The 288,358-nt window shown below is 43.5% G+C and overlaps 1 protein-coding gene across 7 annotated transcripts; it reads left to right on the forward strand.

The window, feature by feature from the left end:
* The first annotated feature begins 4,099 nt into the window (after positions 1-4,099).
* On the forward strand, positions 4,100-191,301 carry NSUN3 (NOP2/Sun RNA methyltransferase 3). Of its 7 annotated transcripts, XM_058555634.1 has the most exons (7): positions 4,100-4,231; positions 5,118-5,227; positions 14,302-14,645; positions 27,133-27,287; positions 28,003-28,124; positions 52,183-52,416; positions 54,671-54,803. In XM_058555634.1, the coding sequence occupies exons 1-7, from the start codon at positions 4,115-4,117 to the stop codon at positions 54,675-54,677; spliced, it is 1,089 nt and encodes a 362-aa protein (XP_058411617.1). In that variant the 5' UTR covers positions 4,100-4,114; the 3' UTR covers positions 54,678-54,803. The 7 variants fall into 7 exon arrangements, with proteins under 7 accessions (XP_058411617.1, XP_058411619.1, XP_058411621.1 ...); XM_058555636.1 differs by lacking the exons at positions 52,183-52,416; positions 54,671-54,803 and adding an exon at positions 191,154-191,301; XM_058555638.1 differs by lacking the exon at positions 52,183-52,416 and having other exon boundaries at positions 54,671-54,804.
* The last annotated feature ends 97,057 nt before the right edge of the window (positions 191,302-288,358 follow it).

Raw genomic sequence — 288,358 nt, forward strand, 5'->3', positions numbered from 1 at the left:
TATACATTTACGTTTAAATTATCGTATCAGTTCACCAGGGGTGCCATAACAAAGTACCACAGACCAGGTGGCTTAAACAACAGACATTTATTTCCTCCGACTTCTGAAGTCTGGAAGACCAAGATAAGGTGTCGGCAGGGTTGGTTTCTTCTGAAACCTTTCTCCTTGGCTTACGGACGGCCTCGTCCCTGTGTCTTCACGCGGTCTCTTTTCTGTGGGCATTCGCCCCTAGTGTCTCAGTGTCCAAATTTCCGCTTTTTACTTTTTTTTTTTTTTGTGAGGAAGATCAGCCCTGAGCTAACATCCGTGCTAATCCTTCTCTTTTTGCTGAGGAAGACTGGCTCTGAGCTAACATCTATTGCCAATCCGCCTCCTTTTTTCCCCAAAGCCCCAGTAGATAGTTGTATGTCATAGTTGCACATCCTTCCAGTTGCTGTATGTGGGACGCGGCCTCAGCCTGGCCGGAGAAGCGGTGCATCCCAGCGTGCCCAGGATCCGAACCTGGGCCACCAGTAGCGGAGCACGCGCACTTAACCGCTAAGCCACGGGGCCGGCCCCCAAATTTCCGCTTTTTATAAGGACACCGGTTGGATTGCATTAGGACCCACCCCAAAGGCCTCCTTTTAACATAATCACCCCTGGAAAGGCCCTTTTTCCAAATACAGTCACCTTCTGAGGAGCTGGGGGTTAGGGCCTCAACATACGGATTTTGAGGGGACAAGTTTCAGCCCATGATATTTGCATGCATGTTCTACTGCACTCTGTACTATACTCCCCTAAAAAATGTTATAAAAGATTAGATAAAATTAAATAAAAATACAAGTTATTATATTTATTTCCCAGTCCCGACTGTCTGCTGGAGTTTGTGCACGCACTTTGGAGACCTAAAATAACACGGGGAGAGCCTCAGGTGAGCAGCAGCTTACCTGACGTGAAAGGCCTGGAGTGTGAAAGGCCTGGAGTGTGCTTTGTCCTCCTGCTCTGACCGCAGGCCTCCGCTGTCTTTCTCCATCTCTGTGTTAAGAGGCTAAAGCTCTCGATGTCAGATTGTTTTACTACAAAGCCCATCTTTACCTTTTTGACACATAAACCTCTATGTGAACATGAAGGGTTTTGAGAGATGTTTTATATAAATATGAAAATTCATAAAACACAGTATTGGAGATAGTCTATAAAGTGTACTTATTCTGAAACACTTAGATCAAGCGACTTCACAATAAAATTGCTCAGGTATGTAAAAGTTCTTTTCCTGCTTAGTGGTAAGTCCTTTTTAAGTTGCTTCATTCTTTAACACTATAAGAAAAAAAACAACTAATACAATTTCTGGTATTTGTGTCAGCTCAATTTCTCATGTCTACAGTGGTTTAAAACAAATCTGCTTCTAACAGTTTCCACTCTTAAAACTCAGTGTGGACCTTTGTTTATTCTTCAGTAGCTATTTGGTATGAAGTCAGAGAAATCCATTAACAATCTCGTGATAGACTAATATCGATTCTAGATAGATTAATGGGTTAAATAGTAAAGGCTAAACTTTAAAAAAAAAGGGAGAAAGAAACAGAAGTAGATTCCTTCTGTGGGAAGAAATTTCCAAGCCTGAAAGCAATGGAATCAATTACAAACTCAACTGACTGCATAAAAATCTAAAATATTTTCACACAAAGTCAAATGGTTGTAAGAAAAATTGGAAAAGTATTCGAAAATGTGATATAGTTAACATTTCTAATATAAATATAAATAAAAATAGCACTAAGACATTTATAGATAAGTGGAATTGAGCAGGTAATTTACAAAAGAAATATAACTAAGATTTGAAAACTTACCCAAACTAAGGACATAATAAAAAATTATAAGATTAACAGACATGCAAAGATTCATGAGCAAAAATGTTTATCAATAATAAGGAGATAGCTAGTAAATATGATAACCTCCATACCTTTGAATACTATGCAACTTCTATAAGTGATGTATATGAAGAATTTTTAATATGAGAAAATGCTTATAAAAACTTTTGATCAACCTTTATATATAAATCCTTTTGATCAATCTTGGAAATGTATAAAATTGGGGAAATACACCAAAATGTTAATAGTGATTATCTTTAGTGACATTATGCCTAATTTTCATTTCTCATAGGCTTTTTAAGATAATTTTCTTCAATGAGCACTAGTTTATCTAAAAGGAGAGAACAGAAATATGCTAAAATAGTCACAACACAATACAATAGAACGATGATGACCTCTTTCCAAGCATAACACATCCCCTCTCTTTAATTGAAATATAGTATATACGATTTCTACTACCTCCTTAAAAGTCTTTTATATGTCTACATTGCAAATATACTACCACATTAATTCATTAAACGCAACATTCTATAATGAGCACAGAAAAATTAAATTATATAAAATCTCTGTAAGTATAGAGGCTGACAGGTAGGCTAATGACTTCTTCCTAAAGATCCAACAAACTGCACGAATTTAATCATTTCACTCCTCAATACTATATTTTCTTTTGCACCAAATCTAAGTTCATTTTTAGATTATTGGGGAACTTGTTTAAATAAATAAATATATTAAGCTTCAAATCACATTACCGGTGACGACACTTGTTTTTACACGGTCCTGAGATCTGCACCTATAGTATACACCTCCACCGATACTGTGAGCATCGAGGGTCTCAAAACGACGACGCTCACGAAATACAGGGCCCACATTCCACCCATTTTCTCTGATGACCGCTAACCGCTGTGACGAGGGCGCACTCGGGAGTGACACTAGCGGAGCACACAGGCTGCGGCCGCTGTCATAACCTGGTGGCTCCGCCGTCTGGACCGGCGAGGAGGGCGGCGCTGGCGGGCAGGTCGCTGCGGTCCTCGGGTGCCGGGTCCCGTGTCCTCGTGCCCCGGGTCTGGGGCGTCGGGTCCTCGGGTCCCGTTTCTCGGGCCCTCGGGCGTCGGGTCTCGGGCTCTCGGGTCTCGGGTCCTCGGGTCCCGGCTCTCGGGTCTCGGGCCCTCGGGTCCCGTCTCTCGGGCTCTCGGGTCCCGGGTCTCGGGCGTCGGGTCCTCGGGTCCCGGCTCTCGGGTCTCGGGCTCTCGGGTCCCGGGTCTCCGGCGTCGGGTCCTCGGGTCCCGGCTCTCGGGTCTCGGGCTCTCGGGTCCCGGGTCTCCGGCGTCGGGTCCTTGGGTCCCGGCTCTCGGGCCTCGGGTCCTCGGGTCCCGGGTCTCGGGCGTCGGGTCCTCGGGTCCCGGCTCTCGGGTCTCGGGCTCTCGGGTCCCGGGTCTCGGGCGTCGGGTCCTCGGGTCCCGTCTCTCGGGTCTCGGGCCCTCGGGTCCCGGGTCTTGGGCTCTCAGGTCTCGGGTCTTCGGGCCCTCGGGTCCCGGGTCTCGGGCTCTCGGGTCTCTGGCCCTCGGGTCCCGTCTCTCGGGCTCTCGGGTCTTCGGGCCCTCGGGTCCCGTCTCTCGGGCTCTCGGGCTCTCGGGTCCTCGGGCCCTCGGGTCCCGTCTCTCGGGCCCTCGGGTCTCGGGCCCTCGGGTCCCGGGTCTTGGGCCTCGGGCCGGCACGAGCACCAGAGGTCGTGACAGCGGGATCGCGCACAGCAGCAGCGGACCTCGGCCGTCACCGCGTCGCAGCCTCTGTGTACGCGCTTCAGTTGTGTAATTCAACCGATTCAGTCATTGAACCTCCCCACTGAGAGAGACATGATCCCAGCGGGCTATGTGACGGAACGCGTGACCGTTTCCACTCCTTTTTCCCGAGTTCTGAACATCTGGGCGCCTGGGGCCATCAGATTTGACGGATTAATTCAGTGACGAGTTTCGCCTCTGAGGATTTTTAGAAACAACAACGATACGACAAGACCTGAGAGTGACAACGATACGCCTGCTCTCCAGAGCGCTAGGCACACGGCAGCCAGGCGCTCCAGCGCCAGGCCGGCCGCTCAGGCCCCGCCCCCGCCCCCGCCCCCAGCCGCGCCCCGCGCCGGGAGTAGGCACCGCCTCCTCCAGCCGGCCGCAGAAGAAACTTCGCTCGTGCCTCTCGCGGAACCTAGGCCTCTGGCAAGATTTTGAGAACACAGGGAGCGCAGTGTCTCGCGAGACGTTGAACAGGAAACGTGAGGGATGAAAGCTGCTTCCGGCGGAACTCGGAAGCCCGTCTGTTTTGCTTCCTGGAGTTTTCGGTGCTGCGTGGTGTGCAACTCGCGTCTGGCGTGTCCCAGCGGGATGGTGTTGACCCGAGTAAGGACCGGGCCGGGGGCGTCCTGACCGAGCCGGTTATCGTGCGCCGCCGGGGCGGCGGGAGGTGCGGGCAGTCGAGGTTCTGCGGTTCCTCCCGCGGACCCGCCGCGCCTCTGGAGGGCTTGGTGACCCGGCAGAGGGCGCGGAGACGCGGATGAGGGGGCGGGGACAGCGGCGCAGGGCGTCCGCGGGACACGGGGTTTTTCTCTGAATAAGCTTGGTTCGGAGTAGTTTTACACTTACGAGGAGTCCCAAGGTGCAGACTCCGTGTGCTTTCCACCCAGTTGCCGGGTGTGAGCCGGTTCCGCCGTGGACGCTGGCGGCCGCCCCGACCCGGCTCCGCCGTGGGCCGGGTCACCTCTCATAGGAGGGTCGTGACGCGGTCCGTCCGTGCCGGAGCCGCCCCGCGCGTGCACTGTCTGGACGTGTCCCTTTCGTGGGGGCCGCCGGGGCCCGGGTCACCTCTCGTAGGAGGGTCGTGACGCGGTCCGTCCGTGCCGGAGCCGCCCCGCGCGTGCACTGTCTGGACGTGTCCCTTTCGTGGGGGCCGCCGGGGCCCGGGTCATCTCTCGTAGGAGGGTCGTGACGCGGTCCGTCCGTGCCGGAGCCGCCCCGCGCGTGCACTGTCTGGACGTGTCCCTTTCGTGGGGGCCGCCGGGGCCCGGGTCATCTCTCGTAGGAGGGTCGTGACGCGGTCCGTCCGTGCCGGAGCCGCCCCGCGCGTGCACTGTCTGGACGTGTCCCCGTCGTGGGGGCCGCCGGGGCCCGGGTCATCTCTCGTAGGAGGGTCGTGACGCCGTCGGTCCGTGCCGGAGCCGCATGGGCACCGACTGGACGTGTCCCCGTCGTGGGGGCCGCCGCGTCAGCCGCTGTTTTTCGCCCGCAGCTGCGAGCGGGGCCTGGGCGGAGCGTGGCGAAGCGCGTGTGCGGGGTCGTGCTGGACCATTTCGACGCGCAGTACTTCCGGGAGCTCGGGGCCGCCTGGGCGGCCGCCAGGTCAGTGTGACCGGACCCGGGGCGGAGCGGGGGACGGGAGGGAGGACGGGAGACCCCTGGTGACGGGGCGCCTGCTCTCGGCCTTGGAACAGGAGTGCCCGCCGGTGTGACCGAGTTGGTTACACTGCAGCGGAAACGTTTGGAAGCAGACTTGGGAGGGTATCCGACCGGTGTCTGAGATTCGGAAGGTCACAGCAGAGTCTTACAGCCCAAAGTCGTGCACTTGGTGCCCGCGTCCTTTCCCCGTGTGCGTGGCTGTGTTGTGGACACGGGCGTGCGCACGCGCAGTCTCCAGACGCCTCGTGGGAGACGGACGTGGACGTGTGACGCGCAGGGAGGTCTGAGTGCCGAGTCTGCGGGGTCGGAAGTCCCCGAGTTCTCGCCTGCGGCGCCCCCGCGTCGTGGCCGCCCGTGGGTGTGGGTGGGCGTGCGCCCGGTTCCCCGGGGAGGCGCGGGGAGGCCCGGGGTGCCCGCAGAGACCCAGTCTCGGTGACAGGCGCTGCCCGGCGAGGGCACAGGCGTGGAGGCTGCGATGAGAGTGCTCGTGGAGCTCGGGGCGTCGCGTGTCTGGAGACGGACGGTCGCTGGTTCGTCTCTGGTGGCAGCGCCGTGGGAGTTGCTTCTTGACAAGGCACAACTGGAGCGTTTTCTACAAAGGCATTAAGTCTTTACAGATAAAGATAGTCAAGTCCGAGGTGGTGGTTCTGAGATAACTTTAGGACTAATTAAGCTGTCTTAAACACTTGTAAATATCGTAATATGAAGTTTATAGTTGTATTTATTTTTCAACTGGACTTGCAAATGGTGTTTCCTGTCACAGAGGAAAGGAGAGAGAGAGGAATGACGTGCGGCGGACGCGGGAGGTCTCAGGGTGCGCATGGCCGCCCCTGGGCCCCGGGCAGCCGTGGGCTCGCCTCCGCCTCAGGAGGTGGCCCGGGGACTGCAGCCCGCTCCCTCTCGGGTTGGGGACCCTTGCCGACCGTCCCCCGGCCTCTCAGCGGTGCGGCCGGGCGCGTGGATGGCGGAAGGAGAAGGACGTCCCGAGGTGTCCTATGCGCAGACTCGGTGGTCATCTGGCTGCTTGTGCCCAGGGGGAGTGAGTTCTCTGTTTACTGTGCTCAGACAGGCGTGTAAATTGTTATTGGATCCTAAACAGAGTGAGTCGTGATCTCAAGGCCATTCACTTAGTTGTGCGTTCTGCTTCATCTACCGTTTGTTGGGTTTTCATCGTTGTTTGTTTTGCATAAACGTGCTAAATTTGCCATAGGCAAAAGAAAGGCTTTCTCAGCATAGAAAGTAGTCTGAGCATGGAAGATGGCGTGCAGAAATAAGAACAGAAATATTTTTGTTTTTTAGCTGTTTATTTGCGAGATGTCGTGCTTGCAGAGTATCTTCTCTCAGGGAAAGGCGAGTGCAGCTTTGTTCTTGCTGGAAAGGAGTTTACTTAGTGGTGTTAGTTCCCTGTGTAGTGGGGAGGGTTTAGATTTGCTTTAGTTGAGCTGGTTTGTGACAGCCCTTCCTGCGCTCCCCCTGGAGCGTCCCTGTCAAGTTGGCTCTGCCCTGTCCTGGATGCGCCCACGCGGTGTGCTGCCTCGCTCGCTGCTCTCGGGCGTGCGGTACCCCCCAAGCTTTGGTCCTATGTTTCCCGGTGTTTTTTGGAAACTTCACTTCGCTTCCTGCTCGCCAACTTAAAAGCGTATTCCTGCTTTTCCTTGCAAGCCTGTGTTGCCGTTTGCTGCTTCGTCTCAGATGAAGGCGCCCGTCCTCTCCCCTCTTGTTACACCTTCCCCGCCTTTGTAGTGAAGAAGCAGCCTTGCTCAGATCAGGTCTGGCCTGTGCCCTCAGCTCCTTGGGTGTGCTGCCTGCGAGTGTCTCTGTTCGCGGAGGGGCTTGGGCCGCAGGGGAACGTGCTTTGTGGTGGGGGCTGTGGGCCACCGCATCAGCTCGACCTCCGACCTCCGGAGGGGGTGGAGACTAGAGTTCAGTCACGTGGGCAGCCGTCGCGTGACTGAGCCCCGTAGAGTCCAGACCCCAGGCTCTGGCGCTCCTCCCTGGCCGGCAGTGCCCCGAGCATCGCACGTGGCTGCAGGGAGGAGTTACCCACGTCCGGGATTCCCCTGGAGGGGACCGGGTGCTCCGGGCCTCGAACATTCCTGCACTCTCCGCCACACGTCTTTCCCTTTGACCGATGTTAGCCTGTGTCTTTTCCCTGTAATAATAAACTGTAACTGTAACCAGGAGTGTGGTGGTGAGTGCTGTGTGTCCTGCTAGTTACTAACCAAACCTGAGAGTATTCTGGGGGACCGGAACGTAGAGTTGGTGTCAGAAGGGAGAGTGGTCCTGGGAACTCCCAACTGTGTCCTGCTCCACACTGCTACCCTGCCCCCATCAAAATCGAGGTGCCCTCCAAATGCTGTGGCCTCTTCCTGCGACGTTTCTTAATTTGGATCTCCTTATCCCCACTGTTACTATTTAGTTAGGCTTTTATTGTTGTTTACTTGGCATATTGCAGCAGTCTCCCACCTTTAGTATTTATTTGTTTGCTTATTTTTAGCAGCCGCTCTTATGGCACTATATGCCAGGCAATGTTCTAATCATTTTATAAATAATAACATAGTCCTTTGTACAGTCCTCTGAGGTATTCTTATTCCATTTTACAGATAGGAAGGCTGAGGCATACGGAGGTGAAGTAACTTGCCCAGTGATGCCCAGCTCACATGGAGGAGCCTGGGGAGTTTGTTGTAGCCACTCTGTCCTACTGCCACGTTCCGCGTGTCCTCCTGGAGGACAAGCCTCCTTTGCTTCCCGCCATCTGCAGTGTCGTGGCTATGCAAGCTCCTTCGTCCCTCTGGGGCTGGCTTTGCTGTTCCCTCTGGGGGAATGGCCCTCTCCTGTTCCCTCTGTAAGTGGTGCGAGTGTGGGTTCAGATCCCCCCGCATCTTGCAGTGTGCCTAGGTAAGTGCTTCGCTGTCCCCATCTGTAAAAGGGGAAAATAGTACCTATTTCATAAAATCATTTGGGAAGATGAAAGAAATTTATATATATTCAAAGTGCTTAGAATATTGTTGGACAAACAGTAATTCCTCGATACATGTTCACTGATATTAGCGAGTTCTCTGTCCTGCTGTCCCATGTACCTTTGGCAAAATTAGTTCTGCTCTTTGTGTTTCCGTTGCGTTTTGTTGATACAGCTGTTGTAATTCTTTCAAGGTTGTATCGTCATTATTTACTAAGTTGCTGTCTCTTCCTTGACAGGGGAGGGTCTTGAAGAACCCATACCTTAAGACTTGGCCAGGGGCGGGCCCCGTGGCTTTAGGGGTTAAGTGCGTGTGCTCTGCTACTGGTGGCCCGGGTTGGGATCCCGGGCCTGCACCGATGCACCGCTTGTCCTGCCATGCTGAGGCGGTGTCCCACGTACAGCAACTAGAAGGATGTGCAACTATGACATACAACTATCTACTGGGGGTAGAAAAAGGGGGAAAAAAGAAAGGAGGAGGATTGGCGATAGGTATTAGCTTAGTACCGGTCTTCCTCAGCAAAAAGCGGAGGATTAGCATGGATGTTAGCTCAGGGCTGATCTTCCTCACCAAAAAAAAAAAAAAGACTTGGCCAAGTCATCTGCTTTGAGGCAGTGTTTATATACCAGGCACTGTGCAAAGCCCTGGGGATACAGAGATGGATTCTTATATTCTGTCCTCAAATATATAAGGGGAGGATTAATTGGAAATCTTTATGAACTTGGAAAATTTTGTGTGCACTTTGTAGAAAGAAAAAAAAAGCCCCAGTTAAGTCTGGCCTGTCTATGTTTTTATTAGGACAGTCTTGTCACTAATGTAGAGTTCACATAGTTCACTGTAGAGGGAAGAAATACTACATCACCAGATTTCATTCCCAACCTCTGTGAAGGGGCGGAGTGGGCTGGGGTTGGGAAAAAGCAGAAGTGAACTGGGATTTAGATTTCGATTTTGTCGTTTATGTTGGCTTTACACACATTTTAACCTTAATCTGCGCAAATGCCTGTGAAGTAGTAGCTTTTGGCCCCTTTTAAACTCAGAGGTCAGGAAGATTGCCCAGAGTCTTAGTTTAGGACTGGTGCCTTGACCTTTTTCCTCCAGCTCTGAGCTGCTGCCAGGCTCTGGAGGCTGGGCCTAGAGGGCATGCCCCCCGCTCCTGGTGGGAGGGCCCACTGTGTGCAATATTCTCAGCCTTTACCAGAAGCACGAACTTTCAATCCCTGTCTGAGGCCCTGTGGATAACAGATATGGACATAGATTGCCCTGTGGGAGACCAGCAGGAAACAGTGCCGAGGAAGAGTAGGAGGCCGTCAGCTCACTGTTAGAATCTCTGAAGAATCACAATAAAATGGCTCGAACACATCGCCTGAAGCACTTCCGTGAATTGATTTATTCTGTTTCTAAACCAGACATTCACAATGATTGAATGAGCGCCCTCTAGGGGGTAATAATAGCAGTAAAACAAAAAAGAGTTCTGGTGTTTTGACTGTGAAAATTTAATTGGTTTTGTCGTCTTCAGGGTTATGCCAGTTGTAAGTAAGTAAGAAATAAGTAAATAGTAAGAAAAGAACAGAATCACAGAAAAGTTGAATAAAAATCGTATCAAATAACATTGTCCAAATAATACCTTATGCAGTTTTTGGGGGATGTGCGGGCACAGGCAAGCTGCAGCAGTCAGCTTCCAGGTGCTCAGCTTCACGTAGCCGCCTTCAGGAAATGGCTCTGCTCCCCTTCTGCTCTCCCAGCCTGCCCTCCCGTGATCGTCTTTCTCTGGTTTACGCAGAGGATGCGCTTTCACCCTCCAGACCCTTCACCTGCCTCCAGGGTGTCGTAGCCTCCACAGGCCGGAGGCTATTGGGGTGTCACTGTGAGGGCCTAGAGAGTAGACGACCAGCGACTGCTGGGTTCTGTGACAGGTCGGAGGGTTTCCAGAGTTTGTTGCAGCAAAAGTAAAGGAGCTCCACCTGAGTTGTCAGTTAACAGATGCTTTAGGATATTTTTGAAAATAGGTCATTAAGTGATTTGGGAATAGAACTCAGAAAGAATTCTTTAAAGAGGGAGACATTGCTGTAACAAAATGTATTGAATTCTCATCCACTTATTTAAGTGAAGGTGTATCTCAGCCCTTATAAAAACATAAAGTAGGAATAAAATTGACGTCACACCCTGACTCATTATAGCACCAGGTAATATCCATCCCATTCATTCAGATGAAGAAAAAGCTCATTTCATTGAGATCCATTTCTTATCAGGTTTTCCTTTTCATGTTTAATGATTATCAAATCTATAATGTTACTTTGATCAATTTTGTGCTAATAATTTTATTGATAACTGAATGTAGAAGTTACCATTTTAACACTTAGACATATAAGGCCACAGTGAAAACAGATTTAGTATGTGCACATGTGTGATTGTGTGGCAGAGAAGTGTGATGCGGTAATAAAAAGACTTCAAGCACAAAGGTATATTAGGATAAAGTTATGTGGGGCATAGATCGTAGATAAGAGGGCGAGAAACAGTGAATTTCCCACCTCTTCGAGAAGAGTTAGTCCATGAGTCTAAATGGACAGTGATGGGTTTCAAAATCACTCTGGTATTTAGGTTCCACCAGATACATTTCAAAAAGTGGTATAATTTATATTTTAAAATGTCAGTTTTTACAGTATGCTGGAAATTACATCCTTAAACATACGGCGATGATTTTGGTGTCAACTTAAAATGTGCCAGAGGGTATACAGTTTTTTTGAAATGGTGTCAGTGGATGTGCTAGCCACGCACATGTGGGTCGCTGGCCTTGCGGGTCCCAGTTCTGCTGGCCGCTGGTGTCCTTGAGCTGGCCTCGGAGGCCCAAGTGGAGCAGCTTCAGACTCCTCGTGCATCAGGAGGGGGCCTCCAGGTGGCTCCTGCCAGTGTCGTCTTGAGTCTTCTGAGTACACTTCCTGTCCTGTCTGCTGGGCTGCTTGCCGGTCCAGCAGAGCTTTGGACTTGAGTGGCCTCTGGCCTGCCAGGCCCAGGGCATCATCCCACCAGGGCAAGCCCTGGAGATTGTGTGTGTGTGTGGGGGTGCTTAGCTGAGACCCATGTGAATACACAGCTTTGCTTTCTCAGGGCTGGGAAGCACCTGAACAGCCTTAGCAGTCCCTTCATTGAGTTGGTCCTGTGGCAGCGGGTCCTCAGGGCAGAGTGTGTCAAGCTAGTCCCTTTGTTAGAGTCATCATTAGAGTAGGGCTTCTTCAGGGAGCCCAGGGCCACTGGCACTAGGTGAGGGTGAGGGTGGGGGTGGAAATTCTCTCCGCTTCAGGCTGTATACCACTAGTGCTGCAGTAACAGGGTCCCACACTCCTGTTGGACCCTAGAGCCAGCTGGATCTTGAATCAGGAACTTCTGTTTAATAGTGATGTGACTTTGGTAAGTTGCCAAATCTCCAAAAGTCTGTTACCTAACCTCTCAAGTAGGGGTAATAGCTGCCCCTCACGCTGGTTGTGATGGTTAAATGAGGTAAGCATAGAAAGTGTGTGTGGTAAACATCCGATCAGTAATTACTATTATTATTATTATTATCAGGATGAGGCGGAGTGGGGGATTGGGTGGTGGATGGAAAGGCTTCCCTGGGAGATAAAGCCTAAACCACCCCCTAAGCAGAGAGAGGCGAGTTGCCCTGAGACAGATGGTGGAGGAGGAGAGGGGCACTTCCTGCGGAGACTGGTGAAGGCTGAGGAGAGCTTGTTCCAGGAAATGCATGTAGTTCACTGGGGCTGGCTGTAGATTAGGAGGCATGAGGAAATTTATGTTCTGAGCAAGACCTTCTTTTATCTAGTTGTTAAAGAATGAGAGAGACTGATTTCTGAAGATTCCTTCCTCATTCTGCTGTAAGTGCATGTTTTTAAATAATGAGGCTCTCCCCCTAGAGTCTTTCAGTGCCTTCCCACCACTTAAGAGATTAAATTTAAAACTTTGTCATATTGTGCTCGACCCGTGTAATCTGCCGCCAGCCACAGCAGACTGCTTTAATTCCCCACGGCGCTGTCCCTTCTCACCCTCTGCCTCCGCCTGGAGCTTCCTTCCTCATGGCCCCTCTGGCTAATTCCTCATCCTTGGAGATTTAACACATTGGGTAAACACAGAAATAAGTGGTGTTCCTAAACTAACAGTCTCTTTATACAGTAAGGTCAGAAGGAAATGTGTAAGATGAATGACCCTTACTAAGGGCTGTGAAAGGAAGCGTGAACGAATGGAGAAGCGCATTGTGTCAGGGTTGGACAGATGGAGTACAGTAAGGATGCCAATTCTCCCCACATTTAGTACAACCCTAGTCAAGGTAACTATCTATCTATACAAATACTTTATAAATTATTTTTAACTGTCCAGCTTATTCTCAAGTTCATCTGAAAGAATGCACATTCTACAATAGCTTTGGAAATTCTGAAGGAAAAAAAAAGAGAAGAATGGAGATTTGCTCTGTCAGATATTAACTAGTCGAAAGTGTCCTACCCTTTGTTAGCTAAGGGGTGGACACGTGGTGGAAGCCAGGCTGCTTCATCCTGTATTAATTGGGTTATGTTTCTGACCATTATTTCTCTATTATTACATGAGTCAAAACCCTGGATAGATTTTCATCCAGTTTGGAGGGTAAGATTGGGAGGGATGGACGTAAGATTCACAACAGTGGCACTCACAGATTTCTCTTTGGGGTCTGTTTGACTGCTGTGGGTCCCAAAGTGTAGTCCTGGGACCACAGCATCAGTATCAGCCGAGAATGTGCTGGAAATGCAAGTTCTCAGGCCCCGCCTCAGACCTACTGAATCAGAAACGGCTAGAGTAGGCCCAGCAGTCTTACAGACGCTTGAGACGCAGGAAAGTCTGCCAAGCACACTCTTGAAGAAAGAGGCTGTCATCCTGGCTCCAGAAGAGCGGAAGCGGACACCCTGGGCTCCTGTGACGCGCCATCACAGGCAGAGGCAGTGACGGGAGGAAGCGGTGGCGCGTGTGCACCCTGGCGGAGGGTCACACGGCACCCTTGGACTCGTGGATGTCACACTCAACCCAGCGCCCTCACACAGGCAGCTCCAGGGGAGCAGCGGCTGGAGTTTGTATGATGGACCGTGGTTAGTGGGGCTGCCAGATAACTCGGGTGGAAATGTCGGCTCGTAAATAAATGAAGTGTTTCCTGCTGTATCATCCATCGGTGATGTGAGCTTGTGTTTGTCAGGAGATCTAACTGGTGGACCGAGTAAAGAGTCCGGAGGGTCGGTCTGGTCTGCCAGGGGTGGGGAGCCTGCACCATCCGTCCGTAAGTAATTGTGAACCATCCTCGGCCTCGTGTCTTCTGAGCCGCTGATCGCCCCCTTACTCTGCTACTGTAGGTTCCCTGTCGTCAGCTTCCATACTTTCATCTTCATGAGAGGAAGCTTGAACACGCACTCCTTTAAACACCTTTAATGAGAGTACTTTCCCCTCCAATATTAGTAGTCTCAGGTTTTAAATTTTAAATTTGTCTCTAAGAAAAACACTTCTTTGTGTGAAGCGTGATAGACTGAAATCTATTCTGATGGATTTAGAGGTGTGTGGAGGTAGGCCTTTTTTTTTGGCAAGATATTCTGCAGGGAGAGCCTAGGTGAGGCAAATGGGGCATCCTTTCCAGTGCAGCATTTAAGTGGCCCCTGAAACTTGATAATCAAGATAAATAATATTTATAATATTTTAATGGCCACAATTGATACAAAAGAAGAATCCCACAATGAACAAAATATCAAAGTTTTTGATAAAGACAGGATCATGACAGTGCTAGGCTGAGCTATATTGGAGCCTGAGGCAAAAGGAAAAGTCAGTGATGTGACCCTGGCCCTGGAAGTCACAGGTGAGTGAAGTGTAAAACTAGGACCACATCCATTCCATGAGGGTATACAGTTCATTGGTGTGTGTGGTATTAATATTCCTGTGTTGTGTGTCTAGGGATGTACTAACATCTCCATTGTGCTGGACCACATCCACTCCATGAGGATATACAATTGCATCGGTGTGTGTGGTATTAATATTCCTTTGTTCTGTTTCTCTGTCTAGGGATGTACTGACATCTCCATCGTGCTGGCAATATGCTGTTCTTCTTAACCGATTCAATTATCCTTTTGACCTGGAAGAGGACTTACATTTGAAGGGCTATCGCACCATCCTCCAAAGATCTTTACCCCACTGTCCTGAATCATTGAAGTGTTACCTCAGCAGCACTCCGGGCAGGATGCCTTCAGAAAGACACCAAGTTGGAAACCTAAAGAAATACTACCTCCTGAATGCTGCGTCTCTTCTCCCAGTACTGGCTCTGGAACCAAAGGATGGAGAGAAGGTTCTGGATCTGTGTGCTGCTCCCGGAGGCAAGTCGATTGCCCTGCTGCAGTGTGCGTACCCAGGTAGTGTGCTTTCCTTCAGTAATCCACAGTGTTACAAATGCTTTTAAAGTATGCAGGAGAGAAATGTGAGGTTGAGTTTGCAGACTCTGAAAGCCTGGAAACCACGACAGTGTGGAGAAGGATGGAAGTTCTAGTTGAAGCAATCAGTGTAAATAACCTTTTTTTCAGCTACTTAATTCTAGCAGGTAGTTGGGAAGAAAACTGCAACATTTTGTGAACACAAATCTGTCAGATAATATGAATCCTAATAAGCCAGTGACAGATTTTCTAATTTTATTGCTACTTTTGCACTTGAGAGTCTTGTGTTGATATCCTCGTGATACTTTGCAACAAAAACATATACATATAACATCATTTTTTGTATCGATGGACCATAAGGTTGTAGGGCAGTTCTGTCCAATACAAATATGGTGTGAAGTACATATATAATTTTTGTGAAGTACGTATATAATTTAAAATTTTTGAGTAGTCTCAAAAAAAATAGAGGTGAAATTAATTTTAATAATACATTATAACCCCATAATCCAAAATATTATTTCAACATGTAATCAAAATAAAAATTATTAATGAGATATTTTGCAGTCTCTTGTTCTTACCAAATTTTCAAAATTGGTGTGTATTTTATGCTTACAGCACATTTCAGTTTGGAGCTCATAGCCACATGTGGCAAGTGGATATAGTATTGGACAGTGCACTTCTAAAAGATTTAAAAAGTTCTTCTGAAGTGACTTATCGTTATCATTATTATTAGTACAATGTGCATTTTTATAAGTATTTATTAAGGGTCATGAGTCTCAACATTCATCTTGAATTCTTTTCTTTCTTTTTTTTGTGAGGGAAATCAGCCCTGAGCTAACATCCATGCCAATCCTCTTTTTGCTGAGGAAGACTGGCCCTGAGCTAACATCCGTGCCCATCTTCCTCCACTTTGTGTGGGATGCCGCCACAGCGTGGTCTGACAAGCGGTGCGTCAGTGCGTGCCAGGGATCCAAACCTGGGCCGCCAGCAGCGGAGTGCGTGCACTTAAATGCTACGCCATGGGACTGGCCTCGAATTATTTTCTTAATGAGACTGTGGGACTTTTTTAAATTACTTCGAGTTTCCCTGGATGAATATGACTCATGGCTCCGTGAGACAGGGTTCAGCATCAGTTCTGTCTGAGTTAGGGTTAGGGTTAGGGTTAGGGTTAGGGTTTGTTTTTATAAATACAAATGCTGTTGTTCACATAGATAAGAAGATGGAAACGGTGAGAACTGTGTTAGGGTAGTTTCACTAGTTCTTTAAACTCCTCACTTCCACACCGAATCACGTAGATGTCCTTCCTTAAGCGTCGTCGTAATGATCACTGGGTGAGCGCTCTTCGGGCCCAGTTTTGGTTTTGTGAAAGGCGGAGGACTGGACACCATCTCAGTTACAAAGGCCACATCTCCTAGTTGTTAGGCTTGTCCACTTTCTCAGCCTCGGCACCGATGTGTGGACCTGCCCTATTGGGTGCGTTGGAGGTTTCTGCACCTCGGCTCAATTTGCTGTGACGAGCTTCTGGACGGGGGAAGCGTTCTCCCTGTTTGTAAAGTTGGGGAAGGGCCATTGTGAAAGGAGACACCCTGTGACCCCCTGACCAGAGCTGTCCTTGGGAAGTTGATGACCTGAAATTGATTCTTCTGGGACTGTCCACACCGGCTTCTACCTTAGAAAGTTGTTACGTGTCCCTGGGGCATGCACATCCCAGTCTGAAGACTGCTAACGTGTGTCTTCCTTTGAGAGCATTGCCTGTTGAAATAGATTACAAAAACTTCTACAAGGACTGTGAGTCCGGTTGTCTAGGCCTTGGTGCAAATGTATCATTAACTGTGTATTCAGGAGAAAACATATTATGTGTCTAGAATTGTGGTTAAAATTCTGTTGTTGAAGCTTGCTGTGCTTTTTATGTAGGAAATCACAAAAAAAGGGATTATTTTTTAAGGTTATTATTTGTATAATTTGAGCTGAAGTTTTATGGAATTGCGTTATCAGGAGCATTTGTTTTTACTTTCACTCTTTCTTTGTTCTTTGACAGTGTTCTTGTTTTGGCTGCTACATCAATTTTAAAAACAGAATTTTTAGTATTGTAAAAGATAAAAATGTCAAATTTGGGCACCATTTTGAAGAGAGGGCATTTTAATCCTAAATTATCCTCATTGGTAGACTATAAATATTTTACATGCTTATGGTAGGAAAGGCGATTGGATTAGGAATCTGAAGGCATACTGATGTACTTTAGGAGTTTGAGGTGGAGAAGAATCTTCTTGTTCTTACATCAAGGGCAATGAACTAAGGCAGGATTCCAAGTAAAGGAGCTTTTCACCCACGTAGGACTAATGATGATGGTTTACTGAGAAGTACGGATGTCTTCATGCTGATGCCAAAGCCCAGATTAGGTTAGTTTCAGTGCTTGAATTTGGAATGCAGAAGCAATGCTAAGAAAAGCCTTTATAAGCAAAACTTAAAATAATGGCTGCACTACATGTGCCATTTATACACCAAATTTGTTTAGATCAGTTCTGCCCTTTATTCTGGGCCAAGAGGCTTACAGCTTTAAATGATTAAAAAGCTCTTATTTTAGGATGATTAAAAACGTTAGTCTACTTCTCTTTTGGTCCAGGTGCTCCCACCTGTTAGCACAGTGATGGATTGTCTGTCATTTTTTTGTTTTATTTTTGTCAACACAGCCGTTGTAATGTCCTGGTCTTGTCCTGGTCTCGAAAAAGAGCCAACAATGCTGATTCTAGATGAGAAAGATTAACGTACTAAGAATGACCCAGCGTGGTGGAGTGGCTTGATCAGCTTTCTTTTTTTAATGTTTCAGGTGTATAACATTATAATTCGACATTTCTGTACTCTACAAAGTGCTCACCCTTCTAAGTCTAGTTACCATCCATCACCCTACAGTTGACCCTCTTCATGACTTCTGCCTACCCCCAACCCCCCTTCCCTCTGGTAACCACCAAGCTGTTCTCTATATCTGTGAGTTTGATTTTCTTTTGTTTTGTTTGTTTGTTTTTTAGATTCCACGTGAGTGAAATTGTATGGTATTTGTGTTTCTCTGACTTATTTCACTTAGCATGATACCCTCAAGATTTATCTATGCTGTTGCAAATGGCAAGAATTAATTCTTTTTCATGGCTGAGTAATATTGCATTGTGTGTATATGTATATATGTACCACATCTTCTTTATCCATTCATCCATTGATGGACACTTAGGTTGTTTCCATATCTTGGCTATTGCAAATAATGCTGCAGTGAATATAGGGGTGCATATATCTTTTCGAATTAGTGTTTTCGTGTTCTTTGGATAAATACCCAGAAGTGGAATAGCTAGATCATATGGTAATTCTTTTTGATTTTTTGAGAAGCCTCCATACTGTTTTCTGTAGTGGCTACACCAATTTACATTTCCACCAACAGTGCACAAGGGTTCCTTTTTCTTCACGTCTTCGCCAACACTTGTTGTCTTTTTGATAACAGCTGTTCTGACAGGTGTGAGGTTATATCTCCTTGTGGTTTTGATTTGCATTTCCCTGATTAGTGATGTTAGCTGTCTTTTCATGTACCTGTTGGCCATTTGTATGTCTTCTTTGAAAAAATGTCTATTTGGGTCTTCTGCTCTTTCTTTTTTTTTTGGTGAGGAAGATTGGCCCTGAGCTAACATCTGTTGCCAATCTTCCTCTCTTCACTTGAGGAAGATTGTTGCTGAGCTAACATCTGTGCCAGTCTTCCTCTGCTTTATATATGAGACACCACCGCAGCATGGCTTGATGAGCAGTGCGTAGGTCTGTGCCTGGGATCCGAACCCACGAACCCCCGGCCTCCGAAGCAGAGCACATGAACTTGACGCCACTGGGCTGGCCCCTCTCTGCCTATTTTTTCATTGAGCTGTTTGTTTTTTGTTGTTGAGTGATAGGAGTTCTTTATATATTTTGGATGTATGATTTACAAGTATCTTCTCCTAGTCCACAGGTTGCCCTTTCATTTTGTTGATGGTTTCCTTTGCTGAGCAGAAGCTTTTTAGTTTGATGTAGTCCCACTTGTTTATTTTTGCTTTTGTTTCCCTCATCTTTGGAGTCAGATCCACAAAAACATCGTAAGACTGATGTCAGGGAGCTTATTGCCTATGTTTTCTTCTAAAAGTTTCACGGTTCAGGTCTTACATTCAAGTCTAATCCATGTTGAGTTAATTTTTGTATATGGTGTAAGATAGGGGTCCAGTTTCATTTTTTTGCATGTGGCTGTCCAGTTTTCCCAACACTGTTTATTTTTTTTTTGTGTGTGAGGAGGATGGGCCCTGAGCTAACATCTGCCAATATTCCTCTTTTTTGCTGAGGAAGACTGGCCCTGGGCTAACATCCGTGCCCACCTTCTTCCACTTTATATGGGACGCAGCCACAGCATGGCTTGACAAGTGGTGCATCGTTGCACGCCCAGGATCTGAACTGGCGAAGCCTGGGCCACCGAAGTGGAGCGCACGCACTTAACCGCTTGTGCCACCGGTCCGGCCCCCCAACACTGTTTATTGAAGAGACTTTCCTTTTTCCATTGTATGTTCTTGGCTCCTTTGTCATAAATTAATTGTCCATAGATGTGTCGGTTTATTTCTGGGCGCTCAGTTCTGTTCCATTGATTTGTGTGTCTGTTTTTGTGCCAGTACTGTGCTGTTTTGATTACTGTAGATTTGTTGTAGTAGTGTTTCAAGTCTGGGAGTGTGATGCCTCCAGTTCTGTTCTTCTTTCTCAAGATTGCTTTGACTATTCAGGATCTTTTGTGGTTCCACACACATTTTATTTATTTATTTGTTATTTTTTTTGTGTGTGTGAGGAAGATCAGCCCTGAGCTAACATCCATGCTAATCCTCCTCTTTTTGCTGAGGAAGACCGGCTCTGAGCTAACATCTATTGCCAGTCCTCCTCCTTTTTTTCACCAAAGCCCCAGTAGATAGTTGTATGTCATAGTTGAACATCCTTCTAGTTGCTGTATGTGGGATGCGGCCTCAGCATGGCAGGAGAAGCGGTGCATCGGTGTGCGGCCAGGATCCGAACCCGGGCCACCAGTAGTGGAGCACGCGCACTTAACCGCTAAGCCACGGGGCCGGCCCCCACACACATTTTAGAATTATTTGTTCTAGATCTGAGAAATGTGCCACTGGAATTTTGATGTGGATTGCATTGAATCTATAGATTGCTTTAGATAGCATGGACATTTTAACAATATTAATTCTTCCAATCCATGAGCACAGAATATCTCTCCATTGTTTATTTGTGTCATCTTTGGTTTCTTTCATCAAGGTCTTGTAGTTGTCAGTGAACGGGTCTTGCATCTTCTTGGTTAAATTTATTCCTAGGTATTTTATTCTTTTTGGTGCAATTGTAAATGAGATTGTTTTCTTAATTTCTTTTTCTGATAGTTCATTATTAGTGTAGAGAAATGCCACAGATTTCTCTATATTGATTTTGTGTCCTGTGACTTGACTGAGTGCATTTATTAGTTCTCACGGTTTTTTGGTGGAGTCTTTCGGGTTGATCAGCTTTCTTGCTGAGGGCTCTGTCCCTCCAGGCATGAACTTCTCTGTGCTGTCAGTAATCCCTTGTTGACATTTAATTAGCCTTTGGTGGTGGAAAAGATCAGAAAGACCCCTTTCTTGCCTGAGTTGCTTTTGTCTTCCTTCCTTCCCCTCACGCCTCCAGGCCTTTGGACCACCTACAGGTACCACTTTCTCCTTCTCTTCCTGGGAATTCCTTTCCATTCTTTAGGTTTTCACTCAGGAATCAACTTTCCTGGATAGCCTTCCCAGACCTCTGTGCATCAGGAGCCCTTCCCTTTTGTCATATAAAAACAGTGACCATTTTGGAACACCTTGTATGTGCCAAGGTCTGTGTTCATCACATTGCACATATCTGTTTTTCACACATTTTTAGTAGTCTCTGCTCGCTGTCTTATGTTGTGTTTCCATATAATCATCTTTCTGAAGAACCCAGTGTTACTGTCACTGGTGTACAGGATCTTATTTAACTCTGCAACCCTATTAGTTGGGCATTATTATCCCCGTTTTAAAGATGAGACTGAGACACAAGTTAACTGAATTGCCCTAGGTAGGTGGCAGAGAAAACTCAGGTTTTCGGTCACGTGCTCTTGACTCTGTTCTGCAGGCTTCCGGTTTAGGCAGCTGCTGACTTGTCTGGCTACCTCCCTTAGACAGCTTACTGAGGGTGGGGGCAGGCCCGCACTTACCTTTGTGTCAGCAGCTGCTAGGGCTGTGCCCCGCCCGTAACAGATGTTTAGTAATCCAGGACCTTGAAGTGATCTGCTCTCAAATGTATTTAATCTGTTGTCAGTTTGTTGCTACCATTTTGTTCTTCTGTGAGTTTGTAACATTGCTTCCAGGTAACTTGAAGAACCTTACTATTAGCCGTCATACACTTTTAGTGTATGGACAGTGTCATTACTCCAATTTTTACACTGAGAGGGACGTATAAAACAATCGTAATTATGGCTTATGGCTCCAAGGAATAATTAGCAGAACCGAAAATAGGCAGACTTGTTTTTTTCTAAGTTAGGTGTACCAAAATAAAGTAATGAATGAAACTACCAGTTTTAGTTCCTTTCCATGGACCAAAGGCTGTCATCTACAGATGTAAAGCCTCAATGACTTTTTCAGGAATTTGTTAAATTCACCCTTTTCCTGCTTAGATGAAAAAATATCAAGATTTGGTTTATTTTTGACAATTTTAGCATGAAATTAATTCTACCTCAATATAGTAAGTCTTAGTATATATATGAAACTTGGATTGTGATGCTTTATATTGCATATTTTTAAAAGTTTAACCAATCTAAAACTATTTCAAATAAAATCTACATCTAGGCCAAACAACAATATAGTGTAAAGCTATATTTCAACTGCGATTTATTTTAAAATGCTAAATTGAGAATATTGACTAAAGCTATAATTTAATGAAAAGCTGCCCTGGTTTTCAGTTTTAGGGACTTAAATCTTCTTTATTGTAGTGCTGTGTCTCCATCATCAGCCACATTTAGTGAGCACAGGCTCTGTGCAGGGCACTGGGTGGTCAGCGTGGAGCTGGGAGGGATGTAGACATAGCCAAGATGTCTGTGTCCTGTCGTGTGACCAGCTGGGTACCCTTATCCACCTCCTGCTGAGACCCCTAAAACATGTAGGATATAATATTAAAGGAGAAGAAAATCTTTTTAAATGCATCAGTGGTCTCCAAGAACTCAGTGGTCAAAATCTAAGAGAGAGTGGGAACTTAGAAGGTAAATTGAGCCCCGAAGCCGGCTTTTCACTTGGGAGCGTTTGCTAAACTTGCATGTTGATTTTCATTACTTCATGGAAATGTGGGTTAGAAGACAAAGCTAGAGCCTCCCCAGTGGAGCAGATTGAAGGCTGGCTTACATGAAGCTGAGATGCTGAATGCTAATCCTCCCTCTAGGCTTCCCCAGGAAGAGACTGTCCTCCCCTTGGGCTGAGAGGAGCGCTGTCCGTCTGCAGCTTTGTGCTGGGGAGGAGTGGGCGTGCTCTCTGAAATTCGTGACACAGACAAGCCAGTGCAGACGTTACAGTGAAGTTGCAGAGCACGAAGATAAGGAGAAGATCGTCACAGCAGCCAGAGAGGACAGTTCACCATCAGGGACAACAGTTAGACTGAGAGTTGACTTGAGAATTCAGTGGAAACCGGCATTCAGAGGAATGATGTTTTCAGTGTGCTGAGGAAAGATGACTCAGTCCAGAAATACATTCACCAAAATGTCCCTGAAGAGTAAAAGTGAAGTGGACCTTTTTTTCAGACAGAGAGAGGGTATAAGTTGGTCACCAACAATTCTGAAGGATGTGCTTCAGAAAAAGGAAAGCCATCCCAATGGAAGAGAGAAGATGCAATAAGAAATGAAGAGCAAAGAAGGCAGGAAATATGTGGGAAAATCTAACACACATTGACCGTAGAAACCAGTGATGATCATGTTTGTGCATTTAAAAATGTGAGTCCAAATATGACCCAGATGTGCAATAACAGTAGCATCTAATTTGGGAGGGAGTGTTAGAAGGTTCTTGTATGTTTTAGGAAAAACAGTGAAGATTGACTTAATTTAGATTTTTCTTTTTCATATGCATGTTAAAATCTTTAAGGTTACCATAAAAGAATAGAAATAGAATATAAAATACTTAAACCAGAAAAAGGAGAACTGGAATGACAGATAATGAAGACATGGTTCTTTCCCTTGAGTCTTAGTGTCTGGTAGGCAGTGGCGGAGACAAGTGCGACTGCGGGGCGTCTGGGCTGGGTTTATGCCCCAGCACAGATGTCTTTGGTTTCACTTTCCCTTCCACCCTCACCTCAAGGCTTGAGTTGCTTGAATTGTTTCCAGAACGGAGAAAGCCCAGCAAAGGCCCATGCCATTCCTGCGGTGTCTGCTCCTGGTGCCACTGCTGCCACAGAGTGAGGAGCTCCAGGTGGGTGCCAGCTGGCCAGCGTCGCCACAGCTGAGTGCTTGCTCTGCGCGGCTTCCTTAGCACTTGCCTGGAGGGCAGGTAACACAGACCTGGAGTGTGTGGAGTCATCAGCTCTTGGAAGGGCCTTTGACCAGCGAGCGGTGGGAGACAGGAAGGTGCCAGCAGGCTGTCTGTGCTTCCCTCCCTGCTCCGATGACCCCCACCATCTCTTCAAGTCGCAGTGACTTCAGATTGTGGACGTGCCCTGAGACACTGAGGAAAGCTGCAGCCAGCTTGATCACACCCTCCGTATGGGTGCTCCTTCCTTGTGTGATTTACTTCCTTTTTTCTCGCACTCCTGCTTCCCGTGATTGCACTCGCTCTGTAACGTAAACCTTTGTCTTAGACTGTTTTCTGGCGATTTCAGGCTAAGACAAGAGCTGTTAGACACCTATCCATAAGCTGCATTAGCGAATCTTCCAACAGCCACCCGAAGTAAACGTGTAACCTAAATAAAGAAGAGTATACCTCCTGAGCAATTGCAACTTTATCATGATTTTCTACTTCTTCGCCCCCTAACAAAATTGATGCCATCTCCTGAGCTCGGTCCTTACAGAAACGTGGAGCCTGGGTAGTAGGAGAGGTGAGCCGTGCGCATCAACACCTCTCGTGTGAGATGACGTGGGGAGGACCGAAGGAGAGGTGTGCTGGTTGAGAAATGGGCCCGTCAGTCACGGTTGCTGGAGCACAGAGTATGCGGTGAAGCAGTGGGAGGTTGAGTGGAAGGGTTGTCTTAAGGTCTCACTATTACAGACCTTGAATTAAAGGCTAGGTGTTTGAATTTTGTTTAGTGGGTGATGGGAAGTCATTAACAGTTTTTAACAGTGGAGTGACAATCAGAGACAGCAGCAATGTATGTATAGATATACATCGATATATGGATGTATGTATATACACATACAGTTGTACGTACATACATGTATTTGAGCAAAGGGTTTACAAAAATTTTTCCCCATCTGCATTAGAATTTTACCTTCAGTTAGTTCTCTAGCTTTGTTTCCTCAGTTACCTGACAGAGGTGACTGTTTCTAGGCAACATTGCTTATGATAAAAATGACCCTCACTGGTAAAATGCATGTGCACTGGGAGAAGGAATAAGCCCTAGAGAGCTGATAAACCCTCCAGACCATGCTTGGGGCCTTCCTGAGTGCAATGAAGCCCTGTAATTGAGCATGTCCTTTGAGCGTCCACCCTGGACGCTGTGCCTCTGGAGTTGTTAGAAGAGGTGTTGGCTCCTGTGGGACATGAGGCTTTTAAGCCAGGACAGCTCCTGCACCTGCCCAGTGTGAGTCCCATCTTCCGGTACCTGAGTTACCACCTGTGTCGGCTGCCACAGAGCCTTCCATGAAAGAGGAATGTCTCACCCTGCCTGCTGGGCAGGCTAAGGTTCCTGTTCTGTGTAGGATGATGACAGATGGGGCTGCGTGAATGTTTAGCTTGAAAAGACCACCTTAAAACCAAAAAACAGAGAAATTATAAAAGTGATATGATTGACTATAAAAAAATTGTGAAACTTATGTATTAAAAAAGATACTACAAATAAATTCAGGAGACAGTTTAGGAAACATGTTTGGAAATCAGATGGCAGATAAAGGGTTAATATCTATACTATGGAAATACATCTTACCTTAATAAGAAAAATATAAATAGTGCAATAGGAAAACAAGGGCAAAGGTTAAGAATAGGCAGTTGTCAAAAAAGCAAAACTTAATAACAAGTAGATGAAGAGATGCTCCATTGTGCTAGAAATGAAGGATTGTGCTACAACATCGCATCCCATGTGCCACTAATAACACTTACTTCTGTGGAAGTTTGGTGGAGACTTTTAATAAATTCTTATTAAAACTAAGAATTTCCCTACCCAAACCTCACCGTTCCTCTGGTAATGTCCCGTAGTAATAGAAGCACCTGTGAAAGGGCAGCTGCATAAAGATGCTCAGTGAATGCTGTCGTCGGTAACCACGGTGTGAACGCCCAGCGTTGGTGATGGTTGAGCAGAGGACAACACGTCTGCTCCATGTACTGTTTATGTCTGTACCAGTCCACTGGGTGCTATTTCCTTTGAAGTATTGGCATATGTGGAGAGGGAGGAGGCAGAGAACTGTGTAAGTAGAGTCCTGGGTATAGATAATGATATAAGCATATATACATCACGTTCTTAATACAGCTTTCTTTTGATGGGATAGTTGGGCAGTTGGTGAAGGGGGTAGATGAAGAATGAGGTGAAAAAATGATACTATAAAAATAGTATACAATTCCATTTATATTAAGTTTATGTGTGGCTGTATGCATAAAGAGATATGGTATGATTATCAAAATGTTAAATGGTGGTTATCTGAAGACAGTGGGTTTCAGGTAATTTTTGATATTCTTTATACTTTTATGCATTTAAAAAAAATGCTTGTATTTAGATATGTATTATATATTATATATAATTTTTATTATTGGATAATAAGGATATAAATATTTATAAATAATAACTATTTAAATAAAGGAAAAACAAGACAAGTATTTATGAGGGAGTGAGCCTTTGGCTAAGTGCCTTCTCTGCTGAGAAGTCGTGTGGCTGGTGAGTGAGAGCAGGTCGACTGTGAATGGGGGGTCTGGACTTCCTGCTCTGTGAATCGGGGCAAATTCCTTAACTTGTGTTGGCCTGAGTTTCCTTATCAGTAAAATAGAAATAACAATAAAGGTATCTACCTGATAGCTTTCCAAGGATTGAGTGTGTTACTACATGTAAAGTCTTAGAACTATGTCTGGCATATAATAAGGACTCAAGAATTGTTAGTAATTATTATAAACATTTGTTGGTACTGCTTTTGCTGTACTATGTTAGATATGTTACTAAAGGCTCACATTTAATCTTAGCAACCACTTTGTAAGGTAGCTAGTGTAGGGGAGGTAAAATTTCTCCTCTGTCTTAGGGTTTCCAGCTGGGACTGACATAAAACAGAGTAACAGGAGTAAAGCATACAAATTTTATTTAACAAAATTTTACGTGTACGTGGAAGTCACCTCAGGAAAATGAAGACCCAAAGAAGTGGCTAGGCCTAAGTGCTTATATTACTGGGTTGAACAAAGAGTGCCAGTTGTGGACAAGGAACTAAAATATGTGGAAGAAGAAAGGAAGAGTTATTTTTAACAAGGTCTGTTTGTACAGATTTCTCTTGGCCTTGACTCCCCGTCTCTAGAGGTCAGATTATTTCTTTCCTCTGGAATGGGGAGAGTAGCTTTTGCACGGGAGTTCATCTCCTGCTTTCCGGAGGAGAAAGGAAGGTCAAAATGCCCTTCCTGCGTCTGCTGTTATTCAAGTGCCTTTAACTCTAAATAATCAATGTGCCAAAGCAGCATATTTTGGAGTGGTGTGCCCTGACCCCCTTCACTAGGTACAATCCCTGTTTTACACACAAGGAAACCGAGACTCCTGAGGAGAGCTCAGTAACTTCCCCAAGTCTCACAGCTCATAATTAGAGCTGTGCCTTTCTTACCTTAGAGCCAGTAGCACTTGACATGCTTTTTTCCACATACCACACACCTTCCTTTATTTAAAATGATGGTGTTCTGTCCTGGAAGGAGCTTTATATTTGATTGAATATATCATTTACTCTTAAGAGTTTTAGGGGAGAACTGTGTCTGAGGTATTGGTTGTATGGCATGTCTTTAGGAATCTGTAATTCTCTAAAGGTTTTCACCTCCAAATTTAATTTGAATGAGTAGAGGCTGAGAGCTTCTGAGAGGCTGTGCAGGCGTGACTATTGTAGATGTTTTATGTTGTGTGTGTGTGTGTGTATATTTCTGTTTTTAAAGCATAAGATAATTGTAATGTTTACCTGTGAGCCCTATTTCTGCATAATTATCATGAGCTGATTTCTTTTGAAATTTATTTAATGAAAAGTGGAAATTTAACTATTTCATTGCATTCACTGTAAAACTTTTTAATCTTTTTTATTTAGGTTATCTTCATTGCAATGAATGCGATGGGCTGAGATTGAGGTGGCTGAGGCAGACGTTAGAATCTTTCATCCCGCAGCCTCTGGTGAATGTAATTAAAGTGTCTGAGTTGGATGGCAGAGAAGTGGGAGACGCCCAGCCTGAAACTTTTGACAAGGTACTTTCATTACGTTGGGACATGCCGACGGCTCCCGGTAATACCACTGAGAGGTTGCTCTGTCGTCCTTTTCCATCTGCCTCCAGACGTAGCCTGATACCACTTCTCAGCCCCCTGGGGGTTGTGAGAATGTGAGCATGGAAGCAGTTTTCATCTGATGGTCAGCGTGGTTCAGAGAAGGCGGTCACATTGGGGTTGGGGATTATAGAATGTTTTTTATTTCTAGGTACCTCTTAGGTAACTCAGGAAAAGATCAGACATGATTTGGGTCAGTACACAAACGTGTGCACTGTATTCTTTAATCTGGTAGCATTTCATATCAGAATGTGACAGGTAAAGAGAGAGCATGTCAGTAAACCGAAATTGAAATATTCTTAAAAAAAACTGCTGAGAATTCAGAAATATAGTAATGTCTGTTTAAAATGAGTAACTTTTGTACAAGTGTTGCTGTAGTTGTCAAGAATATGGAATATTAGTAGACTTAGTAGACTTTCAGTCCTGCCATTTGCCGTCCCCCCAAAAACCCCACTACTGACAGTGCACAGGAAGCTTTTCTGAACAATGTTAGTGAAGAAATGTCAGATAGAAGAATTTACCATGGTGTATTTTCGGTTATTTGCTATTTTTTGTCGTGGTTTTACATAGTTTCCCTACATACTTGGTGTCTGAGAATCTATTTCCAGTGCATATTTGCATTGTGTGTCTTTTTTCTCAGGTGTTAGTGGATGCTCCATGTTCAAATGATCGAAGTTGGTTGTTCTCTTCTGAATCTCAGAAGGCAGCCTGCAGGATAAGCCAAAGGAGGAATCTGCCTGTTCTACAGATAGAACTCTTGAGGTGAGGGCTCCCAATACAGAAGTTTACTTTGGTTTCTGATGTGATTTAAATAGGCGTGACAAAGCATGACACGGGGAAACCCCCAGATGGGCGGTTTCCTGTGTTGGTGTCAGTCATTATTCTTCCAAAGACTGCACCCAGAAAATTCTCAGTCTTTTCCCTTCCAGCTCTCATGCTGTCATGTCCCAACTGTCCCCCACCCCCGCCCCTGACTGAAATGTAGTTTTGCTGTGCGTTGTCCTGTAAAGGACACGAAGGACCTCACAGTGGTTTGAAGTTGTTTGGTTCTCGGGACCATTCCAGGCCTGGGTCGTCACCTGTTCTTTCACCAGAGTTTGAGCAGCCCATGTAAGAGCAGCTTTGGACCAGGATGCATTTTTTCATAATGGACACATTGCTCTGGACAAGTCAGCCTCCTGGGAAGTCGTAGTTTGCTGTTAGCACTTATCTCCCCTCTAAGAATTTTCCAGAAGAGCGTGACCACAAGAGATACTTGTTTTCCTTCAGAACAGAGGCATTTTGGGACATCCTGTCCTGGTTTCAAAAGAGATTTCTACTTGTATCCTCCTCCTGAGTAATTCCTGTTGTTCATTGCTGAACAGAAATTCTCTGAGCTGTTTCAAGTCTAGTCCAAGGATACCTTATCTCTCTCTGCCGCTTATATGTGGAGCGAGAGCACGCGGCGGTTTATGCCCTGCCGAGTCCGTTCTTTACTTCGCCTCTGACTGTGCACAGCGAGTGTATGCTGTCGCCTGCGTCTCACAACCGTCCTGGTATGTAGTCTCGTCCTTGTTCCAGGTCGTGTATCAGCTCAGCACGGCGATGCGAGGTCGCACCTCCCAGTGGGCCTTTCATCTGCTGCCACCCTGGGATAGTTGAGAATTCTGTGCCACCCTCCCTCCTGCCTCCTGGGCTGTTGGCTTGGGATCCTGGCTGAGCCAGCGCTGTCTGGTTTCTCGCCTGAGCTTTCTCACTCTGGCTCCTTAGTCAGTTATTCCTGCCCCAAGCCTCGCTGTTCCCGCACCTCCCGCCTTAGAGTAGATGCTGCATCTTAGGAGGGCGTAGCACTGTGACTCCAGTGTCTTCTAGACTGTAAGCAGCCAGGCTGCTCTCCTAGGAAGCCTCTGTTCACTTCTTTTTCTTCCTATTCATACAAGCTTCCCGTGTTTTACATTCCATGTGCTACTTTTCTTCCCGTTTGTCTCAATTCGTTGTAATCGTCTTCTGTTCCCTTTACTCTTCCAAACCTGTGCTTATTAAAGTTACTAAACTGATAGTAAATTGATAAATACTAAATTAATAGTATTTTGAAAATATACTTTATTATACAACTATTACATGGAAACATTTTCATTGTAAAAAATTCGAATAATACAAATGCAGAAGGCCCCCTTGGCCACAGACCCACCCGAAGGCCAGCTTTCTTCACAAAGTCAACTCTTGGACTTAAGTGGGTATATATTCTTCCCAACTTTTTCTATAGCTTTTCTTACAACTATATATACATAGAGAAATACATTCAAAATAACTGCTATCACTGTGTATATATTGCTCTGTAACTTGCTCTTTTTTGTACTTCATATGTCTTTTTTTTTTCTTTCCTTTTTTTTTTTTTTTTTGCTGAGGAAGATTTGCCCTGAGCTAATATCTGCTGCCAGTCTTCCTCTGTTTTGTATGTGAGCTGCACCAGAGCATGGCCACTGATTGACGAGTGGTGTAGGTCCTCGCCGGGGAACCGAACCTGGGCCGCTGAAGCAGAGCACGTCGAACTTAACCACGAGGCCACTGGGGCTGGCACTGTACTTAATATTTCTTAAAGTCTTTTCCTTGTAGACCTACTGTTTGTTTTCTTCAAGTTCTGTGAAATATTCAGTACTGTAGGTTTATCATATTCTATTTAATCCTCTATTTTTGGATATTTACATTATTTCTTTTTTTTTTTACTTTTACAAACTATTCTTTTATTTGTCTCATTGGACACACATACTGACGTTTTTCTTGATTAGACTGAATTGTCCTCTAAATGGCTGCACCGGTCTGCACTGTTGCATTTGACTTTGTTGACTGTTTGCTCCGTCTTAAAATATTCTCTTCCCTTGATTTCTGTGATCATATGCTTTCCTGGTTTTCTTCCTACCTGTTTTCTTAATTTCTTCTTGATCAGCCTGTCCCATAAATCTTGGAGTTCCTTACGCTGCTGATGTTGGCCCTCCTCGCCTCTTATCTGATGGCTTCAACTAATAGAAGATGCCATCTCCCAAATACATGTCAAAGTTCAGATCTTGCTCCTTAGCCTCAGACATATATCTTCCATTACCTATCAGGGATCTCCGTTTGGAAGCCCCTCATATATGTAAAACTCAGTTTGTCATGAGGGAACTCAATTTCTAATGCTCTCCTGTCCCCCCCAGAAATCAGCAAAACAGAAAATCAAGACAGAAACCCGCCAACCTGCCTCTTTGCGTCTCTTCTCCAGCTCAGTAATTGCCGTGCCACCATGCGTTTGCCTACGTCGAAGTCCATCTCCGACCCCCCTTTTTCCTGTATCCCATCAGTCGCTGAGACACTTCAGTTGTACCTGTTACCTGTTTCTCAAGTCCGTCCCATTCTCTCCATCCTTAATAGCCTAATCTAAGCCACCAGCGCGTCACCTGAATCATTGCACCGGGCTCCTAACTGCCCTGCCTGTCTCCGGTTTAGATCTCCACTTCACTCTCTATCCCCATCTTATCCCCAGAAGGAATGACATTAGTACCGCGTCACTTTAGTAGCATGTTGACAGGGCACAAAACTGACCTCGCAGGCACAATGAGTGTAGGTTTTCATGTAATCATATGTGGTTGGGAAAGACCATCCTGCCAGCTGTCTCCCAGTCTTTTCCTTGAGCAGCTGCCTATGCTGCCTGGTTGTGTGAGAGACTTTGGAGCCCCTTGAAGCAGCTGAAACTCCGAGTCCCTTGGCTGTGTGATTATGATGATAAAGGGGAAGGAGTGGATATCCAGGCTAAAGGGACATAAAGCAGTTCTAATTCTTGACGTCTACAAGTCTGGGGGTTAAAACGATAAAGGAAAAAATGATAGTGCCAGCCACAATCTCTTTTGTCTCTTGCCCCTGAGTCCAAAAAAATGAAAAAAAAAGACTAGTAATTTTCTCCTCAGGCTAGCTCTGTGACTGTGTCACACACAGAGAAGTCTCTCTTACCTTCTTCCTAATCTTCCTCGCCTTCCCTTCCTGTAACAAAAGGCAGTCCTTTTATTCCACAGTAAGAAAGGAAGGGTTTTAAATGCGGGCAAATGCAAGAGAGTAAATACGTGGAAATATAAAGGGCTGATAGCAGGTCCTTATTTGTATTTGCAAGGAGCAGTTAGAAAGCAAGTATATACTGCCTGGCCTGATCCTGTGGACAGGAGGTGGCACTCAGGAAGGAGAAAGCAGCGGAGAGGATAGCCAAGAGGCAAATAAGGAAGGCTTTCTGATGGTGCTGTTTTGTGGAAGAGGAGACTCGAATCTGCATTTGTCTGCTGACAGTGTGGTGCTCAAAGGGACCCTTTGCCCACTGTGGCTGTGTGTTCAAGTACCTGACCAGAAATCATTCCTGCCCACATTGGGGAGGAAGCCTGTGTAGTGTTCAGAATGTTAGCTTTTGAAAGCACAATATTTTACAACCAAATATTAATCTTATACATGTTTTTATGAATGTGAATGTGATACTTAAATGAAAATTGATACTTTATTTAATAGAAGTTTCTTGATGTTGAGTTTTTTAAAAGGAGTAATGTTAGTAGATATATAGCAGTCTTAAAAATTCTTTAAAGAAATGAATATATGTATAGAATTATACATAGTCATGAAAATAGTAATCTAACTTGATGTTTTTTTAGCTAGCATGAAAAGTTTATTGGAAGGTGCAGTGATGAAAGGATAAAAATCCCAAAGCATATGACTTCTTTGTACACTTACTGAGGACTTTTGATTTAGTCCATATGGAGGTGGAAAAATGAGATTCTTGTATTAAATTTATAAAACATGAAGATACATTATATATAACTCTCTCGAACATCTGTCCCCAAAGCCATCTTCAGAAAATGAGGGAGAATGTGGGACAAGGATATAAGAAATAATTGAACATAAGCTGGTTCTGTTAATGGAGCGCCATGTAAAAGTGTACCTTTATTATCATTTCTCAGGATAACGTCTGAGACCAGTCATTTCTGTTACATACTGTGTATGTACGTACTACATAATCAGATTCTCTTGCCTCATTTTTATTTAAATATATTAAGAAAAACAGTGGGAAAATATGCTGAAAATGGTATACATCTAGTCTTTTTAGAAAGTGGCTATGATGTTTGTGCAGGTGAAGTTTACGTGATTTTTAGATGGGAAAGCTTGAACTGAAGGGTATGATTTATAACAGAAATATCAGTATCTTATAGCAGTAGTGTGTCATGTCATCCAGTTCCTCAGAGGAGATCAATCACATGTGAAATACTGACCCTTCCAGATTGTTTTCTTACTACTTGACAAGGAAAATCCAGTTTGTGAACTCATTGAAAAAGGAAGCTTAGATTATTTGGTAACGTTTTGAAAATTTGTATAAATCATCCCAATAATAATCCTTAAAAAGTGGTACTCTGACAGCAAGAATTGTGTTTTAAAGGAAACATTAAAAAGAAAATCGCCACCGTCTTCTTCTGTCATGCTCTTGAGCTGAGATAAAAGGATGTCTGGTGACTGGGCATGGCCTCCGTCATTCGTCAGCAGTGACCAGAAAGTCCATGTGTTCATATTGGAAAAACAAGCTTTGGACATGTAGTTCTATTAGAATGAAAGATTTCCATCACTATTTCAGCTGTGTATGTATCTTACTTTTAAAGGTCAGTTAATTCAGTTAACTTTGCATATTGTCATCGTATGCTTGGTGTATGTGTGGAATCCGGAAAACAAAAGCAAACCTCTGTTAATGCTACATTACCGATGCCCCCCCTCCTCCTCTTTCTGCTTTTTTCTTTAAGTGGCAGGAGTCAGAGGTTCTGAGATTAAAAATCTCTAATTCGTTTGGGCGAAGTACCCGCTTCTTTTTAGTAAGAGTTTACAGATCAAAATATTCCACATTAAATGAGATTGTAAAAGCTTGAGGAGACATCGTAGCTATAGTTTGTAGCTATTGTATTTTCAGTCATAAAAATACGTCTCAAGTGTGGATTGACAATATGAAATACAATCTTGAAAATAAGATTTTATTAGTGTATGTTACTTTATCCAGCATTTAATAAGTATCTACTTTGTTTCAGGAACTTTGTTAGGCACTGCAGATACTAAAATATATACGAAATGATCCTTGTTCTGAAGGTCCTCAGGGCAATTGTCATGGAATGTGGTAAGATTCTGGTAATAGAGGGAATAGTATGGGGGCCAAGGGAGCAAGAAGAGGGACACCTGACTCTGCTCAGGTTAAGGAGAGGGTGTGAGTGTAAGAAGGTGTATTTTACAAAATAAGCAACAGATAAATACTTAAACTGAAGATACTTTTCTAATAATTTTTCCTAATCATGAAAGTAATGTAGTCGCGTAAAGCATTTGGAATATACAAAGAAATATAAAGAGGAAAATAAGCCATTCATTGAAAAAACTGTTACACTGACTTATTTCCTTTGACTGCATATAGTATTTACAATAATAGAAATCATAGTGATACAATTTGATATTTTTTCCACTTAATTTATTATGAACATTTTAATTATTAAATAGTCTTTGAAAACATACTTTTCAAGTGGCTATATCATATTAAATCACTCATTCATTCATCCATTTATTTAGGTGGTTAGGAGTATCAAAGACTGTTCTTTCTAATGATAGAATCTCAATGCAAGAAATAGTTACAAAAACATATCCTAATGGAGATGAAAACATCAGCTTTTTTAATGATCCAGGTGAGAGTGGGATAACTCTTTGGGGAACGAGTTAGCAGCTGGCCTGGGATCCGTTTCCTTCCAATTTCCAGGGTGACACTCTCACGAAAGAAAGAAGGCGGGTGACCCAGTTAAACATGTTGATAACTGACCGTGGTAAATGGACCAAGGGGTTTTGCTAAGAGAACTCATACTTGTAGTATGCTGTGAGCAGAGTGTCCCTGGTAAGGATTGCCTCTGATAAACCCAACCTGGAATCTCTAGATTGATGAGGCATGGCCTCCTGGAGATGTCATATAAGCTGTTTGACACCCTAAGGTTTATTGGACATGGGGCATGACCTAAATGCTCCCCGTTGTGTGAGGTGACCTGGGAGCCTTGCTTAGAGAACTCTTCTATTTCTCTGAGTTGGAAAACATTGTGAGCTAGAAGCAAGACTTGTAGGAAGCCACATGGATGTCCCTGCTCATCTTGTGCCACCTGATTGCTTGTGTACTTAAAATTATTAGTAAAGGTTGACAGTGGGTAAGGTCTCTGGTTCATGAGAATGTGATTTGATAATCCACTTCTTCGTGTTAGCTCACCCCTGAACGTTAACCAGGTATCTCTGATGGAACTAAACTGGGGAACGTGATTTGGACCTGAGTCCCGAGTGCAAGCCCCTTGTTCCAGTCCCACATCTAAATCTTGGAACTTAATCAACTTATCCAGCCAGCTGTTAGAAAGTAAGAGCCCTCCACCTTCTGTCCCCTGCACGGAAACATGATGAAGAGGATGAAGGGATAGGCCAGAGCTCAGGAAGGTCCAAGGGAACGGGAGAGGTTGTGATGCTCATGAAGAGCGACTTTCCACTTTGGCTCCATGCATTAGTCCAACTGGTAACAGTGGATGCCCTTCGTTGACTACATTGGTGCTTCTCCTTCTCTCCTTGTTGACAGAGGCTCAAGTAAGTAGGTGGAGAGAGTCATCAGTTGTTCCCTCCAGCAAAGTGCCTCCCCCTGCCTTGTGCTTAGGGAGGAAGAATCTCCTCCTTAGAGCGACGTGAGCAGGACCGTGGTGGTGTTCCCCTAACTGTTTATTCTTTCTAGAGGTACTTCCTAAGCGCCTTTTGTGTCCATGTGCCACTGGTAGGTGGCAGGTCCACGCCTTGTTTGACCTGGCTGCTGTGTTGTCGTGAGTGACTGACCATCCCTCATTTCTGAGTCAGGCGTCTCATGTCTTCTCCCCCCATCCGTGAAACTGGCGGGCCAACTGTTTACTGGCAAGCAGTATAAAATACCAGCCCCTTCAGTTTCTGACATCACAATCAAGTTCCTTCTCCATCTGCGATGTGGCTTGCCCTCTTACTCTCTCTGGGGTTTTGTTTTTTGGTGTTTTCTTTTCCTACAAAGGAAGGTTGTTACTTTTTATGTAATTTATTATATCTATATTTTCCTTTATAATTAATGCTTTTTTTGTGTCCTGTTTAAGAGATCTTTCCACACCCCAGATAATCTCTTGTGTTATTTTCTGGAAGCTTCATTTTTTTAAATTAAAAATAGACCACATTTAGGTCTTTAATCTACCTCAGTTGATTGTTGCTTATTAGTATGAGGTAGGAATCTATTTTCTTTCCTTTCGTTCCTTCTTTTTTTCTTGCATATGGATGCCCAGTTGTTGAAACAGAATTTATTGAAAAGTCTGTCCTTTTCCTAGGACTCTGTAGTGCTACTTTTGTCATAAATCAAGTGTCCACATTAGCATGGTCTGATTTCTGTTCTGTGTAATTGCTTTACTTGTTGGTCCCTGAGCTAGGACTACACTAACTTAATTGCCATAGCATCAGTGTTATAAAACGTAGGGCAAATCTTCCCTTATTTTTTTTTTGTTAAGGGTATTTTGGCTGTTTTGACCCCTTTGTATTTCTGTATACATTTTAGAATCAGCTTGTCAAGTTTCATGAAAAACTTGTTGGAATTACATTAAATCTATCAATTTGGAGAGTTTTGACAGTTTTCTAGTATTTCATGACACTGGGAAATTTATTAAATCTAAAAATTTGTCTATAGTTTTTTTGGATTTTCAAGAAAAACTTTCATAATTTTGTGATGTATAGGAATATTTTTTTTTCTGGATATTGTATGATAATATTTTGCTTAGGCTTTTTCCATGTATGTTCATAAATGAAACTGGCCTGTAATTTTTCATTCTTGAAATAGTCATATTAGAATTTGGAATCAAGGCTATGTGGCCTCATAAAATGAATTGAGGAGTAGGTTCTCATTTATGTTCTCTGCAGCAGTTTATATAACATTGCAATTATTTTTTTTTCCTTGAATATTTGGTAGCAACTGCAGTTGAGGCCATGTGGGCCTGGAGATTTCTTTGTGGGAAAAGTCTGGACCATTGATTCAGTCTTTTTAATGGTTATAGGACTCTGAAAAGTTTTCTCTTTCTTCTTAAATCAGTTCTAGGAGCTTTTTTTATTTAGTAATTTTCACATTTTTTGTAAGTCTGCAAACTTATTAACATAAAGTTGTGTACAATATCTCCTTGTTATCTTTTTAATATCTGTAGGATTTATCATAATGTCCTCTTTTTGTTAATCAGTCTTGCCTGAGGTTTGTCAAATTTTTATATCTTTTCAAGATCCAGCATTTAACTTTGTTCATCTTTTTTATTGGAAGTTTGTTTTCTATTTATAAACATATGAGGATTTTCTGGTTGTCTTTCTTATTTTTTTATTTTTATTATGATGGGAGAACATATGCTATATTATATCAGCCCTCTGAAATCTATTTTGACTTGCTTCATAGCCCCACATTAGGTCAGTTTTTATAAATATTTCATGTGTGCATGAGAAGAATGTGAATTTTACATTTGTTTAATAGTACAGTGTTCTCTATATGTCCATTAGGTGACATTTGTTAATTTTGTTATTCAAATCCTCTATAGCATTACTTTAGAAAAAGAAAAAATTCTCCAGTCAATTATTGAAAGAGGCGTGTTAAAATCTCCAAGTATGGTTAAATTTGTACATTTCTCCCTGGGTTCTGTCAGGTTTCTCTTTATATATTTTAAGGCCATGTTATTAGAAGCTTACAAATTTTCTTTTGTTAGTATCTTCACACTATCCAGAACCCTCAGGGCCCCCCAATCTGGCTATTAAAAAATGAGGCTGTAATGTCCCTCCTTAGTCTTTAGCGGGACAGTACTACCTCTGTTGGTTTTAATTGTCCGTGCTTTTGAGTAACATTTAATTTGAGTAGCTTATTCCATAACTTCACACAACTGTTATGTTTACGGTGAGGATCTGCTGAAGAATTTTTAATAATGGAGTGATGTGATTACATTTATATTAGAAAGATTCGTTTATTTCACATGGAGGATGGATACAAGGGAGCAAATACAGAGAAGGAAAGCTAATTAGGTTTTTGAAATTTTCAAGGTGAGTAATGATTATCAATAGGTTAAAGTTAAAACACAAATATATTGAAAATAAGATGATACTTAAGCATTTAACTCATCATAGTTTATTCAATTTGTAAACTATCGCTGATATTAATAAGAGTTCAAATTATTTTTCCTTCATAACTTGAAAAACCTCTAGTGGATATCAAACAAAATGAACCTGGGCTAATAAGTATAATAAGAAGTCTATAATAAGTATTTGAAACATGAGAGCACATAAATTCTTCTATTTTAAAAATTGTGGGGCCGGCCCCATGGCTTAGCGGTTAAGTGCGCGTGTTCTGCTACTGGTGGCCCGGGTTCGGATCCCGGGCGCGCACCGACGCACTGCTTCTTCGGCCATGCTGAGGCCGCGTCCCACATACAGCAACTAGAAGGATGTGCCACTATGACATACATCTACTGGGGCTTTGGGGGAAAAAAAAAAAAGGGAGGAGGATTGGCAATAGATGTTAGCTCAGAGCCAGTCTTCCTCAGCAAAAAGAGGAGGATTAGCATGGATGTTAGCTCAGGGCTGATCTTCCTCACAAAAATAAATTAATTTAAATAAATAAATAAATAAAAATTGTGCACTTTTTTTTCCACGATTTCTAAATAGTGGCTGTTAAGTATGGCAGAGGATGACTTGGCTCTTTTTGACTTAGGAGGAAGTGCTTCTTTGTCATATGAGTATTCCTAATTGTCGCTTGGTGATCTGTTATTTCTGCTTCCCTTGAATCTTCGGAATCTTCTTTCTGCTGGGAGCAATGACTTTTATGATGCAAAGGATTTGACCGAAGCCTGAAAAAGCAAGATTAGACCAGCCTATCCGTCAGGAGTCCTTGTGACTCCTGCTTCTTCTGTCAGAAAGGTGTTCCTGGCGCTTGGCCTCACTTGGCCGCTCGCTACAGGTATCTGAACTTCACGCTGGTGGCCTAAATGGAGCCACTCAAGTGCCTTAGCAAACTTGATGGGCTTTTAATTCTTTGATAACCTGGCCACTGCAGGACTCAAAAGACTTTGTTCTTTAGTAGGAGATAGCTGCTGTTTTCCTCCAAAGAATTATTTAGAGGACGCTGGTTTTCAGACTCTGCTCTATGAAGACATAGGGCTCTGTGGCATTGTTTTAGGAGCTGTCTTGAGGGACGAGGGAGGGATGACAAGGAGAACCTCTTAGTTCAGCACACCAAATCCAGCTACAAGCATGGTGTCTCTATCTGGTTAAACTTGTAGGATTTCATTTGAAGAGTTTCTTGTTACTAAAGAAAAAAAGTACTTGAAAAACTTTTAAATTAGTGATAAGCAATCTCTATTCATTCATAAGCACATTTGCCGTGGGCCAAAATCAAGTCTATTCTGGTGGTTTTCTTGAAAGCCTTTTAGTTCTTTTCCTTTTTGTGAGTGAAGAGACGATATTTGACAGTAGATCAAAAACCCTTTCTTAAAGTTTAGCAGGACTAATGTGGTCTATTGTCATTCTTCTCTGATTTAAGCAACACAAAACTGGATTCCTTATGTTCATCTCTAACCCACCCTCCTATACCCATCTTAATGAGGTAATTGTTGAGAAGATGTTACTGCACAGACTGGGGGTTCTCTGCCTGATGTGCATTAAAAAAAAAAACCAGTTATCACAACATTAGCTTTTAAGAAAAGAAAAGGCTTTAGTGCAAAGTTGATCTGCAAGGAGACAGGGACATTGCTCTCAGATCTGTCTGCCCCATCCAGGGCTTGGGGCAAAATTTATGGGATGAAGGGCAGGACAGTCTGAAGTGTGGGGATAGATGATTGGAGGTGAGGAGAAGTGAGGTAATTGATGGTCTGAGCAAGTGCAGTCAAGCTTCATGGCTCGTCGTAGGATGCATGTTCACAGAATGGCAGCGTTATCCATGATCTGAGGGTGGGATTTTCAGCCCCTTGATGTCAGAAGGGTCACTTATCGGGCACTTTCGCAGGCCCAGTTGGTGGGCTGGTAGTCTCAACCAGCCTGCACTGGACAAGGAGGGACTCTCAGTTCCCAAAAGACAACTCACAATCACTCTGTTGATAAGATGGGATCAGTTGAACTGGTTGTGGAGGGCCTGTGGTTACAAGATCTTCAAGTAGAAACCGATTTCAGGACTGTCTGGTGTCATTACTCTGCTCTACCAGTACTATATAAAAAATATCCCTTCTTCTAGGTAAAAACTTACTGCCAGTGGAGAGAAGATAATTATCAGACTTGTTTTTGTTTCTTAGGCTGACAGGGTACGGTATCTCTGAAAATAGCAAGCTTGGTGATGTTTCTTTATCTTGAATTCACAGAACTTCTTTGATAATAAACAATTTGATATCTGGAAATTTGATTACTTGCTGTGAGCACAGTGAAGACTACCCTCAGGTGTGTAAAATAATACTTTTAAAACTGATGATAGCACGAGGTAACTATCAAACTAGAAGTATCTGTGTTTTAGATGCTTACAGTAAGTACTTGACTTAATTTTGAATCTGCATTGGTTTGGTAGATTGTATGTGATCCTCAGCTTCTCCCTTTCCTGTGTTCTTTGGTTGCAGTCCATAGTAGTGGTGGGATTTTTTGTTTTCTCTGTTTGCCAGCAGAAATAGTAAACTGATACAGGGTGAAGTTATGAGGAACAGCAGTGGAAAAAACGAAGGAAATGGGGGCTGCTGAAAAGGAACAAAAATAGAAAAATGATGTAACATGGGAAAAAATATGGAATGGTAGGGAAAAGTAAATGATACAAAACTCCCCGAAATGTTTAAAAGAAGAAAAGGTATGAAATGTAGAGGGATCACGTTTTAGGATTGGGGACAGAAAAGGAACAATGTAGAGATAAGAGCTTCACGGAGCTCCTAACAGTTGTTTAAAGGTGTAGTTTTACCATTCGTTAGATTATCTGGTAGTAGTTAAAATATTTCTATTGGTATATCAAATTAGGCTAGTAATTTTTTTAAAAGACTAGATTTATTTTCTTCCTTTTAAATCAGGTTGCCTGCCCCCCCCCCAACCTCCTCTTGATTTCCTTTATGTTACTAGAAAGGCACTGTGAGGGATAACATTCGTTTAAGTAGGTCTCAACGGCATTTTTGGTACCGCATATCTCAATTTTAAAATAGTGGCCATGGTTTTCCATAGAGTCAAGTTTATTTACTAAAAGTTACCAAACTGTTCCACTTAATGAGACATAAGACCACAGTCGCTAAGTAGTAACCTTTATTAACAGATTATTTTACCTTCTGTAGGAGTTTCTCTCTTGTTGCCAAGAGGAAAAATTTTCTTTCTCATTTTTATAAATTACTTGGCAAAAATTTTATTGTTTTTTCCTCAAATAAAGCCTCTGGCCTCTCTCATTTCCATCTGTTCTATAAAATGAGAGTGTAGGTTACTTGAGCTGTTCTCTACCAGAATTTTTGAGTGTTAGTTGCAATTAAATATGCTTCTCTGTTTTACCCTGAAAGGTTCTCTTCTTGACCCACCTCTTCATTAAGATAGCTTTCATTCATTGACTTACTTAATAAATATATTTTGACCATACACCTTCCAGTTGTGCTGTATCTAAAAAATACAAGACGAATGTAACATAAACCCTATTCTCAAAGAGCTGAAAATGTACTGCTTGGGGAAAAGAGAAGATTAGGAATTCTTCGGGGAATCAGTGAAGGTTTCAGAGACGATATGGACTTTGAAGTGGGTCTTGAAAGGTAAATAAAAGTTCACCTGGTCAAAAGGAAACTGAAAAATAATTTATGTAAGCATTTGAGCTTCACCATCTGGAAGGGTTAGGCAAAGAATGAGTTTTAACTCCTTGACTTGATAGTTAATTACACAGCAGTGTCTGTCTTGCTCGTAAGGGGCAGGGGTGTCACTAACTGTCAGCCAGGCCTTGGTCAGAGCAGAATCACTGCAGGGGAGGTGAGGAAGTTCTTCCCAGAGTGAGATCTTAGTCATGGAAGCTGGTTGAGCAGTCTCTAGAAGTCTGTGTGATTGTGCCCTACTGATGTGGGAATAAAAGTTAGCAGGGCCGATAGCACACAAAGTGGGAGAGGACAGAGACACACCAGAACCCAGAGGACAAAGAGGAACACGTCTTGCTGTACCAGAGCCTGCACAGGTCTCTTCCCACCTCAAGATCCAGCCTTGTCGAAGTGGGTGATCTGCAGAAGAGCTAGTGCGCTTCATCGTGGAGCTGCACGGGAACCTGGAGTGTGACTCAGAGAAGCCGAAGGAAGATCCCGTGGTTGCTGGAGTGGTTCCCCCCACCCCACCTGCAGCAGAGCTGGTGGATCTGTAACGTGTGTACACTAAGCTGTATGTGCGTTTCAAGGGATTTTGACAGTTTCATAGGCGTGTGTAATCCATAACCCTGTCAAGAGACAAAACATTTCTAGGTTTGTGTAAGTACACTCTGTGATGTTTGTGCGAGGTTGAAAGTACATTTCTCAGGGCGGATCCCTGTCGTTAAGCGACGCATGACTCTATAATCTACAGGCAGAGAGCCTTCCTTAGAGCTGTATTCCTTCCATCTTTGCTTCCAGATTCCTGGGATCTTTCCTGGCCTCTCATTAAACATACTAACGTTGTGAGATTTTCTTCCAGTCACCCTAGAGTTATATAAGCTTTGATTAGCATGTGGTCTGTCTTTCAAGATATTGTAAACAATAATATTATTAAATATTTTTCCATGGCATATTGAGGGTTACTGGCTTTATTAGGGTTCTCCAGAGAAACAGAACCAATAGAGTGTGTGTATGGGGGGGCGGTGTTAAGGAATTGCCTCACATGATCAGGGAGGCTGGCAAGTTCAGAATCTGCAGGGTGGGCCAGCAGCCTGGAGGTCCAGAGAAGTCATGTTGTGGTTCAGCTCTAGAGGCAGTCTGCTGGCAGGATTCCTTCCTGCTTGAGGGAGGTCCATCTTCTGTTCTGTTCAGGCCTTCAACTGACTGGATGAGGCCTGCCCACATTATGGAGGGCAGTCACTTTACTCCAAGTCCACCCATTTAAATGTTAGTTTTCTCCAAAAATACCATCACAGAAACATCCAGAATAGTGCTTAACCAAGTATCTGGGCACCACGGCCCAGCCAGGTTGTCACATAAGTTAGTAATCGCTGGTCTCCAGCCTGTGGTGGTGGTTGGGCCTTGCCCCTGTTGTGTGTGTACTAAGCCAGTTCCACGTGTTAGATTCTACTAAAGCAGCTCCACGTTTGGTGCCAAATTCGGTATCGATTAAGGTGATGTTTCTTCCAGTATAACAGAGAGAGAAAGAGATAGACAGGGAGAGACTAAAAGTGCGAGTGACTTAAATAAGGAAAGCCCAGGCTCCCCTGGGTTGTTCTGGCGAAAGCTGATTGCTGGACTCCGCAGTCATCAGGGATCCAGGCCCTGTCCATCTCCCTCCTCATGGCCCAGGGCGGCTATTCCTGCTCTTGCTGTTGGATCTGCATTGCGGCTAGCAGGAAGGCACATAAGAGCATACTTCCTGTTACTTCCACATGTCTTGGGTCAGAGTTAGTCCTGTGCCTGCCTTTAGTGAAGGGCAGCCTAGGAAATTAGACTTAGCTGTGCCCAATTGAAGGTTCCATTACTACAGAAGGAAGTGAGAACAGATATTGAAGAACAATTAGAAATATCTGTCACAAGTTGGAAGTCCCTTTATCAGATAACACTGGAGGATACAAGGAAGATTAACAAGAAAATCCTTTAGCAACAAAACCAATTTGAAAGATTTTACAATAGTCAAGAAGTAGATGTCAAAGGCCTTACCTAGGTCAGTGGGAGGGAAATAGAGACGCGTGGTCAGATTTGCAAGATGTTCTCAATGGAGAATTAACAGAATGTGATCGACTGGCTCTGGAGTGGGAAGGGAAAGCAACATCATGTTCACCACCAAAATACTAATTTTTAAAATTATTACAATCCTGGTGTTAGAAAAATGTTTAATGCTGGAGTCTCAGATAAGGGGGACAAGCTTGCTGATATTGTGGCAATAAAGGAATCTTTAAGTCTGTTTCACTTGATTGCTTCTCCATATTTACATCTGAAGGAATGGTAGCTGTTGCCTTGATGCTTTCATGGTGATAGAAGGGACATGAGACAGATGAGGAATAAATATATAAATCACAGGAATGTTGAGCTGTCATCCTAATTTTTCCAGAGCACAGACATTGGTGGCTGCTTTGCTTCTGCCCCAGAGTATTGTAGGACGGCCATGCCTGGGACTTCAGACAGGTCCCAAAGACTACACAAGGTGGTGTGTCTCCTGTGGTAAGGCAGGTGTTAACAAAGGGGAATCTCTGCTTTGGTCACAAGATGGCACTGTTGCTGTGCAGACCGCTCTCTTCTCAGCCGGGCTCAGTCTTTTTAAATGCTAAGAACAGTTCAATTTAGTGATCTAATTAATACCGATCCTCCCAACAGAATGCCAGATTTCTAATCAAGGACCAGGAGAAGAGACCAGAAAAGTGGAATTTATGTTTTTGAAGTGTGTTACCTTGTTTTAATAGCTGTTGGTAAAAAGAACATTCTCTGAGACTCAGGGATTTGCTGTAGAACCACAGGACGCCCTGTGCGTTTCAGTTCTGGTGAAGGCTGAAGTGCCCTCCTCGAGGAGCTGTGACAGCTGTCAGGTTCCAGGACCATCTGATTTTGTTTTGTGTTAGTTTTTCAAGGTCGTTGAACTTGTGCTTTCATAAGATAATGCTTATTTTTCTTCAAGGTGATAACATCAGGTGATCATTTTCCTTTGCTTTCCTCAGGCATTATGCTTCACTTGTGGTGGTTGGAAGACTGCATGGCCTGGTCTGGAAATGCGGAGGTGGTCTCTCTGGTGCTGGGAAAGCCCACGTTCCCATCCTGTTTCCAGCCAGTGTCTCAGATGGCTCTTGGGGCTTGGTTCTCCGTTCTTCTCAAGGACGGAAATTCAGTGAAAAGCACTGAAGAAAATGACAAAATGAACTCCTGAAAAAATGGCTTTGTTATTGATTGTACAAAGTGTTCTTTAAAAAATGAAACATGCCAATGAAAACACTGGAGGGGTGGGGAGGAACCCTTGGTGTATTGAGGAAACCCAAACCATCCAACGCTCCTCACCTTATGTTAGATAAGAGAACACAGAGGGACTCCTGCACATAGACCGCAGGTTTGCCTGTCTGATGCTTTTTAAAGTTAACGTGTAAATGGTTTCCTGATAAAAGGTAGTGGAATTAAGCTTTCATCTGATAACTGTGAGTTTATCATGTATGTATAGTATAGAAGATATTTTATATAGCTTTGTATTGTAACTCATTTGAATCTAAAGTGCAGTCCAAAATCTTATTCAAAAGCTTTGAGGCCAGATGTGTTTCAGAATTCTAGTTTTTTTGGACTTTAAAAAGATAATATAGGACATAGATGGTATATCACATCATTCACTTCCCCAGTAGTGTCTGGGCAGCACCCTGTAATCAAATGTTAATATGTTTTCAGCAAAAGATCTGGATAATTATGCCGCATGGGCTAAGTCTTGACCATAAATAACCTTACATCAATTTAGGTCAGATTTTGAGGCCAAATGAGTCTGCCACAAACTCAAGAAAAACTTCTAGGTTGCAGAGCTTTTTGGATTTTACACTGGAGTATAAGAGATGGTGGACCTGAAGTATCATTCCAGTATAATAAGTGAGGTGCCAGACATCAAAGTTTTCTGTTTGTAAATGTGTAAAATTTTAATGTAACATAGTCTATTAATTTTTTTTTTGAATATGTTTACTTTTATTTTTAGCGGCTTCATTAACTAGGTAGATCAGGCACCAGATGCATTTCATCCTATCCCATAATAGACTGAAAGATGACCAAAGATTTAGAGAAGTGTGTATAGCCGGTGTCTGCCAAGGGCAACAGGGTATTGGGTGTACGTTCCACGGCAGGAGGGCCAGCATCCTTTTTCATTTAGGAGTGCTTGGGGTGAAAGAGTTTCCCGCTCAATTTTATGCTACACTAATCAGGATGAGCTGTATCTCCTATAGCAGTGTTGTGTGTTAGGCATCAGGATCAGCTCTATCTCCTACAGCAGTGTTTTGCACTAGACATCAGGACCAGCTCTATCTCCTTCAGCAGTGTTGTGCACTAGTGATCAGGATCAGCTCTGTCTGCTACAGCAGTGTTGTGCACTAGGCATCAGGATCAGCTCTATCTCCTACAGCTGTGTTGTGCACTAGGCGTCAGGACCAGCTCTGTCTCCTACTGCAGTGTTGTGCACTAGGCGTCAGAATCAGCTCTATCTCCTACAGCAGTGTTGTGTACTAGGCGTCAGGACCAGCTCTGTCTCCTACTGCAGTGTTGTGCACTAGGCGTCAGAATCAGCTCTATCTCCTACAGCAGTGTTGTGCACTAGGCGTCAGGACCAGCTCTGTCTCCTACTGCAGTGTTGTGCACTAGGCGTCAGAATCAGCTCTATCTCCTACAGCAGTGTTGTGTACTAGGCGTCAGGACCAGCTCTGTCTCCTACAGCAGTGTTGTGTACTAGGCGTCAGAATCAGCTCTATCTCCTACAGCAGTGTTGTGCACTAGGCGTCAGGACCAGCTCTGTCTCCTTCAGCAGTATTGTGTACTAGGCATCAGGATCAGCTTTATCTTCTAGAGCAGTGTTGTGCACTAGGCATCAGGATCAGCTCTGTCTCCTACAGCAGTGTTGTGAGATAACCTCTCATTTCATGTTTCAAGCAGGGATAAGCCTGATCATCACTTAGGTAGGAGGGCTTGAGGGAAATATATATGTTTTGGGAAATGGTAGCGGGATTGTGTTGTGTGACTATTCTGCTTCCTTTAGAAGTACTGCTTTCAGCTCTGCATTATGGTGGGACCTTGTGTATTGAATTATATATAAAAACCAAGATTACGCCTACTAGTTCCCATTCAGTTTAAGGTATTAGGTTCGCCTTCTACGAAATCTGATCAAAATAATACTTTTGCTTCGTCTTTTGCTGTGTTAGTGATGCCACCTTTTTCTTCCTTCCACTGTTAAGTATGATTAGAAAGCTCTGCTGAGCATGTCTCTGGCATCAGTTATAGGTCAGTGGTGAATACAACTTGGTTTGTAGTAATTTCATGCCGTACAGTTAGTATTATATGAGGTGAAAAGTATCGCATTACTCAGAGTCTTGTTAAGCCTTAAACTTATAGTCACTGAGAAGCCAAGGGGCCCCAGCTCATTTGGAAAGTGTTGGCAGAGGATTCCCTTATGCCAAAATGGATGTTGCTGAGTTAGTTTTTACTTTTCCTTCCACTTATTAAAAAAAGAGAAGAATAACTCTGCATGGCAGAGAAATTTATGCAAGTGTAGAGAATCCTAACCCTTCTACCAGACCCCAGATCCAATGTGTCTTGTTTTTCTTGTCTAATCCTGACTCATCTTTTTGTATAGTCATTACCATAACTTCCCCAGTTTGTTAGTATTACTCAAATCTCTCTAACTTCCAAATTTCCTTTTTCCCCTCCAGATTTTAAATTTCTCACTGGGCTTGTTAAGACTACTGAGCAGTATCTTTCTTCCGTTCTGACTGTAATCCTTTCTCTCCTGAAGCAGCACAACCCTTCTCACACCCTGTTGTCTAACTGTCCTGAAAAAATATATATATTCTTCTTTTTATTATTTGGATGAGATCTACAGTAATAATTATTTTGTTCTTATGGGCTATTTAAAAATATGTGTGAATTCTTATGGAAATAGATGATTTATCCTAGAAACTACTGTAGGGGGCAGAGTACGGCATATTTAGGTACTTATATTTTAGGAGTTAGTAAATTTTCAGTTAGTACATTGTAAAACCATACTAAATCTATCTTTTAGTTTTTATTGGAATACCAGTACCAGAAGTATTGGTTTTCAAATCATTGAACTAATCTGATTATATAGTTGTTAAATGCTCAAGCCTTAAGTAAGATAGAGTATCTATTGCCATTTATGTATGTAAAGTGAAGAAACTATTGTGTGTATTGATAAATGCTAATTTTAGAGATAGCTTTATACCTTCTGCAAAACCAGTGGTAGACCTAAATATGGACTGGTTCAATTTGTGAGAAAAACATCTTCTGTGGTATAAAATAATTCTCAGTACAGTCATGTGCCGCTTAACGACGTCTTGGTTAACGACAGACGACTTATACGATGGTGGTCCTGTAAGATTAGTGCCATAGAGCGTAGGTGTGTAGTGGGCTATACCGTCTGGGTTTGTGAAAGTACTGTAGGGGAGGAGGAAATTTTCCTCTACCCTTCTGGGTTCTTCTGGCTGGTCTAAGAATTAAATTGACATGAGACAGATTAACAGGAGAAAAGCAAACAAAAGTTTAATAACACGTATACATGGGAGAAACCCAGGAAAACCGAGTAACTCACCAAAATGGCCAAAGCCCTTACCTTAAATACCATCCTCAACTAAAGACAAAGATGTTGGGTGTGGGGAAACGTTACCAACATCAGTCTGTGGAATGACTCTGAAGAGTGAAGATCAGTAACAAGTATATATTGTTTAATTCTGTGAGTGTTGTATACTGTAGATGGACTAATATGTTAGAATTAAATTTCCTTCTCTGTTGGCTCAGTGTTATGATCGGAGTGCCACCGAAAGGAAATTTCCTACAATCAGATTAGAGGGGAAAATCTCTCTGCTCTCTTCCTTCCTCTCTTTTTCTCTCTCTCCCACAGGTACATGTCCCAAATCTTCAAGATTTTTTCAGTTTCCAGTCATTGGGTCTCTCTATCCCTTCTCACTTCTCTCTAGAGACCTCCCTCTCATTCTGATCTGGAGCAGTCACCCTCCGGTGCCCTAGAGACCTCCCTCTCATTCTGATCTGGAGTGGTCACCCTCCGGGGCTCTAGAACTCTCCCTCTCATTCTGATCTGGAGCGGTCACACTCCGGGCTCTAGAGACCTATCCATTATTCTGATCTGGAGCGGTCACCCTCCAGGGTTCCCATGCAGTTATCATCCTGGGACTGCACTCTTGTGTTACCATCAGTGTTTTCTATATCACATTTCTCCTCTTCTGGATTTACCTCCTCATTTTACTAGAGGTAAAATTTCTAAATTCTCAAACAATCTGAAAATTTCTGTATCCCTCCTATATTTGTTTGCCAGTTTGGCAATAAACAGCATCCACTTCATGTTGCCATTTTTCCAGGATTTGGAGTGCACTACTCCGTTGATGCCAGTCCCATTCCTGGACCGTCACAGGTGACTCATTTTCTCTCTGGAGGCATTTAGCATCTTCTCTTTGCTCTTGAAGTTCTAAAATTTAACAGTAATACAAAAGTGTGGATGTTTTCACTCATTGTAAGGTTGAAGTTTTGCAGTGTTGTATAAGACCCTCTGCCTTTCCTCCTGACTCTGATCTCATCTCATCCTACCACCTCACTTGCTTACCTTCCTGCAGCCTCACTGGTCTCTTCTTTCCTCAGACGTGCCTCCAGGGAGTGGAGAGGAGCTGGAGATGGAGCTCAGTCATCAGTGGCCAAAGATTTAATCACTTGTGCCTCCTTAATGAAGCCTCCATGAGAAACCCTACCTGAAGGGATTTGGAGGGCTTCCAGGTTGGTGAGGAGGTGCTGGAGGGCTGCCTGGAGAGGACATGGAAGCTCTGCACCACTTCTCCCATAGTTCACCCTAAGTGTCTCTTCCATCTGGCTGTTCCTGAATTGTATCTTTCCGTGATAAATCAGTAATCTAGAAAGCAGGGCCTGGTCTGGTAGTGTAGCGGTTAAGTTCACGCATTCTGCTTCGGCGGCCCGGGGTTCACCCGTTTGGATCCTGGACGTGGACCTACTCACCACTCATCAAGCCCACATAGAGCAACTAGAAGGATGTACAACTGTGACATACAAATGTCTACTGGGGCTTTGGGGAGGGAAAAAAAGAGGAAGATTGGCAACAGATGTTAGCTCAGGGCCAATCTTCCTGAAAAAAAAAAAAAGAAAGTAAGCTGTTTTCCTGAGTTCTACGAGCCATTCCAGCAAATTATTGAACCCAAAGAAGGGGTTGTGGGTCAGGAGTACCGGCGCCTGGACTGGCGCTTGGCATCTGAGGGGCAGCCTGTGGGACTGAGCTCTTGGCCTGGGGATCTGATACAAACTCCAGGTGGAGAGTCAGAATGGACTTAAATTTCAGGACGTGCAGTCAATGTTTGCAGAGAATTGGGGGATTGCTTGGTGAAGGAAAAACACACAAGCAAACACACATCCATGTGTGTGTTGTGTGTGTATGTATTTGTATGTGTATACATGTGTTTGTATATATGTGTATATACTTTGTATCAGTTTGCTAGGACTACCATCACAAAGTACCACAGATGGGAGCATTTAAACCACAGAAGTTATTTTCTGAAAGTTCTGGAGGCTGCAAGTCTGAGAGAAGGTGCCGTGGGGTGGTTTCTCCTGAGGCCTCTCTGCTTGGCTGGTCGACAGCTGTCTTCTCCCTGTGTCTTCACGTCACATCCGTCTGTGTGTATCTGTGCCCACATCTCCTCTCACAAGGACATCAGTGGTGTTGGATTAGGGCCCACTCTAAAGACCTCGTTTTAATTTAATTATGTCTTTAAAGATCCTGTCTCCAAATACAGTCACACACTGTGTTAGGACTTTAACATATGAATTTGGGGGCACACTTCAGCCCACGACAGACTTTTTTATATTCTGTCTCCCCAACTAGAGTGTAAGCTTCACAAAGGTGAGGTGTTTTTGTCGTTTTTCTATTTCAATATATACCCAACACCTAGAAAAATAACGTAATAGATGCTCAATAAATAATAACAAGCATTCTGGCCTCTTGATGCGTTCTTTCAATCTGAACACTCCTATCCTTCTTGTCTCTGGAAGACTCTCTTCTTCTTCATTAATTCAGGTCCCCTTCCCCAGTTCTCTGTATTGTCTTTCCAGTACTCCTGTTAGTTGAAATTTGGATCCACTTGATTGATCTTCCCTGTCTCATTTTCAGTCACTCTGTTATTTTACTTTTTTGGAAGATTTCTTCAGCCTTAACGTCCAAACACTTGTACAAAATGCTCTTTATTTTGACAAACATGTTTAATTCCTAAGCTGTCTCTTCCTGGTACTGTTTTGTGGCATTCTGTTACTGTTTTATGGGTGCTGTATCTTTGCTGATGTCTCTGCATTTATTGGGTCTTATTGTATCTCTTATTTCCTGAATTGTCTATTTCTTCTTTGCCATTTTTGTTTATTTTATTCTTGCTCTTACACATTGCTTGGGCATTTCTCGCTCAGTTATCCACGCTCCTTGCTTGTACGTTCTTCTTTGACAGTGGACAGTCAAGTACTAGGAGGTTCCCTCTAGGGGTGGGATCTTGCCTGGTGATGTCGCTTCAGGATGGGCTGGCTGTGACTCTGCAGGCTGCCTTCAAGGTAGAGTGCAGAGTTGTTTGCTTTGGGGGCAGACATCTACAGTGGCTGCCTTAGGTCTCCCCAAAGTGTTTATTCAACTTTCTTAGATAAAATCCTTTCAATGTTTTACCTGGCTCTCTGACTTGCCATGTATGGGAGTATGGAATCCATGGTTTCTTAATACATGGTTTGAATTAATATCTTTGTTTTCACTTTTTACTCCCATCGCATTTCATCTGGCGTTTTCTCTGCAGTTGGGCGGGTCAGAGTGGCCCTCCGTTGCTGTAGTCCTCACTGTGAGAGGCCCTCTCCACCCGCTGGATCCAGATCACTTCTCTGTCTGCATATCATCTTTCAGAAATTGTTGGAACCTGTTGTTATTTAATAATTCTCTCTATCCTATTTACTTTATTGTTTCGAGTTACTACTTAATTTTTTCTTTCCTGTCACATTTAAGGGTGTCTAAGGAAGGAGAGAGGAGAGAAAACCTTGTCATCGGTTTGCTTGTCTTGAATTAGCATTCTTCGTTCCTTTAGTAATCGAACATAGAGAATGGAATTTGAACTTATTTTGATGATGTGGATCTTCATTATAAACCTCAGTTATTGGAATGTGCTCTAGTTGTTTAAATGTAGATTTGAGACATGGGGCTGACTGTACTCTTAAATCCAGTAGAGATTCTGGAACACGATTTCTTCAGAAAAAAAATTTCTTGGTTGGCAGTTGCTCTGGAGTTATCACCATGGCAGCAGGACTAAAATGTTTCTGGTTTTATCTCCCAGTGGACGACTGTGCCCCCCTCTCCTCTCTTAGTATCCTGTCTGTCATGAACCGTTGTTGACCTTGAAACATCCCGGTTCCATGTTCGTGCTCCCATGTTGTTTCAGATGAAGAGTGGAACCCCATCTTTTCTGAGGCCAACTCCTCCATTTGCAGTCTGAAGCCCTGGGACTGTTCTTCTCCTGGATCTGCATTTTCAAATATTTTCAAATCTTCTCCTTGGAAAAAAAACCTTCCTTCCCATCTTTTCCCTGAAGCTACGTGTTCGTCTGGTGAAACTTCTCAATTTCCTTTCTAAGTTCTGCCTCCTTTTAAGTATAGGCATTCTGTGAGTGTCTGTCTTGAGTACACTTTTTTTCTTGCTCCTTTCCTGGGAAATCCTGTTTCCTGTGTTGATTGATCTGATTACCATTTTCCCGGTCATCCAGGGACACATTAGGAAGAAATGGCTCATGAGGCTAGAGACATCCAGCATTACTGCATCTGGGTCTGAGGAAGGTTGGTTTCAGACCCCACAGTTCCTTTTAACGCACCTAACCAGTCTTCTGCATTTTCCTGATTGCACGCAGGTCTGCAATTAAAGCCTTACGTCCCGGAGGCTTCCTTGTGTATTCTACATGCACACTTTCCAAGGCAGAAAATCAAGATGTGATCAGTGAAGTTTTAAACACTCACAGTAACGTCGTGCCTGTGGACATTGAGGACATGGCAAGGACTTGCTCCCAAGACTTCACATTTGCTCCCACTGGCCAGGAATGTGGGCTCTTGGTGATTCCAGATAAGGGCAAAGCCTGGGGCCCAATGTATGTAGCCAAATTGAAAAAATTGTGTACTACGTGAAATAGTGGCATGCATTTTGTGAACCATGTCAATGTAGTATTATATTTATTTTTCTGAGCTCTCTGCATGTTAACATTTAAGTATTTATGGAGTCACTGTCCCTGGGTCTGTTTGGAATCCTGTTTAGTTGACACCTTAGCATCTTAGAATCTAGGCTTGGGAATTTTCCAGGTGTATTTTTTTTCCTGCAAATATATCTCTAGCAATGATTTAGGTGGTACAGATGGTGCTTGTTCTGTATAATAAATCTGCTGTCTTTTACTTGGCATTTTGTAGTTAAATTAATCAGAATACATAGTTTTATGTGTAAAATATTTAGAAATACCTTCTATCCATGATGTTTGAACCTTTAAAAATGCACATTGCAGGCCTCTTCTTGTCAAATATACAGATTCTTTTAGAGTTTTTCCCCCTTTTCTGTAAGAACTGATTGGTATTCTGAAACTAACTTCTTAAGTAGCACTATTTCTAGTTCTGCCAAAATAAGTGTTTATTTGCCAAGTTGTTTTCTGTTAGGGACTGTCTTCTGTTTACTGCAAAGGTCGGTGACTCTGTTGACACAGCTTTGTTTCTCCACTTTTCTTGTATTCACAGATACAGATTGAAAGCGTATGTTATGTTGAGGCCGTTAGAACAGCAGATTCCCCTGCAAGTGTCTGACTTTGACATTCAGCTTGTAGCAGAATGGAGTCCATCCAGCAGGCTATAAAGCAAGCACTTGAAACAAAACCAGAATGATTAATAACTGCAATAACTGAGCCGTATTTGGAGAGTTTTGTTACATAATTGCAGTCATAATGAGCACTGCAGACTCTGATTATCCTAGGGTTGCAATCTGGAGGGCTTCTATTTCACTCCATCGTGAGATGATGTGCGTGTTGGATGTCACATATTAATGCACGAGAGGGAGATGCCTGATGAGACTGGATTATGCTGTTACCAGAGCTCAATACGTTTACTGAGTGGCTCTCTGTTTGCATTATCCTGGGAGCATTGTGTACATTTCTGTGTACGTAACAGTTTTAGCTTCAGGTTTGGATCATGTGTTTTCTCTAGAAATTGCTTCACTTGGAGTCCAAACATATTTTTCCAACTATTAAGAAAAATTCTGCAGCATACTTGAAAAGATTATGTTATTGGAAATTAGCTTTTTTAGCAACAATTAACTCTGACCATAGAAATACAGAATTCTGCTGAAGCTGAATCCTTTTGAATTGTTTATTACATTCTATGCATTTAAACTCGAGGCTATTTGCTTATGAACTGTTTTTTGTTTTGCAAGCATGTATGACTGGGTTCCGATAACTCGGAAGTCCTAGGAAGAATGTTTTTTCTGTACCTTCATTCTAGTAACTATTTTTTTTTTCCTTTATATCTAACCAATAAGTGTCAAGAAAACCTGGATCTCTCGGACTCAATGACGTGTACTGGGTTAATACAGAAGATTGACGATAAGGGAAAAGATTTTTTAAAATTATTTTTTAGTTTGTGCTTATTATTTTGTAATTTCAGTTTGAAATCCTGTCTTCAGATGCTGTAGGTTTAAAAAGTGCATTTAGTCTGTGTGGGTTAGTCACAAAGTAGATTTTCACAGTGCACTTTGTGAATGTTGTTCTTTTCCCAGCATAGTGCCACGAAGCCTGACCTGAATCCTCGGTGCCCCTGGAAATGACCCTCCTGTGATTGCTGAACAATGCAAATATAGATACACAGAGAGCTCAGTTTATTATTAACAGTAATTAGAATGAAATAGCTGACATTTATTAAGCATTAAATATTTTATTAAGTTCTTTATACATATGTATCTTTTTTGATCTTTAAAACAACTCCAGGAGTGAGTGTAACCACCTTTTGTGAGTGAGAAAACCCAAGCTTACTGCTGTTGGCAGCTTTGCCAAAGCTATACTGGTGGGTTAGGGTGGAGCTGAGATTAAACTAGCTCCTCAGGCCAGGCCCTTCTCCCTACAGTGTGCTGTCTCACAGGGTGTAGGTTATAGGAACCCTCAAATTATCCCCTGGTTTTACCCTTATTCTCCCTTGTTCAGTTTTCCACTTGTATGCAAATCACTGTTCTCAGGGCATCAAAGGGTTGATCAAGACTTGGGAGGAAAAAACCTTTGAAATATATCAGAGCATGTTCTAAAGAAGAACTTCTTGTGATCGCAATACTCAGGACTCTTCCTATGGAGGTATTCTGTACCTGCCTTTTCTTTGCAGATGCTGAACTGAAGAACAGAAGTTTGGAGCAGGCTTGCAATGGCAATTGAAAAGCAAGGAGTGGGCCAGCCCCCTGGCTTAGCGGTTAAGTGCGCGCGCTCCGCTACTGGCGGCCCGGGTTCAGATCCCGGGCATGCACCGACACATCGCTTCTCCAGCCATGCTGAGGCTGCGTCCCACATACAGCAACTAGGACGTGCAACTATGACATACAACTATCTAGTGGGGCTTTGGGGGAAAAAAAGGAGGAGGATTGGCAATAGATGTTAGCGCAGAGCCGGTCTTCCTCAACAAAAAGAGAAGGATTAGCATGGATGTTAGCTCAGGGCTGATCTTCCTCACAAAAAAAAAAGAAAAGAAAAGCAAGGAGCAATTGATATTACTTTCCGGGGCATTGAGTTACTTTCAAAATTGCTTTATAACAATTTAGGTTTCTTACCAACACATTAACTTCTCTCTGCTGTCAGCACCCTGAACAGCCACTAGTTGCAGAAATAGACTGAGTAAATTTAAATGGTTTGTACTGAATTTTTAAAGCATCGCATGTTATCTGTGGTTTGGAATCCAGGCCTGTATTCCTTCATCCTGTCATGTATCCGTATACCCTGATACTCAAGATTGCGTGTTACCCCCCTTAGCAGTACTGTGAAAAATATCCTTTTATACAATATGAGTGGGCACAAAATAATAGATACCAGAACACTTGCTACATGACTAAATAAAGTAATCACAAGTCGAATTGACCCTTGACCAGGAAGGCTTTCTGCCTGGGAGATAAGTGTGGGGTGGTCTGCATGGGCTGGTGCAGCTCCCTGAAATACAAAGGGAAAACTGGAACCAATAGCAACATTTCATTAGATGCCAAGAAGTCCTTTCATGCTGCTGAATGGGACTACTTGTATTATGTGTTAGGTAAATTTGGTTTTGGGGACAAATATAACAGCATAATTTATTTTCAGCCCATTTATATGGTTCAAATCAATGGTTTACAGTCTCCCTTTCTTTGTCTTATTGCTGCCCTGGGGAGGGAGGTAAGGATGATGTCCATCTCTGAGGTTACTCTTCAGGCTGACGCTGGAGCCATACTATCCCAGATCCCATGGGTATCTGATGGATATTCAGATACAGGTTCATGAGTTAACTAACGTCTGCTGATAATCTGTTATGTGTGCTGAAAGCCCTAACAGCTTCCCTCCTGAAAACATTGAAAGTAATGTCGATATGGAATGGCTTCAGGCTGCCAAGTCAGTGGGAGAGAACCAGAAATACTCACTTGACAGATTAGTTTCTGTTAATGTTACTTATTGTGTAACATTTAAAATAAAATGAAAATTTAAAAAATTGATTTGGGATTCTCATAGGGAATGATTAAACAGTAGAGTGAAAAAACAAATTTGAAAGATTGACCTATAATTCAATCTAAGATTTTAAAAAAATGTTTCACTAAATCCGAGGAGGAAGAAAGCCTGGTAGAGCGTACATCTCTTAAAATTTAATTAGCTCAATCGGATATTAACTCCACATCTTTCTGTAACTTCACAAATCAAGAAAGTGATTTCCTTAGTCACGTGAGACCATGTAGTCTTGCTGAAACTGGGTGGAAGCATACACCACCTGAGGAAAAGGACCGTTTGCCTCTTGGGAGGCTGTTTGGTGGCATGTGTCATGACTCAGTGAGCTTCCTGTGGCTTGTCAAGAGGGATTTGCTGCTGTGTGTTTCTGTGGAAGAGCCTATTACACGCAAATAACTATACAGCCCAGAGAATCGAGAGACTAAAACATAACTTATTGAAAAATAAGAAAAAGGACTGTGTGTCCAGCTTCTTAATTCTTAAAAACGAGTAGGAGTAAAATTGCACATATTAACAAGAATGGACACGGTTAAGAGGGATTAGCATTAGTGACAGGGGAAAAGAGACTGGGCTCATTTCCCTTATAATTATTAAGTTATAGAGAGAGAGATTTCGTTTACTCATCCAAATGAAGCATTAACCACTTTTGCAGTGTGGTAGCCGCCTCCGTCTTCTGGTGTTACAGTAATCACTGGGTCCAGGGACCGAGCAATGAGAGGCCGGGAGGACTCGTGCTGCCTCATGAGTTGATGCAGTGGGGAAGTTACTGTGGGCTTGTGGCTCATGGCTGCTAGCTCTTAAGAAAAGGGAAGGGGGACACGGTGTGGCAGCCAGCTCTGATGCCCTGGAAGTTGTTCTCTGTGATGTGGTTGGCTATGAATAGCCAACATGACTAGGCATATCACCTACCACGTTGAGAGACATCCCTCTTGACTTGACCCTGAAAAAGCTTCAGTGTAAGCCCTAGATTATGACAGATGTGTTTAATAAACCCAGAAGACATACACGAACTACTGCTGTTCTTCAGTGAATGAAGATTGCTTTTGTTGTGTATCCTGGTACAGGTAGTCTCTGTTAAGTCTTCCGTGTGAAGCTGTGGCCATGCCCACAGATGCATTGTTTTCCACTACCTAGTTAACCTGACCGCAGAGAGTTAACTCAGCAGGTTCCCTTTCCACCCACTGTTGAGTCGGCCAAAGCAACCTGATATAGTTGAACCAGGGGAACGGTTCAGGAGAAGTTTTAGTGGGACCTGGAACATTACTCTGGGGTAGGGCCTAGATTGAATCAGTCAAGCATGTTTCAGAGGCAAGGGGCTACAGTAGGACTGAAGGGTTTAGGATGGACCGCCAGGAAGCACATTACAACTCCCAACGAAGGCTAGGTGTTTGTCTGTCTGGTCATCACCTGCTGAGGACTGACTTGAGCGTCTAGCTCATATCTTCTCCATGGGAACTCCTGCCACAGGCTGAATTTAACATCTGTGGAAAACCCATCCAACACCCCACCTTCCTGCTTCCTCGACTGTGTCTCCCTCAATGGCTTTTGTCTCTATTGATTTCAGCAACTCATACTTCTGGGCATTCCCTAGAACTTGGCATTAGCTGCATTCTCCAATGGACCTTCCTACGTGGTCCATGGAAATGTTTTATCTGCCCCATCTAGTCTGGACAATATGGTAGCTATGGCATGGCTCTTGAGCACTTGAAATGTGGCTCGTTTGACTGAGGAACATAATTTTTAATTTTAATTAATTTAAATGTAAATAGCCACATGTGGCTAGTAGCTGCCATATTGGACAGCACAGATCTGGAATTTCTCCACTTAGGAAAATTTAATCTCAGTACCTCCTGTTCCAGCTTTCTTCCTTTCTCATTCTCAGTAAAACTACGGTCCAATTTTCCTTCGTCCCCTTAAGACTGTCCTTCCCCTCCTGGTCGCCTTTCCTTATCTGTCCTGGACCCTGTGGTTGATGCCGTAAAACTGTCCTCACGGAGCTTCCATCCCCTCGTGCTCCTGCATTCCGCTGCGCTTGAAGTTTAGACTTGCAACTCGAGATCAGTCCGTAGTCCATGCGTCTACCGATGCACCCAGATGGCTGAGCGTTGCTTGGAACACAGAAAATCGTGTAGCATGCAGACTGAGGGCACCACAAATTCAGGCCCGCGTGCCTGCCCAGGACTTTAGTCTGCTCAGTGACGTGGGCTGTTCTTCGCCAGCTTCCTTCTCCACTCCCGTTAGTGACTTTTCCAAACTTCCACCATTCTCTACGATTCTCCTATATAAACACTTTCTCTCTTCTCTCAGACGATGCCCTTGCCTCCTAGTTCCTTGAGAAAATTGTGGCCATCAAAGTGAATGTCCTTAATCTTTCCTGATGCATAGTCCTCATTTTGTTAGAAGCACCACCATCCATCTGGCCTCACAAGTTAGAAACCTGGGAGTCATGTTCCACTTTTCTCTTTCCTCCTCCTCACTCTCACCTCTGGATAATAACCAAGCCTTACCTCACAGTTGTTCTCTCTTACTTGGTACCATTGGCATTACCGTAGTTAAGATCACCCGGGCTGTTGAATTTTCTTCTAGTTCACCTTCCTACTGCTGCCTCCCACCTCACCATCCGCAGTCTATTGCTGCTGAAGTGCTCTTCCCACAACAGACTTCCATCATGTTGTTACCCTGCTTAAAATTCTTCAGTGGCTCCTGGTTGCCTGCAGGATGAAATCCGAGCCCTTAGCATTTCATACCAGGTCCTCTTGCTTTGAGATGTGTATCTCTCTGTTTCACTCACTCTCTTTTTCACGCACACAGATAAACACACACAATTACATCCTCTTTAACTTCATCAAAATTTAAATAATCCTACTGAGGAAACCTGATATCACACAATGTATAAATTGTCCCAGCTTATTGCTTAGGATACCCTTTAAGTAACTTGCCACACTTTCCAATCTATTATTAGCTAGATCTCTAGAGGACCTGATGTTACTTTTTTTCAAAATGATTTAAATATTTAAAAGTACAGTCTTTGTTCTTACACTCATATCTGAAAACAATATAGGTATATTTTGGGCTGCAATACTTAGTTTTTCCATAGTAAATTGAAAAAATAGTCAAACCATTTTCGAAAGCTTGTGTGCTGGACTGAGATGTAAATTAAACAGAGAATCCACTATATTATGGGCATGCTTAGGCATGCATACAGTGTGGGAAAATTTCAAAATGAAATAGGCTCGATAATAAGGTTGGATCACCAATGGATAAATCCATAATTGTCTTCTAGCGGATACTTCAGACCTACAAGGAATATCCAAGGGCAGAACGAAAGATGAGAATGTCTTAAAATAGAAAAAGAAATTGTGCTTCAGCACATCACAGACAGTCACAAAATAGATTATAAAAATAGCACCTGCGGAAACTATAGAAAAGTCTAATTCTCTGTAAACTTATCAGTTACTCGAGTTTTTCTTTTTTCTGAAATGTGAAAATCAATGTGATTTGGAACTACTTCTGCCTTTCACTTGATCTGTGACATTAAATGGGTCTCAAACTTTCTAAACCTTGGTTGCCTAATTTTTAAAGTGAAATAGGTTATCTCTGAGGGAAGCGGACATGTTTTGAGCCGTTACTATATTGCAGGCATTGTTCTAAGTATTTACATACTTGTTGTTTCCTTCAGTCCAGTCTCCTCTCTCTCTGATGGTTATCTGACCTGTAACTGAGGTTGTGGTAAAGGGCTGTACTGTGTACAACATAGAAGGTCAGGAGCGGGGAACCAGGATGGGTCTGAGAGGAGCTGGTGCACAGGAGTCGGGTCTGAGCAGGCGGGAGACTGACGAGGCAGACCAGTTGGAAGTGCCCCTGTTACTTCACATTCTTGGCAATGTGAATGAAATTACATTCATTTTGCTAAACTGGCATTTCTGTTAAACCAACATGCCAGAAAGCCTGGTGGTTCCTGTTTCTTTTTTGCAGAAAACCAGTCTTTGTTTCCAAGCATGCTGTTTCTCACAGTTGTATATCTCAAAGTTTGTTAATGTAAGTACCCCTTTTAGAGAGCAAAAACATTCTCTGGGGCCCCAGTGTTTTATTAAATATTTATTTAAAAATAAACAAGGAGGGCCGGCCCCGTGGCTTAGCGGTTAAGTGCATGTGCTCTGCTGCTGGCGGTCCGGGTTCGGATCCCGGGCGCGCACCACTTCTCCGGCTATGCTGGGGCTGCGTCCCACATACAGCAACTGGAAGGATGTGCAGCTATGACATACAACTATTTACTGGGGCTTTGGGGGGAAAAATAAATAAATAAAATCTTAAAAAAAAATAAAATAAAATAAACAAGGAGAACTGTATATAAAATTCTGTATACATATAGTTTTATACAACTCTAAAATCCACAACATTCTATAAAAAATTTTAAAATTTAAAATAAATAGCATTAATTTAGCATCTCAGATGATGCTGTCTTGTTGCAACTGTGTTCCCACCTGAAGCCTGAACGTGGTCTCACAACTAAGGCGTGGGGCTCTGGGAGTTAGAGAGTCCGGCATTCGTGCGACATAGGATTTCTCGGTTCTTCCACCAATTTTCTCTACTTGGACTAGAGAAAAACCTTTATTTTTGTGGTGTCCTGTGATGCCATTTTATCTCCACCTTTCCATGGATACAGAATTTATGTATTAAGAACAACTTTGGGGTTTTTGCGTTATTATTTCACAAATATTAAAATAATATTGCTTAGTTTTAACTTGATGATAACAGAAACACCTTAAGCACTGGAATTTTATTGTGGCCCTTCAGATGGAGCACAGTATGACTATATTATTATGTTTTGTGTGTGAGGGAGATCGGCCCTGAGCTGACATCCATGCCAATCCTCCTCTCTTTGCTGAGAAAGACTGGCCCTGGGCTAACATCTGTGCCCATCTTCCTCTACTTTATATGAGATGCTGCCACAGCACCGCCTGACAAGGGGTACATCAGTGCGCGCTCGGGCCGCCAGCAGCGGAGCACGCGCACTTAACCGCTATGCCACAGGGCCGGCCCCTATATTATATATATATATATATATGTATATATATATTTTTTGAAATTTACAATAGCTTCAAATGAAATATAGAATTACCCAAATTCTCATAGCGTGCTCAGTGACCTAAGAACCCCAAGTCCATGAGCTTCGGTCAGATAAACACTTCTCTGGTCTTTATTGGCACTCTCAAATAGGAAAACGTGGAGTTTCCTCTGACAGGTATGCCTCGGGGTTTCAGGAGAAAGAAGCACGGGGGAAATCATAATCTGAATAAGAGAATAGAACATCTTTGGTATACAACCCTTCCCTACAAATATTTCCTTCCAAGCCAGGAACATTTTTTCCTTGCTTATGGAAAGGGCGGTCATGTAATTTATCATCCAACCAGGACATTTTTGAGAGTGGAAGGGCAAGCTGTTAGTAATTACACCAGGACAACCGACGTGACCAGGACTATCATGTGGTCACCCCAGATGTGCAGGGCACGGGTGAGGTGGACATTCACGCGTTTGAGTGGATCAGATGGATCTCTTGATGAGAAACGCTGTGGTCCTTCCCGCGCACTTTCCTCAGAAATGAGATGCCCCTCCACCCCAGCAAAAGTAAAAACCTCTTTAATTACAGAATGACTTCCTTTCCACTTCTCTACCTGGAATCTAAAGCATGAGGGTCTCTCTTTAATCAACAACTCAAATGCTGTACTCCAAACACTCCCTGAAGACTTCAGCCTGATGGTGTTTTTGTGGAGCTTTGACAAGATCCCAGCTGAGATAACTGATAGTCGAGATGACTAGTCTAAGCTAAGGCAGTGCTGTCCTACTTCTGCAACAAAATGTGAATCACATTCCTAAGATGACAAACATGTATAAACCCGTGGACATAAAAAAGTTTTATTGCATAGTATTTATCCTTAAACTTGAGGTGTATCGCACACACATGCACACACACGTCTGTGTAATTTTTTAAAAACTGCTTTGATTCACTCAGTTGACTTCATGACCCACAAATAGTTTGTGACCTGCAATTTGAAAACACTGCTAACCGGCCATTCCTTTCCGTGTCCAGGTAAGTAAAAGGGTGCATAACTGCATGTTAATTCATTTCTACATGCCGTCACAGAACTTCAGTTTGCTGTTTTGTTATTGGTTTAAGTAAGAGTCAATTTCAGAACATTTAAAAAAATCTTGTGTAAGACATTGTGTGTTATGTCATCCCAAGTGCTCCCCCTGTAAGGACCCTAATTATGAATTTCTCTTAGATTTCAGAGAATGTTTTCAGATTAGGAAGACTATGTAAGTCAAGTTATTTCCCATTTCACCTTGGGTGCTAAAAACACCTAAATACATAAACTTTAAAAACAGCTGTAGAAAGAGGACAATGAATGAAGCTCTTACTAGTATCAGCTAACGTTTTAGAAGTAAATGTGCAATTTGTTAAGGATTCCTTCATTTCCCAATCTTAGGGACCAGGAGACTCCCATAAACACAGTCTCCTCTGAAGTGAGCATGGAAACGTGTTTCTGCATCTTCTGTGAGCGTCCCTGTGTCAGGTGAATTAACAGACGAGTGCTTCCCTTGGTATCTGGGGCTTGGTGGGTCCCCTGCCTCTTCACCTGCTCCTCTGTGATGTGTGTGGATGAGCCCTTTTCCCATCCCTACTAGGGTCTGGACTGTCTAATTAACCTTTGAGTTCCCCGAGCACTGCATTCAGTGCTTCCCTACACCAGGTGTTTCATTAATGTTTAATGAAAAGTTAGTTTGGCAGGTTCTCTTCAATGTCAGTAACGTAGGCAAGTTCTCAGTAGAAAGGAGTAAAGGTCCACGTTGGATGACAGCACATTCAGGTTGTGAGCTGAGGCCACAGTAGAGTGCCCAGCTTTGCCAGCGGTGGCGGCTGAGAACGTTTGTTAGTAAATCTGGATATAAAATCCTGCCTCCGTCCCTTCCTAGTTATGCAAACTTGGGCAAATTACGTGCCCTCTTTGAACTTTAGATCCCTCGGCTCTACAGTAAGGATCATTAAAAGATCATGCATTTAAAGTGCTCAGCACAGTGTCTGATATATAGAAAGCAGATGTATTCAGTTTTCTGCTGTATCACAAATTAACACAAATTTATTAGTTTAAAAGAACACAGATTTATTATCACACAGTTTTCTTGGGTCAAAAGTCTAGAACATTTTAATTGGGCCCTCTGCTTCTGGTTTCAAAAGGCTGAAATCAGGGTGTGAACCAGGTACGCCCTTGTCTGTTTCCGAGCTCCCTCAGGTGGTTGGTCCAGTTTCCACACCAGCTGTTGGCTGGAGCCACTCTCAGCAACTAGAAGGCCCCAGCAGGTGGTTGTCACATGGGCCTCTCCACAGGCTCGCTCCCTCTCTGGATCTCTTCATCTCCTCCCTTAGGAAAGGCTCCCAGGCTCCTTAGTGCTCACTGGATTAGATCAGGCCCACCTAGAGTAATCGCCCTTTTGAAGAACTCAGAGTCAGCTGGTCAGTAACCCAATCATGGGAATGATATTCTGTCATTTTCACAGGCCGGTTCACTCTCAGGAGGAGGGGAGTATTCAGGGGTGTGGGTCAGAGCTGGTGGGCATCTCAGGGGCTGTCTTAGGATTGTGTCTAACACAAGAAGAAATTTCAGATCCCCCGTGAACTAGCATTTAAGTTTTGGGAAACAAGTGACTAAAGAGAGAGAGAATCACATTTCATTCCACATTCAGGGAGGGTGTGACTGCGGTGCGTGTCGGATGAGAGATGTGTGGCTGGTGTTCCCTCCCTGCATACACTCCGAGGGTGACTCTGCTACTTGGATATACATGTTAATTATACAGGGTGGCCCTTAACTATTTAACCAGGTGCTCAATTGAAGAAACAGCACTTTTTTTTAAGATTGGAGGAAAAACTGGCTGTATTAGGTTTATTGACAGCTGTTAGATCTCCAATATAGCACTTTCCTAACAGATTTTCAAAGGTAATTTTGATCATGTGCTATTTGCGCTTAATACTCTGTTTCTAGAACCTAAACTCAGTAAAGAAACAACTCTACTGTATTGTTCTTATTGATGTTATCGTCTAGGACACCTTGAGATAACCAATGAGAGAAGAATGATTGAAAGGGTATAAAGTTAGGAAGATATTGGTTCTCTTTCTCGTCCTAGTGGTTTAGGCAGAAAATTTAAAAATAGCTTTCAGTTGTATGAGTTATATTCAACATTGTAGGGAGTACAAAGAAATGTAAAATTAACTTTATCAGTACATTTTCAATCTAGTCGTAAAGTTAAGACACAAATATAAATATGAAGAGTTAAGTCACAGTAGCAGGAAGCATATAATTATGAGCCAAATAGACAGTTAAATGAAAGAAGCATGATTATAAGCTGGAGATGTCAGGATGACATCTAAGGGGACCAGGGGACCACAGATGAGCCTGCAGAGATGGGCACGGTGTCACCAGATAGAGAGACTGGAAGTGGACATTACGGGAGGGGCGAGGGGCACGAACAGAAATGTGGACGCACCCACGACGACACGCAGTCCTGGAGGGGCGGTCTGGCTGGAGTCCAGAGCTCAACTAAGTGAGCAGAGAGGGATAAAGTTGAAAATGTGGATGTTGTTTGGAACCTCAAATATGAGCCCAAAGAGTCTGGACCTATTTCAATAGGCAACAGCAATCCACTGAATCTTGTTCGGAAGAGCTATGCATGCCTGTTTCCGACCGGGCTCCACAGGAGCCCCCCAGCGTGTCTGTGGATCCAACACTCGCCCTCGGAGGAGCACCTCAGAATCCCCCTCAGAATGATCACGAACAGATGTCACTTCTCTGGGCCAGTGACCCTGAATGGAGATGTGGGACTTGGGAAAGAGGTCATGGGGTGGTGGTGGGGATGTGTCGGTCCCGGCCCTGCCACATTCTGGTGATATCTTTGTTTGCTACTCAGTCTCCTTTTGGGCTTTTTGTTTCTTCTGAATGGAATGCTGGAGGGCAGAAGGATGTCCCAGAAAGTCTGGCCTTATTTGGAAGGTCTCTGTTGAAAATGGCTTACCAGTACTCACCACTTTTCCAAATTGAGTGCACAAATATGCCTTATTTCCAGAAATGTGCAAAGTGCTCATCATATATTTTCACCCTGTACGGTAAGAATATATTTTTTTCTTTCCTGAGGGTGATGTGCTCTCAACTCAGCATCTAATGGCACAGATTTCTAGTGCTGCCAGACTAAAATACCTCAGAGGACTCATGCCTCCCAGGTGTCTCCTGAAAGCCTGACTCACCTCTACTCCAGGCGCCGTGCCAGAGCGTTCTGCTGGCAGCTGCCTCTCTGTGAGGTCCCGTGGAGCAGAGCCTCGTCGACAGTGGAACCCACTCTTTCTCCTGAAAGCCCTGTATTCGCTCCCCACCCCTCTTCCCAAACTAGATAAGCCTGTATTTCTTTGTTTTTTTTTTTTGTGAGGAAGGTCATCCCTGAGCTAACATCTATGCCAATCCACCTCTTTTTGCTGAGGAAGACTGGCCCTGGGCTAACATCTGTGCCCGTCTTCCTCTACTTTATGTGGGACGCCACCACAGCATGGCCTGACAAGCGGTGCATCGGTGCACGCCCGGGATCCAAACCCAGACTGCCAGCAGCGGAGCACACGCACTTAACTACTGCGCCATGGGGGCCGGCCCTGGTAAACCTGTATTTCTAAAGCAGCAATCCCAAAGTACTTAGTCATTTTGTCAGAATTTCGAGATAAATTAGCTTAAACAGCTACATTAGTGGAAATATACCTTCCTGGCTTCTCTGCCAACCTCCTGAGAACATTCTGGCTCAATTCCTATCTTTAACAAGACCAAGAAGACAGGCTTTTGCATCTCCATGTGCCAAGTATCTACATATTCAGAAATCAGCTTGGCAAATCAGAGCTGAGAGTATGAGGAATAAACATTGTCTCTGTTCTTTTTTCCTCTCAAAGTTGAGACTTTAATTTTTGAATAGGATAAGAGCTAAAAATTGGCAAAGGGGAGCTGACGGCAATGATGGGACATTTGTGAAAACACTTGTGTTGATCAGTGAGGCCCCTCGGCCTGCCCTGCGCACCCTCGGGCTCCCATGGGCTGCACAGGTGTTTCCCTTCTCCCCTGACTGTCTTCCCTGGGCCTGACAGGCAGAGGCAACCATTCCACAGGCCACGTTGCCTGATTTAAAATGCTCGATAGGTAGAAATTAAAATAAGTTCTTTTTTAAGCAAACACATCACCATTCTCTTTCAAAGATTAGAACCCGAGTAATGACTCCTAAGAGAAAAGCTTGGTGTCAAATTATGAGGGTGTGCTTAGTGCTTATGATTTATGTCTAGGCATACATAATTTTTTGACAAAGAGCAAGATGAGGTTGAAATTGTATTTATTTGGCAAGCTAAAGTTGGCTTCTTTTACTTTTAAGCCATTGGCATTCATTTTGCATGTCATAGCACCCTTATTTAATACCATGCAGCAAAGACATGAGCGTTCATGTTCAAAACCAGGGCAGATGAGGGGCCGGCCCGGTGGTGTAGTGGTTAAGTTCACGAGCTCTGCTTTGGCGGCCCCGGGTTCACAGGTTCGGATCCTGGGCATGGACCTGTGCACTGCTTATCAAAGCCATGCTGTGGTGGCATCCCACATATAAAATGGAGGAAGATGGGCACGGATGTTAGCCCAGGACCAATCTTCCTCAGGAAAAAGAGGAGGATTGGCAGTGGAGGTTAGCTCAGGGCTGAACTTCCTCACCAAAAAACAAACAAGAAAAACCAGGGCAGATGCTCATCCACTGGACCACTTCCCGAAGTCTCCAAAGAGTTCCGTGAGATGAGAGCTGTCTCTCTGTGTTGGGATGGGTATTCCAGGCCATTCGTTTTGTTCCTAGGAGCACGATTCCTTTAGCTGTCATCTCTGTTTCTCCTCTTGTCTCTCAATGCTTCGAAGAGGGGTTTTTACCTCTGGCAAGTGGAAAAATTGATGTAAGGACCACTAGCCATTAGAAACTCTCTGGAAATATGTATTCAGGTTCTCCCTTTCTCTTTCCCCAGTATGGCATGCTATTTTAGCAGTTAACCTATTTGTGTATCAAAAACAAGAATTATAGATCACCTAGTTGATCTTTACTAAGTAATAATCATGAGTATGATCACACATGAAATTTTCCAATGGGGTATTAAGGATTAGTTGATGAGTTTTATTCTGCTTGTCAGCAGAGCTGATTAAGTGAGAACCACTTGATCCAAATTCATAGTGTTGGAGTTCAGAACATGACACCCCAAAATATGGCACCTTGCAGTATTGAGTATTTGAAGCTGAAGGAATTTGAAAAACAGCAGGCAGAGGCAGGACCTTCTGACCTTCCCCTTCTCCGCCCAAGCAGGCCATAAGACCGTCGTGTGAGAGGTGCCCTTCCTGTACCTGGAGGAAAGGATCCTATCTCCGAAGGTCTGAGAGAAGAATCTGCAGGAACAGGCCTTTCCGTTTCCCCCAGTTGACTCATTCCCTTTGGTCCTTTCATATTTCCCCATGACTTTCTGCTCTCCATAAACCTAGCATAAAAATACTCAGACTTCACCATTTCTTTGAGTCTTCGTTTCCCTGTGAAGGCTCCCATGTCATGTAAAACTTACATTAAATAAATTTGTATGCCTTTTTCCTGTTAATTTGTCTGTGTCAGTTTAAATTTCAGGCCCAGCCAGTGGCCCTATGAGTTTCAAGGAAAAGTTTTTCCTCCCTTTCGTAGCTCCTTCTGCCATGTTGAGTTCAGGCTGTTCTAGGGAGTGTTCTCCTCACCTTCCCACTAGTACATGGAGGGACGTCTTGAAGTTGCATGTGTGCGGAGCAATCATGTCCTGTTACTTGTCGGTTCCATTATATGTACAGACCCTTCGGGAGGGGACAGCGGTTCTGAGCCATGGTTAGTGGTGTGCCCCATGTGCTCTTGTCTGAGATGCTAGGAGGAGACGGCATGTCACTGAACTGCCATACTGCACTTCTAAATTTCAAGTTTGTGGTCCCTTCTCGAGTCCCACATTTAGGATCACAAATGATGCCTTTGTACATTCAGGCCCCTTGCCAATGCTATTATTCTCCCATCACATGCCGGGAAGATCTTGGGAGAAGAGATATGCTTTATGGGAAGAGCACTGTCTTAGAAATGAGTCAGATGTTTAACAAGCCATTTGGCTTCTGAGTTGTGGTTTCCTCTTCTGTGAACTGGAGATGGAGGATCACTGTGTGGTCTAGAAGTTGGAGGTCACCGGAGAGGTAGCCTCTTCCCAGGCCATCATCCTTTTTCTTGGCTGCACCTCGTTCACTGTGACCCTGCTGCCCTGACACCACACACGGGCAGCATCCCAGCCCCACAGCCTTTGTGTGCTATTCCTAACGTGTCCAGTCTAACAGCTGCTCTCTTTGGAGTTCTGAGGCCCAGCGCCTCATGGAGTGTATGTATTCCAGGTCCTGTAAGCTCCTTTTGGTTGGTGTTTTAAGCTGTTTTTCCTCAGTGTATGCATAACTTGAAGTTATGTCTCCCAGAGACTCCAGAGGCAGGCCTAGAAGTTGTTCATTTGTTCACTGATTCACTCAATAAATGTTTAGCCCTGTGACCAGCCCCCTACAGCAACCCAACATTACAGATCCCCGTTATACTGGGCCCTATCCCTTTTTCCTTTGTCATTAGCATGCTGTATAATTCACTGTCTTTTATTGCCTCTCTCTCCACTATAGTGAAAGCTCCCCAGGGGCGGGGTCTTTGTCTGTTTTGTTCACTGATGTATCTCAGGCAAATAGAACAGCTCCCAGCACTTAGTACATATTTGTTGAAATAGTTTAGAATATACTATATTTTAGGAACATGGAAACTAGTAGGTTAGGTAGTTCTTCCAGAGAACAGTTCACTCAGGAACTTTCTTGAGCTGTTTAAAATTACAAAAGCTTCACATTGCATACCCAGCTTCTTTCTTCTATACCCTGAGGCACAGGGAATGTCACTCACTTTCTCTGGGTTCTGTGTGGGCTCTTGGTCCCCTGGGTCTGTGCCGTCATCATCACCACCATAGCTAGTCTCCAAGATGGCTCTTACTGATTCTTGCCTCCTGGAATTCACACACTTTTATAGTCCCCTTCCATGTTGAAGAGGGTGACCTGTGCAACCAGTAGGGTATTGGGGGAGTGATTGTGTGTAATTTCTGAGGCTGGGTCATAGCAGACACTGCAGCTTCAGCCTTTCTCTCTTGGACCATTTGCTTTTGGGGGAAGCCAGGTGTTGTGTCATGAGGACGTTACAGCAATCCTCTGGAGGGTCCACGTGGCCAGAACTGAGGCCTCTTGCCAGCAGCCCTTGTAATAAACCATCTTGGAAGTGGATCCTCCAGCTCTAGTCAAGCCTTCAGATGACTGCAGCCCTGGCCAACATTTTGTCTACACTCTCATGAGAGATCCTGCCTCAGAACCATCCAGCCAAGCTGCTCCTAGACTCCTGACCCATAGGAACTATGAGATAAAGAAAAGTTTTTTGTTATTTTAAGGTATTAAGTTTTGAAGTAATTTGTTATGCAGCAGTAGTTAATTAATATAATCATCACTGCACGTCTTGAGTGCCTTCCGTGTACAGGCAAGCATATGATTTCATTCTCATACTGACTCTGAGTTGGTCGTCGTACCCTCATTATACAGATCACACGTATAGTGAGTGGAAGAGTTAGAATCTGAACACAGACTTCATTTTTAATGGCCATGCTGTTCTGAGTAGTGTGATGTTTAGCGTGTAAGGCTCTTGCTGACAGTGTCTGAGTATGGAACCTGAGAATCTTGACAGCCACAAGCCACAAGAAACAAGTCGGTAATGTTTCTTGAAGGCACAAAGTGAGAGCACCCAGGTACTTGGAGTTTCAGGAATTATCTGAAGCCTTCCAGAGTCCCCTATGGTAAATGCATAGGTTCTATCATCACAATCCTCATGTCACTCTAAATTCTTAATTAACTAGCTAGTCGGCTAGCTGGTTCCCAGTGGAATGGAACACAGAGAGGGAAGTTTGGATGGTAGATGGAGATCAGGGATAATGACACTGAGAGAAAAGAGACACACAAAAGTAGAATTTAAAAATGTGAAACAGGAGTGACGTCAGCATCATGGTGGAGTGAGCTTGCCCCATTGAACTCTCCCCTTCTTAGACACAACGAAAAGGACATTCATATTCCAGCAGAAGCTATTCACACAACACAGGGGACATCTGAGGCACCCAGGCAGCTGTACACCTGAGGACTGAGGTGCTGGAATCACCAGAGGAAGTGGAAGGAGGTAAGAGGAGCCTCCTTCCTTCCCCAAGGACTGCGACGCAGAGACTGAGACCACTCGGCTCTCAGAGGAGGGGGAGGGGCAGCTCCCTCTCCAAGACCCCTCACAGCCCGAGGGGATCCTCCTATGGAGGGAGCGGAACTGTTGCAAGGGTAATTTCAACAAGCTAGCCCCTCAGGAGAGCAGAGAGCAACAGCAAGATGAGAAACCTCTGAGATGGGGGAGGCAAAAGTAAGCGCCCCACCCCCACCTGGCCTGCCTGACTGGGGCTTCAGCACAGCAGCACTTCAGCTCAGCCCCGTCCCCAGAGGCAGCGGCCCCCAGGTGCCCGGGCTCCACCAGCAGCGGGGCAAGCCTGCGCCCCCACACCAGAGGCAGCGGCAGCTCAGGCCCCACCATGCCACAGACCCACCTGCTCCAGCTGTTCCGTGCCCTGCCTCAGCTTCTCTGGCTCCACCATGCCATGGTCCCAGCTTCCCAGGCTCCACCGTGCCATGGCCCCAGCTCCTTCGGCTTGACTGCCCTGCCCCCCAGCTCCAGCAGCTTTGGCTTGGCCTGTGCGCAGTCTCCAGCTGACTTGGCACCCGCAACTTTGGCCCACCGCACTCGAGTTCCAGCTTCTTTGGCCCAGCGGCGCTCCAGCTCCTCCTTCTTAGGCCCAGCATGCTCCAGCTCCAGCTTCTTTGGCCAAGCGGCACTCCAGCTCCTCCTTCTTTGGCCCAGTGCACTCCAGTTCCAGCTTCTTTGGCCCAGCGATGCTCCAGCTCTTCCTTCTTCAGCGCAGTGCACTCCAGTTCCAGCTTCTTTGGTCCAGTGGCGCTCCAGCTCTTCCTTCTTTGGCCCAACGCACTCCAGCTCCAGCTTCTTCGGCCCAACGCACTCCAGCTCCAGCTTCTTCGGCCCAGCAGCACTCCAGCTCTTCCTTCTTCAGCCCAGCAGTGCTCTAGCTCCTGCTTCTTCGGCCCAGAGGCACTTCAGCTGCAGCTGCCTCAATGCACCCGCACCCGAGCCCCAGCTGCTTCGGCCTAGCTGCACTCCAGTCCCAGATGTTGCCACATTCCAGCTCCAGCTGTTCCCACGCTTCCCCCCCAGCAGCGTCCACTCAGCTGCACCTCAGATCAGCCAGGGGCCGATGAGAGTGCCCACGGATTGAGATGGGCCAAAATACACAGCCCTTGACCCCCAACCAGCAGCAGCAAGAGGAAAATGCAACCATATATTTTTGCTATGAGGAAAAGTAAGCCAACACTGAGAGGCACCATGCAAAAATATGTTAAATCTCCAGACCAAAAGGAAAATGACAAGCACCCAGAAGTCAACCCGGAAAGCACAGAAATGTATAACCTTAGTGACATAGAATTCAGAATTGCCATCATAAAAAAGCTTAATGAAATACAAGAAAACGCAGACAGACAATTCAATGAAATCAAGAGTTCCTTCACAAAAGAGATTGAAACTATAAAAAAAAACCTATCAGAAGTCTTAGATGAAAAACACAATAGAGGAGATAAAGACAAACCTGGAAGCCTTAAGCTTCAGAGCTGACAATATGGAGGAAAGAATTAACAATATTGAGGACAGCAATGCAGAAATGCTCCAGGTGGAGGAGGAAAGAGAACTAAGACTAAAAAGAAATTAAGAAACTCTCCGAGAAATATCCAACTCAATTAGGAGATCCAACATAAGGATTATAGGTATTCCAGAGGGAGAAGAGAGAGAAAAAAGGAGCAGAGAACTTGTTCAAAGAAACAATATCTGAGAACTTCCCAAACCTGGGGAAGGATCTGGAAATACCAGTGAATGAAATAAATAGATCTCCTAAATATATCAACACAAAAAGACCCTCTCCAAGGCATATAGTAGTAAAGCTGGCAAAAGTCAATGACAAAGAAAAAATATGAAGAGCAGCTAGCAAAAAAAAAAAATAACGTATAAAGGATTTCCTATCAGGCTGTCAGCTGATTTCTCGACAGAAACTTTACAGGCTAGGAGAGAGTGGAATGATATATTCAAAATTCTGAAGGACAAAACCTTTCAGCCAAGAATACTCTATCCAGCAAAAATATCCTTCAGATACGGTGGAGAAATAATAACTATCCCAGATAAACAAAAGCTAAGGGAGTTCATTGCCACAAGACCCCCACTACAAGAAATGCTCAAGAAGGCCCTCATTCCTGAGGAAAAAAAGAGAAAGGGGATGCAAATTTTTGAACAAGGAGGAAAATAGTTCGACAAAAGCAGAAAAATTGCAGTCCTCTATCAAAATAGATTAGCAAACATTTAATTATAAAACCAAAGATCAAGGGAAGGTAAGCACCAAGTGTAAATATAACCTCATCATGTTAAACACGAACTCACAACACAAGAAGGAAGAAGATGTGACAACAGTAACTTAGAAGGGAAGAGGAAAGGGATTGAATCGCCTTAGTCTAAGGGAATAAGAGTCCATCAAAATATGGACTATCACATCATGAGAGTTTTTATACAAACCTCAGTAACCACTAACCAAATAATCAGAACAGAATCACACACGATAAGGAAAGAGAAAACTAAGAGAACCCCCACACAGAACTACCAAACTGAATTGGTAGTCCGAAACACATGGGATGAAAAACAAAAGAAATGCAAAAGAACTGGAAAAAGAGTGATAAAATAACAACAAAAATCCCCCCATATCAATAATTACCCTAAATGTAAATGGACTGAATTCTCCAATCAAAAGACACAGAGTGGCGGGGTGGATTAAAAAACAAGAGCCAACAATATGCTGCCTCCAGGAAACACATCTCAGCTCCAAAGACAAACAGGCTCAGAGTGAAAGGATGGAAGACAATATTCCAAGCTAATGGCAAACAAAAGAAAGCAGGTGTTGCCATACTTATATCAGACAAAGTTGACTTCAAGATAAAACAGGTAATGAGACAAAGAGGGGCAATATATAATGATAAAAGGGACACTCTACCAAGAAGACATATCACTTTTAAATATATATGCACCCAATACAGGAGCACCAAGGTACATAAAGCAACTATTAACAAACCTAAAAGGAGATATTAACAAGAACACAATAATAGTAGGGGATCTTAATACCCCACTCTCATCAATGGAGAGATCATCCAGACAAAATAAATAAGGAAATAGTGGACCTAAATGAAAAACTAGTTGAGATGGACTTAATAGACATATACAGAGCACTCCATCCAAACACAGCAGATTACACATTCTTCTCAAGCAAGCATGGAACATTCTCAAGAATAGACCATATGTTGGGAAACAAGGCATGCTTATATAAATTTAAGAAGATTGAAATCCTAACAAGCATCTTTTTAGACCATAATGCTATGAAGTTAGAAATCAACTACAAGGAAAAAACCGGGAAAGTGACAAAGCTGTGGAGACTCAACAACATGCTACTAAACAACCAATGGATCATTGGTGAAATTAAAGGAGAAATCAAAGCATATCTGGAGACAAATGAAAATGAAAATACACCATACCAACTCATATGGGGTGCAGGAAAAGTGGTCCTGAGAGGCAAACTCATAGCAATACAGGCCCACCTTAACAAACAAGAAAAAGCCCAAATAAGCAACCTCAGACTACACCTAACAGAATTAGGAAAAGAAGAACAAACAAAGCCTAAAGTCAGCAGAAGGAAGGAAATAATAAAAATCAAAGCAGAAATAAATGAAATTGAAATAAAAAAAAACAGTAGAAAGGATCAATGAAACAAAGAGCTGATTCTTTGAGAAGATAATCAAAATTGACAAACTTTTAGCTAGACTCACCAAGAAAAAAAGAAAGAAGTCTCAAATAAATAAAATTAGAAATGAAAAAGGAGAAATTACAATAGATACCACAGAAATACAAAAGATTATAAGAGAATACTATGAAAAACTATATGCCAACAAATTGGACAATCTAGAGGAAATGGATAAGTTTCTAGACTCATACAACCTCCCAAAACTGAATCAAGAAGAAATAGAGAACCTGAGTAGACCAATCACAAGTAAAGAGATTGAAACAGTAATCAAAAATCTCCCAAAAAATAAAAGTCCAGGACCAGATGGCTTCTCTGGAGAATTTTACCAAACATTCAAAGAAGGCTTAATACCTATCTTTCTCAAACTATTCCCAAAAACAGAGGAAGATGGAACACTTCCCAACACATTCTATGAGGCCAACATCACCCTCATACCAAACCCAGGCAAAGACAATACTAAGAAGGAAAACTACAGACCAATATCCCTGATGAACATAGATGCAAAAATCCTCAACAAAATATTGGCAACCCGAATACAGCAATACATTAAAAAGATCATACACCATGATGAAGTGGGATTTATACCAGGGACACAGGGATGGTTCAGCATCCGCAAATCAATCCATGTGATACACCACATTAACAAAACGAGGAATAAAAACCATATGATCATCTCAGTAGATGCAGAGAAGGCTTTTGATAAGATCCAGCATCCATTTATGATAAAAACTGTCAACAAAATGGGTATAGAAGGAAAGTACCTCAACATAATAAAGGCCATATATGACAAACCCGCAGCCAACATCATACTCTATGGGGAAAAACTGAAAGCCATCCCTCTGAAAACAGGGACAAGGCAAGGGTGCCCACTCTCGCCACTCTTATTCAACACAGTACTGGAGGTTGGCCAGAGCAATTAGGCAAGAAAAAGGAATAAAAGGAATCCAAATAGGCAACGAAGAAGTGAAACTCTCACTGTTTGCAGATGACATGATCTTGTATGTAGAAAACCCTACAGAATCCATTGGAAAACTATTAGAAATAATCAACAACTACAGCCAAGTGGCAGAGTACAAAATCAACTTACAGAAATCAGTTGCATTTCTTTATACCAACAACGAACTAACAGAAAGAGAACTCAAGAAGACAATCCCATTTACAATTGCAACAAAAAGAATAAAGTATCTAGGAGTAAATTTAACCAAGGAAGTGAAAGACCTATACAATGAAAACTATGAGACATTATTGAGTGAAATCAATGATGACATAAAGAAATGGAAAAATATTCCATGCACTTGGATTGGAAGAATAAACATAGTTAAAATGTCCATACTACCTAAAGCAATCTACAGATTCAATGCAATCCCAATCAGAATCCCAAGGACACTCTTCACAGAAATAGAACAAAGAATACTAACATTCGCATGGGGCAACAAAAGACCCCGTATAGCTAAAGCAATCCTGAAAAAGAAGAACAAGGCTGGAGGTGTCACAATCCCTGACTTCGAAACATACTACAAAGCAATAGTAATTAAAACAGCATGGTAACTGGTACAAAAACAGACACACAGATCAATGGAACAGAATTGAAAGTCCAGAAATAAAACCTCATATCTACAGGCAGCTAATCTTTGACAAAGGAGTAAAGACATACTGTGGAGAAAGGAAAGTCTCTTCAATAAATGGTGCTGGGAAAACTGGAGAGCCACTTGCAAAAGAATGAAAGTAGACCACCTTCTTTCACCATACACAAAAATTAACTCAAAATGGATCAAAGACCTGAAGGTGAGACCTGAAACTATAAAACTCCTGGAGGAAAATATAGGTAGTACACTACTCATCATCAGCCAAAAAGGGATATTTTTGAATCCCATGTCTACTGAGACAAGGGTAACAAATTAAAAATAAACAAGTGGGACTTCATCAGATTAAAGAGCTTCTACAAGGCAAATGAAACCAGGATCAAAATGAATAGGGAACCCACCAGCTGGGAAAATATATTTGCAAACCATATATCTGACAAGGGATTAATCTCCATAATATATAAAGAACTCATGCAACTGAATAACAAAATAACAAACAACCCGATCAAAAAATAGGCAGAGGAAATGAACAGACACTTCTCCAGAGAAGATAAACAGATGGCCAATAGGCACATGAAAAGATGCTCAACATCACTAATCATCAGGGAAATGCAAATCAAAACCACACTAAGATATCATCTTACACCCGTTAGAATGGCTATAATCACCAAGATAAAAAGCAACAAACATTGGACAGGCTGTGGAGAAATGGGAACCCTAATCCACTGCTGGTGGGAATGCAAACTGGTGCAGCCTCCATGGAAAACAGTATGGAGATTCCTCAAAAAATTAAAAATAGAAACACATTATGATCCAGCTATCCCACTACTGGGTATCTACCCAACGAACCTGAAATCAACAATCCAAAGAGGCTTATGCAACCCTATGCTCACCGCAGCATTATTCACTATAGCCAAGACATGGAAGCAACCCAAGTGTCCCTCGACTGATGATTGGATAAAGAAGATGTGGTATATATATATATACAGTGGAATAGTACTCAGCCATAAAAAAAAGACAAAATCAGGGGCCGGCCCCGTGGCTTAGCGGTTAAGTGCATGTGCTCCGCTACTGGCGACCTGGGTTCAGATCCTGGTGCTCACCAATGCACTGCTTCTCTGGCCATGCTGAGGTGGCATCCCACATACAGCAAGTAGAAGGATGTGCAACTATAACATACAACTATCTACTGGGGCTTTGGGAAGAAGAGGAGGATTGGCAATAGATGTTAGCTCAGAGCCAGGCTTCTTCAGCAAAAAGAGGAGGATTGGCATAGATGTTAGCTCAGGGCTGATCTTCCTCACCAAAAAAAAAAAAAAAAAAAAAAGACAAAATCTTCCCATTTGCAGTAACATGGATGGACCTGGAGGGTATTATGTTAAGTGAAATAACCCAGAAAGAGAAAGACAGACGGTGCATGATTTCACTCATACGTGGAAGGTAAACCAATACACGGACAGATAGAACTGTTTGGTGGTTACCAGGGGCTACGGGAGTGGGGGGTGGGCACAAGGGGTGGAGGGATGCGCTTATATGGTGACTGATAAACAATAATGTACAACAAAAATTTCACAATAAAAAAAATGTGAAACGTAATCTGTGGTTTCACAAATTCTTCACCAGGCCTGGCCTTCAGAGAACAGTGCGCATCTTCAGAAGTGTGTGCCAGAGCCTGGCCTGTTTCCGGGGGCTGCTACTCCAGTATTTTGCCCAAAAACGGTGATATCCAGTCATGGAGGGAAGCACATCAGAAGAAACCCCTGACCTGAACTTGATCCACAGCCACCCCCTAGTGCATTAGAATGTCTATCTGTCTGAAATAGGATTAAATGTAATTAAAGTAATTCTCCCAGCGGTACCGCAATAAAGTAATGTAGATATTTATTCTGATTGTTTAGAATGTTTACGTGAGATTAAGTCACAAAACTTCTGTCTGCAAAACAGGTGCAGGCTTACAATCTACCTGATGAGTGCTTGAAGATGGCAGTCCGACTTCCTCAAATGTGTGAGCTGCCTTGTATTGCCGTTTCTGTGCTCAGTACTGCCGTCCTCCTTTGTGTTTTAAATTCTTTTGCTGACTTATTTCCTGTGTCAGTTTTCCACAGTCAGCATCCCTTAAAATTGGCTTAGAATTTTGCTACAGAAAATGCTGGAAAATCTCTTACTGCTTGTGTACGGCATGTACCCCACATAAAATATACCATATCTCATTTTCTTTTTGAGCAATGCTTCTTATAAACATGAAATTACAGTGGAGTTGGGAAAACTATCTAGAAATGAACAAATGGTTATTATGGGGGTATATAATAGATTCTTTCCTATGGGCACTAACACTGTAAGAGGCCTTGAACCTAGTTCCAAAAAAAAAACAAGAACATAAGTACAGAGAAGAGGAGGCTGGTGTCAGCACCATAGCCAAGTGGGAGCTGTATTCCACAGGAAACTCAATGAACCAACAGGGTGTCATGGCAGCCAATAAAGCTAATGGGTGTTAGCAGAAGCATGCTGTTTAGAATGAGGCGGGCGATAGCCAGGCTCTGCTCAGACATTTGTTAGGATACTGCATTATATTTTGAATAGCAAATGGTTAAAGAATAGAAACAAATAAAGCTGTATTCAGATAAGAAAATTCAAGATGTTGGAGTATTTCAAATCTATGTCATATAAGAAGTATATTTAAATATTTAGTGAGCTTTGTGGATTCAAGGTTTGTATTTTAGTTAGGTTTTCAAAATATGGACCAAGAACCTCTGCATAGAAGAAAATAGGCTGAATCAACAGAGCTAAAGAGATAATTAGCTGCTTCAGGAGGTTTGTGTTTGCGATTACTGAAGGTGCTCAAATACAGGGAACCGCTAGAGAGAGAACGCGCTCAGCCGCGTCGTCCTTCAATGCAGAGTCGCTGGATCACTCAGTCAATGCCGGGCCTCCAGCCGTCAGATCAGCACACCCTCGCTCCTTGGGGAGGGTCGCTCAGTGGCGGGCAGGGCAGCAGAAGCGTGGAGCAGAGCTGGATGCTGTTACCCCCTCCCTCCACACACACTATGTGATTGGTCAATTTATTGACAAGTGGTCAATCAGCAACAAGTGGAAAATTTCTGGAAAACTATTTTGCAGTAAATAGTAGAAACGTTCAAGATGTTCGTGTCATTTGATCTAACAATTTCACTTCTAGAATATGAAAGATATAAACAGATGTTGTGAGAAAATTTTACATACATAATGCTCATCACAGTATTATTTATAGTAGTAAAATCAAATGGAGGGAATCCTTTCAATTTAAAAAATATTTACTGAACACCTGCTCTGTAACAGATATTCTTCTAGGTGCTTGGGGTACGTCAGTGAACAAAATAGTCTCCCTGCTCTCAGGGAAGACAAAGGCAAATATAAATGTCATAAATAAATACTTATGTAGTACAACATGGTAGAGGGGAACCAGTGCTGTGGGGGAGCATAAAGGAGGGTTGAGTGTTGGGAGGGGCGGCCGCAGCGTGCAGGGTAGGTCTCATTGAGGAGGCAACATGACCGATGTTGTTGGTGAGGACGTTACCATGCAGATGTCTAGAGGGAAACAGGAGTGTGCCAACTGATGGAGAGATTCAGTAGACAGTGAAAAACTGATGGAGTAGAATTTCTTTTATTAACAGTGGAAATGCTAACAATATAATATTCAGTGAAACAAGCAGGGTATAAACTGTATATGCAGTATTACAGTTTTTAATTATGCTCACCCATATATATTCATTTGTGCCATAAATATTTATTGAGCACCTATTTGTTTATTTTATAAATATTTATATAGCACTTACTATATTCCAGGCATTGTTCTAAGCATTTCCAAATATTAATGTTATTGAGTCTTCATCACTTTGTTATGAAGTAGGAGCTATTTTGACCTCATGAGTGAGAAAGATGCTAATTAATTCCCTAAGGTCACGTGGTCAGCGTGAGCAGAGCAAGGCTGTGCTCTTAGACTGTGTTCTTAGTCTGCGTGGGTTCTGCTTCCTCTTTGCTAGGCATAGTTCAGGCACCAGGAGGGAGCAAAACACACAAATGTATGCACAGAAAAAAGTTCTGGAAAGATAGATGCCAAATGTTAATACTTATTTTTCTGTGTGGGTAGAATTATAGATTAGAGTCATTATTTTGCATACGTTTGTGCATTTTCCAAGTTTTCTATAATAAAGACATTTAAAATTATAACTGGAATATTATATATTTTTTAATAGTGCAGTGCCTTTTACAGTGCTTATAGTAATAAAAGCATGAACAGTTAAAGCTTGAAGGAAGAGCTGGAACAAGACTTTGGTATCTCTTGCTTTATGTCAGTCTTTCTTCTTTAGCTGTGTTTCTGGTACATAATGTATTCAGCATAACATGGTAGAAAGATGACTCCACTAGAAGCCAGGCTCAGGTCCCACTTCTGGCACCAGCAGGCTCTGCAGCTACAAATGACTCAGTCAGTCTGGGCTTCAACTTCCTCTTTTGTAAAGTTAGAGAACTGGACTATTTGATATCTGGGCCCTTCTGTGTCTTACTTTCCATGATTCTACAGCAATTTTACTGTCTTACCCTAACTCAGAGGCAAATGATTCTGAAGGCGACACTGGAATACCAGTTTATTAGCTTGCAAAATAAGTTAAGTAACATGTGGACAAAAGTCCTTGAAGTCTGTGTTGTTGATTCATTTTCTTAGTGTAGCCAAGCTATGAAAGTATTGTTTTGTAGATCAAATAAGTGCTGGCTCCCCCCATCTGAAAGTTCGCTTTACGCCACTTCGCTTTTATGAAAGACCTACATTAGTAGTTGTTTTTGCTAACTGAAAGTAGTCAGAAGTGAATTTTCGCTTTTATGAAAAAAAGGCAAAAAGTGGAAATAGCGTTCAGCGTTTGTTTCATGGTGAGCAAGTCATTACAGAGGCACCACACCCCCAGCAGCGAGACTGGCCCCGCCAAGCTCCTTCCGGGGACCACACTCAGCATCTCAGCATCAGGCCACTGTAGCTTTGAACTGTGTCTGTGAGCATCTGTGCTTTATCTTGATTTATTTTGGTGGTTATTTTTGGGTCTGGGAACACTCAAAACTTTTTCCAATATAAATTAATGGTAATTAATGGAAACCTGTAGTCAAATATTAACAAATTCGTAAGGTTTAACTTAATACATAGAAAGACAATAATAATCAATAACCACTTTATTGATTAATTTTGAAATTTCTATCACATGCATAGAAATACTTGAGGTTCACATAATTAGAGAATTCTACAGTATAGACTAACCCACTTTGGAGTCAGAAGTTTGCTTGGTGAGTATGGAATCAGAAAAAGATATATGGGAAGAATCAAGCTGTCTACTGACGTCAGAATAAGATAGCCTGAAATGTCTGTGTGTCTACCTGGAGATTCAAAGTCTCTTGCCTGTAACCTCCATGTGCCACCCCACCCAGCCTCACCAATGGGCCTAGCAATCCTTGAAATCTGTTGAAGTGTTGAGGGCTCGCATTCTTTGCACATTGCCAGAGTTAGGCTCTGCCAGGAAACCCTGTGGCTTTCCTTTGCCTTGACTGCCTGGCTGGACCCACACTCCTTTCCCTAGAGGACTGGCTCCTTTGAGCGACTTTGCGTATCTGTGTCCTCATCCAGGTTACCACTGAAGCCTTTTTCATTTGACTGATTTTCTGGTTTCCAAATTGGGGAGCAATTCATGATAATCCTCAAGTATTGATGACACAATTTGCTGCTTTAGTGCAGCACAAGATCCTGTTGGGCTAGGAGAAGCAACCTTTCCTCAAAATCCCAGGCTGAGAATAAACAAAGTCCCCTGTGAAGCCTCTAGAGCACACACGCACCTCTACAAAGCAGTGACCAGCAGCTTTGCCGTCTGAGAAAAGAAGCGCCAAATGCGCCCGCAGACCCGCTCCGTCATTCACAGATGGGCGTTGTTAACAATGTGCGCCATCTGGCAGCTTCCTCTTTGGTGAATTTGTCTTGCTAACGAGGCTCCGTTATGGTCTATGCTGCTGAAGGCGTACTCATGCTGTCAACATGCAGATATAACAGATTTTAAGACTGCACAACTTTAAAATCATTATTTTAAAAGTTTTCTTTCTCTAAGTTTTGGCTACCTGGCCCTTGATACTGCTTTGCTTTCATGTATGTATCCTCAGTTTTCATATATTCTATGTTGACAGGGAACTTTTAGAGGATTTTTCTTTTAATCAATATGGAAAAAATATCTATGGGGCACTGAAATAGTAAACACTGGAAAGTTACAAAAGCCCCCAAATTCTGAAAATACAACAAAATTATTATACTGTTATTGTCTGTTTTGTGGTTTCAAACTCATCTTACATTGATACCGAGCAATGGGCTTGCTCTGCTCGCTGCCATCTGAGCCAATGAATCACAATGAGTTAGAGATCGAGAAAGGAAGTTTAATTAGATTATATTAGCTGGCAAATCAGAAGGGGGTGAGTAATGTCTCAAAGACCCATCTTGAAAGATCACAGAATCTTGAGGCAGTTATATAGGGAAAAAGGGCAGTGAGGAGGGGGTCCAGGGATGTTGGTCTCCAGGCACGATGGGCTCCAGGCATCACATTGTTCCATTCTTCTGTCAGCTGTGATGGATACCTTGTAGGTGTGTTTTCTGCCTGTGGTCAGCCTGTTCCTGGAGAGAAACTCATAGAACAAAGTTTTAATTTATCAAGCTATTGGGGAATACATACATCAGCGGAGGTCATAAATCAGGAGAGCACGTGAATTTTTTGGAGTACATGCAGAGCAGCAAATAGTCACACAGAGGAGGGGCTGGGGCCATTTGGTGTAACAAGATGGCGCCTCACTTATGCTCACTTACAACATGAATTCTGTAGACTGTCTAGGTGGTCTGTACACTAACACTATTCTATGGCTCTTCTGTTCTGAAGATAGCTATCGTTACTTTTCCCTATCCTCTTTATTGTAACTAGGAAAGGATGAAGTATGTCATTCTCTGGTGTACAGTTGCCGTGGAATTGATTAAATACAGCTTCAATAACTTTCTCACTATGGTAGACCTTGCACTCTTTATGAGAGTATCTTGCCCATTGACAGATTGTCAGATCTTTTTAAGTTATAAGGGACAGAAACCCAACTCAACGCAGCCTAAGCGAAACAGTGGACTTCACTGATTCACCACCTGGTGGAGAAGAAAAGGAAATGGCACCAGGTGGACCAGATCCGGGACACAGATGGTGTCTTCACGTCTCCTTCTCTCTGCTGCTCAGCTCTTTCCCTCTCTGTGCCAATCTCAGTCCCTCCTATTGCTTTCCAGCTTTCTTCTGCTGGTACCCCCAGGCCTATAGGATACCAGTGTGGCATCTTCCAAGAAGAAAGCCAATCCTTTCCTGCTGTGTCCATATTCCAATCCCAGAAAGGGCCTCTGTGGGGCCTTGCTGAGTTACTTACCCACCAGTGAAAGGATCACAGGGGCCGGAATGCATGGTGTGCTCCCATGACTGATCCTTGGTCATTGGCTTGGCAGGGGATGGGGATTGGGCCGAGTTTGTCAACAGAAGAGGAAGACGGGATGCTTGCATATGAAGCAGACAAACAGTAGCTACCGTGGTTCACTATACTATCTATCTAAGAATAAGGCATTTACAACATTTAACTTTTCATTGTGGTAGCCAGACATCCTGGATTTTCTGGGACAATCCTGACTTCAAATATTCTATCCCACTGAGTGACCGTGTGTTTGGTTTTGGATAGGAAAATGCTGTCACTGTACTGCACGGCAGGCAGTGATTGGCTCTCGCGCAAGAACATTGTGACAGCTTTTACACGACTTAACTAAAAGCTTTAATTAAAATGTGCTAGAGTATAAATTCAAGGGGAACATAATCAACATTAGGTGGTAAAGAATTTAGCAAAACTCTTTTATAAAAGAAAAAATAGTTGGAGGTTTGAGGTGAGCCCTCAGACCTTGCCAGCAAGCATCCCTTGCCACATATGAACTTGGGTAATGCAACTGTTTTCCTGGCATTTTCCACAGCTCGCTACTTATGCTTTGAAATTTTACTTCACAAACAATTACTTCTTAATGGGAGAGCTCGTTATTTTCCATTGGAAGTGCCTCGCTGCCAAGTGCTGCTGTTTGCAGGAGGTGGCGGACTGTCGTCCAGCGCCTTCTCTGCTCGCGTTGGCTCCATCCACTATCCCTCCCCTCCTGCCAGAATAGACGCTCCTCCGCCAGGCACACACTTCCAGCCTTGGAACCTGAGCAGCTGTCCGGAGTCCATGAGTGAATTGCTCCTCCTCCGCTCACAGGTGCTCGCGGGCCCTGGACACACGGGCGCACCCAAGGGATCCACAACATTAGGAGTAAGAGCGAGAACCACAGGCATTTGAAGGCACTCACTTTATCTAACTCACCAGAGCTTGGCATTTTGTTAAAAAATGGGAGCACAAGCATCTTCCTCAATGCCCCCTCAAATGATTTCTCATTTATTGAAATACAGTGCTCTTTTTAATAAGCCCTTAAATGAGCACAACCACCAGATGTGACCAGAAAAACCGCAAGAGGCCATAAAACCTAATTATCATAAAATGCCAGCAAAGCTTCCGGACTCCAGGGACTTTTCTTAAGGTCACTGCCCAGGGTGCTCCTACAGTACAGGCACGTGAGACCAGAGGGGACCAACAGGCAGACAAGAATGGGCACGGACAGCTGTGTGCCTTTCAGGGCAGGTCCCTCAAGGGGCTTCCCTGGGTGGCTGTTCAAAAGTGACGGTGAATTGGAAAGTGAATTTAAAGTATGAGAACACTTTTGCCATCTTAACGCCAAAAGAAGGAGAAAGTACACCATGGCTTTAGGAGTCCCAAAGGAGCTGAGGCGTGCAGTGTTCTCATTTAAAGTCCTTTTAGAGACTGCCCGTTTTTTCTTACTCTTTCTCATTTCCTGACCATAGAACAGAAAGCACTCCATGGTGGGCAAGTGAGACATCACTTTTGCATCCAAGTGTATGCGCTCAACCATTTTTCCAGCAATTTAAATAAATCAGAGCTGGAATTAGATTTTCCTGAAGAGCTATAGAAAGGCAGTGGAGGCTGAGTCACAGTTAATTTCTAGGAGCTGACGGGAATTTCCCTCCCTCCATCTAGGTGGTACTCTGTCTGGAGAGTAACGTCTGGCATCTTATCAGCCGACCAGGAAGGCTGCTTAAGATCCTAATGAGCCTCTGAAGTGTTTTTAATGAGTGATGGGGGAGGAGCAGAAACGCCCTCATGTTTATTCCCTTCCTCGTTGTAATCCTGGCTGATAGACGGACTAAAAGATTGAGCACTTAAATAATTAACTCAGTTAAAATGAATTATATGCGTGATTTGCCTGACATGCTACTTGTGAAGTGAAACACACATTAAACCCTCCGCATAGCCGCGGAAATAGGGAAGCGAGCAAGTGTTTTTAGGTCTGGTTAACCTGGGAAGGACCATTTAATAGAAAGATGAGACATTCAAGGGAACGCAGAGGATCAGATACTCAATTTTCTTCCTCCAGAGCAGGGATTGGCAATCTCTCCAGGAAAGGGCCAGATAGTAAATATTTTAGCTTCTGCAGGCCACCTGGTCTCTGTTGCCTCTACTCAACTCCGCACAAAAGCAGCATAGACAGTACGTAAAGGAATGGATGTGGTTATGCTACAATAAGGCACAGTTTACTGGCATTAAAATTTGCATTTTATATAATTTTGAAGTGTCACAAAATATTCTTCTTCTTTTGACTTTTTCAACCACTAATAATGTAGAAAACATTCATAGCTCAGAGCAGGACAAAAACAGTCAGTGGACCCGTGCCTGGTGGTTTGCAGTCCCGCTGTGGGAGGCTGAATATGTTTCTCCACTCAGTTACGGAATGACGGTGTCCAGGCCTGAGGTCAGACAGAGTTGTAGAGTGTTAGACTGAAGTGGCTGGTAGAGGTCGCCCAGGCCAGCACCCCGATCACCCCCAGCATTCCTGGCTCACCATTACGTGTGGCAGGAATTTGGGAAAGTACAGGACAGACAGTGGTAGATTTTATTTGGTTTGGGACCTGCTTCTTGGCTTTGCAAGTCCAGTAACACTTATCAGTGCTTTAGATTTTATTAGACTGGGTGAGGCTGGTTCATGGTAACTCAGGGTGTTAACCTTTTAAAACCCTTTTCCCCTTTGCAATCTTATGAAGCCCAAGAATCTCTTCTTAGAATAATTTTTTAAAGGCATAAAATAAAATATACTTGTCAGTGATTGTTTATAAGGAATAAATTATGTTAAAATAGAGTTATAAAGTTATAAATAATTTGTGCTATGGTGATATATGCTTCTTTATTAACTCAGTAAATTACAGGATCTAGTGAAGTAGTGATGAACATAGATGATATTTTGAAAATAATGCTTCATGTCACAATGTGATATGAAAAGATCTGTGATTTGTTTTGGAAACAAAGCCTTAGGTACTGTTAAAATCTCATGCAATATATAAGCCAGAATGCCAGTGTAGTGATTTCCAACAAGAACTATAAATATCCCGCAGACAGGTCTTCATGTTATCTTTACTGTGTTGTTCCCTCTCTAGGCCAAATACGTAGGGAGGTAAGCACAGGCGTTTGCTCGATGAGCAGGGGAGTGGGCGGGGTGGTTATGATTCAGATGACCTGCTGCCTCCGTTTCCCCAGATGAAGGTCAGAGTGACAAGGGGGACTGCTCCCCTGGTCCGTGCTTGGATGTGCTTGTATTTGCCACTGTGGCAGCTTTTTCTGTTTCTTTTTTTTTTTTTTATAATTTTATTTATTTATTTATTTTCCCTCCAAAGCCCCAGTAGATAGTTGTATGTCATAGTTGCACATCCTTCTAGTTGCTGTATGTGGGACGCGGCCTCGGCATGGCCGGAGAAGCGGTGTGTTGGTGTGCGCCCGGGATCCCAACCCAGCCCGCCAGCAGCGGAGCGCGAGCACTTAACCGCTAAGCCACGGGGCCGGCCTCTGTTTCTTTCTGAAACCGCTGCTCTGAATGACACACTCTCTCTATATAATGGTTTTTCCTCTGGTTCATCTGCATCCACAGCAGGCCTCCCAATGATTTCTGGAATGCTTCAGTAGGTACCTTACAGATGCTCCCAAACAGGAACAATTCCTGTGTGTTTCATTGCAAAATGGCGGTAAACACCCATACTCACCCTTCCCTCTGCGCCCCGTTGGCGCCCTGCCTCCTCAAATCCAGTTCTTGGCTTGGCCACGTACCTGCTTTTGCCAACAGGACGTGAGCAAAGTGACACAAGCAGGGCCTCAAAAGGCACTGGCACTTCGGGGTCGGCTCCCCTGTTCTTCCTGAAACCTGGAGAGCCCCACTTGAGGAAGTCAGGGCCCACCTGCTAGACGTGGAAGACACGTGGCCAGGACAATGAGACTGTCCTGACACGCAGCTCCTGGACAGACCGCATGTGCGTGAGCTGAGGGGTGTCAACGAGTCTGTCCTGAGTCGCCAGTATCTCGCAGCTGACACACGGATTCCGGGAGCAGCGGTAAATGTCTGTGGACTGGAGCCTCTCTGCTGCATGACGGTTTGTTCTGCAGCACAAGCTGACTGCTCGCAGCAGCTCCCTTCACCCTCCCACTCCCTGCTTCCCGGTGATGCTGCCCCAGGATGGGAGACCCGGTGCCTGCAGGCTCTCTGCAGGAGCACACACTGCTTCCAGCCGTGGCCACATCTCTCCCTGAGACCCCAGAGAAGTTGCCTCAGGCCTCCCAGGTCTAACAGGCATTGTGAGCAAATAACCCATTGGTTATTGTCCCCTTCAGTTACAGGAAAGAATATGATAGTATAATAAACTCCCTTTTTAGGGCATTTGGATGTAGAAAAATATATCACAGAGAGAAGGCAAGGATTTACAAAAGGAATAAACTGCTAGTGATAGAATTTCAGGAATCAGTTGAGATATTTATGGGCAAAATGCATTTCCTAACGGACCTTAAAATTAAATAAATTAACTTATTCCGTGTTCACAGCCAGGGCCAGGACTAGGGTGGAGCCAGCAAGGTTCCCGGACACAGAATTTAAGAGGGCGTTTATCTCAGCCCGCGCAAGTGCAGAGTGAGTGCCTCCTTGAATGTCGTGCCCTGCACCCCAGTCTCGGCCCTGGCCCTCAGCATTCTGCAGGGCACCCTACTTACAGTGTTTGCTACAACTGTGGAGGCAAGCCTGCAGACAGCCACTTCTCTCTGCTCTGTCCTGATACAGCCCGAGTTTGATCTGGCCATTCATGAAGGGGCTCCTCCCTGCCCTGGGGGCAAGTCAGGATCTTTCTGAGTCAGGATGAGACTAGGGCGGCATGGTGCTCCACACCTCTTGCCATGACTGGTTCCCATGAGCATGGGGTCCAGTGCTGGTGAGTGGGACCTGGAGGAGTTCTGCTGGGTGCTCCTGGGAAAGACACCCTCCCTCACCAAAAGGAACACACGGGAGGGAAACCTCTGTTCTTTGCTAGACGTGGTCTTGTTGGCAGATGATGCCTCGCCCTGCTACAAGCATTTGCAGCCCTGAGGGACGGATGCTGTTGTGCTGGAGATGGCAGATCAGAGCAGTGTCAAGAACCTGGGTCCTTGGGGCCGGCCCCGTATCACAGTGGTTAAGTTCACATGCTCTGCTTCAGCAGCCCTGGGTTCGCCGGATCCTGGGCGCAGACCTACTCACTGCTCATCAAGCCATGCTGAGGCGGCGTCCCACATAGAGCAACTAGAAGGATGTACGACTATGACATGCAACTATCTAGTGGGACTTTGGGGAGAAAAAAGGAAAAAAGGAAAAAAGGAGGAAGATTGGCAACAGATGTTGGCTCAGGGCCAATCTTCCTCAAAAAAAAAAAAAAAACCTGGGTCCTTAATGACGAGGCTAACCTGTGTGTGAATTAACCACAAATGAGCACTACCTCTTGCCTTTTTTTGTGAGATAAACTTGTAAGCCACTTTTAGTCAATTTTCTGTTAGTTGAAGCTGAAAGTGTATTTGCTGCAACCAAAGACTCTGAATTTGCAGAAAGAATTCTGCTTGTCCGGGAGACTGCCACTTCTTTAAAGCTTTAATTAAACAGCATACACAATATCTCCTATTTCGAGCATGATTAAAGAAACAAGAAACTGCTTACGCGACTTGAGATCTTAGGAATCGGTGTAACTTAATTTGTGGGCTGAGCTGCATAGCCACAGGCTTGATGTTAATGAGTCAGAAAGCAAGCTACAGCTTCTGTTGGATGGAGAAGGCGTCTGAGGACCAGGGGTGAGAAACGCAGGTCCGGCAGACAGAGTCCCTCCCTGTTGCAGCAGGGGAACCAGAGGAGCAGCGCGGGAAACTGGCGGAGAAAGGACCTCACGTCTCTCAACCGACTGAGATACACATCACTAATGACTTACAAGAACTTACTCAGCACCTGCTTGATGGCTACTTAGCTGTAGAAATAGGTCCAGAAAAGACATGTCCTGCTCCTGGAGACTATTTTTGGGAGAAACTGGGGATATGAGAAGGAAACCGCGATGTCGTAGCTGCGCATGTCCTGCAGCCCGAGTTTCTCTCCGCGGCTCCGCCTCTGCCTTGGGGCGAGGGAAACGACGCTGGAAACCACGGGAGCAGAGTGACCGCGGTGAAATGCACGCGGGAGACGAGACGAGAGACAGGGCTAAAGGAGAGGCAGGAGGGGAGTAATGTTTGTCGTCCGCCTACCACCTGCCAGGAGCTTTAACACGTTTCCTCATTTAATTTTCACGACAATCCTGAAGAATGTATTTTTACCTCCATTTTACGGATAAGAATGGAGGCTCAGTAGGTTTATGTGACTTGCCCATCTGGGTGATGGGATCGGGTCAAATCCAGGTCCACTGTGTCACGTTGCCACAAATGAAAGTCTTTGAGTTTAGAAAGTGGGCTGCAAAGTGTGCGACAGGAGAAAAATGAAATGTGTTACTAAATAAAAGCTATATCTAGAACCCTTCATGTTGTGAGTGAAATTTGAGACTAGAGGAGCTGACTGGTCTGGGCAGTGGGAGGTGGGGGGTGCTGTAGGGTGTGAAGTGAGGAGGGAGGGGAAGACGGGTTTCTGGAAGATGCAGACCAGACACGAGTGTGGTCTTGAGTAATTCAGTTCCATCGGAAGGGATTCTGCTAGGAGGTAGGGAGACAGAAAAATGGAAGCGTCCACAGATGTGCTGGGGTGAGGTAGGGGGGTATGGTCGGCCACCCCATTGCCTCAGTACCTGAAGCTGTCCCACGTGGCCCATAGAAACAGGGGGACAGAGAAGTAACTGGCTGGGTGTGGCAGTGGTCCTGTGAAGCACCACAGTTTTCATTTGCAACACAATTGTATTGGCTTCTCTTGGTCCCTAACTAGAGACCAGCTTTCTTTCCAAGGTGCAAGAGCCTTCCCAGGAGGGAATATGTCCCAAGTGCGAAGGGATATGCTTCTGCCTGGATTCTCTGGGTTAGTTCCTCCTGGGGCAGGTGGCCAGGAAGAGTTGCCACAAGTTGCGGGAGCAGGAGGAAGACGGCCACCCAGAGAAGGCCCAGAACATCAGTCTCATATAATCTCTATTTGTCAGACCACTTATCTTGTGTATTTCACAGACAGCTTACTTTCCATGTGTCCCAAACTGAATTCATTTTCTTTCCCCTTGCCCTGCTCTTTCTTGTCTTCCTAACCATAGGTAATAGTCAAGGCACACGTGCCAGAAGCCACGGTGCCATCCTGGGCTCTTCCTTCTCCTCCTCTGATGTGTCCCAGGTCCCTGCAAACTCTCCAGTCATTCTCTCATCTACTAACTCCTTCTGTGCACTCTGTCATTGCCTGCATTCGATCCTCACCACTCTTCATCTGGACCCTTTTGGTGGTCCCATCCTGCTTGTCCAAGCTCTCTTAAGTGCACCCCCCCCACGGCCCAGAGTGCCCGTCCTACCACACCTCCTATGTGATGAGCTCCTCACCACCCACAGAATCAAGCCTAGGCTCTCAGCTGCTCGGCATAGTACACGAGTTGCTCCCAGAACTGGCCTTAAGAACTTCCTAATCCTTCTCTCTTCCTACTCGCTGCTTTGAACTTTATTATTTAGCAATACCTAATAGCTCATAGTTCTCAGAACACACCGTATGGTTGATGCCTAGGTCTCTGTTCATGCCCCGATGCCTTTCTCATCTTCCACCTCTTTGCTAACTCTTTATCATCATCTTCAGGACATTCGTCATCTTCCTCAGGAATCCTGAGCCAAAGATGAGGCTAAGTGTGCCCCCCGCCCCCCCATCCCCTTCACTCCTGCACTCCAAATGCAACCCTCATTGTATCTCTGATTTACCATACCGAAAATATTTGTTTATGCATCTGCCTCCCTCAAAAGATAATAGAATTCTAGATGGCAGGGTCTGGGACTTGCTTACTTTTGTATCCTCAAGTGCCTAAAATAACTGGCATATAGCAGGCAGATAATAAGTGTTTATTAAACCAAATGAAAATCCTCTTACCCTGACCACAGCCCCTTCTTTGCACTCGCCATGCACACAATACACGGGGTCCATGTGCACACTGTGAGCTGGAGGGACACCCAGATTGGTGGCATGGGTGACACTTGTTATACTGTCCAATTAACAATCCTCAACTTCTTGTTGTTTTAAAACAAGCAGACAGAAGTGTTTTTTTTACAAATACCCTTTTTAAATTGTGGAAACAAGATTTTGGGGACTACTGTTTACATCATTACAAGAGGATGTGCTGCCATTATTCTTTGCTGAATTGTCGTCTGCAAAGGGAACACAACCATGGACCTCCAGGGAACATCATTCTGAGGTCACCATATATCTCCTGTTTCTTTTTTCTTCTTCACCTCAAAAAGCTCGTTTGAGCCTTGCCCCATTGCAGGCTAAGAGTGGAGGCCCTGGTCTAGGCTTGAGGTCTTGAACAATCTGAGAAATATTTTTTCTGAACTTCGGTGGACTCATTTACATCACTTAGGCCAGCTGACAGGAGCCCTCGGGACTGAGTTTCAAGAGCTTACAGAGCGGATGACTTGCAGCCATCAAGTTTTCCTTGATATCAAGGGTAGTTGAAAAACTGACGTTTTTACTAACAGAAATAGACTTTTTGCAAACTATGGTACTGGAGGAGATGAATTTTGTACAGTTCATGCTGCAGGCATAGGTGTAAGGTGTTTTTTAGAAGAATTTAGAAGGATTGTCTTTTTGCTGATGTACATGTACCCTGTGGATTGGTTTCTTAATGGGTGTGAAGTTATACAAATGATTATACACCCAGAGTGTGTGTGTGTGGACCCAGGGAATGTGCTGTCGACAGTGCCGTGTTTTTTGCCTCTCTGTGCGTGGCGGACAGCGTGGGTGGGAGACCTCCTCTCTGGCCCTGGCCCTGTGGCTAGGAAAGCAGCGGAACTCTCCGGGCTCAGTTCTCTCATCTGTAAAATCAAACCCTGCATGGCCTCAAAACTGTCTCTCTAGTTATAAAATTTTATATCTGGTACTAAAATATTAAAAGTTGTAATGCTGGGATGATGGATTTTTGATCACTTGTACCTTCTTTTCTACTTTTCTGTGTTTTCCAATTTTTATCCATATTTTTTACTGGCTTGTTCTAGAAAACAAAAATAATATACAAAATTACGTTGCTTCTCCGAAAGAATTTAAGTAACGTTATTTAAATATCCATTATACATGCCATGTGCTCACACATAAATTATTTCATTTAGTTCTCACCTCTACACCGAGAGACCATTATGACCAGGGACCCACGGCACAGAGAGGGGAATACCTTCCCCAGCACAACCAGTGGGTCACAGAGTCAGAATCAGCTCAACATACAAACCCTGGTAGGCCCTGTCTAAGACACTGTAAGGAAAGGACAAGGAGCTAGGGAATAAAGGAACTGGTCACAGGAAGTTAGCTGGACTGTTAAGGACAATGCTGAAACAGGCTGAAATTCAAACACTTGAGGGTATTGTCTGTTTTCTAGCATTGCATTTTAGTGCACCAATGTCATAGCGGGCTGAAAGTACATTTGCCACCTGTTAATGTCTCCGTCTCCTGGCTTCCTCTTGGAGTCGAGTAGTGTGTGCAGGTCTTGTTCTTGGTGGTGTACGCTGTGCTTCCTGTGAGCACCCATCCAGCGTCAGTCCAGCTGCTCTACTAGCTGCTACCCAGCATCAGAGACGGATTTCAAGCAAAACTCCGCAGACTTGGCCTACTACCACTTTACGCAGCCTGACTTTAACTGTTTCTTAATCCTTTCGTCAATGTCTTGTTGATCCTCTAACACTGTCTGCACAAGAGCTTTCCCAAACCTTCGCTCACTTCCAATTCAGGGTCCCGTCCGTCCTTTCATTTTGAAGTGGACGACGTCCCCTCTTCATCAAGAGAGTGTCCTATGTGAGCTTTTCTAAATCTCCTCTCCTCTTTAGCTGTCCTTCTGTCCTCTTTATTTTTTTATTTGCAGTCTAAGAGTAAGAAGTGTCTTTCCTTAGGGTTCATGCTTCCACCTGAGCCCCAGGTGTCACGCCTTGGTCACCTCTCCCTCCAGCATCCTCAGTCTCCTCTCCACTCCATCCTTACTTCCGCCGCGTTGACACGTACGTCCCTTGACCCTGCACTCTGCATCACTCGACTTCTGTTAAACGTCTCTTCTTTCAACTTCCAGAATTTGTGCTGTTTATCTATATTCAAGACCTCCAAATTTGCACCATCTGTCCCCTCTCCAGTTCCTTACAATATTGATTTTGAAGCTCCATAGTCTAGTAAAGCTACACTCTCAAAAGGCCCCAGTGACCATTTTCCATTTTCTCATGAAGTATGATGGCCTTTCATAGTTCCTCTTTTTGACATCTCTTAAGTACTTGACTTGGTTTTCAATTCTCTTCTTCATGAATTTTTTTTATCATTTCCAAGACTTTTTCATGACTCCTGTGCTTCCTCCATGGCTCTTCTGTCCAGCCTCTCTATGTTCTTCTCTTATATATTTCATTTCATAATGAGATACTCAAATATTTGACAATAAACTTGCATCTCTTCTAAGTTTTAATCATAAGATATTTAGATATTCTATTAGTTTTAGTGCTCTAAATTCATTTCATCCAAAAATAATTTTTATTCTCACCACAACTTTTTTCTTTTCCTCATGTCTTGAATGATAGAGATAGCACCACTGATGCCCCATTTACCCACGTTTCTCTTCACCTGAATCCAAGCAACTACCACCTGTCTAATTGTATTTGTTTTCTATGCCACATAACAAATTACAGCAAATTTAGCAGCTTAAAACACACAGATATTTGTTATCTTACATTTTCTGTGGGTTGGGATTCCAGGCCTGGCTTCATGGGGTCCTCTGCCTGGGGTCTCATAGGACCACAGCAAAGCAATGGCTGAGCATGAGGTCTCAACTGAAGGTCAACTGGGAGAGGATCCACTTCTAAGCTCCCACACCTTGTTGGTAGAATTCTTTTTTTTTGTGGTGGCTTTAGAACCGATGCTGGCTTGCTTCTTCAGTGCCAATGTGAGAGTGCATCTGCTGGGCGATCTGTCACCTGTCTAGCTGTCTGTTCATCTAAACCAAGACAGTGACATCTGATGGCTCTTACCATATTCCTTTGGCTGGAGACAAGTTATAGGTCCTGCCCACTCTCCAAGGACGAGGACTCTCCAGGCACAACACCAGGCTGCTACCTTAGAATTCTGCCCACACACGGTTCTTTCTTCAGACTCAGGCAAAGGAAAGAAATGCCTTTTATCCATGCGATAGGAACAATTGTAGAGCCAAAGTGGATAAGCATACAAAATGCACAAAAGAGGCTGCAGTTTACTCTTGAGTCCTAAGGAGGCAACAAAATTAGGTTTAGAAAAACAGATAAGAAGGAAGAGGAGGAGGTGAGAATGGGTCAAAGAGGAGCTTCCATAAACACTTTCCCAGAAGGTCCAGTTCAGGCTTACACTGCCTGTGGTGATGGGCTTTGTTTGTTTGTAACATATCCAATCCATTGAAGACCAAAACTTTTGTAAAAGTAAAAAAAAAAAATTACTAGAAAAATGAAATGAAAAAAGAAAACAGACATACAAAATATGAGCCCATTTTCTTTATATTAAGTAAAATGGATGTAAAATTCCTCTGTTAAATTGCTATAGGAGTTCCAAACACTTACCTCTAATCTCTGTACTTAGCTCTGAGGCCAGGGGGCAGGGTGAGGACCAGCACTGTCTGCAGTCCACATGGGAGCAGAGCCAATCTCATTCATCCCACAGCACAGACTCTTCCCTTTTCTAGATTCAAGTCCAGATTTCTTTTCTGAGCTGCTGCTTTTACTCACTCACAAATGGATCATCGAGCACTTACAGCTGGTCAGGCACCACGCTGGTCTAGACGAAATGCTGGGCAAGTTGATGCCTTCTCTTTGCACATCTTTGCCTCAGGACTCAAATGGTCCCAAGCCCAGCGTGTCGAAGGGTGAACTTACCGTCTCCCTTCTAGCCCGCCACCCGCTGTGTCTTCCAGTTTCTTACTTGGCAGTTCCACCACAAGTTGCCAAAGTCAGAATTTTACTCATCTGCTTACTCCCCCATCCTTTCTTTCCAGAACATCGAGTCTATCCGTACGCATCTCCAGGGCACCTGCGTGTTTCCAGCTCCCGCCGTTTCCCACGGGGCCCGGGCAGCAGTTTGCCGTGTTCTCCTTGAGCACCGCAGACGTGCAGGGGGCTCCTCCTACACTCTGAACCTCACTATGTCACTGCTGTGCTTAAGCCCCTCAGAGGTTCGTCACAGCTTGACAGTGACCCTGCAAGTCTCTCCAGATATACAGTGTCCTTTATGACTAATTCTTGATGACTTCTCTTGCCTCCTCCCTCTCAGAAGCTTTGCTCCGGCCAGACTGAATTCTTTGCGGTTCCTAGGACTTGCTATCTTGGTATTCACTGCTTCTCCTCCCTGACACATCTTTCACCTGATCCTTTATCTGGGTATTTCTTTTAGCTTCGGCAACAGGTCACTTTTTTCCAGAAAAACTTGTGTGCTGCATCCCCATTCCCTGTCTGCACATAGCTGTATCGTAGCATGGTCAAGTGGGTGGTTATACAGAGAGCAGCTGGCTGGTGCGTTTCATCATTAGACTGTGAATACTCGAAGTGAGAAGCTTGATCACATTTCCACTGACTTTCTGAAACGGATAGATAGAAGGATTCTAGAGAACAGGTGTTACGCACGCTGTGGGGCGAGCTCGGCCCGCTGAATGTGGCCTGACCGCTCTGTCCTTCCTGCTCCGTTCCTGCTGTCACCACCCCATCTGAGCTCTCATCCCAACACATCTGGAGAATCACCACGGCCTTCTGGTCTCCTCCCGGACTCTGCTTGCTTCCTTGGGTTCCATTTAAATGCCTTTTCTGAGGCTTTAACTCTACATTCAGAGACAATCAAATAAATATTTGGTTAAATGCATTTATTTTTCCAACAAAATTTTTCTGAGCACCTACTCTGTGCCAGGCACTCTTGATGCTTAGGCCACATCAGTGAGCAAAATAGGAAACAAAAATCCATGCTTTTGTGGAACTCACATTTCTTTTATTACATTTTTATTCATTAAATTTAATTTATTCTATTTTTAACATTGAAATATATTTTCAGCTCAAATTATATAGATGCAGCCACATACTACCAGTAGAGAAAGCCGTGGCTCCCTGTGCATTTGGAAATGCTGTGTCCACTATCCTGTGTCAGTTATGTGTCACCACAGCATACGTTATTACTGTGCAATGACCCATCTCAAACAGTGGCTCAAAAGAATAAGCTTGTATTGTTGCTCATGAGCCTGCGAGTCAGCTGGGCAGTTCTGCTGAGCTGGACCTGGCGCGGCTGACCTGGGCTGGGCGCGCACACAGGCCTGCGAAGGTGTGGCACATCAGCTGGGGCTGCCTGCTCCAGAACAGCCTTGCTCACGTCTGGCTGTGTGCCAGCCGGCTGCTGGTGGGGGTGGTGGAGGTGACGGGGCCAGACACATCTCACCATCTAGCCATCGAGTGTGGCTTGTTCACGTACTGGTGGCAGGGCTCCAAGTGACAGAAGAGATCAAAGCCTCTTCAGACCTAAGCTTGGAACTGGCACATGGGCTCTTCTGGCACTTTCTGTTGGCCAGAGCAAGCTACAAGGCTAGTACAGGTTCAAGGGGTAGGAAAGTGGATTCCACCTTTGGCTGGTCACATTGCAAGGGGTGTGGGTAGAGGGTGAGGGATGGGGACATTTTGGCAATCGGTCTAGCACAGTTTCCTCCTTTGCAGGTTCAGTATCTCATAGAATTCTTACACGGAGATTTTTGCCTGCCAGTCATCTTACAGAATTATCTTACTTCTGTATATGTTTCATAACTTCCTGTGATAATAAAACTAAGATCTTTAGATGTTTGTGAGCTCCTCAAGAACACGGAACATACCTAGTTCATCTCGTCATCTTCCACAGCACAGCATGGTGCACAGAACAGACTCAAAATATTTGCTGAGGGGCCGGCCCTGTGGCCGAGTGGTTAAAGTACCGAGTGCTCTGCTTTGGCAGCTCAGATTGGTGGGTTCGGATCCCAGGCGTGGACCTAGACCACTCATCAACCATGCTGTGAAGGCATCCCGCATACAAAATAGAGGAAGACTGGCACAGATGTTAGCTCAGAGCTAATCTTCCTCACCAAAAAATAAAATAAAATACAAAAAATAAATTAAAAAAAAATTTTCTGAATCAGTTATTCGCTGAATCAGTGATATGAATCTGCAATAAAGCGCACAGGGAGTGTCATGCTGAGATGTCCTTTCACATCTTCTTGGCTTAAAAAGAACTTGGAAACACTATCTCCACGTGCGTTCCCAGTATTTGACAGCTGATACACTTTCCTGTGTGATGGGGAAAGAGTTGAAACACATCAAACTGACTCCCTGACAGTTGTCTGGTGCTTCTGAGGAGAGATGAGGATTGAGTCTTCAGATGGTTAATGCTGGCTAAAGAACGACAACAACCACCACCACCACAAAACGGCCAGGAAGGGAGGCAAGGGACTGGAGGTCCTGCCCTGGCCTGCGAGGTGGAGATGGGTGGAGCTAAGGCTACAGGACCTGTGCATGGGGGGAGGTGGGGCACGCAGTGAAGATCCACCTGGGGGAGGGGCCTGGTGAAGATCCCCCGAAAGCCTGCCTGAGTTGAGCAGCTATTGGTGTTAACAAAGGGTGGAACAAGCCTTTCAGGAAAAGCATCTAAATTATCTGGAGATGAGGTCCAGGTAAAAAGATAAAATACAAGTAAATTATAAAGATAAGCTATCTTCACTCAGAATTTGTGAGGCATCTTACTGCTAGAAAACTCTAATACTAATAAAGGAGATTTTTCCTCACTTCTCCCCAAGGATGTTTTATATAAATATATGCACCCAGAGAAGATGGAAAAAAAACAAAGAAAGAGGAAAGCTTCTTAGCTATAAGTATTTGCTTTTTGCAGTCATAAATGTAATTCTGTCAACTTGGAAGAGCTGGCAGGAAGTAAGATAGATGAAAAGAGAGTGAAAAAAGGACTTTAGAAAAATTGGAGAGAATAATTTTTTGTTAGATTTTAGTTGATTAAAGGATATTCTTTATCCTTCATTTTCTTTAGGATATACTGTATTCTCTCATATCCTATTTACTTTACAAAGGAAGATAGGAGTTGTTTAAACTAAGTTTGAATTTCAAGATTTTGTTTTAAGTGAAACCAACACCAAGGTATACTCAGAAAGGAGACTGGAATCTCTATCGTGGGTAGTACAGCAAAATTATTACAGAGTATTAATTTAATCACAAAATCTACAACACAAATGCAATAAAGTGATAGTATTGGTGTAAACTATCGTTTTCAGAAAAGTTCATCTTTTTTTAATGACATGGGCATCAGGTTTAGGTCTTACAACCCCAAATTTGTATTTTGCTCAAGCAGTCCAGATTTTATTAAATTAGGCAAACACTATTCAGAACAGTGGATCATGTAAATACCTTTAATATTATTCATGAATTTTACTCCCACAGTAGGTTGGAAATATGCTACAGATACTCTCTTGTGAACAACCTAACTCAATTCTGATATTGCATTTCTGCGTTTTTCCACAACAATTTGAAGAAGCTCTGATTGACTCCCCGCTACAGATTCTGTGTGCTTTTGTCCCTGCCTTTTGCTCCAGGTTTCTTATCTATGTTTCTCCTCTTTATTTACCTTCCTACTTTTTCCCCTCCATCGTTACAGGCCTCTTGGCACCAATTCATATCGGCAGGCAGGACTGCAGGCTAAATTAAGTTTACCTCTAGACGACACACAGATTTATGTGTGTGTGTGTGTGTGTGTCTGCTTTAACCAGCCTGTAGTTTATGGCTACTTCACAGTGTCTCATCCCCTGGCAGAACGGAGGCCATGAAATCTCTGCTACAGGACAGCTTGGCTGAGGCCTGCTGCTCCTGGCACATGGCGTCTTCGGGTATATTGTGGTCTCACAAGAATGAAGAAATATACAAAATCAACAACTAGACAAAACTACTTTTGTACTTCATATATTAACATATTTCCTAGTCCCTATAAGTTATTTTTCCCCTTTAGTAAAAGAATATTGAGTTAAGCTGAGCGTGCTTAGGAAATCAGGTCAGGTATTGGGGTCAAGATCTAACCAAAGTGAAGTGAAATTTATTTCCCTTACAGGTCAGTTGTCCATAGTCTCCCTCACCCTGTCCGTTAATCCCTTTATGCAGTAAACACTCACTGAGCAGCTCCAGCTCCTGGGTCTGTTCTCAGCCTGAGGCCAGAGCAGTGAACACAACACATGTTTTCATCTCTTGGTGTTTATGTTTTTAGTTGGGAAAGACAGAAAAGAAATAGATAGAAAATTGACCAGACGCTGATAAATGCTAGAAGAGTAAATCAGGAGAAAGGTGCCGTGTAGGTGTGACTTTGGATGGTTGGGTGGCATCATCCCTGACACGTGGTATCTGATCAGAGCCAGTCGTGAGGTCGGGGAGTGAGGGGTGTGACTGGAGGGAAGGTTTGGGTGGTGGGGGAAGACAGGGGAAGAGGCCCTTTGGGCTGGAGAATGAGTGAGGGGGAGTGGAGATGAGGTGGGACAGTGGGTGAGGGGTCGGAGTGGACCCTGTACAGGGGAGTGGGGGCAGTCACACTTAGCTCTCTGGGCCATGGAAAAGGTTCAGGGCGCTGCTGAGTAACATGTGAATTCATGGGAGGATTTTGAGGAAAGATAAGCTCTACCATGATTTATTTTAATTTTAATTTTTTTTTACCACTTTTAAGTGTAGAGTTCAGGAGTGTCGACTGCATTCACATTATTGTGGGGCAGAGCTCTAGCTCTTTTCCATCTTACAGAACTGAAGCTCTGTGCCCACTGGACACCACCAGCCCAGGCCACCCCACACTGCTTTCTGTTTCTCTGAGTTCCACGACGCCAAGTGCCTCATGCAGAGGAATCACACAGTGTTTGTCATTTTGCAACTGGCTTATTTCCCTTTGACACGGTTTTTATGTTTTTGACTTAATCATTATGTTATCTGTGTGTTGTGGCCTCTGTGAAGAGTGGGGACCGGGGGCAAAGGTGGAGGCAGGGGTGCATGTCTGAGGCTGTCGCGGTGCTCTCCTCGAGAGACGGTGGTGCCTCGACCGCGGCTGTGGGGTAGAGGAGGGGACAAGAAGACAGGCTCTGGTGGAGTTATAGGGTAAAGCCAATGAGATTTGCTGATATTTTAAGAAATGAGATGTAAGAGAAAGAGGAATAGGATCTGAATCATCGTGTAGTGAGTTTTCTGAAGAATTTAATCATTAATCCTTCAACCATCATTGGAGTCACATTTGTAAAATCTCCTTAAATGCTGCATGGCTTCTATCACAGCATACTGATGCTAAGTCAGCCTCTTCAATGACTCAGGGTGATTATTTTGAACTTGAGTTTTTCTGTCTGTTGTAAATACAGGTGTGGATGGTGTAAGGCATGTCAGGAGGTGTGGAAATCTGACTGGACTGGGTGATAGTGAACGTTTCCAGGGAGAAGAAAAGAATGTCTGATGTTGACAGTAAGTTAGCCCCACTCAACAAAATATTCTGGAATTTTATCTAGATGCTATATTGCAAATTGCTTTTTCTGTCCTTATAAGATTTATTCAGCATTATCTGAGTGTGGGATGAGCCGGTGGAAACTTGAGATCCAGAGAAAGTGGGGGAGGCAGTAAGGAAAGAATCCTACGTTCCTCTTGATATTTAGTTTAATATGAGAGACAAAAGGAAAAGAGAATTCTACAAACAGATTTTTTTTTAGCTACAGGTATATGAATACCAAATATAGCCATTGAAGAATATTTCTAAGTGTTTAGAAGTTATTGATTATTGTCTCAAACTATTCAGTGAAACACCAATTATATGCAGCTTGAGGGTTTAAAAAAATTCTGGTTGTTTGTGGTATGCCACACTCCTTATGGGAACACGGAGATGTGGTGGAAGGACACCTGGTCTCCTGGGCTCTGCTTCTCTTTCCATTGTCCTGTCCGTGTTTTCCCGATTGACAAGAGGAGACGAGTTTGTGTTGGGGAGCTGTGTGCTGGCTGTGCGTACTTTTTTTGACCGTTCTCAAAGCATGTCAGGTAGACTTTTGTAAAGAGCTGAAAAGGCATGCAACTCAGTTTCACTTGCTGGCCCTAGATTGTAGGATGGACAGCAGCCTTCAGTAGACTCCCTCAGTAGGTCCTTAGGCGAGGTTCGGGCAAGCACTGCACGAATTATCATTTCACGTGGTGGGAATGTTCAGACTCTGCTCTCTGTGGTCTGAGCTGTTCTCCGGGATCTGCAGGAGTGTCTGGCAGGGGCTGGTAACGTTTCAGCTAGTACAGAGTGGCGCCAGTTAGGGGGCGTGGAACATCCCTGGCGTCAGAGAGGATCTGCTCATCGGTGGTGCTTATGCTTTTCCTCTCAACTCTGACCCAGACAACAGATTGCCTGCTTCAACTAGTTGTCTGCTTTGGTTTTGATGTGAATTTTACCTTAAACTGCTATGCTGAAAACTGCTAAGTTTCCTGGCCGTTCCTGGATTTATGCCATCTGTTCGTTTCTCCACTCTCTATGAGATTTTTCATCTGTAAGATTAACCCAAAAGATCAAATGCTCTAAATGTTATAAATAAATAATTGAATAAATACATCAACAAAAGAATTATTGGGCTATGAAACTTGCCTTTTGTAGTGATAAAAATTGCTTTGGCACAGCTTGCTAGTACACCAAATATTGCTTCAAAACTTTATCTGCATTTATCTGGGATTTCAAAGAACTTTATGCTATTTACAAAATCATCTCTGAGAAAATGAAAACCTAAATGTGTGTACCTTTAGGAAAAACCTAGTCCGGGAACTTGGAGGCGGAGGGAGGGACTGGGTGACTGTGAATAAATCAAGTTAATCTCTCTGAATGATGTTTTAAAAGAAAAATAAAATTGAATCATTTTCTGAATACCGAAAGAGGTTGTACAATGGGGTGCTAAGAGCATAACTCTGGAGCCAGAATGCCTGGGTGTGCGCCCAGCTCTGCTGTGTGACCTTGGGTGACTTACCTAACCTCTCAGTTCCCTGACCTGTAAATAGTGTGGTGACAGTATTACCCACCTTTTAGGGTTGTGAGGATTAAATTTAATATCCATAAAGCACTTAGAGCAGGGCCTAGTAAGCACTATGTAAGCACCATGTGTTTGCTCTTCGTGTTTGCTCATTAATATACATTTAGTGTAGACGCCTCAAAATGATGTTTCCTAAAATATATAAAACATTGAATGTAAACTTTGAGATATTTCAAATGCTTCCTTCCTTACAAGATGTGACAGCTATTCACAGTGGAGTAACCCTTGGATCGCCCTCCCTTCGGGAATCTGCAGGCCCTGAGCTGCCTCCTGCGCTCCTCCCCCATCCAAGACTTAGCGCACACCTCGAAGGTTAATGTCAGGGCTGCCTCACAGGTAGTTTTCATGGTCTGGAAAGCAACCCAGTGATTTTAAGTGGAACCTCTCCATGGTTTTCAGTGTTCCAGTCCTGCATTTTTGTAATGCAGCAAGGACGCACATATAGACTGTGTGTGAGCACCAGCTTCCCATCTGTGTGTGGCCCACCAGGGTAGCAGGGCATTAGAGCTTCTGTCTGCTCTAACTGGAAATGCCCCAGGCCTGCATCTCAGGAGAATACCCAAGCTGGGTTCATACAGTGGAAGGGAAAGCAGACCCGCTGTGCAAAGGTAAGTGGATTACCCACCCAGCAGAAAAGGCGAGTTTGTGCTCTGGGGTAACTGAGGAGTAGCCTGAAGCCAGCTATGCCTTCTTTATGGGTTTTCTAGGTGTTACCTAAATAAAAGTTGTTTAAATTGAGTGGGTGAGAGACCTCGGCTCTCAGAGTGCTGAGGAATGAACGCTGTCTGCCCTGGAGAGCACAGCGTCCTCCCTTTTACATGTTCTTCTGAAGACAGAATTCTCACTTTTGAAGCCCTGCTTCTGCAGAGGCAGGGACCTGGGACCAGAGCGAGGCTGTGTTCCCAGAATGTCTAGGACTGAAGGATGCTTTCTGACCGGTACAAATTACATTTAACAGAGTTTATCCGTGGATTTTTAATTGGGATTCATCAGCTGTAGTATAATCCTGACTTTCTTTTCCTTTAATGGTGTGCACAATGAATGGCAATGTCTCGTGTCATAGGGAGGTCGTTTTAGTCAGCACACTGCATATTGCTAAATCTAACTCCTGACTCTTCAGTGGAAATAATGCCTAAATATCCAATTATTTGTTTATTTGGGGAGATTTCTTTTAGGGGATTGAAACCCCTTTTGTTCTCTAGGAAGTACTTCAGTTGGGGTGAGTGGGATAGTAACACAGGATGAATGCCACGGGTCTGATGCAGGCTGTACCCTCTGTGTGTGCTGGGGGTCGGGGGAGGTACAGGGGACGCTAACTTGGTCCAGATTGGAGAGAACCACTCTGCGTGCATCCACGTCTAGAGGTTGCCTTTGGTCAAACTGTGGTTAAAATGACTTCCTGCGGCACAGGCCACTCAAAGTGAAGATTTACTCTTCAAATATCTATCAGGTTAGATGAAAATGCCAGCATTACTTCTGCTCCTGAACCTTTCTCTTTAGGCTTGTATGTACAAACAGAAAAAGAAAAAATGTTTCTCTCTCTCAAGTGTGAATTGGCTGAGGTTTTCCCAGTTTCCTTCTTTTCCAACTTTAATTTTGCCATTTTGAAAATTGAAGTTGTAAAATAAAAAGCAAGATTAGCATCCTGTGAGTCCCCAGAATTCCTATAAGAATTAGGGCACTGAGTGTATCTTAAAAGCAGGTTGTGGTGTTGGAGGAAAAGTGGGAAATATATTATTAAAATGAAGAGAAATAGGGGATTTCATAATCAGCTGATTTAAAATTTGGGATGTTTCAGTGCTGCCTTCCTGTGGGGAAAAAAGGCAGGGAAAACTTGCCAAAGCTTTGTGTTGCTTCATTAATCATTTTTGTAAGAAACTTAACTAAAGTTATACACTTCAGCATGATACCGCATTGAGTATTATAAGGGGATGATTGATTCTCTTTTAAAAATGATGACTTTATGACTAAATTCCAATAGGAAAAAATCTGAAAGTGTAATCAACAAAGGGAATCTAAAAAGTTGGAACAAATGAAGTCCCCCTGTTTATCTCTAACAAAAAATGTGCATTCCCCTCCTGCTCACCAGTTTCATTAACACTAAATGTGAGAACAAACATTGTAATTGACAGCTGAGTCTGTGCTTAGGGTTTTCCTCTCATGTGGGCATGTGGGATGTGAGCTATGTCACTCTCCTCTTCCTGCGTATTCCCCGATGTGCAGCACTGCTTTCGTATCTTCACTTTGCCTTTTTATCTTCCTCTGCCATTTATTTCTCGAGGTGCATACTCATTAGCAAGTTAAAGTTGTTTTCTCAAAAAATTTAAGGCAAAAGTGTGTGGCTGAAAATAACTTTTCCCAAAACCTATTTGAAAAGTTCTATGTCTGAAACTTTGAGAAGTTTTACAGAGTATGAATGAGTTGAAAATTATGTGAAAATGTTACAGAATAATATTCACCCTAATTTCCTCCCTAATTGCTTTATGTGTTTTCCTATAGAAGATGCAGATGTTGAACCAAGTATTTCTTTCAGACCTGAGACCAAAGTACCTTGCATTGTATGGAACTCAGCAAGGTCGTGTGCACTAAGGTGGTCAACAGCTGGGAATCTGGTGGAGAGCATCCAGCGTGAGTGACAGAGGAATATGGTGTCAGACAATCTGCCTGCACACCCAGGGCCGAAACTTATGATCTAGGTAACGTTGGTCAAGATACTCAACCTTGAAGAACCTCAATGCCTTATCTGTGACATGGGGATTATAACATGTACCTGTTCCTAGGGTTACTGGAGACTGAACAGAATGCCTTGTGTCAAACACTTTGCATAGTGACTGGTCCATTGTAGGTACTCAACAAACTGTAGTTAGTTCCTTCGCTCCTCCCAACAAAAGGAATTTCAACAAGGCTGATGGTGTTAGTACTCTTGCTTGTCTAGCTTCTGTTTTCATTATTTAAAATCTTATAAATCTTCTTTTTCTTTTGTTTTTATGGTGAAATAGGAGAACCATTATAAATGGATGGTAATTTTACCATATTGTTTGTAGGAATACTTATTGACTCAACCTTTCTCATGATACTCTGGCAATATGTAGTAAGAGACTTAAAATCTGCATTCTCTTCAACTTCCTTACCCTTAGGAGTTAATCAGACAAGTGCATAAATGTTTATGTAGCCTTATTTATAATGTTTTGGAAGTGGAAGCAAACTAAATGTATGTTATTAGAGGACTGGTTAAAAAGTATTTAAGACATGCCTGTAATGGAATGTTTTGAAGCTATTCTCAAAAGTAATTTATGAGAGACTCATAAACTTATATAGAAAAATAATCATTACATATTATTAAGAGAAAGAAATATATAACAAAATTATATTAGCCAAGTTAAAGTATTTTCATAAGTAATTTAAATACATATATACTAATGTTCTCAGTTTACATCTGTAGATGGTGGGGTTGCTTTCTATTTTGTATATTGTCTGAATTATTGTTGAATTTTAAAAAATAAGCAGGTATTGCTTGCATTTGAATATGTGGAAAGATGTCCATTATTTTAAAAATTATTTCATTAATATATAAAATTACTAAGGTAGCATATGCTATTTGAAAATTTAAACAATATAAAATGAATAAAGAAATGAGAGTTAATCCCACCTCCCCTACACATTTAATTTATAAGCAGTAAAAAACAATAAATTTTTTTCCGTTAATACACATAATCAGGACTTCACTAATCTAAATTGCTATCGTGAGAACAAGCAGCAGAAATAGAGCACAGTAGAGCAAGTTCCCTCCCTAAATGGTTTGGTGGCAAAGCCAAGATATTCCGAGAACTGTGACTGCATTGTTAAGTTTGTCCTCTGTGATATTTACCATTGTAACCTCATGTGAGGCTTTAAATGAATTCAGAATAAAAAACCTGTTGCATTGGCAAAGGAGAGCCTTTCCAGATACGCAGAACACACATGCCCACCCGGTATGTGAACCTGCACTGACAAGTCTACGGGGGCTCGCTGTGCACAGCAGACCGAGGGGTGTGCCAGCCCCCTGACCAGACGGCACTGAGGGCCCTGAGAGGAAGGGCTGCGGGAGGTGTGGCGCAACACAGCCAGGGAATCGCACCTGGTTTAAATATCCGTGATCACAATTAGGGTCACTTTCTCTTAACTGATTCAGAACCTCCTGAAAGATGTGTGTTATATAATCCTCCTGAAGAGCAAATCTTCAGAATACACATGATAGGGAGCAATGTTCATTCTTGTTCTCAGATTATGTTAAGCATAAATGGATCTCAGGGATTTTAATCATGTGTGAGCAGAAAATTACCTTTTTTAGCAGCTTTGAGGCAGGAGTCAGAAATTTCATCAGGAGTTTCCTTGAGCAGGATGTTATCACTATCACTAAATGGTATTTTATCACATTATATCCTATTAATTAGGTTTCACTCTCTGAGCCACCTTTAATTCGAGGAACAGGACAAATCAGTAGTCTTCCTAGGAAGCTGCCCACCAGGAGCATCTGGTGTTAGAAGCCCTCCATGCCTTGACATGACGAGGGCGAGGGGACGGTGGAGGCCACCAGGCGTGGGTTTGCCTTTCCACCTTGCACAAGCCCCTCCATCTCTCTGAAACTCAACTTCCACACCTGTGAAATGTGGAGAATTTGTTTGTTGCTGTCATATTTATTGAGCTCCTACTGTATACCAGACACTCCACTTAGCATAAGAAAATAAAACAAATACCACGACATGGTCTTCATCCCTGAGGAATGTAGCTGAGTCAGAAGGGCGCCCAGGGCAGAGGCTGTGGGATCCTAAGTAGAACTCTGGTTCATCACTCAGGCTTGCTGGGAAGAGGAAGGACTCAGGACTTAAAGCATCAGGACTACAGAGCTTTTCCTCTTCCTACGGAAGCTGTAAAATATCAAAAATATAAGACAGCATGCCATAGGTGCTCCATCGTTTCAAATAGAATTTTGTGATGCACCCAGCATGCTCTGAGATTGTAATAGAAATCTCAAGAAATGGGCTATTTGGAAAATTAATGCCCATAATCTCATAACTAGTTGGTAGCTTGCGCTCTGCCATGTTACCCATTTTCTCATTGCAAAGACAGTTATATGTTATATAGGTTAAGGTCAAAGAACACCAAACATGGGAATTAAAAATAAATCCAGTTACTTATCCAGAAGGCCTCCCTAATGTATACCATTTTCCATGATTAAAGCACATAATAACCAGATGTTTCATGAATCTTTACGTTTTTATCTGGATGTCTGGGAATTGCATTAGATCCTACCTGAGCGTCATTATCCTGCAATGCATACCCCAGATAAGCGAGAGCCAAATTTTTAAAGGAGTAAATAGTACAGTAGTTTAGGATTTTCTTTTCTTTAGGCCTAGTATTGAAAGCTGATAAAGTGATAGTGACTTTTTAGTACTTGATGAAATGTAAAGACAAATATGGTTTGAATGACATTATGCAAAACCTCAGGAACACAGAAAACCAAGCCCTGCCCTTCCTTCTGCAGCCTCACTCTGTAGGGAGCGGTCTGTGCAGGTGGCAATGACAGCATCTGAGGACATGGTTGCCTTTCCACCTTTTCATCCCAGCACAAGAGGGTCTGTAAACCAATCTGTAAGGAGAGAACAACCACATAAGGACAGAAGACATAGGGCGGCTCGTCGAGGGTTTGGGAGTTTTTCTTGAACACATTTGCCTTTGGAGTATAACTGCCTCTTCCGCTTCCCTAGAGGTGATTCAATCCATGGACGGTCCTGTGGTGAAACAGACCCGTCCCTGCCACTCTTGCAGAGAATGTCTGCCACCAAACGCGAGGTGTGTCACTCCTGCAGAGAACGTCTGCCACCAAACATGAGGTGTGTCACTCCCGCAGAGAACGTCCGCCACCAAACACGAGGTGCATCACTTCTGCATGTGAATGGAGACTCACCCAGGTGTGAGTTTTAACTGCTCATTTCAGGATGAAGCCTCTCCCTGACTATAATGACTTACACACTTTCAGATGCATCTCTGCTTTTGCCTCACACTTCCTGAGTGAAATTCCATCCGATAACTAATTGGAGTGAGAGCACCAACTAAAATATTGTTTGGCATTCTCAGTTTCTGTGAAGCTTCATCCTTACTGAGCAGTGAAAGATTCTGCCTTGAGGCGCTCTTTTCATGGTTTGGGGGATTCGTGGCTGTGTATTTTTCTTACAAATTTATGTCCTGATTTTAGTTCCTATTTTCATATGCTTTGGTCAAAATCAGATTATTACAAAATTTCCCCTATTGCAGCTGTGAGATTCAGGAAGAAACATCCTGCCAATGCCAGGGACAGGTGGTAATGAGCAGAGAGAACACGGGCTTCTTCGTGGTTTGATTTTACCACATTTCTCCATAATTAAGAAATTTCATAACATTTCAAAGGATGCATATAACCCTTTTGTTTTAGGTGCCTCAAATGTAAAAAACAATGAAATAGAACCTTACAGATGAAGTCAAAATGACCCCATACCTTTCCCCAATCCAGTTACCCTCCCTCCTCTCCTAAGACCAGCCCAGGTTGGTATTCATCATCCTCTGTGCATCTTTACACAATAACTAAGGCTGCATGTGTCCAAAAACAACACGTAGCGCTGTGCTGCATGTTTTCTAGCTTTAGATAAACACTATTATACTGTACATACTACTCAGTTACTCACTTTTTTCACTTGACTCTGATTTTGAGATTGGTCCATGATGACACATGTAATCTAGTTCACTCATTCTAACAGTTGTATAGTGCTTCATTGAATGACTATATCACAATTTGCTTCATCATTTCCTGCTGGTGGACACTTAGGTTAAACTATGTTGTAATAAACATTTTATGTACATAACATTTTTGTTCACATGGGAAAAAATATCTCTAGGAATGGCTATTTATCTTAACTTTGCAAGATATTGCTAAATTGCTCTCTCAAGTGGTTGTGTCAATTTATTCTCCCATCGCTGGACAGAAGTTTTGTATTTCTCCACATCCACACCAAATATTAGTAATTTTAGACTTTTAAAAATTTTTACTGAATTGATGGATCTACTCGATGGATCACTGAGGTTTTAACTTGTTTTCCTGATGACTAGTGAGGTTACGCGTTGTTTTGTTTCTGGGGTCACATGGGCCTCCTCCTTGGTGAATGCCTGTTCATTTCCTTTACTACTTTGCTATTGAATTGTTTGTATTTTTCTTTACAGTTGTTCTGGCCATGCATGAGTTACAGATATCTCCTCCCAGACTGTAGCTTTTGTTTGTTTGTTTGTTTCTGGTGTCCTTAGTTGACAGAGTTTCTAGTTTTAATGTAGTCAGATGTGTCAATCTTTTCACTTGTGGTTGGCATTTATTGTGTTTTGCTTAAGAAGTATTTTCATAAAATGTCATATTCACTCATTTTTTATTTTTTTAATTTTTAAATTAAGAAACTTGATTTTTTAGAGCAGTTTTAGGCTCATAGCAAAATTGAGTGGGAAATACCAAGAGTTCTCATATACCCCCGGTCCCCACACACCTACAACCTCCTCCACTATTGACATCCTGTACTACAGTGGTGCATTTACTACAGTCAGTTAACCTGCATTAACACATTGTTATCACCAAAGTCCTTAGTTTATATTAGGGTTCACTCTTGGTGTTGTACATTCTATGGGTTTTAACAAATATATAATGACATGTGTCCATCATTGTAGTATCATACAAAATAGTTTCACTGCCTTAAAAATCCTCTAGGCTCTGCCTATTCATCCCTCCCTCTACCCTAACCCTGGCAACCACTGGTCTTTTACTGTTCCCATAGTTTTGTCTTTTCCAGAAGGTTATATAGTTGGAATCGTACAGTGTGTAGCATTTTCAGATTGGTTTCTTTCACTTAGAAATATGCATTTAAATTTCATCTATGTCTTTTCATGGCTTGATAGCTCATTTCTTTTTAGTGCCTGAATAATATTCCATTATCTGGACATACCACAGTTTATTTATCTATTCACCTACTGAAGGACATCTTAGTTGCTTCCAAGTTTTGGCAATTATGAATAAATATGAATAAAACTGCTGTAAACATCCATGTGCACATTTTTGTGTGAACATAAGTTTTCAGTTCATTTGAGTAGATACCAAGGAATGTGATTGCTAGATTGTGTGGTAAGAGAATATTTATACTTTTGTAAGAAGCCACCAAAATATCTTCCAAAGTGGCGGCACCATTTTGCATTCCCACCAGCAGTGTGTGAGAGTTCCTGTTGCTTCACATCCTGACCAGCGTTCGCTGTTGTCAGTGTTTTGGATTCTGGTATTCTAATATGTGAGTAGTGGTATCTCGTTGTTGTTTTAATTTGCAATTGCCTAATGACATATGATGTTGAACATCTTTTCATATGCTTACTAGCCATCTGTACATCTTCTTTTGTGAAAGAAGGTGAGGTATCTGTTAGGTGTCTGTTCAGATCTTTTGCCCATTTTTTAATGGGGTTGTTTGTTTCCTTGTTGCTGAGTTTTAAGAGTTATTTATATATTTTGGATAACTTTCTTTTATCAAATATGTCTTTTGTCAATATTTTATCCCAGTCTGTGGCTCATCTCATTCTCTTGACATTGTCTTTCACAAACTGTAAGTTTCTAATTTTAATGAAGTCCAGCTTATCAATTCTTTCTTTCATGGATCATGTCTTTGGTGTTCTATCTAGAAAGCCACTACCATACCCAAGGTCATCTAGGTTTTCTCCTATGTTATCTTCTAGTAGATTTATAGTTTTGTGTTTTACATTTAGATCTGTGGTCCATTTTGAGCTAATTTTTGTGAAGGGTGTAAGGTCTGTGGCTAGATTCACTTTTTTGCATGCGGATATCCAGTTGTTCCAGCACCATTTATTGAAAAGACTACCTTTGCTCCATTGTATCGCCGTTGCTCCTTTGTCAAAGATCAGTTGACTGTATGTATGTGGGTCTATTTCTGGGCTCTCTGTTCTGTTCCCTTCATCTATTTGTCTATTCTTTCAACAATATCACACTATTTTGATTACTACAGCTTTATAATAAGTCAAAGTCTGATAGTCTAAGTCTTCCAACTTTGTGCTTCTTCAATAATTAATTGGCTATACTAGGTCTTTTGCTACTCCATGTAAACTTTAGAATCAGTTTGTTGATATCCATAAGATAATTTGCTGAGATTTTGATTTTGATTGTGTTAAATCTATAGATCAAGTTGGGAAGAACTGACATCTTGACAATATTGAGTCTTCTTATCCATGAACATGGACTGTCTCTCCATTTATTTAGTTCTTCTTTGATAGCTTTCATCAGATTTTTATAGTTTTCCTCATAAAGATTTTGTACATGTTTTATTAGATTTATACCTAAATATTTCATTCTCTTGAGTGCTAAAGTAAATGATAATGTGTTTTTAATTTCAAATTCTGCTTGTTCATTGCTGGTATATAGGAAAGTGATGAACTTTTGTACATTAACCTCATATCCTGCAACCTTGCTATAATCGCTTATTAGTCCCAGGAGTTTCTGTCGAGTCTTTTGGACTTTCTACATAGACCATCATGACATTTTCAAACAAGGACAGCTTTATGTCTTCCTTCCCAATATGTATGCCTTTTATTTCCTTTTGTTGTCCTATTACATTAGCTGGGACTTCCAGTACGATGCTGAAAAGCAATGGTGATGGGGACATGTCCTTGCTTTGTTCCTGATGTTAGCTGGAAAGCTTTGAGTTTCTCACCATTAAGTATGATGTTAGCTGTAGGTTTTTTGTAGATGTTCTTTGTCAAGTTGAGGAAGTTCCCCTCTATTCCTAGTTTTCTGAGAGTTTTTATCATGAGTGGGTGTTGGATTTTGTTAAATGCTTTTTCTGCATCTATTGATATGATCATGATTTTTCTCCTTTAAGCCTGTTGATGTGATGGATTACATTAATAGACTTTTGAATGTTGAACCGGCCTCGCATACCTGGGATGAATTCCACTTGGTTGTAGTGTATAATTCTTTTTATGCATTGTTAGATTTCATTTGCTAATATTTTGTTGAGGATTTTTGCATCTATGTTCATGAGAGATATTGGTCTGTACTTTTCTTTTCTAGTAAAGGCTTTGTTTGGTTTTGTTATTAGGGTACAGCTGGCCACACAGAATGAGTTAAATAATAGTCCCTCTGCTTCTATCTTCTGGTAGAGATTGTAGACAATTGGTATAAATTTTTCCTTAAATATTTGGTAGAATTCACTAGTGAACCCATTTGGGCTGGATGCTTTCTGACTTAGAAAGTTATTATTTATTGATTCAAGTTTCTTTAATAGATATAGGCCTATTCCAATTGTCTGTTTGTTCTTGTGTGAATTTTGGCAGATTGTGTCTTTCAAGGAATTGGTCCATTTCATCTAGGTTATCAAATTTGTGGACATAAAGTTGTTCATAATATTCCTTTGTTATCCTTTTAATGTCCATAGGATCTGTAGTGACGTACTCTCTTTAATTTCTGATATAGAAATATATTTCTTCTCTCTTTTTTTTCTTAGTTAGCCTGGCTAGAAGCTTATCAATTTTATTATCAGCTTTTAGCTTCGTTGATTTTCTCTATTAAGTTCCTATTTTCAATTTCATTTATTTCTGCTCTAATTTTATTTTTTTTCTTCTCCTTACTTTGGGTTTAATTTGCTCTTCTTTTTCTAGTTTCCTAAGGTACAAGCTTAGATTATTGATTTTAGACCTTTCATCTTTTCTAAAATATGCATTCACTGCTATAAATTTCCCTCTAAATACTACTTTTGTTGCATCCCACAAATTTTTGTAAGTTGTATTTTCTTTTTAATTTAGTTAAAATATTTTAAAATTTCTCCTGAGAATTCTTCTTTGACTCATATATTGTTTAGAAGTGTGTTGTTGTTTAATCTCCATGTTTTTTGGGATTTTCCAGCTATCTTTCTGTTACTGATTTCTAGTTTAATTCCTTTGTGGTCTGAGAGCAGACAGTGTATGATTTCTGTTCTTTTAAATTTATTAAGATGTGTTTTATGGCCCAGAATGTGGTCTGTCTTGGTGAATGTTCCATGTGAGCTTGAGAAGAATGTGTAATCTGCTGTTGGATAACATAGTCTATAGATGTTAATTATGTCCACTTGATTGATGGTGCTTTTGAGTTCAACTAAGTCTTTACTGATTTTCTGCCTGCTGGACCTGTCCATTTCTGATAGAGGGATGTTGTGAAATAATAGAAAACATATATATATATATATATATATATATATATATATATATATATATATATCTGTATATACCTTTTTATTTATTTGTCTTTTCAAATTAAACCCCAGAACCATGAGACATAATAATAAACGTTTTTGTCTTGTGCCTCTAAGATTGGAGTGGTTTACATCACAGCAATAGACAACCACAACACAGAGTTCAAGTGTTGTTAATTGAAGCTTATGGGGATGAGGATGAAGAGAGACATTTTAAATTAGCTTTTAATCTGAAATCATCTTACATTTACTGAAAGTGGCAAAAATAGCACAGAAAGCTCCTATATGCCATTAACCCAACTTCTCCTAATGTCAACATCTTGCATAATCACAGTAAAATTAGTGACATCAAGAAATGAACATTTATACAATAATATCATTAACTAATCTAGAGACTGAATTTTGCCAGTTGTACCACTAATGCTGCTTTTCTAACCAAAGATTCAATCTAGAATCTCACTTTGCCTTTGGTTGTTATATTTTAAATAGATTTCAGCCTTCTCAAATCTATTATGATTCCTCTGTCTTTGTTTGTCTTTTATGACCTTGACATTTTGAAGAGTGTGGACCAGTTATTTTGTAGAATGTCACTCAATTTGGATTTATCTGATTTTCCTCATGATTAAACTTCCTCTTGATTAAATTCAAGTTACGTGGGTTTTTTTGGCAAGAATATCACAAAAGTAATGATGTAACCTTCTCATTGTATCATATCAGGAAGTGCAGCATTCAGACGTATCTTCACTCATGATGTCTTATTATGCAGGTTTAACTTCTGTCACTGGGTTAAGGTGGTGTCTTCCAGGTTTCTCCACTGTAAGGTTATTTTTTCATTTGTAATCAATAAGTATCTTGTGGGGAGATATTCTGAAACTATGAAAATATCCTGTTTCTTATCATGTTTTTATTTACTGATTTTTGCATCCATCTGTGACACTTGCCTGCCATTATCATTACTGTGGTATTTGCCTAATTGTTATTTTCTATTGCCATCATTTCTTCTACATTTATTAATTAGAATTTGTAACAAAAGCTGTCCCTTCTCACTCATTAACTTATTTATTCAATTATTTATTTATATCACTATGGACTATGGATTATAATCCAGCGTATCATTTATTTCGTTTTTCACATTGACGCAGATTTGGCTGTTGAGATTCTTTACGTTGTTCCTCAAGTGCTCCCATCATTTTCTAGTATTTCCTGTCTTTATGGGACACAAGGTATCCCAAGATTGTGTGGTGTTTCCTGCCTCAACACTGGAACCCTCCATTCCTCCAGGAGCCCTCATTCCTTTTATTGGAGGAAAGTATTTAGAGACTAAGACCTGGAGCTAGGCATTCTCACTGCTGGGACAGTGTTGCTACGAGGCTCTCAGTGGGCAGAACTAGGAAAAGTATGTCCGTACAATAACCTCTGCAAAGACATATCCGTATTGATTTCTATATCTATCTACTCATCTTCTAACTACGGGCCCTCTAGGACCAGTTCAACTGACTCCATCTTATCAACAGAGTAATTAAGAGTGGTTTTTCAGGAACTGAGGCCTCTTTTCCAGTTCAGGCTGGTTGAGACAACCTACCCATCAACTGGGCCTACACGAATGGCTGATAAGTGACCCTTCTGATGTCAAAGGGCTGAAAACTCCACCCTTAGATCATGGTAACACCGCCATTTTGTGGACACGCATCCTATGAAGAGCCATGAAGCTTGACTATGCTTGTGCAGACCATCAATTACTTCACTTCTCCTTACCTCCAATCATCTATTCCCACACTTCAGACTACCCTGCCCTTCATCCCATAAACTTTGCTCCAAGCCCAAATCAAGGAGACAGATCTGAGAGCTTATGCCTCCTGTCTCCTTGCAGATTGATCTAGCAATAAAGCTGTTTTCTCCCCCGAAAGCTAACGTTGTAATAATTGGCTTTTTTTTTTATGCGCCTCAGGTAGAAGAACCCCAATTTTGTGCGGTAACAATATTTATATTAAACACTGATATGGACACCTGTGATTCCAATTCACCACCATAGATTTCCTTCTAGCATTTTTCTTTCTTCATTTGTAACTCATTTCGCTAACTGTGAGAAAACTCACTCTCATTTCCATGATATATTTACACGTGAACATTGACCTTCGATGGCTACCAAGGAGGTGCTCTCCTCCTCTAGCCTTTTACCTACTTCTGTCTATGTCAGCTTTCCTTGCATTTCAGATCTTGTAAAGGTAAGTCTGTCAACAGAGATGGATGGAGACTAGAGTTATGCAGTTCAAGAGTGCACAGGGCATCAGGGCTGATAAGCAAACATAGACAATTAATGTTTTTAAATAACTCCATTTTACAAGGCTAATTTCATATTGGCTTAAGAATATCAATCATTTGATGGGTTTTGTTGAGTGCAACGCTAACACCCTTTATCAGGATTTACATAAAAATAGCAAATTGAGACTGAATGTATCCAATAATGTATGTCGGACATGTCCTAGAAACTGAAAACAAACAAAATTAACATTATGCATTATTTTAATTTTGTAAAGGATGTTGGAACGCTCTTTCTGTGAATGATGCCATACAAAATTAGTTTTTACTGTTCTGGTTATATAAAGACAAGAATAAATGAATATCAATTAGACATTTGTTTCTCATTTATTTTAAGCTTAAAATGTTAGCTATATCATTTGAATAATGTATGTACCTATTTTAACTAATAGTCATTTTTTCAGCTACTTAGTTTAGAAATGATAATTTTACCTTTAGAGTATATGTTGATTTGCAAATTTGTTACCCAATCCCTTTCTTTATAAATACATTTCTAAATATCCATAACTTTAGAAGTAAAGTACTTCTTCATGTTCAGGAAAGTCCTCATCAGTGAGCTGGATATTTGCATGATTTGTTAAAATATAGAAACAACAGTTGCCATGGCAAGTGTGAATTTTAGACTCAATATTCATGTGAAGATCGTCTTAGGAACTGTTTTCAAACATGTAAAGGGTGAATGTTGAACAAATTGTACCAGCTTTTTGCTGACTATTAAAGTATGCACAAGACAGCCTGAGACTTAAATTGGGGTGAGGAATTTAAATTTAATTCTGAGGAGCAATTTTCTTATAGTGAAGCTGTTAAACCCTCAGATATACTCTTGAAAGTGAGGATTTAGAGTTTATTCTCTCAGGGGCTTTATAAACTAATAAATTTGTAATTCCAGGATAGTTTAGGTGAGATCTCACCTTAATATAGAGATGTGGAGTTAGTTAACAAGCCACCAAAGGGGCCATCCTCGCCTGAAGATTCTAAGAATGCCATTTGCACTTAGAATTTGCATAGAATGGGACCAAGGAGCCTGTCTGGTTCTGCCTGTCCACAGAGAGGTGACACGTGCAGAAAGGATGGAGCCAGCTCAGGTGTGCACGCCCATTAGTAGGTTTGGGACCAGAGCTCCTTCTGTATGGTGGCAGTAAGATCTTTTCTGTAGCATGCTCCGTAATTCTTTGGACTGTTTTTGGTGTTTATTTCATTAGCCATAACAACAACTATGTGAAGAGAGAACATACTATTTCTACTATGCCTTCAGGGAAACTGAGGGGAGAGATTTTAGAATACTTGTCTAAGGTCAAGAAGCAGAAGTGGGACTGAATGTTTGTTTTTTGACATAAGCCTTTGCTCTTTCCAGTTACCTGCTGTCTTTTATGTGAGAATATTTGGAATGAAATGTAAATACCAAACATAAATGAAGATTCATGTGTTTGGACTCAGACAAGGATGCCCTCACTTGTTGGGGGGAAAGAGGCATGAAGGTTCAGTGGCTGAATTTAGAGCAGCACATCTCAGTGTCCCCTGAAGAACCCTGTTCCATGAGGTGATGGTAGATGTCACACTGCATTAGTCAGGGTTTGACTCAGCCTTGAGTAACAGAAAAAACACAGGAACAGTGCTCTCTACAACACTGAAGATTATTTCTCTCTCATTGAAAGGAGCCTGGAGGTGGCACTGTGTGGCTGGTGTGGTGGTTCCACAGGGATCCAGGAGCCAGGTTCCTGCTGTCTTGCAGCTTTCTCCTTTTTAGTGACCCTCCTCCTGGTTCAGCTCCAAGGCTGTAGCCATCACTCTGCATTCTGGCCAGCAGAAAGGAGGAAGGGGGTGCTGCCAAGAGGGGAGTGCTCCTCTCTGTCAAGGCTGTTTCTAGTTGTCACCCAGATCACTTCCACGCACATCTCCTTGACCAGAACTTAGTTCTATGCCAGGATAGCAGCACAGGGAGCTAGGAAGTACAGTCTCTTGGCTGAATAGCAGTGTCCCCTGCTGAAGCCCGGCTAAAACCAGAATTCCGCTACAAAGGAGGAAGGGATGAATGGATCCTATCAATCACTGCTCCATGCACCTGTAAAAATAGGCTCCGTGTAAAAAAAAGAATTTTGTGTTCAAATAAGCCTCAGAAATGTTAGGTTAAATAGTTAAGTGGATCTCCTTGACACCAGGCTTCTCAAAGAGGCTACCGCGTGCTGTGACCATCCGTGTGTGGGATGTGCCCTGTAAAGTTCCCACACTTACTTGATATAGAACCCTTGACTCGTGGACGTCTGTGGAATTAACAGTCCGCAGAAGATACTTTGAGGATGCTGCTGTAAACTGCAGAATCCAGGATGGATAATTCCTCTATTCCCTGCTGCCAAGTACCAACTGAACACAGCGTGCCTCCTCTGACTTGATTATACTCTCTGTGTAAGTCCGGGTATGGTGAAGCATACATAATGAGCCTGCCTGTAAAGCAATTTGCAAATATAAAGGAGTATGGAAATGTGAAATAATTGGACATTAAATTCTTAAATTTCTGCCTAAAAAATACGTCGAGCAATTTTCAGGTAGATAATTCAGTGTTCTCTAACACCTCTATTACGGGAGAGGTGCTTGAATAACACAATAACAACACCTCCACTTGTTGAGCACATGGGGAACCCACCCTGGACTATGGACAGCCCCCTGGCCCTGGACAGGCGCTTCGAGAAAATCTTTAAATTTACCCTGATGATCATCTGTGTGCCTGGTTCGTGCACTCTCCCAGTGTTTCACAAGAGTGTCTCACACCTCCTCCTCTCTGCTCTGACTTGACCCAGTGCTGAGGGAACTCCTGCCACCCCACCTCATCGCCTGCATAACTACTTTCTCGCCCATGTGGTGTGTAGATGACGGCCCTCACCCCCCCACACACACCAGATTCAGCCCTCTGCACGCTCAAGGGTATTACCCTGTGGTTCTCTATCTTCTACATCGCCAATTTTTTCCTTTTTACTGAGCTGTTCCCGTTAGTACACAAACCTGCCTTTTCCCCCATCTCAGAAAAGAGAGAGAAAAGAAATCTTTTCTCTCGACCCCATTTTTGTGCTCCAATTTGTAAAATAAACACCCGGCTGCCTTCAAGTTTTCTCCGTTCTTCACTCCAACCTCTCCAGTGAGGCTTTTGGCCCCACCGTACTCTGAGGTGCTCTCGTCGAGGTCCCCAAGGGCCATAGTGTTGCTGGGTTGACCGTGGTCACTTCTCAGGCCTCGTCTTCCTGCTCGGTCAGCAGCGTTTGGTGCAGGAGCACAGGCGCTCGTGCTCGCTCTTCACGGGGCTTCCAGGGCGGTGCTCTGTCCTGGTTGCCTTCCCATCCACCGGCGTTTTTCTGATTGCAAGTACAGCGCATTAGTCATTTAGCATGTCCAACGGAGTCTCGATTTGAAGTCTTTTGGGAATTTCTAGAAGATTTCAAGAGCACAGAGTGCTCGGAGCGAGTTATTCAGATTCTCGGGCGCGTCCTCCAGGCGTATGCAGGAGGGTTTGGACCGCGCGGTCCGGAAGGGACCTTGCACGGCCCGTTCCTGGGAAGAGACGTACGACCCGAGGTCCCAGGGGACGAGCCGGGACGCCCGGTTCCAGCGAGCAGCCGTCTGAGCGCGGCGGCCCGGGGCCGACCTCACAGCTTCTCGGAGCCTGCGCCTCACCTGCACGTGGGGCAGTAATACATTTTCTGCCTTTCTAAAAGTGGTTATAAATACCACAACGAATGGCATTGTAGGTATGAATTTACTTCAAGAACGCTGCGACGCTCTGACGACGAAGGAAGGATTTCCTCGCGCCTTCGACTCAGGGCCAAGTTCCAAACCCAGCAGGGAGCTGCCCTGCACGAACTTCAGAGGAGCCACCCTCCCCTCGCCCGGCTTCCCTCCCAGGGGCGGCCGCTGCGCCTCTCCGGGCACTGACGGCCCATTGCTGCTCTGCGCTCGCTTCCCTCAGACCCTGCCCGCCCCGCCGCCGCCCCCTGAGATCCCACCGCAGGCACCTCACCGGGCCACCGCGGAGGGTCCTGGGCTCCGGCCTCCGTCCTTTCCCCACGCGGTCCCCGCGCGACACGCGGGCCCCGCCCCTCACCTGGTCCCCGCCCCTCACCTGGTCCCCGCGCGACACGCGGGCCCCGCCCCTCACCTGGTCCCCGCCCCTCACCTGGTCCCCGCCCCTCACCTGGTCCCCGCGCGACACGCGGGCCCCGCCCCTCACCTGGTCCCCGCCCCTCACCTGGTCCCCGCGCGACACGCGGGCCCCGCCCCTCACCTGGTCCCCGCCCCTCACCTGGTCCCCGCCCCTCACCTGGTCCCCGCGCGACACGCGGGCCCCGCCCCTCACCTGGTCCCCGCCCCTCACCTGGTCCCTGCCCCTCACCTGGTCCCCGCCCCTCACCTGGTCCCCGCCCCTCACGTAGTCTCTGCACCTCACAGAGTCTGCGCATCACGTAGTCACCCCACCTCCCCTAATCCCAGCGTCTCACAAAGTCTCTACACCTGCATCGTCTCCACACGGCAGGTAGTCCCCGGACTTCACTAGTCTCTACACATCACGTAGACCCGCACCTCACTAATCCCCACACAACACGTAGTCCCCGCACCTCACGTGGTCCCCGCACAACAGGTAGTCCCTGCACAACACGAAGTCCCCACACAGCAGGTAGTCCCCCACCTCACGTAGTCCCCGCACCTCACGCGGTCCCCACACTTCACTAGTCTCTACACATCAGGTAGTCCCCGTGAGATAGGTAGCTAGGTAGACATGAGCGGGCGATCATAGCTGGAGACCTTGCTGCATCAGTGGAGCGTCTTACTGGCCTCCACACATGAGCGGGGAATCAGGGCTAGAGACCTCGCTACATCAAAGAAGCGCCTTGCTGGCATCCCACAAGATACAGATAAAGGGGAACTAAGACCCACCTGGCACCGTCACCAGAGTCTGAGACCTTCAACCACAATGATAAAAGTAACGAGTGCACAAAACAAAGCCTTCTGCTGTACACCTTTAGAGGACATTGACCTTTCTTTAATTCATACAAATTCCATATGCATTAGCCCCCTTCCACAGGGGATGACTGCCATGACAATTCCAGAGATTCCCCTAAAAGGTCGAGAACTTCCCCTCCCGACGTGTGGGTGGAGGAAAAACCGTTATTGGCGGATAAGAGATAATGCTAATTCCCTTCTAAACAGTCTAAATAAAAATAAAACTAACCCAAGACACGGGGCAGGGGGCTCTCCGGCACTGCCCGCTCCTCACTTGGAGTGTATCTGACCTTTCCTCTAATAAATCTTTGCTTGCTTGCTGTTGCTGTTGTGTCGGTGTGTGAATTCCTCTCTTCCACTGACCAAGAACCTGGGTGATCGGACTCTTCACGCGCACCTCACATAGTCCCCGTTCCTCGCTGATCTCCACACATCACATAGTCTCTACACGGCACGTAGTCTCTACACCTCGCATAATCTCCACACATCACGAGGCCCCCACACATCAGGTAGTTTCTGCGCCTCACCTGGTCTCTGCACGTCGTGTAGTCTCCGCACCTCACGGGGTCTCTACACATCAGCCAGAGGGCTCCTCCTAAAGCACACTGGAGATTATGTTACTTCTCTGCTCAAAACTTCCAGGTTTTCATTTTCACTCAAAGTAAAAGTCAAAATCCTCACAATGGCTGACAAGAGCACATCCACTCTTCTTTACTCTCTCCTACTGTTCTGGTCCCCTTTCTCAAATTTCTACATGCTTAATTCTCTCCCCTCCAGAATGTTTGCTCAGGTGTCATTGCCTCGATACCCTGGCCTCCCTATTTAAAACTGCGGTTCATCCCAACCCCTCCGTGGTTTGTATTTTTCTATGTCATGTCACCCTCTAACATACCATACCGTATACCAAGTTATATATGTTGTTTATTGTCTCTCACCCTTTCGCAGCTCAGTGACACAGGGGTTTTTGTCTGTTTTGTTTCTCCACTAATGTATGCTAAGCACCCAAGAGAGTGCTTAGTATACAGTAGGTGTGCTAAGGGACGGAGTTGCGAAGGCAATACTGTTGAGTGAGTGTTACATCTGCTTTGCAGCTACACAAACTGAGGTGTGAAGAGGCTAAAAGAATTCTCGACTACCACCCATTGAGGAAACTGAATGGCCTCGAGTCAGGCCACAAGCTTTGCCTTGTACCACCCAGCGTCTCATTTAGCATGAGGATTCTGGTCGCTACATCCAATGCCAGAGGAGGAGAATGTCTCAAAAGGAGGAGACTGTCAGAGGGCTCAAAAGCTTTCAGAAATGCCAGCAAGAAGGAAGATTGAGAAGAAAAGACTATGGTTCTTGTAAGAGGAGATAGTGGCCTTTGCAAAAGCTATTTCAGTAGCATTGGAGTGAAAGCCAGAGAGCAGAGGATGAGGGAGTGAATGGAAAGTAAGAAGAAGGAAAGAGTGAATAATTACCACTCCTCGGAAATTCTGGGGATGCCAAGATGGAGAAGACTGTAGCTACAGGGAGAGGAAAAGTTGTTTTTAAGGATGGGTAAGACTTTAGCATATTCATAGGAAGAGGGAGAGACAGTAAAGACAGGCAAGAATATAGAAGTGAGTATAGACGAAATAGAAGAGGCTGTTTTCTAGGAAGAGCCAACTTAGTGGGTAAAGTGATGCACCAACATTCACGGAGTTTCCTGAGCTGGGAGGTGTGGCTGTACTGAGAGGCAAGGGCTGTGGTAGTACACCATCCCACCACTTCACTTTTCTTTGTCCCTTGAAAAGAACTATTCTCGTTTTCCTCAGCAGCTTTTCCAACAAGTTACCACTTTCTTCAATCCTCCTACCTCAGTTCCCAATACCACAGTGTCATCCTGCTGAAGCAGACGACGTTGACTACTGTCTCCGGGAGGAGAGGGACCGGCAGGCATGAGCTCTTTCAACTCGTCTCCCTTCTGATCTCACTTCATTGTCACTGACTTTACCTCCTTCGCTCCCATCTCAATGGAAAGGTGTCCTAGTTTTCCCCAAGTTTAAAATGTGAACCTAGATTCATCATCTGTCCTTAAAGTCCTTCTTTATCAATTTTTCTTTCATTCTGAAACTCTGTTCACCAAGTTCTGTATCCATACTTATAAATGAGATCTCCTATATATAGATTATTCCCTCTGGATAGAACGTTCCTGAATTTCCAACCAAAATGTGATGATTTCCTTTATACACAACAAACACATATTCAGCTTCTACTGCACCCGGCATTGCGTTTGACTTTGGGAAATCCTAAGGTGAATAACTTCAGGCATATATTGAGGAAGATAGAAACATAAACAGATTATAATATCAGGTGTAAGGGAAACAATGCAGATTTTCACAGTAAGAAGGACATCTCTTCCATTGGATGCTCTTCCTATAATTAGTTTTTGAGTGACATAGATTTCCTCTCTGTTCTTCTAAGCTGGTTTGAATTGGGTTTCTGTGGCTTGGAGAAAGGGAATATTGATTAATAGACTCAGTAAGTGTCATGGAAGGCTTAGGAAAGCTTTGTGGAAGAAGTAATGTGTGAAGTGAGTAAGAATTAATGAGTGAGAATCAGGCTGTGGCCAGAGGAAGGGGGGGACAAAGGTGGGTATGAGGAGGTGTTCAGGGCAGAGGGGTGGGCACCGGCAGAGGCTCTGAGGGGAGACACGGCTTCGCGTGTGCAGTAGAGTGTCAGCTGGCGTTTCTGGGGAGGGCGGTACAGGGAGAGCAGGTGAGAGACTGGAGAAGTGGCCGAGACCAGACTCTGCATAGGGGCCGGAGTGACACTGGACGTCGTCTTCAGGCCATGGGGAGCCAAGCGGGAGAGTCACGTGACTGAGTGTGTGGCTGTAGAGGACAGATAGGAGAGGACGAGTCGTGAAACAGCGTCTTCAGTCTCCAGCCCATTTTCTGACTGCCGCTTCCCCCTAGACCTCCCATTGCTTCAGCTTTTAAGTGAGAGAGCGTCTGTGGCTTGCTTCTGCTTAGAGATGGCAATCTTTATTCTTACTCCCCTCAACATCTCACCTCAATATTTTTAATCATATTCACGGAATTTTTGTATTTGGAGGAGGAGGACAAAACCGGGGATGAAAGGAAAGGCTGAAAAGAAGAGATGTGAAGCAGGATGGGGCGTGCGTCCCCAGCGGTCCCTGGACTGAGTCTGAGCCCCATCTGAGAGTGACAGACACACAGTGTGGACCAAGGGCTGAAGGCCTTTATCCAGGGTGGGTGGACCAGTCGTTGCTTAATCAAAAAGTCTTATAAAAAATGGAATAGTAATCTTATAAGAAGCATACACAACTTTAATTCTATTTAACCTAAATAAATACACTGTAAGTAAAAAAGATTTGCCAAACTTTTGATTTAGGGCCAATATCTGATTAGCTGCACTGATTAGAAATCCTTTTTATCTTTTTTCTTTAAACTACAGCCTCAGTTTGTCACGTTTAAGTTTCTTTAAACTGATATAAAAGCTAAATTAATTGTGGAGCGATCTGAGGACAGATTTCTTCTCGGTTACCTCCCGTCTTCTGCCATTGCCCCGTAGGCCTCACTCAACAGCGACATCAGGGGCCACTTTCCTTTGGAGGGAGTGGGCGCAGCTGTGAAGGGGCCGCTTGAGGGGTCTTTGTGGTGATGGGATGTTCTGTGTTTTGCCCGCTTTGATGTCAGTATCCTGGTTGTGATGTTGTACTATTGTTTTTCAAGACGTTACCACTGGACGAGATTGTAAAGGGTACATTGGGTCTCTGCATTAATTCTCACAACTGCATGTGAGGCTACAATTATCTTCAAATAAAAAGTTTAGTTAAAAGATATGTCTAGAGAGCCTGCGAGGTGCGAGGCACTATTACAGACACAGAAGATGTTACAGTAAATGAAACATGCACGCTCTGCGCTCACAGAGTGTACATTCTACCGGGGGAGAAGTTCTAGTGGGGGAGCTGGTTTTTGCCCATGTTCTGCCTTGGCGTGAACTCAGTGCCGTCCTGGAGGTTGTAAAATGGAAGCCTCGTTCAGACTAGTGTCCTTGACAAGGTCACTGATGAGGCGTGTTCTCGGGGCAGATGAGGAAGTTGTTCCAAGCTGCTTTGTAGACAGCAGGGGTGGGCGGGAGGGAGCCCAAGCAAGAGAGAAAGGGCACGGGAGGTGCAGCATCATGGTGTCAGCTGACGAGCTGGCTTGTGGGTCCACAAAACGTTAAAGCGTGGAGAGGGAAGCTGAGGCCTGCTGCTGTCACGTGGGAGGCTATTGGGACAGCTGACATCTGAGCTGTGTTTTCTGTCTTGGTTAAAAGCATTACCACCTGCCTTGTCCCTCAAGCAGAGACATCACGACCTCCTGCTTGTCTCTCTCTGTCTCGTCTGTCCGCCCGGGATCCCGCCTCCTCAATTCCTCTTTGTCCACCTGTTCTTTCTCTCTGTACTTCCAGTACAAGGTGCATTACGACCATCTCTTGCCTTGACTCCCCAGTATCTGTTCAGTAGTTTCACTTGTTACCTAAAATCTCACCATCACCTTAATTCATGATTGATACTGTTTTCCAACTTACTATTTTTTTTTTTGGTGAGGAAGTTTCGCCCTGAGCTAACATCTGTGCTAATCTTCCTCTATTTTGTATGTGGGTCACAGCCACAGCATGGCTGAGGAGTGGTGCAGGTCTGTGATCAGGATCGGAACCTGCAAACCCAGCCACTGAAGTGGGGCGCACAGACTTAACACTGTGCCACCAGGCCGGCCCCTACGACTTACCTTTTTTACATAAAAATTGGATCATGTCACACTCCTGCTTAACATCAGCCCCAAGTTCCAACTCTGTAGATTGGCTTACAAAATACTTGAGGATCTAACCCTGTCATACTTTCCAAACTCTGTTGCAGGTGCTCCCTACAGCATGCCCTGTCTTCCTTGTTGCTGGCTTCCTCATCATTTCCTCAACCCTCCCTGTCTTTGCTCGTGCTTTTCCCGCCATCTGAAGATTCTACCCTGTTCTTCTGCCCAAACTCCACCTCATGCTTCATCCTCTGCCCCAACACAACCTCGTCTCCAGACTTTCCCTGAAATCCTCACATCTCAACGTCAGAGAAAGGATTCTCTCTTCTACGACCGCAGCAGTCTCTGTGTGCCTGCAGTGCAGCCCTGCCCACGCTGGCCGGGAGTTACTCCTTGCCAAGTCTGTCCCGACTCCTAGTCCTGCTACTGAGTAAGAGAGGGAGGGCTGGGGACGTTCCAGAGGGTAGATTTCCTCCTGTGATTGTCTTGGGAAGGGATTTTTCTCCTTTTCTGCTTTGCATCCCCAACCCTTGAGTGTGTGGATGTTCCAGTTTCCCCTGGAGGCAAAACAAGACCAAACCCAGCAGTACCCCCGCTCCCCAGCTCCCGGGTGACGGGCCTGCTACAGTGCCCCAGAATGTGCCTTGTCACCAGGCCCGGAAACCATCAGCTTGAAAAAGTCACCACTGTCCCATCGTCCTCGTTTGCTACTTCTACTGACCTTGTGCTAAGGAGAGCATCAGTTATCCCAACCACGTCCATACGTGAACCTTTGACTCGGGGTGATATCACTGTGCTGTGAACCTGTCTCAGGGATCACCAGTTTTTGTTTTTTTTTTGTTGTGAGGAAGACCAACCCTGAGCTAACATCCGATGCCAATCCTCCTCTTTTTTTTTTTTTTGGCTGAGAAAGACTGGCCCTGGGCTAACATCCGTGCCCATCTTCCTCTACTTTATACGGGACGCCGCCACAGCATGGCTTAACAAGCGGTGCATAGGTGCGCGCCTGGGATCCGAAATGGTGAAAGCCGGGCTGCCGCAGTGGAGGGCGGGCACTTAACTGCTTGCGCCACTGGGCCGGCCCCAGGGATCACCAGGTTTAAAGATTACTCACACAGAGGACACTGCTGCTGAGCTGGAGGTCTCTGTCTGTGAATCTGGTTGCGTCTCTGGGTGCTGTGAGGCTCTTGCACGTGGGAGAGAGGTATAAGGCTCTAACTTCTCTGCGTCCTTATTCACATCCCACTGATACCCAGGTAGAGGCCCTGTGGCCGTGCTGATGTATACAAGGCGTTTCAGACCACACAGACCTTCACGCCATCCTGCAAGACAACTGTCAGAGCCTCTTACATTTACCTTTTGCAACGACACATGGATGGCAGAGAGTATCAAGGTCCAAAGCAGGACAGATCGAGTGCCCTGAGACATACTTGATGTTTTTCTTAACGCAGTAACTCACCCATTGCACACTGATTTCAGGTCTCATTCTATATTATTGTGGATATTATTCCTGTCGCTCATGCACCATAATCACACACACACACACACACACACACACACACACACACAAAGTGATGCATATTATTTCACACTTAAAACATTTGACATCACTAAAGTGAAAACACAAGAAGCAGGGGAGGGAACAGAAGGTGACGAACGAGAGAGGAGGATCGAGTGGGAAGGCAGTGCGCAGCAGGAGGAGGCGAGGCACGTGGGGAGGCAGGGATACGTCCAGTTCATAGAAAAGGGCAAGCCAATGTCTGAGGATGCCACGTGCCCAGCATGTCTCGTGGTGCCTTGACTTCGGGGAGCTGTTAGTGAGGAGGGCAGCTGCCTGGCGGCGGCAGAGCCCCTGTATGTACAGCAGCCACTGATGTCAGGTACCCACAGGAAGTCTTCTCCAAAGGCTGGAGCAGTGTGGGCTTCCTTTTATTTCATCTTTCCATTCACGTTTGGGAGGAGATTCCATCTTTTCTGTCCCAGGTTCCCTGAAGGGCAGATTCATTCTCCTGAAGTTTCTAGAAGCCATCTGATTGTAATCACCACGGGTAAGTCCAAAACCCCCACACTCACTCAGCAGTAGAGCAGATCAGAGAGCACATACCCTGAGCTCAGCCCGCTGCCCACTTCTGTGGCTTTCTCTGCGGACTCTGTGCCTCTTGGACACCAGACGATGCAAGTGTGCCCAATGGAAAGGAGGGCTTTGAAGTGACACAGGCCTGAATTGCAGTTCTGTCTCTGAAACAGTGTGACCTTGAAAAAATTACTTAACTTATCTAAGTCTCTTTGTCCTCAAGAAGATTACTGTAAGGACTGAATGAAATAGGGATGTACCAACATTAATACCTGGCACAGCAAATCCTACAAATGGAAGTTTCTTTTTTCTTTAAATCCACCTTAGCTGACCACCATTTGGGAATCTCAACTTGGACATAAACTGACTCCCTAAGATTCTGACTTTTCTGGACGTATCTGCAGACTCAGGCAACCTCTGCCAGCCATCGCAGCCAGCAGTGGGGCACCTTGTGCAAGAAGGTGTCTCAGGGAGGTGGTGGCTTCCTTGATATGACAGCTTCTGGAGTAGCTGTCATAAGGAGCTACAGCAAGGAAGGGAGGGAGCCAGAGAGGCAGTGTTGAAAGAACTATGTTGATAACTAAGTGTGCAGGCATCACCTGCAGGCTGCAGGAAGTCGCTGGAGGAAGCTCTAAGGGAGCCTGGAGAGGTAGTGTCAGGCAGAAGAAACACCGTCTGTGCTGTGTATTTGGGCCTCGGTTTACCCAAGGCTCAGACAATCCGGGAGGCTCCCAGCATGACGAGCTCCCAGGCCCTGATGAGTTTTCCCCGCCTCCTGCCTTATGCCAGCAAGTTTTCATGTGGATTGCTCATGACAGTCTGAAAGAATACCAAAGGAGTTGCAAACCTCCTTTTGGTTCTGTATTCCAGAACGGGTGCCATAACCTTGGTCTGAAACGATTTCCTAAACGTCTGCACTGTCGGTTATTGTGTGGCTGGTGTCCAAGGGATCACTAAGGTTTTGGAGAAAGAAATTCTAATATGATCCTAGCAACAAATCTGAATTCTGTCTCAAAATGAAATCATGGGAGAGGAGGCTGTGAATGATGGGCAAAATGTGAGTGAGAAGAAAAAATGGGCCATCCTTAGTTGAGACATGCACGACTACTGCCAGTGGGGATGATACTGGCTTATTCAAAGTTCAAAGGACAGGGAGTGAGGCTTCACCTGGAGTGACGGAGGCAGGAGGAACCTGAGAGAAGGTCTCAGTAGCATGAGCATCTCAGCCTTCATCCCCATACAAAGGGCGATATGTACTGAGCATAAACAACCTACTACGTACCTGCTTCCCAGGAAATCAGAGCACACGAGGTGTTCAGACTGTGTACCTGCTTCCCAGGACATCAGAGCACAGGAGGTGTTCAGACTGTGTACCTATTTCCCAGGAAATCAGAGGACAGGAGGTGTTCAGAATTTTTCTTGTAAGTGCTTCACTCACCTTCATGTGAGAAGCACAGAAACCTCAGAGGCAATCGTGGACTCTCTGGGTCTCAGTTGTGTTCTGTTGGTAACAGATAATACTGTTTCTCTGAGTGCCTTGGTTGGGAAAGGAGTCTCGACAGATTTCTTCTTCTCTGTAAGAATATTTATTCATTTCTTTTTTGACACCTGTTAGAAGGTATCGAGGAACATCTCAAACAGCACCTTGCTAGGACAGTGCCATATCAGTTACTTTAATTACTCCCCAGCCCTCCCTTCATCACCTGCTACGTTAGCTGGATTTATTGCAGAGTAATAATAGTGATGCATTTACAGTCCCTTTCTCCAAGGACTTCAAAGCACTTTACAGATGTGACTTCACTATTAATATAAAAATTTAAAGTGTTGAAAAATACTTCCACGAACAAGGACATTGTAAAGTAGCTATATTTCCATTTTTCAGGCGGGACATATTTTAGGGATAGTTCACGGTAACAGCCAAGTTTGAGGGACCATTATAATAACGTTTCTCCTCTAAAGGAGATTTTACATGTTTTGTTTATTATACATGGCTCTCATGTTTGCTGATTAAAAAACATTTTCCGAAATGTGTAAAATGAAAATATCAGAAAATATTAAATAATAATAATCCTACCAGTAGTGCAATACTCTGTCCACTCCAAGATTTAACTAATGGATCCCAACTTTTTTTTTTTTAGTACAAAAATCCTTGTACAGCAGCAAAATATTTTGAAGATATCAGAAAAGATAGAACTTGCATTTTTATGTCCATTGATTGGAAAAATAATAATTAGAAAATCTACTATGAATTATGCTGGAATGTTTATTATTCCATCCATTATCCTAAAAAACATCCTGCGAGACGAGTGAGGGTGGCTCTTAATGAGCTCATTCTGTAAATGCAGAATATTATTCACTGAGTCTGCATTGGACAGGCTTGTGCCCCGGTACTGCTCAGAGGTCTGCCTCCCAGGGTGGAGAACAACTGGCATGAGTTTTAAAACCAGTGTTTTCAGGAACAGTTGCTCATATTCAGAATAATATGTTCAACTCAAAGAGAAAGACTGAAGAACATCATTTGGCATTCAGGAGCTCCTCAGGAGTTGGTGAGCTGCCCTTCAGGGTTAAAACTGCTTACACATTGGGACAATGGCATTTACATGCTTCAGAGGTTTCCTTTACCTTATCTTGTCTCTGAGAATTAATAAGTTGGAGGTGTTCAGCCCGGAATGGAGGCTTGATTGCATGCCGTCTGTAAGGATCCGAGACGTGAGGAGACTGCGATTTGAGACTCTTACAGAGAAAGCACCTGTGGACCTGAGCTGCCTTGTGTGGTTTTCCTCTTTGTTTCTTACTGTTTGTATGTAAACACACCCAGTGTTTATAAAGATACACTAAAAATTATAAGGTTTGTATGTCCAGGCTAAGACAGTGATGAAAACTGAGCTCCGTTTGTGATTCATCCTACAGGAGTGGTAGATTATGGCACACGGGATCAAAAAGCATTAGGATTATCTTCTTTTAGAGTCTTGTCAAGTAGTTTTCACCTCTGGTTGTTGTAGATAATCCTAGAAAATGAGTCAAGTTTGGAAAAAGGCAGTGGAATCCTGATTAGGAGGTATTTATTCTTAATTCTGGTTTAGATTTTACCTTAGACTGCCTTGAGATGCAATTAGAATTACCGTCCACAGCAAAAATAAATTTATGTAGCATCTTTCTTTTTGAGGAATTAAGATGTTGGAAGCATCATTTTGTTTATTGGGTAGGATATTGAGAAGGAAATCCTAACTCAGCAATTGCCTCTGAATCAGTTACTTGATTGTATTAATTGTCTCTCCTGCCTTGGTTCTCCATTTACAGAATGAGGTTAATAAGTGCTACCCTCACTTATCTCATAGGACTGTTTAGGAGAATGGATGGAATAATAAATATACCAGTAAATCTAAAGTGAGATATTCAAACTACAAATTATAGCACTATAAGGAATGTACTATAGAAAGGAATTTGGGAAAAGTGAAAACATTTACTATATAAGAAAGATCCTCAGAAATGGATGAAAAGAGAGTCAGCAGATGGAGAGGGTGGGGGACAAGGGTAACGGGGGGGGCGGGGTAAGGTGATTCCAACAAGAGAAATGTTGAGGTCTCTGCTATCCAGCCAGTTGGGGCCACTGGGTTTGGGCTTGGAGAAGAACAGGGCGCAGTTGATGGGAATCCTGAAGAGCAGACATTACTGGGATGGAACCTGGACGTGTCTAAAGCCGAAGTTATTGACTGCCCCCATAACTAGTGTCTGCTCAATTGTTTCTCCTGTTGTTCCGTGAGGTGAAAATTCTACTCTAAACCCAGAAGTGAAAGTTTTAGTCACTATTCCTTCTCTCTTCTCCATTTTCTACATCAGAGAAGCCTTCAGATCCGTCAAATGCTTTCCCCTCGACGTCACTTCCTGTTCTCGGGCCTCTTCACTCCGCGCCTCCGTGGTGGCCCACTGCTCTCGTCTCGCACCAGGTCCCCAGTTGCTTCCCTCTTCTGGTCTGACAGAATGCAGCAAACCAATCACTTCTCTTAAAGGATTTCTTCTGTAAGGTCAGCTGTCTCCTCAAAAATCTTCAGTGGATCCTCATTTGCTACTGGATGAAGTTCAGACCCTGTCGTCTACTCTACTGGGAATTGCCAAAAGCTTGTCTGGATCCACCTTTCCAAACTCACATATTTCCTAACATATGTACGGTGCCCTAATCAGCCTGACCCGCACCTCTCCCCTAATGCTGTGTGTTCAGTGTTCACTCAGAGGCTTTATTCCAGCTACTCCTCTTCACGTGGGAGCTTTTTCTACTCTCAAAACCTTTCCACCTCAGTCATTCCTTCAGGTTTGCCCTCAGATTCTGACACTGGTGGCTGCAATCTGAATCAGGTCTGCACAGCTCTTCTCAGCCCTGCATCCAGACACCTCGTCAGCAGCTGAAGTCTCCATGGTGGGAACGTTCACACAGTGAAGCCCGTCCCTCTCCCCACCAGAGCCAGGTTCCCACCAGCTCACTGCTGCTGCCGCCTCTACACCTGTGATTGTTAACACCGATTTACTGTCTGTACCACTCTTTTGGGACCTTCTTTATGTCTAAAACAAATACTGTTTAAAACTGTCTCATTTATAGCTTGGCTTCCAAATTTGATTGTCTTCTGAAGTTCATTGGCCAAATCAGATATTTTCTTGTGTACTTTCTTAGTCTGAAGAAAAGTAGTTACTGAAAGAAAATGGAGACATTAGGATGCATCTTTTCCTGGCTTCTCTGGCTCTCAAGATTATCACCTTTTACAAATTCAGAAATTATGTCTATCAGAAAGAAAAAACTTTCGACCCATCCGGTGCCTAGTATGATGTCTCCAAAACTTCATTTGTATCACCTCTGTACGCTCATGGTGGGGGCTAGACAAATGGTGACTTTTCCATGACAGTAAAGAGGCATATTAAGTTTTTTGTTTGTCTGTTTGTTTACATTTTATTCCAAACACAAACAAAATTGAAGGTATAACCTTAGCTAATAATCTTATGATTTTAACGCTGAGCCAATATCTTTGATGCTGATCAGCATTGTGAGTGTCCACAGGTATAATCCAGATGTCCAACAGGAGAATGTTTCCACCCGGCTGACATGCGTTGGGTATTTACTCTGCCAAACACCATGCTAAGCTTTTTGCATACATTTTCTCGTTCAATCCCAACATCATCTTTCTGAGGGATGCCATCAATATGCTCGTTGTACCTCGGGGAAATTGGCTCTGGCGTGGTTACGTGACTACCCAACAACACCAGCCCAGGAAGTGATGGGCGACGCCAAGCCGCTCGATCCCAGCGCCCTCCTCCAGCAATCGCAGGCCCTAGTCCCACGTCTGCACAGCACGCTGGTGGTGGGGCCGTGTGACAGTTCCAGGGTGTGCCCACCCAGGTCAGGAAAACTCTGATCATTGGAGTTGTCAAGCCAGTCTCTTCATAATGCTTCTTTTAAGAAGTGAAGTTTTATTTTCAGCCTGCTCCACTATCCCATTTTAAATGAAAAAAATATTGTTGGTGACGCCATCATGGAGGAGCCTCTAAAACAGTTCTTTGTGGAGGACTCACCTTTGCCCTGGTGCTCCAGATCGTCTGTGGGTGCAAGGGAGAGGAAGGCGTGGTGTCTTTCCTCGGAGACCTGATGATGTGTGGAGAACCGGCAGTTAGCGCACGTGGAACAGGAGAAGATGAAGAGGGGTCATCCCTGGGGCACGAAATGATAGAGGCTGAAAATTAGGAGGATCAGTAGAGGCAAACACTGTAAGAGCGTCGAAGAAGGAGTGGGAGGGGAGGCCTGGTGTTGGTTTTGCAGAGGGGCAGAGGAGAGGAGAAGGTGAAGAGGAGAAGACCAGCGAGGGAGCAGGCTGAGGAAAGGAACGTAATGGATTTGGAGACTCCATCTTGAGGGTCTGAAGTCTCAGAATGCTGTTCAAATCCCGTAGACGCTCAATATCATCTGCACAAAATCAGACAACATCTAGGTCATGACTGTTCTATCCAGAAGAGACAGTGTCCTTGCTGATAAGGAAAGTAAAATTAAATGCAGTGTTTGCATTTCTATTTTGTTATGCATATAGCTGCTTATAAGATCCACTCTGCTGTCCTCATCCCCGATCCAATGGTGACACGTCATCCACTCTCCTGTCCTTGTCCCTGATCTGATGGTGACACAGCATCCACTCTCCTGTCCTCGTCCGTGATCCGATGGTGACACCATCCACTCTCCTGTCCTTGTCCCTGATCTGATGGTGACACAGCATCCACTCTCCTGTCCTCATCCCTGATCCGATGGTGACACATCATCCACTCTCCTGTCCTCGTCCCTGATCCGATGGTGACACAGTGTCCACTCTTCTGTCCTTGTCTCTGATCTGATGGTGACACGTCATCCACTCTCCTGTCCTTGTCCCTGATCTGATGATGTCACATCATCCACTCCCCTGTCCTCATCCCTGATCTGATGGTGACACATCATCCACTCTCCTGTCCTCGTCCCTGATCCGATGGTGACACAGCATCACTCTCCTGTCCTCGTCCCTGATCTGATGGTGACACATCATCCACTCCCCTGTCCTCATCTCTTATGTGATGGTGACACAATGTCCACTCTCCAGTCCTCATCCCTGATCTGATGGTGACACAGCATCCACTCTCCGGTCCTCGTCCCTGATCTGATGGTGACACGTCATCCACTCCCCTGTCCTCATCTCTGATGTGATGGTGACACAACGTCCACTCTCCAGTCCTCATCCCTGATCTGATGGTGACACAGCATCCACTCTCCTGTCCTCATCCCTGATCCGATGGTGACATGTCATCCACTCCTCTGTCCTCGCCCCTGATCCGATGGTGACACAGCATCACTCCCCTGTCCTCATCCCTGATCCGATGGTGACATGTCATCAACTCTCCTGTCCTTGTCCCTGATCCGATGGTGACACAGCATCCACTCTCCGGTCCTCGTCCCTGATCTGATGGTGACACAGCATCCACTCTCCTCTCCCTGTCCTTGCTCCAACGGTGTCTGGCAGTGGGAAGCCCTCGAGGCTTCGACTGGGAGCCTGTGCAGCAGGGTTCAGAATGGTTGTGTTTGAACCAGCCACTCCGTCTTTTTGCTAATTCATTACCTTGGAGTCTGTGCTCTCACAGTAGAGACCCATCATTCTCCCCACGGTATTTTTAAGTCATTGTCCCATGTGATTCAGCGAGCGCCTGACTGCCCTGTTGCTTGTCTCCCATTTGTCTTGTTTTGTTCCTGGAAGGATTCCAAGCTTACACTCAGATTTGGTCAAATGTAGTAAGTTATTCTGTGTGTAGTCTGGGCAGTCCTTCCTCTGCTTCTTGCACATTGTTGGGTAAACAAATGTCCTGGTCTAATTTACAGTGACAGGCTTTCGTGGAAGTGTTCTCCATAAGAGCGCACACCCTGATCAGGAGGGGGTTTCTTTCTTGTCTAGATCTTCCCCAATGACCTGGCTATTCAGAGACCTCCCACCTTGTTCCTTCTTTACCCCTTGGCTGCTTTCAGTCTCTTCAGGTCAGTGGTTGCCTTTCTCATTAGCACTGTGTGAGCCCGGGAGGAGATTACCATGACGATCTTCTGTCCTCCTTCTCCTCTTTCACAAGCATCTCCCTTTCTTTCCTGTGCATTTTAATTCATCCAGTGCCTCAGCCGTAACCACGGCTAGCAGTCTTCCCTCGGTCGCTGCTTTTCTCTCTTTTGCTTTTTCTTTGAGTGATGACTGCTTATCAGCCTCTGGTTGGATTCCCTCCCAAGTTCTCAATGCTGAGTCTGGCTCTATAATAAATCTGAGCCAATATCTTCTTAAAGAAACTTCATAATGACAGATAAGTGCACTCAAGTGTAATGCTCTCTTAAGATTCTTCACAACAGGGGTTTCAACTGTATGCTGGACGTAGCAGGTTCTTTGTACTCCGAATGGGGTGGTCCAGTTCTAGCTCAGAGCAGCTCGATGTTGGGGTGCCTTTTCTTAGGTATGAAACCCGAATCACCCCGTAGGGCTCATGGCAAAATGTACTGTTGCTGGCTTACTCACTCCTCAAGAACTCTTCCCTGACGACCACTTGCAAAATCCCTGAGAAATTAATCATGAGGGAGTTTCAACTTTGGAAAGACCCATGCTCTGCATTTTCCTTCGTTATTACTAAACTAACATGATAAAATAAGTAGGACCAGAGGGACCTCTTGATGACTATGAAAATATGTTTGTGTGGGTTAGGCGTAGTTAGAGTTTTGGACATAAGAGGTGCTGGTGTATAAAATGCACTTGGGATTTGTTTTGATCAGGGATAGACACAGAAACAACTGCCATGAAGAAAGACATTTCTATACTCACAGATCCTAGAAACACGAAGCATGGTACTCCACGAAGGGCCACCTGGCACAATAATAGGGCTGGTCAGGAGGCAGCGGGGGCAAAAGGCAGTGTATGCCTTTGTTGTGGTCTCTGAGGGAGGCAGGGCGCGCAGGTTTAGGATTGGCTAGTTTGAATAATTTGAGTGGCCTCTGGGACATGGGGGCTGTCCTTGGTGGTCTGGTACCTGGCCCTGGGGTAGGTAGATATGGCCCTGATGTAAGAGCAAGATGCAGGAGGTGGCTGTGGGCTATGGGTTCTGGACTGATGGGTTTGCATATGACGGGCACACTCCCAGGTGCGTTTTTTGCTGTCTCTAGGAATTAGCTAACCCTTGGAGGGGCAGTCCCTTCCAGTGTCAGCAAGGTCCAAGATGTCAAAGCACAAGGATAAAAAGACGTGCTAATACAGCTGGCAAAGGTTAAGAAATGGCTCTTAACAAGACAATACCAACAGAATACAACTTGATCTGTAGCATTTGCTGAATTCCATAGGTGCTCCAGCAAGGCTGTGACTTAATGCAGTCTGTTTTCAAGGACAGCTTCTCTGGCGTGGCCATGCAGGAGGGCTTGGAAAAGGGAGAAGTGAGAGTTCAGGTGACGTGCAGGGTTCATGGTGGTGCCCCGGTACCGTCAGCACAGGCTCACCTGGTGTCGGGAATGGACCTCAGTCATGACCAAAGCTTAACGTTTCCTCCCTTTCTACAATGACTCATTTTATCCCCTGTGCAAACCACTAGTGCATTTACAGTGATGAAATGCTACCTAGCATGGATTAAAGAATGGAAGCATGGAATTAAAATTTTCCTTGATTTTAGAAAATAGAGAACAGTTTGTGGAGAATTTTACTTTTACTATCTATAAAGTAAGATAGTAAAACAAATATTCTTTAAGCCATGAAAGAAATATCTTTAAGCCATGAAATTTAGAACTTTTAAAAGAAATTTAAAATAATTTGGCCTCTAATAACTGATTTCATGTTTTTAAAGATATTTGTAAGTGGAATTCTCAATATCTTCACAAACTCATGAGTTTTTGCCATAGATATTTAAAAAAAAAATTAAACAAGAAGGAAAATAGAGGGGAAGGTTAATTTTCTGATAAAAATGGTCTTTACCTAATGTTGGGAGATAATTCTCCATGGATTTCTTACATTTCTGTACATCTTTTGGGCAGAGGCGCTAACTGCCTTTTTTCTGAGTGTCATTTCCAGAATATTTGTGCAGAAAATAGACTTGGAAGATAGAGATGGTGTCCCCACTGGAGCAAAGGTTGGCCAGGCTTATTGTCTGTTATAAAAAGCCAAGGTTCCTTCAGCTCAGGCTTCTTCTTCTGCAGTGCAGCCCACTGTGTTTACAGGTCCCCACCCGGCCCTCTGTGTCACCCGTGGGAGTTAAGGCTCAGGGAACAAGTGCACATGCAACTCCCTAGCTGCTACTGTTGCTGTAGGTAATACGCTGTCCTTTGCCCTGAACCTGGGAATCTCGTGTCTTCCACCAGCATCCGTGAAGCTGTGGCAGGCTGACCTGTTAGCTCGCAGGTGGGGTATCACCTCAGACCTTCTACAGTTCTTGACAGCTAGAGAAACTGGTGCATATTTGTACCTGGATGTATTATGAGAATATGCAGAGCAGAACTGCTTGTGATATCTCCAAACTGGAAACAAATCAAACATCCATCTACATTAGATGAATACGTTGTGTACATCTACAGGGTGAAATTGTACACACTGTATTCACAAGCCAGCAAACCACAACTCTCACAGCAAAGCAGATGAATTGTTTAAGCACGATGTTGAGAAAAGAAGCGAGGCATAAAGAATACACCCTGGAGAAAACAGACACAACCAGACTGTAGTTTCAGAGACGGTGACGTCGGTGACAACAGTATAAAGAAACGAAGAGACATCATGACACAAGTCGTGATGGTGGTGATCCCTGCGGGGAGAGGGGAATGTTCCAGGAGACACCACCGGACATCTTAGGTCGTGGGCGCTCCATGTCCTGAGCTGGGTGGTAGAGACATGGGCGTTTGCTTAATATTTATTCACCATACAGTGTATTTGTGTTTAATGAACTTTTTGTGAGTATAGTATTTCACAGTAAGGGTGGTTAAGAATGGTGGAAGAATTCCTTAATCTATTATTCTTGGGATGATATAACCCAATGTATCTGTTCTCTGTGAAAAATGTAAACAGAGAAAAAAGGGAGCTTTATACTAAAGGTAAATTAAGCCTTTACAGTAGTTAACTAACCAGGTCTCTAATGCTTTGTTGAATAAGATTCCTTGAAAATGCTACTCTTAAATACGCCAGACTCTTAAGATGGAAATCAAAATTTATGCTGAGACTGATTCTTGTGCTTTTGATAGAGATTCACTTTGAGAGTCAGGACTGTGAAGGCATACATGAGGAATGCATCTCTTTGAAGTGCTTCACAGAGAAGATAGGGTGATATTATCTGTTTTCAAGAATGTACCAGCAAGATCATCCCTAACTACTCTTTGTTTATCTACTGTTCGAGGAAAAAATGGTCCATTAACAAAGTAGGTATTTGGAATTATCGATGCTATCTCTGTGCGTTATGCTTTTGAAAGGACATAAAATATATGGTCATTTGAAAAAATGCATGTAGTGGTTAGGAAACATTTTGTTTTTCAACTCCCTTATGTTCATCCTGTGCATTAAATATTAATATTTCTTTCATCTGCCAGCATACACATTGCTCATGCATCCTCTTTGCTGCTCACAGTATTCTTTTCTGTTTATTAAAAAAAAAAAAATACAAGAAATGTACTCTTCTCAATCTTAGATATTTTGAAAGGAAAACAAGTTTAGCCTGATTTGTCAAGGTTTAAAAGAATACAGTAGAAGTGATAATCATGAGACCAACTTAGCCGTGTGGTGTGTTGAGTGGCTGAAACCTTGGCGCTTTCTTCACATTGTAAACGGTTTAAAGCCTTTCATCTCGTAGCTGCTGAGAATTACAGTAGTCTTCAAGCTCAGTCACAGAAGGTGCTTGAGGGTGAGGAAAGGGATGACCAGTGAAGCAAGGGACGGACACGAGGCCAGAGTTAACAGTGGGATCCAACCCCCAGAAGACCAGATTCAGACACGGCTCAAAGCCGTCTTCTCAACTACAACAAACCAGGGCCATCAGTGCCCAGGAAACTCTCCTATGACCCTGCTCCTCCCTTCCTTCCTCAGGCCGCATTTGTCTCCTTACCCTTGTCCCCTGAAGCTGGATTCACAATCTCTGATTTCAGCCTCAGTCCCTTTCCCAAGCTGGGAAGAGAAGAAGGAAGGGTTTCTGGAGCCCTGAGGGCTGACTCTTCATTGGATAAATAGAAGCAGCCAGAACCACAGAGGACTCAGGAGTAGTTGGCTGATAAGATCCCCTCTTGTTCAATACATTCAGAAATGGAGTTAATTTTAACACCACCGATTAGCCATCTTCTAACACACAGGTGCCTCCCTTGCGGTCCCTTCTGGGAAACACGGGTGCACTGATGGAGTAAACGGAAGTCAGCCTGACCTAACAGGAAGTGGTCTACACTTCCCTTCCCCTGGGGTAGGCATGCTGGTCTGAATTTTACTGACAGGTACTTGTGAGACCCTCAAACTGTGAGATGGGGGCTGGCCGGGTGGTGTAGCAGTTGGCTTTGTGAATTCCACTTCAGCTGCCTGGGGTTCCCCGGTTTGGATCCTGGGCACGGACCTACTCACCGCTCATCAAGCCATGCTGAGGCGGCATCCCACATAGAAGAGCTACAACTCTACAACTATGATACACAACTATGTACTGGGGCTTTGGGGGAAAAAAGAAAAAAAGAGGAAGATTGGCAACAGATATTAGTGCAGGGCAATGTGGTTCAAAAAAAAAAATAAATAAAAATAAAAAAAATAACCGTGAGCTCTCCTGGGGTGTGGCTGAGTGAAGGGATCCGGTGGAGTGGGGAAAGCCCTGGACTCACACAAGGGGTGTGAGTATAAATAAATCGTGGGCTCTCTTGGTTTCAGTTTATTCATCTGTGTAGACAAACTAGGAAATAAGTGAATCTGATGATTTCTAAGATAGCGTTAGCTGGCTCTGTGTTTCTCAGACACCGTGAATGGTGACTACCACTCATTATCTTCCACTATTCAAAGTAAAAGAGAATAACGATGTTTTAATTGAATGATTTAAAGAGTATATTCTTTAATTTCCAAAGGCCACTTATGTGACATTTTTATTGTACAGAATAGTAACAGTTACAATTTATAGAGCCCTTCGCATGTTTCAGGGACTATAACAAATATTTACAACACTATCTCATTTAATCTTTGATGATTTAGTTATTAGTTTCATAATTTTATAGATGATGGAACTCGGGCTGTGAGAGTTTGAGGAACCTGACCGAGGTCCAGTAGCCACCCCTGGGTGTAAGATGGGACTTCATCTCATTTCTGTGCTTCTCCAGAGGCTGTGCCCGTGACCCCTGCACTGGAAGGGAGCGTGATAACGCAGATCGCCAGGGCAGCACCGACTCAGGACAGGAGGGCACACAGTGGTTTTAACCTTTTTAAAAAGATTGTTTTATTTCAAAGGCAGTATACATTTGTATTCTTGATGTGCAAAATTCAAGAAATAGATGGCAAACGTGAAATTCCCTCCCTCCCTCTTCACTCCACCCTCCTCTCCAGCAGCATAATCGCTGTCTACAGTCTGGCTTGGGAGGTGGTGTTAGTGACCGGAAGGACACACGGGGCCTCTGAGGTCACAGCAATGTTCTGACTCTTAGTCTGGGTGCTTGGTTACCCAGCTGCGCTCATTTTGTGAAGATACGTCTGCTGTACATTTATGGTTTGTATGCTTTATGTATGTACCTAGCATTTCAATAAAAGCTTTATCAAAGAAAATGTCACGAGGCGCAGACCTACTGTACTGTCAGCGTCTCAGAGCCGCCCTCAGGAAACTGCAGGAAAAGCCTTGTAACACTTGGGTTGCAAAAACATTTCTCCCTTTGTTCCTGGGGGATTGAGGACCCTGCGTGCTAATTTCTGGAGTCCACGCTGGTTCTACCATTCCTGGAGCCTCCTCGTCCTTGGTGAGCTCAATACAACCTTTTTCCACGTCAGGTGAACCACATTCTCAGAAGAATACCTAACTCAAACTGTGCTTAATTTTTAATCCCAATTGAACTCAAATCTCAGATTTTCACAGTGGATCTCGTCAGGGGGATACCTCTCCCCCGCTCATCTGGTTTCCGTGAGGCAGGATGGAGGCCTCATCCAGCTCTGTGAAACTCTGAGTGGCAGCTTTTGGTCCACGTAGCCTAGCGTGTCCTGTTTCCGTGTCTCGCAGGGGCTGCGTGCCGACAGAGCGCCTGTCCACAGCTGCCCTTGGCCGTGGAGGTTCTCCCTGTCTCTGCTTGCCAACATCCAGTTCTCCTCTCTAGACACACAGGAGGCTACATTTCCTGGTGGGGCCATTTCATGAGTTCTGGCCGCTGGGTCAGATTGACAGTGGTGCGACCGTGTTTGGAGCGTAGCACGTGATTGCCAGAAGGACAGAGAGACTTTCCAGAACCTGTCTTTCTTTCCTCAGTAGCAATCAGCAGAGTCTGAGATGGTGGCTGCTCCTTCAGTCAGGTTCCAGAGAGAGGACAAGAATACAGAGCAGCATCTCAGCTCACCAGTGATGGACATGCTAAATGAGCAAGACATCTGCCTTTGTGGCTTCAAGCCACCGAGCCTTTGGGGTCGTTTGCCACTGCAGCATGAGCCAGGCCCGCCCGACCTGCACTGGGAATTAGAGTGGGCAGCGGAGGCTGTGCCCCTGGGTGTGAGAGTCACTCAGTGCTGCCTGTGTCTGGTGGTTCAGTCTGCAGAAATCCCCCTATTGAAGGCTGTGTTCTCCGGTAACAACACAATCTGTGATAGAGAGTTTCTCAGTCTCCCATTTACCTTGCTCTTTTGCCTAAAGAGTTGGTTTAGAAGTCAAATAGGGAAGAGGGACGTTGTTCACTGGACCTCGTCCCTTATAACTCCCTCAGGCTCCTGGAGGGGCCAAGTGGCCTAAGGAGCTGAAGACGTAGGTGGATTTTGTCTTTAATCTAAAGTCCATGAGGGGGAGGTGGAGTCAAGATGGCGGCGTAAGCAGACTCGGAACTCACCTCCTCCCGTGGACACAGCCAATTTACAATTACTCGTGGAAAAATTACCCCTGAGACAGAACTGAAAACTGGGTAAGAGGAACTCCTGCAACAACGGACAATCCTAACTGAGGGAGAAGAGGCAGAGACTCCCTTCTGGAGAGGAAAAACGCCGCCTTCACAAGTCACCAGCTTCACAGCCGCGGTGAGCAGCCTACAGGTAGGCAGCCCTCCCTGGAGGCGCGGGGTCCTGAGCCAGGGAGTGCCCCCGCTGTGGGCATTTTGTGGACCCAGCACAATCGAGACCAGTGGCATAATATCTGACTTTGCCTGCTACTAAAGCATTGGGGAGTACCCCCAGAAAACCCAGTTCACAAAGAAACTAAAACTGGCTCTTAAAGGGCCCGTGCGCAAACTCACCCGTTGCAGAAAGCATCCTGAAATCACCAGAAAGAAAGGTGCACAGTGCTTTGGTGAAAAGAGACTCACCTAATAGGCCCTGAGTGCATCTCGGTGAGGGGTGAGACCTCTCCAGGGACTGGGACATTGGCGGCAGCCATTGTTGTGGCCTGGTGTGGGCGTGCTGACACAGACGCCATTGGAGTTCTCCCTGGGGCCTGCTAGCCCAGGTCTGCCCCACCCACTAGAGCACCGATTTAATCCAGCTCAGCCAGGGCAGGCAGCCCACCCTAGAGACTGGCCCCACCCAACAACAAGCCCTCAGGCAACTTGTGGGCCTGCATAGATTGGTGACTGGATTCTCTGCAGCCTGGCAACTGAGCTGACTTTAGCGGGGCAGGGTGTTCACAAGGAGTGGGTGGAGAGTGTGGGGCGGTGGCGGAGTGTGTGGGGCTCCCACCGTGGAGAGACTGGGTCCGCTTGGGGAGGTCGGGGTGCACACACGGGACAGGACTGTGTTGACTGTGTGTGTGGACCTGTGGGTGGCAGGGCTTGTCAGCTGCAGAAGACTTGTGCTTCTCAAAGACCCACACAGGGGGTTTGCCCCACCTTCCAAAGCCTGAAACAATTGGGTGCTCCTGTGCCTGAGGCCAGCCCCACCCAGCTGCAATCCTCAGAGAGCTGACAAGAGACCTAATAAGCTAGAGGCTTACAGCAATTGTAAGGCCCTGAGCCTAACAACCTGCCACGCTGGGGGCCTACTCACTTAAAAGAAATACTGCAACACAAATGTGGTATTAGAACTTACAGCCAACTGTGCTGGGGCTCCCCACACCTGATAAAGAGACCGAAGGGCCCACAACAACTACAAGCAGCTGAGCATTACAACAGCTGGCCAGGAGCATAACTCAGCCTCCCTGGGCACCTACAGGGAAAGCAAACAGGCCACAGCAGAAGGATACACGTAGCCCACATAGGGGTCACCCCTGGAACATTGAGAACTGAGGGAAGCACACTGGAGGCCTCCTAAGGCATCACTTACATAAGGTCACCTATGCAAGGGCAAGAGACGTAGCTGACCTACCTAATACGTAGACACAAGCACAGGGAAAGAGGCAAAATGAGGAGGCAAAAGAATACATTCCAAGTAAGGGAACAGGACAAAACCCCAGAAAACGAACTAAGTGAAACAGAAATGAGCAACCTACCCGACAGAGAGTTCAAACTAAGAGTGTTAAGGATGCTCACTGATCTGGGGAGAATAGATGAACTCAGTGAGAATGTCAACAAAGAAATGGAAGATATAAAAAAGAACCAATCAGAAATGAAGAATACAGTACTGGAAATGAAAAATTCATTAGAGGGACTCAAAAGCAGAGTAGAGGATACAGAAGAACGGATCTGTGAGCTGGATGAAAGACTAGAAGAAATTACCCAAGGTGAACAGGTAAAAGAGAAAAGAATTAAAAAGAGTGAGGACAGTCTAAGGGACCTCTGGGACAACATCAAGCACACTAACATCTGTGTTATAGGTGTCCCGGAAGGAGAAGAGTGAGACAAGGGGGCAGAGAATCTATTTCAAGAAATAATAGATGAAAACTTCCCTAACCTAAGGAAGGAAACAGACATCCAGGTACAGGAAGCACAGAGAGCCCCAAACAAGATAAACCCAAAGAGGCCCACACCAAGACACATCATAATCAAAATGTCCAGAATTAAAGATAAAGAGAGAATCCTAAAAGCTGCAAGAGAATGTCAAGTTACATACAAAGGAAACCCCATAAGGCTATCAGCTGACTTCTAGAAGAGAATGGCACGATATATTTAAAGTGCTAAAAGGAAAAACCTTACAGCCAAGAATACTCTACCCAGCAAGGTTATCATTCAAAATGGAAGAAGAGATCAAAATTTTCCCAGATAAGCAAAAATTAAAGGAGTTTGTCACCAAGAAACCAGTGCTACAAGAAATGTTAAAGGGACTGATTTAAGGGGAAAAGAGAAGACCACAAATAGGAAAAATTATCTATTTCCATGATTAGAACGTAATGGATACAAATGCACAAAAAAGAGGTTAGATATGATATCAAAAACATGAGGGAGGAGGGGAGTTAAAGAGTACAGCTTTCAGACAGAGGTCAAACTAAAGTGACCATCAATTCTGTATAGAAGAAGAAAGGAACAGAGAAGGACTACTAAAACACTGAGAAAAAAAAAAGTTAAAAAATGGCAGTAAGTACATACTTATCAATAGCTACTTTAAACGTCAATGGACTAAATGCTCCAATTAAAAGGCATAGGGTGGCTGACTGGATAAAAAAAAAGACCCATATATATGCTGCATACAAGAGACACACTTCAGACCTAAAGACACTCACAAACTGAAAGTGAAGGGATGGAAAAAGATACTCCACGCAAATGGCAATGAAAAGAAAGCTGGGGTAGCAGTACTCATATCAGACAAAATAGACTTTAAAACAAAAACTGTAAAAAGAGACAAAGAAGGTCATTACATAATATCAAGGGAACAATCCAACAAGAGGATATAACAGTTGTAAATATCTATGCTCCCAATGTAGGTGCACCTAAGTATATAAAGCAATTATTAACAGACATAAAAAGAGAAATAGACAGTAACAATAATAGTAGGAGACTTTAACACTCCACTTACACCAACGGATAGATCATCCAAACAGAAGATCAATAAGGAAACATTGGCCTTAAACGACACACTAGAACAGATGGACCTAGTAGATATATACAGAGCATTCCATCCAAAAACTGAAGAATACACGTTCTTTTCAAATGCACATGGAACATTCTCCAGGATTGATCACATATTAGGCCACAAAACAAGTCTCCATAAATTTAAGAAGATTGAAATAATACCAAGCATCTTTTCTGACCACAACGGTATGAAACAAGAAATCAACTATAGGAAGAAAATCAGAAAAGCCACAAATACGTGGAGATTAAACAAAATGCTACTGAACAACGACTGAGTTAACGAAGAAATCAAAGAAGAAATCAAAAAATACCTGGACACAAATGAAAATGAAAATATTACATGCCAGAATCTATGAGATACAGCAAAAGCGGTTCTAAGAGGGAAGTTTATAGCGATACAGGTCTATCTCAACAAAAAGGAAAAATCTCAAATAAACAATCTAACAATGCACCTAAAGGAACTGGAAAAAGAAGAACAAACAAAGCCCAAAATCAGTAGAAGAAGGGAAATAATAAAAATCAGAGCAGAAATAAATGAAATAGAGACCAAAAAAAAATACAAAAAAATTAATAAAACCAAGAGCTGGTTCTTTGAAAAGATCAACAAAATTGACAAACCTTTAGCTAGACTCACCAAGAAAAAAAGAGAGAAGGCAAAATCAGTAAAATCAGAAATGAAAGAGGAGAGGTTACAACAGACACCTCAGAAATACAAAAGATTATAAGAGAATACTATGAAAAACTATATGCCAACCAATTCAACAATCTGGAAGAAATGGATAAATTCTTAGAATCATACAACCTTCCAAAACTGGATCAAGAAGAAGTAGAGAATTTAAATAGACAAATCACCAGTAAGGAGATCGAAACAGTAATCACAAACCTCCCCCAAAATAAAAGTCCAGGACCAGACAGCTTCCCTGGTGAATTCTACCAAACATTCAAAGAAGACTTAATACCTATCCTTCTCAAACTCTTCCAAAAAATTGAGGAGGGGGGGAAGCTCCCTAACTCATTCCACGAAGCTGACATTACCCTGATACCAAAACCAGACAAGGACAACACAAAAAAAAGAAAATTACAGGCCAATATCACTGATGAACATGGATGCAAAAATCCTCGACAAAATACTAGCAAATCGCATACAACAATACGTTAAAAAGATTATACACCATGATCAAGTGGGATTTATTCCAGGGATGCAGGGATGGTTTAACATTCGCAAATCAATCAACGTAATACACCACATTAATAAAATGAAGAATAAAAATTACATGATTATCTCAATAGATGCAGAGAAAGCATTTGACAAGATACAGCATCCATTTATGATAAAAACTCTGAATAAAATGGGTATAGAAGGAAAGTACCTCAACATAATAAAGACCATATATGAGAAACCCACAGCTAATATCATCCTCAATGGTGAAAAACTGAAAGCTATCCCTCTAAGAACAGGAACCAGACAAGGATGCCCATTGTCACCACTCCCATTTAACATAGTACTGGAAGTCCTAGCCAGAGCAATCAGGCAAGAGAAAGAAATAAAAGGGATCCAAATTGGAAAGGAAGAAGTGAAACTGTCACTATTTGCAGATGACGTGATTTTATATATAGAAAACCCTAAAGAATCCACCAGAAAACTTTTAGAAGTAATAAACGAATATGGTAAAGTTGCAGGATACAAAATCAACATACAAAAATCAGTTGCATTTCTGTACACTAACAACGAAGTAGCAGAAAGACAAATTAAGAATACCATCCCATTTACAATTGCAACAAAAAGAATAAAATATCTAGGAATAAACTTAACCAAAGAGGTGAAAGATCTGTACACCGAAAACTATAAAACATTTCTGAAAGAAATTGAAGAAGACACAAAGAAATGGAAAGATATTCCGTGCTCTTGGATTGGAAGAATTAACATAGTTAAGATGTCCATACTTCCTAAAGCCATCTATAGATTCAATGCAATCCCTATCAAAGTTCCAACAACATTTTTCACAGAAATAGAACAAAGAATCCTAAAATTTATATGGAACAACAAAAGACCCCGAATAGCTAAAGGAATCCTGAGAAAAAAGAACAAAGCTGGAGGTATCACACTCCCTGATTTCAAAATATACTACAAAGTTATAGTAACCAAAACAGCATGGTACTGGCACAAAAACAGACACACAGATCAATGGAATAGAATCGAAAGCTCAGAAATAAACCCACACATCTATGGACAGCTAATCTTTGACAAAGGAGCCAAGAACATACAATGGGGAAAAGAAAGTCTCTTCAACAAATGGTGTTGGGAAAACTGGATAGCCATATGCAAAAAAATGAAAGTAGACCCTTACCTTACACCATACACAAAAATTAACTCCAAATGGATTAAAGACTTGAATGTAAGACCTGAAACTGTGAAAGTTCTAGAAGAAAACATAGGCAGTACGCTCTTCGACATCGGTCTTAGCAACATCTTTTCAAACACCCCGTCTGACCGGGCAAGAGAAACAATAGAAAAAATAAACAAATGGGACTACATCAAACTAAAAAGCTTCTGCACAGCAAAGGAAACCATCAACAAAACGAAAAGACAACCTAACAATTGGGAGAAGATATTTGCAAACCATACTTCTGATAAGGGCTTAATCTCCAAAATATATAAAGAAGTCATGCATCTCAACAACAAAAAAACTACCAACCCAATTAAAAAATGGGCAAAAGACCTGAACAGACATTTCTCCAAAGAAGATATACAGATGGCCAACAGACACATGAAAAGATGTTCAAAATCACTAACTATTAGGGAAATGCAAATCAAAACTACAGTTTGATATCACCTGACGCCCGTCAGAATGGCTATAATTAACAAGACAGGAAACAACATGTGTTGGAGAGGATGTGGAGAGAAGGGAACTCTCATACACTGCTGGTGGGAGTGCAAACTGGTGCAGCCACTATGGAAAACAGTATGGAGATTCCTCAAAAAATCAAGGATAGAACTACCATATGATCCTGCTATTCCACTGTTGGGTATTTATCCAAAGAACTTGAAAACACCAATTTGTAAAGGTACATGCACCCCTGTGTTCATTGCAGCGTTATTCACAATAGCCAAGACTTGGAAGCAACCTAAGTGCCCATCAAGGGCCGAATGGATAAAGAAGATGTGGTATATACACACATTGGAATACTACTCAGCCATAAGAAACGATGAAATCCAGCCATTTGTGACAACATGGATGGACATTGAGGGTATAATGCAAAGTGAAATAAGTCAGAGGGAGAAGGTCAAATACCGCATGATTTCCTTCATTAAGTAGTAGATAATAACAACAATAAACAAACACATAGAGACAGAGATTGGATTGGTGGTTACCAGAGGGGAAGGGGGGAGGGAGGAGGGTAAAAGGGATAATTCGGTACATGTGTGTGGTGATGGGTTGTAATTAGTATTTTGGTGGTGAACATGATGTAATCTATGCAGAAATAGAAGTACAATGATGTACACCTGAAATTTTTACAATGTTATAAACCAATGTTACTGCAATAAACAAAAAATTAAAAAAAAAAAAAATACAAAACCTGAATAGCTCAATACCTGTGGCAAAAACTTTTAAAGTCATCAAAGAATTACACTCTAGGAAAACAGCATGTCCTAAAAGATTTTGAGAGAATTTTCTCGTGCCTTTAATGAACAAACAATTCTTGTGCTATTTCAGAAATATAAAACATATAGAAAGGTGAAAAGCTTCCCAATTTCATTTGTGAAAGTTAACATCATCTTGATGACAAAAACAGTACACAATTTAAAAAAATGGCCAATCTCACATATGAAATTGAATGCAAAAAATCCTAAATCAAAGACTATTGATTTGAACTTTTCAGAAGTTTATTTTAGAAATGTGAGGATAATTAGAAATTAAATAGACTCTTAATGCCCAATAAAGAATTTAATAACAACAACAACAACAACAAAAAAATAAAGTCCATGAGGAAGTCACAGAGGTTTTAAGCAGACATGTGACAAGACAGGATTTGGATTTTTCCAAGAGCAGTCTGACTGGTGTGTAGAGAATGCGTTAGAGGGACGTGATAATAGATATGGGACACTGCAGGAAGTCCTGACAAAGGGTGATGGCTGTGAAGTTTCAAACGATGAAACACACGTCCTTTCCTCTTAAGGTCTGGCTTGATCCGGGATACATTTGAGAATATTCAGAGGAACGGAGCACGACAGCCTTCAAGCAATCCTCCAGGAGCAGATTCTCTCTCTCTCTCTCTCACACACACACAAGCTTTTGATAAGAATTAAATAGAAGGGTTTTTGGATTTCAGTTCCTGATAATAATTTTCAGTGCTCAAATTCCACATGCGCTGGAGCAAACAGTTGATTCTCTCTTCTGACACCCAGCATTAATGAGGACCATGTCACCTCTATTCTTGCGAGAGTGTCTGCAGCCCACCCATGTCGCCTCTGGCCCCAGCCCCCCGAGTGACAAGACGTCTCTGTCAGAGCACTGCAGGCTCACAGGCTACCCCAAGCACGATCTTCCCAGTGCCACAAGGAACGCCTGCACAACACAGGCTCCCTTGTCACAAGAAGCCCATGGCCACAGAAAAAGGAAAAACAGTTCTTAGGAAAGGAGACCCCTAACCACAGAGGAAGTCAGTCTTCATAAAGGAGTCCCTGCCTGCTTGCTCAAGCTGGGGACAGGTCTATAAAGTGCCAAAGGCACCCAGTGCCTTGTGGAGGTGAGGTTCTGCTGGGCCCCCCTCTTCTACTTGTTGCAGAAAGGCTGGCCGTGAGGGAGCATCTTCTCCACATGGCACCTTCATCTGATTCCAAGGCCGCACAACCTCTGATGGATACGCGTCTGATGAGGTTCTGTGCACAAGGCCAAGATTTTCCTAGCAAGACAACGTGGGTTTACTCCAACCCTCAGATGGGCAATTGATGCACTAAAGTTCTACCCCACAGACATAGGCACAGAGATGCTAGCCTGGGGAGACTGCAAAGGGTACTTTACCTGTCTTCCACCACAGCAACTAAAAACAATTCTCAATAAGATATTCCCTAAAACATCTACTTTCGAGCCAGGTGAATTCCTGGAGATTTCTAATATTAGTTAGATATACAATGTACGCCAGGTAATGAAATTTTATTTTTGTATAGGAAGAGTTAGAAATGATCCCATCTGATGTTGGAGGGTCTGAGTCCATAAAGAGTGAGTTTTGTTTTGGGGTAGCTTTTTTAATAGCAATAAAATAGTGGGAACGATCGTATGTTGAAGCTCCTGTTACAGAAGAGAGAGGAGGAGAAGCCCTCAGTGTATCTATGCAGATGTTTTCTTCTCTGGGGCGAGCATCTGGCTCCTCGGAAGTGGTGCTGAATCACTTTCACACTAAAGAGAAGGGCGTGTGGGCTCGTCCTCGCTTGCCTCTCTGACTGACCAGGAGATGGCGCTCTGACCTTGATTCTGGTGGAGAGGACGGCGCAGATTACACACCACTAGTTTTGACTCAGTTGAAGGAGGTTCACCAGGACTCGCCCATTTCTTCACTGTACAGGTAATCCTTGAGCGCCCACTGTGTGCTGGGACCGTATTAGGTTTCTTTCCACAGGGTCCACTGTAAGGGGAAAAAGGCTTCAGGGTATTTCTTCACAAAGTTACAGTATTTCGGTTTATACTGCTGTGTAACCAGTGCCTTCACCATGAGGATTATCGCCTCGCGCCGTCTCGTCGGCTGGCCGGCGGCTCCTCTGCCGGCTTGCGCTGGGCTCCCGGCCCTGCAGCTGCGTCCGGCTGGAGGCTCTCCTGGGCGAGGGCTGCGGAGGCCGACTCAGTGTCTAGCGGCCGGGCTGTCCCGGGGGCGCCCACGGCCGCCTCCACACGGCTGGCGCGTCCTCCGTGGCCGGCTCAGCTCTGCTCCAGGGGGGCAAAGCCACAGCTGCAGGGCCTGTTGAGGCCACCGAGTCTTGTAGGGTCCGTCACGTCACCTCTGCCACCTTCTGTTGTCACAGCAAGTCCAAGGCCAGCCTGACTCAACGGCAGGGAGGGGCTCCAGCTCCTGCTGAGGAGTGATGACTCGCCCAGGGGGCGCGCAGGCTGGGATGGGGGCTTCAGGGTCGAGGTCTGTGATCTACAAACACGAGTAGAGAAACCAGCCGCAGTGGGACGGACACGCTCAGACCTTGCAGCCTCCCTGAAGGAACATCACTGCAGAAGCCTGAAGGTGCGACTTCAGGGAGGAAGGCAGGAGGTCTTGAAGACAGAGTGTCTGTTGGGCTGATGAGGCGTCGTTTCAGAGGAGAGTAGAGGGTTCTGTGGACTTGGAGGACCCGCCACACGTGCTGTGTGTGTCCTTTCGTTATGTCTTTCCCAGGTTCCTAGAGAGTTAGTTTTCTTCAGCAGCTGCCTGACCTTGTAAGAGCCTGTCACCTCCCACCAGTACTTCCCTGCAGGGTGGGGTGGAGGGCATGAGGTGAGACGGGTGGTAGCTGAACCACACCAGCAAGTGCTGTACCTCAGTATCTGGCGGAATTATTCCTGATCAGATAATTACCTTTCTACAACAATGCTTAGTGAGTGCAAAAATACGTCAGAGCTTTTTTTTTTTTGTAATCGTTTCGTTTATTAAATCCCTTCTGTGACATCAAGCCTTTTACATACGTTATTGGTAAACGTTATAACAACCCTGAGGAGTAAGTATCAGTTCATGTTTTACAGACGGGAAAACTGAGGCCTGGGGATGACGGGTGAATCTCCACAGCCAAATATTACATACAGGAGAGACTATAGACTTCCAGGGACCTACTCCCCCTCTCTCTGAGCAATGGAACCCCAATTTTGCTGAAGATTGCAATGTGCCTGGCCAAATGACATTTCACAGGCTCCTTAGCATAGCCAATGAAAACAACTAGCTGATGAAATGTAGCTGGAGGTTGTTTTGTACGGCTGCTGGGAATGTGCCTTAGAAAGGGGGCTGACTTGGTGGATGTGCACATTTATGCCATTGGATATGATGCCTGGAGCTCCAGCAACCACAATGTAAGCATGAGGACATAGCCAGACTGTTAGGATGGTACAGCAGAGACCTGGAAGAAGCCTGGGCCCCCAGGAATTTGTGGAGCTGCTTTATCAGCCCTTATTTGAGAGGAAAATAAAACTCCCATCTTGCTTACGCCAGGGTTATTTTTCTTATATAGGCAGCTATACTCAATCCTAACAGTTAAAGACACCAAAATACCAGCCCCCCCATTGCTTCTCTCAATGCTTTCTTTAAAAGTAAAATTAATAAAATCGGAGTCATAAAAGTAATTAAATAGGGCCATCCCTGTGGCGTGGTGGTTAAGTTTGCATGCTCTGCTTCGGTGGCCCAGGGTTTGCAGGGTTGATTCCTGGACACGGGTCTACACCACTTGTCAGCCATGCTGTGGTGGTGACCCACATACAAAATAGAGGAAGATGGGCACAGATGTTAGCTCAGGGTGAATCTTCCTCACCAAAAACAAAAAACAGTGAAATCACACTACGGGTCCAGGAATGTCCACACACGGTCACAAGGCTCTTCCTCAGCAGACAATCAGGGAGAACCGTGCTGGTCTTGAGACGCCGGATCTTGATTCTCTGCCCCTGCAAACTGCATCTTCCAGGCTTGCTTTCTTGTCCTCGAGTTTTGGTGGCTCTGTGGCTCCTGGGGGAATCTTACCTGCTTCCGCCTGAGAGTGGGACCCACGCCTTTGCTTGTACTTGTGGCGCTAAGACCCCTGCAACGCTCGACGTTTGGGTCCACTTCCCACATCAGTGTCTTCAAATTTCAGCCACATGAGAACCACATGGGGTAAACAAAAAATCAGATTCTCAGACATGCTGTAGGAATTTTCAATCAGGTGTTCTGTGGCAGGGCCCGGGAATTTTCAGGCGATTCTTAGGTGTGTGATTCACAAGCTGTCCTTTGGGAAACCCTCTGACCCTTCCCCTACCCAGTGCTCATGTTTTGTTATCTGACCCCGACATGCAGTGTGCGGGGTGGGAGCGTATTCTGGCGTTCTCAGCAGTTCAAGATTGAGTGAAGACGCATGTACAAGAAAGAAGAATGCTGGCGTATGCCAGATAGGGCTTAGATTCTCTTTCCAAATGGTTCCTGAAGTTCGGCGAGCTGGGTCGGGGTAACGTGGCGTATGTTTTTACCGACTGTAGACATTTGCTTGTGAGTGTGACATTTGTGCTAACCGGTGTGGCTGGTACACATTGTGCTGGGTGGACAGGTAAGTCTCCTAAGTTGCCTCTCCTGTTCTTAATTATTAAAGACCAATTTTATTTTGCAGAACATTCACAGAGAATTGCCAATACTTGTCCTCAAAGGACATAATTTAAAACTTTAAAAGATCAAAATTTTAGTAAAAGTTTGAAAATGTTGCCAATATTTTTACAGAAGCTACCAATGATTTCAGTTCAATGCTGCACGTTAAAGGCAGCAACTAGGAGGAAGTGGAACCTGGGCCCCACCTGGAAAGAAGATACGTGTCTGTCTCTAGAGCAGCCACAGGGGCCTCTTCTTTCCTAGAGGACGTGTTTCTGAAATGTGCTGCAAAATGGAGTGTGGAAAATTTAAACATCAACCTATATGTTTTTAGACGGAGCTAGACATTTTACAAAATCTAGTTTTACCTGACTGTTCAATTATATGTTACTGGTATCTCATACATGACCTTATGTTCTTCAGTTCACTCTTCTCCTTCAGTCAGGTCTGAGTCAGCTTCCTTTGTAACGCTCCCACTTCCCCAGCTTTATAAATCTCCTCTCGCCACAATGTCAGTAGTGCAAGCAGGCTATCAATCTTATCTCTTTTTTTCTGGTGCGGAAGATTGGCCCTGGGCTAACATCCGTGCCCATCTTCCTCTCTCTTATGTGGGACGCCTGCCAGAGTGTGGCTTGATAAGTGGTGTGTAGGTCCACGTCCGGGATCCGAACCTGCAAACCCAGGGCGGACGAAGCAGAGTGCGCAATCTTTGCTATGCTGCTGGGCTGGCCCTGATTTACATCTTTTGACGACCATCTCCCTGCTCCTGTGTAGGTGCGCCGGTCTCCAGGCCTGGTGGACAGCGACTGTCCTGGCGTCTCTGCTCTCCACCATCCCCAGGGTTCTCTTTGTTTCTCTTTCATGCTGCGTCTTCCTCTCCCAGCTCCCTGGTCTTCCTTTTCTAGTCCACCCCCGTTCTGATGGACACAGTTTCTGGTAGCATACTGAAGAGGGCTGCATGTTTGAAACTGTCTTTATTATTTATGTCTTTATCACTCTTAATTGCTAGTTTGCCTGGGTCTGGAATTCTAGGTTGAAATTATGTCCCTTTGAAATTCTGATCACAAGGCTCCACTCTCTTCTAGCTTCTATTTCGGTGTTGAGAAATCCAGTGCCATTCTAGTTCTTGACCATTGTAGGAACTGTGGTCTTTTGCTCTTAAAGCTTTTAAAATCTTTTTGTTGTCCCCAATGATCTGAAACATCATGTAATGTACCTTGGTATAAATCTATTTTATCTACTACATCAGACCTTTGGTGAAATTTTTCAATCTGGTAACTCCCATTTCTCAGTTCTATGAATTTGTCCTGGATTATTTATTTGATTATTCTTTCCTCTCTCTTTTCCCTGTAGTTTTCCTTCTGGAACTCTTATTATTTCAGTGTTAGGCTCTGTGGGTTGACTTCTAATTTTTTTTTTGTTTGTTTCTGTCCTGTTTTCCGTTTCTTTGACTTTTTGGCTGTACTTTCTGCTATGTCTTCTCAATTTTATCTCTCAACTCTTACACTGATTATTTAATAACTGCTATTACACTTTTATTTTCCAAAACTGTTTTTTGTTTTCTGAATGGTCTTTTCCTTCCTTCCATTCTTTCTTCCTTCCATTCATTCTTTCTTTCTTTCGTTCTTCCTCCCTTCCTTCCATTCTTTCTTCCTTCCATTCATTCTTTCTTTCTTCCGTTCTTTCTTTCTTCCTCCCTTCCTTCCTTCCTCCCTTCCTTCCATTCTTTCTTCCTTCCATTTTTCCTTCCCTTCTTCCTTCCTTCCTTCCTTCTTTCCTTCCTTCCTTTGCCGAAACGTTAGGAACTAGGTGTGTCTCCTTTGCCATTTCTTTTATCATGGGTCAGATGAATGAGTAGAACTCTAAGGACCGAAGGTATGGAGACGTCACAAGTGGAGGGAGCCTGGGACCCCAAGTAACTATGTGAAGCAGAGCCCTCCTCCCCATCCCGTGACTAATTGGACTTTATGTAGGTGAGAAATAAATATCCATGATGTTGAGCCATTGAGATGCCAAGGTGTTTCTACTGTAGCTGCTAGTATTACCTTAATTAATGTATCATTCTTTTTTTGATTGACTGATGCAATATCTTATTTCTCTGAGAATATTAATGCTATATTTAAAATTTATTTTTCTTCTTCCAGTATAGTCTGGTTTTCCTTCAGGTTGCTTTTATGAGTGTTTGGTTTGGCCACTGTCTGTCATTAGAGGTTGCCTCATATGTCTTTTCTGACCGTTCATATTTAAGAAGAGGGCACCAAAAAACTCCTGTTTGGAAGCCGTGCGCATGTGTGAGTTATGTGGACTGTGGGCTTCAGAGTGGAGCGATGTGACCGGTATCTTTCTTTGGGAAATCCTTTATGAGAGCATTTTAAGGCTTTTCTCTTGGACTTGCAGGATTGCCCAGAAAAGGTGCTTGTGACCTCCTGCCTGGAGGGTTTAGTCCTCACGGCTGGCATTCTGAGGACAGAGAAGGGTGGGGCTGGGGGAAGGCTGGCCATCTCGACACTCGGCTTGGAAACTTTCATTGATCCCCATTTCACTGTGGCGCTCTGCCTGGGGTCTGTCTGGGGAGACTGCGTCAGCTCTGCTCTCTCCGCAGAGTCAGCCTCTGGTCTGACGGAGTGAGAGGCTGGCGGTCCAGCTTCAGGAAGTTGGGGAGGGTCCAGGAGGTCTAATTGTGTCTCGGAAATGACTTTCAAACGGTCCTGCTATTGTTGTCATCACTTTTACTCCCGAGTCTTCCAGAGGAACTGGGTCCACTAGATCTTGGCTCTTTGGGGACTCACACGTACGTCGGGTCGCTTCCCAGCTTTTCCTACTGCCGGCCTAGAATTCAGCTTCTCAGATCTGCCAAGTGACTGGCTGCTCGTCCAGCTGCTTCCTAGCTTCCAAAACTGTGTCGTTTCGTCTCCCATCCAGGTACTCTTTGTCCAGGGGAGTTTATGCCTTTATTAAAAAATACAGCTGTTTTGGGCTTTTAGAAGACAACAGAGGCCTGTAAGTGCTTCATTTACCATCTTTATCTGGAAACTTAAAAAATTTTTATATTAAAACCAACTCATTTTTGTAATTTCCAAAACAGCAGGATGGCCAGTGCCTTTTCTTTGCTCTCTTCTGAGTGGTTCAGTGGGTCCAGGGGACTACTCAAAGGGTCAGACTTGGAGAGCTGACCCATGCACTGGTGGGACGCACTTCTCTGGGGCCCCTGTTTCTGGAGCTGGTGCACGGGTCGCTCTCGTAAGCTGATTTGGCAGAGTTCACTGCCCATTTGTCCAGGTCCTTGCACAGCTTCTCTGACAGGGGTAACCTCACTCCTCCAGCCATGGGTGGTCCATATTTTCTCTTAGAGTTGCATCTTTTTAGTTCATACTCACATGCTCAGCTATTGCTTCCAGAGTGTGGCCCATATCAGCTAAAAGTCACATCCACCTTCAGCTACATGTTGTGCAGGAACCGCGCCTCACTGGATAAGCCTGGGTAACCAGTTCAGACGCCGTGTCCCTGACAATAAGTGCTTCTTATAGGACCCTGGAGTCCTTTCCTGCCAGAAGTCATCCTAGTGCCTGGAAGTCTGGACACTGTTGAGAACTTCCAGCCCCTGACGTGGGGAAACACAGCTTTCCTGACGGGCAGCACTTGTCTGAGATTGGGAAGGTGAGAGGGGACCAGAAATCCATTATTACTCCTCTTTGCGGTCGTGGTCAGATATGTGGGCTTCCGCTGACGAGAGATTTTGCAGGGGCCTCTGGGACAGTCCTGTGAACGATCACCTCAGTGCCAGAGGCCCCTCTGATCACTGTCAGCATTTTCCGTGGTTGCTGCAGACTTTCAGATCTCTGAGAGATCATTGCACACCCTGAATGCTGGTGGCTGAATTTCCTGACCTCTGTTCCTCTGACCTTTCTGATGGTTTGGCAAGCACCTAACTCCTTGTGGTAATGAAGCTAGGTACCTGAGGGATACTGCAGATACTAAACCAATCTGCTGTTTTTCCTGTCTAACTTGAGGGGTGACTCAGGTGTCTCGAGGATTTGTGAGCTTGTTTTGCTGGAGAAAGAGAATGCCTTCGGGGAGGTTGCCATCACTGGATGGCCGGTCCTCAGCATCTGTTGAAGCCCAGAAGTCAGATTGCCCAGGGGCTTATCGGGAGTGACCCCTTTGTTTCCCTGAAGCCCCTCCTGCCAAGCCCCTTAGCTCTGTAAACACCTCGTGCTTTCTGTTCTTGGGGGAGGTGGATTTGAGTAAACCCAGGCTCCCACCTACTCATTTTGGCCAATTGGAATAAATCTTTCTCCATCTCCAAGCATGGATGTCTCAGCGATTGGCTTGCTGGGCATCGGACACACGAACTTGAGATGAAGAGGTTGGGTATCAGTAATTATCTTTCTGCTGGCCAGGTCAGGATGGCTGCCGTACCGTCCTCTCCTGTTGCATGTTTTCCTCAGACTTTGAGTGCCTGGCGCTGCACTGAGAAGAACGTGGTAACTTCCAAGTGGAAGCCCTCTGGGGTCGGAAGTTAATTCCTCTGAACCGGGCACCCTGCTCCACACAGCATGGGGGAAATCCCAGAGTCACATGTGAATTATTTGAGGACTGCCTTTATTCTCCAAAGGGGTCAGGAAATACGGTTAGAGAAACATCAACTTCTGTAAGTAAAGAAGTAAATGGGAAGTTTTTTATTTTATCCAGAAATCAAAGTCACTTTGGTAGGTTCTGTGTAAATGGTGCAGCAACCAGAGCTGTAATTCAGTGGACCCAGCTTATCTAATTTAAATGTATTATTGTCTACACTGTCACCCTATGGGAAAATTAGAAAACATTTTTTGGCCTCTTTTCCCCCAGAGAACTTTGATTATTGGATTTCTCTCTTCATTATGGAAAAATTCTCTTTTACGTTAAATATACTAAGAAATGTCTTAGTGCCTCAGCCATTATTTTCAATTCTGCTTACTTCTGTCTCACTGAAAGTTTAGATCAAAACTCTGAAATAAGGGGCCGGCCTGGTGGTGTAGTGGTCAAGTTTGTGCACTCTACTTTGGTGGCCTGGGGTTCTCAGGTTCAGATCCCGGGCATGGACCTACACACTGGTCATTAGGCCATGCTGTGGCAGCATCCCACATTCAAAGTAGAGGAAGATGGGCACAGATGTTAGCTCAGGGCCAATCTTCCTCACAAATAAAAAAACCAAAACCAAAACAAAACAAAAACTCTGAAAGAAGAAAATTCTAAGAGTACAGCATGCATTGCTTAATGACGAGGATATGTACTGAGAAATGCGTTGTTAAGCGATTTCATCATTGTGCGAACATCAGAGAGTGTACTTACACAAATCTAGGTGGTACAGCCTCTACACACCTAGGCTATATGGTCTAGCCTGTTGCTCCTATGTTAGACCTGAACAGCATGTTACTGTACTGAATACTGTAGGCAACTGTAACACAATGGTAAGTATTTGTGTATCTAAATATATCTAAAGACAGAAAAGAAACAGTATAAAAGATAAAAATGGTACACTGCATAGGGCACTGACCATGAATGGACTTGCAGGACTGGAAGCTGCTCTGGGTGGGTCAGTGAGGGAGTGGGGAGTGAATGTGGAGGCCTGGACATCACTGTCCACTACTGTGGACTCTATAAACACTAGACTCTTAGGATACACTGAATTTATAAATAAAGATTTTTCTTTCTTCAATAATAAATTAACCTCAGCTTACTGTAACTTTTTTACTTTATACACTTTTTAATTTTTTAACTTTTTGTCTCTTTCATAATAACATAATGTAAAACACAAACACATTGTACAACTGTACTAAAATATTTTCTTTCTACATATCCTTATATGAGCTTTTTTTCTATTTAAAAAAATTTTTTCTTTTACTTTATAAACTTTTTAGTTAAAAACTAAGACACAAACACACACATTAGCCTGGGCCCACACAGGGTCAGAATCATCAACATCACTGTCTCCACCTCCACATCTTGTCCCCCGGAAGGTCTTCAGGGGCAATCACACACATGGAGCTGTCATCTCCCATGGTAACAACGCCTTCTTCTGGAACACCTCCTGAAGGAAATGCCTGAGGCTCTTCTTGAGGAGGTGTCACTGTTTTCAGAAATATGCCCATGGTGGTTTGCTTGGTTTGTTTCTTTGTTTCATCATAGATTATGGTAAACATATAATGCACCATGAACATTCCTTTCTGTTAATGAAAATCTTTCAATGTTGTGGTCCATGTTTTCAAACTTTTTAAGGAGCTTGTGGAGGTCTGAAAAGCTTCTGCTAAACCCTTCACTGTGAATTTTCTTGGGGTTTCTTCTTCTTTCTCTTCTCCTGCAGTTTCCTTTTCTCTTCCTCTTCTCCAGCTATGCGTTCCTGCTCCAGTTCCAACAACTCCTCATTAGTCAATTCCTCAGGAACCACGTCTAGGAGCTCCTCAATGTCATCCTCATCCACACCCAGGTTAAAGTTGTTTGCCTTCTCAACCACAGCCTTGTTGAGTTTTGCAACCTCCTCATCCTCGGCAAATCCTTTGACGTCATGGATGAACATCTTGAGTGTCTTCTTCTAGCTGCCATTCATCCACTCCTTGGTGACATCACCCCAAGCTCAAGCATCGTTCTTGATGCAGTCATAGATGTCATAATCCTCCCAGAATTGCATCAGTGTCTTCTTCATTTGCAGCAATAGCCTGGGCAAAGATCCTCCTCAGGTAGTAGGCCTTAAAACCTGCTATAACTCCTTAACCCATTGATTGGATCAAAAAGGAGGTGTTTGGAGGGAGAAACCCTGCTTTGATGTTGAGATGAACATCACCAATAAAAGGAGTGTGTCCTGGAGCATTATCAACAGTAAGCAAAATCTTGAAAGTTACACTATTCTCCAAAGAGTCCTTCTCCATTTTGCTGGCACAGCAATTCAGGAGGGAAACTTGGAAGAGAAGCTGTGTCGTCCGTGACCTCTTACTGCTCCTGTGTACACTAGCAGTGTGTACTTACTGATATACTTGAAGGCCCTGGGGTTCTCACTGTGCCAGATCACAAAGGGTTTCAATTTGTAGCCTGCAACATTGCTCCCGTACAAGACTGTTATCCTGTCCTTAAAAGCCTTGAAACCTGGCATTGACTTGGCCACCTTATGGATGGAGGTCCTTTCAGGCATCTCTTTCCAGAATAGGCGGTGCAGTTGGTTTGTTTACACCAGCATCACCACAAACATGTGAGTAATGCATTGTGCTACGACGTTAAGATGGCTATGTTACTAAGTGACAGCAATTTTTCAGCTCCATTATAATCTTATGGGACCACCATTGTACATGTGGTCCATCATTGACCAAAATATCATTACATGGCACAGGACTGTATAAACTTGTCACATGTTTCTTTTAAATATGTATAAATTTATAAATGTACTATATATTGGAAGATATCCATCAAGGTCAGCTAATTGAACCTTTCACAATAGTTTTTTCAAAGTAGTTTAAAGTACACAGAGTATTATTTATTTCCTATTATTTTAATGGGACCTGTTGGTAGATTGTAAAAGGATCCTCTGATTGACCCAAATATATTCTTATCTCCAATCATGAAAAAGTTGTAGGATAAAGGCTCATGCAAACGCCAGTTGTCGTTTGGAACTTGTAACACATTTTCCCACAGAAATATAATTTATTTTGCTTATGTAATATTTATACCCTACCTACTCTAGAAAAATATTTGAAGAAGCTTATGTAATTAAGTATAATGTAAAATAAGAAAACTTTAAAATTGAAAGGAGCAGAGGAATAAATATCTCTAGTACCCAAGTTTTTTTAAAGGAAGACGGGTCAGTATAAGTAAAAGAAAGGAGAAATTAATATCACATAGATCCACGTCCTAATTTTTGTGCTGGAAGAAAACTGGCGTGTGACTTGGTCAAGTTTCTGAATCTCAGTGTGCACGTCTATGAAGTGAGTACACAGTGTAGCTGACCCGGCCTGCGAGTGTGTCCCACAACAGAGGCTCCCTCTCCCTCAGATCTCCTATGTGTTTCCGCTAGGATCCCTGGCTCAGGAGGAGTGAGGACCATTCTGAAAAGTTTTGCCTGCAGAGCAGCAATCTCTCTACTCCTGTTTTTGCTGGACCAGCTGGACCAGTTGCTGGCCTTTGCCTGTGCCAGTGCTGAGCTCCTCTGACGCAGGGACCCCCACGATCTCAGAGAACTCCGTTTGTGCTGCTGTCAGCCTCTTCTACCCGTGGACTCGTACTGATCTGCTCCGCTAGCCAGGAAGTCGCCTTCACCTGCTGTTCTCGGCTCCGTCCCTGGTGATGCTGCCTTCCCTTCCTATTGTGCCTCTCCACTTCCCAGAGGACAGAATTTCTGCAGGCTGGGTTAAGGGACGATCCAGCCTGGTCGGACCTTCACTGGATCAACTGGCTCCTCTGCGGTCCCACCCTGCTTCTCCATCTGGACCACTCTTAACTCTCAGTGGGTTTTCTCCAGGTTCCACTGGTTCTCTCTATTCTAATACAGCTTTGGGGAAACTTCCAGGCCTTCATACAAGGTGGTATCCCAATTAGAACACAAGTTCAGCTTCTCTCCCGTGACCTGTGGACCACAACCAAAGGTGGGAATGCAGCCGTCCTAGGGTTTCGGCGTCTGCTGAGGCGGATCTTCCCTGAGCACAGAGTGGACCAGAAGGGTGCAGTGTTGCCTACCTTTGCATTCCAGCCTAAGGAGTGGGGATTGCAGTCCTAGACCTTTTGTTGAACTCAAGTTTAGATAAACTGAGAAGCCTAAATGAGGTAATATGATAATTGCAATGACTGTTTCTTCAATGCTTTCTAAATGCCAAGTATTTTATATTTATTAAATTTGATTCTCATGTATTCCAGATAACATTTGTGGGTTTCATGGCCCAATGAGGTTTAGATGGCATGGCTTCCAACACTAACAATTCTATGACTCCTCCCCTCAAGTTCTGTTCATTTCTCTGTGTTGAATGCTGTGGCTCATGAAATCGTCCATGCTGCCTCTGTTTGAACAGATCAATTTAGTTTTTCTGTAAGTTTCCATAGGCCATCCATTCCACTCACACTGTCTTTCAGCAATCACTGTCTTTTTCTTCCCCTCCAGACTTTATTTCCTCTTCTGTCTCCCCAAAGACTCAATCAAATTCCCCGCTTTCTGTCCCCTAACCAGAGACTGCATGTGTTTGTTGCTTGAGCTTGTCTCTCACCAAGTCCCTTATTCTCAAACAATGGGAGAGAGAAATCTGAAAGTGAAATCTTGGTGGAATATTTGTAAGTGTGAACTCTGTCAGTGGAATGTTTATAGTTTAGGAACTTTGAACATATGCAAACAGGCTGTCATACTAATCAGAATTTCAGAGGGTTGTTCTCCAGCAGCTCCGTGTGGACTGGGTTAGTCATGAACCAGTGCCTAAAAGAGTTCAGCACACGGAGAAGCTATCAGAAATATCTCAAATGAATATTAATGTTTTGAAATGTCTATGTAATTGAAATCAATTTAAATGTAAAAATAATTTGAAGAATGCTAATGCAATGACAGGGTCTTCCACAGATAAATATGTCAAAACACCTCAGAGTTTCTCTGAGCCTGGGGCAGAAGCCTGCATTGTGGGCAGGCTGTGGGATAGGTAGATTTGACTTCATTTTTCCTCCTTAAAGCCAACTTTTTTGGGTTTTCATATTTGCATTTTTAGTCAGAAGATTTTTGCTTTGCCCTTGTTGATTTTTCTTGGAAATGATACTTCTATTTTTATTTAATTTCATTTAATGTTGACTGACTTGCCTAAATGTCCACGTTCTGGTTTGGGAGTGATAAAATAAACTTCAATTTTAAAGTGATTAATAATTTAAAAAATATATTGGTCAGACAAATACTGCAAGATTCCACTTATCTGAAGTATCTGAAATAATCGAACTCATAGATGGAAGCAGAGAGCAGCTTGGGGGTGCCAGGGCTCCGGGGAGGGGAAACAGGGAGGTGGATGGATATAAAGTTTCCATTTTGCAAGATGAATAAGTTCTAGAGATCTGCTGTGCAACACTGTGCTATAGTTAACAGCAGAGTATTGTGCACTTAAAAAATTTGCTAAGAGGGTAGATCTCATGTTAAGTGTCCTTACCAGAAAACAAAATAACAAAAGGGCATGATGGATACATTTATCACCTTGATTGTGGTGAGGGTGTGGCGGTGCATACATATGTCCAAACTCATCAAATTGTGACATTGAATATGTCTAGTCTTTTGTACGTTATACCTCAATAATCTGTTTTTAAAGAGAAATACGTATGGTAAAAAAGATTACTAAAAATACGGTGGTACATTTTCTTACTAAGCGTCTACAAGTCATGTGAAGAAGACAGGAGGCATCATTGTTCCCATTTTGCAGTTGAGGAGCCAAGGCCCAGACACCTTGAGTGAGCTGACCCAGGCCCCAGTAAAATCCTTACAGTTGTATTGTCTTGACTATTTCAGAATGATTTCAGATAAATTATCTCATTTGAGATAGACTTCTACATTCTTTCTATGCAATGAATTATCAAGTCCTATCCATTCTTCCTCATGTGCTTTTGCACCTGTCAGAGTCTTTCATTCCTTGAGAATTAGAGTATAGCCAGCTTTTTCTAACTTCTAACCAGAAGGAATCTACCCCATTCCGAACCTCCGATAGCGTGTCTTAGTTGCAATCATGTGAGCCTTGCTGCCTGCTTCTTTCCCTGTGCTATGTTCTGTATCTGATTTATTGACGCTTCTTGACAACAAATCTGGGAAATTATTAATCTTGATAAACTTTCAAAGGCTTACCACAACGTTTTCCCATAGTAGTTACTCAAAAAATGCTTGTTGAAATAAATGAGTGAGATACTTCTCTTTTCTTTCTATCGTCTGCCATTGATCCTGTCCTTCCTGCCCAGAGGTAACTCCAGCTACCTGTTGGTGATTTTCCTCCGCCCCCGTCATAGCACAGACACTGTGCGCACTCTGTAGTTTAAAAACAAGCAAACACACAAAAACAAAAACAAAACTTCCTGTGGCTTTGCTTATATTAATCTCCTCTCTTGAGAGTCTGTCTGCAGTTTCCCGAGCTGCTCTGACCTAATCCGTCTGTCCCTTCCTCAGCCTCTTGTGTTGGGAGCTTCATCTGCAGATGTGTGTTTCTGATTCTGGTTGTTCATGGGCACTTAGAGGGCAGGTCAGAAATGGTGTCTGCCTTCCAAGCTGATTACTCAAACTAAAGAAGATGACTGCAGAATGCTGTATTGTTTGTTTTGTTTTAAAATGTCCCCAAGTGCCTAGCACAGGACTGGACAAATGGTAGGAACCAAAAAAAGTGTTGAATTGAATTGATTTACGTAATATTCATTTCCTGGTGAGTCTGGTTTCAAGATTACATTATGCTCCACAGATATTTTCTTTATGTGTTCCTCCATCTTACAACATCAAGCAGTTTATATTCATTGTTTGGAAGATTTGACACAACAGTTTATTGACTTTAGTTTTATTTTTGACCAAATTGGAACGATTTGGACTATAAATTGGGTCGCAAATCTGGTATCATTAGATTTCCTATTACAAAATTACATTATGTTTAAGTTCTAAATAGGTTAGATATTTCAACTATTTCTAGTTGTCTTCTGAGAGATTATGACTGTATATAATCTGAGAAATTTGCTTTGTAATTCCTAACAAAAATCAAGAAAATAGATTGATTTTTCAATGTTTTAATATGGTCTTAGTATGATAAAGTTTAATATCAAACTTCCTTATAGAAATGAAATACTCTGATATTTTTAGACATTTATAATGTTTCTATGGTCAATGGGAATACACTTATTTTTGTGTAATCCTCTGCTCTAATTTTCCTCCTGAGTTATCTATTTAGTGCCTTCTGCTGTGTCTAACGCATAGTGGGTTTTCATTCAATGCTGGTGGAAGAAGTACAAGATTGTGTAGACAAAACCGTTCATGTGTGCACACATTTTCTGTTTGATCCTTTGATTTATAAGTTTATAATGAATTTGTAGGGAAAGGAATATTCCAATACTCTCCAAGTGAGGTTCATAGAACATCAGTTTTATATGAAATTGATAGATGTTACTAAAAAAAAAAGTGGAAAGGGCCATGGAAAGTAATATGAGAAATCCCAAGTTAAACAAAATTAAACAAATTTTTTATAGCAGGATTTCTCGTGACTTTAATATGCCAATCTGCACTAGAGCTCTCCAGTATTGTATGCAGTGTTACCCAAATTTACTTAATCCCGGTGTTATTAGGGCTCTTGGTTTTAAGTGACAGAAACATAAATCAAAATGGCTTGACTTAAAAATGGAATGGATCTGCTTAAGTGACTGAAATACCCCGGGGTGGAGTGGCCTCAGGCCTGCACAGCTGCATAGAGGAACGCCAGCGGGTCGTCAGGACTCGGTCTCCATCTGCTTTTCTGGGGGGAGTTTATTATCAAGTGGGATCTCCCGGTGAGGACACAAGGGGGAACACCACCATCTCAGTCTTACATCCCACGGTGCAAAGACGGAAGCTCCTTCCTGGAGCTGTTTCCAGGAAAATTCCACTTTTATAGAAGCTCTTCCAGAGAAGAATCTCCTGTTTCGCTTCCAAATACATTTGCACCTGCTAGAATGGCTCCTATTTTGTAGTTGGTGCTCAGTAAATTGAGTCTCATTTACTTGGCTTGAGCCACATTCCTGAACCCATCGATGTGAACGGGAGGATGGAATGCTCCAAATACTCAGCCTGGACCATGTTTCCAGTTCTGGAGTTGAGGAGAAAGGGGTTGGACCCACCTGAACTGAGAGACGAGGAAGGAGGAAGGGAGGGAGGGAGTGCCCCATCCAGAAACCTGTGCTAACGTGTTAATGGAGACCCTTTTCCTGCCTTCTGTCACCAGTGGTCTCTGGACGCCCAGGTCACCCACAGATAGGGCATCTTAGTGTCAGGCCTGGAGTCCGATTCTGTCCTACGTATGAGCTGGTATGTTATCCTGCTGTTTCATGGATGCTGGCAGAAGACACGAGACTGCTCTGTCAGAGACACAGGACTGTATTACTTGTGGTACAGCAGCAGCGTGAGCATCCGTGTGTCTGCTTCCGTTTCTGACCCCAAGTCCCACGTGACTTGGGGAGATGGAGGCCTCACAGGCAGGGTGTGCAGCACAACTGAGCAATGATAACTTGGGGCCATTCACTACTCTTATGGCAGGAAGTAAGCAAGCCTGTCCCTTGTCTGGGGACAAACGTTGCCTCATCTCTTGGGGTTGCTCAATGCAAACACAACCCTGACGAAGGGGTCTGTGCGAGAGTGGTCGTGGCCTTTCCTTCCTGGCACACCCAGCAAGACTTGCGTGAGAAATCCGTGAAGGACTGTCTCCCAGCGCCTGGCTTGACAGTATTACTTAATCCCATTGGGCCAGATGGGAAGGTGGACAGAAGGCTTGGGCTGGTGGGGCTCCGTGGCGTTTCTAAAGTCATTCACACAGGCGCTTGCCACCTCTGTGGAGCTGTGCTCATACCAGGAGCACAAATTCAAATTCAGGAAGAGTGTGCATGTGCTTTGGGGATGCTGGGGTTTATGGGGAAAAGGAGATGATGTCTTTACCTTTTATGATTGCAGAACATGATTTCTTTAGTATGAAAATGAGTATAAAGAGATGATTTGGGTTTTCAGGGAGAACACTTAGCTATGCTTTCTTTTAATACATTTGATTTCCGATTATTAAGCAATTGCTCAGCATGCTCTGTGAAGAGTCTTCACGGAAATGAAGAGCCTGAAAGGTCTTCATGGGCTTTGTTCTAAATCTGGCCTCTGCAGGTGTTTGGCAGTTTATCAAAAGCCACATTAATCCTCATAAACAGTGCTTGATTGTCAAAAGACGCCCGGCCCCCTGGTTTCAGCCGTGCCGAGTGAGCCAAGCTCGTTGTTTTTCTTGACTTCTGTACACAGGCTGCGTGATTACCGAGTGATCGTGTGTAAACAGGAGGCTGTTTTGTGCTGATAAATGGATTCGCCCTGTTGCACGAGCCCTAGGAGTCCGCATTAAAAGCAAGTTGAGATGCAGAACAGGACACAGCATTTATTTTAACAGCAGGTGCTCATCAGTGGTGGCATTACCTGACACGGCTGATAATCTAAAGCATTATGACTTTGGAGCCAAGTTTGGTTCCTAAAGACATACAAGGAGATAAACCATGGCTACTAACAGCAATTGCGAGCAATGTTTTGAATGGAATAATCTTATCTACATTCATCCTCTATCTAGCTCTCTCCTCCCACTGAAGCGGGACGAGGAGAATTCACAACTACCATTGATGCTAACAGCAACTTCAGAAGCAAATCCCTCGTCCCACCACAGGGGAGGATGCTGTCCCCTCTTGTTTCAATATGCTGCAAACCTGTGTCAGTCTGAGCTAATTGGTGAGAATTTGGAATACAAGCAATTTGAAATTAATCTTTTCAAATGGTGGCCAATACAGTAGTTGATGACAGCAGCAGCTGGCTAAAAAGTGATGGCATTCCTCCTCGGAGTGCTGATTCTGGTAGGTGGGTACTAAGCCTCCACTGTTCTTGGGCCAGGTTATCTGCCTGCACCTGTTTCTGCTTTTGGCATCAGACTGTCAGGATACGCCTGGGTAAACGAGGAAGGAAGGCTGTGCTGAGGCACGCTGGCACAGGAGTCACTGTTTCGTGATAGAATGCGCCTCTGGGACATAAAAAGTAAATTTAGCCATTTCTCTACTTTGTGAAGTTGGGCAAGTGGCCTAGGATCTCTGCATCCCAGTTTCATCGTCTGCAATATTAATTCTCATGCTAGTTCACTTGCAGTGTTTTCCTGAAGGTTGAATGAGATAACGTAGTTACAATAGGAGTGAAAATACGGTTCTTGTAGAGGCTCCTACTCCGTTTTACTGAGAGGTGATTCCGGAAGAAGCTGAACCTCTGGGACCCCGAAGTCTGCTAGGTCCAGCTTCCTGAGGAAGAAGAAAATTCCTCTGCCTAGTAAAGAGGAGAGGGATTTGAAAGGAGAGGTTGAACCCAGGGTGGTGGAGAAATGATAGAAGATGAGGCCCTCAGTGGACAGAGACTTGGGGGAAGGGAAGGGCTGAGGAAGGTCACATATGATGCACAGGGGCGTATCTGACCTGCAGCCCTTCATCTGTCGCTGTGACATCTTCAGGAGAACCTACACTCTTCACCACGGCGTCGGCATAAGTGCATTGTCTTGGTGCTGAGTGCTGCAACCAGGCTGGCTCAAGAGGATGAGAGATTCCCGTTGTCACAGGACGCTGAAGTTGAAAGTCTCAGCAGAGGCACCTAGAGAGACAAGAGAGAGGAAATTCTGAGTGTGATGCCAGACATAAGAGCAGATTTTCAAAGGGAATGGGCAGGTAGGAGGGCTCTAAACTTGTAAGAAGGAAGTGAAAGGAAGGAGAGGAGCAAAGAGAGGACAAGGATGTTGAAGCTGTTCTTGTGGGGAGGATCTTTTAGGAGGAAGTTGTCCTTTGGCCTCTGCCCTATACATCACTCCTAAGGGGGCGTGGGGACGGAGCTGCCACTTCACGTCAAGGCCTGGTGAGGGAGAGGTTCAACAGGACCAATCAGAGAGCCTGACGTGTTCTCTACATTTAGGGTACACCTTGCACAGGTGCCAGAGGAAGCCAACGTGGCCTGTAGCAGAGTGGAGAGAGAACGTGTGGTCACAGAGCTGTATTTGAGAAGTTGTAACATCCCCATTGGCACTGGGGCAAGGAATGTGGGGGTGTTTTCTGTGGCTCAAGTCTGGAGAGGGAGTTGGCCCGGAACTGTTTTCAAAGCTGCTAGGGACCCTGCGGTGAGGGGCAGCGGTTCCCAGGGTGCAAGTCTGAGCTGAGTGGACTGAACCGCCAGGGAGCAGGGGCTCAGAGAACGGCCACCCATAGAAGAGGAAGCGTCACCCTGCTCATGGGGTCTTCGGTCAGACAGGTTCAGGGTGGGGGGCTCCAAAGGACCCTCCAAAGTGCCAAGGAAACAGTCATCTCTCCACATCTGCCAGACCTAGGGTGCAGGATCCAGCTTGGGAGCAACAGAGAGTAGCCGGTTAAGAACTTTCTAATCTTATTACCTTAATTTTTCCCTCCTCATGTCTTTGTCCTAGCTAGCAGGGTGTGCGCCTACAGTTTGCAAGTGGAGAGAGAGCAGAGGCCGACAATACTCCTTTTCAGAGAGTGGACGGCCTGCTGGTGTAGCAGACATCAATGAGGGAACACTGGAGAGCTCTTATGCTGAGCCGGCACTAATACTGTGGCTTGATACTTTTAATATCTGTATTGAGACTGTATTTTGTGACTTAAACTGACTGTAGGGTTGTGTCTGACCTTAGAACGAGCAGAAAGGTCATGGGGACTGCGGTGGTTCTCACAGCCTGATTCCTGGACCAGCAGAGTCCCCATGAGCTGGAAATGTACTGGAAATGCACATTCTCAGGCTCCGCCCCAGAGCCCACATCAGAAACCCTGGGTGGGGCCTGCCCGTCCTCTGGTGACACTGCTGTGGACTGAGGTTGGGGAACCACTGAGCGGGAGGAGGGAGCAGCTCCAGCTTCACAGGTGCTAGTATGGTATCAGAGAAGGGTGGGAAAACGCAGTATCCTTCATGATAGAACCATCTGGGGGTCATAGGAGGAAATGAACAATGATTTTTCATGGTAAACTTTGGCTGTCAAACCTGCTCTGCTCTCAGGATGTCTCCCTGAACTTCCTGGGGGCAAGCATCCAGGTTGAGGAGGTCTGATAACTGCATCGGCCTGGCGGGCTGCACAGTGGTGCTGAAATGGGACCCACAAGTCCGAGGTCTCCCAGGCCTGCTCCGCCTGGCCGTGGTGGTGCCCTCAGACCCACTGTGGCCTGAGGCACTGCAGGGCAACCACAGCATCGCCCAGTTTGGCAAAGGTGTTCTGTATAGTAATATCTACTTACTGAACATGGAACAAAACTTAAGAAAAAAACAAATTTAAGAATAGAATCTAAATACTTTTCTCAATTAAAAAAAGTAAGGACTAGCTGTTAGTAAGTATGTCAAAACAATACGAATAAGTGATGAACAGATTTTCAAGCCCGACCATTGCGCCAACCCCATGTCATTTGTTAAATAAAAATACAGGTGCCTCCCAGAGGTGTCATCATGTGACATGAGTTATAGTGGTCATAGAAATGTGAACAGCAAGACCAAATAATCCAAGGCCCTTAAAAAATGAGCTCCAGTATAATATTAAAAGAACTTAGAATTAAATGCAAATTCAGAGGTAAAGTCATTCAGGACAATGAAAAATTTATTGAAGAGCACTAGTATTTTTAAGACTACTTTAAATATAAACAATGTGAGACAGACGATTGTAACATAACAAGGTTTTACATGGTTTTCATGTGTTCTCTATAGTACCTTATAGTACGGTCATAACATGGTAACAGAACCTCATAGTATATTATGGTACAGTCCTAACATGTTAACATAACCTCATAGTATATTATAGTACAGTCATAACACATTAACAGAACCTCCTAGTATACTAGGTACAGTCCTAACATGTTAACATAACCTTATAGTATATTATAGTACAGTCATAACACATTAACAGAACCTCCTAGTATACTAGGTACAGTCCTAACATGTTAACATAACCTCCTGGTTATTAATTTGTTTCAATTTTCTTTAAAAGCCTTAGTTTTGAGAGGTTTATTTTGTTCTTAAAATGGATTTTTTTCAGAGGAACAATTTTTTGTGTCGCCCCATTGGATCCAAATGTGATTTGCGTGTGTGTGTGTGTGGTGGGGTAGGGATATCACTAATTAAAATTCACTTTGTACAAAATATGAGTGCTTCAGAAATCATCCTCTCATTCCTCTGTATTATGCTCGTTCTTTCTAGTTGGGTTGTAAGCTCCATTTTGAGTTTCTCCTGTTATTTAGCACAGGGCAATAACGACAGGAAAGCCTCCATGAATGTTCACGCAGTGGCTGGATAAGCCAGAGAACACTCTGCTCACCCATGCTGTCATCCCCTCCTGAAGTCCCCCTTGTCAGGCCCTCGCACACAGACGATGGAGTTAACTCGAGGTGAGGACAGAAACAGCCTGATGTGTGAAACAGCGTCACTGGGAATGGTCGGGATAAAGGTCATTAGGAAGCACCAGTTATTACTGCCCCCCACCTTTTGTACAGCAAGGAAGGCCTTTTTCTTCAGAGAAGTGATTTTGAAAATTACTAAAATCCTCATATGAAAAAGAAACTCTAAAATAAAATAAACTTCCTATAAGAATAGTATCAAAATATTGTTCTTTGCGCTAACATTCCATCATCAAATATGTATCCGGGCATGTGTGTTGGATTTGAATTTATCCCACGAGAGGTTAGGCTCATTCACAGCACAACCTTGCAGACCTATTTAACTGCTTAAACTTAGTTGGCTTAGCAGTTTCTCGTTCCTCCGTCAGAAGAAGAGGGAGAATAACACCCCACGAGAACGGGGAGGAGACAAGGTCACGTGGGAGCAGTGGGGATGCTCTGCTGCCTCCGCAGAGGAAAGGCCCTAGGATCGTGTCACGGCTGCTGTTCTCTGAGCTTACGAACTCAGAGGCTGACCTAGCAAGAATCTGAAGAGCAAAGCACGCTTTTTCTTAGTGCCCATTTTCCTGCAAAAGCATATTTTTGATTGGACAGCCGTTGAAAGCATAATTAAATGTTACAGAGACTCTCAGAACTTAAAACCATTCACGTTTTCCTTTTCAATTTGACAACACAGACAAGTCTGATGCCTCCTTCTGCCGCTTCCAGATGTCCCCTGTGAATGCAAGTGACGAGCCAGTGGGGCTGAGGCTGCGCAGAACCTCCGTGGAGCGATCGCAACGCATCGCTGCGCATCCTGCAGGTGCCTCTGCCGGGGAAGCTTTTCACTCTGAGGACATTCAACAGATAGAATATACAGCTGGTCAAAGAAAGTCTTGAGGCTATTTCAAAGCCTCTATACAAAATAAAATGCTTCATAAAGTTTGCTTGAAAGTGGAATTTTACAAAATATGGTTATCTCCACTCTTTCATTTTTATTCCAGTAATTCTGGCCTCTTTTCAAGGCTGAAAATACTATTTTTAGGAATCAGATAAACTCCAATATTTGGAGTTGTGACAGCGAGAAAAACTTTCCATTTGGCGTGTAATTTGGAGGTTGTATTCAAGTTAAAAAACAACAAAAATGCAATGATTCTTATATCTTGTCAATAATCGCAGCCTGCAGCTTGATTATTTTGAAATTTTAAAGATCTCTTACAGCCACACATTTGTGCCAAAGCCTTTCAAACACCTAATGAGAACCACCTGTGGGGAAGGCACTGCTGTCTGCCTGGGGAGCTGTTGGTGTACTTGGACTGGAGCTTACCATCTGAGTTTCTCAGTCAAGGTCGGAGATTTGGGAAGATCTATGCTGAGCCTAAATTGCCTACTGAAGTACTTACGATGGCAGAATCTGGAATTGGAGAAAGTATCTTAGAGTGTTCCTTCTCCTCCTTTCCTCAGAAGCCCTGAGTGCATGCGCTGCCCGTGTCTGCCAGGGCCCCTTGCGATGATGCAACTGAATTGCTCTCCCCTCAAAGATCCCTGGATTCTAAAATTGTCTTCCTTCTCTCTGCTAAGACACCAGCTCTTCCAGCACAGCTGACCACAGCGAGAGGGAAGCAAACAGATGGAGGTAATTCACACTAAGATGAGAGTCTGCAAGCCTCCACGGGGGTATTTGTTTCATAAAAGAGGTTGCTTAAGAAACTTGTCTCTAATTTGCAGAACCTAGAAAATGAAGTAAAGAATTTCAACTGTGGAGAACACTCTTGAATTTTTGTATTTTTTCAGTATTTAGACTATATTAGATCAGAAAAGAGATATGCAAACTCACCTTATGCTGACCAGAAAAAAATAGATTGAACTGTGATTTAACGATTAACACATTTAAGGAAAAAGGTCTCAATCAGAGATTGGTCACTCCTGAAAGTATTGAAAAGAACAGCCACAGAGGCACATTTTTGAAGGCCCAGGAGAGTTCAGAGAAGAGAGTCTTAGATAACAGAATTTTTAGTAATCTTTCTCTACTGGCAGGAAGATCTTATACTAAAACAGATCTAATTAACATTAAACATCTGACTCATCTAGTTAACTTTCTGTTCTGTTTCTAAGCAAACTTCTGGTTATAATGTCATTCCCAGGCAGTGTTATTTGCGAGCAGGAACGTGCTGGCCCCATAGGCTTGAAGAATTCAGGGCTTGTTGGAGTTATTTTTTACGTAAGTCAGGGTAGGGTCAGAGAAACAGAACCACTACGGTTTTTATAGAGATTGTACCTCATGCAATTGTGGGAAATGGTTAAACAGTCTCCATAAGGCTATTGTCTTTGCATCTTTCCTGGAACATAACGTCTGCAGGACAGGTAGGCAAGAGGAAAGGACAGATGTGAAGTGGAGGTGAGCAGGGAAAATCTGGATCCATCGGCGCCCACCGGAGGCCCCAAGGACAAGGACGGCCTGCGCCCAGGTCTGGCACCGCCTCCCACTGTGACGATGCGGGTGATCTGAGAAGGAAGGATATCCGTTGTAGCACTAAACACACACCTGGGCCAGGTGCAGGGAACCTGGAGTGCAGTTGAGGGGAGAGGGAGCAGCTGAGGGGCCGCTGTTGCCTCACGTCAGTCCAGCATGAGCCACAGTGTCACTGGGCCTGAGATGGAGCAGTGCCGGGTCCCCTGAACCAACCTGAGGGTGAAAGCAGGGTGGCTGTGGCTTCAAGTCCTTCCAAACTCATGCGGAAAGCCTCTGTGGCCAACGAGGGCAGGGGATTATGGGAAACGTAGTTCCAGCTTAGCTAAATGGCCCAGGTTCAAATCCATCAGAGCAATAACACATCAGCATTCTGGTCATGTGTGTCCTCTCCACAGACTTGTCAGTAAGAGTCTGGCCCTGGCAGACGGGTCTCCTCTTGATGTTCCGACGAGACAAGGGGCCTGGCAGAGGGCCGAGGCCTGGGGAGAAGTTTACCCCACAAGCTCACGACGACGCCCTGTGAGGCCTCCTCTCAGGCGACAGCCTCCTCCATTCCCCGGCAGAGCAGAGGCGTCTCTCATCATGTCTCTCTGGTCGCTGGTAACCCTCCTTTTCTTTCTGAATTTCTATACCTAGAATGTCACAGATTCCCACCCTAGTGGTTACTGTGGGCAGTGAGTTTTCTTCAGCGTCCAGAAGACAGAAAGTAAGAACAGTTTTTCTGTCTCTGCTTTATCCATCTGCTCTGCTACTTATCAAGAGTTTCTTCGTTGTCTGCCCTTAACGCTCCTTTTTCTGTCAAACTTCTAGAGTAACCAAAACAGCCAAATATTACAGAAATAGTTATGCTTTGCTAGATACGTGGACATACATTATCTGACCAGCTTCTCACAGCATCCTCATGGTCCCACATGAGGAAACTGGTTCCATCTTCTAAGCATCTTCTTGGGGCTGTTGTGGTTAATTTCAGGTCTGGGCTCAGTGTGGTAGGTTAAGTCGCTTGTACCTACAGGTGTGTGTCACACCCCAGGCAGTGACCCCACGCAGGGCTTGGGGGCTGGCTGGGGAGGGAAGAGTATTGAAGAACAAATACAAACCCATCATTACTCTAAGAAAAACCTCTATTATAGGAGGAGATTATTTAGGAAAAATGTACATAACAATTTATTAAGATAGAAATTTTCCCACATTCTCCTGCCTTCATCCCCGAGTGGTTTCTAGTAAGGGATTGAAAATTAATAAAATTCTAGAAAGAAAATAGTTGTAAAGCAGCTTGCTTTTGTTTTTTTTTTTTTTAGGAAGATCAGCCCTGGGCTAACATCTGTGCTAATCCTCCTCTTTTTTTGCTAAGACCGGCTCTGAGCTAACATCTATTGCCAATCCTCCTCCTTCTTTTTCCCCCAAAGCCCCAGTAGATAGTTGTATGTCATAGCTGCACATCCTTCTAGTTGCTGTATGTGGGACGTGGCCTCAGCATGGCCAGAGAAGCGGTGCGTCATGCGCGCCCGGGGTTCCAAACCCGGGCTCCAGAAGCGGAGCAGGTGCACTTAACCGCTAAGCCACGGGCTGGCCCCTAAAGCAGCTTGCTTTTGAAAGGATGAGTTGTATCAATATAGGAGTTATTTTTCTCCTCGTGTGCAATTCTTTGGGCCCATAATTGTCCAAAAGCTCAGAAGCTATGTGATCTTGTCCAATGTAGTCCATTTCAGCATCACGTGCCACTGCAGGGGTCAATGAGGTCCAAAGAAGGACGGCAGCCAGGGAAGACGACGAACCTGGAATCAGGAGGTGCTGGTGAGAACCAGGTGTCAGGACCCACTGGACGACAAGAGGCGGGAATGAGCAGGCCACGAGTTAGACGTGGAGGCTGGAGCGAGGACCCAGAGCTGCAGCTGTGTGGGAGGTCTGCAGAGAAGGCAGGGCAGCTCACGGGGGCGGGAGACCTGGTGTAGGCCTCAAGGCTGGCTCTTGTTGGAGCTGCCCCTTTGCCTTAGTCGGGAGAGGCTAGAACTTCCTGCTGAACTCAGGAACTGCTCCAGGGTGGGTTGAGTGGGGGATTTCTGGGCGCCATGATGGAGTAGGAATGAAAGGGGACCAGCTGCTGAGAGGAAACTCCTCACAGACTCCAGCTTCTGGAAAGAGGTTGGAACCAAGCAGCCAAATCAGGTAGAGGTCCTTGAATTTTTCCCCACTTTTCATGTCTCTTTGACTGTCTCTTTAAGAATGCCTCTACCCCTGTACTTAGCTTCAGGTTTCTAGGTTTTGGCAGCAAGACAGTCAAATCACAGAGTGAGATTTGGGGGAGAGGAAATAATTGAAAAGCTTGCTTGCTTATTAGGCAATATATTATGTCCTGGGATCCATGCCAGTGTGGTTTTGGAAGGGCCAGTACATTCTGACCTTTGAAACAACTGGATTTATGTGGATGGGTCTCTGTGGGAAATCTTGACTAATGAGGGGCATGTCCGGGCACCACGGTGAGGCAGCCCCTTTGGGCAGTGGCTCTGGGCTGGGAGTGGGACTCTGCTGACAGGCGTCTGGCAGTGACATAGCCGTGTGGAACCTCCTGCCGATCAGAAGCTTGTCCGGACCGTTCTCGCCGTGGTGGATCATCCTCCACCAAATGGTGATGCAGACTAGGGGAGAGCTGCCCAAAATGAAAGGTGCTGTCAGATGCGGTGGCACTTGTCACCCTGTAGGTGTTTCTGAAACTGAATATGAAGTTTGAATCAGATATCGCACTGTAGTCAGAGGAGTAACTGTTGACTGAATGGCCGATGTGACTGTTCCTGGTAGAGGAGCAGAGACCAAGATTATTCACCTTACCTTGTGAATAAAGAAGGTTAAATTATAGCTGTAAATACTGGATGAAACGCTTATTAGTGTCTATGGTCAGATAAGTTAGAAAAACCCCCAGCAAGTGGTTAAACAGATGAAAAATTGGTTACTTTGTCAACACTAACATATGTCTATAGAGCAACTTAAAATGTATCATCTCATTTAACTTTTTCAAGACACTGTGATATAGATACTATGCTCTCCTCAGTCTGTAGAAGAGGAAGCAGGCCTGTCTCACCATCGCCGTGCTTCTCAACTGGGGCGACTTGGCCCCCAGGGGACATTTGGCAACGTCTGGGGACGTGTCTAGTTGTCACGACTTGGGGAGGGGAGCTACTCATCTGGGGGTGGAGGTCAGGGGTCTGCTGAACCTCCCAGGACCACAGGACAGCCGGCAGCAAGGATGCCCAGGGCAGTGTCAGTGCCCAGTGTGAGGGAGGGCGCTGAGTGATGCTGTTACGGGTGCAAACAGGACGAGAATCAGGGTCTTTGACCCCACAGGTGCTTATGGCAGTATGCCCATTCTCTCCTCAGAGGCCTGTAGAATAGGAGAAACACTTGCAGCAGGAAGATGTGTTTTGTGATTTCCTACACCACCTAAGGAGAGTCATTCTGGACGCTGGTATTGGAGAAAGTCCAGCCTGCCGGCTTCTCCTGGAGCTGAGGAAGCACCGAGTGACGGATGTGAGGACCTGAGATCACAGGAGCAGGGGTGGAGAGAATGCTCTGGAAAACCACGTGTAATGTAAGGAGCCCAGAGGAAATATTGGTGAAGCTGGAGTGTGGATGTGGGCAGTGGGACAGGTGGGGGGCTGGTGCTGCAAAGGAATAACTGGTGGAAAGTGGGGAGTGTTGTGGAGTAGAACGTGGTGGTTAATGAGAATTATAGAATGGAACAAACAGACCCGGTTTTCCCAACACTAAAACGCTGGGGACATTTACATCACTCATTGATGCTTGCAGAGTGGAGGTCGTACACGGGTGTAGCCCCTCACATCTGACTATGAATTTATTAATAATAGTTTGGCCAAGAAAACAAGATAATCTCTAAGTTTAAATTTTTGGGCCCCCAATGGTATTTAATATACATCCTAAAAAATGGAGGATTAGAAGTTAGCAGAAGGAATGAGTATCAGTTCTATCTTTTATAACTATGTGACTTCTGAAACTTAACTTTCTCATCTAGAAAATAGAGATCATGACACCAGTCCTCTATACCTTCCAGACATGCGATAAATTAGACAATACCCATTTTGTCAACTGTAAAATGATTCACAAAGCCTTTAAATATCTACACGATGATGACTCTCAAAGTTCTATTTTTAGCCCAGGCCCATCTCAAAGTCACCTCTGGCCTCTCTGGTGCCAGAGCTGGGACGTGCTGTGAGGTCTGGGGGCCGGCACATTCCGCAAGACGGTGGTAGTGGGTCCAGGGTTGCTCTCGGCTGGCAGGGCCTCCTGAAGGGACAATGAATTAGATGTGAGCAGGGAGGACAAGATGGAAGCACCAGTAGCTGCATTTCTGCCTGTCACTTCACCCAGGTGGAACGGCCCTTAGGGAGCAGTGGCTGCGACGCCACTCCCCCTGTTGTGGTTAATTCCATGTGTCATCTTGACTGGGCTCAGGGATGCCAGGTAGCTGTAAAACATGATTTCTGGGTGTGTCTGGAAGGGAGTATCTGGAAGAGATTAGTATTAGATTCAGTGACTGAGTAAGGAAGATCTGCCCTCACCACTGTGGGTGGGCATCAACCGATCTACTGAGGTCCTGAGTAGGATAAAGAGGAGGAGGAAGGGGGGATTTGCTCTTTGTTGGCTTCATTACTTGATTACGTAGGCACGATCAATCATTAATTCAGTCTAAAACCTTTCTCCCCTTCCTGGAGGATGGGAGTGGGGTGGAAAGTTCCAAGCTTCTGATCTTAGTTGGTCTTTCTCGTGACAGCCACCATCCTGAAGCTATCTAGGAGTCCACCCAGAGTCACCTCGTTGGAACAAAATACACTCGTGTCACCCAGGAAATTCCAGGAGATTTAGGGGCTCTGTGTCAGGAGCCAGGAACCAGGGTCAAAGACCAGATGTCAGAACACAAGATGCTCCCAGTGCTCTTGTGACTCAGGAAATAACAAGGATTTCAGGAGCTCTGTGCCAAACACCAGGGGCAGAGACCAATATACGTATATTTTCTCTTATTTCACTGTGCTCCAGGCAGATTTCATATTTGGCTTCTATCTGGACCTACCCTAATCACTTTGGGAGAAAAAAGACACCCAGCACATTTCTACATGAAGCTATATAATCCCTTTAGGAACATATCTCAGCATTAAATCATTCAGAGGAGTGAATCTTACAACATGGTCTGTGGACTCCTGCGGGTCCCTAAAACGCTTTTTGGGATTTTCAAGGTCAGAACTGTCTTCCTAACAACACTAGGACATTATTTTCCTTTTCCATCACATCCTCACACCAGTGTACAGTAGACTTTCCAAGAGGGCCGTGACGTGTGGTGACGCCATGGCTCTGCAGCTGACAGAAGCTGTGCTTGTGCGTCCTTGTGTTTTAAAAACTCTCAGCTTTAAATTCTGGTAGAAACACCCATATAAATAAAACCTCTTTGGAGTCTTCAATAATTATTTTAAGAATGTAAAGTGACTCTGGGAAATTTGAGAACTGTTAATTTGGGACAGCTGCTTCTAAAACTACAAGATGAGGTTGCTCAGGACTTTTTGTTCCATTTCTGCTGGTTTCCGTTCTCTATTTCAGAACTCAGCAGCTTAGATCCCACAGGAACAGGAAAGGAAGATCTTGTTAGAGTATTTTACACCATTCGAAGACTTTTAAATCTAAAATAAAATGAGAAGAAATGGAATTTTTTTGTGGCAGAACCAGGCTTTTTCAACATTAATCTTTTGTGTCTTTAATTAGCTATAAAATAGGATGAGGAACTAGCTAAATAGGCAATAGCTATTTATGACCACCTTACAGGAAGGCAGTAGGAATCCCAATCCTCCAACCAGTTAGGGGCAGAATAATTCCCCTACCCCTAATTAAGAGTTGTGCAGACCTGACAAAGTTGTGATGGTCCCATTGGTTGGATCTGTTAACTCCAGGAAAACAGTGGTGGCCAGGAAATTTGACTCAAAATGACCCAATTTTAAGATGCCACTGCAGAATGTGTGTGCACATCTAGGTTTCCGTATCAGTCAAGAAAACTGTATCCTGATTGTACTCCTGTTCACAATAGAAAGATAGACAGACACTGAGCGATCATCTAAAAATTCGTGTGTGGCAGCTCCATTTAGAGAGACCCACAAAACAATTTTCGTGAATTATAGGTAATTAAGACTATCCGCTTTCATTTTTTGAATAATTTAGATAATAGATCTCTATTCTCCTTGGGAATAACTGGGGCACTTTGTAGAAGAAGGAGCAATAATTTATCACTTTGGAAAGTGATTTCTGCACAATAAACACACCATAATTGTGGAAATAGTTAATGCCCACCTCCAAGAAGCGGACTCATTTTGCGTCTCTGTTTTATCTGCAGGGAACATGGAAGTCTGTCTCTGCAATTGTAGTTTTGAACTTGATTTTTGGCCAGTTTCTCATTTTTTTCAAAAGGGAAAACTGAAAATACATGGCCAAGTTACTGTATATTTTAAAAGTACATTTACTACAAAGTAAAGTGAAGGTATGATATGAAATAGGAAACAATACCTTTTTTGTCTTTTTTTTTTTTTGCTTTTCCTTTTGTTCTTGGAAGCTTGAATTCACAGAATTAAGGTGATCATATTCTGAAGCTCTTGGCGCACTGTCACCATCAGCTTTTGTAAAATCCACCTTTCGTTTGGTTTTGCTCTTGACTCTTTCCCATTCTCTTCGTCTCACAGTCACCCGCCCAGGAGGTTTGAGATGGATATCTGTCTAGGAACCCTCCTCACCTAGATGGTGGTGTTTTGTGGGGGAGGTATTCTTCCTTTCCTTGGATGGAATCACAGTTCAGAGCTCGTTTATATCTTACTCTTTTTCCTCAAAACTGTGTTTTAAGAAATCTATCCATGTTTCAATAAAGCATGTTTATTGCGTCTGTCTGCTGCATAGGACGCACCTGTCCGTTCTAGTTCCTTCTTTCCCTGAGGACGAGCCCCGGGCCCCAGCCCGCGGGTTCATCCTTGGTCCTTCAGTTCAGAATGTGAGTGCGGTGGGCGCAGGGGTTTCGTCTGCTTTGTGCACCGCTGTGGCCCCGCGCTCAAGAGCACCTGGCGCACAGCAGGCGCCCGGGGAATTTTTGCGGAATCAACGAACGAACTCCTTTGCGTGTGGTTGGCGTGTGGAAGATGCAGGCAAGTTAAGACTGCGTGGGCGTCGACCTCCTCAGAGATTTCTGCCCTGCCTTCCCGGCGGGGGCTGGCTTCCTCTCCTCTCCTGGACCGTTCCCTGGAAGCCCCCTCACGGCGGGCGCTGTCCCCGCTGTCACTCACCCTCCCGCTCTGCTCCGCGTGGCGTCCAGCACACCCTGCCCTCGGCTCTGCCGTCCCTCGTCGTTCGCCAGTCGCTGCCGCGGGTTCTCGCCGGCCTGTGGCTCCTGGAGGTGGAGACAGCGTGGCGAGAGCAGTGGTCTGGGGAGTGAGCGAGTCCTGCAGCATCACCCCTGAGCCTGGCCAAATAAGTAGTTCATCATGATGTAAACGTGGCCTTGGTGCACGTTCTCAGTCCTTTCCCACCTGGCTACTTTCCTAGACCGCTTCTGTGCAGAGATTCGGGGGCGGCCGCTGAGGCTGACAAACAGTCATCCTGTAGTTCCCAGTGTCAGCTCTGAGGCGAAGTTTCCTGCTTTTCTCTGTCCCTTAAACTAATTTTGAGTCGTCTTTATTCCGTGAAGGCTGTTGGACAGAAGGAATGTGGGTGAGAAAGATGGGAAATATCAGAAAAAAAGTGAACATCGTGTTCACAAGAAAGATTTCAGTGATGCTTTCAAATATTAAAATTATTAAAATACTAAGAAGGTTTTATTTGAAAAGAATTAGCAGTTGTATTATTCTCAAGGTCCTTTCTTGCTGTGGAAAAATGTAGAGATTTGTGCAGTGGAAGAACCAGGCTCGATTTGTGGCTAGAACCTATCAATGCAGTAAAATACCCAACAAGGCTGAATGTAATCCTCACTTCTCCCACCAAGCTGTAATTTATTAAAAATAAATTCAAGATCCGTATTGCTAAGTATCACCCACCAGTGCAGGGTTAATTATATAAACTCCAAAACATGCCAGCTGTCTTCATAGATAAATTAGTAGCTGGCATGAAATCTAATGGCAGAAGAAACATGCTCACAGGCTGACAACAACTGGTACATGGAAAACTTGGTTTAAACATTCATTCTCTGGTTTAAACACTAATTGGTGAGTAGTTGGATCACAGACATTGATATTGTTGACCTCAATTACTTCACTGTATCTCGACATGTTAAAATGCAGAGGAAAAAATAAGTGCATAAAATAGCAATCAGACTTTGAAAATGCTCTGTTGTCTTGAAAGCTCAATTAGGAATGAGGTGTCAGTTTTGTAGAGAGCGTTTCGGGAGCTGGTTCTGCAGCAATCTGACACTCACTTTTAAGTGGAATCATGTAGTATCTGACAGGAGTTTTTCACTAGGTTCTCTTTTAAATATTAGATCTGTTCTCTTCCTCTTTTTCTTTTTTTTGGCTAGATTTGAGGGGCCAGGTAGACATGCACTCTAGGTGCTAAGTTTAGAAGTGTGAGTGTATGTGTGTGTGGCTATTAAGGTAAGTATGAAGATATGTTGTATTTAAAGTTTTAATGGGACTTCCTCATTTCTTCTCTCTTCCTTGCTTTCTGAACTATTTCATTTGAGGCCAACATTTAAGACCATTTATTTTTGAATTGCATTTTGTGTTCTTTATGGAAGTTAAAGGAAGAAAAGAGTTATATTCCTTGTCATCTGTGAGAAAGATTCAGGATTCTAAGGGCACAGCAAGTTAGCAGGATTTTCCTGAGCCCAGAGTGGCCATGGGCAGGTGGAATCTGGTGGTTGGTAATAGCTCCGGGAGGTAACCTTTAGCAGGTGCTAATCTGCCTCACAGGCCTCCTCATCCCCCACCCAAGGACCCCCAGACCCTCTCCTGCTTCCCAGCCCTCCCTAGCCACATACCTCCCAACTCACAAAGGTTCATCATCTTCTAACATTCATCATGTCAAACCTCAGTGGTTACTATAAAGGTTGGACTCCTTCACCTTTACAACCTCTACCCCTCCTGCCGCACTCAGAGTTCTTTTAAACTTGATTTTACCTGTGTAAAACAATAAACAACAAGTACTTTTCCTTAGTCTGATAATTAAAAGAGAAAGTTTATTATTTATGAGTGTTGCTCCTTAGGGAAGTAAATTTATTTCCTAAATTTCCATTTTCCATCATGAATGTGGAGATGATAATTTTAAACATGAGATCAGTTTCAGACCAGATAGTCAACTAACAGGGATTTTAAGATTCTTTATTGAAAAGGGCTGTAACACGGATCACTGAAAATTCTGATTTAGGTATTTCAATATATTTGTAGACTCAGAATTTCAGACATTTTTAAAAGAAGGAGAATTTAAACATTGTATGGTCTAGTGGTTTTCAAAATTTGGGGAGGAAAGTAGGTACAAATCCTATTTTCAATTAAACTCCTATGGAGAGTGAAAGCAGAGCTGGCATGGCGATGGAGGTGCCAGATCCTCTGCCCTCCTCCTCTGGGAGCCGGCAGCCTTCAGGAGACGTCAGCTAAAGCCCAGGAGTGTGTCTGGATTCATCTCTCTGGATTTAGACTCTTTTAGTCTGGATTTAGTCTGGATTTAGACTCTTACATAGACGTTTCCTCTTGTCTCGTGTTCCTTGCCTCGTCCTGGAGAACTCGGGCTGGGAGGCTGGCTTTCCAGATGGCCCACTGTCGCTCTGCCCTCTTCGCCTCTGCAGGCTCCTGGCAAGTCCAGCCAGATACCCACTGCTAGCTCCTGGGTTGACCCTTCATTTTCCGTTTCTTCAGCTATGGTTGGCAGTCTGACCAGTTTTCCTGTTTCTGGCCTCTCTCCAGTTCAAACCTTGGGTCTCAGGGATAGACTAAATTGATCACAACTAAGTAGTAAATTTAAAGTCCTCAGTTTCCTCAGCAGCGGAAGAACTGTCACACACCAGCCATAAGACAAAGGAGCATTTCGTGGATGAGCTTCATGCTGCTACTAAATATTCTGGATAAGATGTTGGTCCTCCTTCCAGCAAATTCCATCACAAAGGGATGTTCAGTTTCCTGAACATCTTTGAGAAGACATGAGCTAGGTGAGAAAAACAGTGCTCACAGAGGTGTGGATTCTGTGGTGAACTGAAGTGTGTCTCCCAGAATTCATGTGTCGGAGCTCTAACCCCCAGATACCTCAGATTCTGACTGCCTTTGGAGACAGGGCCTTTACCAAGGTGGTGAAGGCTAACCAAGGTCACATGAGTGGGCCCTCATCCAGTGTGACGATCCTCGTGAGAAGAGGGAAAGACACCAGGGTGCGTGCACACAAGAAAGGCCGAGGGAGCACACAGCCAGAGGGCACCGTCTGCAAGCCAAGGAGAGAGCCCTCGGGACAGAGACCTGATGGAAAGTCTCAGCCTCCAGGACAGTGAGAAATAAATTTCTGCTGTTTAAGCCACTCAGTCTGCAGTATTTTGTTACGTCAGCCCTAGTAAATTTATATAGAATCCAAATGAAGATTGTATTTCTTTGTTGTTGCAAAAAAAAAGTTCATTAATTTTGAAAAGGATATATATAATTCTAAAATTTTATTTAGAAATAACTAGAGGCTAATGTTGAGGCCTGGCCGCTTGGCACCCATATGACCCCCTGTGTGAGCCCACCAGCTGGGGAAGACAAAGCCTTGATGCCCTGGTGCACCCTTTTCCCACAGTCATAAACACTGTCGATCAAACGGTTTGCTCTTTCCAAATAAGCCCATAATCACTTCTGAATCCTTTAAGAAATATTTAGAATAGATTAAACGCTATAACAATAAGTAAGTCCTCTTTGTAACCCAGGTTAAGATATCAGATTACTCAAAAGGATGCTAAACTCCGAAGTCTATTCCGAGTTTATAAAACATTAGCACTCAGATAGATCTTGGGGCTTAACAGTACAAACCTTTAATTTTTGTTAGCATACAGGGTATAAATACTGAGAAGCATTCCCATACTACTTACTCGGAACATTTTAATCTTGTGTAGTTCTGAATAGTGGCTGAATTCTAGCAGGACATATCTATATATGTTGTATAAATTGTCTGACTATGAAAATACATAATTTTATTACCTTCTTATTTTTCCTCAATCCCTTTCGAGTATAGTTTCAGTGGACTTGCCCTAGCAATAGTGCACCCTCACTGAAGAGGATATGTCCTGAGTTAGCAACACAGACCGTTCTAGGAGCATCCGAACACGTTTAAATACAGTTGTCTAATTGTCGTAACGATGATGAGCACGGTCCAGAAAAAAGCTCAGTCTCTAAGGAGACTGTCACTTTGAAAACATAAAAAGAACAGTTGTTAGATTGTCACGAGGTTAGTAGCTTCATCTGAATGATTTTGATAAATGGCAAATATTTCATCTATGTTATAAAGACACAATAAATTTTAAAACACCTTACAATTACCTTGCCTTTTATCCAAGGAAATCTAGCAGGAACTCCTGTTTCAAAAAAATTCTTTAAGATCATTTAGCTGATATTCCCTCATGTATGAAACATATCCATTGCATAGCTAACTGCTGAATTGATCTAATTTTATCAGCAAAATTAAATTTTCACTTTTATCTAGGTAGGTGTTTTAAAGATTCTTGTGTGAAAACTTCACCTAATGAATATTCCACATAATAGTTTATTTTATTAGATGATTATTTTCAAGCTAATTCCTGCTTAGCCATATATTGTTTCCTTTCTTAGAGAAAACCATTGTGTTTAAAATATCTGAAAAAGGTATGTGAGGTCACCAAGGAGCAACATAGAGTGTTAAATTAAACATATCCTCCCGACAGAAAAACAAAAACAAAAACCAACCACTACAGTACAAGAATCTTAAACCGTTCAGGACCTAAGCATCACTTTTTCCAACTTTTTTATTTGACAGGAAGCTGGTTCGTGGTAGAGCCAAGACTAGGAGCCAAATGGTCATGTTCGCATGACTTTATACTGTGCTTTTCCAACTGTATGGCCTCTTTGTGGTCAGGCATTGTGGGGTCAGACATTTTCGGGATGAATGGTCTGCTGACACCTTGGCCTGGTTCCATCTGTGTGCAGTGCAGAGTGGTAGAGCTTGGCGTTTTAATCCCTCACACATCATCCGTGACTTAAGATTGGGCACAAAGGGAGAGTGAGTGTTATCCTTGGCAAGGTCTGGGGTAGGTGTGATCTGGAGCCCTAAGATCTCACTGATTGTATTTCAATTTAAAAAGGTGTTCAGACACTTGAGTGAAGGGAAAGGAAGGCTGGGGAAATCTGTGGATTGGGAAGTTACTGCAATTTACTTGCAGGGTAGGACCAGCTGGTAATGGTTTGGATATGAATAGAATTGAAAATTAATGTTGCTGAAACTCAGATTGTTTTAATTTCAATTTGTGTGGGAGGTTTCGGGAGAAGGCTAACAGGGAGCTGGGGCCTGGAATCAAAGGGACTGTGTTGGCCACTGAGCAGCTGTGTGCCTTGGAAGTGACTTCACATCTCTGATGTTGTGTCTTTGTGAGTTAGGAACACTGGTCATGGCTAACTTCTAATGAGTGGCTATTGTGTGCCAGGCATCATTCTAGACTGCTTTACACGTACTGACTCATGAGTCTCCATAAAAACCTGTGAGATCGTTACTGTTATAAGCCCCCTCTCACTTCCTAAGTGACGAAGCCCAGCAAGGTAGAGGTTAGAGCCACAGCGAGCGGGGAAGAGCCCCGACGAGCTCAGATGACCCGGCTCCAGAACCCATGCTCCTGCTGTGCCAGGACGTTGAATAAATTGGGCCTATGGGGACCTTCGTGTACCAGGCGCACCTCATGTAACTCAACCTTGAGACAGAAAGCGCTTTACTGTTCCTAACCCAGAAATAAGTTTGGACCTAAAATTGTGAATTCTGTTCCTTGAACTCTCTTATGTTCCAGCGCTAGCTTGTGCCCTGATGGTCAGCGGCACGATTTCAATGTCCTTCGTCTCCAGACAGGGCTTCCTCCTCACAGATCGATGCCTTTCTCTATTTTTGAGCCTTTAGGAGTCTTTCAAACACTTGTTCTGATTTTTAAAAAATTTTCACCTGTCTTTCAGATGAGGAATATTTCCTATACATAAAATCACCTTCTAAAAATCCCTAAAAGAGTTTGTACCCTGGTTTTAAAAGGTCTACTTGTTAACAGCAATTAGTAATCATGATGTCCTTGAGGACAGCAAAGAAGGCACATTTTCAACTTTTGTGAAGATTCTCACTTTTCTAGCTTCCCTAATGCTTCTCAGTCTGTAGGTATTTGGGTCCAGGTTTATGGTTTGTCTGCCTTCAAGCCACAGGATACAAATTCTGTGTGCATTGCTCCTGATAAATTCAACAGATATTTGTGTAAATGCCATGCTGCATGTAAAGTGACAAGAATCTCGCTATAATTTGGCATGAGGTGAAGCATTAATTAAGGGATATACATACAAATGAGTTGAGGGAAAACATTTTGCTGTCAGGTAGTTTGGAAAAGGACCATAATGAACATTGTTGGCATTTTTGTGACCTATAAATGCTATATAAAGCTTCACAAAAACATCTACTGAGGTCAGCAGCAACAAAGCATTAACTACTGGGTACTTAAACCACTGGTGAAATGAATCATATTAAAGCTTCAGGAGAATAAATCACTATTTACTGATGCAGAATAGATTACATGATTATTGCAAGCCGCAGCATATGAGAATATAATATCATTCATAAAATATGGAGTAAAGTAGACCTATTTACTGCAAGCTATTATTTTTGATGCACGTTCTTTTTTAATTAATAGAACAAATGCTGATAGCACAACGCCTGGACGCCCAAGTGAGAGAAAAGTATCCATTCTACAGAGAGTGGAACTGGGAATTCAAGGCATTTAAAATTATTTTATATTTAATACAGCTGCCCCCAAATAAAAGTTAGTGCTCTTTGAAATGTGACAGTGGCTAATGCTCTTTGACTGTTCTTGTCAAACTTTAGAGACTCTGATTCGAATGAAATATTTATAGGCGAACACTGACGGGGAAATGATGAGGTGGGCTGACCCCCCTGGGTTGAGTAATGCCTCCTTGATCAGCCTTTGCCTTCCAGTTGAGTGCGAGCCGTCCCCTGAGGACAGCATCATGTCACCTCTGGGTCTTCAGCATCAATGAATCCTCAGCCTCAGGCACTGGAGGAAGTTGAGTACCTGTTCCATCTTCCGTGGATCTTCTCTGTGCTCTAACGTTGTCTCTGATGTTTTTTCAGGCTAGCTAGTGTGGCGCTTTCATTTCTGTCTCTATATCCATCCCAATCTGACAGGTTTAGCCCCACATAAAGGTGCAGCTGTTCTTCATACTTGAGAACCAGTCTTGATCTTAGCAGTGATGTAAGAGTGGGATGGAAAAGTGGTAATAAATAACCCTACTTACCTTGCATGCCTCAAATTGAAGCAGCATTACTGTGGCTCTGCTCTGATGGTAGGGATCCAGTCTTCTGGAACTTACGTTCCTCCCCCCAGTTTCCATTCCTCTGGAGGGAACAATTTTGTCTTCCGTTTTCATCGCTAGGTATCAGGCCTTGAATCCAGTTGTTGTGTAGATCATAGTCTTAAATATCTGTTCCACAGATGTTTGCTGCTGGTAATAATTCCCACCTTATTTCGAGTAGAGTAGTTCCTTTGTCTTATCTCTTTGCCCAGACTGTAATCTCCTTAAGGGCAAGAGATGTTTGTGCTCTATCCAGGGAAAATATTGGCCAGAAGCTTACCAAATCTGTTTCCTTTGCCTGGGTCCACAACTAAACTCTACTTCATAGATCTTCACATTTAGTCGGGACAGCGAGACTAGTTGCAGATGATAGAATTTAAGAAAAAGTGATGTGCCATTTTGAGTTTGGGGCAATTAAGAGCAGATGTGCCTTCTCTAAGCCCCCTCACCCCCCCACCCCCACCCCAGCTGGCTGAATGTTGCTACATTGATTGTGAAAACATGTGTTGAAGCAAGTGGAACTAAAACAAGTTTCCTGCAGTTCCTGAATGACTATGTGAAGCAGAGACCTGTTGTCAGGTCTGATGTTAAGCCACTGAGATTTTGAATTTTTTTTTAAAGCAACTAACCTACTTTAATTTATTCACAGGTGAGCTGTGGCTATTATAAAAATCTAAAATACATTGCAATAGAGTTCAAGGAAATGGATATTGAAGGCTGGAAATAGGGCACCTCACACACTGCGCTGACAGCACGCGGTAAACTATAATCCGCCGTATGTATCGGGGCAGATGGCATGCCTGCTCGGCTGACCACCAGGGGAAGGGAGTGGAAAGAATAAATTGTTGGTGTGTGTTGGCTAATATTAACTGAGGTTGGCACAGATAAAGGTGACCTCAGGAAACTGACCAACTTGCAAGCATAAATAAATGGAAATAGAGAAAGCCCAGAAAAATGGTTCTTGTAGAGTTGGAAACAACTGGATGTAAGATTTGCTGCCAAACATGACTGAGAAAGCTTGTGAGCAGAAGCCTGTTGAAAGGAGCCTGAGAGCCTCAGGAAGCTGCCATGATTGTTGGAGCAAATAAAGACATCAGATTGGGGAGCTGTGCCCATGAAAGGACTTGGGTATGTTGGAGTACAACATACTAATTGGAAACAAATAATTTAGACTCCTAAAAAAGCAATAATCTAGGACTAGAACTCTAAGACTAAACTTTAAATCAGCTATTGGAACTTCAGCCTTCAATGAGCAGAAAGTGGGTTCCCAAAGCTTTTATGTCTCCAGAGTGGGCAGAAGTTCCAAAATGTGTTTTAAATATGGCTGTGGAGGACTTTGACACAGAAGAACTATCTCCCGCACACAACTCAGACGGCCAACAGATTAAAAGAACAATGGATGAAGATGTTCTTTCCAAAGAACAGAATCAAGTTGGTACATTTGTTCCACAGGATTTCAGAATTGCTATGTACCAGTTACTGCTTTGTGATTTCTGTTCTTCTCTCTCTTTTTTTTTTGTGTGTGTGTGGAAGATCAGCCCTGTGCTAACATCTGCCAATCCTCCTCTTTTTTTGCTGAGGAAGACTGGCCCTGGGCTAACATCCATGCCCATCTTCCTCCACTTTATATAGGACGCCACCACAGCATGGCTTGACGAGCGGTGCGTTGGTGCACGCCCGGGATCTGAACTGGTGAACCCTGGGCCGCCCCAGCGGAGCGTTTGCACTTAACCTCTTGCGCCACCAGGCCGGCCCCTGTTCTTCTCTTTTTTGAATGGAAATGTTTATTGCAGTTATACTGTCCCTCTCCCACATTCTTCAGTCAGTGTCAGAGGGAGGCAGATAATTTCTTTTTGGTTCATTAGTCACCAGACCGTGAGAAGCAACACGAGGCAAGTTAAAGAGGACTTTGCATCGTCAGGAGTCTTGAACTTTCAGCTGGCTGCAGTGATTCCTTAGGACTTTAAGTTTCCTTGGGAGTGGATGGATGAGTGTGTTCTGTATGTGGGATGAAAAGCAAAATGAGTATTTCTTGACCACAAAGGAGAATTATGGCAGAGACAATGGTGTATGTTCACCAAACACGTTTCTTTTTCCTCTTGGGCATGTTGATGGACTAAGTTCCCTAGCTGACTTGCAACAGATGGATAAAGCCTTGTGCCTGGATTCTGGTGAATGGAATGTGGGGAGAAGTGTTTTATGCAGCTTCTAGGTCTAGACCACAGAAATCACCATGAACAGTCATCTGCTCTCTTCCTCTTCCTCTTTCAGGGCGTCCTCGGAGTCTATGCATTCAAGATGGTGGCATTGTAAAACGGAAGGAGCCAAACTGGTGAATCAGAGCCTTCTCAACCCCCGTCACCGCTTCATTAGAGTATGGCATAAGCAATCGATAAACATTTAGTAAATGACTGAAAATTTGAGAGTTTTTTCCTAGGAGTTAGCCTACCCTGACTAATATGCCCAATCTTGGCAACTTTTGTTATTTCATGAAGATACTGCTCTTGGATTTATTTTGTATTTTTTTAATATCTCAACCCTTTTGGTTTTTTTAAATTTATGTTTTAACCAGTATTATAATCCATTCTGGTTTCCTTAGATTGATTTCATAAATTACTGAGTTGAATACTTGGTTCATTTATTTTTAATTTTGTTTGTTCAACATGAAAGCATTCAAATCTATTAATTTTACTCTGAGTACATTTTACTCTGCTTCTCTGAGTACAGCTTTGGCCACATCCCACAAATTTTGACATATTATTTTATTTTATCATATTCTCGTCATCATTTTCCATGGGGCTCCCAATGAAGTTTTTATTTCCTTTTTAACACAAGAGTTTGGGAGAAGGGTTTTACATTTCCATGTGGTTAAGCATACTTGTTTTAAATAGTGCTCCTCTGCTTATAGCTGAGGAATTTTGGATAAGTTTCTTAAGTTTTCTGGACTTCTCTTACAAACTCATGGGGTTGTTGAGAGTACTAAAGGAGAAATTACAGGCAAATTAATACCATTAATTTATACCATTAATTATACCAATTATATACCATTAATTAATACCATTTATTAATACCATTATAATACCATCATTAATACCATGCCTACTCAATTATAATAACAGTAAGTATTAATAAATGCTATTAGATTGCTTTCGTTGTAATATTCTGCTGAACTCTAAGGGTGGTACCTGTGCCTCTGGAGGGAGAGCACTCCAATTTTCCACTTGATCCTGGTTCTCTCAACAGTGGGACCAGCAGTGAGAGATGAACACAGTATCTCTGATCCAATATAAGAACAGCAGGATCCCTCTCTTTTATGTGGCAAAGTGTGTCGCAGGGTCTTCTGGATATCTATTGGTGTGTAACAAACCACCCCAAAACTTAGTAGCTTAAAACAGCAACAACATATATGTTGCTTACAAATCTGCAATTTGGGCTCAGCCTGTTGGGTAGCTCATGTCTGCCATGCTCAGCGTCAGCTGGGACATCTCTGAGTCTGAGAGCTGGAATCACTAGATGGCTTGCCCATTTATACATCCAGTGGTTGATCCTGGCTGTCAGTTTAGACCTTAGCTGGTGCTGTGGCCAGAACACATAGTAGTCGCCTCTTTATGTGGCCTGGGCTTCCTCACAACATGGAGAGGGACAGAGAGCCAGAGAGCCAGATGGAAACAATATGGACTTTTCTAACAGCCATGGAAGTCACGTACTGTCCCTTCCTCTATATTCTGTTTGTTAAAAGCATGTAACTAAGGAGGCCTATATGCAAACGGAGGGGGATAGACTCAGCTCCCGATGAAGGGGCATCAGTGGGTGGCATTGTGAGAACATGGGGGATGGAGCACACTGATGGATGGACCCAGGACCTGATGAAGGAGCATCAGTGCGGCATTGTGAGAACATGGAGGATGGGGCACACTGATGGATGGACCCAGGTCCTGATGAAGGAGCATCAGTGCGGCATTGTGAGAACATGGAGGATGGGGCACACTGATGGATGGACCCAGGTCCTGACGAAGGAGCATCAGTGTGGCATTGTGAGAACAGGTGGGATGGGGCACACTGATGGATGGAGCCAGCTCCTGATGAAGAAGCAGCAGTGTGGTATTGTGAGATCACGTGGGATGGGGCACGCTGATGTGACCGTCATTGGAACGTGGGTCTGCCACACTGGGCCTTTTGCTGATTAATTTTCATTTCTACCCCCTACTCTGATATAGAATGAAAACTCCAGGCAGCTTCTGATTGGAGAATTGGCTCTAGGTCTTTACATTTGCCATTTGTTGTCTTCTGAGTCTTCATAGGCATTTTATTGGGAATATTGGAGAAGTGGATATTGCACCCTCCATCAGAGACGAATGAGAGCATAATGGGCCACTTTCCCTAATGCCAGAACATCATCAGGAAACATCACCAAATCAACTGGGGTTGACTTAAATTTGGTGAAATTTATGTGTAAATTTATGTGGTAAAATATGTGTCCTTTGCACAAGATTCCTTCCCTGCTTTGATTTAGCTGTGTGCCACTGCTTTGTTTACGGCCATAACTATTAAGGATGGTAGCATCTTGGCCCTGGGCTGGAAATGTCATGAAGATTGGAGTCGTGATCTATGCTTTGAGCAGCCAAATCTAAATCAACCTTTGAAATATTGCTTGGGTTGGCGAGAAGCAGCCTGCACCAAGGACATTACTGCAAGCCAGAAACTTGGAACATGAGCTAGAGCTCAGACGTTCACACGGGCTGTGGTTTTGGTTAAGAAGTCACTCTGCATGCACTCCTGGATATTCTGTTTTCACTGTCTGGCCACACCTGCTCACTCCCCTTTCAGACCAGGAGATAGAGGGAGGGCTGACCGTCGGCTATTACTTACTAAATTTGTTAAAAACTAAGTACAGTTTATGATGGGTTGGCAGAGCCTGGATCAGCTTAGAACCTAGAGCATGTTCAACCCAATAAATCAAGCCCAATAAAGAAACTGTTTAATAGCGTGAGGTTAGGACCATATTTGCTAGTAATAATAGTGAATACTTGTTGAATGCTTAGTATAGGCCAGGCACTATGCTAAACAGTTTACATTTATTGCACGTAATTTTCTCAAATAAGAAAATTGAGATAGATAGTATTATGACCCTCATTTTAGAAGTGTGGAAACTTAGGCTCAAAAAGTCAAGTCACTTACTGAGGTTCACTCAGCTGAGTGACAGAGCAGGAATTCTAGCTGGAGTCTTTCTGACTCCAGGGTCTGTACTTGCAAACAGCTCACATACTGAGAGGTGACGGAGGTCTAGTTCAACCCCACTGAGTTCGTAATGAAGTTGTTTAGGCTCAGAGGTTGTATGACCTTCCCAAGGTCACAAAGCTGATGAGTTGTTTAGTGAGGCTTTTAGGTGCTGCGTTGAGATGCTTAGTGATTCTCTACATGTCATGGCACCTCGTGGATTTTTAATTCCCTTGAGAGGCTCTACATCCCAAGTAATTACCAAGCTATAATGCAGATAATTAAATATTGGAGTTATATTTGTGAATTTATGTTTTGTCAATACTTGAGTTCTTATGAAATTGTTTTTTGGCAAGAGGTTCTCTATAATAGATGGTGGCAACATCTCTACTTGCTTATTTCGCAGAGATATTCTCAGGATCAATGAAATAATGTCTGTAAGTACACAAACATTATTTAGATAAACTACAAGACTCCCATATCGGTGCTGCATTTGTGACTGAGATCATTTCTCGGCATCAGCTGCCCAGAGTAGAAATGCAGCCCCCACAAGACACCACCCTCACTGCCAAAGTGGTTCCTCCCTCCTCTGGTTGAGCAGCTGGTAGCACAGAGTGGTGTGGCTGTTGGGTTTCTACACAGCGGGTAGCAGACAGCAAACAAGTGATCATGGTCTCAAGTTGAGCACCAGAACAAACTTTACTGGCCGCTTTAATTATTTCCTGTGAGATACGACACCAAAGTGCTGTCTGCGTTTCCCGGGGGCCAAGCACGAGCACGTGGCTGTGTAGTGACAGTTCCCAGGATGAAGCCTAACACGGTGCCATCTGGGGGTTTCCTTCTGATAAAAGAGATTTGTAAACCCTTCCCATCTCACTGTAGCTTCTTTTCTTGTTGACTGTGGAAAGCCAGCTGTAACAGTTGTTCTTGATAAGAAGTTCTGTATGTTACAGAAAATTTCAGAAAGTAGTTGGCTGTTTCATAGTGAAGAAATTCCCCAAGGTTTTTTCAGACTTAAGATAGTGATACGCACTTAATCTGGGCGTCCTTCTAGAGTAGAGAAGGAAATGTGGTTCTCTGACTTCACTAGATGAGTATCATGGTGTTAGCGTCTCTTACACCACTTCCCAGGTTAGTTTCACGGACTTTCGGTCCCGGCCTGCGTGCTGTCTCTAGTTCTGTAATGCGAGGCAGGCATAGTACCTCTTTTGTGAGAAAATAGTGTTAATGCTTATTAGCGGGAGACGACTGATGACAGTAATCCAGCAGTTGGTATATAACCACCACTTCCCCAGATTTTGAGATGATGTGGGCGTCATCCTGAACGTCCCTACACCGATGCCAGGGGTACCTGCCCCGGTCCTGGGTTGGGGGCAGGGTAAATCATCTTTGTCCTCACGTCTTGGCTGTTCTGGAATCTACATGGTGCTTGCCAAACACCCCCTGCTCCGGGAAAAGGGAAGAAAGGAACCGTGCCCGTTTCTCTCATCACCTCTTCTCTCTTTCTGTGGAACAATTGTTTTTTGGTCACTTTTTCTCTTTCTCTGTGCAACACAAGCGTCCTTTTCTTCAGCCCTTTCTCTCCCTGAACGCCGTCTCTCGTCGCCTCTGGCTGTGTCTTTCCCTCTAGTGGTCGATTGTCTCTCATGCTCCAGCATGTCCAATTCTGGACTTGCTTGATTATATCTACTTGAGGTTACATCAAACATCTGGTTTTAAATTTTCATTTTAGCTCTGAATTATGCAACATCAAATGAATTTTAACCATTTAAAATCCAGTAATAGAAATAGGTAACGCATTCTTAATCTATATTCAACTGTGATTTAAACTACTTCTCAGAGGCCTGGCAGTTTTGGAGGATTCATTAACTGTCTCATGTCTATAAGGCTAGTAAGGTGCTTCTTACCACCAATTATTATCTTAAACATTGTACAAAGTTGATATTTTAAAATTCATGCCAGTTTTATTGATCTACATGAGACAAAGTGAACAAAGGTCAAAAAAGTCAAAAGAAGAGATATTCTCTTTAATAGCTGCTCTCTACTTTTGCCTACAGTGTAACCCTTTATAAACTCTCACAATGGCGGTGTGTTGGTTTTACGACCAGGAAAAGCAGGAAGCTGAGTCAGGCGTTCTATTACGAGTGGTCAGCTGAGAAAGCAAACTGCTCAGACCCCAGTCGAGAAGAGCCGGGGCTGTGGAGGTGAAGGGTGGAGCGTGATTAGATTTCCTACAATTCCCTCATTTCACCCTTTTCTCCCTTTCGGAGCTCAGGTGCAGGGACTTGACTCTGAAGTCTCCTACTCTGACGGGCAGGATGTGCCTGCCATTCCCAGCTGAGGTTCTGAGTGCGTTTCCTCACAGGAACATTGCAGCAAAGCCCCAAAGTCCTCAGAATTCTCCGGTCAGAGCTTGGCTTCAGCCGTGTTAGCTGTTTGTTGTCTCCAGGAAGATGCAAACTGGGTCCTAAATGGACATGCAACCTGACCTCAGAACATAGCCCCTGTGGAAGCAGAGGGTGCCTCAATGATAGAAATATCAGTGGACTCCTTATTGGTCCTCTCCACACGCCGCTGGAAATCCTGAGCATCCTGAGAAACCCTGCAGAAGTCCACAGGAAGCCGAGAGGCACTCGCTGTTGAAATTGTGAACAGCATCTATTTTCCTAGTTCTGTTTGTTGACTCCTCTTTGATCTCATCTTATTAGAGAGATAATGCCCTCACATTTTAGCATATTTAAAATAAACTGCTTCTACAGCCGTCCAGGGAGCTCAGCTTAGCTCAGCCCTTTCTCATCTCTGAAGCTCTGGGCCGCGCTGTGTGCTCACCTTCATGGAAACTGTTGAGCGATTCTCCCTCACAGGAGTGTGCTTTTCTGGATACACTGTGGGCAGGGATATTTATATCTCATTTTGTCCTTTGATCATGAACCTATTTCCAATTTTGTGACCGTCTTTGAGGGCTTACTAACAAAACTACAAGGACCGAAAGGAGCAGGAACTCTGTCCACGCCGATGGTGGTGGTGGGAGCCGCCTCTGCCATTTGGCCAGAGCCTTACATTTAGAAGAGGTCTCACATTTACAACTTTTTCTATAGTCTCAAAATGAAGAAATAATATGCCATTAAATACATAAAATAAAGATTGAAAGATGATCATCCTACACTTCAAGCTTGTGTTTATTACCAAACCGCATCAATGCAGCACACTATGAATTGATATTTACTTCAAAATACTAATTCTGTAATTATTTTTCAAATAGCAAAATGTGTTGTAATTTTTGCTTTACAAATTGTTTAGAAGTGTTACATTTTAATGTAAACATCGAAAACCTAACCGCAGTAGCGGGTAGTATTAGCGCCTCCCTGGAGCTCGGGTCCTCCCCTCCCACCCGGTGCCTCGAGGGTGGTCTTCTGCTCTATCGTCTCTCATCTCCCACTCTACTTTCAGTCCAGCAACGGCCGTGGCTGGCGTGAAGCAGTCAAAGTGTTTCATTCTTGTAGTCGTGGTCACTGTCAGGGATGGACACGCCTTCAGTGGTCCATCCCGATCCAGCTCCTGACTCTGCCTGTGAGAGCCAGTAGATTCCTGCTTCCAGTGGATTTGAAAGAGGAAATGTTTGCCTTATACCATGAGAAGAAGGCAGAGAGGAAGAAAGAAGGAAACTAGACCCACGAGTAGATGGCTGAGCGGAGAGAGAGAGGGAAGAAGAGAGAGAAAGGACAGATGTGCCAGTTCTAAGGCCTGATGTGTCCGAGGAAATGCTTTCTTTTTTTTTTTTTTTTTTTGGGGCAGATCAGCCGTGAGCTAACATCCGTTGCCAATCTTCTCTTTTTGCTGAGGAAGACTGGCCCTGGGCTAACATTTGTGCCCATCTTCCTCTACTTTATATGGGATGCCACCACAGCATGGCTTGATAAGTGGTGCGTCGGTCTGCGCCCAGAATCCGAACCTGTGAACTCTGGGCCACCAAAGCAGAGCATGCAAACTTAACCACTATACCCCCGGGCTGGCCCCAGGAAATTCCATTTTTGAGATCAACAACTCTCCCCATTTTTGAAAGTGGATTTGAATTAAATTTTCTGTTATTGGCACATAACAAGTCTTAATTTTTCTCTATAACCCTGTTATGGAATTTCTTAAATTTTTAATGTCCAGAGATCCTCAAAACCGTGAGGTGGCCAAGGCCTCTCTTGGCCGTGGAGTGGCTCTGCCTCCCCCTGATGAGGGTGCCTGCTGGAGCTCGTCCAGCCAGGCGTCCAGTGAGCAGAGGCCTGAGCTGAGAGAGCTGTCCCACTTCAGGGATGTCTATGGAGATAAGAGGTTGCGCTGTTGAGGACCCAGTGTAACTACCCTCTACTTTTCATTCTTAATTTGATTCCAAAAAAATAGGGTGCCATGCAGAAAGATGTTAACTGAAGAGGACATGACCACGATGTAAAAATCCATGGTACATTTTGTTCCCTTTGCAGAGTCCACCCTAAGAACAACCTAACTCGAGACCAATGGTTCTCTAGGGCCATTTGGCAGTTCTGGAGCAACGTGGGGGGAGGGGTGCTACTGGTATCTGTGGGTAGAGGCCCGGGAGGCTGCTAAACATCCTGCAATCACAAGACAGCCCCGCAGCAAAGAACTGTCCTGCCAGAGTTAACAGCGCCAAGCTTGAAGATGTCCATTCTCTCCCCATCAGGGAGCAGATAAACTGAGGGCCTGGCCGCTGCCCTCCTTTGCCCTTGCCCAATCTTTTATTTTCTCTCTTGAGTATGCTGGGGGAGGGGGTGTCATGGTTATTGCTGAGCTTCTTGGTTAAGGTTTTGATTTTTTTTTGTTATTGAGGGAAATTGATAATTTGAAAATTGGCATCATTTTTTCTAAGATGCAATCAGACAATTGACAGAAATATTCCCTGAGGGGCTGCGTTATCTTCAGCTGCTTCGCTCCCCCTTTCTCTTTTTAATGGTTAAGTTTCTTAGTGATGAGTGCTTACCAGACACTACTCATTTTGTTTTGTTTTCTGAAAGAGTCGAAGTTGTGTAAGGTTTTTTTTGCTTTCCAGGAGCTCACAATCTAATGGAGGAAATGGGAAGAACGTCCAGACCGCTGTGTACATGGGGCCTGTCCTGCATGCGAGTGGCGTCACCAGGATGCTGTCTGCGCTCTCATGCACGAGGGACAGCGTGGGTCCAGGGGTGATCCACCAGGTACCTGCTCCACCGGGGTAGCATCAAGGGACAAAGCGCTGCTGTCACTCCCCGCTCGTCACTCTCCTCTGGCGTCTCCAATATCTGTGAGCTTTCAGGGCCTCACAGGCGGCTGCCGGGGTGAGGCCGCGGGGTCTCATCCCTCACCTTCCCCTGTGCAAAGACAGCAAGGGGGCCGTGGCGCAGACAGGCTGAGAGGGCGTGCAATTGTGTTAAGCAACGCTCACGACGATGACTGGATTTGCTATTTCAGAGTAAGTGACTAAATGTTTTTTCGAGACTGTAATTTTCCTGTGCTGTTAAGTGTAAAGGTGACCGCTCCGGCGGGCCCTCAGCGCTTTGTACTCGACAGCTCATCAGGGTGATTCATGTGGTGAGGTGGGCCGTGAGATCAGGGCAGAACTGAGCCCTCACCTCGCTGGGATAGGACACCCCACTTTTTATCCTTTCTGTTTTTTGAGGGGAAGAAATTGCTGTGCAGACTTTTAGGGAACGTCGTGAAGACATGAGATTTTATATTTGTGGGAGGAAATATAATCATCCTTGGGACAACACCAGTTCCCTGTTGGGTTTGCTGGCAGCCTTTCCATCAGAGATGTGTAGGCAGCTGTCACCAAGGGGAGGTGCAGATTTTGGCAGGGGCATCCTGAGTTTATTGTCGCCCAGTTCCAGCGCTGGTGGAGGGTAAATGCTCATTCTCCTGTTTCGGTTACGTCAGAGCGAACTGGGGGCAGCAGTGGCTCAGCCTTTCCAAGTCTCCCCACAGGGTGGCATCCGCCGGTTAGAAACAGAATTTACAGTACTAGTAAAACTCACAAAAATAGAGAGGGAGTAAATCTTCTCTTAGGCTTTACAGTACTTAGGGTTTATTTTGATACACATTTTAACTTGATCACAGTGAGTGAGGGTGGTGTGGGTGTTTGCCAGGAGCTCGCACAGACACAGAGATGGAATTTGTGGTATGTGCAAAGGGAAAAATCCACTCAGCCGAAGATAGAGTTCCTAACAAATGAAGCTTAGCATTTTGGAGCCCCTGATCACCAGGGGGCCATTTATGGAATTACTTTTTTTTCCCTCCATCATAAGATTAGCAACTATCGAGAGATCAAGTCAGAACAAGCAGAGTCTCATGGCATATTGAGGAGCACCACAAAGGATGATTGGGGTTTTGGTTTGGTGATAACAGAGGGCTAATATTTTATAGGATGAGAAAGGTAAAAATGTAATAGTTTAGCTGTATGACCATAGAAGTCACATGGACCAACCCTGAATGTTTCTGATGGAAAAAAAGTCCAAAGAGAAGAAGTTGTTCTGAGCCAGGACTAGAGCAAAGGCGGTGGGGCCTCACTATTTCCATCAGAGGGGACCTGGCCAGTGGGAAGGAGAATGAGGGAGTTTGTCTTTAAGCTGTGTGCACCTGGCGAATATATTTTCAAAACTAGATTTATGTTGCAGATCAATAAAAATAGCAAAGTTTTCTAAAGATGATTTATTCACTGTTAACTTAGAGAAATTTCGATTGTCTTTATTATTAAAAACACTTGGGGCAGAATTGGGGGTGAGGCACTAACCTGCCTCCGGCTGCTCTGGGCATCTCCAGGAACCCAAGTCTTGCCCTTCGCCAGATCTGTTTCAACGGCAGGACACCTTCCTGAGCCTTGAGAAGCCCTGTGCCGGATGACGGCTTATTCTTGGAGATCGCCTCCTCTGTCCACCTGTGAGACCCTCTGTGCCTTTCTAGCCTCCTGTCTGTGGCATCTCTCGGGCCTTTTGTGGCTAACCTGGTCATGCACACCTCCCCATCTCCTTGGAAAGGACACTCAGGTCCTCCTGGGGGATTATTTCCTCACAAGGGAAGTCAAGTCACAGTCCATTTTCCTACCACCAACTGCCAAGTTCCCTTCCATCCCCAGGTGTCCTGGAGCTCGATTGTTGTTTGTGGGCAAAGACGCTCTTCAGCCTGTTCATTTGCATTAGGGCTTATGGAAGGCAAGGTTGCTGTCTTCTCCAGCTCACGCAGCTCTTGCAAACCTAAGCATTTCGTTAAAAAAAAATGCAAAACAAGCAAACAGAAAGAAGCTACTAATTGTAACATCTTGGTGTCTGAAGATGTCCCAATTGCAGATAGCAAACTGCGTCTGGCTCATTAAGTACGAATCTTTGAGGACTGCTTGAAGCTCTGATGACCGTAACCCCCCAGTGGACGTGCCAATCACCCCGCGTCTGGGAGTCTGTGTTCTTATTTTTTTGTGTGTGAGGAAGATCAGCCCTGAGCTAACATCCATGCTAATCCTCCTCTTTTTGCTGAGGAAGACCTGCTCTGAGCTAACATCTATTGCCAATCCTCCTCCTTTTTTTCCCCAAAGCCCCATTAGATAGTTGTATGTTATAGTTGGACATCCTTCTAGTTGCTGTATGTGGGATGCGGCCTCAGCGTGGCCGGAGAAGTGGTGCGTCGGTGCGAGCCCGGGATCCAAACCCAGGCTGCCAGTAGCAGAGTGTGCACACTTAACCGCTAAGACACGGGGGCGGCCCAAGGGAGTCTGTGTTCTTAGCCTTCCCCCCTCTGATGGGCAGGGCTGGTTGGATCCCACGCCAGCACTCGAGTCCTCTCTGCGTCTGGAAACACGAAGGTTCTTGACAGGTCCACTGGAAAGATGGTGATAAAATTTAAATCCCACTCTCCTGTTTCTTGGTTGGAAACTGTCATAATCTTCCTATCCATGTTCATCTGTCCTATTTGTGCACTTCAGTCCTGTACAAAGGAACCTGTGTTTTAAATTACTCTGGTGATTCAATTGCTCCAGTGTTGAAGAATGTAAAGAAATTACAGCATTATTGTTATGTATTGCAAAAGCAGAGAAACCCCAAATCCTTTCATCTGCCAACATTTGTTGTATTTAAAAAAGAAAATTTTGTACCAGCGTTTGGAAAACAGGCCCCCGTAACCTGGGCATGTCCAGGACACCTCTTGGTTGAGTATTTACAGAGTCAAGTCTCCTCAGCCGTGTCAGCAATGCCTTCATCTTTCCGAGTCACAAGTCACGGTTCCTGGATGACATTCTGTTAGGCAAAGAGAAAAAAAATCCCAGTCTGTTTTCTTTACCTTTTTTCTCTGGTATTATCAGTATATAAAACCCAAGGCCAGCAGAGGCCTTTGATGCCCTTGTTAGTAACAAACCGAGCAGCCACGGTTCTTTTGACAAGAAGGTGTGGGGGCGTGTGTTCTGGAGGGCCTTCTCCTTTCCCTTCAACTTCCTCTCCTCCACTAGACAAGTAGATTGGATGGCAGAGGTCAGTGAAAACACTGTGTCTCTTTCAGGCCAGAGCATTTGTTTGTTGTCTGTGGGTGTCGGGCCCTGAGGCGGGAGGGGGCAGCATCTCGGAGGCTCAGCCGGGGCCCTCGGGGAAGACCAGCCCGGACAAGCAAGCCGCCAATTAGAACTCGAGGAAAACGTTCTCCGAGGGGCCTCCAGCTCACTGGGGGACTGTGGCGCCATCAGATGGACAGGGCAGCCGGGAGAGGTCGCAGGGGCAGAGAGGATATGAGACAGGCTTTATGTCTCCTCAAGAGGCAGGAAATTTGTTCATCTTGAAAATCAGAAACCTCATTTACAGGCTATTCTCCAGACTTTGTTAATATTTTAAATTATTTTGAGAGACATTACCCAAATTTAGTCTCACAATATTTAAAGTACCACAGATTTCTTCAGAACTTACCTCCTGTGAATTTGATAGTTCTGTTTGGGTTCGCTCACGCGGAGCCCCGGGTCCTCGGCTCTTTGCAGGCGGTGCCTCCGGCTCTTTCTTGGTGTTCTCAGCAGGTGGCCTTGTGGCCTCCCTGAGGTGCTTCCTGAGGGCTGGCTCCACCTTGTCTGCCTCCTCCACGGAGCCTTCGCCTCCCCATCCAGACGTCACTGCCAGCGCGTGTTGTCACAGCTCCTACCCGTCGACACTGACTACTGGACCAGAGCGGTTCCATGTCCCGTCCAAAGTGGGGAGAGTATGTCTTATTTTCCCTTTTTGGGACCAGACTTTGTCACTGGGAACAATCAGCAGAGTGGTCCTTGTTTCCCATAGTCCCTTGAGAGTGGATGTGTCTCTTTCCCTCGGGCAGGAGGCTGGTGCTTCCTTCAGGACCTCTCTTGGCCTTGTTTAGGCTACTTTTGGGCCAACAGACGAGGGTTGATAGATAATAACACAAAATTCCAGACCGTGAAAACCCAAACCCCAGGAGAACCGACTCTTCTAGTACAGGCAGACCTCGTAATCAGTTGTCTGTGTGTGACCTGGGGTTTCAGGATGGCAGAAGATGCACCGCACGACTTGTCCTCTTAACTCGGGTCTGGAGTCCTGTCATTTCACACATAAGAGAAGAGACCAGCCCTGACAGAGACATTTCCTCAGCTCGCAGGGGTCAGACCCAGGCCTGCTTGAAGGGCTTGGACGATAAGGAGTTTCCATGAAGTTGTTAACTTTTGCTGCGTAACAAATCACCCTGAAATTAGTGCCTCAAAACAACGATTGTTTGTTTATGTTATAACTTTTCAGCCTGACAGTGTGGACTGGGCTCAGCGAGGAGGCTCCTCTGGTCTTCACTGGGCTCGCTCATGTGTGTGTCTGGGGGCTGGCTTGTCTGGGGTGGCCTCAGCTGGTATGGCTCATTTCTGTTCCTTGTGATTGCCTATCCCCCAGTGAGCTAGCCAGGGCTTATTTCCATGAAGTCCGCCAGGATTCTAAGAGAAATTGAGGAGGTATGAGACTTCTTGAGCACTAGGCTTGGAGTTGGCACATCATTGCTTCTGCTGCATTCTGTGGGCCAAGGCAGATCAGAAGGCAGGTGCAAACTGGAGGGAGGAGAAATAGGTCCCCTTCTGGACGAGAGAGGGCGCAAATTCAATTACAAAGGAGTGGATGCGATGGATCGATTTATAACTTGAACAATTCCTGATTTTTGTTGTTGTTTTAGTTTTGTTTGTTTGTTTTTGGAAGTGTAGGTCTGAGTATACTTCTTGTCTCCAGAGTGCTGGGGGGATTTTGCCTAGACCTCACCTTGTAATTTACTGTGTAAAGCCACAAGATTACGGAGATAGGTTCAGAAATAAATGAGAGAAAAAACAAAAGTAATACATTTATATCTTACACAAGCAAAAGAGAGGGATATGAGGAAAAGCATTACACAATGGAGGAAAATATAAGAGAAAAGTTATGGGCTTCTATGTATTTTCTGGGCAGAAGATGGGGAAATAGCTGTCGGTGGCCATTGGGAGTATTTGCTCATCCTCCGGGCTTTGCTTCCTCTTCTGTCACGCCTGGAGGCCCAGGCTCTCATGGCCCTGTTCTTCCCTGGTACTGCCCTGCAGAACTGGCCCTGAACCAGGCTGTCACCAGGTGTGGGCGTTTCTTATACCTGGGTTTCTAGGTGCTGCTGGAGGAAGTGACATTGCTGGGCAGATTGGTGTCAGAATCCTTTCATGCGTGCCCCTCTCTTTTCCCCTATCAACCATCCTGCATTCCCACCAGCATCCCCGTTCTCACCTTCCAAAGAGAACCAGTGACGTCAGGCAAACTGTTGGTAACCCGCTCTCCACTCATAAAATGATCTGTCTGAGCCCAAACCCTGCTAGTTGGTGTGAGGAAGGTTTCCTCTTTCCTGCAACAAGCAAGCATTGCCGAGTGTTTAGAGGTGCAGATCGTGGAGCCAGAGGGCCTGTGTTCAAACTTTGTCTCACCCTCGGTCTCGGCTCTCCTCTCTTACAGGTGCATGCTAGGTAGAGAGGGTGTGAGAATTTAACGGACTTTCCAGCTAACACAATGTGCTTAGTACTGTACTTGACACGCAGGTGCCATGAGCCACGTCTAGTCATGGTACCTGGGCCCTGAATTCCGTCTCTTGTATTTTCAGAAAATGTACTCCATCCCTTGTGATGCGCGTCTTCTAGAAGGTCCGTCTCTATCTTCCTTACTGGCTCAGGTGTGCTCTCTATTTTTACTTCTTTTTTCCTTTCATTTTATTTTGAACGTTAAGTGACAAATCATCTTTTTGGATAATGCAAAGTCAACCCTTTTTTTAAAAAAACATATATTTAAAAATGCCCTGGTCTCTTTAGGCATTTGCCCTGTCTTTGTCCTTTCCTTCACAGCCATATACGTTTGATGGAGCTCATTGCATCTTCTTTTTCTATTTCTTCAACTAAGTATAAACTTTTAATCTATCAGTAATATTAGGGAGCTGTGTTCCAAATAGAGAACCCCAAATTTTGGTGGCTTACCATAGGGCTATGTGGCTCTGCTCCCCTCTTGTGGCAGAGATGAAGCTGCACCACACGATTGCACGTGCAGTTTTGTTTGGATGCGACAAGCAGTGTTTCAGCTCACGTTCCACTGGTCAAACCCAGTCATGGGACCAGACCCAAGTCTGTCGGGTGGGAAGTATAATTCCACCCGTGGGAAGTAGGTCAGACCCACGTCGGTGGGGGTGGGGGTGGTATACACCGTACAGCAGGGCAGCTTCCCTCCTCAGCCCACTAAACCTGGTCCTGATCTGCCCCTAAGTGATCACTTATTCACCAGACTGCGGGGCTTGGTTGGGAGCACACCGGGATCTGAGTCTTGGCTGCACCAGTGACTCACTGTAGGTCCATCCTCGGGAAGCCTCAGGCTCCCTCTCCGTAGGCGGGCTATGGTTCCTAGTTCACGGACGCTTGTCGTGGAGTGTTGGACTGATGTTTAAAGCGCTTACATAAACGTTAACTGTAGGATCAACATTATCGCCACCGCCATCATCCTGGAGCGGGGGCCCATAGGAGCTAATCTGAAATTTTCAACTGTTTCTACATTGGAGAAGAGGGGGAATGGGAGCTGAAATTCATCCTTTGAGGAGGGGAAGGGAGTGCTGCCTCTGTTTTGAGAAGGACTGCTTTGGAGAGCCTTCTGAATGATACAGATACGAGATCTCAGAGACACTGAGATGTCTGATATTAGAATACTGTGAGATAATAAGAAACAAGGGTTTTTTCCTTATGGGCAGAGGGTATCATCGTAGACATTAATATGATATTAATATATCATTTTATCATTAATATGATAAAAACCGAATGTTTTTTAATGCTTCTTCTTGATTGTCCATATATGGAGTAAGGGGCCAAGGACTTAGGAGGAGAAGAGAGAAAAAGAAAACTCCTGTTTACTGTTTTGTGTATCCATTCACTAATTCTTTCATGTATCATCCATCCACTCAGTAGGTTCTCACAGTGTACCTCCTCTCTGCCAGGCGCTGCTGGGTTCTGGGGTTACAATAATGTACAAACCCCCAGATATGTCCCTGCCTGCTTGGACCCTTCAGTTTACCTCTGTCCGTGCTTGGAGATGAAGCAGATCAGAGAGTCGACCACAGACAATGAAGCGGCCCCGAGAGCGGCCCACGTGACGGCAGCTGGGCCGAGGTCTCAGCAGAGACAACTGGTGCCGTCGGAAGTGGGTTGTGGTGTGTGCCAGAACTCACTGGAGAGTCTCAAAGCAACGGCGACAGCAAAAGGAACAAATCAGGACAGAGGATGCAAGACAGACGACGACTTGGACTATTATCACATGCGTCTTAGAGGAAGGGCCATCAGACAACTTGTGGTCACTGGTTTACCTGTTTCCCTTCCTACCCTGACGTCAGTTGGGAGACTTGAGATGATGTCTTCCCTTTCTTTTGTTACAATGTCCTCACGGATAACAGTCAGTGGACACAGAATGTGTTTAAATGCTGTTTTCTCTAAGAACAAATAAAATCACCTGGGACAAAGCTTTTGTCTAGCTTCTGGATGTTGGAAGGTTCTGGGAATTTAGAGAAGGACATATTGTGCATTTGAGACTTGGGACGTGAATACGAATGGGAGCTTTTCTGCCCTTGTGCTTGTCCTACAAGAGAACTTTCTCTAACAGCAAGAGCTAGTATTTACCGAGTGTTACCCAGTGGAAGCCACTATTCTAAGTATTTTACCTGAATTTACTCATTTAGTCCTCCCAGCATCACAGCCTGGGTTTTGTTCTATTATTACCCTCATGTTATAGATGAGAAGACCAAGGCTTAGGAAGTTCTGTAGCTTGTCAAATATTACACAGTGACCAGAGCTGAGACCGGACCAGAGAGTTCCCACCCTCAACCCGAGCACCGCGTCACCTCCTTACACCACCGGGTGTGAGCCGTGTTAGAGGGAGGCTGTGATGTCGTGTCACAGAGCACAGGAAGCCACAGATACTCAAGGGAGAGTAAATGAGGTAGGTCTTCCTCTCCTTTTCCTGGAAATCTGTTTTGTGATTAACAAGAGTAAACAGACTTGGTTTCCCAAAGCTGGATTAGGAGGAGCAAAAATATAAACTGATGCTCCATTTAGGTAGAATAGAATTTATATTGCCCTTGATGGGGTCCAGAAATTGACGGAATGCAGTAATCAACACTTTAGTTACAGACACTAAAAAAATTGTACTTTTTTTGTGGGGGAAAAGGGGTGGGAGGAAAGAAGATGTACAAGGGGATGTTGTAACAGGTAACCAGCTTCCTGTGGGGTTGCCCCAAGGAGAGGCGCTGTCTCTCTGCTGCAGATCATCACAAACGGCTCCCCGTGCACGTGCTGGGGGTCTGCCTTTGGGCTTTCATGTGTATTTTTAGAGTGAAGGAGGTTGTATTTATTTCTATTTTTATAATATTTATTTATTCTTAGGAAATAGATGGTACACACTATGTTTCATCCCAGAACTTTCGGATTTTGACTGATGCGCCGGTTCAGATGTTATCTCCCGGACAGAAGCCCTGAGATCGTGAAGCAGGACAAGCTTTACAAGGTGGCAATCCTTGACTGTTCTCTCGGGAGGCGGCCTCTTTGGCTCTCGAGGAAATGACGAAACGTCAACGAGGTTTCAGCTCAGGGTCTTGGAGGGACCTGGAGTCTAACACTACTAACTGACAGGAGTGTTTCAACACTCCTGAGACTCGGATCAGAGATTCCCCTGAGGTCGAGTCTGTTGCTTTGTTTAACAAAAGCAAACTAGGAGTCCAAATTATTCATTACCATATTCATAAGCTGTCTATTTAGTAAGACGGTATGGAGATAATAAAAAAAACAAATATTGAATAAAGCTCTTTCCGTGTCAATCTTTCCAGCACATACAGTATGTTGAATCATTGTTAGTCTGGAATCAAAGATTTGAAATTAATGAGCATATACTCTTGAGTGCTAGGTGAGAAACTTAAGAAATTGGAAGTTTGTAGCCAGACATCCCATGAGGACTCTTCCTGTAGGAAAACGCTGGATAAAGAAAAAATAATGTTGAATTAAAATTCATTTTAAATGGATTTGAACATCCAAAATGTACGGTATGTGGTTCTCTTACTTAAATGTAATAAGAATTCATACTAAATGAAAGTACCAACAATATTTGCCAGTATTAATTTTTCTTACCCTTCCTCATTTCTTTCCATTCTCTGTTTTTTGTGTCTGTCGTATTTTATGACATTGCAATTAGAGTCCAGAGACAAGCTGCAAGTAATAATCTGGCTGCTCTTGACTTTACATTCTCTTGATTTTACATTCTCCTTTGTGCTTCAAATTCCTTGAGTAATTTCTGCACTCACGCTGCTGCCATTTATAGCTACCCAAGTGGAAACAGCTAACCCTGTTTCGTTTTGCATCTTGTTCACTAACTGTGTTTTAACAAGGTGGCAAAGTTCTGGATCTTGATGTGTTAACACGGTGGAAGGCCATTTGCTTGCCTTGTAATCACCCCAGAAACAGCTGCACTGTTTCTCCTTGTTGGTGAAACTCCTGGAAACATTTGATTCACTCTTTCCTTGTGATCTTCATTTTATAAAATTGGGAGAAAGTGATGATGTGGTAAGAGGAGCCTCTCTGCAGTCTCAAGGACATGTCAGTGTGAAGAAAGGTTTCGGCTTTTGCTCCCAAAAGCAAGAAGCAGAAGGATTCGCCAGGCCCCCTGCTGAAAGAGGGCCAGGGAACCCCTGGAGGAAAAACGTCTGGAAGGTAAATAAGATCTGCTGGAAAAGGAAAGTATTCTCTTAGTTCTTCAGAGAGTACGATTGCACTTAAGCAGAAGAAACTATCTTCCTCGATTGCAAAATAAGGAACAGGGGGAGGCAGGCTGACCACGCAGCTAAGGATGCCCTTGGGAGGGGCACCAGCAATCATTGTCGTAGACATGTGCGTTTTTATTCCTTTTAGAGAGGGTTCTGTAAACTGTAGAAGCCACACAAAACCTGGATCCGCCCTAGAAGCAGTGTTTGAATTATCAGTGTTCTAAAGAAGATCTCAGCGCTGAACTGGTTGGGATGAGGAGACCAGATGAGCTAGTGGCACGTTCTAAAGAACTGGATATTTGCACAGTTCAGCATTCACAGAATTTCAAAGTTCTTGTTTCATTAACATTTACTTTATCTGTAAATGGATTATTTAAATGTACTTAAAAAGGTTTCTTCTGAAGTAATTTAAATATCCTCCTTTTTTAATTGTGAATTTGATTGGTCAAGCCTTTTATTTTTTGAGTTGTCAAGGGAAAGTTTTGTTCTGAAGGCCAAGAATCTGAGCCTATTGAGTCTGTGCCAACGACTGTTCTCACACACTTCTAAGGACATCTTCAGTTTATTCACTTATGTATTTATTTTTATTTATTTATTATCCATAGTTTTGGAACACGTGCCTGGGTTATGATGGACATCATATATTTGCTTTTGCATCAAATATGGATTAAATCCTAACAAGACAAGTCCTAATTAGTGACAAACTTATATCTTGCAACTTTTTTCTTTTTAATTATTATCAGAGACTCTCCATTCTTTGAAGTGAAGGCTTAGGTTGTATTGTCATCATCATCATCATCATCATCCTTGTTGTAGTTATTCCTATTACCTCTGTAATTCCTGCTTTTTCTTTTTTTGCTGAGGAGGATTCGCCCTGAGCTAACATCTGTGCCCATCTTCTTCTGTTTCGTATGTGGGATGCCGCCACAGCATGGCAGCCAACGAGTGGTGTCAGTCTGCGCCCTGGAACTGAACCTGCAAACCTGGGCTGCTGGAGCGGAGTGCATCGAACTTAACCACTAGGCCACAGAGCCAGCCCCAGTTCCTGCTTTTTTAGCAATAATTTTTTTTCCAATTTTTTTATTGTGGTAAAATACATATAATATAAAATTTACCATCTTAACCATTGTTAAGTGTACAGTTCAGTGGTATTAAGTACATTTATGTTGTGCAACTATCATCACCATCCACCGCCAGAACTCTTCATTTGGCAAAACTGAAACTCTGTCCCCATTAAACAGTAACTCCCATGACCCATTGCCTCCAGCCCCTGGCAGCCACCATTTTGCTTCCTTTTCTTCTTCCTCTTTTTTTTAATCTCCCCAATCCCCCACACCTCAGCCTCTGGTAACCACCATTCTACTCTCTGTTAATATGAGTTTGGGTGTTTTTCTTTTTTTGTAGATTCCACATATAAGTGAGGTCTTTCAGTAATTGTCTTTCTGCTTCTCAGTTATTTCACTTAGCATAATGTCCTCCAGATTTACTCATGTTACCAAAAAAAGGATTTCCTTCCTTTTTTAAGGCTGAATAATATTCTACTGCATATATACACCACATTTTCTTTATCCATTCAACCATTGATGAGCACTTACATTGTTTCCATATCTTGGCTACCGTGAATAATGCTGCAATGAACGTGGGACTGCAGATATCTCTTTGAGATAGTGGTTTTATTTCCTTTGGATAAATACCCGGAAGTGGAATTATTGGATCATATGGTAGTTCTATTTTTAATCTTTTGAGGATCCTCCATACTGTTTTCCGTAGTGGCTGCACCAATTTACATTCCCACCAACAGTGTACAAGCGTTCCCTTTTTTCCATATCTTTGCCAGCGTTTGTTATTTCTTGTCTTTTTGATAATAGCCATCCTAACAGGTGTGAGGTAACATCTCCTTGTGGTTTTGATTTGCATTTCCCTGATTAGTCATGCTGACAATCTGTTAGCCATTCGTATGTCTTCTTTGGAAAAATGTCTATTCAGGTCCTTTGCCCATTTTTTATCCAAGTTATTTGGTTTTTTTGCTGTTGAGTTGTAAGAGTTCCTTATATATTTTGGATATTAACTCTTTATTGGTTGTGGTTTGCAAATATTTTCTCCCATTCTGCAGGTTGTCTTTTCATTTTGTTGATGGTTTCCTTTGCTGAGCAGAAGCTTTTTAGTTTGATGTAGTCTCACTTGTTTATTTTTGCTTTGGTTGCTTGCACTTTTTGTGTCAAATCCAAAAAATCATTGCCAAGACCAATGTCAAGGAGTTTTTCTCCATGTTTTCTTATAGGAGTTTTATGGTTTCAGGTCTTATGTTTAAGTCTCTAATCCACTTTGAGTTGATTTTTGTGTATGGTGTAAGATAAGGGTCCAATTTCATTCTTTTGCATGTGGCTGTCCAGTTTTCCCATCCCTTCAGCCACTCTGTGTCTTTTGATTGGAGAATTTAGTCTACTTACATTTAAGTTGTTTATAAATAGGCAAGGGCTTACTATTGCCATTTATTTACTTGTTTTCTGGGTGTTTGTAGATCCTTTGTTCCTTGCTTACTCCTTGCTGTCTTCCTTTGTGATTTGATGATTTTCTGCTGATTCCTTTCTCTTTATCTTTTGTATATCTATGGTTTTTGCTTTGTAGTTACCATGAGGCTTATCTAAAATATCTTATAGTTATAAAAGTCTATTTTAAGCTGATAACAACTTAACTTCAAATGCACACAAAAGCTCTACGTTTTTACACTCCCCCCATTTTATGTTTTTAATGTCATAATTTACATCTTTTTATATTGTGTATCCACTAACAAATTATCGTAGCTGTCCTTATTTTTAATATTTTTGTGTTTTAACCTTTATACTAGAGTTAAAAGTGATTTACATACCACCGTTATATTATTAGAGTGTTCTGAATTTGACTATGTGTTTACCTTTACCAGTGAGTTTTACACTTTTATATTACTCATTAGCACCCTTTCAGTTCAGCTTGAAGAAGCCCCTTTAGCATTTCTTACAAGGCAGGTCTAGTGGTGAGGAACTCCTTCAGCTTTTGTTTGTCTGGGGGTATCTTCATCTTTTCTTAAATCTGAAGGACAGCTTTGTTGGATAAAGTATTCTTGGTTGGCAGTTTTTTTTTCTTTCAGCACTTTGAAAGTATATCTTCCCACTCTGTTCTGGCCTGCAAGTTTCTCCAAAAAATCTGCTGATAGTCTTATGGGAGCTCCCTTATATGCAACAAATTTCTTTTATCCTGCTGCTTTCAAAATTCTGTTTTTGTCTTTAAATTTTGACAATTTGATTATAGTGTATCTTGGTGTGGGCCTCTTTGGATTCAGCTTATTGATATTCTTTGGGCTTCCTGCATCTGGATATTTATTTCTTTCCCGAGGCTTGGAAGTTTTCAGCCATTATTTCTTTGAATAAGCTTTTTGCCCCTTTCTCTCTCTCTTTTCCTTCTGAGACTTTCATTGTGTGTATATTGTTCCACCGATGATGTGTCATAAGTCCCTTAAGCTATCTTTACACTGTATCATTCTTTTTTCTTTTTGCTCCTCTGATTGGGTGATTTCCACTGCTCTGTCTTTGAGTTTGCTGATTCTTTCTTCTGTTTAATCTGTTGTTGAATCCTTCTGTTGAATATTTCAGTTCCATTATTGTATTCTCCTGCTTTATGGTTTCAATCGGAACTTTTTTATATACTCTATCTCTTTGGTGAAATTCTCACTTTGTTCATGCATTGCTCTCCTGATCTCAGTGAAAATCTTTATTGCTGTTATTTTGAATTCTCTCTCTTGAGTAAATCTCTTATCTCCATTTCATTAGGGTCTGTTGCTATTTTGTTCTTTTGTTTGGAACATATTCTCTTATTTCTTCATTTTTCTTGACTCTCTGTGTTGGTTTCTGTGCATTACTGAAATAGCCACCTCTCCTAGTCTTGAAAAACTGGTTTTGTGTAAGAGATGAACTTTGCCAATCAACCCAGGCTGAGGTTCTGGGTGGCCTCTCAAACTTTCGTTTGTCCCAACTGCCATTTTTGTTCCTAGTGGCCCCCAGGAGATTAGTGTGGGCCAAGTCCTGTTGGTGCCTAGAAGGTGGGGAAAATGCCTACATACCTCTCCAGGCTCCCAGAGGACTACTAATTGCCTGCCCTGTCAGCTCGCAGATGCATGCTATTGGAAGCCTAACCTTTAGGAAGAAGCTGGGAAAGTCAGAATGTTAGATATGCTGTCTAGCCTCTATCAGGGAGAAACTAGGAGCTGGGTATTTTTGCTTGCTTGCTTTGTGCTAATCCAAGGGAATAGCCCCTGGGACTGCTTGTGCAACCATGTAAAACTGCCTCTTTGTTCCCCTTGGTCCTGCAGGGACTTATGAACGCCAAGCCCTGTCAGCCCCCAGAGGTAGGTGATTTAGGAGCCAGCCTCTCAGGTGGCAATTGTAGAAGTTGGGGCACTAGATGTGTGGTCCAAACTCTTTGCTCCCCAGGGATAAGCTGGGCATTGGGGATTCCCTACTGATTGTAAGGTGTCTGCTGGTGGTGGGATTTATGGTGTGTGCCTCAGCTTTTCCCACCCATTGCAATGTGTGTATTTTCTCAGATGCTTGATGTGTAGGAGTTGGTCAACTAGTTTTTGGATTTCTTTCAGAGGGAATTGATCCATATGTTGCTGTTTATTTGGTGTGCTCCATGCGAGGAGGGAAGGTCAGGAGTCTGCTATTCTGCCATCTTTCTGATGTCTTCCTCTTACAACTCTTTTTTTTTTTTTAAACAGTTTTATTTATTTATTTTTTTTGTGAGGAAGATCAGCCCTGAGCTAACATCCATGCTAATCCTCCTCTTTTTGCTGAGAAAGACTGGCTCTGAGCTAACATCTATTGCCAATCCTCCTCCTTTTTTTTCCCCCCTAAAGTCCCAGTAGATAGTTGTACGTCATAGTTGCACGTCCTTCTAGTTGCTGTATGTGGGACACAGCCTCAGCATGGCTGGAGAAGCAGTACCTCAGTGTGCGCCCAGGATCCGAACCCGGGCCGCCAGTAGCGGAGCGCGCGCGCTTAACTGCTAAGCCACAGGGCTGGTCCCTCTCACAACTCTTAATGCAAGAAAATTTCACTCAAACAAAAGGGGCCAAAGATTCCTTGGGAGTTTTAAATGGATTTGTTCTGAAGTTTGCACATAAATAGGTAAAACTGAATCTTCTCATTTACTTCTTATTTTATTGCAATTTATTACATATTCTAATTAGGAAATAATAATCCATGTTCATTATATAAAAGTGTGATCATTATGGAGATATGGATTGAAGAGAATAAAACTTCCCATAATCCCATCCCTAAAGGTAACTTTTATCAATGGCTTGGTGCTTTAGTTTTTTTAATATATTATTTTTATTAATATTATTTTATAAAAAATTAAATCGTGCAATAAGTGCTGTTTTACAACTTAAATTTTTGCTTACATTCTATTTGAACATAGCTATTTGTATAGAACAACTTTATTTTCTCTAATCACTGTGTTTGTACACCTTTGTTTAACTGATCCTCTGCTGTTGAATATTCTTTCCTCAATCTTCGTCTATTACAAATGTTTTTCTAATTAATATCTTATAAGCATATCTTTATTCACTGGTGGGAATGTCTCACTTTTATAAAATTCTCTAGGTTAAGTGGAGGAATCAAATTATATGAAACATAATTTTAGTAGATATTGCAAAATTGTCCTTCAAAATGGTGGTATCCATTTCTAATTCTAACAACAATGTATGAAATTATGTATGACAATATTGATTTCCCTATTTCAATGACTGACAATTGGATAGATTAAAAAATATATTTCATTATGGTTCTGTATTTATGTTTGTGTGTTGTTATACATAAGCTTGAACATAGTTAGTTAGCCTATTTGCTTATCTCTTTGAATTGCCTCTTTACATCTTGACACATTTTTCTATTACCACATCTGATGTGTAGTAGTTCTCTTTCTGTCTCGTCTCTCTGTCTCTGTCTCTCTCTCTATTTACATATATACATATACATAAAATTATTTGTTGTATATGTTGCAATATTTTTCCCTTTTCCATTTACTTTTTAAATTAATTTGAATTATATTTTATGGATTTAAGTTTCAAATATTTATGAAACCAAATCCATCAATTTATTTTTAAAGATCTCTTTATGGTTACAAACATTAAAAATAAGTCTCTTCATTTATCCAAAATTATTTTTACATACTGAAATAAGATACTTTTTGTTTTTTATTTTATCTTTTGCATTGACTTTTTATTCGTCTGTGATTACATTTTTATATGCTATCCATTTTCAACTCTAGGCATTGCTCATCTTAAACAAGAATAATATTTTAACATTCATATTTTCAAAATAAATAGACAGATTTAATAAAAATTTCTTTCAGTATCAAACTCTAATAGCATATCTAAAGCATAACTTACTGAAGTCCAAGTTAGGCTGAACACTTTAGAAATACGTCTTTGGAACTAAAACCTAATTCAAGGTTTTTAGTTCCACCCTTGGTTCTTACTCTTCCTTCTGGACATTGGCACTTTTCTTCAATGAAACGGGGCTGTTTCACATATTTAAAAAGCGTTTTGCCTTTATAAGTTTCAGCAGGAAGGTGGAAATGAAAGACAATTGAGGGTGGACGGTGGGAGAATAAACTGTAACCATAAAAAGCTCATTAACCCAAGGAAGAGCTGAGAATCAGCCAGTCAGCTAGCCACATTGCCAGCATCTGCCACACCCTGGTACCAGGAAACAACACTGTGGTATACACTTTTCTGCAGAGAGCAAAAGGTTTAGTTTTTAAAAGCAATTCTGTAAATTTACCATAAGTAAACAAGAGCAAACTGTCTTGCTGCCAATTACCATCAGAAGGCATCTTCTTAATGTTGAAAGAGCTTGTCTAGGTCATTTTTTGTTTCTTCCTGTAGCTGGTGTACAAAAGGTAGGCACATTAAACATGCATTGTGTTTGGGAACTTGCAAAAAATGCTTGTCTTTACAGCATTCTATTTCAATTCTCCTGATTGTTCAGCATAATTAAAGTCCTCAAACACAAACAGCTTGTCAAACACTTCTGGAAGTTTCTCCTGACTCAGGCCTTCAGTGGCAAGAACACATTAAAAACACTATGAGTGCTCTCCATTTAAGGGAATATGTGCTCCAGGAAAGTTAAGTTTAAAGAAACTTTAAATAAATCGAGTCACGCTTTCCCCTTGGCTTTCTATTTCCATAAATAAAATATGTGATGAAATACATTAAAAAAAAGTAACAAAATAGTGATGGTGATCATGATGAAAATGATGGTAATTATAATAATGTTATCCCATCACATGTGAGGAGTTATAACATAACATCACATAATAATTACCATTTATCAAGTATTCTGGTGACCATGCTGTGTAATAACTAACCTAATACTTAGTGTTGTAAAACAACGATTTATTGTGCTCATAGATTCTGTGGCTCAGCGATGTGGAAAGGGAACAGTGGAGATAACTTGTTTCTCTTGGGGATGTCTGGGGTCTCAACTGGAAGACTCCAAGGCTGAGAGACAGTATGACCTAGAGGCTCCTTCACTCACATGTCTGGCAGCTAAGGATGGCTGTCAGCTGAGACCTCGGCTGGACTTTCAGCTGGAACACCTACACACGGCCTCTCCGTGTGTCCTGGGTGGCCTCACAACATGGCGGCTTGGTTCAAAGGGTGTGAGTTCAGGAGAGAGTAAGAGCCAGGCAGAAGCTGTATCACCTTTAAGATTTAGCTTCAGAAATCAAGCAATGTCACGTCTACTACGTTCTCTGTGTTGAGGCAATTACAAAGATCTACCCCATTTCAAGGAAGAGTGAAACAGACCTCGTCTCTTGACAGAGGAGTGCCAACATCATGCTATCAGAAGACAGTGTGGAGTGGGTTAAATAGATATGCCAGCCATCTTTAGAAAATAAAATATTCTACAATGAGAAATTGTTTTTCATTAACATTTTATTTAAACTTTACAACTATGACACTGGCTTTATGCTCTACCTACAGATGAGAAACCTGTATGATCAGAGAGGTTAAATAAGTTAGGCACATCACACAGGTAAGTAGAAAAGCCATAATATGAATTCCAGATATTCTATTCCAAAGACAGTGTGCTCACTTACTACATTGAAAGTGATCATTTATTGGTAAGTTTTTAAAAACAATAATTTTTTTCTTTCCTCTCTAAAGTCCCAGTACAGAGCTGTAAGTCCTTCTAGTTCTTCTATGTGAGCTGCCACCACAGCATGGCTACTGACAGACGAGTTTTTTTTGGGCACCGAACTCGGACCACTGAAGCGGTGAGAGTGCCAAACTTTAACCACTAGGCCATTGGGGCTGGCTCTAACAACAATTCTTAATTAAGGATTTGTTTTAAGGGCTTTAGGTATCAAGGAATGAAGATATGTTTGGAAAATCTTGGGTGATAGTTCATAGGAAAGATGCACTGTAAAATAGGAAAGAACAGGAACCAGCCTCACAGTTTCAGGGCTGGAATTCACAGATAAATAGATTATCTCTGGGTCCAAACAGCAGCCAAGCAGTGGCCAGACAGCAGCTCTAGAAACTGTCTTGTTTCCAACTAGTCTCTTTCTGTGCTTGGCGTCTACTGCGAGTCCACCTCCACGTTCTGATCAACATCAGCTGACGGTGTGTGGACGACTCTGCCGTGTGTGGACAACTGTGTTGTGTGTGGACGACTCTGCCATGTGTGGACAACTGTGTTGTGTGTGGACGACTCTGCTGTGTGTAGACAACTCTGTCGTGTGCGGACGACTCTGCCATGTGTGGATGACTCTGCCGTGTGTGGACAACTGTGTTGTGTGTGGACGACTGTGTTGTGTGTGGACGACTCTGCTGTGTGTGGACGACTCTGCCGTGTGTGGACAACTGTGTTGTGTGTGGACGACTCTGCTGTGTGTAGATGACTCTGTCGTGTGTGGACAACTGTGTTGTGTGTGGACGGCTCTGCTGTGTGTAGACGACTCTGTCGTGTGTGGACGACTCTGCTGTGTGTGGACGATGTCATGTGTGGACGACTCTGTTGTGTGTGGATGACTGTGTCGTGTGTGGATGACTCTGCCGTCTGTGGACGACTCTGCCGTGTGTGGACAACTCTGCTGTGTGTGGACGACGGTGTCGTGTGTGGATGACTCTGCCGTCTGTGGACGACTCTGCCGTGTGTGGACAACTCTGCTGTGTGTGGACGACTGTGTTGTGTGTGGACAGCTCTGCTGTGTGTGGACGACGGTGTCGTGTGTGGATGACTCTGCCGTCTGTGGACGACTCTGCCGTGTGTGGACGACTCTGCCGTGTGTGGACGACGGTGTCGTGTGTGGATGACTCTGCCATCTGTGGACGACTCTGCCGTGTGTAGATGACTCTGTCGTGTGTGGACAACTGTGTTGTGTGTGGACGGCTCTGCTGTGTGTAGACGACTCTGTCGTGTGTGGACGACTCTGCTGTGTGTGGACGATGTCATGTGTGGACGACTCTGTTGTGTGTGGACGACTGTGTCGTGTGTGGATGACTCTGCCGTCTGTGGACGACTCTGCCGTGTGTGGACAACTCTGCTGTGTGTGGACGACGGTGTCGTGTGTGGATGACTCTGCCGTCTGTGGACGACTCTGCCGTGTGTGGACAACTCTGCTGTGTGTGGACGACTGTGTTGTGTGTGGACAGCTCTGCTGTGTGTGGACGACGGTGTCGTGTGTGGATGACTCTGCCGTCTGTGGACGACTCTGCCGTGTGTGGACAACTCTGCTGTGTGTGGACGACTGTGTTGTGTGTGGACAGCTCTGCTGTGTGTGGACGACGGTGTCGTGTGTGGATGACTCTGCCGTCTGTGGACGACTCTGCCGTGTGTGGACAACTCTGCTGTGTGTGGACGACGGTGTCGTGTGTGGATGACTCTGCCGTCTGTGGACGACTCTGCCGTGTGTAGATGACTCTGTCGTGTGTGGACAACTGTGTTGTGTGTGGACGGCTCTGCTGTGTGTAGACGACTCTGTCGTGTGTGGACGACTCTGCTGTGTGTGGACGATGTCATGTGTGGACGACTCTGTTGTGTGTGGACGACTGTGTCGTGTGTGGATGACTCTGCCGTCTGTGGACGACTCTGCCGTGTGTGGACAACCCTGCTGTGTGTGGACGACTGTGTTGTGTGTGGACAGCTCTGCTGTGTGTGGACGACTCTGCCGTGTGTGGATGATGTCATGTGTGGATGACTGCTGTGTGTGGCTGACTCTGCTGTGTGTGGATGACTCTGCCATGTGTGTACAACTGTGCCGTGTGTGGACAATGTCATGTGTGGCTGACTCTGCTGTGTGTGGACAACTCTGCTATGTGTGTACGACTGTGCCGTGTGTGGACGATGTCATATGTGGATGACTGTGCCGTGTGTGGACGACTGTGCCGTGTGTGGACGATGTCATGTGTGGACAACTCTGCTGTGTGTGGACTACTGTGCCATGTGTGGACGATTGTGCTGTGTGGGCGATGTCATGTGTGGCTGACTCTGCTGTGTGTGGATGACTATGCTGTGTGTGGCTGACTCTGCTGTGTGTGAGTGACGCTGCTGTGTGTGGACGACTGTGCTGTCTCTATTCCTGACAGTGCCTTACATGCCGACTCTCTGAGAGGTCTGACTGGGTCCGCTAGCCAACACCCACCAGCAGTGCCTCCACTGGTCAGCTTCCGGGTGTCAGCAGCCACTCCTAGGCCCATCAGTCCAGAGTGCGGATCACATGACAAACCAGGACCATCAATTCCAAAGGACCAGCCCTTCCTTAGTTGCTCTCGTGGCAGCTTTTGGTGGGCTTAGTAGTCAAAGCATCACAGATTATTTAATACTGAAACCTTAACCATAGAAACACAAACTGTTCCAGAGCATTCTAACCTCCAACGAAGCAAAGGACTTGTCAAATGATGTATTTTCTGGACATTTTTGCCGTGAATTCTAGGGAGTAGTCTCACCTGGAGTGGCTTATAGTAGCTGCTAACAACAGGCTCTACACATGACTTCTGGGCGCCATTGACAAGGACTTGAACCAGCGCTGGTCCCGGCTGGACGACAGTGGCCAAGATTCTCTGCCAAAGGCCCTGCCGTAGCCACTGACAAAATGACTGACTTGAGAGACCAGAGGGACCCCCCTAGGGAAGCAGCAGCTGGATGATCAGGCTTGGGGTGGCCATTTTGATCCCCCCACGTGAGTGACTTTAATCTGTGTGGAAAAGGGAAGAAGCATTGGTCTCCCAAGATTTTCCGTCAGAAGGTGTGACAAACTTTCTATCAGGAAAGCTAACAAGTTAAAATGGTGAGAAATTTTGGGAAGAAGATAAGGTGGCGTTGAAACTTTAGCTCTATTTCATTCCCTGGACTCTCTGTGGAGTGCATAATCCTGGAAAGAGTTAATAAAATTTGGCTAATGGAAGATACATAACTACAGCCAAATATACACAGAAGCTGGAATTCTTGAGAATGGGTTAGTTAACAATAAATTGATTCTGTTGTCATTTTCAATTGATTAGGCCTGGAACCTAGCTTCTTATGAATATTTCTTAAAAAATTACCAGAGTAAAATAGAATAAAATCAATATCCTATTCACTTGTCACAAATAACGCTATTGCCTTCAGTTACTAATACCATTTATCTTAGAGGTGGGCAGAGAGCTGAGCGCTCTCATTTGCCAGTGACAGAAAACAGCCATACAGCTGAATTCCTACCTGTGGTTTACTCCAAAATGCTGAAACCGACCACAATAAAATGTGCTTTGTTCCTAGAACACTTTGCAGCTTCTGAGACTTTTTACACACTACGTTTTTTCTTCTCTCTTCAGGGATTTTTCTCAGCCAGCTCATACAGAGCAGATCTCAGTCAATTATAACATGCTCCAGCTTCTGACGAGTCCAAAAGACTGAGATTCACATTTGACATCTTCTTCTTTGTTTTCCGTATTATGTTTACCACTAAATCCTCTTAATTCCACCTCCACGATATGCCTCAGGTCACAGCCTTCTGTCCATTTCTGTGGCCACCTTTCTAATTTGAGCGGACATCATCTCTTGCCTGAACCACGGCCATTCGTCATCCCATTCTCTCCCCGACCCTCTCTAATCCACTTGGTTCAGAACAGCCAGGGAATTATTTTTAAGTCATCAATTGTCCCCTGCTATTTCTCAGCTTGAACATGTTAAGTGGCTTTCCCTTGTCCTTAGAATGAAATCCAAACTCCCGGTTTTTGGCTACAAGATCCCAGTTGGAATGTCTCTCCCGTTAAGACTGTAGGTGCTGGATAATTTCCGTGTACTTCTCCAGACCCCGATGTCTGAGGGGGCAGAGTGAGGTCGGGGAGGACACACACCCTGCCTCTCCCTGCAGTGGGTTGCCCCAGCTCCTCTTGGGTGGACAGCTGGGCATCCCACCTTCTCACAGGCTCAGTCCCTGCCCCTCCATGCCCAGACGTGACGGTGGTTTCCAAGTGTTGTTAGTGCTGAAGGAGCTACATCTTCCCTCATTGTTTCTACCTTTTGCCCTCTCCCCTGTAAGTAGGCCTTTGCCTAATCTTTCACACATCAGCCAGCCCGCATGTGCCACCAGTTTCTTGTTAGGAACGTGACTGATGAAGCACAGGTAGTGGGGGTGACCTGAGAATGGGCTCTCAGATCGGATAGCCTCATACACTTGAGGAACACGTAGATGATCTTCTGGTGGGAGGACTAGGACGTGGCTAGTCATCCACAGCTTACAGCGTCCTTCTGATTACTCAAATCTTCACTCACACGGCTCAGGCTCAAGTGCAGGTGGGAAGCAAGGGGGAGGCGTCAGTGCTGTGACGCTCGGTCCTACGGTAGCAATAGTGACCAGAAAGACTGTGAGTCAGCTGCTGTTTCCAGAGGCCCTGGAGATCGTACAGAGTAAGAGACAAATTCAAGGTCATACGAATATACCCCAGAGTAGGAGATGGAAATCAGAAATCTTCACGGGCGTGATTAAAGGGGTCTCATTTTCTGTTCCTGTTGTCACAGGGCAGATACGGCTGAGGACCAGCCCAAGGCCTGACCGAGGGCTGCAGAGTTGCAAATTCGAGACTCAATCCCAGGGGACAGAGGGATCTTACCTCCCTACTCCGCCTGAAGGGGTAAGACGCCCTGGAATGAAACTTTCAATGACTGAGGCATCTTGCAAAGAGGTGCCAGTTCTTTTTATGCCCAGCACCGCTGGCCTTCACGGCCCCTCTGCCCACAGTCAGAGTTGGATCCCACCCCGGACCAGATGGAGGGGTATAACTCATACCCGCAAAGTGTCGTGGGGCCACATTGGTTTCCGCTAGCAGGAACCAGGAGCATGCATAAGTGTGGGTTCTATGGGTGTTATTTGATTGGACAAAAATGATTGATATGCATGTACTCACAAAAGCTACAGAATTTACTGTGCTGGTTTAAGTGCCTAGGAGTGATTTTACTCAGGTAGGTTGGCTATTTATAGGCTGGAGTCACTGGTGGCCTACCACCAAAAAGGTGTTAATGCTGGAAATCCCTGACATACTGCAGAAGAAGGAGTTAAGAGGCCCAGGGAGATGGCAAATTGAATGCATTTAGTGTTGCAAACTGCTCAGATACCCCTCTAAGGATACCTGTCAGGAGGGCCAGCAACACTTTCTCAACAAGGCATTAAAAAAACACCTTGCTGTAGTGTCGCTAATGTCCTTGAAAAGCTCTGGGGTGGCTGAACTCCGTGGGCTGGAGATCGTGGTGGGCGTGCTCCTTAGCCCACTCTTGTTAACTAGAAGAATCCCAGCTTTGTGGATTTCCTAACAGCTAAGCAATTAATACTCAGATTGGCAGAATTAAAGAGCAGAGAATAAAACCCCAATTCCAATATCCCAAAAACCTGGTAGTCCTCATTCTCATTTGACATAAGGTTGTGAATCAAAAACCTTGGAAATCAAAAATGTTTGTTCTGTATTGATTTTGAACAATTTTGTGATTCTTTTCAGGCATAGTAATTCAAAATTTTGTTTGTTTGCTTTTTAGCCCTTAAGCCCTTTCTTAAAAACAAAGTCCAATTTGTAAAATTTATGTTGTATAAATACATAAATTATATATTAATGTAAATTATATATACATGTATCCTCAATTGAAGGCAACAGAGGATGGAGACAGGCCTGGGGACAGGTAAGAAGATTTGCTTTCTGGAGGCTCTGGAGAGCCTGGTTGGTCAACTGTCCAGGGATTGGCCTCTTGCTTTAGAATTGTCCTTTCTCCGTCTAAAGAAAGATGATGCCATCAGAAGCACTGCGTCCTCCAGGAGCTCATAAGTCATATAAGCAGTAATTGCTTTGGGCAATTTCTTAAGTTCCTTGGGATGTGTGTTGTTAGGATCTGATAATTGGGTGGAATCCAGTTTTTAATGTCATCTCTGATGTGAAACTGTCTTGTTTTTACCATCCTATCACGTGTCTTGTTATTGGCTGGTACTGAAAATTAAAGGAAAGTTGTTTTGTTAGTATCTTTGGTGGATGTTTTTTCTTTTGCTATAGGTCTAGTAAAATAAAAGTGAATTTCAAGTTTATTTTTAGGATTCCCAGGAAGAGAGAACATGGATCTTAAGAAAAAACTTTATGATATTATGAATAAGGATTAATGACATTTATCAAATATGTCAGTGAGGGTTTTCTTAGGATGGCAGATTTTAATTTGCAAGAAAATCCTCATTGGCTTGCTTGAAATTGAGTTTTCAGAGGTTACCATAACAGCAATAACCACAAGAACGATGAGTAATGTTTGTTGGGCATTATGTCCCAGGCCCTGGTGTACTTATATGGATGATCCCATTGTTTCCTCAGATCTGATTACTATCTATGTGGCATCATATAATCTCACAAACGAGGGAAGTAGGTTAAGTCAATTTCCCGTGGTCATACAGGTAGTAAACGTGGCTAAGACAGGATTGAAACCAATGTTTAAATCCACAGTCAATGCTAAACCATCTCCCCATTGAGGGAGCTTCTCTCTAACTATGGTGGTGGGGACAGCAGAACTAGGAGAAACTGGCGGTTAATATTCTGAAGGATGTGTAAAATTAGATGTGAAAGGAAATTTAGCAGCCATCTAGTCAAACCATCTTATTTTATTGATAGAGAACAAGAGGCCCCAGTAGTATGATGTAGAACCCATATTGCCTGGCTCACCTCTTACAAGTTAAGGGAATTGAGGCATCTTGATAACTCTATTTTCTCATCCGTAAAATGGGGCTGATATAATAGAGCCCACCTCAGAGTCGCTCCATGATTCGGCATCATCCCTGTTCTGTGCATCCAGCCACCCTCTCTCTAAGGTTTAAGAACAAGAGAATTCATGAGGCTTCGGTAGGAAGGATGACTAAATGAACGCTTATCTACGTGGGTCGCCTTGTATTCTAAATTTCCAGAAATATTAGACTAAAGAATGAGGAAGCATCTGGCCAGGAGCACATAGCAAAATAAGAATTAAACTCAAATTGTTGGCAGGGGTGAAGGTTATATACCTTCGTTTCTTTTGGTTTCTTAGGGCCAATTTGTAGACGGAAGGGGGCTTACTGTCTTTATCAGGATGCATTACTTTAAAAGTAGCAGGAAATCCAACATTCATCCTCCAAACTATCCGTTATTACCTGGGCGTACAAGAAACGCCGAGCAGGGAGGTGTGGGCACTGGTATTTCTGTTTGATCTTGTCAGAGTTGCCGACTCTGAGACTGTCGGCTTTCCTCTCCTGGTCTCAGACAGTTACTGCAAGTCCAGAAATCAGGAAGGAGGAGGGAGTGGTGGAGCCAGCCTCCCCTGTCCCTTTTATTAGGAAAGCGAAAGCCCCCGGAGCAAACCCAGCACACTGAGCCAGGACCTCGTTTGCCACAACCAGGGCAGTGATGTTTCCAACGGCTTTCCCCTGTGGGCGGGCAGTGGAGAGGAGAGCTGCGAAAGAATTCTGACCAGTCAACAGTATTGTTTAGATTTACATTTATTATAAGTTGACATTTGTAGATTAGCTGGGATATATATTAATGGGAATGGGGAAAGAGACTGCCACTTACAGAGTAATTGTTAAGTTCTAGGCTGTATGTTACATATTTTATGATCATCATTCCATTTAATCCTCAAAACACCTTTGAGAACATAGATGAAGAAACAGATTCAGAAAGGTGAAGCCTATTGCAAGTATCTTATGCATAATATTCTTTAAGCCTATGTCTGACTGACTTGAAAGTCGGTGTTTATGACTGGAACATGAAAAAAAGAAGAAAGCTGTAGAATAATAGTCCCGCGGTTCCTTCAGTTTAATGACCATCACCTCCTGCAGCTGGAAACCATGAGCACAGGGCATTACATTGTAATTTGTAACATTGTTGTTTTTTCTTCTTGCTACAAGACAAGCACATGCATATTGCATCCTTGTGTTTTTCAGAATAAGTCAAATATTTAAAACTTTCACTCTGAGCTTCTGATAATACTGTCAATAATGACAAGACCTCTTCATTCTAATGATAATAATTACAAATAACGTCATAACTAAAACTACTGAGTTACCGGTAAGTGCTAGACTCTGTAAACATTTGATAAACCTAATCTTAATCTTCTCAGCAACTTTATGGAATATGTGCTCTTATTATTTTTATTTCACAAAGGAGAAAATGGCCCTGAGAGAGATATGTAACTTGCCCGAGATCGTGTAACTTATGAGTGGAAGACTTACCTCAGTCCAGGGCCTCAACATGTAAGACAAGGTAGAGAAATCTGAACTGTACAATTACCTAAATTTAAAACTCCTGTTTTAAAATTGTGAAACTACATTGAATTAAAACAGTTTCATGTTGGGACGGTGGAAATAATTATGGATGTTGCTCCTCACGGTTCGTAGAAATGCCTTTTGCATAGCTGGTGCTCCAATGAATGTTTGATGAATGAATAAATGAGTCAGTAATAAAGCGCAGAGGAAGTGCTAATGCCTGGGTAATTTAGAATAATTTTATTTCTCTATTATCTTTAATTCTATTCAAAGTATTGAAGTGCAGATATTTGCTCATACTACACAGAGCAGTTTCAATGTTTCGCATTCACTATATACATGGATTGTCCGTGTTCTGTGTTATTTTTTCTGTTGAAAATGTGTAAAGTGTTTTGTACCACCTTTGTCTGGATTCACCCTGGTCCTCTTGACAGAGACACGTGTTAAGGCCCCGGGTCAAAGCTGTGAGCTGACTGAGCAGAAACACACGTCTGCGTGGCAGCAGGCTATTTCGGCTTCTCTGTTTGCTTGCTGCCCTGAAGAACAGCTCATGAACCTGCTCCTGGTGGCAGCTCTTCTCGCTTCAAGACGTCGGATCATGGTCCCTATCCGACAGCGTGACCTTCACGTGGATTCTGGGCTATCCTTGCCAGTGTTCCTATGTTGTGCAGATAATTGAGAAGTGACAAAAATATATACATTTTCTTTTAGGGTAATCAATGGAAATAATGGCTATACAGAAAATTAAATTGCTTTCTCCTTGGGTTTTGAAGAAATTGAACTTATAAAACTTTAGTGTATAGTATCAAATTCTTCTGAAAATAAAGGTACGACACTGAGGACACTGCTCCACTTCACCTGATTCTCACTGACCAAAGGATCCACGCCTAAGCCCAACGTTATTGCCAGCCTTAAACCCAGCTTCTTCCATATATAAGTTATGCAAGGCCACATTGGACTATAAAATTATTTCCTGGACATTCACTGTATTTTCAACCCTTCATCTCTGGGGAAATCCTAGTCACTCTTCTAGGATGCTACCTCCTTGATGCAGTACAGACTGATGCCTTTAAGTAAAGGTGATCTGTTCTTCTGAATTCCTTCATAATTTGTGCTTCTCTAACAACACATACCAAATTTTATTTTTACTGCAGGTATTTCTGTATTTGCCATTTGCAGGTTCTTTGAGAGCCTGCAAAATCGTCTTCCCTTCTGGAAGAAGATTGGGTTGGGCAGGGTGATACATGGTGGGGACTGTGGAATTCGGGATGATGTGCAAGAGTCAGGAAACAGGAACTCCAATCATCAGAGAAGTGTTGGTACTTCTTAAGAAAAATCATTTAAAGTCACCCCAATATAAAAGAAGACCAAACTTGCATGGTAAATGGTATTAAAATATTTGATTGGTATTTTATCTTGAAGAATGAAACTAAGTTTTTTTCCTATATTTAATTTATATTTGAATAACAAACGTATTCTAATCACTCGAGTGAACACAGAATTATTTAAGGATTTCTCACCTTGGTGTGGTTTTCCTGGGTAAACTTTGCATGAGGTCTCTTCATGTGTGGTCATTGAGAGCATCACTTTACAAATTATTCCCCAGTTTTCCCAGAGCCTCTCTAGTCCTTTGGTATTCAGATTATTCCTTTTGAATAATCAGATTGTGTTCTGCAGATTGTGTTCTCCTCCTTGTTGACCCCTCTTCTGCAACTGTTAAGTGACTGGACTGGCCATTCCCTCCTTTGATGATGATCATTCTGGAGATTCAAGCAGTCGCCAATGTCATCCTTGCTAAGTTCATGGAATTTTGTTCTTGCTACCGTCTCCTGCACCTTTCTGCTCCTGGTGAAGATACCCACATGGCTCTCCCGCTCACATCCTCCAGGAACTCCTTCTCAGAAGGGCCTTCACTGACCACCTGCCGAAAATATCATCCTTCATCCTGCTCTGCCCCTTGCTCTCCTTTACTTTCTTCTTGACACTGCTTTCTTTCTTTTTTTCATAGCACTGACTTTATACTGTCTATTTGCCTCTTTCTGCCTCACGGCACCTAGGAGACTGCTCAGTCAATATCTCTTGAGTGAATGAATGATCTTCTAAACCATCAGGTAACCACGACTTCAACTCTCCAGGATGAAGGAAAAGACAACTCATTATTCAGAAGCTGTAGAGCCGTATGGTGGATTTGTTTGTACTTAGCAGGCTTAGCAGTTTAAACAAGATTTTTTGTTTGTTCTTTTATTCAGAATTTACTGTGTACATTAGGGAAATCTACTATCAGTTTTAAATAACTAACCACCATCTAATCCCAAGAAGCTTTATGTGGCTTCTGGTACCTAACAAGGATTTTTGGGTCACCTACTGCCATGCCTCAAAGAAAGCCAGATGTGACTTAATTGTAATGAAACTCTCCAATCTGGTATTGTTTACACTGTGGTTTTATTTGCCCATTGGTGGTGGCCTGTGATGACCACGTGGCTCTATGTACCTGCGAGAACTCGCAGAAGATCTGCTGATGTAGCAGCCAACAGACATTGTGTCTGTTTGGGATTTCAGCGTGTGCCTGGACAACTGAATGAAGCCACTTAGAGATGAGCACTATTTTTTCAAAGTTAAAAAAATTAAATCTACAAAAAGGTAAAAGAATAGTGTAATGAGTACACGTATATCTTTCCCTGAGATGTTCTAATCTCTATCAATATATATATATTTCAGGTGTGTCTTTTTTTGCTGAAATGTTTGAAATTAAGTTGCAAACATCATGATATTTTACTCTAAATACTTCAACGTGTATCTCATAAAAACAAGGACACCCCTTCACGTGAACACAGCGTCATTTTCATATCTAAGAATTGAACATCGTCACAAAAGTATTACCTCGTAAACAGTTCTATTCAGACGCCTCCAGTTGCCCCCGCGTGTCTCTGTAGTCGAGCGAATGTGGCCTCTAATATCTATATTTAGTGTCTGATGGAGGATCACAACTTGCACTTGGCTGTCATGTCTCCTTAGTGTGCTTTAACCTGTAACCATCCCTTTGCTTTTTCTTTTTTTTGTCTTTTACAACTTGAGGAGTTTGTCAAATCCAGGCCAATTGTTTTGTAAAATATTCCACAATTTGGACTCATATCAGCTTAACAGTTTCTGCAGGAATACGTCGTAGCCTCGGGTGGTGCTGTACACTTCCCACCACGTCTCCTCAGAAGATGATTGACGCCAACTTGTCCCCAAACTGCTGAGGCTTTGTATCCTTGGTTAAGATGTTGTCAGTATTGTCATTTTTTTTTCTTCATAATGAACAATCTGTTGGGTGAAACTTTGAGAATGCCGGAATCTTTTCACCCTATGTTTTTTAGCACCGTTTGGTGATTCTTGCCTAAATCAATTCTTACATTGTTGTTTGCAAAATGGTGACTTTCCCATTTTGTCATTCCTTCCACATATAATAGCCAGTGTTCTTTTGTTACAAAGAGCTCCCCCCTCCCACATTTTATTGACTCTTTTTTAAATGCAATGTGTTGTAATTTATTTTCTTTTTAAAAAAATGTGCCAGTTGTCCCAAGTTCGGCCAGTTGGCTCTTTCAAGCTGGCCCTATGTTTTTCACGTCCTCACTAATCATTGAGTGCGTTCTTACATTCAGACACCACAGGAGCATTTAGCCTCACCAGTGATTTTCCCTGTCTCAGCCCTTTCTCCAAGAAACTCCAACTCCGTGATGTGAAGAGTGCTATTTAGAAACCAGGATTCTGGCACTGGACGGGTGAGTTGATATTAGGGTGACCCTGAGCAATTTTCTCTTCTGTTGTACGGCCCACTCCATTCTTATTACTCTTGGTCCCACTTGTCTAGTTTTGGATTTTATACAATTAGAGCATTTCCTTCCTTCGTATTTTCTTCAGCTAAGTACTTAATTTCAAATGCTGCCACCTTAACTAACTTCTCCGTGGTCCCTAAGGACTGGCAGAGGATGAAGACCCGTCGTCTCCACCTACAGCGTGGAAGCTCTGGCATTCCACACGTCATTCGCGTCTGTCTCAGTCTCCTCTGTTGGTCTTTCATCTGGTTTTTACAGATGTTCCAAGCTTCCCAAAATAAATGGGGTAACCAGTGAACCACAGGACCTGGAGATGAGGCAGGGGCTCACCTGTTGGCTCTGGCCTCTGCTCCGTTTGGGCTGGATGAGTGCACCTCACTCCCCCAGACAGCGTGCTGTCTCTGCCCTTGGTGACCTGCTCTGACTCCAGCTGTGGAGTCTGATTATTTTATTACAGCTGTTCTCATTTATCAACCCAGCAATTAAAAGAACTTAGACACGTTAATGCCTATGTATCCCGTAACCACCCTGCCTCAAAAAAGCCTGAGAGGTTTCACAAGACATTGTTTCATTGAAGGGCCTATTATTATTTTATTGGAACATGCATATTATTTTAAAAGGTCTCTTTCTTTTCGGATTTGTCAGGCCTTCATTTACAAATAGAGGATTAACTATACTTTGTTTTAATTATTCCAAACGTGATAATGGTGAAAAGCAACAATACAAATCTTAGCTTTTTTTTCCTGCCAATGTTTCTATGCAAAGATTAAGAGTGTCTGTGACCAGTTCCAGAGGGATAATTTCAGTTGGCTCGAGTCCATTAGCTGCAGGGAAGCGCCTGTGAGGTGTGTGGTAGCAGCCACTCTTGTTAACCTTCCCGCCTTCGAGGTGTCCACCAGTGGGCAGCAGGCAGGGCCTCTGGCAAACCCGCATTACACTGCTGACAGCTAATAACTTTTTGTAGGTTTCCAGGACTAAGTAAAATAAAATGTTCTGACTAATTAGAATCAAACAATTTCAAATTTCATAGTCCTAGAATTGAGTAATTTTTAGACATATAAAATAAAGATCAATGTGGCCTCTTAGAAGACATTTTTCTATAAACAAAGTAGATTCTGAAAGTATCTTATTTCAGCTACTTTAAACCAGTGTAATTTTCACCTACTGTGCTCTTTTATTTTTAGTAAAAGGGAAAATAGCTAAGAAATGGAACACTTAGAGTCCCGACTCTGGAAGTAAAGTTTTAACTAGATTCTTCCCACCTGTGAAATAACTTCTGCTAGTGAATTATAGCAGCTCTTTAGTCCCCAGTAAACGTGGGAGATTAGACTCCAGGCCTGTGGGGGAAGCATTTTAGGGGAGTATTTAAAAGCTCCTCTGACACCCTCTTCTTGCCTTGCCTGTATGGCAATCAAACAACTGCAGGTGGACTCTGTCTATCAAGAGGTTGTTCACCCTGGTTGTGCGGAAGCTGAGAGGGACTTGAGTGACAGCATCACTGAAACAACTACGGTCCTGCAAAAACCAGTCAAAAGCCATTTCCTTGAGTCAGACAGCCGTGGTTCAGGTGCCGGATGCTGCTCTCCTAGAAGAAGGCGTGGACGGAGGTGTTGGGTAGGGAGCCAGTCCCTGTCGTTGCTGACTTCAGGCAAAGACAATTGAGAACCCACAACTGGGAGGGCAGCTGGTTGTTTCCAGTGCTTGAGAGACCGTGGACGTAACAGAGACCTGGACATTCCTGTAGGAGGCAGCTCGAGAAGACACAGGGGCAGCCTGCATGGGTCAGTGGTCTCAGGAGGATCCCGGGAGTAAGGACCCCCTCTCCTTGTTCCTGGGTCCTGAGGCCTCACCCGGGATCCCAGATTTATGACAAAACCCCTGGAATGAAGGAAATGGTCCTGACTTGATTAAGGTTTTATTTTCATCACTTGATCAAATGGGAACCAAAATACAAAATTAAGCTGAAGTATAGAAAAGCAAATTCATGCTTCTTGCTCACCTGAGTTTTGTGGAATGAGATTCATACCCATTACATCTTATATTTACTTTGTGTGCCAGCTTTAATAAATCCTATTAGAGTGTGAGTTCCTGAAGGGTAGTGGCTACATCTCCTTCATCTTTCTGCTTTCCAGGAGTCTTTAATTGGGTTGTTAGTTTTTTTGTTGTTGAGATGTATCAGTTCATTATATATTTTGGAGATTAACCCCTTATCAGCTATATAGTTTGCAAATATCTTCTCGCAGTTGTTAGGCTGTCTTTTCATTTTTTTGATGGTTTCCTTTGCTGTGCAGAAACTTTTTAGTTTGGTATAGTCCCATTTGTTTCAGGCATCTTGAAACTAGTAGGAACTTAGATATTTGTTCAATAGTATTGAATGGCTTAATCCAAACCACTCCTGGTGGCGAGTGTTCTTGGTCCACCGGCTCCTTCACCTGCTGTTCCAGCCCGAGGTGCGTTCCTTGCTCGGGGAGTCACCAGACAAAACCAGCTACAGTTGGACGTCAGCTGGTCCAAAGACGGCAGGACAGAGAAGCAAACCAGAGGGCCCTGACGCCTGGAGCACATTGACACCCAGTCTCCACGTCCGATTTCTCTGCTTCTTGAAGCCTCTACTTGAAGTCTCCACGCCTCCACTCGGCATCCGCACACTTGACTCATCTAGCCTTCCTCCTGCCTGTTCGTCCACTCCCACTCAATTTCTCTTGCCTTGATCTTGTTCAGGCTGTGATTCCGTCCTGTACTGATGACTCACACATGTGTGTATCTGGCTCATGTTTCTCTCCTTGGCTCCAACTGCCCCCTTGACCCTCGCATCTAGATGTCTAAGCTAACACTCACCGCCTCTAAGAGGGAGCCCCTGAGGTACTCCCCACCCCAACTCCTCCAGCAGTAAATGACAATCTTCTATTTCCAGTTGCTCAGTCTGAAAATCCTGGTGCCATCCCTGACCACTCTTTTCTCTTGAACCTCTTGTCCAAGTCCACAGGGGAATGGATCTGGTTCCACCTATAGATAGACCGAGAACCTGACCATCATCATCACCCAAGTCCAGGCCACCATCATCTCTTGCCTCCCAGTGGCCTCTCTGCTTCTAACCTCGTCCCCTACAGCCTGTTATCAACACAGTGACCAGAGTAATCCTCTTAACTCACACTCACATTAGGTCAAATGTGTCCTAATTCCCCTGTGTCAAATTCAGAGTGAAACCCCGAATCCTCTCTCTAACTCTCTCCATGTGATCTGCCTCCACGTGACCTCTCTGCCTTCACTTTTCCCTCTGAGGATCAGCGGCTCTGGCCTCCTTGCCCTTTCTCAAGCATGTCAGACCTACTTTCAAGACGAGTCCTCTGTATTCGCTGCTCTCACAGCTTAGCATGTTTTTCTCTACTATATCGACGTGGTTAGCCTCCTCGTTCCTTCATATTTTTATTCAAAAGTCATCTGTTTTGTAAGACTTCCCTGGCATTCTATCTAGAAGTTCAGTGTCTAACTTCACGTTTCACAGAGCCCTTCCCTATTTTAATTTCTTCTTAGAACACATTTACTCATGTATGTATTTTACTGATTTATCTTGTTTATTGTCTGTCTTTGCTTGACAGTGTTTTGTTCAGAACATGTTGTCTGGCCCTACAATAGTGCTTGGCATATGGTAAGTGTGCAATAAATATTTGTCGAATGATCACTTAGTAAATAAATTAGTATTTACTAAACTATCACCAGATTCTTTTTTAGTTTTGTTAATTCGTGGCCACGTGAAATAAAACTATCTCACTAACAAAATTTTTCAACATGGGTTTTATTATATTTCCTTACAAAACCCAGTATTAAAAATGCTTCTGTAGCACAAGTTTGCATATGATAAAATATTACTTTTCTCCTAGTAAATTTACTTTCTGAGCACAACGCTATCTGGAAAAAGCTCTGTTAGTAATTAACATAAAGGTTATTTTTCCTCATTGTAAATTGGTTCTTTATCCTAGAATGGTTTCAGGACCTAGTCATAAATGTGCATTGTGCTTCTGCCTGGAAGCCGTCTCTGCAGACAGGCTTCTGTTGCTTTCTTCTTTGCTTGTGTTGTTCTCTTTACTAGAATTTTCAGCCGCCTCATATCTGTCCACAGAAACTCTACATATTAAGGGTGTAATACTTTTAATATTTGCTAAATTGTCTTCCTTATTAAACTGCTTTTCTCTGGAAGCTGTCCACTATTTTGGGATCACAGAAGGAGAGAAGGACAATGGTCTCTCAGAAAAGAGAATGGTATGATGTTGGGGACAAAAGTAGTGGAATTTTAATCTATCTGCCAATGTTTCCAAGCCCCAGTGTGGGCAGGATGCTCACTGCGCTTGTAGACAGGGAAACGGGGTGCGGGGTGGTGGTCGGGGGGTGGTCTAGCCTTCCTCAGGATTCGGTCCTCAGTAGGAAACTGCGGTCCCAGGGCTGCTCTGGTCAACGTGCTGTGCTCAGCACAGTCCAAGGGTGGGTGGTTTGATGGAGAGGATCTCACTGACACGGGCCTGCTTCCTGCAGTTCCAGAGGGTGTGGACACTGGCTTAAGGCCCACAAAGGAACCTAGTGTAGGGGGAGCAGTGTGGGTCTGGGGATAAGATAGAAGATGTGGCAACGACTTTGAAGGGTCTGCAGAATCAGGGAGCAGAGGGGAAGCTGCGTCAGCTTGGAGGGGTAAGAGGTCAGACGAGACAGGTAGCTAGGTAGATGTGAGCGGGGGATCATGGCTGAAGACCTTGCTGCATCAGTGAAGCATCTTGCTGGCATCCTACAACATACAGGAACTGAGACCTGCCTGGCACCACCACCAGAGTCTGAGGCCATCAACCATGATGATAAAGATAATGGGTGCACAAATAGCGTATACAAAGCCTTCTGCTCTACACCTCTAGAGGATATGGACCTTTCTTTAATTTACATAAGAATTCCATATGCATTAGCCCCCCTTCCTCCGGGGATGACTGCCATGACAGTTCTGGAGATTCCCCTAAAATGTCGAGAACTCCCCCTCCCGACGCATGGGTGGAGGAAAAACCATTATTGGCAGATAACCAGATAATGCTAATTCCCTCTATGCAGCCCAAATAAAAATAAAACTAACCCAAGACACGGGGCAGGGGGCTCTCCGACACTGCCCGCTCCTCACTTGGAGTGTATCTGACCTTTCCTCTAATAAATCTTTGCTTGTTTGCTGTGGGCATTGTGTGGGTGTCTGAATTCCTCTCCTATGCTGACCAAGAACCTGGGCGATCGGACTCTCCAGGCCAGTTACAAGACCAAGCTGAGAAATTTAGGGTCACAAGGGCACAGCCATAGACAAACAGACTAACAGTGAGTGAGCCATCACCAGCTAACACACCAGGAATAGATGGAGGTTAGAGGGCCTCCCTTTCCACACCCAAGGTCCCCTAAACTGCCTCAAGTCAGTACACAATACACCAGGGGTCAGCAAAGTGTAGCCCACAGGCTGATGGTGCCTGCTGCCTGTTTTTGTATGTCCTGTAAGCTATGAATGATTTTTACACTTTTAAATGGTTGAAAAAATATTTTATAATGACATTTGAATAATATATGAAAATCAAATTTCATAGAAAGTTTCGACAAACACAGTTTTATTGGAACAAAGCCATACCCATTCATTTACACCTTGTCTATTTTTGCTTTCGTGCTGCAGTGGCACAGTCCAGTAGTTGCAATAGAGACTATATGGCCAAAAAAGCCTAAAATATACTGTCGGGCCATTTACCGATAAAGTTTTCTGACTCTTGGAATATACTATCCTAGAAAGTAGCCGAAGGAGAGAGAGGAGTCTGAAGAACTGAGCCATAACCTGAGAGACTGAATTAACATCCACAAAACCACTGAATCTACTAAATTTAAATTGATTAGACAAAAATTAGGATTAGCATGAAACGGGGATGTGAGTGTTTCCAGAATGTTCCTAATGGCTCGTGGGGCAGCCTCAGTTGTGAGAGACCTCGGACAAGGGGCATCTCTCGCCCTCAGCGGTGGGAGATCTTGGACACCAGGCGTCTCTGGTCCTCAGAGGAGGGAGACTTCGGGCACTGGGCGTCCCTGGTCCTCGATAGTCTCTGCAGGTTTACTCACACATATGTGATGGTATTTTACAGCAAGTGTCAAGCCCTTAAAGCTTTTATTCAAACCCAGGCTATGACTCCTCTAGGCAGAACTGTGACATCGTTTTCCCTGGTTTCCTCTCCTACAGCTTCTGGGTCTCCTGGCAGCCCTGTTTCCATTCTTGCTGAGCACCAGCCTCACTCAGGCTGTTTCATCTCATCTTGTCCTTCCTGGCCGTCCTCCCTTCCTCTCCACAAGACAGTGCAGGCGCCTCCATCGTTTACACTGAAATACGAGTGTCTGAGAGTTATGAATATGTTAAGTCTCCCAGATATCTTGAAAACAATGGTTTCTTAATGCAAAAGGATAAATTCCCAATGGAAGAACTTGTGGTCATATTTGTTCTGTGCTTTTAGAACGTGAGCTGTGGATTCATGCTACATAGCAGGTCAACCTTGTAAGGAACCACGTGTACATATGTGCTATTTTCCTTTCTTTGCTTTTAAAAACTTACATTACTTACTTCATTTTTCAAGGAGAGGAAATGAAAATACATAAGAATTGATGTGGACCAGACACACCTGGATTTATGAGCCCAGTGGAAAGGAATATGGACGCAGTCACCTATTCCCTGAACTCAATCTTGAACTTGAACTTACTTCTGATTACGGGTTCTCCTTTCTCACTAGTTATGTAACATCCGTACCATTGATAAAAGTCCCCTATGTATTAAGCGTTTTCAGTGTGAAGTAGAATCTTTCTGTTTTACTTCATCCTTAAAAAGCACTATGAGAACGGGTATTTCCATTTCAATTTTGCTGCCGAGGCTTCTAGTACCAATAAATCTAGTCATTTTCCCCCTAGGTTATGTAGCCAAAAGTGACAACACCAGGAGTTAAGCTCAGGTCTGTGTAAGTTCAAAGCCTGTCCTCTTAAATAGAGAATAAGTTAAAACCCTAACCACTACCTACCCTACTTTCTGTGTTTGAAACACAGTGTGTAACTGACTTAGTGCTTTTTTAGTAATTGTTAAGTTCTCTGTACACAAGTCCCTAAAGCCTTCAGCAGGCTGTCCGTTTGTTTCTCACCCTCCAGTGAAACGGCGGGTTCAGCCACGCCGGCGTCCTTCCTGGTGAAGGAGACCTGGAAGTCAGCAGCTCCTTGTGCGGAGTTAACCTGCAGTCATTGGATGCTAAATCAGTTTTACATAGGGATGTTTTTCACCCCCAAGGTCCCTTTAATTCTGTCACACAATGTGCTGTCAAACTAAATGATGCATTTAAATAAAATGACCAATGATAATGGCTGTGCAAGGGAGGACCAGAACAATTGCTGTTGTAATGTCTTTATGACATGAATGACCCTCTTACGTTGGAGTCGTGATACAGGGGAGTCAAAACAGGGGGACCTGCCACTTTCTCTCAGTCAAACAATGGAAGTTTCTAGTGGGCTGGCATTTAAAGAAAAGTTGCCCAAAGGGTAAATATTTGTTGTAAGACAGGCTCAGGAGCAATCACAACACTAAGTGGAAGGAGAATGTAGGAACAGTGTACTAAAGGTGATGGTCAGACTGAATGGTGTTAAAATCTGTTTCTTGCTGGAGCTTATACAGCGTGGTAACACGAGGAAGGATGGTGTGGTCTCCAGATTGGCTTGGCTACACTGTGAAACAGAGAGACAGTCGACAAGCTGTCTCTCAAAGACAGCTGGGTTTGTGAACTTAAGAGGTGGGTTTTGTGGTGGAAAAAAGCAATTGCAGAGCTTCAAGACTACACGACAGTCTAGCAGAATAATATATTTTCCTTCCTTCCTCCCTGCCTCCTTCCTTCCTGCACTAAGGTGAGAGACCCTAAGGGCCATTATTACTTGGCTCACTTGCACAAAGGAGCTCTTCTGATTTTACTTGTACCTACTAGATTTCAGTCACATGAATTTGCACCTACATATACTTGACTTAAATTAATTAGCCTCCAAAACAAATGGACTATGGTTTACAACTCCTCTCTGTCACTTTTTTAGTGCATCATTGACCAGGTTTTTTGTCTCATAAGCCACTAGAGAGAGACCAGAAAGTTTTGTTTCTTAAGAATTTGCTCAATGACATTCTGTACATTTTCTTAATTTATTTCTAAGTAGAAAGCTCATACTCTTCCTCATAACTATCCTTTTCCCCCCGTTGAGTATACGCTCTGATCTTAATGCCCTTGTTCACGGACTTCACACCATGAGAATGAAGTCTGCTGAGACTGGATTTTGATTTTGTGGTTTTTATTTGGCCTTGGATTTTTTTCCCCTTAATAACAAGGACAATATTTTTGTTTTATAATCAGAAGACAAATTTAAAGTACATCATCTTTCTTTCTATCAAAACTCAGCAAATAACCAGTTTGTGTGTCATTATGTCCATTGGAACATGTAATTTTCTGCTATTTTTTTGTAATATTAATCCTACATTCTGTAGTGTAATTTTACCTCTACCATTCTAAGTTCTTTGTTGGAGCCCCTGTAACAAAAGACAGATTAACAAGAGGAAACAAACAAGTTTATTAACATGTATACCTCATGCTTACATGGGAAATACCCAGGCAAAATGAGTAACTCTCAGAGGTGGCTTAGGTTTCAGGCTTAAATACCATGTCAGCTAAAGACAAAAGGAAGAGGTGAGGGGAGGCCAATTACGGGAGGTGAGTAGGAAAAGAACAGAACGGTACAGGAGAGGAAGGTTTTTATGCAGATTCAAGCTGGTGCCTCTCCGGTGATGGGTGTTTCCAGTGAAGCATCCTCTTCCTGGTGCACCTTCCACGTAGAGACTTCCTTTATGAATGTGAATGTCCCTTACAGAAGGGCAACTTCCACTGTGTTTTCAGAGCTTCTCCTGTGTCTGCTGTTTCTCAAAATAATCAGCTCAAATAGTCCTCATGTCAAAGAGGCACATTCTGGGGGGGGGGGCATGCTCTGCTACTCTTTATTCTCTTTTAGTTTTGATATTTGTAATTCTTATTTTTTTGATTAAAGGGGAAATTTTGAAGTGTTTTCAACAGAACTTAAAAACAGTTTATAGAAAAATCTCTCTATAGAGGACTTTCGAAACATTGGACGTAAACATTTAACAGTAACCCGCAAATTGCAACTAAATGTCAGAACAAACAAACAAGAAAGCATCCTGCTCTTTCCTCTATTTGGTGACTTCTCCCACTGCATTTGATGGTATTTCAGTCTGGCTAAAGCACTAAGGGAAGTCAGCGTACCTCTCCTCCTAATTTTGGCTGTCACTGGTCTCTGCTTCTGAAACGCCTTCCCTCGCTCCTTCTGGCACGCTGGTCTTGGTTCTCTTGCTCTCTAAGTTCTTCCCTGTCTTTGTCTTGCCCCTTCAGTCAGCATTTCTCCACGTATGATCCATCTGCATGCATAAAAATCATCATAATAAGATTCCTACTAAAAATGCAGATCTTTTGTCCTAGTCCTGGCCTCCTGTGGAGAAATCTGGTGGTGGAGCCCAAGAATCTGCCTTGTCTCTCTGAGTCTTGTGCACAGTCAGGTTTGAGATCTTCTCTCCTAAATGATGGGCTGCTTCAGGTCCTTCCGCATTTCTGCCCCAGTCACACCAGAATCCCTCCTGCTATCCAAAGATGCCCTGGCCCTCTTCCGGCCTCCACGCTCGGGGCAGCTCCGCCTCTCCTGAGTCAGCCTTCTCTCTCTCCTGGAGGCTCGCAGAAACCTCCACTCCCCGTGAGCCTGGTCTTCATGCCGTCTTTCCTCTTTCAGTGACGGACATTGCTTATATCTACACAGCTGCCAGAACCAGAAACTGGGAGGTAACCCTCATTTTTGTCCTTTTCCCCGAGATTCATTCACTCACAGGCTCCTATTTATTAAATATTTGCGCATTCTATCCCCTTCTCTCCAGATCCACTGTCGCTTCCCTTCCTCTGGCTCCATTATCTCTTGTTGAAATCATTACAGCAGCATTTTCACGTTTCCCAGTCTCTAACAGGTCCCACGCGTCCCCCTCTAAGATCTTCATCCAGTCCTGTCGCTTCTCTGGCTAAAAGCTTCAGTGCTCCCACTTGCCTTGAGTGTGAAATATTAGCTCCTCAGTGTAGCTCACACGCCCTCATGCTCTGACCCTCATCTGTCTCTCCCTCCCCAGCCTCATGCTTTATAACTTGGTCATAGGCGATTTCTCCCAGTTTCTCCCATTTCCACGCGGTTTCTTCCTCTGGACACTGATGCAGAGCACTCTCTCTTCCTGGAGCCCCATCCTCACCTCTTTACTTGGAGAGGGTCCCCCTAACATTTCCGTCTCATTCGCTCTGGAATGCCCTTCTCCTCACCTCCAGGCTGTGGGCACAGCATCGCAACAGTGTCCTGAAAGAGAAGAAGAAGGCACTGTGCCAGCAAACACCACTCCAACATGGTATTTCTTTCATAGCATTTTCCAGAATCAGGTCCAATACTCACCTGTGGCTGCAAGGGAGGCTGGGAGTGAATGCACCTGTCCACGGGAGGAGCCGTCAAGGTTAGTTCAGACAGACGATGATCTGTCACTCAGACCAGACATGCTGCCAGGAACAAAACTGGGATTCTGATGTCAAGAAAGAAGGGAGACGACTGAGGGGAGGATATCCACAGTGCTGTCCAGGCTTCTGCTAGGTGGACACCAGGCAGGCCTGCTCCTTAATCCAGCCCTGCTGCCCCCTCTCCTCAGAACATCGGGGCTGCTTCCACAGCGAGAAGCAGGCCTGCAGGGCCCCCAGTAGAGGTGCAGATCCAGGCGTCTGGTGTTTGCTGCCTCTCAGGGAGCCCCCTGCTACTTTGCATGCTACTTGTTTCAAGAACTGAAGAAACACTGCTTGAAAGGATTAATTTGGCTCGTGCTCCAGAGAATTTGGAAGGCAAACAACTGTTTCTTTTTTGTCAATATGGCAATTAGGAATGAGGAGATTAAAGAAAGAAAAGTAAATGCAGCTTTTATTTCTGCAGTAGTCCGAGATGCTAGTGAGTCACTGAATAGCTAATGAGCCCAGAACGGTTTTGGATTAACGAATCCATTTCATGGATAAAAGAGTCTCTCTCTCAGCTAGCTTCCCCTCAAAGTGCCCAAACGGCATAGACCAAAGCTTGCCAATTTAGAATTGGGAATGTGTTCATTTCATTGTGTATAAAAATGTTTTTATGCCAGAGACATAAATCTGCATGGAAATTTGGTTTCAGGTAAAAGCAGATTTTTCTGCAGCCAGAAATGTTACTTTTGACTTGATTATGGATAAGAAAAAATATAAGTATATAGTCATGTTATTAGAGTAAATGATCCAATAGGAGTGTTAGTGGTTGATATGAAGTCACAGTCTCACAAAGTGAATTCAAGTTCCAGCTGTGTTATCAATTCACCCTCAGTGACCTCGGCAAGTCACCAATCTTTCTGAGATTGTTTCCTTACTTTTTTTTTGCTAAAGAAGATTCACCCTGAGCTAACATCTGTGCCAGTCTTCCTCTATTTTGTACGTGGGTCGCCACCACAGTGTGGCTGACAAGTGGTGTAGGTCCACGCCTGGGAACTGAACCCAGGCTACTGAAATGGCCAAACCTAATCACTACGCCACAGGGCTGGCCCCTGTCTTACAGTTTAAAGGGTGGAGATGATGCTCCTTCACCACTGGGGTGTTGAGGGCTCTTACACTTCATTGCACCCCTTGTTCCTAAATTAGTGCCTGACACATTATAGACACTCAGTAAATACTCATTAAATAGAATATAGAATTAAAAATCAGGGGCTGGCCCGGTGGTGTAGTGGTTAAGTTTGTGCACTCCGCTTCAGCGGCCCAGGGTTCGCTGGTTCCAATCCCAGGCGCAGACCGACCCACCACTTATCAAGCCTTGCTGTGGCAGCATCCCATATAAAGTAGAGGAGGATTGGTGACGGATGTTATCTCAGGGCCAATCTCCCTTACAAAAAAAAAAAAAAAATCAAGTGAAATATGTACATGAAAATGTTGTGAATGACTATACCAATATAAGTATTATTATTTTTTCTTCCATGATAGAGTATATCTTGTTTCAAAACCTACTGTCAGAAATCGATGGATAAATTAAAAACACATTACAGAAACATTTAATTTGCCATATTTTTAAGATTCCACTTGGCAGTCTATTGGGACTGCCTTCCTCTATAAACCTTCAGAATTATTTACAGGAGTGCATTTTATTTATAAACCATTGGAATCACTTAAAAAGAAACTTTATAATGTTAGATTTTTCCCAGGACCGCTCCACTGGGTAAGGGGATGACAGAGTACATTTCGATGTGCTGTGGTTTTTGTTATCAGTCATTAACATCTAAACTGATCAGAAGCCAAACTTGCTGATGGGTGGCTGAGGAGAAGGGGACAAACTTATTGGAACACAATTTCAGGACAAGATGGTGAGGGGGCTTCCTGGGAGACCTGAGGGGATGCGCCTGAGACCCGTGGGGAGAAGGACTGAGAGGAAGGCGCCATCGCAGTTGTGGTCTCTCCAGCTGAGAATACAGAAGCCCCTACAAATGCCCATCTAGTGCTCGAGAAACAGTGTCTCACACGGTGAAACCCAGAGGAAAAGTGGAGGTGGACACAAAGAGAAAAAGGGACATTTTCTTGGGGGACTTTGTGTTTCAGAAATCTTTTTAAAAAATCAGGAGAAGGAAGACAACCTTCTTAAATTGATGAAGCAAGGAGACCCTTAGGCTGAGGTGGCCGTAATGCCTGAGTGGCTTACATTAGCAAACCAGAGCTGAAGCCTGGAATGCCTCAGGTTGAGAAGTCAAAACCTGAGGATAGCCCGGTAAACGCTAACCAGGCTTTAAGCTCCAGCCCATCAATGATTTCCTTACTTAGCTTCTGCCTTTTCTCTGTGGAAGTCTCTCCCAGCTGGTGCGGGTGGAGCGCCCCAACCATTTCTGGTTTGGCACTGCCTGATTGTAATCAATTTTTGTTCAAAAAAATTCTTAAATTTTAATATGCCTCAGTTTGTCTTTTAACAACTTAAATGCAAGTGTTATTTTGGTGGTTACCTTTTCTTCTCCACTCTGTTCTTTCAGAGAGGCAATAGCCAAATTTAATTGATGTTGGGTATAAATGTGCTGTAATCCGGGCTCTAAATTATTCTAAAGAGGGCTGATATTAACCAAACGGTGAACTCATGCCCCAGAGGAGATAGTGACAACCCTGCGATGCCTGTAGGCAGGGTAGTCACCATCCAGAGACAGTCACTTGCATATGGAAGCGGCAGTGGGTAAGATTTTGAAATACGACTGGCTGCATTTCCCCTCTTGGTGGTTGTCTTTTAACCCTGCATCCCTCGAGAGTAAGTGAAGCACGAGCTTGGGGCCTGCGGCCCGAGGGCAAGGGGGGCAGACGAGAGCCCGGGAGAGGGTTGCGCTCTTGCTCTACGGCTCCTGAGGAGCTTTTGTAATTTGCTATTGGACACGTTCTCCTGAAAGCTAATTTCTAAGTGCTTTGATGTTTAAAAAGCAGAAGCTCGGGGCTGTTCCCTCAAGAGAGGTCTGCGATGGAGTCGCAGACATTGGGCTCAGAGACTGCAGGGGTGGGGAGAGCGACAGCGAGCCGCTTTCTCACCCAGAGGGCGTGAAAGCACAGCTAGCTGAACTGAGGGAGGGGCTGAATGTGCTGTGATGGGGGTTTAGATGCTGCTGGGGCCCTGAGGAGGGGCGTCACCCACACCCCTCAGAGACGGCAGTCATTCTCAGAGACCTTGGTTTTTACTGTGTGACCCAAAAAAAAAAAAAATTGTTTACAAAACAAAGAAAAGTCATCCATAATCTCAGCAACCTGCTAATCTATGTTTCAGTTCTTACTGTTAGTCATTTTTTCTATGCGTATTTATTATATTCGTGTCTGTGTCTGTCCCTATACTGCAACTCTGCTTGCACCTGTAGCTGTACCTATATCTGTACCTAAAAGCAGCATGTCTTGGGAAATTCTGGGAATACAGTGACAACTGGAAAGGAAGATCAAAAAACTCGTAGTCAGTATTTATAACAAATCTAGGTCACAAGCTATTTCTTTGAACCTCAAAATATGAGCAGCTGGGAACAAATCACCAACAGCCACAAAACCTGCACAGTGACATCTTCATGGAAAGAAGCAGTGAGGAAGCCGAGGGGCAACTGAAGGGCCTGAGCACGGGAGCCCACAGAGCAGCCACCAGAGCTCAGGGGAAGTGTGGTGGGCCAACTGGGGAACAGCAGCCACAGGGGAGGGCCCCCCCGTTCCTGCGGTGGGTGAGGGCAAGGCCCACCTCAGGGTTGAAGTAACTGGGGCTGCCCAGCCCTCGGGGCTCCTGAAACTAAGTAAGGATTTCCTTCCAGCACAGGGTTCCATCCTTGGGAATAGAGTAGAAATTGGTGAGGATAGGGACAATAACAAGAAAGGAAAGAGGATGTCCCTGTAGAAGTGGGAAAGCGAGGCAGAGCTAGAGACTGTCAGAAAGCAAGCCGCCATATTAACACTCCACAGAAATACTGGAAGAAGGAGCCCGCAAAGCTGGAAAATGCCAGTGGAACCAAGATCCCTTCTAAAAGCCCAGGAGCATAATTTCACATAGAAATGAACAACAAAAAGCGTTGGAGCTAAATCTCCTTAAAAATTATCAGGATACAAAGAGAATAAGGACGAAAGCTTGCTGGAATGATATGCCTGTAAAACAGATCAAAATTATAACCTGCTATTTCTAAATAGGTTTAAAGACAGTCAAATGTAATGTAAGATATAAATGAATGATGTACATCAGAATTAGAAAAAGTCAGAAATAAGGTGACAGAACTCAAGAAAAATTAGACATAAAAGAAAAATCATATTAGAAGGAGCAAGCACAACAAATAGTGCCTTAAGAAAAATGAAAGGCCAAAAGTTAAAAAAATTTAAAATCCAAAGTTAAAATAGGACACTGAAGACAAGCAAAGAAGATACACCACACAGATCCTAGGGTCTCTGAAGAAGAAAATCAAAGCAACGGGGAGAACAAATACCCAAAACCATGAGTTAAGAATGCTTATCTGGCGGTTACAAAAAGATGACGTTCTTATTGAAAGAGCACATTTTCAATAAGAATATCAACCCAGAAAGACTACCATCAAGACTTATTTTAGAGAAACTCCTGGACTTGAAAGAAAAAAAATCCTTTGGGCGTCTGGGCAAAGAACACATAATTTATTAGGGAAAATTATATCACCATCGTACTTTCCAACAGCAATGCTTCAGACCAGAAAATAATGTATTAAATATACCAGAGAGGGAAAATGTGAACATAAGAATTTTATATCCAAGAAAATTATAATTAAAACAGGTGCAAACTTTTATCAATATACAGGAACTCATGGACTATTGTTCTTAAGGGACCTTCTCGAAGGGATCTGCTGGAGAGCACCCTTCAGATGACCCAAATGGCTAGAGCGACACCGACAGCTGTCATGGTGATCAGAATATATATGTACAAAACTGAAAATACATCTGTAGACAAACTTAAAAATGGAGAGGGGAGAAGAGCATAGCCTAAGTGAAATCAAATTGTTTTTAATACTGATTACTGGTGGTGGTTTTATTAGGATCACTATTCTGGGACTATTCTGTGGATAATGAGGGATAAAACAAGGGCGTCTCCTCTGTACTTGAGGATCAAGATTCTTTGTGTGGGAAAAAAAGATACAAATGTAACACAGAAGAGGTTAAGTAAAAACCATGTAGCTGTGAATATATTTACATTTGTATGTTTATGTGTGTATGTGTGTGCCTGCATGTGTGTGTGTGTGTGTGTATATATATATATATGGCTGATTCTACATATAAGGCTGGAAATGTACAAGATGAATTTGGAAAATAATTCGAAAATAGACCCTAAATTCAAGGGTTTATAATAATATAAAAATTATTTGGTCACCTTTTGGAAATGTAAGGGAATCAATGCATACTTTGAGAAATGGTATATAAAGGGAAAGAATGAGGCATTTATGTTGCTTTCTTATATGAACTGTACCACTGGCTGACCAAATGGTAGAAAAAGGGACTATCTCTTTATGAAATTATTTCAGCTAATTACAAAAGTGGTAGAATTAGAATATCAGCATTTTACACAATAAAATGTGCTCCAGGGTGAATTATTTCCACCCAATATATAAAGTGACTGATATCACTCACAAAACCTTGCCAAACTAGGTGCCTTCTCTCTCTCTCTGTGCATGTATGAAATATGTGTGTTATTTATAAAACTGGAATAATACTGTAACATTATAAAATATTGTATATATCATATCAATATATGAAATAATAAAATATATAATATATATAAAAATATATGTATAATTTATAAAACTGTAATAATACTGTTTTCTCATTTTGTTAAAAAGTTTACTCTAGGATGAACATTTTCCGTCTCTTAGCATACTATACGACATTTGTAGTGACTGCATGATAGTTCAGTATAGGAGTATATGAGTATATAACCTCAGCCTCATAATTTAAATAATATGCTTTTTTTATTGGACATTTAGTTTGCTGTCTTTATTTTTTATTATGAATATGGCTTCAAGACCTTTTTGTAGTAGAATATTTTCTATAGCCATGATTATTTTCTTAGGAAAGTAGAATTATTAGTCAAATATATTTTTAATGGTCTTGATCCAAATTGTCAAATTGTCCTCCAGAAAAGTTTACTAGCTGACGTGTTCACCAGCAGAGTGTGGTCCCCCATCCTTTCAAATACATGTTTGTAAAAGTTTGCAGCAGGAGCAAGCATGAAGTATATTACATTTCAGGGACAATATTATTCTTATTTGAACATAACTTTGGAAAAAAACTAATTTACAAATATTCCATTTATCTGCAACTTAGAAAAATTTAATTTTTTAATTTTAAAATTTTATTTTTTATTTATTTTATTTTTTATTTTTTATGTCTGCAACTTTTAAGTAATGTGTTTATTATTTCTCTCGAAGTCTAAAGTGTTTATTTTTGTATCTCTCCAAATGAAAACTTCAATGATCTTTTTCACTATTTTAAATACTATGAAAACTGGTAAAACAAAAATAACAGAAAAATACGAAGGTAGTAAAATAAAGTGTCTTATCTGGCCTTATTTAATGGCTAAACCATCAGTCCATAAGGCTAATCAGCTATTTAAAATTTTACTATAAACGGGACAGAGACTGCACCTAACAAAAGCTGTGAGGTTATCCAACAGTGCGTTTATTTGTGATTTATTTTGATGAAGTGATCCAATTAGTCTCTCTATCTGCTTCTGCTGTTAAGAATTAGAAGTTAAGAAAAATCAGCTTTGGTTTAACATTTTTTTCAGTAAATGACTGAACACATTTGAGACTAGATGGTAGACTCCCCCCCGAAACTGCCTCTAACATATACACTCAAAGTGACTTTCCTAACCTGCCGTGGGACGAGAGATTTCTGAACGCAGGCCCTGGTACCGGGTCTCCCCAAGATTGTGGTGGCGCTGGGACTGGACCACTGTCCGTCTTCCTGGCAGAGATTCGTTTCAGTGACTCCTACATACCTGAGTGCTGAGTTGAGCCCAGCCTCTTTGGAAGGAATCTCCTTGAGGGACCTAGATGTGTGTATCTATTTTTAAAAAGATTAAGTATTAATTTTCAACAGTGGCAGAGCTCTGATAGTCTCTTGTTAATATTTGTGGATATTCCCCAGTAGAAAATTTCAGTTTTGGCCTAACATTGTTCTTAAAACAACATTGCTTTAAGAATACTGTTGCGGGGACGGCCTGGTGGCGCAAGCGGTTAAGTGCGCGCGCTCCGCTGCTGCGGCCCAGGGTTCGCCGGTTCGGACCCGGGGCGCGCACCCACGCACTGCTTGTCAAACCATGCTGTGGCGGCATCCCATATAAAGTGGAGGAAGATGGGCATGGATGTTAGCCCATGGCCAGTCTTCCTCAGCAAAAAGAGGAGGATTGGCAGATGTTAGCTCAGGGCTGATCTTCCTCACACACACACACACAAAAAACCAAAACAGAGAAAGACTATATGATCTCACTCATATGTGGAAAGTTAAAAAAAAAAAAAAAAGAATACTGTTGCTATTTTGATCTGTCATTCCCTGGGGCAAAAGAGCCTGGCTGAGCATCCAGGGTTATATTCCCCATCTCTCATCATGTATCTGGAACCTTTCTCCAATAAAGCATTTTGAACTTAATACACCTTCCTTGCTATGACGCGAGACCAATAGTTCGTCATATTGTTCTTCGTCTTGCTGCTTTCACCCCTTTAATCAGATCCACCTTTGTATATTAAGCAAGATGGTTAGTTAAAAAGATATTTCAGGAATGTATTAGAACACATATCTAGTCAGGACGTGCCTCAGAGATATCTTCAGCTCCCAAAGTATATAGCAGAAGAAAGAGCTGAGATCAGAGAAGTTATGATTTCCGATTATCACAAGGCAAGTTCATAGCTGATAATTTTTGTAACTCTACCCAGGATGTGGATTAGTTTAATTATAATTTATATAACAACAATGGATTATTAATGGCTCCAAAAAGACCAGGTGACCACTACGGCTCCTCCAAAGTTCTGTGCAGAGGATACCTGTTCCTGTTGTATAACTGACTTTCCGGAGTTGTGGATCCCAGACCAAATAAACTGATACGTGTTAGTGTTGTTGCACCCATCTTGGTTCCATGACTCACTCATGCTTGCTTTGTGCTGCCCGTTCTCTGTGGTCCTCTAGAAACACCGGGAAACCATAAGAGAGCTTTACTGAGACGGCCATGAACGTTTGATGACCCAAACTGAAGTCAGGCATAGTAAAGTACTGGCCTTCCTCTTGACCCGGTGGCACAGGCTCCCAAGTCTTTCTCTCCTTGTCTTGGTGGCACCTGCCCTTCTGGTTCCTCGCACATCCTGGGGGCCAGTTGCTCTGTCTCTTCTGCTCTCTCCTATTTACTCCTGTCTCTTAGAGTTAGCAATCCCTAAGTTTCTTCCCTCAATTCTCTTCATTCCTTCTCCATACTCTTTGTTTTTTAAACGTTTCCACAACTTCAACCATCGTTTCTCATACGTGATTTTGAGCGCTATACTTTCAGCTTCAACATTTTCCACATCCAGAGAATGCACTTCTAACTACCTGATGACTAGGTTCACTTTGGTGTTTGCTGGTATATCAAGTTTAGTCTGTCCAGGTCTGAACTCATTATCCCCTTAGCGTCCTAAACCAACTTGCCTCCTTAGTCTTCTCTTTCTGTCAGTGTCGCATCTTTCTCCAGTTACTCAGGCTCAAAGCCTAGAAATAACTTTTCCTTGTCATGTATCATTCTCTTATTCTTGACATTTAAAGTGTTGTCAAGCCTTGGCCGATTTTATTTCTGAAATGTTCTGTCATTCATCCTCAAGCTTGCATTTCTCTCCTACAATCCTAATTCACCTCTTTATTAACTCTTTCTAGATCACTGCAAGAGAGCTTGTTGGTCTCCCTACTCCTGAATGTCTTTGTAAATTACCCTTCAAACATGAGTTATGTTGAATGCCTAGAGCGTGGCTCTGGCTCATGTGCTCAAAGACTGACAATGGTCCCCACTGGCTGACATGGGTTTTCATTAAAGTACAGTATTTTCTCAAGGAAATGACTCCACACCACCTTGTCTTTTCTTTGACTTTCCTACACATTCCTATACAAGTAGTTCTCAGATTTCATGTGCAGACAAGTCAAGTGTGGATCACGCACTATTCTTGGAAAGTGTTGTGCGCTTTCTGGGTGCTGTGCTGTCCACTGTCTCATCCTTGTCCTCCCTTCTCTCTTATAATCCTACTCCTCCTTCAAAGCACATCTCAAAAGACAACCTATCCAGGACACCTTATTTGCATGAATTACATATTTCCTTCTTTCAAATTCCCAAACATCTATGTGTGTATTGTTCACATAATGCTTAAACTATATTACCTCACATGATAGTTTCTCCAACAGAATGTAAGAATTTTGAGGACAGGGCTATGCTTTATTTCACTCTTTATCCCTTGTAGACCTTGAACACATTTCACACATGGTAGGCGCTCAGGAACTGATGTTTAAATGACATTTTCTACGTGGTTGAGCCACACTGGAGGAGTAAACCACTAGTAAACACACTGGGTTCGTAATTAATGTTTGTGATGTTTCCTGTGAACTGAAGTGCTTCGATTCTCTTTAGCTCTGGCCTTTTCAGAAACGTTTGTATAAATTCCAAACATCAAACTCTGCCCTATTGTTAAAACAACATTTGATTTCAAGTCAACTCGATATTTGAGATTAAAAAGGAAAATGCTAAGTATTAATGAATATGAAGAAGGTTAAACTTTTTTTTTTCTTTGTAGAAAAACCTAAATTGGTACAAATAAGTGGAAACAGGGTGTTCCTGTGGGTGAACCGGATTCTTTCACCAAGTTGTTCAACATGCTCTTTGAGAAATGCCGTGTGTTCTCAGTGGTTGTCACCACCTAGGCAGAGGGAGAATTGTGTTCATTGTTAAGTGAGAATTTCTGAAGCTTTAGACTTAAAGGAAAAATGTCTCTGGGGGCTAATTCAGCCATTCACATCCTTGTGCTATTAATAGGTGCCAGGCAACGTGTCACAGATCAGAACTGAAAGTCATAATCATCTTCCTGTACTCAGCTGAAAACCTAGTGGGAGAGATGGGAAAATGAACAGTCAATAGTGAAAATGGTGACAAATGGTTAATGTGGGGAAGATGTGGAGTCTGAAAGAGTAAGTAGGATTGTTTGACGGAACAGGCAGGAGAAGACATTTCACACTGAGCAGCATTCCTCAATCTGTTTTTTCATTATCACCACATAAGGAGCCTCTTCAGACCCTTTTTTCCTAAATGCTAGCCCGCACTCCCATTGAATGTTAACACCACAGACATGCTGTACGTCCCTTCGTGTACTGAGCCATAGAGCACTGTAATATCTAACACTGTTTGTCCCCAAGAACCAATTTCCATCCCCTTGTGGTGATATCACCCCCATTGAGAATGTCTACACGGAGGGCCAGATGCCTGGATCTTGTCAACTGATTGATGCCCTGAGGTCGACTTTGGCAATCTCTTTAGTGTCCCACTGCTCTGTATTGTTGTCTCTACCCCGCTCTCAGCTATTTTCAACTGATTATGGCTTAAGCATTGCACTAGCTGGCTTTCAGGGTAACCTCTTTGCATTTAGTAGATTGAGGTTCTGCTGTGAGTGACAGAGAAGCAAAACCTAACTTGTTTATACAAGATGGTTTACCGCTGACTCTCTTTCACGTAGAGAAAGGTGAGACAGGCTACTAGGGATGGGAGCACGACTGCTCTGTGACGTCGTGAAGGACCCAGGCTCCTTCTAGTTCATGCTGCTTTTTCCAGCCACACCGTCCAAGGTGTTCACACTGCTTTGTCCGTCCACACTGTCCAAGACAGCCCTTGTACAACTTGGCTTCAAGAAGCAAGAAGAAGGAGCAGAGAAGCCGAGAAGACCACTTGACAACTGCCACGTGGGACCCCAACTCACAGCTCATTGCCAGAACTTGGTCACATGCTCACTCCTGGTTACCAAGGAGACGGGGACATGTGGTCTTCATTCTGGTGGTCTTGTGTCCAGCTAACATTTTTGTGGAAAATGAGCGGATGGGTATTGGGGGACCACTAGGATTTTTGTTACTCCCTGCCAGGAGTCTTTGCTTTGAAGAAATTATTTTTGCTACATAAATAGAATTGTAACATTGACTGGATTAAAAATAAAATGCATTAAAGTGACATACAGTCAAGGAGTTAACAAATCAAACTCCTTTCAATGTGCTTTTTTTCCCCATATAGTTCTTACCTAGACATGATTTTTATATTTTTATATTTAGTAGCCAGATATGATTGTTTCTTATTCATTTAGTCTTATAAGTAAGTACTTTTCCAAGTTGTTATAGCATCCTCATAGTATTAATGACTTTTTGTTATAGTGAATATTTTCATGCATAGTAACTGTTCCTTATTTTGAATAATTTCCTTAATCTCTCTTCTCACCAAATGTGAGATAATTAGGTCAAAATGTGATCATTTTATACGTCTTGAAATACACTGAAAAATCATTTTTCAAAAGGAATCTGCCAATTTATCTTTTGTGTTATATATGCGAGAGCCTGCTTAATTACCAAATTTCCTAATTTTGTTGGTTTAAAAAAGCACATTGCTCTTATTTCAATGTGTTCTTTTGATAACTAGCAGAGTTGAACATTTTTGTATAGATTTTTTTACTTTACTACTTTAGTCCCAATAGTTCATATCCTTTTTAAAAAATTTTAGTATTATTTTTCATACCAATTTGCATGAGCTCTTTATACAGTATAAATGTTGGTTTTTTATGTATATAATTTGCTGCAAATACTTGTCTGCATCTTTTTTCCCTCATAAAATCATTAGTATTGTTATTTTACATATTTATTTTTACATAACATAGTCTGTGAACCTTTTTATCTGGCTCTTTTACACTTATGGGGTTTATATATTGTATAATGACGTATACTGTGTAATGATATATGCTGTGATGTGTGGCTTAAATTTGTTTCTCCAAATTTCTCAGCAGTTATCACACAGCATTTAAAAACAGATCCTCCATTTACATTTATGATGCAGCATTTATAACACAAACGTATGTAGTACATATATGTATGCATGTGTGCACCTGGCGTAACCTGAGATTTCATTCTGTTGTTATCATTATTCTGTTTCTTTTCCATTTTTGCAATACTCTCCACTGATTTGATGATGTTTTAAAGTATGTTTGGCAATGATGAATAATAATGTTAGCTCTTATTTTGCCTGTTATAACATTTTTTTAAAATAATAGCTTTTGAGAGATTTATCCATTTATTAAGGGTATTTGTTTTTAAATAGAGTATCATTAAAGAGGACAAAACCCACTCATAGAACTGGCTTTGGACACAGGGGCTGAATTTTAGGAATGGTAAATGGGGCAGGGGTCAGAGCAGCCCCCACCCCACCCGCCCAGCAGCGGTACCTGTGGACACTCGAAAGACTGGGTTCTAGGTCATGAGATTTCCTTTCACCAGTCAGCTTTCTGGGGAAGTGACCTTTGAGAAATAACATTTTGCTCAGACTTGACCCCCAGATGGACCTTACCTTCTTTATATTGCACATGACCTGGCCAAAGACCACCAGTAATATTTCAGTCCCTGTTCTTGAGCCTAAGAGAAGATCAAGGAGTAGAAAAGGGGGGTCTAACCAGAGAGATGTGCAGCAGAGAGGGGACAGTCACTCGGACAGAAGGGCGGACTGCCTCAGGCACAAGGTGGGTCCTGTGGTTACTGTTCACACCGAAATGCAGGTGAGCGTTAAAGGTTTGTTCCCTGACTGTGCTGTCTTTCTAAGCCTCACAGCCACACCAAACCAGAAAACCGCTGTCTGACATAAAATTAGAAACCTACTGATCACTTTAGAGTCGCTTCACATGCAAGTTTGCCTTTTTGTCACAAGAATAAACATAAAACAGCAGGCCGGGACCAATTGATATGAATTTCCTTATTTTAGTCAACCACAGCTGGGATGAGTTTCTCTGAGGTTGCAGGTTGAGGTTTTATTCACTAAATCACCCAGGTTCACAGCTCACGTCAGACAGCTCTTGAGCTCCACGATTCCCTCTGTGCATATACAGGCTCAACAGAAGGAATAACACTATATTGGTTTTAAACTATTCACCTTGTTTTCTTATATAATTTTTGCAGGAAAATTAGGTAGAAGGGAAGGTTGATTATTTTGGCCACTTGATTCCCAAATCTATCCAAGAGGAGGAACAACTAAAGACCAAATTTATTATAAAATTTTGCAAAATTCAGCTGATAAATTGCACCAATTTTTCTTCCCTCATATTCTCTGTCAAAGCGAATTCTTTAGAAAAATAAAAAATTAAAAGAATAGTCAAAATACATGTCCAACGTCAATGAAAAAGCAACGGCTAAAGCAGACGTCTGTTAGCCAAGGAAACATTTATTTTAATAAATTTCCCCTTCTAGTTAGTTTTCTCTTGAGCATCGCTAAAATAAATACACACAAAAATCAGCCTTCAGGGTTTTCTAAGTGTTTGCTGAGACACGAGGTTCAGCCGGTTAGAAAGCGAGCGGCACGTGGTCTCCCAGCCCCACTCAGGGATCACCCTTCACCCTCGCATGGCAGCCGTCATAGTGAGTCTCTGGCTCTGGACACGCAGGCAAACGCCCCTTATGTTGGCTTCTCATGGGGGAAGGAGAGAAACGTTAGAGGAAACGCAATTCTATCACTATAATGACACAAAAGCTATAGAGTTGTTCCCAGCACTCCTCTGTGTGTTACTGAAGTATTGTGTTTCTTTCCCCTCAGATGTGATTTATTTTTTCAAGACAACTGTTGCAGATTTGTACAAACTAAAGCACAGGAGGAAGCCTGAGAAACGAAGGTATTGCGCATTACTTATTTAGAGCATTATTTAGCTGGGGTCTTTTTTTCTTAACCAGAAGAAAAGAAATGACCAAATCCAAGAATTTATCAGCCATGAAACTGCTGAAACAAAAACGTTTTATGGATCAGGTGTTTATTTTTAAAAAATCTGTTACTAAAAAAAATTATGGAAATAAGTTTGCAGGACATAATCTCAACATATGCGGGGCAATAGGGCATATTCAGTTTATGTTTTGTGACACTGCTTTAAAAAACAGGGTTGCTGTGTTACCAGAAGAGTCTATGGTTGTCTCCGCATGTGCTGCTCGTGTGCTCTGGAGAAATGACATCGGGTTCCTCGCTGTGCTCCTTCCCGCAGAGGCAGCTCGGTGCATGAGAATCTGTACCGCCTGGAGTCAGCTACACTCGGTGACACCGTGCAGCCTCTCACTTACTGCTTCTGTGTCCTGGGATAAGTTTCCTAACCTTTCTGTCTCTCCCTATAGTAAGACTTTAAAAAGTGACACAAATATCTACCTTGCTTATCATTGTGAAGACTGTGATAATGTATATAAAGTATCCACCATAATGGCTGTAACAATGTGGGAATTCAGTAATTAGTAGTTAATATTATTCTCTCTTCTCCTATCTATCCTACACTTTTTTCCTGGATAAGGTGTGCAGATATATTTCAATTGTCCTTGCATTTCCACCCTCGTCCTCTTTCTACACCCTGGAAGGCACCGTTAATTGATAATGTCACTGTATTCTACTGTGTTTGGACAGAATTAGAATCTAATTATCTCACAAATTTGCTAAAGGACATACTATATTATGTACTTTTTTTGGGTAGGTGTTACAATTTCCAGTATACATTGCATGCAAGAAGAGATACATTTGTTGCATCATTTCTCAATTTTGGCATCTGAATTTCAGTTTAGTTTAATTTTGTACAATACTTGAAGAATAAAGTAAGTGGGAATTAATTTATGCCATCAATGTTGTGAAAGTAATTTTCTTTTGAGGGCTGATACTGTTATGAACAGGTACCTAACTCTCCCCTGATTAGTCTCCACTCATTTCGTGAAGGATCCAGAATCCAAAGGGCGCTCTGCTCTTCTTCCTGAGCTGAGAAAGTCCAGAATCAAGAGTGCTGATGGAAACTGCACCCATCAGAGCCAGGGAGCTGGTGCTGCCTCGAGCACCGGGCCTGTGCTGCCCACAGAGGGGCAAGTGTCAGCCGAGAGCAGAAGCTCCCAGGACAATTCCATCAGGACAGGCGGGAGAGGTGTAGTAGAGAGTTGCAATGATCGTCTGGTTTTCCTATTATCTTTTTTCAGTGCTGTGAAGGCCATGACTCAGGTCTGTGTGTAGACTACACTCTGCCCTTGACTCCTGGCAGAGGGTCCCCACAGTTTTCAATGGTGCTGCTTTTGTCAGTACAAATTAAACTTCCTTCCATAAAACCTGTAAAACCATCTGTCATCTATCTATCATCTATTTGTTTATTTAGAGATGAGAACCCACATATTAAGTGAACAGTGACCAAATCTCCCTTTGGGAAAGAAGAGAAAAACATTTAATTTTGGGTGCTCTCTTTCTTGGTGTGACAGGCAGTGTTCCTGGATGGCCCTCAAGTTCTCACCTCCTGGAGCACATGCTTTGTATTAACCCCTCCTCTTGGGTGTGGACAAGACCTGTGGATAGAAAGGACGTCACTCCTGTGATTAAATTACATTATATGACAAAGGTGAAGGGATTTCAAAGGTGGAATTAAAATTGCAAATCAGTTGACTTTGAGTTAATCACAAGGGCAATTATCTTGGGTGGGCCTGATCTGATCAGGTGAGCAGTTAAGAGAGACCAAGCCCTTCCTGATTTGGGAGAGATCTGAAGGATCTGTGATGTTCTCTTGGCCTTGAAGAAGCACCTGCCATTGTGTGGAGAAGGTAACACGGAAGGAAAAATAGGTGGCTTCCGGAAGCTAGAAGGACACCTGGCTGAGAGCCAGCAACCAAGCAGGCATCTGTGTCACAGCTGCAGGAGCTGGATTCTACCAACAGCCAGTGAGCTTGGACAGGACCCTGCACCTCAGAGGAGAGCACAGCCCAGCCAATACCTGACTCCATTCTGCCAGGCCCGGAGACGACCTAGGCAACTAGCGTCCAGACCCATGAGAGCTGGGAGGTGAGAAGTTTGTGCAGTTGTAACCTCGAAGTTTGTAGTGACTCGTGATGTAAATTACGCAGTGATTTGTTAACAGAAAACTGAGACACTTGACTAAGAAAAAACTTGAATCCATCATTCATTTTCTTGTTTACATAAAGAAAACGTATGCTTCTCCGTAAAGTTAATTCTCTCACGGGGTGTTTTGATTCCACTGTATCTCCATTTCATCCTTACTCCTTTCTCTCTCGAGCATTAACCGTGCCAGCCCTCTCCCTCCTCGAGACACTCTGCGTCTATTCTATGTCCCTCTTGAACTAGCTCCGCTCTATCTGAAAGAGTTGTCCGTCCAGAACTACCTTCTGGAATTCACCTTCTCTCATCCACTGTGGACTAGCTTGCCCCATTCATCCACAGACACATTCTTGCCGTGTTTGCCCCTAACGCCTCTGCTGCTGAGTGCAGGAGACGCTTCAGCTCTCACCCTTCTTGACTGCTCAGCATCACTAATATCTTCTCTTTCAAAACACTCCTTTTGGTCTTGTTCACATTTTACTCTTCTCATTTTCCTGTTGCATCCCTGACTGCTCCTTTTGCATTAAAGGTTGCTGTTATCCAGGGCCGCATCCTCCACCTTCTCCTTCTGTCATTCTAAATAGTCACCCTCAGGGCCACCCAGTGGCGTAGGGTTAAGTTTCCGTGCTCTGCTTCAGTGGCCTGGGGTTTGCCAGTTCAGATCCTGGGAGTGGACCTACTCACTGCTCATCAAGCCACGCTGAGGAGGCGTCCCACATAGAAGAGCTAGAAGGACCTACAACTAGGGTATACAACTACGTACTGGTGAAACTGGAAAACAGCCATTGATGACTAAGGAGCTGGTAACTATGGGGGACTGAAATTTGCCAACTCAAAATATATATTTCTGCCTGAATGACATTTTGACTCCCACCCCCACTAACTGACCAAAGGAGTTTGGGATAGGATGCCTGTCCCCAGAAAAGGGCCATTACCATAGACATCTCCAGGTACCTGGGTGGGTCTTGCTAAGCCCATTCTTAGTTCTGGCTACCCTTTATAGGATACATTTACATTTGTAAAGAAAATCTCCATTTGTAAAGGTATCTTCTTCCCAGTACCAGGAAGAAGGGGGGAATGGCCTTACCTAGAAACTTATCAGAATGGAAGGCGAGGACTTAAATCTGCATGATAAACTTACTCACTGTTAACTGTGTTGTTTGGGCAATATGCTATCTGACTCCCACTAGGTTCCTATAGATGACATCTCCCTGGAGCCTGGGTTACCATGGTAATGGGTGTTTGAGCTATTTTTTAAAGGAACTGAACCCCTTGTCCACTTCAGGCCAGACTGAGACCACCAACCCATCAACTGGGCCTTTTCGACGGCAAGAGGTTGGAACTCCACCCTCAGGGCATGCTAATGCCGCCATTCTGTGAACATGTGTCCTACGAAGAGACAGAAGAGACATGAAACCTGACTACACTTGTGCAGATCATCAATTACCTCATCTCTCCTCACCTCCAATCATTTCAGACCACCTTGCCCCCTTCTCCAGAAATAACCCTGAGTTCCTATTTTCAGTGAGGTGGATTTGAGACTTATTCTCCCGTTTTCCTCACTTGGCTGCCTTGTGATTAAACCCTCTCTCTCTGCAATCTCGTCGTCTCAGTGATTGGCTTTTTGGGCGGCAGGCAAAAACGGACCTGGTTCGGTAACACTGGGGCTTTGGGGAGAAAAAAGAAAAAGAGGAAGATTGGCAACAGATGTTAGCTCAGGGCCAATCTTCCTCTAAATAAATAAATAAATAAATGAATGAGTGAATAGTCATGCTCAACATCCTCATCCACTCCCCGCGTCTCAACTGGTGTATATAAGCTGACAATCAATCTCTAGACCAGATCTTTCTTCTTTGCTTCAAACCTGGTGTCCAGTTGCCCACAGGACTCCTCCATCGGATGGCTTACAGGCATCCTTAGTTCAACACACATGACACTCAATTCATGTCTTACTTCCCAGATGTAGTCTTTTCTTATGTACTCTATTTTAGTGAATACCACCACCATCTCCTTGGTTACCAATCTAAGGAACATGATATTATTTCAGATCTCCTGTCAGCCTTCTCCCTGTCCCTTATCTTCCACAGATATTCATTTACCAAATTCCGCTGTATATTAGTAACTTCCTCACTAGTCTTCTTCTCACTCAAATACACCATGTAGACTAATTATGCCACTTACTTACTCCCATGTGTTTAAAGATTTTTCATTGCTGCATCAGGGAAAACGTCCTCAGCTTGCTGGCCAGGTGCCTCTATACCTCGGCTCCCTGCCATTTCATCAGCCGCCCTTCCACTTCTTCCTACACGAGCCCAACAGGAAGCCGAACCTACAGTTCAGCCAAACCCGTCCTATGCTTTCCAACCTTAGGTTTCCATTGTAGTTTCTGCTAGATCTTCTTAATTTTCTACAACCTTACCCAAGCACTGAGGTCCATTCACGGAGCACCTACTCCATGAAGCCGTCCTTGATTTCCCAGCCTGATGACCTCACTCCTCTGAACACACTAACATCCTCTACCCTGTCACATCACTACATCCTGATTATTGATATAGATATGTGTAGGGTTGTCTTATTAACGACACTCTCCCCACTCCCCAGGCACTAGATCACAAGCATCTCGAGAGTAGACGTTCTTGTTTATAATTTCATCCCCCACAGTGCCTAGTTTTGCATCTTATAACTAGGGTTATTATTTTCGTTTTTCTGGAAACAGAATTGAGTTTTCATTTACTGACATACATTGAAAGAAAGCATCCTATTTATAAAACGAAGTAGTGGGTTGAAATGAGGAATAGAGCAAAGAACTATCTAGTTAGGACCAAGTATATTCTGAACATTTGGCGCTCAATGTTTTAATTTACTGGTGTTCTATTTTAGTTAGATTTTTCTCTTTTAACCTTTTTTCCCTTGTCTCCTTCCCTTTAATTTTTGCTATATATGTCTTCATGTAGATACAGCGTGACTATTTCTCTTCCCTGATGTCGAAGAATTCTTCCTCTCCTTGATTTTCCCTAGGGTTAGGCAGAATGGCTTAGAATAAACTAAATTTGACTTGAATCCTTACACATTTCTGAAAATGTCAAAGTTTTAAATTGCATACCTCTGTACAGTGATGGCGCTCAGGGCAAGCTACCCCAGGAGGCACCACTCTGGTATGCGGATTATTTCGAGCTGAAGACAATAAGGACTCAGAGAACTCAGGAAGAATATTTGAGTTTCCCCTCCCAAGCTGCCTAAAGAATTTAAACCAAAAGATCTGTTTCAGGAAGGAGTTATTATCATGATGGCTGTAAAGATAACGTAGGATAGATGTTACAATAGGAAAGACACCAAGCCTCTTTTATCAAAAACTCTGTCTCTCCCTGACCACATTATCTATAGATGACCCTAAAAAGAATTATCTTCCTGGCCTCTGAAGTCCCAGACCACTACCCACCCCCAACACGTTCCTCGTCTTTAGCTGCAATACTTAAGCAAGCAGCTTAGACAGAGGGATGAGTTGCTCATTTCTGAGTTTCTCCCATGTATACATGTTATTAAACTTGGTATTATTTTCTCCTGCTAACCTGTCTTGTTAATTATTTGGCCAGCCATAAGAACCTTAAGGAAAAGGGCAGAGGGAGATTCTTCCTCTTCCCCCGACAACAGGATTTGTGGAATCTTGACTTACTTCCAGATTCTGCTTTGAGCAACAAAACACACCATGCTTAAAATCAAGCTCATTTGAAAAACACTGAAAGTAATGTCTGAAAGAAATATTACTCAGAAAATCACTTCCTCTCAGAAATGTCTCAATACACTCAACAGACCCACCGCAAAGCAGCGAACTTGTAAGCTGAGAGTGAATGGAAGGGGTGTTAGTCAGCGACTTCCCTCTGGGAAGAAGGGTGGCAGTGTGGGTGGAGGGGTGAGGCTACGGCTTTGTCTTGACACGTTGGTGGGTGCTTTCACAGCTGTACTTCCAGAAAGTCATTTCACTTATGGCTTTTTTTTTTGAGATATTTCCATAAAATACTACCCTGGATGCATTTAATCTTTACATTTTGAGGAGAAAGCTGATCAGTTTGGAGCACATTCACTTCTGTTGAAATGTAGGTCTCTCAGACCCACATGCTTGAGTCTCTATTTTTAAACTTTCATGACAGCTTGTCTCTCTCCTGAGCGTGCAGGGTCTACGCTTCTACTGAAGCCTGTAATTACCGGCGATGACTTAGTACCCGACATGTGGTGCCGAGTCACGGCAAACAGAAGCAATGTTCATAGGAGATATCTGGCAAGCTGGAGAAGCCCAGCGCCGGCACTCAGACTCCCGGGTCTGGTAAACACTCCACTGGTGCTGGTGGCTCAAAAGAGCTTTATTTACAGGAAATTTGGTGTAAAATAAAAGGGCTGCTTTATTGTTTGGAATGAAGACATGGCTTCACTGTTGATTTGAAACTATTTTCCACATAACCTGTCACTTCGTCTGCTGCCTCCGCTGTTTGGCTTGCTCCTTGGGTTTAGGACAGTATCATGGATAGTGGAAGACCCAGGAATGGGAATGGAGATGAGCCGCTGGGTCTATGGGAATCACCTGGGGAGATTATTAAAATTGCAGATTCCTGGGCTCGTCCCCGAGAGGTTCAGATTCAGCAGGTCTGGAATGCAGCCTAGCAATCTTTGTTTCTGACGCACTGAGTCCTTGGACTAGACTGGGAAGACACTGCTCTAACTTGAAAAAAAGTTGTCTTTCAGCTTCTTTCTACTCAAATGTGACCTGTGGACCGGCAGGCTCTAGCATCACCTCGGAGCACAATAGAGCTGCAGAATCACAGGCCCCACCCCTCCTATTGAATCAGAATTTGCATTTTGACGAGGGGAGGCACACACACTGGAGTGTGAGGGGCTTCGATTTAGCAGACTGGCTGGGTTAATTAGATGAGCATCACCCTGAAGAGACAAGGGAGAGCAGGACACACAGGAAGGTGGGACGGGAGGGTGGGCTATACCTGGTGGGGCATTAGGTGGGAAGATGGCGGTGGAAGGCTCGGGCACCTGGGTGGGAACACGCCAGGGAGAGAAGTGGTGATGAAGGTAAGTGGGCAGATTTCACACTGATTCCAGGGCCCTTCGGGCCAGTATTAAAAAGTGGTAAACTGTATTGCTTCTCCTTTGGTTAAAAATATCCTATCTCTGTAATTCATTCAGACTTTGGAGTTTGCATGAAGCAGTTTTGATAAATTATTTTTGTGATCTGTTCATCATGTTTCAATGTTTGACGGCTAGAATAGGTAGACTCTTGCCGAGCCCTCCCTATTTTGAAATTTGTGAGACTGACACAGTCGTAGTTGTTGAATAATTCAAAGGGAAAATATCTGATATTCTTTAGGTAGCCATGACCTTTAAACCTGGCTGCTGATGCATTTTGCCTGATCCAAATGATCCCAATTAAGATTAAAGTTTCAAGCGAAACATAGAAGCTATGTTCTCTGAATGAGTCCTAAATCTGGTGAAATGAATTCAGCTATTTCAGGCATCTATAAAGCAGAATAAATTTTATGATAATAAATTAAATCATATAACTTAATGAATGTACTTCTTGTCACTTAACAAGATAACTATTACAAGCTAAATACTAAAAGCACACTTATTGCATTAGAAATACGTGAAGTTACCCTGTAATGTCACTACCACACAGAGTTCTCTCTCATTAATTCCAAAGAGACACTGCAAGTTTTATGGTAATTTTGACAAATTAAATTTCTTGGTGTTTTAATTTGGATTTTGTAATCTTTCTTGTCAAATAATTATTTAACCTCACAAATGGTAGCTTTGTAATAATTAATTGGTATTTAATTATCATTTAACTAGTAAGGTTATAATCTCTAAATGAACTTTTATTTCATTTAAAATGAATGCTAATTTTAATTTAAAATCTTTTCAGAGCAGCAGTGGGAGTTTTTGCACACGGAGTGTGAATGTGGTCCTTCTTCCTCACTGAGCAGCAAGGAATTGAGGTTCCATTCTTGCTGAAAACTGCTCTGAAGTTTTATTTTCTTTCTCAAACATAAATCCAAATCACAGACTTTCTTCCCTTTCTTCCCTTTAGATTCCCAAGGAATCTAAATAGAATAATTCCGTGGTTTATGCCATTATAGTTACTGATGAAAAGATAAACCATGTGAAAACTCAGAGTGTAATTCCAGTTTTGTGCGCTGATCTCAACAGTGTTCTCTCTCAGTGAGAAGTAGCGCAAGTCACACATTTTACTTCTTTCTGATGTACACTCTCCCCTAAATTCCCATCACCAGGCATCTCCTGAGGTGGGGCTCCCTTGGGGATTCTGATTCCCTGGACTGGAACGGGGCCTTGGAATTTGCGTCCTTGTCAAGGACCCAAAGGATTTACATCACCAGGGAGGCTGGGAGACGCTGTTCTCACGTCAGGATCCAGAAAACGGGTTTCAGAATCTCTTGTGATGAAACAAGTGTGTAGGTCAGTGCTCCCAACCTTGGTTGCACATTAGAAACCCTCTTCTAAAAGTCCCATGGCCAAGGTACACCCGGGCCAGCTCAATCATGACCTCTAAAGGGCAGAAGGAGTAAACGGGGAACCAGCTCCTAGAAGGTGTAGCAGCCAAACCAAGTGGATTCAGGAATTTGAGCAGATTTGAAAGTGAAAGATCAGGAAGATAAACATTAGAGAAAAAAATGCATTACTTTGAAGGCAGTAAAGTTACAGGGTTACTGCCTGTTCACTGGGAGAATCTAAAAAATTTATTGAATTGGGGATCTTAGGCAGTGGTTTTAAAACTGGAGCTTGTATCAGTCACATGGAGGACTAGTTAACCAGACGGATTGGCTCCACCGCAGAGTTTCCGAGCAGTGGGTCTGGGCCCAGGATCTTGCGTTCCTAACAAGTTCCATGTGAAGCTGAGGCTGTGAGCCGGAGTGCCTCCGAGAGCCGACATTCTAAGTGAGGATGAGAGAGACCCAGTAAGCGCACGGCGGGGCCACAGTAGACTGAGCCCAGCCTGGGTCAGGTGTTCGTCTGAGAGAACTCATCCTGCACGGGACTGTAGTGGAAACAGCTAACTGCTACAGAATGCCACTGTGTGCCTGGTGTCCGTCGTTCCAAACATTTTATATATGTTAAGTCATTAAACCCTTAAATCAATCCTACCTGACAGAGGGGCCGTCATCACATCTATTTACAGCTGCAGAAGCTGAGGGACAGGGAGGGTAACCTGTCCAGGCAGTGCAGTCAGTAAGCTGCAGAGCTGGACCTGGAACCCACGTGGTCTGGCTCCTGGGTCCATGCAGCTGACCCCTGGTGCACTGAGGGAGGTGAGCATGGACTAGACTTGTTCCAACAAGAAATGTTTGTAGCAGACCCAGAACTCGTTTGCTGTACCTCTGTCACTATCCCCACTGGAAAAATCTACAGAGATACATTAGGGAAATAAACATGTGGACCAGAAATCAAAGTAAAAGGAAAGAAGGTAGTCAGATCCGGAAACAGCCTTACACATGGAGGAGGAGGAAGAGGATGGATTTAAGAAGGCGTTCAAAACATCACAGCTCAGCGACCCTTCCTGAAGGAGCATGGAAACAGTCAAGAGGCCAACAGGGCCCTGTCCCACCTGCAGAAAAGGTGCAGCCTGAAGAGGCGCAGTGGGGGGAGACGCGCGTGCTGAGGAAAGGTGGGCCTGGAGAGGCTTGCGGGCTGAGGCGACACCCACAGTGCTTTCAGTCCACGAAACTCTGAGGGTGATTTTCAGTTAGAAAAATTCCTGCACTTGTTACGTTTTTCATTCAACCATCAAATATTTGTCTACTATGTGTGGGCACCTGGGCACGAAGGACTCAGTGGTGAGCAGACAAGAACTCGTTCTTGTTGGGCTGGTGCTCACATCCGGGAGGGGGTGGTAATAAACAAACAAATGTAATAAGTTAGATGTTGATAAAATGGGTTAGAGGAAAATACAGCAGGATGGTGAGGGCGCAGTGTGCGGGGAGTGGGGCCGAGTGGGAAACGGTAGACAAGAATAACGTTTGTTCCTACAGAGTGCTCGGGGAAGTCTCTGATAAGTGGATAACTGAACAAAAATCTAAAGGAAATGAATTGTGGGGGGAAGAATAAATGAGGTTTTAGAGCCCTCGAACTCGCCACCTGGTTTTACCAAATGAAACACAGGTGTCCACGTCGCGGGTGGGGCAGTGACAACACATTCCCTTTGCACGTGAGGACACCAACGCCCACAAGAGAGAAGCCACCCAAAGGCGGTCGTAGGCAGAATTTCCTGAGGACGAGGCCCACTCTCCCCACAGCCGGCAAGTGGCTCACGGATTTCTTGCTGATGTAATTCCTATGGGCTAAGCTGAGTGCTCACTGGAATTGAAGGACGTGCATTTATTCCAGGCTTTGCTTATCCTGTAAGAGAAGGAACTATAGAGAATGCAGTTTTAAAGTTTTGAACAGAAAATTCTCTATCAATTTGACCCATCAAGATATGTTTCTTTTGATCAACAAAAATATTTTACTGCTACTAATGTATAAGAAAGAGCAAGAAAATGTAATATTACATGAACATACCACATTCTTTGACTTGCTGAGCTGTGTTCTCATTGAAAATTGGAATGGGAAATTAACACATTTCATATTTAAAATAAGTGGAGGGAGTTTTGAAAAGCTGATTTAGTCAATTAAATACATTGAATATAGAGGGTAAAGTGGGGAATGCACATAGTTTTTCTTTTGTTTTGTCTGATCTGCTTATCCTGGGACCAGGATCAAGTTTGCACAAGCCAGTAGAGGAAGGTATCATTGCACAGGATGTGCTCTCCCAGCCGTCGACTTTGAGTGGGCACATTCCTGTAGATACTTCCACATTACATCTTAACTTCATGCCATAAAACCCAATTAAGGACATGTGTGAATGGTGTTCCACTGGTAAACTGCAAGTATAGTCTGTGATCATTTACCTGAAAAATTCTACGACATCTTCCTGGGACGGGGTGCAGGAGAGACATTGGCACGTCAAGCAGTTACTGTCTGCCTCATGGGGAAGCACTAGATACAAGCCAGAGAATCGTACCATGGTGGGAGGATATGGTTGAAAACAGCACAAAATGGAAAAGTGGAGATGGTGGCAAATGGGAAGGGCACCCAAGAAGGGATGCGATTGTTCTATTCCCAGAGAGAGATCCAGAGCAAGCAAATAATACTCTTCACTGTCTCTCTCAGATCTCATGACGACAAGTGGCTGATGCTCAGAGCAGCCACTTAAATTGTTTTGTGCAGAGAAGAGAAATGGATGCTTGCTGACTTAGGGGTTCTTCCTAAAAACTCTACTTCCTAGTGGAATTCTCTCTGTCAAGTCAACATACTGGAAGCTCGCTGCAGCTGCCATTTGGCCCACAACTTGTAGCCTTTATTTACCACTTTGGCTTTTTCCAGGTGTCCTGGAATAAATACTACTGTGAATTGAGAGGAAGAATGCTACCCGAGTCTAAATATATTTAAGATGAAGGAAATCATAGACTAAATTCTCTGACTGCAATTGAATTAAGTTAGAAATGAATAAAAATAAAATAAACAGGAAACCCCCAAATATTTGGAAATTAAAATACCCAATGTCAGCAATACGTGTGATGGCTAGGTCCTCATTGGCACCCTTACGCCAGGAGTTCTAAGGGGTTTTAGGAGGATTTCGTAACTGGGACAGGCTGGAGTATGGAGGCCCATCACCATGATCAACCTGCTAACTTCTCTTTCCAGCCAAGGTTGAGTAACTGCATCACACTGGCCCTCCACCATAAACACCCAGAAAAGCAGGTAAAATATGGGGACCGGTGTTTTCCGACATTGGACAAAAGGGAGGCCAGCCTGTGACGCAAAGGAGAAGGAGAAGCAGCAACATGGACCACGTGCTCGCACCGCCTTTCTGCCCGATGCCCCTGCAGAGGGCCCGCTGTGCGCGTGTGTGTGGGGAGGGCCTTCTGAGTTGAGCAGACAGAGAGGAGGGCGCAGGAGGACTGGGGGCCAGAACGTGCAGGGCGGGGCCCTGAGAGGAGGAGCTGTGCGGAGAAGCTCAGGGATCTGGGCGTGCGCACGTGACACTGCACGAGGCCGGGCAGACGCCCTCGGGGCTGTAATCGGAGTACCTCCCAGATGTTGCGCCGGGCTGAGAGGTGCTCGGGTTCCGACCAGTCGGACTGGAGACGCGTGACTGAACCTCTGCGGTGTTCAGTCAAGATCCCGGAAGAGTCGAGCCCCACTGGCAGTGATGAGACCTGCAGTAGAGAGTGCACCGGCTCGTCCTGACACAGCTGGAAGATGAGCCCCCAGAGGCTGACCCACAAGTGGTTTAACCACCTGTCCACAAAGTGCAACACTCTACGGAGTCAGCCAAACCCAGAACAAGGATAAGAATTTTCTTCTCACCAGAAGCAGTGCAAGCCAGAAAACAACGGAATAATATTACAAAAGTGCTGGTAAAACAAAACAAAACCCATTGTTAACCCGGAAATCTCTATCCACTGAACATACCCTTAGTAAATGAAGGCAAAATAAAAACATTTTCAGACAAGCAAAAGGTTAGGAATTTTAATATCAGAATACGTGCATAACAAATGTTAAAGGAAATTCCTCAGGCAGAAGAAAATGATGCCAGGTGTATACTCAAATGTATAAAAAGGAATGAAGAGTGCCAGAATTATAAATATGTAGGTAAAATTTAAAAAACACATTTTTCTACATTAAAACTATTTTTAAAATATAATTCACTTTTTAATGAAATAATAACAGTGAAAGAAACCACAGAGTTGGAGAAAATATTTGCTACATCCATATCTGACAAAAGAATTTCCAGGGGATTTTAGGAGTCTCTAATTTCTTTGGTACTCTATAGTCTGAACTATAATTTTGCTGCAGGTTTATGATCATAGGGAGGAGTTTATAATCTATGTTACTGACGTTTTTATTGAGTATCTTTAAGTGTTTGTTTAGTCCAGAGTTACGCAAATTTTTTTTTGTAAAGGGCCAGATAATAGTGTTTTAGGCTTTGAGGACCGTGCATTTTTTGGTTGTGATATTCACATCCGTTGTATGCAGTCACAGGCAGTCTGTAATGAATGGGCATGGCCAGACCTGGCCTACAGGCGATAGTTAGCCAGTCCCTGGAGCTCATCGCATAGCTGGGGATGAGTGTTATTAGGCAAGGAGTTGACCATAGTGGAGCTGAGAAATCAGAGGGGATTAGTTTTCTTTAAAGATTTCATAGGTAGTTATTTTATATTCTGTCTTACACTTACGTCTTCTGAAGTCACTGGGGAATCTAAAGCTGTTTTTTATTGTTTCAACTGACTCTCACTTATGGTGGCCTCTTTCTTTCTTTCTTTGGTAAATTCTGATTGTGACCTGTACTTAATCTGTAGGAATTTAGGGCCTGGATTGAAGGTATATTTCCAGAGAGGATTTGCATTTGCTTCTGCTGGGCACCGGGGTGTAGAGAATCTGGGCCACTGTAATTTTTCAGTTGTAGGTTTTCCCGACTGCAGTGCTGTTGAACCCCAGGGTAGGAGTGGGTCTATGATGGCGAATATCCAGGGGAGACCTTGTTAGTATTTTTATTCATCATTATCATCATGCGTCTTTTCCATCCCTGGTCCTGGCACACAGAGGTAGGCTGCCCATCTTTTCTCTTCGTGGCTGGATGAGTTTCCTGGGCCTCTGTCCCCACATGGACTCAGGTCAGGAGCTCCCTTCTGCACAGACTCAGAGCCGCATCCTCGGACTGTCACATGGCCCTGTGTTCACATTCTCCAAACAGCTTCCTCAGACATGTGCTGGGAATGTTTGCACTCCTGTGTCTCTCGGTGGCTTCTGAACCTAAACGTGTAATATCGGTGTAATTTGTTAGGCCTCCTAAAACTCCAACACCATTGAAATTATGAACCTCCTCACAATAAAAATGTTCATTTGTTGTCTGTATGTGGTTGCATGAAATCACAGTGTGTGCAGATCCTCTGGAGACAAACTCTGGACTCCCCAGAGTTAGGCTCCAGGGATGTGTGTTAATTATTAGATTATTTAAAGTTTGAATGAGCTGTTTTGGTTAAAATAAAGTTTCAGTACGAAAATTGTAATTCCTGAGTGCTGTGTGGAGGACTGTATAGTTCCTTACCACATAAACAGTACCTCGTGGGTGTGCTGAGATGGAGAAACACGAATAGAGATTAAAAGTTTTCCACTCCTTGTACCTGGAAGAGGCGTTGCTGGCAGTAAGCGAAGTCTCTGGTCGCCTTGCAACCGTGTGGTGTTATTTCCTGCTCTGGGCACGCTGATGGTTTGAAGGAACAGTGAGCACGGAAGGGTTTGTGCGATGTGGTTCCTTATCCATCTTTCGTTTATTGATACCTGCGAACCATTTGCTTTAACACGGGGCTCTTGGCATTACACAGAAATGAAGTAAGGCTTTACGTGAGCATCCTAAGTTGAAAGAGGGACAGCTCAGCTGAATCAGTAGGTTCAATAAAATATTGAGGATTGTGTATTATATGTTTAAACTGTCTACAAGCATTTTCTCTATTATGCATTCTCTCAAGGCCCATATCAATATAAAGATTTTAAATGAAATTAATTGTAGTAGCATTTCAAAATGTCTTGATATTAGCTTTTAAACAAGAGTTTTATGGTTAAGTGAATTGTCAATGTCCTAGGTTAGACTTAGTGAAACAAGTTTTTTACAGCATAATTTTTCAGAAACTTCAAAATGCAAACATAGTATTTGAATCTCTAAAGTAAAGTCTGACGAGCTGCATTTTGTACTCTCATTTAAACATGGAATTCTTTTCTCTTGGTGCTTCTCCTGGGACAATGGATTTGGAACATATCTGTATCCTTTTGTACTATTTTCCTTTGTATTTAAATATGAAAGAAAGTTTATACATATATACGTCAGGAATATTTATTCTTTTTCTTCATTGAATACATAGAAATTTAAGTAATTAGTGCTTAAAATGGAAACTATGTATACAGAGCATAAGAAGGGTAAGTTGGTTTTTAATATAAATCTAAATTATCGAGATGACTAATGTAATAAGCAGAGTTTGTCACATCATACACCCTCATTACTGTTCATCCTAAATCTCCCAGTACAAATTCGCATGTGGTGGGCACCAGGACCGGAATACTCATGGCCAAATCCCCCAATGCCTGGAGATGCTGCTGCCTGGAACCTGCATGCAGAGTGAACGTGTTTTCCTCTGTGGGTTGGATTTGACAAGTGAAAACTGAAGTTAAAATGCTAATCACTTGTTAATACCATGTCCTCTTCAGGAACAGTGTGCCATTTATTATCTGTGAAGAAACTTATAATTAGGTTTAATAAAACTCAATAATTAAAACATTAAATAAGATCTTAAATATTTTAAAACACATTGCAAAAATCTTTGAAAATACTGTTTCCTTTATTTATTTATTTATTTTTATTGAGGTTACATTGGTTTATAACATTGTGTAAATTTCAGGTGTGCATTATTATATTTTGGCTTCTGTTATAGATTACCTTGTGTTCATCACCAAAAGTCTTGTTGCCAGCTGTCACTGTACAGATGTCCACCTTTACCCCTTTCACCCTCCCCTTGCCTCCTTCCTCTCTGGTAACCACCAATCTGTTCTCACTATCTATGTGTTTGTTTATCTTCCACATGAATGAAATCATACAGTATTTGGCTTTCTCCATCTGATTTATTTTGTTTAGCATAATACCCTCAGGGTCCATCCATGTTGTCATAAATGGCAAGATTTCATCTTTTTAATGGCTAAGTAGTATTCCATTGTGTATGTATGTGTGTGTGTGTGTGTGTGTGTGTGTATATATATATATATATCACATCTTCTTTATCGATTCATTCTTTGATGGACTCTTAGGTTGTTTCCATATCTTGGCTATTTTAAATAATGCTACAATGGACATAGGGGTGCATACATCTTTTCAAATGAGTGTTTTCATGCTCTTTGGATAAATACCCAGAAGTGGAATAGCTGGATTGCATGGTAGTTGTATTTTTAACTTTTTGAGGAATCTCCATACTGTTACCCACGTGGCTGCACCAGTTTACAAACATATTGTGTCTTTTACGCCTACTGTCATGCAGCCTCAGGTGGTGGCCTGTGTGAGTATCTCAATTTGTTTAGTTTATGGTCTTACATATATTAATATCTGGGAAATTTCAACCAATGTCCTCCATTGAGGAAGTTCCTCCCTCATCTTGCACAAGGGAGTGTGTTTTATCCTTGTCATATCACATCGTGTAAATAACAAATAAATTCAGTTTTAAAAACACTGACACACATGGGCAGTGCCTGGCACGGGGGCTGACGCTTTGTGTCCTGGCTGAAGATGGAGGTGGTCCCCTGGTTTGCACACCCTGTGACCCCTCCGTGCTGGAGGCCCCGTCGGTCTTCCTACATCCCATTCTTTCAGGACGACGATGCTCCCCAGCATGGCCTCTGCAGCTGCTCGCCTTTCTTATTTACTAGGAAGTTGGGCTACATACACAGAAGGTGTTGCAGCTTTAATGGAGGGGAATGAAAATCACTTGAGGACTCGCCTCTCTGCTGGGCTTTACTTCAGTTGACTACAGGCTCCTGTCTGCAGCTTTTTTCTCAGAAGAGAGTTGCTCATGTTCTTACCCTTGGGAGAACACCAGCCATCTTCAGAACCCGGCCCCTGGAAAGGCTTGTGCCCTCGTGTCAGCACACAGCCTCAGTGACCGCAGCTGTGGCTACGGCAGTGAGTTTGCTGTTTTTCATCTCCCTTATATATATTCTAGAACACACATATTCATGTCAAATACATCTATGGAGTTTTACCTTAAACTTCTGTATATTATCTAATGAGTGGTTTTTGTAAACGTGTGAAGTTAGGACTCCATGGTAGACGACGCCCTGAAAGTCCCACTGAAAAATACTTTAACGTACATTTAATAAATGTCGTATAAACACAAGTTACAATCAGATCTCATATGACTTTCTCATGTCTTTTGTAGTGTCCAGGTACGTTGGAAGAGATGAGTGGAGTATGGGTTCAAAAAAATAATCATATGTTTAAGTAGCATATTTAGCTAAAAATTCAAATTTGTAACCAAAAGAGCTAAAAAAGGCTATCTGCACTTTTTCTGTTAAATTTTTTTACATTATTAGATATAAGGCGGGAACACTCGTTCTTAGCTATTCTTCTCCTAATGCAGTGGAACCCCCAGATCTGTGAGCAGCTTACTGAATAAGATGGTTTGCCTTCCAGTGACTTCACATTAATATCTAACAAAATTATCATTCAGTTTTTTGTTACAACTGTGAAATCAATGTATAAAAATATAAAAGCAAATCTTTCCTCATAATAATATAGTGTGTATCTCTTGAAAATGAAGTCTGTGTCTAGATATGAGTTATAAAGAACATATGTTAGCATTCTAGCAATAATCAAAAATGCACTGTTTGTAGAAAATTATTATCAAATTAAGTTGTGGTGACTAGTGTTTTCAGTCGATTTCATTTAACTAAAACTCCACTCCACCGACTGAGATGGCATCTGAGACAGTGGATGGGGAGAGAGCCCACTACGCCCTCACTGGGCTCCAGGAAGGTCAGGGGCCAGCCTTGGAGTGATGGGAGGAGCCGTCACAACTTGGAGACTTGAGGAAACGCGCCAGGTGCCTGACGGTCTTGACGGTGATGGAAATCGCCCACTCAAGTGGGTATTATTGTAAATCTTTGTCTGCGTGGCAGATTTACATCTCCTTACCTCCATAAAACTCGCCGCTAATGGCACGACACCTATTAAGCTGAGGTATTTCTGGGTGTAGTGCGTCATGGTATTTTCGTGTATAGTTTACATTATTCTTGGCATTTCACTGCCTGTCTCAGGGGATGTCTGAGATGGAAAATATAGTAACTTGCACTCACTTCTCAAGGACAAAATGCCACATCTTACCAGAGGAAATATTCAGAAAGTGAAAAGCAAATATGGGAAATAATAAGGATGAAAATGTGGCATGTGAGAAATCTGGAGACTTAGGGGAAAAACATTTTGTTTTGTGGAATGTAATTTTAATACATTACCAAGTTCCCAGGTTTTAGGGCTTTTCAAAAGAGGAGAAATAAACATTTACAAAAGCTCATTCTTAGAGCCAGGCATGTAGAGGAGAGAAAATACGATCTTTGACATAAACCCAGTCTTGGAGCTTAAGCTTCTGCCAGTCCTTGTAGAGGGAAACCATGGGCCCCAAAGGCGTTTGGGTGAAACCGCTGTAGCTCTTTCTGACAATACAAGCTGAGAAGGCTTTGTGCAGAAGAGGTGATTAAAACGTCCGGGCTCCCCCCTGAGATGTGTCAGCACACTGAGAACCTGGGGTACCCAACAACTTACTCTTATTCACATACACCTGAGAAGAAAATAATTTCAACTCTTACCTTAGAGTCTGTCTATTTTATCTCCTAAGAGAAACAATTACACAGTTACAAGCACGTATTAAACTTTTGACACATTGTTATGAAGTTTTTGGCCATATTACAAGGTAGAAAATTCTATAAGCTAAGGTCAGTGCATCTTACATGGGCTAAAAGTAAATGTTAAAACCAGGTTGCTGCATTCCACCACTAAAGGAGACTGGTGATATTTTCCCATTCACAGCCCTCACTTTATCTATGAGAGAACTGCTAAATGACTGGCCAAGTTCATGTTGTTGGCTGATGGTAGAACCAGGAGTTGAGAAACAGGTGCTCCTGAACCCACATAAAGTACACGACGTCTGCTGCTCGTGAAGCTTGGGGAAAATTACACAGCAGAAAATGTCCCCTTAGCCTCCATGCCTTTCACTAAGAGACAGGAGCGACAGAGAAGAGGAAATTATTGACATTTTCAGCAAATTTTTAGGAGAACTTTTGCTTCTGTTGTACGTGGTGTATATTGCTGCCTGGTCCATTTCTTTCTTGCAGCAACATCCCTTTCACTTTATATTAGTAATAAAGGCACAGTGGAAAGGCCTTGTGTGCGACAGTATGGTCATTACGCAGAGCTCTGGATGTGTGGTATTCTTGGTGCTACAAACTACTGGAAATTGCCATATAGATCTTGCGCAAGAGCCCTCTTGTAATGGCTAGTAATGGTTTCACAGGATAGGAGTTCAGAAATTATTTGTTACTTGATTTGCTTCTTTTGCAGGTATTTTTTATTGAACCTATATCTAAGATAATCCAGTCTGGAACATGAATGGCCTGAAAAAATTAATATACATAAATGTCCAATATGTACCATGTGTTTATAGGCTGTTATCTAAAAGGGTTTTCTTGAGACTGTGCTGCACAGTTTTACTGTCCCCGAAAAGCAGGCAGGAGAGTTCCCATAACCCTAAGCAAGTAGTCTGTTCTTTTGATGTACAGGGAAAGTGCAAGAGCACTCAGCTTAGACTGTGGTTCACCAGACAACTTCCCAGCTGCCAGTTAGGTCACGCCAGACCCAGCGTGCAGGGACCCCTCGGCTCTGGTGGTAGAACACCATGCGATGGACTAACTGTAATTGAGTCATCACCCCCCGCCTCGCCAAATTCATATGTTTAAGCCGCAACTCCCAATGTGACTGTATTTGGAGATGGGGCTTTAATGGAGGTTAATTAAAGTTAAATGAGGTCATAAGGGTGGGGCCCTGATCAAGAGGACTAGTGTCCTTCTAAGAAGAGATGACGGAGAGCTCTCGCTCTTTTTGCCCTGTGAGGGCACAGGAAGATGGTGGCCGTCTGCAAACAAGGAGGAGAGTCCTCTCCAGAAGCTGACCCTGCCAGGCCTTGGTCTTGGACAGCCTCCAGAGCTGTGAGAAATACATTTCTTCTTTTTTTTATTTTTTTGGTGAGGAAGATCAGCCCTGAGCTAACATCCATGCTAATCCTCCTCTTTTTGCTGAGGAAGACCGGCTTTGAGCTAACATCTATTGCCAATTCTCCTCCTTTTTTTCCCCAAAGCCCCAGTAGATAGTTGTATGTTATAGTTGCACATCCTTCTAGTTGCTGTATGTGGGACGCGGCCTCAGCATGGCCGGAGAAGCGATGCGTTGGTGTGCGCCCAGGATCCAAACCCGGGCTGCCAGTAGCGGAGCGCGTGCACTTAACCACTAAGCCACAGGGCCGGCCCAAGAAACACATTTCTGTGTTTAAGCCACCCAGTCACGGCATTTCATTATGGCAGCCAAGGCTGACGAATACAATTACCATTTAAAACAAATAATGATCAATCAACAAATAAACATTTTTGGAAAACTATTATTTGCTTAAAGCTTTCAAAAAATTGCACTGTTGTTTTTTCTCTTTTTTCCTCCCTCCATCTCTCATGGTTCTTTATTTATCCACTTTTTAGATCATTAAGAGAGCAAACTACTGTTGTGAAATAAAAATAAATGACAAACAAAACAAATGCTTTACAATCTTTCCTTTGCAGAGCAACTATGAAAAAAAAAGAGAAGTTTTAAGTGGAGCTCAGTTACTTGAGGACATGCCGTGTCGTGTGACTTTTCTTATCCTCGCTCAGGTTTGTTTTAGTTTCGCCACTTGGACCAAGCACATCATCCCCAGAGGCTTCATGAACAGCTATTGCTTCCAGGAGAGTTGTTCGAGTCAGAAATGCTGAGTTTCTCCAACATGAGAAATGATATTTGCAAAGCAGAAAACACAAATTTAAATTAGAAGTATGTTGGGAAATGTCATTTCCTTTGCAACTCAAACAAATTAAGAGGAAGGGAAATATCATTTAGCAGAATTCAGAGCTTGTTGTGAAATTTTGAAAGAGTTAGAAATTTTGGAAAACCTAAAATATTGCTTCACATTTATGCCCTGGGGTGAGTGTTTTAGGAATCCAAATTAAACTTGTTGACAGATATATACCGAGATGTGTTAACATGTTGCTGTTTCTGTTTCTTGCTACAAGTACTGTCCTCTGAGCTGAGGATTTGTCCCACATATAAGCTGTTCAAGTCACCATGTGTAATGCAGATGAAAGGTTTATTTTTACTACACATTTTAAAATCATGGTCATATGCCCACAGAATAGAGCCTTCCCAAATGCTTATAAAACTAAACATAGAAAACCAAAATTAACAGATTTCAAGGCTACCTTTATGCTATATATCATCTACTAATTGAAGAGAAAATGGCAGATGTCATGGAAGTTAAAATTCAAGAAAGCTACTGAAAAGTTCTAACTGCTTTCATTCTGTAGCTGATATGTGCATTTGAATGCTGTGTATGGTTACCTTGAGCTGCTATTATATTTAGTTATACATCTCCATTTTATCCAGCTTGGACCACTGGGTTATGTTAGTATCTCAGTTTTTACATGAGGTGTTGGAAGAGTGAAGCTACAGCTCAGCAAAATGGAATATCAAGATGCAGGACCAACTTTGTAGAGATGTTAGGGAGGCGGAAATCATTAATGCTGAGATGGTATAAGTCTATCTTTTGAAGCCAAAGTTCTAAATTTAAAACTTTAGAAAAAAATTACTGGCATTTTGATTATAATCCTATAGAATAATCTTAAACTAATACAGTTCCTGAAGATTTCTCCAGTATATATTTGCTAAGTAAAATGAGGTGCCCACAACATCTGGTACAGCAGTTGCATGAATGTTATTTCCTTTCCTTCTCCTTCCTAACAGAGGACCAGGGGTGGAGGAAGGTGACACTGTGACCTACTTTGATTACAGTGTGGATATTCTTGGCTCTCTAATTGGTGGTTATGAAGAAGGGAGAACAGAGGAAGGAAGTGGGCTGGTTTCAGTGTCCCTTGCCCATGAGAAGGAGCATCTGATTTCAGAATCTTTCAGAGAATGTGATGGTTAATTTTATGTGTCAACTTGACTGGGCTGAGGATGCCCAGATAGCTGGTAAGACATTATTTCTGGGTGTCTGTGAGGCTGCTTCAGGAAGAGATTAGCATTTGATTCAGAAGACTGAGTAAAGAGATCTGCCCTCACCGAAGTGGGTGGGCACCATCCAATCTTTGAGGACCTGAATCGAGCAAAATGTGAAGGAAGGGAGAGTTTTCTCTCTCTTTTCTTGAGCTGGGATGTCCATCTTTTCCTGCTCTTGGACATCAGAGCTTTTGGTTCTTCGACCTTCGGACTCTGGGACTTATACCAGTGGCCCCCTGGTTCTCAGGCCTTCAGGCTCAGACTGAATTACACCACTGGCGATCCTGGTTGCAGACGGTAGATTGTGGGGCTGCTTGGCTCCCATAATTGCATGAGCTGATTCCCATAATAAATCTCCTCTTGTATCTGTATATCTATATATCCTATTGATTCTTTTTCTCTGGAGAACCCTGACTAATACAGAGAACAAAGATGTTGAGATTGAGACAATTTCTAGCATACAGTACACAATCAATAAATATCTGTTGAATGAACAAGCTGATCCATGCATAAAGACAATAAGTGCCAACATATGTGCAAGCCATGACTAAATAAGACAGAAACAGAGGATGTGGGGAGTGTTACTCTGTTCAGTTTGCCATAACAAAAGACCACAGACTGGGGGGTTTAAACAATGGAAATTTACTTTCTCACGGTTCTGGAGGCTGGACTTCCAAGATCGGGGTGTCAGGGTTGGTTCCTAGTGCAGCCTGTCTTCCTGGGTGCAGATGGCCGCCTCCTCAGGGCAGGGAGATCTCTGGTGTCTCCCTCTCTTCCTTTAAAGACACCAGTGCTATCGGATTAGGACCATCTCCTATGACCTCATTTTACTTTAATTATCCCCTTAAAGGCCCTCTCTCCAAATCACATTGAGAGTTACGGCTTCAACATAGGAATTTGGGGGGGATGCTTAGATGATACGAAATGTGAACTACATACTGTAGATGCTGTTGTCTAGTAACCACTTTGGTTATCTACACATCCTTCACCTTGAAGACAGGTGTTAGAAGGATGAAATCCGCCCCAATTTAGCACTTGCAGACTGGAGAGATGGGAATTTTAAGCAGTTCAGTGGACCTACAGTATGGTCAAATTTGAGGATGCCAGTATAAATACTTTTGAGGATGGCCTACACATTTCACTTTAATTGAACTCCTTCGCAATATCCCCAACAACAACAACAAACAAGCCAAAAACACACTTGACTAAAATCAGCTTTTGGTCCAATAGAACCTGTCTCAGTTTGACCTTCATCTGAATGGGATCGATTCCAAAGAGACAAACTGAGTAGCAGTAATTTTATATCCTTAGCTATTTAGCTACATTTATTGATCAATTAATAGATCATATAATTTAATAAATTTTCACTTTTATGTGAATATTCTAGCAAAATTGTAAGGTTTTACATGGTGTCTTTGGCATAGTATTTATAATTTCATTGTAATCTGCTTTTATTTTTAAATTAAAAAAACATGGCTGCACGGGTTTAAATTATATATTCTAGCAGATTTTTCTGGGCCACTTACTTCTATTATTATTCACAAAACATATATCATTGGTTTAAAATAAAAGGATAAAATGAACATATTTTGAACAATCCAGATTACATTAAACTTTAAAACCATATCTGATAAAGGTGCTCACCAGTGTTATACCCAGAATATTAAAATTAGTATTTAAGGATGAGTTATAAAGATGATACAGCCTGAAGAACTTATTGGATACATTTTGAAGCAATGGTAATGTTGATGCATGTATGGTTTTCTTTTATAATTTCCTTCTAATTTGTTTTATTGAATTGATTTTATCTATAAATGTTACAGCCTAATAACTATTATTCTTAGATAGTTCAAGTTGTCAGATTATTTCAAATCTAACATTGCCTGGTTTACATACAAGATTTATATTTTTATAAGAGCATATATGTTTTGTCACACAATGTGTGACAAAAGCAACAGGCATAGGGTTGTTACATATGGGATAAAAAGCACTCTATTTTCTTTAGCATATGTATTTATATATGTGTACCTGTATTTACATAATATATTTAATTTCTTCTGTTTCTCTTTCCTCCTTCCTGTTTCCTTTTCTCTTCCACTCACCTTGCTGATCACGGTTTCTTATTTCCCTTCCTCACACAACTCTCCATCAAGATCTAAAGTGCACATATTTCCCTGAATCCTTCCCAAATCATTTACCTTTACAAATGTTCCCTTTCGCCTCTTTCTGTTGCCCACACATACGAAGGAATGTGTAGGAATATCTAGTTACTTTTATGTCATTTCCAAGCAAATTTTACATCATCGCAGAAGACTGACCTCTGCTCTCAGTACATGTGAGACGGTTTCCTCCGGTCTTTGTGACTGGGGGTGACATAGCTGAGCTGGAATCTCGCAGTTTCCTGAACATGTGCGTCCTTTCATCAGCAGTAGGTACGACCTCCTCCCTCAGTCCTACCCATTGATTAACCACTGAGCTATGGCGTTTTTGCAAGGCTGTCTGAATTATAGTTTTGAAACAGAAATGCTACGTAGGCATTACCTGGAAATATAAATTTTTTGAGAGCAGAAAAGAGTTTCTATTGCTTCTCCTTTTACTGTAGTTTGGTGATTTTTTTAGGAGATTAAGCAAAAACATAGGACCATGTGGTTTTAGAGGACACGCTGCATTTTATTTTAATTAATTTTTTTGTGCATAGGCCACTCTGGGAAGTGGTGGTTGGTCAGCGCCATGACATTGTTTTTATCTCTGAGAACTCTGTTCTAGGATTTCAGTTACGGTAACAGGAGGCCACTTCAGAGTTTTTAGAAACACAGGAGTTTGTAGGGTTCTTGGGATAGCAGTATTCAGAATGTATGAATATATTCTTGGCTTCTTCTAAATGCTTTGCTAACTCTGCTGGACGATGCTCAAAGCTGAGGCACTCTCCATGAGAATCACAGAACTTTTATACCTGGGGAAGATTAAAAAAAATCTACTTCAAAACTGTTCAATTAGTGTTCTGTGAAAAGCTATACCCATGGGATGTGTATTCATCAAGATTCTTTGGGTAATAATGGGCAGAAATCTAACTTAAGGAAAGAAAAGATTGATTGGAGGGAAAATGATGTAATTCACAAGAGAAGGAGGGCTGCTCTGCAGAGCCCGGAGGCTGGGCCTGGAGACGGGGCATTGCCAGGATCCTTCCTCTTAGAATCTTATTTCTACCTTTCTGTGGATGTAGGTGCCAGTCTTTTAGATTCTTCTACATGAAAACATTTCTCCAGTCAAAGATCAGAGAGGAGAGGGGAATTGTCTCCAAAATATCCATTTAGAAAAATACTAAGGAAAGACTCTTATTGGACTATATAGCCATATAACCATCCCCGGAATGGCCTCTGGGCCAAGAGGATGACGGTCAGCTATGTGTGGGTCATGTGTTCACTTCTTTGGCTAGGAAGGTAGGCCACTATATTCAGCAGTTCAGTTAGAAACACAAAGTTCTAGTCACTAAGGGGAGGGGAATGGTTACAGGCAGCACAAACACAAATGTCCTCGAAGATCTGCTCTGTGAATGCCTGGTACCTATGTCTGTCTCCACACGCATGATTTTTAAAGGACTCCTGTGTGACATCCAGTTGTTTCACGTGTAATCACAAACTCTCCTTGCCTTTCCCACACGGGCAATAATCAAAACTACTGAATCCACCTCCAAATCTAGACTCTCTGGGCGATGGATGTCATCTCAATCAAGTCCAGATGTGGCTTTGCAAGAGCCAGCAATTTATGTCCTGGGTGGTACATTTGACCACCTGATGCTCACAATGTACAATGAAGAACAAAAAATATCTCCATCCAGGTAAACAGCGTTTCTCAGCAGTGCCACTATTGTCATTTTGGGTTGGCTTTATTTTGGGGGCTGTCCTGTGCATTGTAGGAGGTTGAGCAGCATCCCTGGCCTCCACCCACTAGAGGCTGGTAGCACACCACCACCACCAAGTCGTGACAATCAAAAATGTCTCCAAACGTCTTCTGAGGGGCAACATCACCCACAGTTGAGAACCACTGGAATAGGGGGAAACGTGAAGCAGCATAAGAATTGTCAAGGGTCCAGACCACTGCTCTGCACTCACTAAAATCTTTGAGTTTAGATTTTGATGCTACTATCACTTACGAGTTATCTAACTGTGGACGACGGACCTACCTTCTGTAGGCCTGTTTTCTTTTCTGCAAAACCAACGTAATGATAGGAACAATATTGTGAAGCTGTTTTGAGGATTCAATAGGCCCTTAGCACGGAGCCGGCACATAATAAGTGAATTTTCCACTAGCGTTGGCCGTTATTATTATTATCTGGCTGGGCTGGAGCATTAAGGTGCATCCACATGTCGACTCACTTTCCAGACGGTGGAGTGAGTTTCTGGATGAGATATTTTGTTGTCCTGATTCTACCCATGGGAAAAATTCCATTATCCAGGGTTCCTCATAGACACACCTAAGGGGCTGTTAATGAGGCTTCACCAACTGCAGAATGTCCACCTCTGGGGAACAATCCTATCGTGACCCTGTGGATTGCCTCGGCAGTTAAATAATCACGTACCATTGTTTACCAAGCGTGGGGGTTCTCTTTCCATAAGACCTACCTTCCTTCCTTCCTTCCTTCCTTCCTTCCTTCCTTCCTTCCTTCCTTCCTCCCTTCCTCCCTTCCTTCCTCCCTTCCTTTCTCCCTTCCTCCCTCCCTCCTTCTCCCCCTCCTTCTCTCTCTCTTTCTCTCTTAAGCTCTACATATAGTTGCCTATAAATTTCATTTGTCAGGAATCCTTTAGCAGTAAATAAAAGTAGAAATTGTGAATCAGGAATTTGCATCTGGACCTCTGCTTTGCAGTTTCTGTTTCTTAGCAACAGTCTTGCACCGTCTTGGTCTCTCAGGTCTCAGCTCAGTGCCTCTGGCGGAAGCCTGTGCCCAAATCAGGACAGAGTGGCAGGCTGGAGTGGTAAAGCAGAGCTTCCCCCTGCCCAGAACCTGCTTCTCCTTGGACGGTGCTTTTAGGGAAAATTTACTACCTTCGCAAGCAGAGAGTTCAGAACCAGAGACATTTGGAGCAGCCCGAGTAGGAGGTTATCTGGTCCTCTCTGGGTTCCAGTCTTAGCTGCTGCTGTGTTTCTCCCTCCTGAACTGTGCAAACACAAGCTTCAGCGTAAGGCAGAGACTTAAACTGTTGCAATTCTTTAGGATGCATTAGATATGAGTTTTTGAAATTACAGCTTAATGGCCGTGGGCAGAAAATATGTCTCCTTTACAAAGCTGTTTATACCAGCAGTGGCCTCTGTGTTTACAGCGGCAGAAGCTTGGATTAAAGCTCGTCTCTCCCTCACATGACCTTACTGAACCCCGGCAGAGGAAGCCAGCTTTCCTGTATTCTAATATGTTTCTACTATTGAAGATTGAATTTAGGCAGGCACATATGTGAGACAAATTGCTTAAACAAATCGCCTAATGAACCGCTTCATTGGCTTAAAGCAACTATTTTTCTCGTCCTGGGATGGAAGTGTCTTCACTATCCTCCAGTCCAATTGGAATCACCACTTCCACTCTCCTCCTTTGGTGTAATTTTATTTATTTACTGAAATTATTAATTTGCAAGTGGCAAAAGCTTAATGCAAACTAGATCCAGCAAAAAGAGATGTAGGTTGTTCTCATTTGTTTTGTTTGTTTGTTTGTTTTTTGAGAGGCGACTGCCAGGACAGCCACAGGAGGCAGGAAAACCAGGGATGGTGGAGGCTGGATTCACTTGTTAAGAACTCTAACTGAGGAACTGCTGTGTACGAGACCCTGAGGTTGAGGTGGAGCAAAAACAGGCACTTTCCGATTTCCTGAAGCTTTGAAGTCTGTCTCAGCGAGGTCATGTTTCTAATTCCAACTGCAGCTTCTTTATTGGTTGTTGGATTCGTGCTCCCAGATTCCTTTCTGTAGTAGCATCTCCCGGGTTATGTCTTTTCAATTTCCCAACTTGAACCAAGGATGATTTTTCTCTGAGAGTTCTATTCAAGGGGACCTCAGAGGGACCCACCCTGGAGCAGCCCCACTGGGGTGAGGGAGGCCAGGATGGGACTCTCTAGACCCCGCTCCACGGGTGGGGGTTGGGAGGAAGCGGTAGTGGGGTCTCACCCCTGCTGTCGCTCCAGGAGACGACCAGTGCCTCTGCTTCCCGGACTTGATCCCGACGAGGCTCCGATTCCAGCCCTCGCACGTGGCTCTCAGCTCCCAGTGTCGTTGCTGTTGCCCCCTTGTCTGTGTCCTTGGATGTTCATGCCTCTTGTCTAACGTTTAAGAACGGGTTTCTCTCATGTCACTGCAGACCCAGAGAGAGTAGGTGTAAACTGTTGTAGCATCTGTAAGTTTCGTGCGGATGTACTTTATATGAAATCCCATTTGACTGTTCGTCTTCAAAATACCTGCAGCTGGCGCAGCCCAGTCCCAAGTCTGAGCACTTGCTCTGATGAAATCCCCCTTGCTTAGATTTTCACTTTATCACTGTTGTTCTTTGGATCAAAAGTTATATATTTAGTTTTCAGATAAATTGATGTAATGGCCAAATTCAGATAAAAGACAACCATTTCAAGTTCTTAATTTTCTTGAGAAATCTGTTGATAATTTCATGTCACCATCCATTTACAGTGATATGAATACCTTGACTACTGATTTATTATGATATTAGCAAGGTCCTTTCTACTTTTTTTGTGCCATCAACTTTGGAGGAGGGGAATCTTCCCACTGAAAGAACTATATTGATGTTCACAATAAAACATTATATCTTTTAATATTGAAGAATGTCTCAAAATTTTGACAATGCCAACAAAGGGTGTGGTGAGAGGAAAGGGAAGATATTTGTGCTTCATGTTGCTATGCAGCCACCCACATTCTCATCTGAGTTTTTACTGTTGCCAGCACTGATGGACGCTGACAAAGGTCGCCTTGTGGTTTCTGACTAAGATACATCTAATGAGCTCCACTAACTAACAGTGAAATATTAGATGATGCCTTTTAAAAATATCTAACTCCCGGGGCCCGCCCTGTGGCTTAGCAGTTAAGTGTGCGCGCTCGGCTACTGGCAACCCGGGTTCGGATCCCGGGCGCGCACCGACGCACCGCTTCTCTGGCCGTGCTGAGGCCGCATCCCACGTACAGCAACTAGAAGGACGTGCAACTAGGACATACAACTATCTACTGGGGCTGTGGGGAAAAAAAAAGGAGGAGGATTCCAATAGATGTTAGCTCAGAGCGAGTCTTCCTCAGCAAAAAGAGGAGGATTAGCATGGATGTCAGCTCAGGGCTGATCTTCCTCACAAAAAAAAAAAAACAATCTAACTCCCATTTCTCGCTCACTCCTGATACTGCTTACTTGGCTTTTAATTATGGCTATGTCTCAGTGTTTGCATATTCCAATTACCTGTGGGGCTCTTAAAAAATACTGAGGCTCTGGCCCCAACCCAGACCAATTAAATCTGAATTTCTGAGGATGGCATCTGGACAGCAGGACTATGTTAAGCTCTACAGGTGATTATACGCTGGCAGAGTTGAAAACTACTGATCTCTCTTTATGTCCTACAGGAACATGGAAATGAGTGTGTTTTTGCCCTCTGATGGTGTATCTGGCTTTGACTCCATGCTGTATCCTAACCTCGGGATCTGTGAGATCCCTGGGTGCTGAGCATTAATCATTGTTTTATTTAGAGACCTAACGCCAGGGAGTCCTAACATTTACGCACATGGAGTCCTAAACTGTGAAGGGGATTTAAGAGAATTGTTCTGCAGGGCAGCATTGGAAACACAGCGCCAGTCTGGACCTTTCTGTAGCCTGTCCAGAAGAGGGCACGCAGACTGTCACTCAGAGCTGAGTTAGTTTGTTTCACATTTAGTTATCTGAGTGCATTTTGTTAACATAGAACCGTTTGTCTATGTGGTGGGTAAGTGCTTCACAACACTACATGTCATATCGTGTCATTTTCTTCCTCTACTATCGTGGTTTTGGCTCTCCAGGTAAGATGTAATGGGTGCCCGAGGCTATAAGAGTGTCAGGGTGTTAAAAGTGCTCTCGTGGATTCTATGAATCCACGTGGAATCTATGAAGTTGTGAAAAGTTGAAGGTTTTAGAATCTGGGTTATGTTTGGGGAGCATTGAATATAACGGAATGTCAAAAAAAAGATAAACATAAAGATCCCTAAAAGAGGGACTTTCTTGCTAAAAGCTGTTGTTCATGGAATGTTGGTTGTTACGATGATAGAAGAAACAGAAGTCATTTATCAAATATTCAATTATTTATTAAAAAATATTTATTTGGGGGCCGGGCCGGTGGCATGGTTAAGTGCTCGCACTCCACTGCTGCAGCCTGGGGTTCGCCAGGAAGATGGGCATGGATGTTAGCTCAGGGCCAATCTTCCTCAGCAAAAAGAGGAGGATTAGCATTCGATGTTAGCTCAGTGCTGATCTTCCTCACAAAAAAAAAAATTTATTTGTGCCTACTATGTGGCAACATGTTAGACATTTTAAATGGGGTGCCAGATTGAAGGAAATATGATATCAAGTATGGAAATACAAGCACATTAGTTTGTTATGTCACATATTTGAATTACATGGAAGAAGAGATGTGGCTCTCTCTAACGATATTTCTCTATAAGACGGTTAAAAGGTCTCCCAAGGTTCTTCAAGCCAGACTGGTTTCTATCTTTCGATGTTGTATAGGTCCCTGAGGTGACACACGGAAGGCGGGTGGGCAGAGGATGGCCCGTTGTGCTCCGCGCTGGCCTCCCCAGTCTCTGCCCCTCCCACCTCTGCTTCTGCGTCCTCACGTGAGGCCTTTCCTCAGCTGCACTTCGTAATTGCTGCTAAAGCCCAACTTTGCCGTTTGTCCTGCTGAGTTTGCATTTCCCTCGTCATCCACTTACCACATTTCTTGGATGATTTAGGCCATTTTTTGTGCAGATTGTAAGTCCAAGAACAGAGTGACGTCTTCATGTGTTATAATCGATTTTGGAATCACTGGAATTGATTTTATCTCTACTGGCTCCGTGATTCTCATGACCTTAGCTGTTGCCCTCATTTACACAGACCTTAAAGATAGTCCGTAATTTAACTTTGCTGGCTCATTAGTTTTCACAAATGATTATACATTGAAAACTAACAATAGGAATTTAATTGTTAGATAATATTATTAAACTGCAGATTGATAGTAAATTATTTCTTAAGACAGTGGTTCTCAGTCAGGCAATTCTGCCCCCAGGAGATATTGACGGCGTCTGGGGACGTGTGTGATTGTGCTGCTGGCGTCCAGCAGGTAGAGGCCGGGATGCTGCTGTGCACGCCACAATACTCGGGAAGCCCCAGTGATAAAGAGTCATCAGCCCAAAGTATCAATGGTACTGTGGTTCAGGAACCCTTTCCTAAAATAAGTCCAAGAAAAAGACTATGTTGTTGAATTTTTAATGTATGCTTGAAAGCCATTGTACTACACTTTTTATCTAGGGAAAAGATAATTTAAAGGCATTTATACTTTCGGTCTTCTTTCCTTTACACATTAATGTACTCCTTCTAAAGCTCTAAATTGAGTAGATTAAGTGATTTCTCTTCTAAAATGTTCAATCACCTATAACCACGAGTGCTTCCCTAATTGCAAGTGCGAGCTATCTTCTCAGCAAGTTATGCCAGATTCAGTTATTAAGAAAATGAACACCCTGTAGACAAAGACTGCTCCCATTTCAGAATAAATTACACATTTACAGGACGCTGCAGCAATTTCCCAAATATGTCTCTCCTGTGCAAGTCAAAATTCTATTTCTGTGTTTGCCGTATGGTTTCACCCCTGATACGGGGGCTTGATGTCTGGATTTGTGAGGGAATGCAGCTGAGTGTGAATGTTCTAGGGCTGCTGAGTGTATGCGCTGCCCACGGGTGTGTCTCTGTGCTTTTGTGTGTAGTTCACGCACGTGTCACTTCTAAGCTTTCCCGGTACCTGACAGTGCCTTTCAAGGATTGTGGCAGCATTGTGAAGATACTCGGTTATATCTGTACTTTTGTGAGGAAAACGTTATTGCTGGAGGCGTCCAGGTACAGGCGTACCTCGTTATATTGCCTTCACTTTATTGTACTTCGCAGACGTTGCGTTTTTTATAAGACCCTCCACCAGCAAAAAGATTACGACTCACTGAGGGCTCAGATGATGGTTGGAGTTTTTTAGCAATAAAGTATTTTTTAATTAAGGTGCGTACATTGTTTTAGACACAATGTTATTGCACACTTAATAGACCACAGTGTAGTGTAAACGTAACTTTTATATGCACTGGGAAACCAAAAATTCTTGTGACTTGTTTATTGTGAAATTCGCTTTATTGGGGCGGTCTGGAACTGACCCCACGATATCGCCGAGGTGTGCCTGTACAGATGATGATAACATGTCCTATAGCCTTAATTTCTGTTTATGAAATTAGGAAAGGAGAGTGAAACCATCTCCGGAGAAGCCTCTCTCCTCCCTCAGTCTGGAGCACACCCACAGCCCTCTGGGAATGCCATAGTTAATCCTCTTACCAGATTGGTTCTATTTGTGTGCCGTCTCCTACAAGAGACTGTCAGGTGTCCTTTCTACCCTAGGTCTGTCACATTGCCTGGAATAAAGTAAAACCTCAGTGCTTATTGACTTATAATGCAGTGGGATAGTTTCCAAAACAGAGATAAGCTCCATGTGAATGGCAAGTTCTGTTTCTTTTGTTTATTTGTCGTTGTTCTAAGTCAATCTTGTTCCAGAGTGACATAAGTATTTCATCACATGAGTTAGAGATGTGTGCCTTCTATATTCCTAAAAGAATCCCATTTCTGCTCGTACAGCCATCCACCCCATGACTCATGTGACACGGCCATGTCTGCGGCTGCGTGGCCATCGCTGGTTAGTCCCGTAGGCCCATCTCGGGAAGCCATCCTCCTCCAGAGGGTGGTGTGGGGATCCGTAACTGAACCCCAAGCACTCGGGACTTTGAGGGGGCTAATTATTAATTCAGGGGATTCAGCCTAATCAGGTGGGAAGAAGGGATGTTTCTCCCTTTGTTGGGAGACGGGGTTTTTTTCTCTCTTCCTCTCTGTACGTGAACAGGGAGGCACCATGCCATGGTCATCCTGCTGCCGTGGAGAGGGCTTTCTAATAAAGACCTGATGTGGAGAGGGAGAGCGGAGGTCACCACAGAGAGCAGAGCTCGTCCGTGGATATCCACGCCTGCAGCCTACCCCACTTTTCGATGTAGATTATGTGAGAAAATGTCCGTGTGTATTTTTTAAGACTCTTGGAGCAGAGCTTTGTGTTCTGCTTGTAGCCTAAGTGACAGAGTGTTAGAAACTCGCAGGCCCCTCCTTGTGTTGTTCATCGCTCCTCTCTGCTGCGCTTTCCCGTCATCCAGGCTGTAGTCACCTGCAAGGTTTGTCTCTTCTCCCTCTGCGCACTGGTGCAGCTCCTCCACATTTCTGTTCCGATCTCTCAGCTGCCTTCTGCTCTCAGCTCCCGGAGTGACTTATCAAGACCCCTTTGGGACAAACACATGCCCTTGCCAAGAACGTTCAGATGGGACAGTATCCTCTTTCCTCATGAGGATGTGAGAGGTGACAGGGTCCTGGGGGCAACAGACATGGCGGCTA

The sequence above is a fragment of the Diceros bicornis genome, chromosome 15 (genome assembly GCF_020826845.1).
Source record: "Diceros bicornis minor isolate mBicDic1 chromosome 15, mDicBic1.mat.cur, whole genome shotgun sequence".
NCBI classification, from domain to species: domain Eukaryota; kingdom Metazoa; phylum Chordata; class Mammalia; order Perissodactyla; family Rhinocerotidae; genus Diceros; species Diceros bicornis.

Bases quoted from the DNA above. Each gene is read 5' to 3' on its own strand.
- NSUN3 (XM_058555633.1), top strand. From the start codon at position 4,115: ATGAAAGCTGCTTCCGGCGGAACTCGGAAGCCCGTCTGTTTTGCTTCC. The intron at 5,228-14,301 runs GTCAGTGTGACC...TTCTCTGTCTAG, and splicing joins GCCGCCTGGGCGGCCGCCAG to GGATGTACTGACATCTCCAT. The intron at 28,125-28,726 runs GTGAGGGCTCCC...ATTGCTGAACAG, and splicing joins CTACAGATAGAACTCTTGAG to AAATTCTCTGAGCTGTTTCA.